A 288358-nucleotide genomic window follows, 5' to 3' on the forward strand; every position below is an offset into this window, starting at 1 on the left:
TCCACTCCGTTCCACTCCATTCCATTCCACTCCATTCCAATCCACTCCTTTTCATTCCACTCCATTACCTTCCACTCCATTCCACTCCACTTAACTCCATTCCATTCCATTCCATTCCTTTCCTCTCGACTCCACATCACTCCACTCCTTTCATCTCCACTCCACTCCACACAATTGCACTTCCCTCCTTTCGATTCCATTCCATTCTCTTCCTCTTACTCCCCTCCATTCCACTCCACTCCACTCCATTCCTCTCCATTCCACTCCATTCCATTTTATTCCATTTCATTCCACTCCATTGCATTCCCATCCACTTCATTCCATTCCGTGCCACTCCACTCCACTCCACTCCAATCTGCTTCAGTCAATTCCTATCCACTTGTCTCCATTCCCTTCCATTCCACTCCATTCCATTCATTTCCACTCCATTCCACTCCACTCCACTACTTTCCACTTCACTCCATTCAATTCCATTGCAGTCCATTCCGTTCCACTTCATTCCATTCCTCTCCATTCCAGTTCATTCCAATCCAATCCACTCCACTGCATTCCATTCCTCTCCATTCCACTCATCTCCCTTCCTTCCCACTCCACTCTACTCCACTCCATTCCTTGCCATTCCATTCCATTTTGTTCCATTCCATTCCACTCCACTAGACTCCACTCCACTCCTTTAGATTCCATAGTACTCCATTTCACTGCATTCCAATCCACACCACTGCGTTCCGTTGCATTCCCTTCCATTCCATTCGACTCCTCTCCATTCCACTCCACTCCACTCCACTCCATTCCAATCCATTGGATTCCATTTCACTCCATTCCATTCCATTCCACTCCATGCCACTCCACTCACCTCCACTCCCCTCCACTCCACTGCATTCTGTTCCATTCTATTCCATTCCAGTCCACTCTACTCCTTCCACTCCTGTCCACTCCATTCCATTCCACTCCACTGCACTCCACTACATTCCATTGCATTCCACTCCCTTCCACTCCACTCCACTCCATTGCAGTGCACTCCTCTCTATTCCACTCCACTCCATTCCATTCCATTCCATTGCCTTCCACTCCATTCTATTCTGTTTCACTCCATTCCACTCTACTCCACTGTACTACATTCCCTTCCATTCCACTCCTTTGAAATCAGTTCTTTCCTTCCACAGAATCTCTCTCGGTCACTAAGGCTGGAGTGTAGTCACACAATCTCAGCTCACATTTCTCTTCTCCATTCCATTGCATTCCATTCCATCCCATTCCATTTCTTTCTATTTCACTCCACTCCACTGCATTCCATTCCACTGCATCCCATTCCATTCCACTCTGTTCCTCTTCACTCCACTCCATTCTACTCCTGTCCACTACATTCCATTCCATTTCACACCACTGCATTCCATTCCATTCTTTCGACACGATATCACTGTGTCAAACAGCCTGGAGAGCTTAGGCACAATCTCAGCTCACATTACATGTCAACTCTCTATTGAACTGCATTCTATTGCATTAAATTCCATTGCATCCCATTCCATTCCTTTGCTTTCCATTACATTCAATTCCATTCCATTCCACTCCTTTCCACTCCGCTCCACTCCAGTACGTTCCTTTACATCCGATTCCATTCCACGCCATTGCACTCCTCTCCACTCCACTGCACTGCACTCCACTCCACACCATCCCGTTACTTTCTGCTCCATTCCACAGCACTACACTCCTCACCACTCCACTCCACATCATTCCATTCCTTTACATCCGATTCCATTCCATTCCATTCCTCTCTATTCCACTGCACTCTACTTCAGTCTACTCGAATCCACCCAATTAAAAATTCTTTCCATTCCATTTCTTTCTTTCAAGAGTATCTCACTCTGTCACCCAGCGTGGAGTGCAGTGGCACAATCTCAGCTCACATATCATTTCATCATTCCATTACATTCCATTGCATTTCATTCCATTCCAGTGCACTCCACTCCACTCAATTCCACTCCACTCCACTCCAATACGTTCCATTCCATTCCATTCCAATCCCTTCCATTCCACACTGTTTTATCGACAGGATCTCCCTCTCTCACACAGGCTCCAGCGCAGTGGCCAAATCACTGCACATATTTCTTCATTCCATTCGATTCAATTCCATTTCATTCCATTGGATTCCATTCCACTCCACTCCGTTCCATTCCACTCCACTCCGTTCCTTTCCTCTCCATTCCATTCCACTCCATTCCACTCTCCTCCACGACACTCCACTCCATTTCACTCCACTCCACTACACTCCTCTCCACACCACTCCACTCCACTCCATTCCATTCCATTCCATTCCATTCCATTCCATTCCATTCCTTTTTTTCCACAGGATTTCATTCCGTCACAAAGGCTGGAGTGCAGTGGAACAATAACAGCTCACATTTCCTTTCAGCAGTCCATTGCATTCCATTCCAACCCAGTGCATTCCATTCTATTTCACTCCACGATACTCCACTCCACTCCGTTCCATTCCACTCCGTCCCATTCCATTCGTCTCCATTCGACTCCACTCCACTCCACTCCATTCCATTCAATTCCATTCCACTCCATTCCATTTCACTCTATTGCATTCCATTCCTTTCTATCCACAGGATATAACGTGTCACCCAGTCTGGAGTGCAGTGGCACAATCTCAGCTCACACTCCATGTCAACTTTCCGTTGTATTCCATTCTATTACAATGGATTCCATTGCATTCCAAAACATTCCACTACTGTCCACTCAATTCTATGCCATTCAACTCCGTTCCACTCCACTGCACTCCACTTCATTCCACTCCATCCCATTCCTTTCCACCCCATTCCACTATAATCCATTCCACCCCACACCACTCCATTTCATGCCATTACGTTCCATTTCATTCCATTCCTCCACATTCCACTCCACTAATGTCCACTCTGTTCCATTCCATTCCACTGCGTTCCATTCCATTCCTTTCTTTTGAGAGTATGACACCCAGTCACCCTGCCTAGAGCACATTGGTAAAATCTCAGCTCCCATTCCATGCCATCCCATTCCATTCCACTCCAGTCCAGTCCACTCCATTCTGCTCTGCTCCATTCCAGTCCATTACACTGCACTCCATTCCCTTCCACTACACTCCAATCCACTCCACTCCACTCCACTACTATCCATTCCATTCCACTCCATTCCATGCCATTCCACTCCACTCCATTCCATTCCTTTCCTCTCCGCTCCACTCAATTCCATTCCACTCCACTTCACTCCAATCCATTCCACTCCTCTCCACTCCACTCCATCCCATTCTATTCCATTCCATGCCATTCTATTCCATTCCACTCCACTCCATTCCATTCCATTCCACTCCATTCCATTCCAATCCATTTAACTCCATTCCACTCCAGTCCACTAAATTCAATTTCACTCCGTTCCACTCCTTTCCACTTCATTCCATTCCACTCCATTCCACTCCAATCCATACGTCTCCATCCCACTCCTTTCCATTCCTTTCCACTCCACTCCACTCCAATCAACTGCGTTTCTCTCCACTCCCTTCCATTTCATTTCATTCCACTCCACTCCACTCCACTCCATTCCATTTGATTCAATTCCATTCCACTCCATTCCATTCCATTCCAGTCCGTTCGACACCATTCCACTCTAATCCACTCTACTCCATTCCACTCCATTCGACTCCATTCCACTCCGTTACCTTCCACTCCATTCCACTCCTATTCACTCCATTCACTTCCACTCCACTCCACACCACGATATTCCATTCAACTGCACTCCACTTCACTCAATTCCATTCCACTCCACTCCCCTCCACTCCACTCCATTCCATTCCATTCCACTCCACTCTACTCCAATGCATTCCATTCCACTCCACTTATCGCCACTGCATTCCATTACACTCTACTCCATTCCATTCTATTCCATTCCATTCCACTCCACTACATTCCACTCCAATCCACCTCATATCATTCCATTCCATTCCACTCCGTTCCATTCCATTGTACTCCATTGAAGTACATTCAGCTCCATTCCACTCCACTCCACACCACTCTACTCCACTCTACTCCTTTGCATTCCTTTCCAATCCACTCCATTGCATTCAATTCCACTCCATTCTATGCCAGTCCATTCCATTCCACTCCATTCCACTCTACTTCTTTCCACTCCATGCCATTACAGTCCACTGCATTCTATTTCATTCCACTCCATTCCCTTCCACTCCGCTCCATTCCATTTCATTCCATTCCATTTCACTCCATTGCATTCCATTCACTTCTTACGACAGGATATCACCATGTCACCCTGGCTGGAGTGCAGTGTCACAATCTCAGCTCATATTACATGTCAACTATACATTCCATTGCATTCTATTCCATTGCATTCCATTGCATTCTTTTAATTCCGTTGCATTCAATTCTATTCCTTTCCATTGCTTTCCATTCCTTTCCATTCCATTCCATTCCCCTCAATTCCATTCCATTCCACTCCATTCCAGTCCATTCCACTAAATTCCACTACACTACACTCAATTCTAGTCTATTGCACTCCATTCCATTCCACTCTGTTCCATTCCACTCCATTTGATTCCATTCCACTCCACTCCATTCCGCTGCACTCCATTCCATTCTGCTCCATTCCCCTCCTCTCCATTCTATCACATTCCACTCCACTCCACTCCATTCCATTATACTCCATTTCACTCCACCCCACTACAAGTCATCCCACTCCATTCCATTCCATTCCATTCCATTCTATTCCACTCCATTCCTTTCCATTGCATTCCATTCCATTCCACTCTGGCCCACTCCATTCCACTCCACTCCTCTACGTTCCATTACATCCAATTCCATTCCACTGCATTCCTATCCTCTCCTCTCCAGTGCACTCCACTCCTGTCCATTCCACTCCTTTCCATTCCATTCTGCTCCATTCCACTGCAATGCACTCCACTGCACTCCACTGCATTTCATTCAATTCCCTTCCATCCCATTGCATTCTTCATTCCACTCTGCTCCAACTCACTCCATTCCACTCCACTCCACTCCGTTCCATTCCACTCTACGGCATTCCATTCCATTCCTTTATTGCGAGAATACCTCAGTCAGCCAGCCAGCCTGGAGTGCAGTGGCCCCAACCCACCTCCCGCTCCGTTCCATTCCACTCCGCTCCACTCCTTTCCTTTCCGTTCCATCCACTCCACTACTTTCCGTTACTTCCGATTCCATTCCACTCCATTGCACTCCTTTCCACTCTACTGCACTCCTCTCTACTCCATTTCTCTGCATCTGATTCCATTTCGCTCCATTCCATTGCACTCAACTCCACCCCACTCCAGTCTACTTCATTCCATTCCATTCCGTTCCATTCCTCTCCATTCCACTCCAATCCACTTCACTTCACTCCACTCCACTCCAATGCACCCCATTGCATTCCATTCCATTCCACTGCATTCCATTCCATTCCTTTCTTTTGAGAGTATCACACTGTGTCACCCATCCTGGAGCGCAGTGGTACAATCTCAGCTTCCATTGCGTTCCATTCCATTCCATTCCATGAGACTCCTCTGCACTCCACTCCATTACATTCCACTTCACCCATCGTCACTCCACTCCACCCCTTTCCAATCCACTCCACTCCATTGCATTCCACTGTGCTCCATTCCATGCCACTCCGTTCTATTCCTCACCACTCCAATCGACTCCACTCCACTGCATTCCACTCCCCTCCATTCCATTCAATTCCGTGCCATTCCGATGTATTTCACTCCACTCCACTCCACTCAATTCCTCTCCATTACCCGCCTCTCAAATACATTCCACTCCAGTACACTCCATTCGATTACATTCCACTCCAGTCCACTCCACTCCTCTCCATTCCACTACATTCCATTCCATTTCGTTCCATTCCACTCCCCTCCCTTCCATTCGTTTCCACACCATTCCACTCCACTCCATTCCATTCCAATCCACTCTAATCCACTCTACTCCACTCCTTTCCACTTCTTTCGATTCCTCTACTTTCAACTCCACTCCACTCCCTTCCACTCCACTCCAATCCATTCCATTCCATATAATTCCACTCCCTTCCACTCTACCCCATCCACTGTATTCCAATCCACCGCTGTTAACTCCACTCTGCTCCCCTCCATTCCAATCCACTCCATTCTACTCTACTTCTCTCCATTCTATTCCTTTCCACTTCATTCCAATCTACTCCATTGCATTCCACTCCACTCCATTCCACTCCTTTCAGACCTTTCCACTCCATTCCATTCCTCTCCACTCCACTCCATTCCACTCCATTCCACTCAATTCCATTCCATTCCATTCCATACCCCTCCATTCCACTCCACTCCATTCCATGCCATTCCTTTCCACTTCACTCCACTCCACTACATGCCACTCCATTCCTCTCCATTCCATTCTGTTCCATTCCTTTCCACCCCACTCCACACCATTCCACTCCACTCCATTCCATTCCAGTCCACTCCACTCATCTCCACTCCAGTCCACTCCATTCCACTGCACTATACTCCATTTTATTCCACTCCCCTCCAGTCCACTGCACTCCAATCCTTTCCATTCAATTTCAATCCACTCCATTCCATTCCTTTCCACTACATTCCTTTCCGTTCCCTTCCATTCCACTCCATTCCACTCCTCTGCAACCCACTCCATTCTACTCCACTCCGTTCCACTCCATTCCATTCCACTCCATTCCAATCCACTCCTTTTAATTCCACTCCATTACCTTCCACTCCATTCCACTCCACTTAACTCCATTCCATTCCATTCCATTCCTTTCCTCTCGACTCCACATCACTCCACTCCTTTCATCTCCACTCCACTCCACACAATTGCACTTCCCTCCTTTCGATTCCGTTCCATTCTCTTCCTCTTACTCCCCTCCATTCCACTCCACTTCCACTCCATTCCTCTCCATTCCACTCCATTCCATTTTATTCCATTTCATTCCACTCCATTGCATTCCCATCCACTTCATTCCATTCCATGCCACTCCACTCCACTCCACTCCAATCTGCTTCAGTCAATTCCTATCCACTTGTCTCCATTCCCTTCCATTCCACTCCATTCCATTCATTTCCACTCCATTCCACTCCACTCCACTACTTTCCACTTCACTCCATTCAATTCCATTGCAGTCCATTCCGTTCCACTTCATTCCATTCCTCTCCATTCCAGTTCATTCCAATCCAATCCACTCCACTGCATTCCATTCCTCTCCATTCCACTCATCTCCCTTCCTTCCCACTCCACTCTACTCCACTCCATTCCGTGCCATTCCATTCCATTTTGTTCCATTCCATTCCACTCCACTAGACTCCACTCCACTCCTTTAGATTCCATAGTACTCCATTTCACTGCATTCCAATCCACACCACTGCGTTCCGTTGCATTCCCTTCCATTCCATTCGACTCCTCTCCATTCCACTCCACTCCACTCCACTCCATTCCAATCCATTGGATTCCATTTCACTCCATTCCATTCCATTCCACTCCATGCCACTCTACTCACCTCCACTCCCCTCCACTCCACTGCATTCTGTTCCATTCTATTCCATTCCAGTCCACTCTACTCCTTCCACTCCTGTCCACTCCATTCCATTCCACTCCACTGCACTCCACTACATTCCATTGCATTCCACTCCCTTCCACTCCACTCCACTCCATTGCAGTGCACTCCTCTCTATTCCACTCCACTCCATTCCATTCCATTCCATTGCCTTCCACTCCATTCTATTCTGTTTCACTCCATTCCACTCTACTCCACTGTACTACATTCCCTTCCATTCCACTCCTTTGAAATCAGTTCTTTCCTTCCACAGAATCTCTCTCGGTCACTAAGGCTGGAGTGTAGTCACACAATCTCAGCTCACATTTCTCTTCTCCATTCCATTGCATTCCATTCCATCCCATTCCATTTCTATTTCACTCCACTCCACTGCATTCCATTCCACTGCATCCCATTCCATTCCACTCTGTTCCTCTTCACTCCACTCCATTCTACTCCTGTCCACTACATTCCATTCCATTTCACACCACTGCATTCCATTCCATTCTTTCCACACGATATCACTGTGTCAAACAGCCTGGAGAGCTTAGGCACAATCTCAGCTCACATTACATGTCAACTCTCTATTGAACTGCATTCTATTGCATTAAATTCCATTGCATCCCATTCCATTCCTTTGCTTTCCATTACATTCAATTCCATTCCATTCCACTCCTTTCCACTCCGCTCCACTCCAGTACGTTCCTTTACATCCGATTCCATTCCACGCCATTGCACTCCTCTCCACTCCACTGCACTGCACTCCACTCCACACCATCCCGTTACTTTCTGCTCCATTCCACAGCACTACACTCCTCACCACTCCACTCCACATCATTCCATTCCTTTACATCCGATTCCATTCCATTCCATTCCTCTCTATTCCACTGCACTCTACTTCAGTCCACTCGAATCCACCTAATTAAAAATTATTTCCATTCCATTTCTTTCTTTCAAGAGTATCTCACTCTGTCACCCAGCGTGGAGTGCAGTGGCACAATCTCAGCTCACATATCATTTCATCATTCCATTACATTCCATTGCATTCCATTCAATTCCAGTGCACTCCACTCCACTCAATTCCACTCCACTCCACTCCAATACGTTCCATTCCATTCCATTCCAATCCCTTCCATTCCACACTGTTTTATCGACAGGATCTCCCTCTCTCACACAGGCTCCAGCGCAGTGGCCAAATCACTGCACATATTTCTTCATTCCATTCGATTCAATTCCATTTCATTCCATTGGATTCCATTCCACTCCACTCCGTTCCATTCCACTCCACTCCGTTCCTTTCCTCTCCATTCCATTCCACTCCATTCCACTCTCCTCCACGACACTCCACTCCATTTCACTCCACTCCACTACACTCCTCTCCACACCACTCCACTCCACTCCATTCCATTCCATTCCATTCCATTCCATTCCATTCCATTCCATTCCATTCCATTCCTTTTTTTCCACAGGATTTCATTCCGTCACAAAGGCTGGAGTGCAGTGGAACAATAACAGCTCACATTTCCTTTCAGCAGTCCATTGCATTCCATTCCAACCCAGTGCATTCCATTCTATTTCACTCCACGATACTCCACTCCACTCCGTTCCATTCCACTCCGTCCCATTCCATTCGTCTCCATTCGACTCCACTCCACTCCACTCCATTCCATTCAATTCCATTCCACTCCATTCCATTTCACTCTATTGCATTCCATTCCTTTCTATCCACAGGATATAACGTGTCACCCAGTCTGGAGTGCAGTGGCACAATCTCAGCTCACACTCCATGTCAACTTTCCGTTGTATTCCATTCTATTACAATGGATTCCATTGCATTCCAAAACATTCCACTACTGTCCACTCAATTCTATGCCATTCAACTCCGTTCCACTCCACTGCACTCCACTTCATTCCACTCCATCCCATTCCTTTCCACCCCATTCCACTATAATCCATTCCACCCCACACCACTCCATTTCATGCCATTACGTTCCATTTCATTCCATTCCTCCACATTCCACTCCACTAATGTCCACTCTGTTCCATTCCATTCCACTGCGTTCCATTCCATTCCTTTCTTTTGAGAGGATGACACCCAGTCACCCTGCCTAGAGCACATTGGTAAAATCTCAGCTCCCATTCCATGCCATCCCATTCCATTCCACTCCAGTCCAGTCCACTCCATTCTGCTCTGCTCCATTCCAGTCCATTACACTGCACTCCATTCCCTTCCACTACACTCCAATCCACTCCACTCCACTCCACTACTATCCATTCCATTCCACTCCATTCCATGCCATTCCACTCCACTCCATTCCATTCCTTTCCTCTCCGCTCCACTCAATTCCATTCCACTCCACTTCACTCCAATCCATTCCACTCCTCTCCACTCCACTCCATCCCATTCTATTCCATTCCATGCCATTCTCTTCCATTCCACTCCACTCCATTCCATTCCATTCCACTCCATTCCATTCCATTCCATTTAACTCCATTCCACTCCAGTCCACTAAATTCAATTTCACTCCGTTCCACTCCTTTCCACTTCATTCCATTCCACTCCATTCCACTCCAATCCATACGTCTCCATCCCACTCCTTTCCATTCCTTTCCACTCCACTCCACTCCAATCAACTGCGTTTCTCTCCACTCCCTTCCATTTCATTTCATTCCACTCCACTCCACTCCACTCCATTCCAATCCACTCCATTCCATTTGATTCAATTCCATTCCACTCCATTCCATTCCATTCCAGTCCGTTCGACACCATTCCACTCTAATCCACTCTACTCCATTCCACTCCATTCGACTCTATTCCACTCCGTTACCTTCCACTCCATTCCACTCCTATTCACTCCATTCACTTCCACTCCACTCCACACCACGATATTCCATTCAACTGCACTCCACTTCACTCAATTCCATTCCACCCCACTCCCCTCCACTCCACTCCATTCCATTCCATTCCACTCCACTCTACTCCAATGCATTCCATTCCACTCCACTTATCGCCACTGCATTCCATTACACTCTACTCCATTCCATTCTATTCCATTCCATTCCACTCCACTACATTCCACTCCAATCCACCTCATATCATTCCATTCCATTCCACTCCGTTCCATTCCATTGTACTCCATTGAAGTACATTCAGCTCCATTCCACTCCACTCCACACCACTCTACTCCACTCTACTCCTTTGCATTCCTTTCCAATCCACTCCATTGCATTCAATTCCACTCCATTCTATGCCAGTCCATTCCATTCCACTCCATTCCACTCTACTTCTTTCCACTCCATGCCATTACAGTCCACTGCATTCTATTTCATTCCACTCCATTCCCTTCCACTCCGCTCCATTCCATTTCATTCCATTCCATTTCACTCCATTGCATTCCATTCACTTCTTACGATAGGATATCACCATGTCACCCTGGCTGGAGTGCAGTGTCACAATCTCAGCTCATATTACATGTCAACTATACATTCCATTGCATTCTATTCCATTGCATTCCATTGCATTCTTTTAATTCCGTTGCATTCAATTCTATTCCTTTCCATTGCTTTCCATTCCTTTCCATTCCATTCCATTCCCCTCAATTCCATTCCATTCCACTCCATTCCAGTCCATTCCACTAAATTCCACTACACTACACTCAATTCTAGTCTATTGCACTCCATTCCATTCCACTCTGTTCCATTCCACTCCATTTGATTCCATTCCACTCCACTCCATTCCGCTGCACTCCATTCCATTCTGCTCCATTCCCCTCCTCTCCATTCTATCACATTCCACTCCACTCCACTCCATTCCATTATACTCCATTTCACTCCACCCCACTACAAGTCATCCCACTCCATTCCATTCCATTCCATTCCATTCTATTCCACTCCATTCCTTTCCATTGCATTCCATTCCATTCCACTCTGGCCCACTCCATTCCACTCCACTCCTCTACGTTCCATTACATCCAATTCCATTCCACTGCATTCCTATCCTCTCCTCTCCAGTGCACTCCACTCCTGTCCATTCCACTCCTTTCCATTCCATTCTGCTCCATTCCACTGCAATGCAATCCACTGCACTCCACTGCATTTCATTCAATTCCCTTCCATCCCATTGCATTCTTCATTCCACTCTGCTCCAACTCACTCCATTCCACTCCACTCCACTCCGTTCCATTCCACTCTACGGCATTCCATTCCATTCCTTTATTGCGAGAATACCTCAGTCAGCCAGCCAGCCTGGAGTGCAGTGGCCCCAACCCACCTCCCGCTCCGTTCCATTCCACTCCGCTCCACTCCTTTCCTTTCCGTTCCATCCACTCCACTACTTTCCGTTACTTCCGATTCCATTCCACTCCATTGCACTCCTTTCCACTCTACTGCACTCCTCTCTACTCCATTTCTCTGCATCTGATTCCATTTCGCTCCATTCCATTGCACTCAACTCCACCCCACTCCAGTCTACTTCATTCCATTCCATTCCGTTCCATTCCTCTCCATTCCACTCCAATCCACTTCACTTCACTCCACTCCACTCCAATGCACCCCATTGCATTCCATTCCATTCCACTGCATTCCATTCCATTCCTTTCTTTTGAGAGTATCACACTGTGTCACCCATCCTGGAGCGCAGTGGTACAATCTCAGCTTCCATTGCATTCCATTCCATTCCATTCCATGAGACTCCTCTGCACTCCACTCCATTACATTCCACTTCACCCATCGTCACTCCACTCCACCCCTTTCCAATCCACTCCACTCCATTGCATTCCACTGTGCTCCATTCCATGCCACTCCGTTCTATTCCTCACCACTCCAATCGACTCCACTCCACTGCATTCCACTCCCCTCCATTCCATTCAATTCCGTGCCATTCCGATGTATTTCACTCCACTCCACTCCACTCAATTCCTCTCCATTACCCGCCTCTCAAATACATTCCACTCCAGTACACTCCATTCGATTTCATTCCACTCCAGTCCACTCCACTCCTCTCCATTCCACTACATTCCATTCCATTTCGTTCCATTCCACTCCCCTCCCTTCCATTCGTTTCCACACCATTCCACTCCACTCCATTCCATTCCAATCAACTCTAATCCACTCTACTCCACTCCTTTCCACTTCTTTCGATTCCTCTACTTTCAACTCCACTCCACTCCCTTCCACTCCACTCCAATCCATTCCATTCCATATAATTCCACTCCCTTCCACTCTACCCCATCCACTGTATTCCAATCCACTGCTGTTAACTCCACTCTGCTCCCCTCCATTCCAATCCACTCCATTCTACTCTACTTCTCTCCATTCTATTCCTTTCCACTTCATTCCAATCTACTCCATTGCATTCCACTCCACTCCATTCCACTCCTTTCAGACCTTTCCACTCCATTCCATTCCTCTCCACTCCACTCCATTCCACTCCATTCCACTCAATTCCATTCCATTCCATTCCATACCCCTCCATTCCACTCCACTCCATTCCATGCCATTACTTTCCACTTCACTCCACTCCACTACATGCCACTCCATTCCTCTCCATTCCATTCTGTTCCATTCCTTTCCACCCCACTCCACACCATTCCACTCCACTCCATTCCATTCCAGTCCACTCCACTCATCTCCACTCCAGTCCACTCCATTCCACTGCACTATACTCCATTTTATTCCACTCCCCTCCAGTCCACTGCACTCCAATCCTTTCCATTCAATTTCAATCCACTCCATTCCATTCCTTTCCACTACATTCCTTTCCGTTCCCTTCCATTCCACTCCATTCCACTCCTCTGCAACCCACTCCATTCTACTCCACTCCGTTCCACTCCATTCCATTCCACTCCATTCCAATCCACTCCTTTTCATTCCACTCCATTACCTTCCACTCCATTCCACTCCACTTAACTCCATTCCATTCCATTCCATTCCTTTCCTCTCGACTCCACATCACTCCACTCCTTTCATCTCCACTCCACTCCACACAATTGCACTTCCCTCCTTTCGATTCCATTCCATTCTCTTCCTCTTACTCCCCTCCATTCCACTCCACTTCCACTCCATTCCTCTCCATTCCACTCCATTCCATTTTATTCCATTTCATTCCACTCCATTGCATTCCCATCCACTTCATTCCATTCCATGCCACTCCACTCCACTCCACTCCAATCTGCTTCAGTCAATTCCTATCCACTTGTCTCCATTCCCTTCCATTCCACTCCATTCCATTCATTTCCACTCCATTCCACTCCACTCCACTACTTTCCACTTCACTCCATTCAATTCCATTGCAGTCCATTCCGTTCCACTTCATTCCATTCCTCTCCTTTCCAGTTCATTCCAATCCAGTCCACTCCACTGCATTCCATTCCTCTCCATTCCACTCATCTCCCTTCCTTCCCACTCCACTCTACTCCACTCCATTCCGTGCCATTCCATTCCATTTTGTTCCATTCCATTCCACTCCACTAGACTCCACTCCACTCCTTTAGATTCCATAGTACTCCATTTCACTGCATTCCAATCCACACCACTGCGTTCCGTTGCATTCCCTTCCATTCCATTCGACTCCTCTCCATTCCACTCCACTCCACTCCACTCCATTCCAATCCTTTGGATTCCATTTCACTCCATTCCATTCCATTCCACTCCATGCCACTCCACTCACCTCCACTCCCCTCCACTCCACTGCATTCTGTTCCATTCTATTCCATTCCAGTCCACTCTACTCCTTCCACTCCTGTCCACTCCATTCCATTCCACTCCACTGCACTCCACTACATTCCATTGCATTCCACTCCCTTCCACTCCACTCCACTCCATTGCAGTGCACTCCTCTCTATTCCACTCCACTCCATTCCATTCCATTCCATTGCCTTCCACTCCATTCTATTCTGTTTCACTCCATTCCACTCTACTCCACTGTACTACATTCCCTTCCATTCCACTCCTTTGAAATCAGTTCTTTCCTTCCACAGTATCTCTCTCGGTCACTAAGGCTGGAGTGTAGTCACACAATCTCAGCTCACATTTCTCTTCTCCATTCCATTGCATTCCATTCCATCCCATTCCATTTCTATTTCACTCCACTCCACTGCATTCCATTCCACTGCATCCCATTCCATTCCACTCTGTTCCTCTTCACTCCACTCCATTCTACTCCTGTCCACTACATTCCATTCCATTTCACACCACTGCATTCCATTCCATTCTTTCCACAAGATATCACTGTGTCAAACAGCCTGGAGAGCTTAGGCACAATCTCAGCTCACATTACATGTCAACTCTCTATTGAACTGCATTCTATTGCATTAAATTCCATTGCATCCCATTCCATTCCTTTGCTTTCCATTACATTCAATTCCATTCCATTCCACTCCTTTCCACTCCGCTCCACTCCAGTACGTTCCTTTACATCCGATTCCATTCCACGCCATTGCACTCCTCTCCACTCCACTGCACTGCACTCCACTCCACACCATCCCGTTACTTTCTGCTCCATTCCACAGCACTACACTCCTCACCACTCCACTCCACATCATTCCATTCCTTTACATCCGATTCCATTCCATTCCATTCCTCTCTATTCCACTGCACTCTACTTCAGTCCACTCGAATCCACCCAATTAAAAATTCTTTCCATTCCATTTCTTTCTTTCAAGAGTATCTCACTCTGTCACCCAGCGTGGAGTGCAGTGGCACAATCTCAGCTCACATATCATTTCATCATTCCATTACATTCCATTGCATTCCATTCCATTCCAGTGCACTCCACTCCACTCAATTCCACTCCACTCCACTCCAATACGTTCCATTCCATTCCATTCCAATCCCTTCCATTCCACACTGTTTTATCGACAGGATCTCCCTCTCTCACACAGGCTCCAGCGCAGTGGCCAAATCACTGCACATATTTCTTCATTCCATTCGATTCAATTCCATTTCATTCCATTGGATTCCATTCCACTCCACTCCGTTCCATTCCACTCCACTCCGTTCCTTTCCTCTCCATTCCATTCCACTCCATTCCACTCTCCTCCACGACACTCCACTCCATTTCACTCCACTCCACTACACTCCTCTCCACACCACTCCACTCCACTCCATTCCATTCCATTCCATTCCATTCCATTCCATTCCATTCCTTTTTTTCCACAGGATTTCATTCCGTCACAAAGGCTGGAGTGCAGTGGAACAATAACAGCTCACATTTCCTTTCAGCAGTCCATTGCATTCCATTCCAACCCAGTGCATTCCATTCTATTTCACTCCACGATACTCCACTCCACTCCGTTCCATTCCACTCCGTCCCATTCCATTCGTCTCCATTCGACTCCACTCCACTCCACTCCATTCCATTCAATTCCATTCCACTCCATTCCATTTCACTCTATTGCATTCCATTCCTTTCTATCCACAGGATATAACGTGTCACCCAGTCTGGAGTGCAGTGGCACAATCTCAGCTCACACTCCATGTCAACTTTCCGTTGTATTCCATTCTATTACAATGGATTCCATTGCATTCCAAAACATTCCACTACTGTCCACTCAATTCTATGCCATTCAACTCCGTTCCACTCCACTGCACTCCACTTCATTCCACTCCATCCCATTCCTTTCCACCCCATTCCACTATAATCCATTCCACCCCACACCACTCCATTTCATGCCATTACGTTCCATTTCATTCCATTCCTCCACATTCCACTCCACTAATGTCCACTCTGTTCCATTCCATTCCACTGCGTTCCATTCCATTCCTTTCTTTTGAGAGGATGACACCCAGTCACCCTGCCTAGAGCACATTGGTAAAATCTCAGCTCCCATTCCATGCCATCCCATTCCATTCCACTCCAGTCCAGTCCACTCCATTCTGCTCTGCTCCATTCCAGTCCATTACACTGCACTCCATTCCCTTCCACTACACTCCAATCCACTCCACTCCACTCCACTACTATCCATTCCATTCCACTCCATTCCATGCCATTCCACTCCACTCCATTCCATTCCTTTCCTCTCCGCTCCACTCAATTCCATTCCACTCCACTTCACTCCAATCCATTCCACTCCTCTCCACTCCACTCCATCCCATTCTATTCCATTCCATGCCATTCTATTCCATTCCACTCCACTCCATTCCATTCCATTCCACTCCATTCCATTCCAATCCATTTAACTCCATTCCACTCCAGTCCACTAAATTCAATTTCACTCCGTTCCACTCCTTTCCACTTCATTCCATTCCACTCCATTCCACTCCAATCCATACGTCTCCATCCCACTCCTTTCCATTCCTTTCCACTCCACTCCACTCCAATCAACTGCGTTTCTCTCCACTCCCTTCCATTTCATTTCATTCCACTCCACTCCACTCCACTCCATTCCATTTGATTCAATTCCATTCCACTCCATTCCATTCCATTCCAGTCCGTTCGACACCATTCCACTCTAATCCACTCTACTCCATTCCACTCCATTCGACTCCATTCCACTCCGTTACCTTCCACTCCATTCCACTCCTATTCACTCCATTCACTTCCACTCCACTCCACACCACGATATTCCATTCAACTGCACTCCACTTCACTCAATTCCATTCCACTCCACTCCCCTCCACTCCACTCCATTCCATTCCATTCCACTCCACTCTACTCCAATGCATTCCATTCCACTCCACTTATCGCCACTGCATTCCATTACACTCTACTCCATTCCATTCTATTCCATTCCATTCCACTCCACTACATTCCACTCCAATCCACCTCATATCATTCCATTCCATTCCACTCCGTTCCATTCCATTGTACTCCATTGAAGTACATTCAGCTCCATTCCACTCCACTCCACACCACTCTACTCCACTCTACTCCTTTGCATTCCTTTCCAATCCACTCCATTGCATTCAATTCCACTCCATTCTATGCCAGTCCATTCCATTCCACTCCATTCCACTCTACTTCTTTCCACTCCATGCCATTACAGTCCACTGCATTCTATTTCATTCCACTCCATTCCCTTCCACTCCGCTCCATTCCATTTCATTCCATTCCATTTCACTCCATTGCATTCCATTCACTTCTTACGACAGGATATCACCATGTCACCCTGGCTGGAGTGCAGTGTCACAATCTCAGCTCATATTACATGTCAACTATACATTCCATTGCATTCTATTCCATTGCATTCCATTGCATTCTTTTAATTCCGTTGCATTCAATTCTATTCCTTTCCATTGCTTTCCATTCCTTTCCATTCCATTCCATTCACCTCAATTCCATTCCATTCCACTCCATTCCAGTCCATTCCACTAAATTCCACTACACTACACTCAATTCTAGTCTATTGCACTCCATTCCATTCCACTCTGTTCCATTCCACTCCATTTGATTCCATTCCACTCCACTCCATTCCGCTGCACTCCATTCCATTCTGCTCCATTCCCCTCCTCTCCATTCTATCACATTCCACTCCACTCCACTCCATTCCATTATACTCCATTTCACTCCACCCCACTACAAGTCATCCCACTCCATTCCATTCCATTCCATTCCATTCTATTCCACTCCATTCCTTTCCATTGCATTCCATTCCATTCCACTCTGGCCCACTCCATTCCACTCCACTCCTCTACGTTCCATTACATCCAATTCCATTCCACTGCATTCCTATCCTCTCCTCTCCAGTGCACTCCACTCCTGTCCATTCCACTCCTTTCCATTCCATTCTGCTCCATTCCACTGCAATGCAATCCACTGCACTCCACTGCATTTCATTCAATTCCCTTCCATCCCATTGCATTCTTCATTCCACTCTGCTCCAACTCACTCCATTCCACTCCACTCCACTCCGTTCCATTCCACTCTACGGCATTCCATTCCATTCCTTTATTGCGAGAATACCTCAGTCAGCCAGCCAGCCTGGAGTGCAGTGGCCCCAACCCACCTCCCGCTCCGTTCCATTCCACTCCGCTCCACTCCTTTCCTTTCCGTTCCATCCACTCCACTACTTTCCGTTACTTCCGATTCCATTCCACTCCATTGCACTCCTTTCCACTCTACTGCATTCCTCTCTACTCCATTTCTCTGCATCTGATTCCATTTCGCTCCATTCCATTGCACTCAACTCCACCCCACTCCAGTCTACTTCATTCCATTCCATTCCGTTCCATTCCTCTCCATTCCACTCCAATCCACTTCACTTCACTCCACTCCACTCCAATGCACCCCATTGCATTCCATTCCATTCCACTGCATTCCATTCCATTCCTTTCTTTTGAGAGTATCACACTGTGTCACCCATCCTGGAGCGCAGTGGTACAATCTCAGCTTCCATTGCGTTCCATTCCATTCCATTCCATGAGACTCCTCTGCACTCCACTCCATTACATTCCACTTCACCCATCGTCACTCCACTCCACCCCTTTCCAATCCACTCCACTCCATTGCATTCCACTGTGCTCCATTCCATGCCACTCCGTTCTATTCCTCACCACTCCAATCGACTCCACTCCACTGCATTCCACTCCCCTCCATTCCATTCAATTCCGTGCCATTCCGATGTATTTCACTCCACTCCACTCCACTCAATTCCTCTCCATTACCCGCCTCTCAAATACATTCCACTCCAGTACACTCCATTCGATTACATTCCACTCCAGTCCACTCCACTCCTCTCCATTCCACTACATTCCATTCCATTTCGTTCCATTCCACTCCCCTCCCTTCCATTCGTTTCCACACCATTCCACTCCACTCCATTCCATTCCAATCCACTCTAATCCACTCTACTCCACTCCTTTCCACTTCTTTCGATTCCTCTACTTTCAACTCCACTCCACTCCCTTCCACTCCACTCCAATCCATTCCATTCCATATAATTCCACTCCCTTCCACTCTACCCCATCCACTGTATTCCAATCCACCGCTGTTAACTCCACTCTGCTCCCCTCCATTCCAATCCACTCCATTCTACTCTACTTCTCTCCATTCTATTCCTTTCCACTTCATTCCAATCTACTCCATTACATTCCACTCCACTCCATTCCACTCCTTTCAGACCTTTCCACTCCATTCCATTCCTCTCCACTCCACTCCATTCCACTCCATTCCACTCAATTCCATTCCATTCCATTCCATACCCCTCCATTCCACTCCACTCCATTCCATGCCATTCCTTTCCACTTCACTCCACTCCACTACATGCCACTCCATTCCTCTCCATTCCATTCTGTTCCATTCCTTTCCACCCCACTCCACACCATTCCACTCCACTCCATTCCATTCCAGTCCACTCCACTCATCTCCACTCCAGTCCACTCCATTCCACTGCACTATACTCCATTTTATTCCACTCCCCTCCAGTACACTGCACTCCAATCCTTTCCATTCAATTTCAATCCACTCCATTCCATTCCTTTCCACTACATTCCTTTCCGTTCCCTTCCATTCCACTCCATTCCACTCCTCTGCAACCCACTCCATTCTACTCCACTCCGTTCCACTCCATTCCATTCCACTCCATTCCAATCCACTCCTTTTAATTCCACTCCATTACCTTCCACTCCATTCCACTCCACTTAACTCCATTCCATTCCATTCCATTCCTTTCCTCTCGACTCCACATCACTCCACTCCTTTCATCTCCACTCCACTCCACACAATTGCACTTCCCTCCTTTCGATTCCGTTCCATTCTCTTCCTCTTACTCCCCTCCATTCCACTCCACTTCCACTCCATTCCTCTCCATTCCACTCCATTCCATTTTATTCCATTTCATTCCACTCCATTGCATTCCCATCCACTTCATTCCATTCCATGCCACTCCACTCCACTCCACTCCAATCTGCTTCAGTCAATTCCTATCCACTTGTCTCCATTCCCTTCCATTCCACTCCATTCCATTCATTTCCACTCCATTCCACTCCACTCCACTACTTTCCACTTCACTCCATTCAATTCCATTGCAGTCCATTCCGTTCCACTTCATTCCATTCCTCTCCATTCCAGTTCATTCCAATCCAATCCACTCCACTGCATTCCATTCCTCTCCATTCCACTCATCTCCCTTCCTTCCCACTCCACTCTACTCCACTCCATTCCGTGCCATTCCATTCCATTTTGTTCCATTCCATTCCACTCCACTAGACTCCACTCCACTCCTTTAGATTCCATAGTACTCCATTTCACTGCATTCCAATCCACACCACTGCGTTCCGTTGCATTCCCTTCCATTCCATTCGACTCCTCTCCATTCCACTCCACTCCACTCCACTCCATTCCAATCCATTGGATTCCATTTCACTCCATTCCATTCCATTCCACTCCATGCCACTCTACTCACCTCCACTCCCCTCCACTCCACTGCATTCTGTTCCATTCTATTCCATTCCAGTCCACTCTACTCCTTCCACTCCTGTCCACTCCATTCCATTCCACTCCACTGCACTCCACTACATTCCATTGCATTCCACTCCCTTCCACTCCACTCCACTCCATTGCAGTGCACTCCTCTCTATTCCACTCCACTCCATTCCATTCCATTCCATTGCCTTCCACTCCATTCTATTCTGTTTCACTCCATTCCACTCTACTCCACTGTACTACATTCCCTTCCATTCCACTCCTTTGAAATCAGTTCTTTCCTTCCACAGAATCTCTCTCGGTCACTAAGGCTGGAGTGTAGTCACACAATCTCAGCTCACATTTCTCTTCTCCATTCCATTGCATTCCATTCCATCCCATTCCATTTCTATTTCACTCCACTCCACTGCATTCCATTCCACTGCATCCCATTCCATTCCACTCTGTTCCTCTTCACTCCACTCCATTCTACTCCTGTCCACTACATTCCATTCCATTTCACACCACTGCATTCCATTCCATTCTTTCCACACGATATCACTGTGTCAAACAGCCTGGAGAGCTTAGGCACAATCTCAGCTCACATTACATGTCAACTCTCTATTGAACTGCATTCTATTGCATTAAATTCCATTGCATCCCATTCCATTCCTTTGCTTTCCATTACATTCAATTCCATTCCATTCCACTCCTTTCCACTCCGCTCCACTCCAGTACGTTCCTTTACATCCGATTCCATTCCACGCCATTGCACTCCTCTCCACTCCACTGCACTGCACTCCACTCCACACCATCCCGTTACTTTCTGCTCCATTCCACAGCACTACACTCCTCACCACTCCACTCCACATCATTCCATTCCTTTACATCCGATTCCATTCCATTCCATTCCTCTCTATTCCACTGCACTCTACTTCAGTCCACTCGAATCCACCTAATTAAAAATTATTTCCATTCCATTTCTTTCTTTCAAGAGTATCTCACTCTGTCACCCAGCGTGGAGTGCAGAGGCACAATCTCAGCTCACATATCATTTCATCATTCCATTACATTCCATTGCATTCCATTCAATTCCAGTGCACTCCACTCCACTCAATTCCACTCCACTCCACTCCAATACGTTCCATTCCATTCCATTCCAATCCCTTCCATTCCACACTGTTTTATCGACAGGATCTCCCTCTCTCACACAGGCTCCAGCGCAGTGGCCAAATCACTGCACATATTTCTTCATTCCATTCGATTCAATTCCATTTCATTCCATTGGATTCCATTCCACTCCACTCCGTTCCATTCCACTCCACTCCGTTCCTTTCCTCTCCATTCCATTCCACTCCATTCCACTCTCCTCCACGACACTCCACTCCATTTCACTCCACTCCACTACACTCCTCTCCACACCACTCCACTCCACTCCATTCCATTCCATTCCATTCCATTCCATTCCATTCCATTCCATTCCATTCCATTCCATTCCTTTTTTTCCACAGGATTTCATTCCGTCACAAAGGCTGGAGTGCAGTGGAACAATAACAGCTCACATTTCCTTTCAGCAGTCCATTGCATTCCATTCCAACCCAGTGCATTCCATTCTATTTCACTCCACGATACTCCACTCCACTCCGTTCCATTCCACTCCGTCCCATTCCATTCGTCTCCATTCGACTCCACTCCACTCCACTCCATTCCATTCAATTCCATTCCACTCCATTCCATTTCACTCTATTGCATTCCATTCCTTTCTATCCACAGGATATAACGTGTCACCCAGTCTGGAGTGCAGTGGCACAATCTCAGCTCACACTCCATGTCAACTTTCCGTTGTATTCCATTCTATTACAATGGATTCCATTGCATTCCAAAACATTCCACTACTGTCCACTCAATTCTATGCCATTCAACTCCGTTCCACTCCACTGCACTCCACTTCATTCCACTCCATCCCATTCCTTTCCACCCCATTCCACTATAATCCATTCCACCCCACACCACTCCATTTCATGCCATTACGTTCCATTTCATTCCATTCCTCCACATTCCACTCCACTAATGTCCACTCTGTTCCATTCCATTCCACTGCGTTCCATTCCATTCCTTTCTTTTGAGAGGATGACACCCAGTCACCCTGCCTAGAGCACATTGGTAAAATCTCAGCTCCCATTCCATGCCATCCCATTCCATTCCACTCCAGTCCAGTCCACTCCATTCTGCTCTGCTCCATTCCAGTCCATTACACTGCACTCCATTCCCTTCCACTACACTCCAATCCACTCCACTCCACTCCACTACTATCCATTCCATTCCACTCCATTCCATGCCATTCCACTCCACTCCATTCCATTCCTTTCCTCTCCGCTCCACTCAATTCCATTCCACTCCACTTCACTCCAATCCATTCCACTCCTCTCCACTCCACTCCATCCCATTCTATTCCATTCCATGCCATTCTCTTCCATTCCACTCCACTCCATTCCATTCCATTCCACTCCATTCCATTCCATTCCATTTAACTCCATTCCACTCCAGTCCACTAAATTCAATTTCACTCCGTTCCACTCCTTTCCACTTCATTCCATTCCACTCCATTCCACTCCAATCCATACGTCTCCATCCCACTCCTTTCCATTCCTTTCCACTCCACTCCACTCCAATCAACTGCGTTTCTCTCCACTCCCTTCCATTTCATTTCATTCCACTCCACTCCACTCCACTCCATTCTAATCCACTCCATTCCATTTGATTCAATTCCATTCCACTCCATTCCATTCCATTCCAGTCCGTTCGACACCATTCCACTCTAATCCACTCTACTCCATTCCACTCCATTCGACTCTATTCCACTCCGTTACCTTCCACTCCATTCCACTCCTATTCACTCCATTCACTTCCACTCCACTCCACACCACGATATTCCATTCAACTGCACTCCACTTCACTCAATTCCATTCCACCCCACTCCCCTCCACTCCACTCCATTCCATTCCATTCCACTCCACTCTACTCCAATGCATTCCATTCCACTCCACTTATCGCCACTGCATTCCATTACACTCTACTCCATTCCATTCTATTCCATTCCATTCCACTCCACTACATTCCACTCCAATCCACCTCATATCATTCCATTCCATTCCACTCCGTTCCATTCCATTGTACTCCATTGAAGTACATTCAGCTCCATTCCACTCCACTCCACACCACTCTACTCCACTCTACTCCTTTGCATTCCTTTCCAATCCACTCCATTGCATTCAATTCCACTCCATTCTATGCCAGTCCATTCCATTCCACTCCATTCCACTCTACTTCTTTCCACTCCATGCCATTACAGTCCACTGCATTCTATTTCATTCCACTCCATTCCCTTCCACTCCGCTCCATTCCATTTCATTCCATTCCATTTCACTCCATTGCATTCCATTCACTTCTTACGATAGGATATCACCATGTCACCCTGGCTGGAGTGCAGTGTCACAATCTCAGCTCATATTACATGTCAACTATACATTCCATTGCATTCTATTCCATTGCATTCCATTGCATTCTTTTAATTCCGTTGCATTCAATTCTATTCCTTTCCATTGCTTTCCATTCCTTTCCATTCCATTCCATTCCCCTCAATTCCATTCCATTCCACTCCATTCCAGTCCATTCCACTAAATTCCACTACACTACACTCAATTCTAGTCTATTGCACTCCATTCCATTCCACTCTGTTCCATTCCACTCCATTTGATTCCATTCCACTCCACTCCATTCCGCTGCACTCCATTCCATTCTGCTCCATTCCCCTCCTCTCCATTCTATCACATTCCACTCCACTCCACTCCATTCCATTATACTCCATTTCACTCCACCCCACTACAAGTCATCCCACTCCATTCCATTCCATTCCATTCCATTCTATTCCACTCCATTCCTTTCCATTGCATTCCATTCCATTCCACTCTGGCCCACTCCATTCCACTCCACTCCTCTACGTTCCATTACATCCAATTCCATTCCACTGCATTCCTATCCTCTCCTCTCCAGTGCACTCCACTCCTGTCCATTCCACTCCTTTCCATTCCATTCTGCTCCATTCCACTGCAATGCACTCCACTGCACTCCACTGCATTTCATTCAAATCCCTTCCATCCCATTGCATTCTTCATTCCACTCTGCTCCAACTCACTCCATTCCACTCCACTCCACTCCGTTCCATTCCACTCTACGGCATTCCATTCCATTCCTTTATTGCGAGAATACCTCAGTCAGCCAGCCAGCCTGGAGTGCAGTGGCCCCAACCCACCTCCCGCTCCGTTCCATTCCACTCCGCTCCACTCCTTTCCTTTCCGTTCCATCCACTCCACTACTTTCCGTTACTTCCGATTCCATTCCACTCCATTGCACTCCTTTCCACTCTACTGCACTCCTCTCTACTCCATTTCTCTGCATCTGATTCCATTTCGCTCCATTCCATTGCACTCAACTCCACCCCACTCCAGTCTACTTCATTCCATTCCATTCCGTTCCATTCCTCTCCATTCCACTCCAATCCACTTCACTTCACTCCACTCCACTCCAATGCACCCCATTGCATTCCATTCCATTCCACTGCATTCCATTCCATTCCTTTCTTTTGAGAGTATCACACTGTGTCACCCATCCTGGAGCGCAGTGGTACAATCTCAGCTTCCATTGCGTTCCATTCCATTCCATTCCATGAGACTCCTCTGCACTCCACTCCATTACATTCCACTTCACCCATCGTCACTCCACTCCACCCCTTTCCAATCCACTCCACTCCATTGCATTCCACTGTGCTCCATTCCATGCCACTCCGTTCTATTCCTCACCACTCCAATCGACTCCACTCCACTGCATTCCACTCCCCTCCATTCCATTCAATTCCGTGCCATTCCGATGTATTTCACTCCACTCCACTCCACTCAATTCCTCTCCATTACCCGCCTCTCAAATACATTCCACTCCAGTACACTCCATTCGATTTCATTCCACTCCAGTCCACTCCACTCCTCTCCATTCCACTACATTCCATTCCATTTCGTTCCATTCCACTCCCCTCCCTTCCATTCGTTTCCACACCATTCCACTCCACTCCATTCCACTCCAATCAACTCTAATCCACTCTACTCCACTCCTTTCCACTTCTTTCGATTCCTCTACTTTCAACTCCACTCCACTCCCTTCCACTCCACTCCAATCCATTCCATTCCATATAATTCCACTCCCTTCCACTCTACCCCATCCACTGTATTCCAATCCTCTGCTGTTAACTCCACTCTGCTCCCCTCCATTCCAATCCACTCCATTCTACTCTACTTCTCTCCATTCTATTCCTTTCCACTTCATTCCAATCTACTCCATTGCATTCCACTCCACTCCATTCCACTCCTTTCAGACCTTTCCACTCCATTCCATTCCTCTCCACTCCACTCCATTCCACTCCATTCCACTCAATTCCATTCCATTCCATTCCATACCCCTCCATTCCACTCCACTCCATTCCATGCCATTCCTTTCCACTTCACTCCACTCCACTACATGCCACTCCATTCCTCTCCATTCCATTCTGTTCCATTCCTTTCCACCCCACTCCACACCATTCCACTCCACTCCATTCCATTCCAGTCCACTCCACTCATCTCCACTCCAGTCCACTCCATTCCACTGCACTATACTCCATTTTATTCCACTCCCCTCCAGTCCACTGCACTCCAATCCTTTCCATTCAATTTCAATCCACTCCATTCCATTCCTTTCCACTACATTCCTTTCCGTTCCCTTCCATTCCACTCCATTCCACTCCTCTGCAACCCACTCCATTCTACTCCACTCCGTTCCACTCCATTCCATTCCACTCCATTCCAATCCACTCCTTTTCATTCCACTCCATTACCTTCCACTCCATTCCACTCCACTTAACTCCATTCCATTCCATTCCATTCCTTTCCTCTCGACTCCACATCACTCCACTCCTTTCATCTCCACTCCACTCCACACAATTGCACTTCCCTCCTTTCGATTCCATTCCATTCTCTTCCTCTTACTCCCCTCCATTCCACTCCACTTCCACTCCATTCCTCTCCATTCCACTCCATTCCATTTTATTCCATTTCATTCCAATCCATTGCATTCCCATCCACTTCATTCCATTCCATGCCACTCCACTCCACTCCACTCCAATCTGCTTCAGTCAATTCCTATCCACTTGTCTCCATTCCCTTCCATTCCACTCCATTCCATTCATTTCCACTCCATTCCACTCCACTCCACTACTTTCCACTTCACTCCATTCAATTCCATTGCAGTCCATTCCGTTCCACTTCATTCCATTCCTCTCCTTTCCAGTTCATTCCAATCCAGTCCACTCCACTGCATTCCATTCCTCTCCATTCCACTCATCTCCCTTCCTTCCCACTCCACTCTACTCCACTCCATTCCGTGCCATTCCATTCCATTTTGTTCCATTCCATTCCACTCCACTAGACTCCACTCCACTCCTTTAGATTCCATAGTACTCCATTTCACTGCATTCCAATCCACACCACTGCGTTCCGTTGCATTCCCTTCCATTCCATTCGACTCCTCTCCATTCCACTCCACTCCACTCCACTCCATTCCAATCCATTGGATTCCATTTCACTCCATTCCATTCCATTCCACTCCATGCCACTCCACTCACCTCCACTCCCCTCCACTCCACTGCATTCTGTTCCATTCTATTCCATTCCAGTCCACTCTACTCCTTCCACTCCTGTCCACTCCATTCCATTCCACTCCACTGCACTCCACTACATTCCATTGCATTCCACTCCCTTCCACTCCACTCCACTCCATTGCAGTGCACTCCTCTCTATTCCACTCCACTCCATTCCATTCCATTCCATTGCCTTCCACTCCATTCTATTCTGTTTCACTCCATTCCACTCTACTCCACTGTACTACATTCCCTTCCATTCCACTCCTTTGAAATCAGTTCTTTCCTTCCACAGAATCTCTCTCGGTCACTAAGGCTGGAGTGTAGTCACACAATCTCAGCTCACATTTCTCTTCTCCATTCCATTGCATTCCATTCCATCCCATTCCATTTCTATTTCACTCCACTCCACTGCATTCCATTCCACTGCATCCCATTCCATTCCACTCTGTTCCTCTTCACTCCACTCCATTCTACTCCTGTCCACTACATTCCATTCCATTTCACACCACTGCATTCCATTCCATTCTTTCCACACGATATCACTGTGTCAAACAGCCTGGAGAGCTTAGGCACAATCTCAGCTCACATTACATGTCAACTCTCTATTGAACTGCATTCTATTGCATTAAATTCCATTGCATCCCATTCCATTCCTTTGCTTTCCATTACATTCAATTCCATTCCATTCCACTCCTTTCCACTCCGCTCCACTCCAGTACGTTCCTTTACATCCGATTCCATTCCACGCCATTGCACTCCTCTCCACTCCACTGCACTGCACTCCACTCCACACCATCCCGTTACTTTCTGCTCCATTCCACAGCACTACACTCCTCACCACTCCACTCCACATCATTCCATTCCTTTACATCCGATTCCATTCCATTCCATTCCTCTCTATTCCACTGCACTCTACTTCAGTCCACTCGAATCCACCCAATTAAAAATTCTTTCCATTCCATTTCTTTCTTTCAAGAGTATCTCACTCTGTCACCCAGCGTGGAGTGCAGTGGCACAATCTCAGCTCACATATCATTTCATCATTCCATTACATTCCATTGCATTCCATTCCATTCCAGTGCACTCCACTCCACTCAATTCCACTCCACTCCACTCCAATACGTTCCATTCCATTCCATTCCAATCCCTTCCATTCCACACTGTTTTATCGACAGGATCTCCCTCTCTCACACAGGCTCCAGCGCAGTGGCCAAATCACTGCACATATTTCTTCATTCCATTCGATTCAATTCCATTTCATTCCATTGGATTCCATTCCACTCCACTCCGTTCCATTCCACTCCACTCCGTTCCTTTCCTCTCCATTCCATTCCACTCCATTCCACTCTCCTCCACGACACTCCACTCCATTTCACTCCACTCCACTACACTCCTCTCCACACCACTCCACTCCACTCCATTCCATTCCATTCCATTCCATTCCATTCCATTCCATTCCATTCCATTCCTTTTTTTCCACAGGATTTCATTCCGTCACAAAGGCTGGAGTGCAGTGGAACAATAACAGCTCACATTTCCTTTCAGCAGTCCATTGCATTCCATTCCAACCCAGTGCATTCCATTCTATTTCACTCCACGATACTCCACTCCACTCCGTTCCATTCCACTCCGTCCCATTCCATTCGTCTCCATTCGACTCCACTCCACTCCACTCCATTCCATTCAATTCCATTCCACTCCATTCCATTTCACTCTATTGCATTCCATTCCTTTCTATCCACAGGATATAACGTGTCACCCAGTCTGGAGTGCAGTGGCACAATCTCAGCTCACACTCCATGTCAACTTTCCGTTGTATTCCATTCTATTACAATGGATTCCATTGCATTCCAAAACATTCCACTACTGTCCACTCAATTCTATGCCATTCAACTCCGTTCCACTCCACTGCACTCCACTTCATTCCACTCCATCCCATTCCTTTCCACCCCATTCCACTATAATCCATTCCACCCCACACCACTCCATTTCATGCCATTACGTTCCATTTCATTCCATTCCTCCACATTCCACTCCACTAATGTCCACTCTGTTCCATTCCATTCCACTGCGTTCCATTCCATTCCTTTCTTTTGAGAGTATGACACCCAGTCACCCTGCCTAGAGCACATTGGTAAAATCTCAGCTCCCATTCCATGCCATCCCATTCCATTCCACTCCAGTCCAGTCCACTCCATTCTGCTCTGCTCCATTCCAGTCCATTACACTGCACTCCATTCCCTTCCACTCCACTCCAATCCACTCCACTCCACTCCACTACTATCCATTCCATTCCACTCCATTCCATGCCATTCCACTCCACTCCATTCCATTCCTTTCCTCTCCGCTCCACTCAATTCCATTCCACTCCACTTCACTCCAATCCATTCCACTCCTCTCCACTCCACTCCATCCCATTCTATTCCATTCCATGCCATTCTATTCCATTCCACTCCACTCCATTCCATTCCATTCCACTCCATTCCATTCCATTCCATTTAACTCCATTCCACTCCAGTCCACTAAATTCAATTTCACTCCGTTCCACTCCTTTCCACTTCATTCCATTCCACTCCATTCCACTCCAATCCATACGTCTCCATCCCACTCCTTTCCATTCCTTTCCACTCCACTCCACTCCAATCAACTGCGTTTCTCTCCACTCCCTTCCATTTCATTTCATTCCACTCCACTCCACTCCACTCCATTCCATTTGATTCAATTCCATTCCACTCCATTCCATTCCATTCCAGTCCGTTCGACACCATTCCACTCTAATCCACTCTACTCCATTCCACTCCATTCGACTCCATTCCACTCCGTTACCTTCCACTCCATTCCACTCCTATTCACTCCATTCACTTCCACTCCACTCCACACCACGATATTCCATTCAACTGCACTCCACTTCACTCAATTCCATTCCACTCCACTCCCCTCCACTCCACTCCATTCCATTCCATTCCACTCCACTCTACTCCAATGCATTCCATTCCACTCCACTTATCGCCACTGCATTCCATTACACTCTACTCCATTCCATTCTATTCCATTCCATTCCACTCCACTACATTGCACTCCAATCCACCTCATATCATTCCATTCCATTCCACTCCGTTCCATTCCATTGTACTCCATTGAAGTACATTCAGCTCCATTCCACTCCACTCCACACCACTCTACTCCACTCTACTCCTTTGCATTCCTTTCCAATCCACTCCATTGCATTCAATTCCACTCCATTCTATGCCAGTCCATTCCATTCCACTCCATTCCACTCTACTTCTTTCCACTCCATGCCATTACAGTCCACTGCATTCTATTTCATTCCACTCCATTCCCTTCCATTCCGCTCCATTCCATTTCATTCCATTCCATTTCACTCCATTGCATTCCATTCACTTCTTACGACAGGATATCACCATGTCACCCTGGCTGGAGTGCAGTGTCACAATCTCAGCTCATATTACATGTCAACTATACATTCCATTGCATTCTATTCCATTGCATTCCATTGCATTCTTTTAATTCCGTTGCATTCAATTCTATTCCTTTCCATTGCTTTCCATTCCTTTCCATTCCATTCCATTCCCCTCAATTCCATTCCATTCCACTCCATTCCAGTCCATTCCACTAAATTCCACTACACTACACTCAATTCTAGTCTATTGCACTCCATTCCATTCCACTCTGTTCCATTCCACTCCATTTGATTCCATTCCACTCCACTCCATTCCGCTGCACTCCATTCCATTCTGCTCCATTCCCCTCCTCTCCATTCTATCACATTCCACTCCACTCCACTCCATTCCATTATACTCCATTTCACTCCACCCCACTACAAGTCATCCCACTCCATTCCATTCCATTCCATTCCATTCTATTCCACTCCATTCCTTTCCATTGCATTCCATTCCATTCCACTCTGGCCCACTCCATTCCACTCCACTCCTCTACGTTCCATTACATCCAATTCCATTCCACTGCATTCCTATCCTCTCCTCTCCAGTGCACTCCACTCCTGTCCATTCCACTCCTTTCCATTCCATTCTGCTCCATTCCACTGCAATGCACTCCACTGCACTCCACTGCATTTCATTCAATTCCCTTCCATCCCATTGCATTCTTCATTCCACTCTGCTCCAACTCACTCCATTCCACTCCACTCCACTCCGTTCCATTCCACTCTACGGCATTCCATTCCATTCCTTTATTGCGAGAATACCTCAGTCAGCCAGCCAGCCTGGAGTGCAGTGGCCCCAACCCACCTCCCGCTCCGTTCCATTCCACTCCGCTCCACTCCTTTCCTTTCCGTTCCATCCACTCCACTACTTTCCGTTACTTCCGATTCCATTCCACTCCATTGCACTCCTTTCCACTCTACTGCACTCCTCTCTACTCCATTTCTCTGCATCTGATTCCATTTCGCTCCATTCCATTGCACTCAACTCCACCCCACTCCAGTCTACTTCATTCCATTCCATTCCGTTCCATTCCTCTCCATTCCACTCCAATCCACTTCACTTCACTCCACTCCACTCCAATGCACCCCATTGCATTCCATTCCATTCCACTGCATTCCATTCCATTCCTTTCTTTTGAGAGTATCACACTGTGTCACCCATCCTGGAGCGCAGTGGTACAATCTCAGCTTCCATTGCGTTCCACTCCATTCCATTCCATGAGACTCCTCTGCACTCCACTCCATTACATTCCACTTCACCCATCGTCACTCCACTCCACCCCTTTCCAATCCACTCCACTCCATTGCATTCCACTGTGCTCCATTCCATGCCACTCCGTTCTATTCCTCACCACTCCAATCGACTCCACTCCACTGCATTCCACTCCCCTCCATTCCATTCAATTCCGTGCCATTCCGATGTATTTCACTCCACTCCACTCCACTCAATTCCTCTCCATTACCCGCCTCTCAAATACATTCCACTCCAGTACACTCCATTCGATTACATTCCACTCCAGTCCACTCCACTCCTCTCCATTCCACTACATTCCATTCCATTTCGTTCCATTCCACTCCCCTCCCTTCCATTCGTTTCCACACCATTCCACTCCACTCCATTCCATTCCAATCCACTCTAATCCACTCTACTCCACTCCTTTCCACTTCTTTCGATTCCTCTACTTTCAACTCCACTCCACTCCCTTCCACTCCACTCCAATCCATTCCATTCCATATAATTCCACTCCCTTCCACTCTACCCCATCCACTGTATTCCAATCCACTGCTGTTAACTCCACTCTGCTCCCCTCCATTCCAATCCACTCCATTCTACTCTACTTCTCTCCATTCTATTCCTTTCCACTTCATTCCAATCTACTCCATTGCATTCCACTCCACTCCATTCCACTCCTTTCAGACCTTTCCACTCCATTCCATTCCTCTCCACTCCACTCCATTCCACTCCATTCCACTCAATTCCATTCCATTCCATTCCATACCCCTCCATTCCACTCTACTCCATTCCATGCCATTCCTTTCCACTTCACTCCACTCCACTACATGCCACTCCATTCCTCTCCATTCCATTCTGTTCCATTCCTTTCCACCCCACTCCACACCATTCCACTCCACTCCATTCCATTCCAGTCCACTCCACTCATCTCCACTCCAGTCCACTCCATTCCACTGCACTATACTCCATTTTATTCCACTCCCCTCCAGTCCACTGCACTCCAATCCTTTCCATTCAATTTCAATCCACTCTATTCCATTCCTTTCCACTACATTCCTTTCCGTTCCCTTCCATTCCACTCCATTCCACTCCTCTGCAACCCACTCCATTCTACTCCACTCCGTTCCACTCCATTCCATTCCACTCCATTCCAATCCACTCCTTTTCATTCCACTCCATTACCTTCCACTCCATTCCACTCCACTTAACTTCATTCCATTCCATTCCATTCCTTTCCTCTCGACTCCACATCACTCCACTTCTTTCATCTCCACTCCACTCCACACAATTGCACTTCCCTCCTTTCGATTCCATTCCATTCTCTTCCTCTTACTCCCCTCCATTCCACTTCACTCCACTCCATTCCTCTCCATTCCACTCCATTCCATTTTATTCCATTTCATTCCACTCCATTGCATTCCCATCCACTTCATTCCATTCCATGCCACTCCACTCCACTCCACTCCAATCTGCTTCAGTCAATTCCTATCCACTTGTCTCCATTCCCTTCCATTCCACTCCATTCCATTCATTTCCACTCCATTCCACTCCACTCCACTACTTTCCACTTCACTCCATTCAATTCCATTGCAGTCCATTCCGTTCCACTTCATTCCATTCCTCTCCATTCCAGTTCATTCCAATCCAATCCACTCCACTGCATTCCATTCCTCTCCATTCCACTCATCTCCCTTCCTTCCCACTCCACTCTACTCCACTCCATTCCGTGCCATTCCATTCCATTTTGTTCCATTCCATTCCACTCCACTAGACTCCACTCCACTCCTTTAGATTCCATAGTACTCCATTTCACTGCATTCCAATCCACACCACTGCGTTCCGCTGCATTCCCTTCCATTCCATTCGACTCCTCTCCATTCCACTCCACTCCACTCCACTCCATTCCAATCCATTGGATTCCATTTCACTCCATTCCATTCCATTCCACTCCATGCCACTCCACTCACCTCCACTCCCCTCCACTCCACTGCATTCTGTTCCATTCTATTCCATTCCAGTCCACTCTACTCCTTCCACTCCTGTCCACTCCATTCCATTCCACTCCACTGCACTCCACTACATTCCATTGCATTCCACTCCCTTCCACTCCACTCCACTCCATTGCAGTGCACTCCTCTCTATTCCACTCCACTCCATTCCATTCCATTCCATTGCCTTCCACTCCATTCTATTCTGTTTCACTCCATTCCACTCTACTCCACTGTACTACATTCCCTTCCATTCCACTCCTTTGAAATCAGTTCTTTCCTTCCACAGAATCTCTCTCGGTCACTAAGGCTGGAGTGTAGTCACACAATCTCAGCTCACATTTCTCTTCTCCATTCCATTGCATTCCATTCCATCCCATTCCATTTCTTTCTATTTCACTCCACTCCACTGCATTCCATTCCACTGCATCCCATTCCATTCCACTCTGTTCCTCTTCACTCCACTCCATTCTACTCCTGTCCACTACATTCCATTCCATTTCACACCACTGCATTCCATTCCATTCTTTCCACACGATATCACTGTGTCAAACAGCCTGGAGAGCTTAGGCACAATCTCAGCTCACATTACATGTCAACTCTCTATTGAACTGCATTCTATTGCATTAAATTCCATTGCATCCCATTCCATTCCTTTGCTTTCCATTACATTCAATTCCATTCCATTCCACTCCTTTCCACTCCGCTCCACTCCAGTACGTTCCTTTACATCCGATTCCATTCCACGCCATTGCACTCCTCTCCACTCCACTGCACTGCACTCCACTCCACACCATCCCGTTACTTTCTGCTCCATTCCACAGCACTACACTCCTCACCACTCCACTCCACATCATTCCATTCCTTTACATCCGATTCCATTCCATTCCATTCCTCTCTATTCCACTGCACTCTACTTCAGTCCACTCGAATCCACCCAATTAAAAATTCTTTCCATTCCATTTCTTTCTTTCAAGAGTATCTCACTCTGTCACCCAGCGTGGAGTGCAGTGGCACAATCTCAGCTCACATATCATTTCATCATTCCATTACATTCCATTGCATTCCATTCCATTCCAGTGCACTCCACTCCACTCAATTCCACTCCACTCCACTCCAATACGTTCCATTCCATTCCATTCCAATCCCTTCCATTCCACACTGTTTTATCGACAGGATCTCCCTCTCTCACACAGGCTCCAGCGCAGTGGCCAAATCACTGCACATATTTCTTCATTCCATTCGATTCAATTCCATTTCATTCCATTGGATTCCATTCCACTCCACTCCGTTCCATTCCACTCCACTCCGTTCCTTTCCTCTCCATTCCATTCCACTCCATTCCACTCTCCTCCACGACACTCCACTCCATTTCACTCCACTCCACTACACTCCTCTCCACACCACTCCACTCCACTCCATTCCATTCCATTCCATTCCATTCCATTCCATTCCATTCCTTTTTTTCCACAGGATTTCATTCCGTCACAAAGGCTGGAGTGCAGTGGAACAATAACAGCTCACATTTCCTTTCAGCAGTCCATTGCATTCCATTCCAACCCAGTGCATTCCATTCTATTTCACTCCACGATACTCCACTCCACTCCGTTCCATTCCACTCCGTCCCATTCCATTCGTCTCCATTCGACTCCACTCCACTCCACTCCATTCCATTCAATTCCATTCCACTCCATTCCATTTCACTCTATTGCATTCCATTCCTTTCTATCCACAGGATATAACGTGTCACCCAGTCTGGAGTGCAGTGGCACAATCTCAGCTCACACTCCATGTCAACTTTCCGTTGTATTCCATTCTATTACAATGGATTCCATTGCATTCCAAAACATTCCACTACTGTCCACTCAATTCTATGCCATTCAACTCCGTTCCACTCCACTGCACTCGACTTCATTCCACTCCATCCCATTCCTTTCCACCCCATTCCACTATAATCCATTCCACCCCACACCACTCCATTTCATACCATTACGTTCCATTTCATTCCATTCCTCCACATTCCACTCCACTAATGTCCACTCTGTTCCATTCCATTCCACTGCGTTCCATTCCATTCCTTTCTTTTGAGAGTATGACACCCAGTCACCCTGCCTAGAGCACATTGGTAAAATCTCAGCTCCCATTCCATGCCATCCCATTCCATTCCACTCCAGTCCAGTCCACTCCATTCTGCTCTGCTCCATTCCAGTCCATTACACTGCACTCCATTCCCTTCCACTCCACTCCAATCCACTCCACTCCACTCCACTACTATCCATTCCATTCCACTCCATTCCATGCCATTCCACTCCACTCCATTCCATTCCTTTCCTCTCCGCTCCACTCAATTCCATTCCACTCCACTTCACTCCAATCCATTCCACTCCTCTCCACTCCACTCCATCCCATTCTATTCCATTCCATGCCATTCTATTCCATTCCACTCCACTCCATTCCATTCCATTCCACTCCATTCCATTCCATTCCATTTAACTCCATTCCACTCCAGTCCACTAAATTCAATTTCACTCCGTTCCACTCCTTTCCACTTCATTCCATTCCACTCCATTCCACTCCAATCCATACGTCTCCATCCCACTCCTTTCCATTCCTTTCCACTCCACTCCACTCCAATCAACTGCGTTTCTCTCCACTCCCTTCCATTTCATTTCATTCCACTCCACTCCACTCCACTCCATTCCATTTGATTCAATTCCATTCCACTCCATTCCATTCCATTCCAGTCCGTTCGACACCATTCCACTCTAATCCACTCTACTCCATTCCACTCCATTCGACTCCATTCCACTCCGTTACCTTCCACTCCATTCCACTCCTATTCACTCCATTCACTTCCACTCCACTCCACACCACGATATTCCATTCAACTGCACTCCACTTCACTCAATTCCATTCCACTCCACTCCCCTCCACTCCACTCCATTCCATTCCATTCCACTCCACTCTACTCCAATGCATTCCATTCCACTCCACTTATCGCCACTGCATTCCATTACACTCTACTCCATTCCATTCTATTCCATTCCATTCCACTCCACTACATTGCACTCCAATCCACCTCATATCATTCCATTCCATTCCACTCCGTTCCATTCCATTGTACTCCATTGAAGTACATTCAGCTCCATTCCACTCCACTCCACACCACTCTACTCCACTCTACTCCTTTGCATTCCTTTCCAATCCACTCCATTGCATTCAATTCCACTCCATTCTATGCCAGTCCATTCCATTCCACTCCATTCCACTCTACTTCTTTCCACTCCATGCCATTACAGTCCACTGCATTCTATTTCATTCCACTCCATTCCCTTCCATTCCGCTCCATTCCATTTCATTCCATTCCATTTCACTCCATTGCATTCCATTCACTTCTTACGACAGGATATCACCATGTCACCCTGGCTGGAGTGCAGTGTCACAATCTCAGCTCATATTACATGTCAACTATACATTCCATTGCATTCTATTCCATTGCATTCCATTGCATTCTTTTAATTCCGTTGCATTCAATTCTATTCCTTTCCATTGCTTTCCATTCCTTTCCATTCCATTCCATTCCCCTCAATTCCATTCCATTCCACTCCATTCCAGTCCATTCCACTAAATTCCACTACACTACACTCAATTCTAGTCTATTGCACTCCATTCCATTCCACTCTGTTCCATTCCACTCCATTTGATTCCATTCCACTCCACTCCATTCCGCTGCACTCCATTCCATTCTGCTCCATTCCCCTCCTCTCCATTCTATCACATTCCACTCCACTCCACTCCATTCCATTATACTCCATTTCACTCCACCCCACTACAAGTCATCCCACTCCATTCCATTCCATTCCATTCCATTCTATTCCACTCCATTCCTTTCCATTGCATTCCATTCCATTCCACTCTGGCCCACTCCATTCCACTCCACTCCTCTACGTTCCATTACATCCAATTCCATTCCACTGCATTCCTATCCTCTCCTCTCCAGTGCACTCCACTCCTGTCCATTCCACTCCTTTCCATTCCATTCTGCTCCATTCCACTGCAATGCACTCCACTGCACTCCACTGCATTTCATTCAATTCCCTTCCATCCCATTGCATTCTTCATTCCACTCTGCTCCAACTCACTCCATTCCACTCCACTCCACTCCGTTCCATTCCACTCTACGGCATTCCATTCCATTCCTTTATTGCGAGAATACCTCAGTCAGCCAGCCAGCCTGGAGTGCAGTGGCCCCAACCCACCTCCCGCTCCGTTCCATTCCACTCCGCTCCACTCCTTTCCTTTCCGTTCCATCCACTCCACTACTTTCCGTTACTTCCGATTCCATTCCACTCCATTGCACTCCTTTCCACTCTACTGCACTCCTCTCTACTCCATTTCTCTGCATCTGATTCCATTTCGCTCCATTCCATTGCACTCAACTCCACCCCACTCCAGTCTACTTCATTCCATTCCATTCCGTTCCATTCCTCTCCATTCCACTCCAATCCACTTCACTTCACTCCACTCCACTCCAATGCACCCCATTGCATTCCATTCCATTCCACTGCATTCCATTCCATTCCTTTCTTTTGAGAGTATCACACTGTGTCACCCATCCTGGAGCGCAGTGGTACAATCTCAGCTTCCATTGCGTTCCATTCCATTCCATTCCATGAGACTCCTCTGCACTCCACTCCATTACATTCCACTTCACCCATCGTCACTCCACTCCACCCCTTTCCAATCCACTCCACTCCATTGCATTCCACTGTGCTCCATTCCATGCCACTCCGTTCTATTCCTCACCACTCCAATCGACTCCACTCCACTGCATTCCACTCCCCTCCATTCCATTCAATTCCGTGCCATTCCGATGTATTTCACTCCACTCCACTCCACTCAATTCCTCTCCATTACCCGCCTCTCAAATACATTCCACTCCAGTACACTCCATTCGATTACATTCCACTCCAGTCCACTCCACTCCTCTCCATTCCACTACATTCCATTCCATTTCGTTCCATTCCACTCCCCTCCCTTCCATTCGTTTCCACACCATTCCACTCCACTCCATTCCATTCCAATCCACTCTAATCCACTCTACTCCACTCCTTTCCACTTCTTTCGATTCCTCTACTTTCAACTCCACTCCACTCCCTTCCACTCCACTCCAATCCATTCCATTCCATATAATTCCACTCCCTTCCACTCTACCCCATCCACTGTATTCCAATCCACCGCTGTTAACTCCACTCTGCTCCCCTCCATTCCAATCCACTCCATTCTACTCTACTTCTCTCCATTCTATTCCTTTCCACTTCATTCCAATCTACTCCATTGCATTCCACTCCACTCCATTCCACTCCTTTCAGACCTTTCCACTCCATTCCATTCCTCTCCACTCCACTCCATTCCACTCCATTCCACTCAATTCCATTCCATTCCATTCCATACCCCTCCATTCCACTCTACTCCATTCCATGCCATTCCTTTCCACTTCACTCCACTCCACTACATGCCACTCCATTCCTCTCCATTCCATTCTGTTCCATTCCTTTCCACCCCACTCCACACCATTCCACTCCACTCCATTCCATTCCAGTCCACTCCACTCATCTCCACTCCAGTCCACTCCATTCCACTGCACTATACTCAATTTTATTCCACTCCCCTCCAGTCCACTGCACTCCAATCCTTTCCATTCAATTTCAATCCACTCCATTCCATTCCTTTCCACTACATTCCTTTCCGTTCCCTTCCATTCCACTCCATTCCACTCCTCTGCAACCCACTCCATTCTACTCCACTCCGTTCCACTCCATTCCATTCCACTCCATTCCAATCCACTCCTTTTCATTCCACTCCATTACCTTCCACTCCATTCCACTCCACTTAACTCCATTCCATTCTATTCCATTCCTTTCCTCTCGACTCCACATCACTCCACTTCTTTCATCTCCACTCCACTCCACACAATTGCACTTCCCTCCTTTCGATTCCATTCCATTCTCTTCCTCTTACTCCCCTCCATTCCACTCCACTCCACTCCATTCCTCTCCATTCCACTCCATTCCATTTTATTCCATTTCATTCCACTCCATTGCATTCCCATCCACTTCATTCCATTCCATGCCACTCCACTCCACTCCACTCCAATCTGCTTCAGTCAATTCCTATCCACTTGTCTCCATTCCCTTCCATTCCACTCCATTCCATTCATTTCCACTCCATTCCACTCCACTCCACTACTTTCCACTTCACTCCATTCAATTCCATTGCAGTCCATTCCGTTCCACTTCATTCCATTCCTCTCCATTCCAGTTCATTCCAATCCAATCCACTCCACTGCATTCCATTCCTCTCCATTCCACTCATCTCCCTTCCTTCCCACTCCACTCTACTCCACTCCATTCCGTGCCATTCCATTCCATTTTGTTCCATTCCATTCCACTCCACTAGACTCCACTCCACTCCTTTAGATTCCATAGTACTCCATTTCACTGCATTCCAATCCACACCACTGCGTTCCGCTGCATTCCCTTCCATTCCATTCGACTCCTCTCCATTCCACTCCACTCCACTCCACTCCATTCCAATCCATTGGATTCCATTTCACTCCATTCCATTCCATTCCACTCCATGCCACTCCACTCACCTCCACTCCCCTCCACTCCACTGCATTCTGTTCCATTCTATTCCATTCCAGTCCACTCTACTCCTTCCACTCCTGTCCACTCCATTCCATTCCACTCCACTGCACTCCACTACATTCCATTGCATTCCACTCCCTTCCACTCCACTCCACTCCATTGCAGTGCACTCCTCTCTATTCCACTCCACTCCATTCCATTCCATTCCATTGTCTTCCACTCCATTCTATTCTGTTTCACTCCATTCCACTCTACTCCACTGTACTACATTCCCTTCCATTCCACTCCTTTGAAATCAGTTCTTTCCTTCCACAGAATCTCTCTCGGTCACTAAGGCTGGAGTGTAGTCACACAATCTCAGCTCACATTTCTCTTCTCCATTCCATTGCATTCCATTCCATCCCATTCCATTTCTTTCTATTTCACTCCACTCCACTGCATTCCATTCCACTGCATCCCATTCCATTCCACTCTGTTCCTCTTCACTCCACTCCATTCTACTCCTGTCCACTACATTCCATTCCATTTCACACCACTGCATTCCATTCCATTCTTTCCACACGATATCACTGTGTCAAACAGCCTGGAGAGCTTAGGCACAATCTCAGCTCACATTACATGTCAACTCTCTATTGAACTGCATTCTATTGCATTAAATTCCATTGCATCCCATTCCATTCCTTTGCTTTCCATTACATTCAATTCCATTCCATTCCACTCCTTTCCACTCCGCTCCACTCCAGTACGTTCCTTTACATCCGATTCCATTCCACGCCATTGCACTCCTCTCCACTCCACTGCACTGCACTCCACTCCACACCATCCCGTTACTTTCTGCTCCATTCCACAGCACTACACTCCTCACCACTCCACTCCACATCATTCCATTCCTTTACATCCGATTCCATTCCATTCCATTCCTCTCTATTCCACTGCACTCTACTTCAGTCCACTCGAATCCACCCAATTAAAAATTCTTTCCATTCCATTTCTTTCTTTCAAGAGTATCTCACTCTGTCACCCAGCGTGGAGTGCAGTGGCACAATCTCAGCTCACATATCATTTCATCATTCCATTACATTCCATTGCATTCCATTCCATTCCAGTGCACTCCACTCCACTCAATTCCACTCCACTCCACTCCAATACGTTCCATTCCATTCCATTCCAATCCCTTCCATTCCACACTGTTTTATCGACAGGATCTCCCTCTCTCACACAGGCTCCAGCGCAGTGGCCAAATCACTGCACATATTTCTTCATTCCATTCGATTCAATTCCATTTCATTCCATTGGATTCCATTCCACTCCACTCCGTTCCATTCCACTCCACTCCGTTCCTTTCCTCTCCATTCCATTCCACTCCATTCCACTCTCCTCCACGACACTCCACTCCATTTCACTCCACTCCACTACACTCCTCTCCACAACACTCCACTCCACTCCATTCCATTCCATTCCATTCCATTCCATTCCATTCCATTCCATTCCATTCCTTTTTTTCCACAGGATTTCATTCCGTCACAAAGGCTGGAGTGCAGTGGAACAATAACAGCTCACATTTCCTTTCAGCAGTCCATTGCATTCCATTCCAACCCAGTGCATTCCATTCTATTTCACTCCACGATACTCCACTCCACTCCGTTCCATTCCACTCCGTCCCATTCCATTCGTCTCCATTCGACTCCACTCCACTCCACTCCATTCCATTCAATTCCATTCCACTCCATTCCATTTCACTCTATTGCATTCCATTCCTTTCTATCCACAGGATATAACGTGTCACCCAGTCTGGAGTGCAGTGGCACAATCTCAGCTCACACTCCATGTCAACTTTCCGTTGTACTCCATTCTATTACAATGGATTCCATTGCATTCCAAAACATTCCACTACTGTCCACTCAATTCTATGCCATTCAACTCCGTTCCACTCCACTGCACTCCACTTCATTCCACTCCATCCCATTCCTTTCCACCCCATTCCACTATAATCCATTCCACCCCACACCACTCCATTTCATGCCATTACGTTCCATTTCATTCCATTCCTCCACATTCCACTCCACTAATGTCCACTCTGTTCCATTCCATTCCACTGCGTTCCATTCCATTCCTTTCTTTTGAGAGTATGACACCCAGTCACCCTGCCTAGAGCACATTGGTAAAATCTCAGCTCCCATTCCATGCCATCCCATTCCATTCCACTCCAGTCCAGTCCACTCCATTCTGCTCTGCTCCATTCCAGTCCATTACACTGCACTCCATTCCCTTCCACTCCACTCCAATCCACTCCACTCCACTCCACTACTATCCATTCCATTCCACTCCATTCCATGCCATTCCACTCCACTCCATTCCATTCCTTTCCTCTCCGCTCCACTCAATTCCATTCCACTCCACTTCACTCCAATCCATTCCACTCCTCTCCACTCCACTCCATCCCATTCTATTCCATTCCATGCCATTCTATTCCATTCCACTCCACTCCATTCCATTCCATTCCACTCCATTCCATTCCATTCCATTTAACTCCATTCCACTCCAGTCCACTAAATTCAATTTCACTCCGTTCCACTCCTTTCCACTTCATTCCATTCCACTCCATTCCACTCCAATCCATACGTCTCCATCCCACTCCTTTCCATTCCTTTCCACTCCACTCCACTCCAATCAACTGCGTTTCTCTCCACTCCCTTCCATTTCATTTCATTCCACTCCACTCCACTCCACTCCATTCCATTTGATTCAATTCCATTCCACTCCATTCCATTCCATTCCAGTCCGTTCGACACCATTCCACTCTAATCCACTCTACTCCATTCCACTCCATTCGACTCCATTCCACTCCGTTACCTTCCACTCCATTCCACTCCTATTCACTCCATTCACTTCCACTCCACTCCACACCACGATATTCCATTCAACTGCACTCCACTTCACTCAATTCCATTCCACTCCACTCCCCTCCACTCCACTCCATTCCATTCCATTCCACTCCACTCTACTCCAATGCATTCCATTCCACTCCACTTATCGCCACTGCATTCCATTACACTCTACTCCATTCCATTCTATTCCATTCCATTCCACTCCACTACATTGCACTCCAATCCACCTCATATCATTCCATTCCATTCCACTCCGTTCCATTCCATTGTACTCCATTGAAGTACATTCAGCTCCATTCCACTCCACTCCACACCACTCTACTCCACTCTACTCCTTTGCATTCCTTTCCAATCCACTCCATTGCATTCAATTCCACTCCATTCTATGCCAGTCCATTCCATTCCACTCCATTCCACTCTACTTCTTTCCACTCCATGCCATTACAGTCCACTGCATTCTATTTCATTCCACTCCATTCCCTTCCATTCCGCTCCATTCCATTTCATTCCATTCCATTTCACTCCATTGCATTCCATTCACTTCTTACGACAGGATATCACCATGTCACCCTGGCTGGAGTGCAGTGTCACAATCTCAGCTCATATTACATGTCAACTATACATTCCATTGCATTCTATTCCATTGCATTCTTTTAATTCCGTTGCATTCAATTCTATTCCTTTCCATTGCTTTCCATTCCTTTCCATTCCATTCCATTCCCCTCAATTCCATTCCATTCCACTCCATTCCAGTCCATTCCACTAAATTCCACTACACTACACTCAATTCTAGTCTATTGCACTCCATTCCATTCCACTCTGTTCCATTCCACTCCATTTGATTCCATTCCACTCCACTCCATTCCGCTGCACTCCATTCCATTCTGCTCCATTCCCCTCCTCTCCATTCTATCACATTCCACTCCACTCCACTCCATTCCATTATACTCCATTTCACTCCACCCCACTACAAGTCATCCCACTCCATTCCATTCCATTCCATTCCATTCTATTCCACTCCATTCCTTTCCATTGCATTCCATTCCATTCCACTCTGGCCCACTCCATTCCACTCCACTCCTCTACGTTCCATTACATCCAATTCCATTCCACTGCATTCCTATCCTCTCCTCTCCAGTGCACTCCACTCCTGTCCATTCCACTCCTTTCCATTCCATTCTGCTCCATTCCACTGCAATGCACTCCACTGCACTCCACTGCATTTCATTCAATTCCCTTCCATCCCATTGCATTCTTCATTCCACTCTGCTCCAACTCACTCCATTCCACTCCACTCCACTCCGTTCCATTCCACTCTACGGCATTCCATTCCATTCCTTTATTGTGAGAATACCTCAGTCAGCCAGCCAGCCTGGAGTGCAGTGGCCCCAACCCACCTCCCGCTCCGTTCCATTCCACTCCGCTCCACTCCTTTCCTTTCCGTTCCATCCACTCCACTACTTTCCGTTACTTCCGATTCCATTCCACTCCATTGCACTCCTTTCCACTCTACTGCACTCCTCTCTACTCCATTTCTCTGCATCTGATTCCATTTCGCTCCATTCCATTGCACTCAACTCCACCCCACTCCAGTCTACTTCATTCCATTCCATTCCGTTCCATTCCTCTCCATTCCACTCCAATCCACTTCACTTCACTCCACTCCACTCCAATGCACCCCATTGCATTCCATTCCATTCCACTGCATTCCATTCCATTCCTTTCTTTTGAGAGTATCACACTGTGTCACCCATCCTGGAGCGCAGTGGTACAATCTCAGCTTCCATTGCGTTCCATTCCATTCCATTCCATGAGACTCCTCTGCACTCCACTCCATTACATTCCACTTCACCCATCGTCACTCCACTCCACCCCTTTCCAATCCACTCCACTCCATTGCATTCCACTGTGCTCCATTCCATGCCACTCCGTTCTATTCCTCACCACTCCAATCGACTCCACTCCACTGCATTCCACTCCCCTCCATTCCATTCAATTCCGTGCCATTCCGATGTATTTCACTCCACTCCACTCCACTCAATTCCTCTCCATTACCCGCCTCTCAAATACATTCCACTCCAGTACACTCCATTCGATTACATTCCACTCCAGTCCACTCCACTCCTCTCCATTCCACTACATTCCATTCCATTTCGTTCCATTCCACTCCCCTCCCTTCCATTCGTTTCCGCACCATTCCACTCCACTCCATTCCATTCCAATCCACTCTAATCCACTCTACTCCACTCCTTTCCACTTCTTTCGATTCCTCTACTTTCAACTCCACTCCACTCCCTTCCACTCCACTCCAATCCATTCCATTCCATATAATTCCACTCCCTTCCACTCTACCCCATCCACTGTATTCCAATCCACCGCTGTTAACTCCACTCTGCTCCCCTCCATTCCAATCCACTCCATTCTACTCTACTTCTCTCCATTCTATTCCTTTCCACTTCATTCCAATCTACTCCATTGCATTCCACTCCACTCCATTCCACTCCTTTCAGACCTTTCCACTCCATTCCATTCCTCTCCACTCCACTCCATTCCACTCCATTCCACTCAATTCCATTCCATTCCATTCCATACCCCTCCATTCCACTCTACTCCATTCCATGCCATTCCTTTCCACTTCACTCCACTCCACTACATGCCACTCCATTCCTCTCCATTCCATTCTGTTCCATTCCTTTCCACCCCACTCCACACCATTCCACTCCACTCCATTCCATTCCAGTACACTCCACTCATCTCCACTCCAGTCCACTCCATTCCACTGCACTATACTCAATTTTATTCCACTCCCCTCCAGTCCACTGCACTCCAATCCTTTCCGTTCAATTTCAATCCACTCCATTCCATTCCTTTCCACTACATTCCTTTCCGTTCCCTTCCATTCCACTCCATTCCACTCCTCTGCAACCCACTCCATTCTACTCCACTCCGTTCCACTCCATTCCATTCCACTCCATTCCAATCCACTCCTTTTCATTCCACTCCATTACCTTCCACTCCATTCCACTCCACTTAACTCCATTCCATTCTATTCCATTCCTTTCCTCTCGACTCCACATCACTCCACTTCTTTCATCTCCACTCCACTCCACACAATTGCACTTCCCTCCTTTCGATTCCATTCCATTCTCTTCCTCTTACTCCCCTCCATTCCACTCCACTCCACTCCATTCCTCTCCATTCCACTCCATTCCATTTTATTCCATTTCATTCCACTCCATTGCATTCCCCTCCACTTCATTCCATTCCATGCCACTCCACTCCACTCCACTCCAATCTGCTTCAGTCAATTCCTATCCACTTGTCTCCATTCCCTTCCATTCCACTCCATTCCATTCATTTCCACTCCATTCCACTCCACTCCACTACTTTCCACTTCACTCCATTCAATTCCATTGCAGTCCATTCCGTTCCACTTCATTCCATTCCTCTCCATTCCAGTTCATTCCAATCCAATCCACTCCACTGCATTCCATTCCTCTCCATTCCACTCATCTCCCTTCCTTCCCACTCCACTCTACTCCACTCCATTCCGTGCCATTCCATTCCATTTTGTTCCATTCCATTCCACTCCACTAGACTCCACTCCACTCCTTTAGATTCCATAGTACTCCATTTCACTGCATTCCAATCCACACCACTGCGTTCCGCTGCATTCCCTTCCATTCCATTCGACTCCTCTCCATTCCACTCCACTCCACTCCACTCCATTCCAATCCATTGGATTCCATTTCACTCCATTCCATTCCATTCCACTCCATGCCACTCCACTCACCTCCACTCCCCTCCACTCCACTGCATTCTGTTCCATTCTATTCCATTCCAGTCCACTCTACTCCTTCCACTCCTGTCCACTCCATTCCATTCCACTCCACTGCACTCCACTACATTCCATTGCATTCCACTCCCTTCCACTCCACTCCACTCCATTGCAGTGCACTCCTCTCTATTCCACTCCACTCCATTCCATTCCATTCCATTGTCTTCCACTCCATTCTATTCTGTTTCACTCCATTCCACTCTACTCCACTGTACTACATTCCCTTCCATTCCACTCCTTTGAAATCAGTTCTTTCCTTCCACAGAATCTCTCTCGGTCACTAAGGCTGGAGTGTAGTCACACAATCTCAGCTCACATTTCTCTTCTCCATTCCATTGCATTCCATTCCATCCCATTCCATTTCTTTCTATTTCACTCCACTCCACTGCATTCCATTCCACTGCATCCCATTCCATTCCACTCTGTTCCTCTTCACTCCACTCCATTCTACTCCTGTCCACTACATTCCATTCCATTTCACACCACTGCATTCCATTCCATTCTTTCCACACGATATCACTGTGTCAAACAGCCTGGAGAGCTTAGGCACAATCTCAGCTCACATTACATGTCAACTCTCTATTGAACTGCATTCTATTGCATTAAATTCCATTGCATCCCATTCCATTCCTTTGCTTTCCATTACATTCAATTCCATTCCATTCCACTCCTTTCCACTCCGCTCCACTCCAGTACGTTCCTTTACATCCGATTCCATTCCACGCCATTGCACTCCTCTCCATTCCACTGCACTGCACTCCACTCCACACCATCCCGTTACTTTCTGCTCCATTCCACAGCACTACACTCCTCACCACTCCACTCCACATCATTCCATTCCTTTACATCCGATTCCATTCCATTCCATTCCTCTCTATTCCACTGCACTCTACTTCAGTCCACTCGAATCCACCCAATTAAAAATTCTTTCCATTCCATTTCTTTCTTTCAAGAGTATCTCACTCTGTCACCCAGCGTGGAGTGCAGTGGCACAATCTCAGCTCACATATCATTTCATCATTCCATTACATTCCATTGCATTCCATTCCATTCCAGTGCACTCCACTCCACTCAATTCCACTCCACTCCACTCCAATACGTTCCATTCCATTCCATTCCAATCCCTTCCATTCCACACTGTTTTATCGACAGGATCTCCCTCTCTCACACAGGCTCCAGCGCAGTGGCCAAATCACTGCACATATTTCTTCATTCCATTCGATTCAATTCCATTTCATTCCATTGGATTCCATTCCACTCCACTCCGTTCCATTCCACTCCACTCCGTTCCTTTCCTCTCCATTCCATTCCACTCCATTCCACTCTCCTCCACGACACTCCACTCCATTTCACTCCACTCCACTACACTCCTCTCCACAACACTCCACTCCACTCCATTCCATTCCATTCCATTCCATTCCATTCCATTCCATTCCATTCCATTCCTTTTTTTCCACAGGATTTCATTCCGTCACAAAGGCTGGAGTGCAGTGGAACAATAACAGCTCACATTTCCTTTCAGCAGTCCATTGCATTCCATTCCAACCCAGTGCATTCCATTCTATTTCACTCCACGATACTCCACTCCACTCCGTTCCATTCCACTCCGTCCCATTCCATTCGTCTCCATTCGACTCCACTCCACTCCACTCCATTCCATTCAATTCCATTCCACTCCATTCCATTTCACTCTATTGCATTCCATTCCTTTCTATCCACAGGATATAACGTGTCACCCAGTCTGGAGTGCAGTGGCACAATCTCAGCTCACACTCCATGTCAACTTTCCGTTGTATTCCATTCTATTACAATGGATTCCATTGCATTCCAAAACATTCCACTACTGTCCACTCAATTCTATGCCATTCAACTCCGTTCCACTCCACTGCACTCCACTTCATTCCACTCCATCCCATTCCTTTCCACCCCATTCCACTATAATCCATTCCACCCCACACCACTCCATTTCATGCCATTACGTTCCATTTCATTCCATTCCTCCACATTCCACTCCACTAATGTCCACTCTGTTCCATTCCATTCCACTGCGTTCCATTCCATTCCTTTCTTTTGAGAGTATGACACCCAGTCACCCTGCCTAGAGCACATTGGTAAAATCTCAGCTCCCATTCCATGCCATCCCATTCCATTCCACTCCAGTCCAGTCCACTCCATTCTGCTCTGCTCCATTCCAGTCCATTACACTGCACTCCATTCCCTTCCACTCCACTCCAATCCACTCCACTCCACTCCACTACTATCCATTCCATTCCACTCCATTCCATGCCATTCCACTCCACTCCATTCCATTCCTTTCCTCTCCGCTCCACTCAATTCCATTCCACTCCACTTCACTCCAATCCATTCCACTCCTCTCCACTCCACTCCATCCCATTCTATTCCATTCCATGCCATTCTATTCCATTCCACTCCACTCCATTCCATTCCATTCCACTCCATTCCATTCCATTCCATTTAACTCCATTCCACTCCAGTCCACTAAATTCAATTTCACTCCGTTCCACTCCTTTCCACTTCATTCCATTCCACTCCATTCCACTCCAATCCATACGTCTCCATCCCACTCCTTTCCATTCCTTTCCACTCCACTCCACTCCAATCAACTGCGTTTCTCTCCACTCCCTTCCATTTCATTTCATTCCACTCCACTCCACTCCACTCCATTCCATTTGATTCAATTCCATTCCACTCCATTCCATTCCATTCCAGTCCGTTCGACACCATTCCACTCTAATCCACTCTACTCCATTCCACTCCATTCGACTCCATTCCACTCCGTTACCTTCCACTCCATTCCACTCCTATTCACTCCATTCACTTCCACTCCACTCCACACCACGATATTCCATTCAACTGCACTCCACTTCACTCAATTCCATTCCACTCCACTCCCCTCCACTCCACTCCATTCCATTCCATTCCACTCCACTCTACTCCAATGCATTCCATTCCAATCCACTTATCGCCACTGCATTCCATTACACTCTACTCCATTCCATTCTATTCCATTCCATTCCACTCCACTACATTGCACTCCAATCCACCTCATATCATTCCATTCCATTCCACTCCGTTCCATTCCATTGTACTCCATTGAAGTACATTCAGCTCCATTCCACTCCACTCCACACCACTCTACTCCACTCTACTCCTTTGCATTCCTTTCCAATCCACTCCATTGCATTCAATTCCACTCCATTCTATGCCAGTCCATTCCATTCCACTCCATTCCACTCTACTTCTTTCCACTCCATGCCATTACAGTCCACTGCATTCTATTTCATTCCACTCCATTCCCTTCCATTCCGCTCCATTCCATTTCATTCCATTCCATTTCACTCCATTGCATTCCATTCACTTCTTACGACAGGATATCACCATGTCACCCTGGCTGGAGTGCAGTGTCACAATCTCAGCTCATATTACATGTCAACTATACATTCCATTGCATTCTATTCCATTGCATTCCATTGCATTCTTTTAATTCCGTTGCATTCAATTCTATTCCTTTCCATTGCTTTCCATTCCTTTCCATTCCATTCCATTCCCCTCAATTCCATTCCATTCCACTCCATTCCAGTCCATTCCACTAAATTCCACTACACTACACTCAATTCTAGTCTATTGCACTCCATTCCATTCCACTCTGTTCCATTCCACTCCATTTGATTCCATTCCACTCCACTCCATTCCGCTGCACTCCATTCCATTCTGCTCCATTCCCCTCCTCTCCATTCTATCACATTCCACTCCACTCCACTCCATTCCATTATACTCCATTTCACTCCACCCCACTACAAGTCATCCCACTCCATTCCATTCCATTCCATTCCATTCTATTCCACTCCATTCCTTTCCATTGCATTCCATTCCATTCCACTCTGGCCCACTCCATTCCACTCCACTCCTCTACGTTCCATTACATCCAATTCCATTCCACTGCATTCCTATCCTCTCCTCTCCAGTGCACTCCACTCCTGTCCATTCCACTCCTTTCCATTCCATTCTGCTCCATTCCACTGCAATGCACTCCACTGCACTCCACTGCATTTCATTCAATTCCCTTCCATCCCATTGCATTCTTCATTCCACTCTGCTCCAACTCACTCCATTCCACTCCACTCCACTCCGTTCCATTCCACTCTACGGCATTCCATTCCATTCCTTTATTGCGAGAATACCTCAGTCAGCCAGCCAGCCTGGAGTGCAGTGGCCCCAACCCACCTCCCGCTCCGTTCCATTCCACTCCGCTCCACTCCTTTCCTTTCCGTTCCATCCACTCCACTACTTTCCGTTACTTCCGATTCCATTCCACTCCATTGCACTCCTTTCCACTCTACTGCACTCCTCTCTACTCCATTTCTCTGCATCTGATTCCATTTCGCTCCATTCCATTGCACTCAACTCCACCCCACTCCAGTCTACTTCATTCCATTCCATTCCGTTCCATTCCTCTCCATTCCACTCCAATCCACTTCACTTCACTCCACTCCACTCCAATGCACCCCATTGCATTCCATTCCATTCCACTGCATTCCATTCCATTCCTTTCTTTTGAGAGTATCACACTGTGTCACCCATCCTGGAGCGCAGTGGTACAATCTCAGCTTCCATTGCGTTCCATTCCATTCCATTCCATGAGACTCCTCTGCACTCCACTCCATTACATTCCACTTCACCCATCGTCACTCCACTCCACCCCTTTCCAATCCACTCCACTCCATTGCATTCCACTGTGCTCCATTCCATGCCACTCCGTTCTATTCCTCACCACTCCAATCGACTCCACTCCACTGCATTCCACTCCCCTCCATTCCATTCAATTCCGTGCCATTCCGATGTATTTCACTCCACTCCACTCCACTCAATTCCTCTCCATTACCCGCCTCTCAAATACATTCCACTCCAGTACACTCCATTCGATTACATTCCACTCCAGTCCACTCCACTCCTCTCCATTCCACTACATTCCATTCCATTTCGTTCCATTCCACTCCCCTCCCTTCCATTCGTTTCCGCACCATTCCACTCCACTCCATTCCATTCCAATCCACTCTAATCCACTCTACTCCACTCCTTTCCACTTCTTTCGATTCCTCTACTTTCAACTCCACTCCACTCCCTTCCACTCCACTCCAATCCATTCCATTCCATATAATTCCACTCCCTTCCACTCTACCCCATCCACTGTATTCCAATCCACCGCTGTTAACTCCACTCTGCTCCCCTCCATTCCAATCCACTCCATTCTACTCTACTTCTCTCCATTCTATTCCTTTCCACTTCATTCCAATCTACTCCATTGCATTCCACTCCACTCCATTCCACTCCTTTCAGACCTTTCCACTCCATTCCATTCCTCTCCACTCCACTCCATTCCACTCCATTCCACTCAATTCCATTCCATTCCATTCCATACCCCTCCATTCCACTCTACTCCATTCCATGCCATTCCTTTCCACTTCACTCCACTCCACTACATGCCACTCCATTCCTCTCCATTCCATTCTGTTCCATTCCTTTCCACCCCACTCCACACCATTCCACTCCACTCCATTCCATTCCAGTACACTCCACTCATCTCCACTCCAGTCCACTCCATTCCACTGCACTATACTCAATTTTATTCCACTCCCCTCCAGTCCACTGCACTCCAATCCTTTCCGTTCAATTTCAATCCACTCCATTCCATTCCTTTCCACTACATTCCTTTCCGTTCCCTTCCATTCCACTCCATTCCACTCCTCTGCAACCCACTCCATTCTACTCCACTCCGTTCCACTCCATTCCATTCCACTCCATTCCAATCCACTCCTTTTCATTCCACTCCATTACCTTCCACTCCATTCCACTCCACTTAACTCCATTCCATTCTATTCCATTCCTTTCCTCTCGACTCCACATCACTCCACTTCTTTCATCTCCACTCCACTCCACACAATTGCACTTCCCTCCTTTCGATTCCATTCCATTCTCTTCCTCTTACTCCCCTCCATTCCACTCCACTCCACTCCATTCCTCTCCATTCCACTCCATTCCATTTTATTCCATTTCATTCCACTCCATTGCATTCCCCTCCACTTCATTCCATTCCATGCCACTCCACTCCACTCCACTCCAATCTGCTTCAGTCAATTCCTATCCACTTGTCTCCATTCCCTTCCATTCCACTCCATTCCATTCATTTCCACTCCATTCCACTCCACTCCACTACTTTCCACTTCACTCCATTCAATTCCATTGCAGTCCATTCCGTTCCACTTCATTCCATTCCTCTCCATTCCAGTTCATTCCAATCCAATCCACTCCACTGCATTCCATTCCTCTCCATTCCACTCATCTCCCTTCCTTCCCACTCCACTCTACTCCACTCCATTCCGTGCCATTCCATTCCATTTTGTTCCATTCCATTCCACTCCACTAGACTCCACTCCACTCCTTTAGATTCCATAGTACTCCATTTCACTGCATTCCAATCCACACCACTGCGTTCCGCTGCATTCCCTTCCATTCCATTCGACTCCTCTCCATTCCACTCCACTCCACTCCACTCCATTCCAATCCATTGGATTCCATTTCACTCCATTCCATTCCATTCCACTCCATGCCACTCCACTCACCTCCACTCCCCTCCACTCCACTGCATTCTGTTCCATTCTATTCCATTCCAGTCCACTCTACTCCTTCCACTCCTGTCCACTCCATTCCATTCCACTCCACTGCACTCCACTACATTCCATTGCATTCCACTCCCTTCCACTCCACTCCACTCCATTGCAGTGCACTCCTCTCTATTCCACTCCACTCCATTCCATTCCATTCCATTGTCTTCCACTCCATTCTATTCTGTTTCACTCCATTCCACTCTACTCCACTGTACTACATTCCCTTCCATTCCACTCCTTTGAAATCAGTTCTTTCCTTCCACAGAATCTCTCTCGGTCACTAAGGCTGGAGTGTAGTCACACAATCTCAGCTCACATTTCTCTTCTCCATTCCATTGCATTCCATTCCATCCCATTCCATTTCTTTCTATTTCACTCCACTCCACTGCATTCCATTCCACTGCATCCCATTCCATTCCACTCTGTTCCTCTTCACTCCACTCCATTCTACTCCTGTCCACTACATTCCATTCCATTTCACACCACTGCATTCCATTCCATTCTTTCCACACGATATCACTGTGTCAAACAGCCTGGAGAGCTTAGGCACAATCTCAGCTCACATTACATGTCAACTCTCTATTGAACTGCATTCTATTGCATTAAATTCCATTGCATCCCATTCCATTCCTTTGCTTTCCATTACATTCAATTCCATTCCATTCCACTCCTTTCCACTCCGCTCCACTCCAGTACGTTCCTTTACATCCGATTCCATTCCACGCCATTGCACTCCTCTCCATTCCACTGCACTGCACTCCACTCCACACCATCCCGTTACTTTCTGCTCCATTCCACAGCACTACACTCCTCACCACTCCACTCCACATCATTCCATTCCTTTACATCCGATTCCATTCCATTCCATTCCTCTCTATTCCACTGCACTCTACTTCAGTCCACTCGAATCCACCCAATTAAAAATTCTTTCCATTCCATTTCTTTCTTTCAAGAGTATCTCACTCTGTCACCCAGCGTGGAGTGCAGTGGCACAATCTCAGCTCACATATCATTTCATCATTCCATTACATTCCATTGCATTCCATTCCATTCCAGTGCACTCCACTCCACTCAATTCCACTCCACTCCACTCCAATACGTTCCATTCCATTCCATTCCAATCCCTTCCATTCCACACTGTTTTATCGACAGGATCTCCCTCTCTCACACAGGCTCCAGCGCAGTGGCCAAATCACTGCACATATTTCTTCATTCCATTCGATTCAATTCCATTTCATTCCATTGGATTCCATTCCACTCCACTCCGTTCCATTCCACTCCACTCCGTTCCTTTCCTCTCCATTCCATTCCACTCCATTCCACTCTCCTCCACGACACTCCACTCCATTTCACTCCACTCCACTACACTCCTCTCCACAACACTCCACTCCACTCCATTCCATTCCATTCCATTCCATTCCATTCCATTCCATTCCATTCCATTCCTTTTTTTCCACAGGATTTCATTCCGTCACAAAGGCTGGAGTGCAGTGGAACAATAACAGCTCACATTTCCTTTCAGCAGTCCATTGCATTCCATTCCAACCCAGTGCATTCCATTCTATTTCACTCCACGATACTCCACTCCACTCCGTTCCATTCCACTCCGTCCCATTCCATTCGTCTCCATTCGACTCCACTCCACTCCACTCCATTCCATTCAATTCCATTCCACTCCATTCCATTTCACTCTATTGCATTCCATTCCTTTCTATCCACAGGATATAACGTGTCACCCAGTCTGGAGTGCAGTGGCACAATCTCAGCTCACACTCCATGTCAACTTTCCGTTGTATTCCATTCTATTACAATGGATTCCATTGCATTCCAAAACATTCCACTACTGTCCACTCAATTCTATGCCATTCAACTCCGTTCCACTCCACTGCACTCCACTTCATTCCACTCCATCCCATTCCTTTCCACCCCATTCCACTATAATCCATTCCACCCCACACCACTCCATTTCATGCCATTACGTTCCATTTCATTCCATTCCTCCACATTCCACTCCACTAATGTCCACTCTGTTCCATTCCATTCCACTGCGTTCCATTCCATTCCTTTCTTTTGAGAGTATGACACCCAGTCACCCTGCCTAGAGCACATTGGTAAAATCTCAGCTCCCATTCCATGCCATCCCATTCCATTCCACTCCAGTCCAGTCCACTCCATTCTGCTCTGCTCCATTCCAGTCCATTACACTGCACTCCATTCCCTTCCACTCCACTCCAATCCACTCCACTCCACTCCACTACTATCCATTCCATTCCACTCCATTCCATGCCATTCCACTCCACTCCATTCCATTCCTTTCCTCTCCGCTCCACTCAATTCCATTCCACTCCACTTCACTCCAATCCATTCCACTCCTCTCCACTCCACTCCATCCCATTCTATTCCATTCCATGCCATTCTATTCCATTCCACTCCACTCCATTCCATTCCATTCCACTCCATTCCATTCCATTCCATTTAACTCCATTCCACTCCAGTCCACTAAATTCAATTTCACTCCGTTCCACTCCTTTCCACTTCATTCCATTCCACTCCATTCCACTCCAATCCATACGTCTCCATCCCACTCCTTTCCATTCCTTTCCACTCCACTCCACTCCAATCAACTGCGTTTCTCTCCACTCCCTTCCATTTCATTTCATTCCACTCCACTCCACTCCACTCCATTCCATTTGATTCAATTCCATTCCACTCCATTCCATTCCATTCCAGTCCGTTCGACACCATTCCACTCTAATCCACTCTACTCCATTCCACTCCATTCGACTCCATTCCACTCCGTTACCTTCCACTCCATTCCACTCCTATTCACTCCATTCACTTCCACTCCACTCCACACCACGATATTCCATTCAACTGCACTCCACTTCACTCAATTCCATTCCACTCCACTCCCCTCCACTCCACTCCATTCCATTCCATTCCACTCCACTCTACTCCAATGCATTCCATTCCACTCCACTTATCGCCACTGCATTCCATTACACTCTACTCCATTCCATTCTATTCCATTCCATTCCACTCCACTACATTGCACTCCAATCCACCTCATATCATTCCATTCCATTCCACTCCGTTCCATTCCATTGTACTCCATTGAAGTACATTCAGCTCCATTCCACTCCACTCCACACCACTCTACTCCACTCTACTCCTTTGCATTCCTTTCCAATCCACTCCATTGCATTCAATTCCACTCCATTCTATGCCAGTCCATTCCATTCCACTCCATTCCACTCTACTTCTTTCCACTCCATGCCATTACAGTCCACTGCATTCTATTTCATTCCACTCCATTCCCTTCCATTCCGCTCCATTCCATTTCATTCCATTCCATTTCACTCCATTGCATTCCATTCACTTCTTACGACAGGATATCACCATGTCACCCTGGCTGGAGTGCAGTGTCACAATCTCAGCTCATATTACATGTCAACTATACATTCCATTGCATTCTATTCCATTGCATTCCATTGCATTCTTTTAATTCCGTTGCATTCAATTCTATTCCTTTCCATTGCTTTCCATTCCTTTCCATTCCATTCCATTCCCCTCAATTCCATTCCATTCCACTCCATTCCAGTCCATTCCACTAAATTCCACTACACTACACTCAATTCTAGTCTATTGCACTCCATTCCATTCCACTCTGTTCCATTCCACTCCATTTGATTCCATTCCACTCCACTCCATTCCGCTGCACTCCATTCCATTCTGCTCCATTCCCCTCCTCTCCATTCTATCACATTCCACTCCACTCCACTCCATTCCATTATACTCCATTTCACTCCACCCCACTACAAGTCATCCCACTCCATTCCATTCCATTCCATTCCATTCTATTCCACTCCATTCCTTTCCATTGCATTCCATTCCATTCCACTCTGGCCCACTCCATTCCACTCCACTCCTCTACGTTCCATTACATCCAATTCCATTCCACTGCATTCCTATCCTCTCCTCTCCAGTGCACTCCACTCCTGTCCATTCCACTCCTTTCCATTCCATTCTGCTCCATTCCACTGCAATGCACTCCACTGCACTCCACTGCATTTCATTCAATTCCCTTCCATCCCATTGCATTCTTCATTCCACTCTGCTCCAACTCACTCCATTCCACTCCACTCCACTCCGTTCCATTCCACTCTACGGCATTCCATTCCATTCCTTTATTGCGAGAATACCTCAGTCAGCCAGCCAGCCTGGAGTGCAGTGGCCCCAACCCACCTCCCGCTCCGTTCCATTCCACTCCGCTCCACTCCTTTCCTTTCCGTTCCATCCACTCCACTACTTTCCGTTACTTCCGATTCCATTCCACTCCATTGCACTCCTTTCCACTCTACTGCACTCCTCTCTACTCCATTTCTCTGCATCTGATTCCATTTCGCTCCATTCCATTGCACTCAACTCCACCCCACTCCAGTCTACTTCATTCCATTCCATTCCGTTCCATTCCTCTCCATTCCACTCCAATCCACTTCACTTCACTCCACTCCACTCCAATGCACCCCATTGCATTCCATTCCATTCCACTGCATTCCATTCCATTCCTTTCTTTTGAGAGTATCACACTGTGTCACCCATCCTGGAGCGCAGTGGTACAATCTCAGCTTCCATTGCGTTCCATTCCATTCCATTCCATGAGACTCCTCTGCACTCCACTCCATTACATTCCACTTCACCCATCGTCACTCCACTCCACCCCTTTCCAATCCACTCCACTCCATTGCATTCCACTGTGCTCCATTCCATGCCACTCCGTTCTATTCCTCACCACTCCAATCGACTCCACTCCACTGCATTCCACTCCCCTCCATTCCATTCAATTCCGTGCCATTCCGATGTATTTCACTCCACTCCACTCCACTCAATTCCTCTCCATTACCCGCCTCTCAAATACATTCCACTCCAGTACACTCCATTCGATTACATTCCACTCCAGTCCACTCCACTCCTCTCCATTCCACTACATTCCATTCCATTTCGTTCCATTCCACTCCCCTCCCTTCCATTCGTTTCCACACCATTCCACTCCACTCCATTCCATTCCAATCCACTCTAATCCACTCTACTCCACTCCTTTCCACTTCTTTCGATTCCTCTACTTTCAACTCCACTCCACTCCCTTCCACTCCACTCCAATCCATTCCATTCCATATAATTCCACTCCCTTCCACTCTACCCCATCCACTGTATTCCAATCCACCGCTGTTAACTCCACTCTGCTCCCCTCCATTCCAATCCACTCCATTCTACTCTACTTCTCTCCATTCTATTCCTTTCCACTTCATTCCAATCTACTCCATTGCATTCCACTCCACTCCATTCCACTCCTTTCAGACCTTTCCACTCCATTCCATTCCTCTCCACTCCACTCCATTCCACTCCATTCCACTCAATTCCATTCCATTCCATTCCATACCCCTCCATTCCACTCTACTCCATTCCATGCCATTCCTTTCCACTTCACTCCACTCCACTACATGCCACTCCATTCCTCTCCATTCCATTCTGTTCCATTCCTTTCCACCCCACTCCACACCATTCCACTCCACTCCATTCCATTCCAGTCCACTCCACTCATCTCCACTCCAGTCCACTCCATTCCACTGCACTATACTCAATTTTATTCCACTCCCCTCCAGTCCACTGCACTCCAATCCTTTCCATTCAATTTCAATCCACTCCATTCCATTCCTTTCCACTACATTCCTTTCCGTTCCCTTCCATTCCACTCCATTCCACTCCTCTGCAACCCACTCCATTCTACTCCACTCCGTTCCACTCCATTCCATTCCACTCCATTCCAATCCACTCCTTTTCATTCCACTCCATTACCTTCCACTCCATTCCACTCCACTTAACTCCATTCCATTCTATTCCATTCCTTTCCTCTCGACTCCACATCACTCCACTTCTTTCATCTCCACTCCACTCCACACAATTGCACTTCCCTCCTTTCGATTCCATTCCATTCTCTTCCTCTTACTCCCCTCCATTCCACTCCACTCCACTCCATTCCTCTCCATTCCACTCCATTCCATTTTATTCCATTTCATTCCACTCCATTGCATTCCCCTCCACTTCATTCCATTCCATGCCACTCCACTCCACTCCACTCCAATCTGCTTCAGTCAATTCCTATCCACTTGTCTCCATTCCCTTCCATTCCACTCCATTCCATTCATTTCCACTCCATTCCACTCCACTCCACTACTTTCCACTTCACTCCATTCAATTCCATTGCAGTCCATTCCGTTCCACTTCATTCCATTCCTCTCCATTCCAGTTCATTCCAATCCAATCCACTCCACTGCATTCCATTCCTCTCCATTCCACTCATCTCCCTTCCTTCCCACTCCACTCTACTCCACTCCATTCCGTGCCATTCCATTCCATTTTGTTCCATTCCATTCCACTCCACTAGACTCCACTCCACTCCTTTAGATTCCATAGTACTCCATTTCACTGCATTCCAATCCACACCACTGCGTTCCGCTGCATTCCCTTCCATTCCATTCGACTCCTCTCCATTCCACTCCACTCCACTCCACTCCATTCCAATCCATTGGATTCCATTTCACTCCATTCCATTCCATTCCACTCCATGCCACTCCACTCACCTCCACTCCCCTCCACTCCACTGCATTCTGTTCCATTCTATTCCATTCCAGTCCACTCTACTCCTTCCACTCCTGTCCACTCCATTCCATTCCACTCCACTGCACTCCACTACATTCCATTGCATTCCACTCCCTTCCACTCCACTCCACTCCATTGCAGTGCACTCCTCTCTATTCCACTCCACTCCATTCCATTCCATTCCATTGCCTTCCACTCCATTCTATTCTGTTTCACTCCATTCCACTCTACTCCACTGTACTACATTCCCTTCCATTCCACTCCTTTGAAATCAGTTCTTTCCTTCCACAGAATCTCTCTCGGTCACTAAGGCTGGAGTGTAGTCACACAATCTCAGCTCACATTTCTCTTCTCCATTCCATTGCATTCCATTCCATCCCATTCCATTTCTTTCTATTTCACTCCACTCCACTGCATTCCATTCCACTGCATCCCATTCCATTCCACTCTGTTCCTCTTCACTCCACTCCATTCTACTCCTGTCCACTACATTCCATTCCATTTCACACCACTGCATTCCATTCCATTCTTTCCACACGATATCACTGTGTCAAACAGCCTGGAGAGCTTAGGCACAATCTCAGCTCACATTACATGTCAACTCTCTATTGAACTGCATTCTATTGCATTAAATTCCATTGCATCCCATTCCATTCCTTTGCTTTCCATTACATTCAATTCCATTCCATTCCACTCCTTTCCACTCCGCTCCACTCCAGTACGTTCCTTTACATCCGATTCCATTCCACGCCATTGCACTCCTCTCCACTCCACTGCACTGCACTCCACTCCACACCATCCCGTTACTTTCTGCTCCATTCCACAGCACTACACTCCTCACCACTCCACTCCACATCATTCCATTCCTTTACATCCGATTCCATTCCATTCCATTCCTCTCTATTCCACTGCACTCTACTTCAGTCCACTCGAATCCACCCAATTAAAAATTCTTTCCATTCCATTTCTTTCTTTCAAGAGTATCTCACTCTGTCACCCAGCGTGGAGTGCAGTGGCACAATCTCAGCTCACATATCATTTCATCATTCCATTACATTCCATTGCATTCCATTCCATTCCAGTGCACTCCACTCCACTCAATTCCACTCCACTCCACTCCAATACGTTCCATTCCATTCCATTCCAATCCCTTCCATTCCACACTGTTTTATCGACAGGATCTCCCTCTCTCACACAGGCTCCAGCGCAGTGGCCAAATCACTGCACATATTTCTTCATTCCATTCGATTCAATTCCATTTCATTCCATTGGATTCCATTCCACTCCACTCCGTTCCATTCCACTCCACTCCGTTCCTTTCCTCTCCATTCCATTCCACTCCATTCCACTCTCCTCCACGACACTCCACTCCATTTCACTCCACTCCACTACACTCCTCTCCACACCACTCCACTCCACTCCATTCCATTCCATTCCATTCCATTCCATTCCATTCCATTCCTTTTTTTCCACAGGATTTCATTCCGTCACAAAGGCTGGAGTGCAGTGGAACAATAACAGCTCACATTTCCTTTCAGCAGTCCATTGCATTCCATTCCAACCCAGTGCATTCCATTCTATTTCACTCCACGATACTCCACTCCACTCCGTTCCATTCCACTCCGTCCCATTCCATTCGTCTCCATTCGACTCCACTCCACTCCACTCCATTCCATTCAATTCCATTCCACTCCATTCCATTTCACTCTATTGCATTCCATTCCTTTCTATCCACAGGATATAACGTGTCACCCAGTCTGGAGTGCAGTGGCACAATCTCAGCTCACACTCCATGTCAACTTTCCGTTGTATTCCATTCTATTACAATGGATTCCATTGCATTCCAAAACATTCCACTACTGTCCACTCAATTCTATGCCATTCAACTCCGTTCCACTCCACTGCACTCCACTTCATTCCACTCCATCCCATTCCTTTCCACCCCATTCCACTATAATCCATTCCACCCCACACCACTCCATTTCATGCCATTACGTTCCATTTCATTCCATTCCTCCACATTCCACTCCACTAATGTCCACTCTGTTCCATTCCATTCCACTGCGTTCCATTCCATTCCTTTCTTTTGAGAGTATGACACCCAGTCACCCTGCCTAGAGCACATTGGTAAAATCTCAGCTCCCATTCCATGCCATCCCATTCCATTCCACTCCAGTCCAGTCCACTCCATTCTGCTCTGCTCCATTCCAGTCCATTACACTGCACTCCATTCCCTTCCACTCCACTCCAATCCACTCCACTCCACTCCACTACTATCCATTCCATTCCACTCCATTCCATGCCATTCCACTCCACTCCATTCCATTCCTTTCCTCTCCGCTCCACTCAATTCCATTCCACTCCACTTCACTCCAATCCATTCCACTCCTCTCCACTCCACTCCATCCCATTCTATTCCATTCCATGCCATTCTATTCCATTCCACTCCACTCCATTCCATTCCATTCCACTCCATTCCATTCCATTCCATTTAACTCCATTCCACTCCAGTCCACTAAATTCAATTTCACTCCGTTCCACTCCTTTCCACTTCATTCCATTCCACTCCATTCCACTCCAATCCATACGTCTCCATCCCACTCCTTTCCATTCCTTTCCACTCCACTCCACTCCAATCAACTGCGTTTCTCTCCACTCCCTTCCATTTCATTTCATTCCACTCCACTCCACTCCACTCCATTCCATTTGATTCAATTCCATTCCACTCCATTCCATTCCATTCCAGTCCGTTCGACACCATTCCACTCTAATCCACTCTACTCCATTCCACTCCATTCGACTCCATTCCACTCCGTTACCTTCCACTCCATTCCACTCCTATTCACTCCATTCACTTCCACTCCACTCCACACCACGATATTCCATTCAACTGCACTCCACTTCACTCAATTCCATTCCACTCCACTCCCCTCCACTCCACTCCATTCCATTCCATTCCACTCCACTCTACTCCAATGCATTCCATTCCACTCCACTTATCGCCACTGCATTCCATTACACTCTACTCCATTCCATTCTATTCCATTCCATTCCACTCCACTACATTGCACTCCAATCCACCTCATATCATTCCATTCCATTCCACTCCGTTCCATTCCATTGTACTCCATTGAAGTACATTCAGCTCCATTCCACTCCACTCCACACCACTCTACTCCACTCTACTCCTTTGCATTCCTTTCCAATCCACTCCATTGCATTCAATTCCACTCCATTCTATGCCAGTCCATTCCATTCCACTCCATTCCACTCTACTTCTTTCCACTCCATGCCATTACAGTCCACTGCATTCTATTTCATTCCACTCCATTCCCTTCCATTCCGCTCCATTCCATTTCATTCCATTCCATTTCACTCCATTGCATTCCATTCACTTCTTACGACAGGATATCACCATGTCACCCTGGCTGGAGTGCAGTGTCACAATCTCAGCTCATATTACATGTCAACTATACATTCCATTGCATTCTATTCCATTGCATTCTTTTAATTCCGTTGCATTCAATTCTATTCCTTTCCATTGCTTTCCATTCCTTTCCATTCCATTCCATTCCCCTCAATTCCATTCCATTCCACTCCATTCCAGTCCATTCCACTAAATTCCACTACACTACACTCAATTCTAGTCTATTGCACTCCATTCCATTCCACTCTGTTCCATTCCACTCCATTTGATTCCATTCCACTCCACTCCATTCCGCTGCACTCCATTCCATTCTGCTCCATTCCCCTCCTCTCCATTCTATCACATTCCACTCCACTCCACTCCATTCCATTATACTCCATTTCACTCCACCCCACTACAAGTCATCCCACTCCATTCCATTCCATTCCATTCCATTCTATTCCACTCCATTCCTTTCCATTGCATTCCATTCCATTCCACTCTGGCCCACTCCATTCCACTCCACTCCTCTACGTTCCATTACATCCAATTCCATTCCACTGCATTCCTATCCTCTCCTCTCCAGTGCACTCCACTCCTGTCCATTCCACTCCTTTCCATTCCATTCTGCTCCATTCCACTGCAATGCACTCCACTGCACTCCACTGCATTTCATTCAATTCCCTTCCATCCCATTGCATTCTTCATTCCACTCTGCTCCAACTCACTCCATTCCACTCCACTCCACTCCGTTCCATTCCACTCTACGGCATTCCATTCCATTCCTTTATTGCGAGAATACCTCAGTCAGCCAGCCAGCCTGGAGTGCAGTGGCCCCAACCCACCTCCCGCTCCGTTCCATTCCACTCCGCTCCACTCCTTTCCTTTCCGTTCCATCCACTCCACTACTTTCCGTTACTTCCGATTCCATTCCACTCCATTGCACTCCTTTCCACTCTACTGCACTCCTCTCTACTCCATTTCTCTGCATCTGATTCCATTTCGCTCCATTCCATTGCACTCAACTCCACCCCACTCCAGTCTACTTCATTCCATTCCATTCCGTTCCATTCCTCTCCATTCCACTCCAATCCACTTCACTTCACTCCACTCCACTCCAATGCACCCCATTGCATTCCATTCCATTCCACTGCATTCCATTCCATTCCTTTCTTTTGAGAGTATCACACTGTGTCACCCATCCTGGAGCGCAGTGGTACAATCTCAGCTTCCATTGCGTTCCATTCCATTCCATTCCATGAGACTCCTCTGCACTCCACTCCATTACATTCCACTTCACCCATCGTCACTCCACTCCACCCCTTTCCAATCCACTCCACTCCATTGCATTCCACTGTGCTCCATTCCATGCCACTCCGTTCTATTCCTCACCACTCCAATCGACTCCACTCCACTGCATTCCACTCCCCTCCATTCCATTCAATTCCGTGCCATTCCGATGTATTTCACTCCACTCCACTCCACTCAATTCCTCTCCATTACCCGCCTCTCAAATACATTCCACTCCAGTACACTCCATTCGATTACATTCCACTCCAGTCCACTCCACTCCTCTCCATTCCACTACATTCCATTCCATTTCGTTCCATTCCACTCCCCTCCCTTCCATTCGTTTCCACACCATTCCACTCCACTCCATTCCATTCCAATCCACTCTAATCCACTCTACTCCACTCCTTTCCACTTCTTTCGATTCCTCTACTTTCAACTCCACTCCACTCCCTTCCACTCCACTCCAATCCATTCCATTCCATATAATTCCACTCCCTTCCACTCTACCCCATCCACTGTATTCCAATCCACTGCTGTTAACTGCACTCTGCTCCCCTCCATTCCAATCCACTCCATTCTACTCTACTTCTCTCCATTCTATTCCTTTCCACTTCATTCCAATCTACTCCATTGCATTCCACTCCACTCCATTCCACTCCTTTCAGACCTTTCCACTCCATTCCATTCCTCTCCACTCCACTCCATTCCACTCCATTCCACTCAATTCCATTCCATTCCATTCCATACCCCTCCATTCCACTCTACTCCATTCCATGCCATTCCTTTCCACTTCACTCCACTCCACTACATGCCACTCCATTCCTCTCCATTCCATTCTGTTCCATTCCTTTCCACCCCACTCCACACCATTCCACTCCACTCCATTCCATTCCAGTCCACTCCACTCATCTCCACTCCAGTCCACTCCATTCCACTGCACTATACTCAATTTTATTCCACTCCCCTCCAGTCCACTGCACTCCAATCCTTTCCATTCAATTTCAATCCACTCCATTCCATTCCTTTCCACTACATTCCTTTCCGTTCCCTTCCATTCCACTCCATTCCACTCCTCTGCAACCCACTCCATTCTACTCCACTCCGTTCCACTCCATTCCATTCCACTCCATTCCAATCCACTCCTTTTCATTCCACTCCATTACCTTCCACTCCATTCCACTCCACTTAACTCCATTCCATTCTATTCCATTCCTTTCCTCTCGACTCCACATCACTCCACTTCTTTCATCTCCACTCCACTCCACACAATTGCACTTCCCTCCTTTCGATTCCATTCCATTCTCTTCCTCTTACTCCCCTCCATTCCACTCCACTCCACTCCATTCCTCTCCATTCCACTCCATTCCATTTTATTCCATTTCATTCCACTCCATTGCATTCCCATCCACTTCATTCCATTCCATGCCACTCCACTCCACTCCACTCTAATCTGCTTCAGTCAATTCCTATCCACTTGTCTCCATTCCCTTCCATTCCACTCCATTCCATTCATTTCCACTCCATTCCACTCCACTCCACTACTTTCCACTTCACTCCATTCAATTCCATTGCAGTCCATTCCGTTCCACTTCATTCCATTCCTCTCCATTCCAGTTCATTCCAATCCAATCCACTCCACTGCATTCCATTCCTCTCCATTCCACTCATCTCCCTTCCTTCCCACTCCACTCTACTCCACTCCATTCCGTGCCATTCCATTCCATTTTGTTCCATTCCATTCCACTCCACTAGACTCCACTCCACTCCTTTAGATTCCATAGTACTCCATTTCACTGCATTCCAATCCACACCACTGCGTTCCGCTGCATTCCCTTCCATTCCATTCGACTCCTCTCCATTCCACTCCACTCCACTCCACTCCATTCCAATCCATTGGATTCCATTTCACTCCATTCCATTCCATTCCACTCCATGCCACTCCACTCACCTCCACTCCCCTCCACTCCACTGCATTCTGTTCCATTCTATTCCATTCCAGTCCACTCTACTCCTTCCACTCCTGTCCACTCCATTCCATTCCACTCCACTGCACTCCACTACATTCCATTGCATTCCACTCCCTTCCACTCCACTCCACTCCATTGCAGTGCACTCCTCTCTATTCCACTCCACTCCATTCCATTCCATTCCATTGCCTTCCACTCCATTCTATTCTGTTTCACTCCATTCCACTCTACTCCACTGTACTACATTCCCTTCCATTCCACTCCTTTGAAATCAGTTCTTTCCTTCCACAGAATCTCTCTCGGTCACTAAGGCTGGAGTGTAGTCACACAATCTCAGCTCACATTTCTCTTCTCCATTCCATTGCATTCCATTCCATCCCATTCCATTTCTTTCTATTTCACTCCACTCCACTGCATTCCATTCCACTGCATCCCATTCCATTCCACTCTGTTCCTCTTCACTCCACTCCATTCTACTCCTGTCCACTACATTCCATTCCATTTCACACCACTGCATTCCATTCCATTCTTTCCACACGATATCACTGTGTCAAACAGCCTGGAGTGCTTAGGCACAATCTCAGCTCACATTACATGTCAACTCTCTATTGAACTGCATTCTATTGCATTAAATTCCATTGCATCCCATTCCATTCCTTTGCTTTCCATTACATTCAATTCCATTCCATTCCACTCCTTTCCACTCCGCTCCACTCCAGTACGTTCCTTTACATCCGATTCCATTCCACGCCATTGCACTCCTCTCCACTCCACTGCACTGCACTCCACTCCACACCATCCCGTTACTTTCTGCTCCATTCCACAGCACTACACTCCTCACCACTCCACTCCACATCATTCCATTCCTTTACATCCGATTCCATTCCATTCCATTCCTCTCTATTCCACTGCACTCTACTTCAGTCCACTCGAATCCACCCAATTAAAAATTCTTTCCATTCCATTTCTTTCTTTCAAGAGTATCTCACTCTGTCACCCAGCGTGGAGTGCAGTGGCACAATCTCAGCTCACATATCATTTCATCATTCCATTACATTCCATTGCATTCCATTCCATTCCAGTGCACTCCACTCCACTCAATTCCACTCCACTCCACTCCAATACGTTCCATTCCATTCCATTCCAATCCCTTCCATTCCACACTGTTTTATCGACAGGATCTCCCTCTCTCACACAGGCTCCAGCGTAGTGGCCAAATCACTGCACATATTTCTTCATTCCATTCGATTCAATTCCATTTCATTCCATTGGATTCCATTCCACTCCACTCCGTTCCATTCCACTCCACTCCGTTCCTTTCCTCTCCATTCCATTCCACTCCATTCCACTCTCCTCCACGACACTCCACTCCATTTCACTCCACTCCACTACACTCCTCTCCACAACACTCCACTCCACTCCATTCCATTCCATTCCATTCCATTCCATTCCATTCCATTCCATTCCATTCCTTTTTTTCCACAGGATTTCATTCCGTCACAAAGGCTGGAGTGCAGTGGAACAATAACAGCTCACATTTCCTTTCAGCAGTCCATTGCATTCCATTCCAACCCAGTGCATTCCATTCTATTTCACTCCACGATACTCCACTCCACTCCGTTCCATTCCACTCCGTCCCATTCCATTCGTCTCCATTCGACTCCACTCCACTCCACTCCATTCCATTCAATTCCATTCCACTCCATTCCATTTCACTCTATTGCATTCCATTCCTTTCTATCCACAGGATATAACGTGTCACCCAGTCTGGAGTGCAGTGGCACAATCTCAGCTCACACTCCATGTCAACTTTCCGTTGTACTCCATTCTATTACAATGGATTCCATTGCATTCCAAAACATTCCACTACTGTCCACTCAATTCTATGCCATTCAACTCCGTTCCACTCCACTGCACTCCACTTCATTCCACTCCATCCCATTCCTTTCCACCCCATTCCACTATAATCCATTCCACCCCACACCACTCCATTTCATGCCATTACGTTCCATTTCATTCCATTCCTCCACATTCCACTCCACTAATGTCCACTCTGTTCCATTCCATTCCACTGCGTTCCATTCCATTCCTTTCTTTTGAGAGTATGACACCCAGTCACCCTGCCTAGAGCACATTGGTAAAATCTCAGCTCCCATTCCATGCCATCCCATTCCATTCCACTCCAGTCCAGTCCACTCCATTCTGCTCTGCTCCATTCCAGTCCATTACACTGCACTCCATTCCCTTCCACTCCACTCCAATCCACTCCACTCCACTCCACTACTATCCATTCCATTCCACTCCATTCCATGCCATTCCACTCCACTCCATTCCATTCCTTTCCTCTCCGCTCCACTCAATTCCATTCCACTCCACTTCACTCCAATCCATTCCACTCCTCTCCACTCCACTCCATCCCATTCTATTCCATTCCATGCCATTCTATTCCATTCCACTCCACTCCATTCCATTCCATTCCACTCCATTCCATTCCATTCCATTTAACTCCATTCCACTCCAGTCCACTAAATTCAATTTCACTCCGTTCCACTCCTTTCCACTTCATTCCATTCCACTCCAATCCATACGTCTCCATCCCACTCCTTTCCATTCCTTTCCACTCCACTCCACTCCAATCAACTGCGTTTCTCTCCACTCCCTTCCATTTCATTTCATTCCACTCCACTCCACTCCACTCCATTCCATTTGATTCAATTCCATTCCACTCCATTCCATTCCATTCCAGTCCGTTCGACACCATTCCACTCTAATCCACTCTACTCCATTCCACTCCATTCGACTCCATTCCACTCCGTTACCTTCCACTCCATTCCACTCCTATTCACTCCATTCACTTCCACTCCACTCCAAACCACGATATTCCATTCAACTGCACTCCACTTCACTCAATTCCATTCCACTCCACTCCCCTCCACTCCACTCCATTCCATTCCATTCCACTCCACTCTACTCCAATGCATTCCATTCCACTCCACTTATCGCCACTGCATTCCATTACACTCTACTCCATTCCATTCTATTCCATTCCATTCCACTCCACTACATTCCACTCCAATCCACCTCATATCATTCCATTCCATTCCACTCCGTTCCATTCCATTGTACTCCATTGAAGTACATTCAGCTCCATTCCACTCCACTCCACACCACTCTACTCCACTCTACTCCTTTGCATTCCTTTCCAATCCACTCCATTGCATTCAATTCCACTCCATTCTATGCCAGTCCATTCCATTCCACTCCATTCCACTCTACTTCTTTCCACTCCATGCCATTACAGTCCACTGCATTCTATTTCATTCCACTCCATTCCCTTCCATTCCGCTCCATTCCATTTCATTCCATTCCATTTCACTCCATTGCATTCCATTCACTTCTTACGACAGGATATCACCATGTCACCCTGGCTGGAGTGCAGTGTCACAATCTCAGCTCATATTACATGTCAACTATACATTCCATTGCATTCTATTCCATTGCATTCCATTGCATTCTTTTAATTCCGTTGCATTCAATTCTATTCCTTTCCATTGCTTTCCATTCCTTTCCATTCCATTCCATTCCCCTCAATTCCATTCCATTCCACTCCATTCCAGTCCATTCCACTAAATTCCACTACACTACACTCAATTCTAGTCTATTGCACTCCATTCCATTCCACTCTGTTCCATTCCACTCCATTTGATTCCATTCCACTCCACTCCATTCCGCTGCACTCCATTCCATTCTGCTCCATTCCCCTCCTCTCCATTCTATCACATTCCACTCCACTCCACTCCATTCCATTATACTCCATTTCACTCCACCCCACTACAAGTCATCCCACTCCATTCCATTCCATTCCATTCCATTCTATTCCACTCCATTCCTTTCCATTGCATTCCATTCCATTCCACTCTGGCCCACTCCATTCCACTCCACTCCTCTACGTTCCATTACATCCAATTCCATTCCACTGCATTCCTATCCTCTCCTCTCCAGTGCACTCCACTCCTGTCCATTCCACTCCTTTCCATTCCATTCTGCTCCATTCCACTGCAATGCACTCCACTGCACTCCACTGCATTTCATTCAATTCCCTTCCATCCCATTGCATTCTTCATTCCACTCTGCTCCAACTCACTCCATTCCACTCCACTCCACTCCGTTCCATTCCACTCTACGGCATTCCATTCCATTCCTTTATTGCGAGAATACCTCAGTCAGCCAGCCAGCCTGGAGTGCAGTGGCCCCAACCCACCTCCCGCTCCGTTCCATTCCACTCCGCTCCACTCCTTTCCTTTCCGTTCCATCCACTCCACTACTTTCCGTTACTTCCGATTCCATTCCACTCCATTGCACTCCTTTCCACTCTACTGCACTCCTCTCTACTCCATTTCTCTGCATCTGATTCCATTTCGCTCCATTCCATTGCACTCAACTCCACCCCACTCCAGTCTACTTCATTCCATTCCATTCCGTTCCATTCCTCTCCATTCCACTCCAATCCACTTCACTTCACTCCACTCCACTCCAATGCACCCCATTGCATTCCATTCCATTCCACTGCATTCCATTCCATTCCTTTCTTTTGAGAGTATCACACTGTGTCACCCATCCTGGAGCGCAGTGGTACAATCTCAGCTTCCATTGCGTTCCATTCCATTCCATTCCATGAGACTCCTCTGCACTCCACTCCATTACATTCCACTTCACCCATCGTCACTCCACTCCACCCCTTTCCAATCCACTCCACTCCATTGCATTCCACTGTGCTCCATTCCATGCCACTCCGTTCTATTCCTCACCACTCCAATCGACTCCACTCCACTGCATTCCACTCCCCTCCATTCCATTCAATTCCGTGCCATTCCGATGTATTTCACTCCACTCCACTCCACTCAATTCCTCTCCATTACCCGCCTCTCAAATACATTCCACTCCAGTACACTCCATTCGATTACATTCCACTCCAGTCCACTCCACTCCTCTCCATTCCACTACATTCCATTCCATTTCGTTCCATTCCACTCCCCTCCCTTCCATTCGTTTCCACACCATTCCACTCCACTCCATTCCATTCCAATCCACTCTAATCCACTCTACTCCACTCCTTTCCACTTCTTTCGATTCCTCTACTTTCAACTCCACTCCACTCCCTTCCACTCCACTCCAATCCATTCCATTCCATATAATTCCACTCCCTTCCACTCTACCCCATCCACTGTATTCCAATCCACCGCTGTTAACTCCACTCTGCTCCCCTCCATTCCAATCCACTCCATTCTACTCTACTTCTCTCCATTCTATTCCTTTCCACTTCATTCCAATCTACTCCATTGCATTCCACTCCACTCCATTCCACTCCTTTCAGACCTTTCCACTCCATTCCATTCCTCTCCACTCCACTCCATTCCACTCCATTCCACTCAATTCCATTCCATTCCATTCCATACCCCTCCATTCCACTCTACTCCATTCCATGCCATTCCTTTCCACTTCACTCCACTCCACTACATGCCACTCCATTCCTCTCCATTCCATTCTGTTCCATTCCTTTCCACCCCACTCCACACCATTCCACTCCACTCCATTCCATTCCAGTCCACTCCACTCATCTCCACTCCAGTCCACTCCATTCCACTGCACTATACTCAATTTTATTCCACTCCCCTCCAGTCCACTGCACTCCAATCCTTTCCATTCAATTTCAATCCACTCCATTCCATTCCTTTCCACTACATTCCTTTCCGTTCCCTTCCATTCCACTCCATTCCACTCCTCTGCAACCCACTCCATTCTACTCCACTCCGTTCCACTCCATTCCATTCCACTCCATTCCAATCCACTCCTTTTCATTCCACTCCATTACCTTCCACTCCATTCCACTCCACTTAACTCCATTCCATTCTATTCCATTCCTTTCCTCTCGACTCCACATCACTCCACTTCTTTCATCTCCACTCCACTCCACACAATTGCACTTCCCTCCTTTCGATTCCATTCCATTCTCTTCCTCTTACTCCCCTCCATTCCACTCCACTCCACTCCATTCCTCTCCATTCCACTCCATTCCATTTTATTCCATTTCATTCCACTCCATTGCATTCCCCTCCACTTCATTCCATTCCATGCCACTCCACTCCACTCCACTCCAATCTGCTTCAGTCAATTCCTATCCACTTGTCTCCATTCCCTTCCATTCCACTCCATTCCATTCATTTCCACTCCATTCCACTCCACTCCACTACTTTCCACTTCACTCCATTCAATTCCATTGCAGTCCATTCCGTTCCACTTCATTCCATTCCTCTCCATTCCAGTTCATTCCAATCCAATCCACTCCACTGCATTCCATTCCTCTCCATTCCACTCATCTCCCTTCCTTCCCACTCCACTCTACTCCACTCCATTCCGTGCCATTCCATTCCATTTTGTTCCATTCCATTCCACTCCACTAGACTCCACTCCACTCCTTTAGATTCCATAGTACTCCATTTCACTGCATTCCAATCCACACCACTGCGTTCCGCTGCATTCCCTTCCATTCCATTCGACTCCTCTCCATTCCACTCCACTCCACTCCACTCCATTCCAATCCATTGGATTCCATTTCACTCCATTCCATTCCATTCCACTCCATGCCACTCCACTCACCTCCACTCCCCTCCACTCCACTGCATTCTGTTCCATTCTATTCCATTCCAGTCCACTCTACTCCTTCCACTCCTGTCCACTCCATTCCATTCCACTCCACTGCACTCCACTACATTCCATTGCATTCCACTCCCTTCCACTCCACTCCACTCCATTGCAGTGCACTCCTCTCTATTCCACTCCACTCCATTCCATTCCATTCCATTGCCTTCCACTCCATTCTATTCTGTTTCACTCCATTCCACTCTACTCCACTGTACTACATTCCCTTCCATTCCACTCCTTTGAAATCAGTTCTTTCCTTCCACAGAATCTCTCTCGGTCACTAAGGCTGGAGTGTAGTCACACAATCTCAGCTCACATTTCTCTTCTCCATTCCATTGCATTCCATTCCATCCCATTCCATTTCTTTCTATTTCACTCCACTCCACTGCATTCCATTCCACTGCATCCCATTCCATTCCACTCTGTTCCTCTTCACTCCACTCCATTCTACTCCTGTCCACTACATTCCATTCCATTTCACACCACTGCATTCCATTCCATTCTTTCCACACGATATCACTGTGTCAAACAGCCTGGAGAGCTTAGGCACAATCTCAGCTCACATTACATGTCAACTCTCTATTGAACTGCATTCTATTGCATTAAATTCCATTGCATCCCATTCCATTCCTTTGCTTTCCATTACATTCAATTCCATTCCATTCCACTCCTTTCCACTCCGCTCCACTCCAGTACGTTCCTTTACATCCGATTCCATTCCACGCCATTGCACTCCTCTCCACTCCACTGCACTGCACTCCACTCCACACCATCCCGTTACTTTCTGCTCCATTCCACAGCACTACACTCCTCACCACTCCACTCCACATCATTCCATTCCTTTACATCCGATTCCATTCCATTCCATTCCTCTCTATTCCACTGCACTCTACTTCAGTCCACTCGAATCCACCCAATTAAAAATTCTTTCCATTCCATTTCTTTCTTTCAAGAGTATCTCACTCTGTCACCCAGCGTGGAGTGCAGTGGCACAATCTCAGCTCACATATCATTTCATCATTCCATTACATTCCATTGCATTCCATTCCATTCCAGTGCACTCCACTCCACTCAATTCCACTCCACTCCACTCCAATACGTTCCATTCCATTCCATTCCAATCCCTTCCATTCCACACTGTTTTATCGACAGGATCTCCCTCTCTCACACAGGCTCCAGCGCAGTGGCCAAATCACTGCACATATTTCTTCATTCCATTCGATTCAATTCCATTTCATTCCATTGGATTCCATTCCACTCCACTCCGTTCCATTCCACTCCACTCCGTTCCTTTCCTCTCCATTCCATTCCACTCCATTCCACTCTCCTCCACGACACTCCACTCCATTTCACTCCACTCCACTACACTCCTCTCCACACCACTCCACTCCACTCCATTCCATTCCATTCCATTCCATTCCATTCCATTCCATTCCATTCCATTCCTTTTTTTCCACAGGATTTCATTCCGTCACAAAGGCTGGAGTGCAGTGGAACAATAACAGCTCACATTTCCTTTCAGCAGTCCATTGCATTCCATTCCAACCCAGTGCATTCCATTCTATTTCACTCCACGATACTCCACTCCACTCCGTTCCATTCCACTCCGTCCCATTCCATTCGTCTCCATTCGACTCCACTCCACTCCACTCCATTCCATTCAATTCCATTCCACTCCATTCCATTTCACTCTATTGCATTCCATTCCTTTCTATCCACAGGATATAACGTGTCACCCAGTCTGGAGTGCAGTGGCACAATCTCAGCTCACACTCCATGTCAACTTTCCGTTGTATTCCATTCTATTACAATGGATTCCATTGCATTCCAAAACATTCCACTACTGTCCACTCAATTCTATGCCATTCAACTCCGTTCCACTCCACTGCACTCCACTTCATTCCACTCCATCCCATTCCTTTCCACCCCATTCCACTATAATCCATTCCACCCCACACCACTCCATTTCATGCCATTACGTTCCATTTCATTCCATTCCTCCACATTCCACTCCACTAATGTCCACTCTGTTCCATTCCATTCCACTGCGTTCCATTCCATTCCTTTCTTTTGAGAGTATGACACCCAGTCACCCTGCCTAGAGCACATTGGTAAAATCTCAGCTCCCATTCCATGCCATCCCATTCCATTCCACTCCAGTCCAGTCCACTCCATTCTGCTCTGCTCCATTCCAGTCCATTACACTGCACTCCATTCCCTTCCACTACACTCCAATCCACTCCACTCCACTCCACTACTATCCATTCCATTCCACTCCATTCCATGCCATTCCACTCCACTCCATTCCATTCCTTTCCTCTCCGCTCCACTCAATTCCATTCCACTCCACTTCACTCCAATCCATTCCACTCCTCTCCACTCCACTCCATCCCATTCTATTCCATTCCATGCCATTCTATTCCATTCCACTCCACTCCATTCCATTCCATTCCACTCCATTCCATTCCATTCCATTTAACTCCATTCCACTCCAGTCCACTAAATTCAATTTCACTCCGTTCCACTCCTTTCCACTTCATTCCATTCCACTCCATTCCACTCCAATCCATACGTCTCCATCCCACTCCTTTCCATTCCTTTCCACTCCACTCCACTCCAATCAACTGCGTTTCTCTCCACTCCCTTCCATTTCATTTCATTCCACTCCACTCCACTCCACTCCATTCCATTTGATTCAATTCCATTCCACTCCATTCCATTCCATTCCAGTCCGTTCGACACCATTCCACTCTAATCCACTCTACTCCATTCCACTCCATTCGACTCCATTCCACTCCGTTACCTTCCACTCCATTCCACTCCTATTCACTCCATTCACTTCCACTCCACTCCACACCACGATATTCCATTCAACTGCACTCCACTTCACTCAATTCCATTCCACTCCACTCCCCTCCACTCCACTCCATTCCATTCCATTCCACTCCACTCTACTCCAATGCATTCCATTCCACTCCACTTATCGCCACTGCATTCCATTACACTCTACTCCATTCCATTCTATTCCATTCCATTCCACTCCACCACATTGCACTCCAATCCACCTCATATCATTCCATTCCATTCCACTCCGTTCCATTCCATTGTACTCCATTGAAGTACATTCAGCTCCATTCCACTCCACTCCACACCACTCTACTCCACTCTACTCCTTTGCATTCCTTTCCAATCCACTCCATTGCATTCAATTCCACTCCATTCTATGCCAGTCCATTCCATTCCACTCCATTCCACTCTACTTCTTTCCACTCCATGCCATTACAGTCCACTGCATTCTATTTCATTCCACTCCATTCCCTTCCATTCCGCTCCATTCCATTTCATTCCATTCCATTTCACTCCATTGCATTCCATTCACTTCTTACGACAGGATATCACCATGTCACCCTGGCTGGAGTGCAGTGTCACAATCTCAGCTCATATTACATGTCAACTATACATTCCATTGCATTCTATTCCATTGCATTCTTTTAATTCCGTTGCATTCAATTCTATTCCTTTCCATTGCTTTCCATTCCTTTCCATTCCATTCCATTCCCCTCAATTCCATTCCATTCCACTCCATTCCAGTCCATTCCACTAAATTCCACTACACTACACTCAATTCTAGTCTATTGCACTCCATTCCATTCCACTCTGTTCCATTCCACTCCATTTGATTCCATTCCACTCCACTCCATTCCGCTGCACTCCATTCCATTCTGCTCCATTCCCCTCCTCTCCATTCTATCACATTCCACTCCACTCCACTCCATTCCATTATACTCCATTTCACTCCACCCCACTACAAGTCATCCCACTCCATTCCATTCCATTCCATTCCATTCTATTCCACTCCATTCCTTTCCATTGCATTCCATTCCATTCCACTCTGGCCCACTCCATTCCACTCCACTCCTCTACGTTCCATTACATCCAATTCCATTCCACTGCATTCCTATCCTCTCCTCTCCAGTGCACTCCACTCCTGTCCATTCCACTCCTTTCCATTCCATTCTGCTCCATTCCACTGCAATGCACTCCACTGCACTCCACTGCATTTCATTCAATTCCCTTCCATCCCATTGCATTCTTCATTCCACTCTGCTCCAACTCACTCCATTCCACTCCACTCCACTCCGTTCCATTCCACTCTACGGCATTCCATTCCATTCCTTTATTGCGAGAATACCTCAGTCAGCCAGCCAGCCTGGAGTGCAGTGGCCCCAACCCACCTCCCGCTCCGTTCCATTCCACTCCGCTCCACTCCTTTCCTTTCCGTTCCATCCACTCCACTACTTTCCGTTACTTCCGATTCCATTCCACTCCATTGCACTCCTTTCCACTCTACTGCACTCCTCTCTACTCCATTTCTCTGCATCTGATTCCATTTCGCTCCATTCCATTGCACTCAACTCCACCCCACTCCAGTCTACTTCATTCCATTCCATTCCGTTCCATTCCTCTCCATTCCACTCCAATCCACTTCACTTCACTCCACTCCACTCCAATGCACCCCATTGCATTCCATTCCATTCCACTGCATTCCATTCCATTCCTTTCTTTTGAGAGTATCACACTGTGTCACCCATCCTGGAGCGCAGTGGTACAATCTCAGCTTCCATTGCGTTCCATTCCATTCCATTCCATGAGACTCCTCTGCACTCCACTCCATTACATTCCACTTCACCCATCGTCACTCCACTCCACCCCTTTCCAATCCACTCCACTCCATTGCATTCCACTGTGCTCCATTCCATGCCACTCCGTTCTATTCCTCACCACTCCAATCGACTCCACTCCACTGCATTCCACTCCCCTACATTCCATTCAATTCCGTGCCATTCCGATGTATTTCACTCCACTCCACTCCACTCAATTCCTCTCCATTACCCGCCTCTCAAATACATTCCACTCCAGTACACTCCATTCGATTACATTCCACTCCAGTCCACTCCACTCCTCTCCATTCCACTACATTCCATTCCATTTCGTTCCATTCCACTCCCCTCCCTTCCATTCGTTTCCACACCATTCCACTCCACTCCATTCCATTCCAATCCACTCTAATCCACTCTACTCCACTCCTTTCCACTTCTTTCGATTCCTCTACTTTCAACTCCACTCCACTCCCTTCCACTCCACTCCAATCCATTCCATTCCATATAATTCCACTCCCTTCCACTCTACCCCATCCACTGTATTCCAATCCACCGCTGTTAACTCCACTCTGCTCCCCTCCATTCCAATCCACTCCATTCTACTCTACTTCTCTCCATTCTATTCCTTTCCACTTCATTCCAATCTACTCCATTGCATTCCACTCCACTCCATTCCACTCCTTTCAGACCTTTCCACTCCATTCCATTCCTCTCCACTCCACTCCATTCCACTCCATTCCACTCAATTCCATTCCATTCCATTCCATACCCCTCCATTCCACTCTACTCCATTCCATGCCATTCCTTTCCACTTCACTCCACTCCACTACATGCCACTCCATTCCTCTCCATTCCATTCTGTTCCATTCCTTTCCACCCCACTCCACACCATTCCACTCCACTCCATTCCATTCCAGTCCACTCCACTCATCTCCACTCCAGTCCACTCCATTCCACTGCACTATACTCAATTTTATTCCACTCCCCTCCAGTCCACTGCACTCCAATCCTTTCCATTCAATTTCAATCCACTCCATTCCATTCCTTTCCACTACATTCCTTTCCGTTCCCTTCCATTCCACTCCATTCCACTCCTCTGCAACCCACTCCATTCTACTCCACTCCGTTCCACTCCATTCCATTCCACTCCATTCCAATCCACTCCTTTTCATTCCACTCCATTACCTTCCACTCCATTCCACTCCACTTAACTCCATTCCATTCTATTCCATTCCTTTCCTCTCGACTCCACATCACTCCACTTCTTTCATCTCCACTCCACTCCACACAATTGCACTTCCCTCCTTTCGATTCCATTCCATTCTCTTCCTCTTACTCCCCTCCATTCCACTCCACTCCACTCCATTCCTCTCCATTCCACTCCATTCCATTTTATTCCATTTCATTCCACTCCATTGCATTCCCATCCACTTCATTCCATTCCATGCCACTCCACTCCACTCCACTCCAATCTGCTTCAGTCAATTCCTATCCACTTGTCTCCATTCCCTTCCATTCCACTCCATTCCATTCATTTCCACTCCATTCCACTCCACTCCACTACTTTCCACTTCACTCCATTCAATTCCATTGCAGTCCATTCCGTTCCACTTCATTCCATTCCTCTCCATTCCAGTTCATTCCAATCCAATCCACTCCACTGCATTCCATTCCTCTCCATTCCACTCATCTCCCTTCCTTCCCACTCCACTCTACTCCACTCCATTCCGTGCCATTCCATTCCATTTTGTTCCATTCCATTCCACTCCACTAGACTCCACTCCACTCCTTTAGATTCCATAGTACTCCATTTCACTGCATTCCAATCCACACCACTGCGTTCCGCTGCATTCCCTTCCATTCCATTCGACTCCTCTCCATTCCACTCCACTCCACTCCACTCCATTCCAATCCATTGGATTCCATTTCACTCCATTCCATTCCATTCCACTCCATGCCACTCCACTCACCTCCACTCCCCTCCACTCCACTGCATTCTGTTCCATTCTATTCCATTCCAGTCCACTCTACTCCTTCCACTCCTGTCCACTCCATTCCATTCCACTCCACTGCACTCCACTACATTCCATTGCATTCCACTCCCTTCCACTCCACTCCACTCCATTGCAGTGCACTCCTCTCTATTCCACTCCACTCCATTCCATTCCATTCCATTGTCTTCCACTCCATTCTATTCTGTTTCACTCCATTCCACTCTACTCCACTGTACTACATTCCCTTCCATTCCACTCCTTTGAAATCAGTTCTTTCCTTCCACAGAATCTCTCTCGGTCACTAAGGCTGGAGTGTAGTCACACAATCTCAGCTCACATTTCTCTTCTCCATTCCATTGCATTCCATTCCATCCCATTCCATTTCTTTCTATTTCACTCCACTCCACTGCATTCCATTCCACTGCATCCCATTCCATTCCACTCTGTTCCTCTTCACTCCACTCCATTCTACTCCTGTCCACTACATTCCATTCCATTTCACACCACTGCATTCCATTCCATTCTTTCCACACGATATCACTGTGTCAAACAGCCTGGAGAGCTTAGGCACAATCTCAGCTCACATTACATGTCAACTCTCTATTGAACTGCATTCTATTGCATTAAATTCCATTGCATCCCATTCCATTCCTTTGCTTTCCATTACATTCAATTCCATTCCATTCCACTCCTTTCCACTCCGCTCCACTCCAGTACGTTCCTTTACATCCGATTCCATTCCACGCCATTGCACTCCTCTCCATTCCACTGCACTGCACTCCACTCCACACCATCCCGTTACTTTCTGCTCCATTCCACAGCACTACACTCCTCACCACTCCACTCCACATCATTCCATTCCTTTACATCCGATTCCATTCCATTCCATTCCTCTCTATTCCACTGCACTCTACTTCAGTCCACTCGAATCCACCCAATTAAAAATTCTTTCCATTCCATTTCTTTCTTTCAAGAGTATCTCACTCTGTCACCCAGCGTGGAGTGCAGTGGCACAATCTCAGCTCACATATCATTTCATCATTCCATTACATTCCATTGCATTCCATTCCATTCCAGTGCACTCCACTCCACTCAATTCCACTCCACTCCACTCCAATACGTTCCATTCCATTCCATTCCAATCCCTTCCATTCCACACTGTTTTATCGACAGGATCTCCCTCTCTCACACAGGCTCCAGCGCAGTGGCCAAATCACTGCACATATTTCTTCATTCCATTCGATTCAATTCCATTTCATTCCATTGGATTCCATTCCACTCCACTCCGTTCCATTCCACTCCACTCCGTTCCTTTCCTCTCCATTCCATTCCACTCCATTCCACTCTCCTCCACGACACTCCACTCCATTTCACTCCACTCCACTACACTCCTCTCCACAACACTCCACTCCACTCCATTCCATTCCATTCCATTCCATTCCATTCCATTCCATTCCATTCCATTCCATTCCTTTTTTTCCACAGGATTTCATTCCGTCACAAAGGCTGGAGTGCAGTGGAACAATAACAGCTCACATTTCCTTTCAGCAGTCCATTGCATTCCATTCCAACCCAGTGCATTCCATTCTATTTCACTCCACGATACTCCACTCCACTCCGTTCCATTCCACTCCGTCCCATTCCATTCGTCTCCATTCGACTCCACTCCACTCCACTCCATTCCATTCAATTCCATTCCACTCCATTCCATTTCACTCTATTGCATTCCATTCCTTTCTATCCACAGGATATAACGTGTCACCCAGTCTGGAGTGCAGTGGCACAATCTCAGCTCACACTCCATGTCAACTTTCCGTTGTATTCCATTCTATTACAATGGATTCCATTGCATTCCAAAACATTCCACTACTGTCCACTCAATTCTATGCCATTCAACTCCGTTCCACTCCACTGCACTCCACTTCATTCCACTCCATCCCATTCCTTTCCACCCCATTCCACTATAATCCATTCCACCCCACACCACTCCATTTCATGCCATTACGTTCCATTTCATTCCATTCCTCCACATTCCACTCCACTAATGTCCACTCTGTTCCATTCCATTCCACTGCGTTCCATTCCATTCCTTTCTTTTGAGAGTATGACACCCAGTCACCCTGCCTAGAGCACATTGGTAAAATCTCAGCTCCCATTCCATGCCATCCCATTCCATTCCACTCCAGTCCAGTCCACTCCATTCTGCTCTGCTCCATTCCAGTCCATTACACTGCACTCCATTCCCTTCCACTCCACTCCAATCCACTCCACTCCACTCCACTACTATCCATTCCATTCCACTCCATTCCATGCCATTCCACTCCACTCCATTCCATTCCTTTCCTCTCCGCTCCACTCAATTCCATTCCACTCCACTTCACTCCAATCCATTCCACTCCTCTCCACTCCACTCCATCCCATTCTATTCCATTCCATGCCATTCTATTCCATTCCACTCCACTCCATTCCATTCCATTCCACTCCATTCCATTCCATTCCATTTAACTCCATTCCACTCCAGTCCACTAAATTCAATTTCACTCCGTTCCACTCCTTTCCACTTCATTCCATTCCACTCCATTCCACTCCAATCCATACGTCTCCATCCCACTCCTTTCCATTCCTTTCCACTCCACTCCACTCCAATCAACTGCGTTTCTCTCCACTCCCTTCCATTTCATTTCATTCCACTCCACTCCACTCCACTCCATTCCATTTGATTCAATTCCATTCCACTCCATTCCATTCCATTCCAGTCCGTTCGACACCATTCCACTCTAATCCACTCTACTCCATTCCACTCCATTCGACTCCATTCCACTCCGTTACCTTCCACTCCATTCCACTCCTATTCACTCCATTCACTTCCACTCCACTCCACACCACGATATTCCATTCAACTGCACTCCACTTCACTCAATTCCATTCCACTCCACTCCCCTCCACTCCACTCCATTCCATTCCATTCCACTCCACTCTACTCCAATGCATTCCATTCCACTCCACTTATCGCCACTGCATTCCATTACACTCTACTCCATTCCATTCTATTCCATTCCATTCCACTCCACTACATTGCACTCCAATCCACCTCATATCATTCCATTCCATTCCACTCCGTTCCATTCCATTGTACTCCATTGAAGTACATTCAGCTCCATTCCACTCCACTCCACACCACTCTACTCCACTCTACTCCTTTGCATTCCTTTCCAATCCACTCCATTGCATTCAATTCCACTCCATTCTATGCCAGTCCATTCCATTCCACTCCATTCCACTCTACTTCTTTCCACTCCATGCCATTACAGTCCACTGCATTCTATTTCATTCCACTCCATTCCCTTCCATTCCGCTCCATTCCATTTCATTCCATTCCATTTCACTCCATTGCATTCCATTCACTTCTTACGACAGGATATCACCATGTCACCCTGGCTGGAGTGCAGTGTCACAATCTCAGCTCATATTACATGTCAACTATACATTCCATTGCATTCTATTCCATTGCATTCCATTGCATTCTTTTAATTCCGTTGCATTCAATTCTATTCCTTTCCATTGCTTTCCATTCCTTTCCATTCCATTCCATTCCCCTCAATTCCATTCCATTCCACTCCATTCCAGTCCATTCCACTAAATTCCACTACACTACACTCAATTCTAGTCTATTGCACTCCATTCCATTCCACTCTGTTCCATTCCACTCCATTTGATTCCATTCCACTCCACTCCATTCCGCTGCACTCCATTCCATTCTGCTCCATTCCCCTCCTCTCCATTCTATCACATTCCACTCCACTCCACTCCATTCCATTATACTCCATTTCACTCCACCCCACTACAAGTCATCCCACTCCATTCCATTCCATTCCATTCCATTCTATTCCACTCCATTCCTTTCCATTGCATTCCATTCCATTCCACTCTGGCCCACTCCATTCCACTCCACTCCTCTACGTTCCATTACATCCAATTCCATTCCACTGCATTCCTATCCTCTCCTCTCCAGTGCACTCCACTCCTGTCCATTCCACTCCTTTCCATTCCATTCTGCTCCATTCCACTGCAATGCACTCCACTGCACTCCACTGCATTTCATTCAATTCCCTTCCATCCCATTGCATTCTTCATTCCACTCTGCTCCAACTCACTCCATTCCACTCCACTCCACTCCGTTCCATTCCACTCTACGGCATTCCATTCCATTCCTTTATTGCGAGAATACCTCAGTCAGCCAGCCAGCCTGGAGTGCAGTGGCCCCAACCCACCTCCCGCTCCGTTCCATTCCACTCCGCTCCACTCCTTTCCTTTCCGTTCCATCCACTCCACTACTTTCCGTTACTTCCGATTCCATTCCACTCCATTGCACTCCTTTCCACTCTACTGCACTCCTCTCTACTCCATTTCTCTGCATCTGATTCCATTTCGCTCCATTCCATTGCACTCAACTCCACCCCACTCCAGTCTACTTCATTCCATTCCATTCCGTTCCATTCCTCTCCATTCCACTCCAATCCACTTCACTTCACTCCACTCCACTCCAATGCACCCCATTGCATTCCATTCCATTCCACTGCATTCCATTCCATTCCTTTCTTTTGAGAGTATCACACTGTGTCACCCATCCTGGAGCGCAGTGGTACAATCTCAGCTTCCATTGCGTTCCATTCCATTCCATTCCATGAGACTCCTCTGCACTCCACTCCATTACATTCCACTTCACCCATCGTCACTCCACTCCACCCCTTTCCAATCCACTCCACTCCATTGCATTCCACTGTGCTCCATTCCATGCCACTCCGTTCTATTCCTCACCACTCCAATCGACTCCACTCCACTGCATTCCACTCCCCTCCATTCCATTCAATTCCGTGCCATTCCGATGTATTTCACTCCACTCCACTCCACTCAATTCCTCTCCATTACCCGCCTCTCAAATACATTCCACTCCAGTACACTCCATTCGATTACATTCCACTCCAGTCCACTCCACTCCTCTCCATTCCACTACATTCCATTCCATTTCGTTCCATTCCACTCCCCTCCCTTCCATTCGTTTCCACACCATTCCACTCCACTCCATTCCATTCCAATCCACTCTAATCCACTCTACTCCACTCCTTTCCACTTCTTTCGATTCCTCTACTTTCAACTCCACTCCACTCCCTTCCACTCCACTCCAATCCATTCCATTCCATATAATTCCACTCCCTTCCACTCTACCCCATCCACTGTATTCCAATCCACCGCTGTTAACTCCACTCTGCTCCCCTCCATTCCAATCCACTCCATTCTACTCTACTTCTCTCCATTCTATTCCTTTCCACTTCATTCCAATCTACTCCATTGCATTCCACTCCACTCCATTCCACTCCTTTCAGACCTTTCCACTCCATTCCATTCCTCTCCACTCCACTCCATTCCACTCCATTCCACTCAATTCCATTCCATTCCATTCCATACCCCTCCATTCCACTCTACTCCATTCCATGCCATTCCTTTCCACTTCACTCCACTCCACTACATGCCACTCCATTCCTCTCCATTCCATTCTGTTCCATTCCTTTCCACCCCACTCCACACCATTCCACTCCACTCCATTCCATTCCAGTCCACTCCACTCATCTCCACTCCAGTCCACTCCATTCCACTGCACTATACTCAATTTTATTCCACTCCCCTCCAGTCCACTGCACTCCAATCCTTTCCATTCAATTTCAATCCACTCCATTCCATTCCTTTCCACTACATTCCTTTCCGTTCCCTTCCATTCCACTCCATTCCACTCCTCTGCAACCCACTCCATTCTACTCCACTCCGTTCCACTCCATTCCATTCCACTCCATTCCAATCCACTCCTTTTCATTCCACTCCATTACCTTCCACTCCATTCCACTCCACTTAACTCCATTCCATTCTATTCCATTCCTTTCCTCTCGACTCCACATCACTCCACTTCTTTCATCTCCACTCCACTCCACACAATTGCACTTCCCTCCTTTCGATTCCATTCCATTCTCTTCCTCTTACTCCCCTCCATTCCACTCCACTCCACTCCATTCCTCTCCATTCCACTCCATTCCATTTTATTCCATTTCATTCCACTCCATTGCATTCCCCTCCACTTCATTCCATTCCATGCCACTCCACTCCACTCCACTCCAATCTGCTTCAGTCAATTCCTATCCACTTGTCTCCATTCCCTTCCATTCCACTCCATTCCATTCATTTCCACTCCATTCCACTCCACTCCACTACTTTCCACTTCACTCCATTCAATTCCATTGCAGTCCATTCCGTTCCACTTCATTCCATTCCTCTCCATTCCAGTTCATTCCAATCCAATCCACTCCACTGCATTCCATTCCTCTCCATTCCACTCATCTCCCTTCCTTCCCACTCCACTCTACTCCACTCCATTCCGTGCCATTCCATTCCATTTTGTTCCATTCCATTCCACTCCACTAGACTCCACTCCACTCCTTTAGATTCCATAGTACTCCATTTCACTGCATTCCAATCCACACCACTGCGTTCCGCTGCATTCCCTTCCATTCCATTCGACTCCTCTCCATTCCACTCCACTCCACTCCACTCCATTCCAATCCATTGGATTCCATTTCACTCCATTCCATTCCATTCCACTCCATGCCACTCCACTCACCTCCACTCCCCTCCACTCCACTGCATTCTGTTCCATTCTATTCCATTCCAGTCCACTCTACTCCTTCCACTCCTGTCCACTCCATTCCATTCCACTCCACTGCACTCCACTACATTCCATTGCATTCCACTCCCTTCCACTCCACTCCACTCCATTGCAGTGCACTCCTCTCTATTCCACTCCACTCCATTCCATTCCATTCCATTGCCTTCCACTCCATTCTATTCTGTTTCACTCCATTCCACTCTACTCCACTGTACTACATTCCCTTCCATTCCACTCCTTTGAAATCAGTTCTTTCCTTCCACAGAATCTCTCTCGGTCACTAAGGCTGGAGTGTAGTCACACAATCTCAGCTCACATTTCTCTTCTCCATTCCATTGCATTCCATTCCATCCCATTCCATTTCTTTCTATTTCACTCCACTCCACTGCATTCCATTCCACTGCATCCCATTCCATTCCACTCTGTTCCTCTTCACTCCACTCCATTCTACTCCTGTCCACTACATTCCATTCCATTTCACACCACTGCATTCCATTCCATTCTTTCCACACGATATCACTGTGTCAAACAGCCTGGAGAGCTTAGGCACAATCTCAGCTCACATTACATGTCAACTCTCTATTGAACTGCATTCTATTGCATTAAATTCCATTGCATCCCATTCCATTCCTTTGCTTTCCATTACATTCAATTCCATTCCATTCCACTCCTTTCCACTCCGCTCCACTCCAGTACGTTCCTTTACATCCGATTCCATTCCACGCCATTGCACTCCTCTCCACTCCACTGCACTGCACTCCACTCCACACCATCCCGTTACTTTCTGCTCCATTCCACAGCACTACACTCCTCACCACTCCACTCCACATCATTCCATTCCTTTACATCCGATTCCATTCCATTCCATTCCTCTCTATTCCACTGCACTCTACTTCAGTCCACTCGAATCCACCCAATTAAAAATTCTTTCCATTCCATTTCTTTCTTTCAAGAGTATCTCACTCTGTCACCCAGCGTGGAGTGCAGTGGCACAATCTCAGCTCACATATCATTTCATCATTCCATTACATTCCATTGCATTCCATTCCATTCCAGTGCACTCCACTCCACTCAATTCCACTCCACTCCACTCCAATACGTTCCATTCCATTCCATTCCAATCCCTTCCATTCCACACTGTTTTATCGACAGGATCTCCCTCTCTCACACAGGCTCCAGCGCAGTGGCCAAATCACTGCACATATTTCTTCATTCCATTCGATTCAATTCCATTTCATTCCATTGGATTCCATTCCACTCCACTCCGTTCCATTCCACTCCACTCCGTTCCTTTCCTCTCCATTCCATTCCACTCCATTCCACTCTCCTCCACGACACTCCACTCCATTTCACTCCACTCCACTACACTCCTCTCCACACCACTCCACTCCACTCCATTCCATTCCATTCCATTCCATTCCATTCCATTCCATTCCTTTTTTTCCACAGGATTTCATTCCGTCACAAAGGCTGGAGTGCAGTGGAACAATAACAGCTCACATTTCCTTTCAGCAGTCCATTGCATTCCATTCCAACCCAGTGCATTCCATTCTATTTCACTCCACGATACTCCACTCCACTCCGTTCCATTCCACTCCGTCCCATTCCATTCGTCTCCATTCGACTCCACTCCACTCCACTCCATTCCATTCAATTCCATTCCACTCCATTCCATTTCACTCTATTGCATTCCATTCCTTTCTATCCACAGGATATAACGTGTCACCCAGTCTGGAGTGCAGTGGCACAATCTCAGCTCACACTCCATGTCAACTTTCCGTTGTATTCCATTCTATTACAATGGATTCCATTGCATTCCAAAACATTCCACTACTGTCCACTCAATTCTATGCCATTCAACTCCGTTCCACTCCACTGCACTCCACTTCATTCCACTCCATCCCATTCCTTTCCACCCCATTCCACTATAATCCATTCCACCCCACACCACTCCATTTCATGCCATTACGTTCCATTTCATTCCATTCCTCCACATTCCACTCCACTAATGTCCACTCTGTTCCATTCCATTCCACTGCGTTCCATTCCATTCCTTTCTTTTGAGAGTATGACACCCAGTCACCCTGCCTAGAGCACATTGGTAAAATCTCAGCTCCCATTCCATGCCATCCCATTCCATTCCACTCCAGTCCAGTCCACTCCATTCTGCTCTGCTCCATTCCAGTCCATTACACTGCACTCCATTCCCTTCCACTCCACTCCAATCCACTCCACTCCACTCCACTACTATCCATTCCATCCCACTCCATTCCATGCCATTCCACTCCACTCCATTCCATTCCTTTCCTCTCCGCTCCACTCAATTCCATTCCACTCCACTTCACTCCAATCCATTCCACTCCTCTCCACTCCACTCCATCCCATTCTATTCCATTCCATGCCATTCTATTCCATTCCACTCCACTCCATTCCATTCCATTCCACTCCATTCCATTCCATTCCATTTAACTCCATTCCACTCCAGTCCACTAAATTCAATTTCACTCCGTTCCACTCCTTTCCACTTCATTCCATTCCACTCCATTCCACTCCAATCCATACGTCTCCATCCCACTCCTTTCCATTCCTTTCCACTCCACTCCACTCCAATCAACTGCGTTTCTCTCCACTCCCTTCCATTTCATTTCATTCCACTCCACTCCACTCCACTCCATTCCATTTGATTCAATTCCATTCCACTCCATTCCATTCCATTCCAGTCCGTTCGACACCATTCCACTCTAATCCACTCTACTCCATTCCACTCCATTCGACTCCATTCCACTCCGTTACCTTCCACTCCATTCCACTCCTATTCACTCCATTCACTTCCACTCCACTCCACACCACGATATTCCATTCAACTGCACTCCACTTCACTCAATTCCATTCCACTCCACTCCCCTCCACTCCACTCCATTCCATTCCATTCCACTCCACTCTACTCCAATGCATTCCATTCCACTCCACTTATCGCCACTGCATTCCATTACACTCTACTCCATTCCATTCTATTCCATTCCATTCCAATCCACTACATTCCACTCCAATCCACCTCATATCATTCCATTCCATTCCACTCCGTTCCATTCCATTGTACTCCATTGAAGTACATTCAGCTCCATTCCACTCCACTCCACACCACTCTACTCCACTCTACTCCTTTGCATTCCTTTCCAATCCACTCCATTGCATTCAATTCCACTCCATTCTATGCCAGTCCATTCCATTCCACTCCATTCCACTCTACTTCTTTCCACTCCATGCCATTACAGTCCACTGCATTCTATATCATTCCACTCCATTCCCTTCCACTCCGCTCCATTCCATTTCATTCCATTCCATTTCACTCCATTGCATTCCATTCACTTCTTACGACAGGATATCACCATGTCACCCTGGCTGGAGTGCAGTGTCACAATCTCAGCTCATATTACATGTCAACTATACATTCCATTGCATTCTATTCCATTGCATTCTTTTAATTCCGTTGCATTCAATTCTATTCCTTTCCATTGCTTTCCATTCCTTTCCATTCCATTCCATTCCCCTCAATTCCATTCCATTCCACTCCATTCCAGTCCATTCCACTAAATTCCACTACACTACACTCAATTCTAGTCTATTGCACTCCATTCCATTCCACTCTGTTCCATTCCACTCCATTTGATTCCATTCCACTCCACTCCATTCCGCTGCACTCCATTCCATTCTGCTCCATTCCCCTCCTCTCCATTCTATCACATTCCACTCCACTCCACTCCATTCCATTATACTCCATTTCACTCCACCCCACTACAAGTCATCCCACTCCATTCCATTCCATTCCATTCCATTCTATTCCACTCCATTCCTTTCCATTGCATTCCATTCCATTCCACTCTGGCCCACTCCATTCCACTCCACTCCTCTACGTTCCATTACATCCAATTCCATTCCACTGCATTCCTATCCTCTCCTCTCCAGTGCACTCCACTCCTGTCCATTCCACTCCTTTCCATTCCATTCTGCTCCATTCCACTGCAATGCACTCCACTGCACTCCACTGCATTTCATTCAATTCCCTTCCATCCCATTGCATTCTTCATTCCACTCTGCTCCAACTCACTCCATTCCACTCCACTCCACTCCGTTCCATTCCACTCTACGGCATTCCATTCCATTCCTTTATTGCGAGAATACCTCAGTCAGCCAGCCAGCCTGGAGTGCAGTGGCCCCAACCCACCTCCCGCTCCGTTCCATTCCACTCCGCTCCACTCCTTTCCTTTCCGTTCCATCCACTCCACTACTTTCCGTTACTTCCGATTCCATTCCACTCCATTGCACTCCTTTCCACTCTACTGCACTCCTCTCTACTCCATTTCTCTGCATCTGATTCCATTTCGCTCCATTCCATTGCACTCAACTCCACCCCACTCCAGTCTACTTCATTCCATTCCATTCCGTTCCATTCCTCTCCATTCCACTCCAATCCACTTCACTTCACTCCACTCCACTCCAATGCACCCCATTGCATTCCATTCCATTCCACTGCATTCCATTCCATTCCTTTCTTTTGAGAGTATCACACTGTGTCACCCATCCTGGAGCGCAGTGGTACAATCTCAGCTTCCATTGCGTTCCATTCCATTCCATTCCATGAGACTCCTCTGCACTCCACTCCATTACATTCCACTTCACCCATCGTCACTCCACTCCACCCCTTTCCAATCCACTCCACTCCATTGCATTCCACTGTGCTCCATTCCATGCCACTCCGTTCTACTCCTCACCACTCCAATCGACTCCACTCCACTGCATTCCACTCCCCTCCATTCCATTCAATTCCGTGCCATTCCGATGTATTTCACTCCACTCCACTCCACTCAATTCCTCTCCATTACCCGCCTCTCAAATACATTCCACTCCAGTACACTCCATTCGATTACATTCCACTCCAGTCCACTCCACTCCTCTCCATTCCACTACATTCCATTCCATTTCGTTCCATTCCACTCCCCTCCCTTCCATTCGTTTCCACACCATTCCACTCCACTCCATTCCATTCCAATCCACTCTAATCCACTCTACTCCACTCCTTTCCACTTCTTTCGATTCCTCTACTTTCAACTCCACTCCACTCCCTTCCACTCCACTCCAATCCATTCCATTCCATATAATTCCACTCCCTTCCACTCTACCCCATCCACTGTATTCCAATCCACCGCTGTTAACTCCACTTTGCTCCCCTCCATTCCAATCCACTCCATTCTACTCTACTTCTCTCCATTCTATTCCTTTCCACTTCATTCCAATCTACTCCATTGCATTCCACTCCACTCCATTCCACTCCTTTCAGACCTTTCCACTCCATTCCATTCCTCTCCACTCCACTCCATTCCACTCCATTCCACTCAATTCCATTCCATTCCATTCCATACCCCTCCATTCCACTCTACTCCATTCCATGCCATTCCTTTCCACTTCACTCCACTCCACTACATGCCACTCCATTCCTCTCCATTCCATTCTGTTCCATTCCTTTCCACACCACTCCACACCATTCCACTCCACTCCATTCCATTCCAGTCCACTCCACTCATCTCCACTCCAGTCCACTCCATTCCACTGCACTATACTCCATTTTATTCCACTCCCCTCCAGTCCACTGCACTCCAATCCTTTCCATTCAATTTCAATCCACTCCATTCCATTCCTTTCCACTACATTCCTTTCCGTTCCCTTCCATTCCACTCCATTCCACTCCTCTGCAACCCACTCCATTCTACTCCACTCCGTTCCACTCCATTCCATTCCACTCCATTCCAATCCACTCCTTTTCATTCCACTCCATTACCTTCCACTCCATTCCACTCCACTTAACTCCATTCCATTCCATTCCATTCCTTTCCTCTCGACTCCACATCACTCCACTCCTTTCATCTCCACTCCACTCCACACAATTGCACTTCCCTCCTTTCGATTCCGTTCCATTCTCTTCCTCTTACTCCCCTCCATTCCACTCCACTTCCACTCCATTCCTCTCCATTCCACTCCATTCCATTTTATTCCATTTCATTCCACTCCATTGCATTCCCATCCACTTCATTCCATTCCATGCCACTCCACTCCACTCCACTCCAATCTGCTTCAGTCAATTCCTATCCACTTGCCTCCATTCCCTTCCATTCCACTCCATTCCATTCATTTCCACTCCATTCCACTCCACTCCACTACTTTCCACTTCACTCCATTCAATTCCATTGCGGTCCATTCCGTTCCACTTCATTCCATTCCTCTCCATTCCAGTTCATTCCAATCCAATCCACTCCACTGCATTCCATTCCTCTCCATTCCACTCATCTCCCTTCCTTCCCACTCCACTCTACTCCACTCCATTCCGTGCCATTCCATTCCATTTTGTTCCATTCCATTCCACTCCACTAGACTCCACTCCACTCCTTTAGATTCCATAGTACTCCATTTCACTGCATTCCAATCCACACCACTGCGTTCCGTTGCATTCCCTTCCATTCCATTCGACTCCTCTCCATTCCACTCCACTCCACTCCACTCCATTCCAATCCATTGGATTCCATTTCACTCCATTCCATTCCATTCCACTCCATGCCACTCCACTCACCTCCACTCCCCTCCACTCCACTGCATTCTGTTCCATTCTATTCCATTCCAGTCCACTCTACTCCTTCCACTCCTGTCCACTCCATTCCATTCCACTCCACTGCACTCCACTACATTCCATTGCATTCCACTCCCTTCCACTCCACTCCACTCCATTGCAGTGCACTCCTCTCTATTCCACTCCACTCCATTCCATTCCATTCCATTGCCTTCCACTCCATTCTATTCTGTTTCACTCCATTCCACTCTACTCCACTGTACTACATTCCCTTCCATTCCACTCCTTTGAAATCAGTTCTTTCCTTCCACAGAATCTCTCTCGGTCACTAAGGCTGGAGTGTAGTCACACAATCTCAGCTCACATTTCTCTTCTCCATTCCATTGCATTCCATTCCATCCCATTCCATTTCTTTCTATTTCATTCCACTCCACTGCATTCCATTCCACTGCATCCCATTCCATTCCACTCTGTTCCTCTTCATTCCACTCCATTCTACTCCTGTCCACTACATTCCATTCCATTTCACACCACTGCATTCCATTCCATTCTTTCCACACGATATCACTGTGTCAAACAGCCTGGAGAGCTTAGGCACAATCTCAGCTCACATTACATGTCAACTCTCTATTGAACTGCATTCTATTGCATTAAATTCCATTGCATCCCATTCCATTCCTTTGCTTTCCATTACATTCAATTCCATTCCATTCCACTCCTTTCCACTCCGCTCCACTCCAGTACGTTCCTTTACATCCGATTCCATTCCACGCCATTGCACTCCTCTCCACTCCACTGCACTGCACTCCACTCCACACCATCCCGTTACTTTCTGCTCCATTCCACAGCACTACACTCCTCACCACTCCACTCCACATCATTCCATTCCTTTACATCCGATTCCATTCCATTCCATTCCTCTCTATTCCACTGCACTCTACTTCAGTCCACTCGAATCCACCCAATTAAAAATTCTTTCCATTCCATTTCTTTCTTTCAAGAGTATCTCACTCTGTCACCCAGCGTGGAGTGCAGTGGCACAATCTCAGCTCACATATCATTTCATCATTCCATTACATTCCATTGCATTCCATTCCATTCCAGTGCACTCCACTCCACTCAATTCCACTCCACTCCACTCCAATACGTTCCATTCCATTCCATTCCAATCCCTTCCATTCCACACTGTTTTATCGACAGGATCTCCCTCTCTCACACAGGCTCCAGCGCAGTGGCCAAATCACTGCACATATTTCTTCATTCCACTCGATTCAATTCCATTTCATTCCATTGGATTCCATTCCACTCCACTCCGTTCCATTCCACTCCACTCCGTTCCTTTCCTCTCCATTCCATTCCACTCCATTCCACTCTTCTCCACGACACTCCACTCCATTTCACTCCACTCCACTACACTCCTCTCCACAACACTCCACTCCACGCCATTCCATTCCATTCCATTCCATTCCATTCCATTCCATTCCATTCCTTTTTTTCCACAGGATTTCATTCCGTCACAAAGGCTGGAGTGCAGTGGAACAATAACAGCTCACATTTCCTTTCAGCAGTCCATTGCATTCCATTCCAACCCAGTGCATTCCATTCTATTTCACTCCACGATACTCCACTCCACTCCGTTCCATTCCACTCCGTCCCAATCCATTCGTCTCCATTCGACTCCACTCCACTCCACTCCATTCCATTCAATTCCATTCCACTCCATTCCATTTCACTCTATTGCATTCCATTCCTTTCTATCCACAGGATATAACGTGTCACCCAGTCTGGAGTGCAGTGGCACAATCTCAGCTCACACTCCATGTCAACTTTCCGTTGTATTCCATTCTATTACAATGGATTCCATTGCATTCCAAAACATTCCACTACTGTCCACTCAATTCTATGCCATTCAACTCCGTTCCACTCCACTGCACTCCACTTCATTCCACTCCATCCCATTCCTTTCCACCCCATTCCACTATAATCCATTCCACCCCACACCACTCCATTTCATGCCATTACGTTCCATTTCATTCCATTCCTCCACATTCCACTCCACTAATGTCCACTCTGTTCCATTCCATTCCACTGCGTTCCATTCCATTCCTTTCTTTTGAGAGGATGACACCCAGTCACCCTGCCTAGAGCACATTGGTAAAATCTCAGCTCCCATTCCATGCCATCCCATTCCATTCCACTCCAGTCCAGTCCACTCCATTCTGCTCTGCTCCATTCCAGTCCATTCCACTGCACTCCATTCCCTTCCACTCCACTCCAATCCACTCCACTCCACTCCACTACTATCCATTCCATTCCACTCCATTCCATGCCATTCCACTCCACTCCATTCCATTCCTTTCCTCTCCGCTCCACTCAATTCCATTCCACTCCACTTCACTCCAATCCATTCCACTCCTCTCCACTCCACTCCATCCCATTCTATTCCATTCCATGCCATTCTATTCCATTCCACTCCACTCCATTCCATTCCATTCCACTCCATTCCATTCCATTCCATTTAACTCCATTCCACTCCAGTCCACTAAATTCAATTTCACTCCGTTCCACTCCTTTCCACTTCATTCCATTCCACTCCATTCCACTCCAATCCATACGTCTCCATCCCACTCCTTTCCATTCCTTTCCACTCCACTCCACTCCAATCAACTGCGTTTCTCTCCACTCCCTTCCATTTCATTTCATTCCACTCCACTCCACTCCACTCCATTCCAATCCACTCCATTCCATTTGATTCAATTCCATTCCACTCCATTCCATTCCATTCCAGTCCGTTCGACACCATTCCACTCTAATCCACTCTACTCCATTCCACTCCATTCGACTCCATTCCACTCCGTTACCTTCCACTCCATTCCACTCCTATTCACTCCATTCACTTCCACTCCACTCCACACCACGATATTCCATTCAACTGCACTCCACTTCACTCAATTCCATTCCACCCCACTCCCCTCCACTCCACTCCATTCCATTCCATTCCACTCCACTCTACTCCAATGCATTCCATTCCACTCCACTTATCGCCACTGCATTCCATTACACTCTACTCCATTCCATTCTATTCCATTCCATTCCACTCCACTACATTCCACTCCAATCCACCTCATATCATTCCATTCCATTCCACTCCGTTCCATTCCATTGTCTTCCATTGAAGTACATTCAGCTCCATTCCACTCCACTCCACACCACTCTACTCCACTCTACTCCTTTGCATTCCTTTCCAATCCACTCCATTGCATTCAATTCCACTCCATTCTATGCCAGTCCATTCCATTCCACTCCATTCCACTCTACTTCTTTCCACTCCATGCCATTACAGTCCACTGCATTCTATTTCATTCCACTCCATTCCCTTCCACTCCGCTCCATTCCATTTCATTCCATTCCATTTCACTCCATTGCATTCCATTCACTTCTTACGACAGGATATCACCATGTCACCCTGGCTGGAGTGCAGTGTCACAATCTCAGCTCATATTACATGTCAACTATACATTCCATTGCATTCTATTCCATTGCATTCCATTGCATTCTTTTAATTCCGTTGCATTCAATTCTATTCCTTTCCATTGCTTTCCATTCCTTTCCATTCCATTCCATTCCCCTCAATTCCATTCCATTCCACTCCATTCCAGTCCATTCCACTAAATTCCACTACACTACACTCAATTCTAGTCTATTGCACTCCATTCCATTCCACTCTGTTCCATTCCACTCCATTTGATTCCATTCCACTCCACTCCATTCCGCTGCACTCCATTCCATTCTGCTCCATTCCCCTCCTCTCCATTCTATCACATTCCACTCCGCTCCACTCCATTCCATTATACTCCATTTCACTCCACCCCACTACAAGTCATCCCACTCCATTCCATTCCATTCCATTCCATTCTATTCCACTCCATTCCTTTCCATTGCATTCCATTCCATTCCACTCTGGCCCACTCCATTCCACTCCACTCCTCTACGTTCCATTACATCCAATTCCATTCCACTGCATTCCTATCCTCTCCTCTCCAGTGCACTCCACTCCTGTCCATTCCACTCCTTTCCATTCCATTCTGCTCCATTCCACTGCAATGCAATCCACTGCACTCCACTGCATTTCATTCAATTCCCTTCCATCCCATTGCATTCTTCATTCCACTCTGCTCCAACTCACTCCATTCCACTCCACTCCACTCCGTTCCATTCCACTCTACGGCATTCCATTCCATTCCTTTATTGCGAGAATACCTCAGTCAGCCAGCCAGCCTGGAGTGCAGTGGCCCCAACCCACCTCCCGCTCCGTTCCATTCCACTCCGCTCCACTCCTTTCCTTTCCGTTCCATCCACTCCACTACTTTCCGTTACTTCCGATTCCATTCCACTCCATTGCACTCCTTTCCACTCTACTGCACTCCTCTCTACTCCATTTCTCTGCATCTGATTCCATTTCGCTCCATTCCATTGCACTCAACTCCACCCCACTCCAGTCTACTTCATTCCATTCCATTCCGTTCCATTCCTCTCCATTCCACTCCAATCCACTTCACTTCACTCCACTCCACTCCAATGCACCCCATTGCATTCCATTCCATTCCACTGCATTCCATTCCATTCCTTTCTTTTGAGAGTATCACACTGTGTCACCCATCCTGGAGCGCAGTGGTACAATCTCAGCTTCCATTGCGTTCCACTCCATTCCATTCCATGAGACTCCTCTGCACTCCACTCCATTACATTCCACTTCACCAATCGTCACTCCACTCCACCCCTTTCCAATCCACTCCACTCCATTGCATTCCACTGTGCTCCATTCCATGCCACTCCGTTCTATTCCTCACCACTCCAATCGACTCCACTCCACTGCATTCCACTCCCCTCCATTCCATTCAATTCCGTGCCATTCCGATGTATTTCACTCCACTCCACTCCACTCAATTCCTCTCCATTACCCGCCTCTCAAATACATTCCACTCCAGTACACTCCATTCGATTACATTCCACTCCAGTCCACTCCACTCCTCTCCATTCCACTACATTCCATTCCATTTCGTTCCATTCCACTCCCCTCCCTTCCATTCGTTTCCACACCATTCCACTCCACTCCATTCCATTCCAATCCACTCTAATCCACTCTACTCCACTCCTTTCCACTTCTTTCGATTCCTCTACTTTCAACTCCACTCCACTCCCTTCCACTCCACTCCAATCCATTCCATTCCATATAATTCCACTCCCTTCCACTCTACCCCATCCACTGTATTCCAATCCACTGCTGTTAACTCCACTCTGCTCCCCTCCATTCCAATCCACTCCATTCTACTCTACTTCTCTCCATTCTATTCCTTTCCACTTCATTCCAATCTACTCCATTGCATTCCACTCCACTCCATTCCACTCCTTTCAGACCTTTCCACTCCATTCCATTCCTCTCCACTCCACTCCATTCCACTCCATTCCACTCAATTCCATTCCATTCCATTCCATACCCCTCCATTCCACTCTACTCCATTCCATGCCATTCCTTTCCACTTCACTCCACTCCACTACATGCCACTCCATTCCTCTCCATTCCATTCTGTTCCATTCCTTTCCACCCCACTCCACACCATTCCACTCCACTCCATTCCATTCCAGTCCACTCCACTCATCTCCACTCCAGTCCACTCCATTCCACTGCACTATACTCCATTTTATTCCACTCCCCTCCAGTCCACTGCACTCCAATCCTTTCCATTCAATTTCAATCCACTCCATTCCATTCCTTTCCACTACATTCCTTTCCGTTCCCTTCCATTCCACTCCATTCCACTCCTCTGCAACCCACTCCATTCTACTCCACTCCGTTCCACTCCATTCCATTCCACTCCATTCCAATCCACTCCTTTTCATTCCACTCCATTACCTTCCACTCCATTCCACTCCACTTAACTCCATTCCATTCCATTCCATTCCTTTCCTCTCGACTCCACATCACTCCACTCCTTTCATCTCCACTCCACTCCACACAATTGCACTTCCCTCCTTTCGATTCCATTCCATTCTCTTCCTCTTACTCCCCTCCATTCCACTCCACTCCACTCCATTCCTCTCCATTCCACTCCATTCCATTTTATTCCATTTCATTCCACTCCATTGCATTCCCATCCACTTCATTCCATTCCATGCCACTCCACTCCACTCCACTCCAATCTGCTTCAGTCAATTCCTATCCACTTGTCTCCATTCCCTTCCATTCCACTCCATTCCATTCATTTCCACTCCATTCCACTCCACTCCACTACTTTCCACTTCACTCCATTCAATTCCATTGCAGTCCATTCCGTTCCACTTCATTCCATTCCTCTCCATTCCAGTTCATTCCAATCCAATCCACTCCACTGCATTCCATTCCTCTCCATTCCACTCATCTCCCTTCCTTCCCACTCCACTCTACTCCACTCCATTCCGTGCCATTCCATTCCATTTTGTTCCATTCCATTCCACTCCACTAGACTCCACTCCACTCCTTTAGATTCCATAGTACTCCATTTCACTGCATTCCAATCCACACCACTGCGTTCCGCTGCATTCCCTTCCATTCCATTCGACTCCTCTCCATTCCACTCCACTCCACTCCACTCCATTCCAATCCATTGGATTCCATTTCACTCCATTCCATTCCATTCCACTCCATGCCACTCCACTCACCTCCACTCCCCTCCACTCCACTGCATTCTGTTCCATTCTATTCCATTCCAGTCCACTCTACTCCTTCCACTCCTGTCCACTCCATTCCATTCCACTCCACTGCACTCCACTACATTCCATTGCATTCCACTCCCTTCCACTCCACTCCACTCCATTGCAGTGCACTCCTCTCTATTCCACTCCACTCCATTCCATTCCATTCCATTGCCTTCCACTCCATTCTATTCTGTTTCACTCCATTCCACTCTACTCCACTGTACTACATTCCCTTCCATTCCACTCCTTTGAAATCAGTTCTTTCCTTCCACAGAATCTCTCTCGGTCACTAAGGCTGGAGTGTAGTCACACAATCTCAGCTCACATTTCTCTTCTCCATTCCATTGCATTCCATTCCATCCCATTCCATTTCTTTCTATTTCACTCCACTCCACTGCATTCCATTCCACTGCATCCCATTCCATTCCACTCTGTTCCTCTTCACTCCACTCCATTCTACTCCTGTCCACTACATTCCATTCCATTTCACACCACTGCATTCCATTCCATTCTTTCCACACGATATCACTGTGTCAAACAGCCTGGAGAGCTTAGGCACAATCTCAGCTCACATTACATGTCAACTCTCTATTGAACTGCATTCTATTGCATTAAATTCCATTGCATCCCATTCCATTCCTTTGCTTTCCATTACATTCAATTCCATTCCATTCCACTCCTTTCCACTCCGCTCCACTCCAGTACGTTCCTTTACATCCGATTCCATTCCACGCCATTGCACTCCTCTCCACTCCACTGCACTGCACTCCACTCCACACCATCCCGTTACTTTCTGCTCCATTCCACAGCACTACACTCCTCACCACTCCACTCCACATCATTCCATTCCTTTACATCCGATTCCATTCCATTCCATTCCTCTCTATTCCACTGCACTCTACTTCAGTCCACTCGAATCCACCCAATTAAAAATTCTTTCCATTCCATTTCTTTCTTTCAAGAGTATCTCACTCTGTCACCCAGCGTGGAGTGCAGTGGCACAATCTCAGCTCACATATCATTTCATCATTCCATTACATTCCATTGCATTCCATTCCATTCCAGTGCACTCCACTCCACTCAATTCCACTCCACTCCACTCCAATACGTTCCATTCCATTCCATTCCAATCCCTTCCATTCCACACTGTTTTATCGACAGGATCTCCCTCTCTCACACAGGCTCCAGCGCAGTGGCCAAATCACTGCACATATTTCTTCATTCCATTCGATTCAATTCCATTTCATTCCATTGGATTCCATTCCACTCCACTCCGTTCCATTCCACTCCACTCCGTTCCTTTCCTCTCCATTCCATTCCACTCCATTCCACTCTCCTCCACGACACTCCACTCCATTTCACTCCACTCCACTACACTCCTCTCCACAACACTCCACTCCACTCCATTCCATTCCATTCCATTCCATTCCATTCCATTCCATTCCATTCCATTCCTTTTTTTCCACAGGATTTCATTCCGTCACAAAGGCTGGAGTGCAGTGGAACAATAACAGCTCACATTTCCTTTCAGCAGTCCATTGCATTCCATTCCAACCCAGTGCATTCCATTCTATTTCACTCCACGATACTCCACTCCACTCCGTTCCATTCCACTCCGTCCCATTCCATTCGTCTCCATTCGACTCCACTCCACTCCACTCCATTCCATTCAATTCCATTCCACTCCATTCCATTTCACTCTATTGCATTCCATTCCTTTCTATCCACAGGATATAACGTGTCACCCAGTCTGGAGTGCAGTGGCACAATCTCAGCTCACACTCCATGTCAACTTTCCGTTGTATTCCATTCTATTACAATGGATTCCATTGCATTCCAAAACATTCCACTACTGTCCACTCAATTCTATGCCATTCAACTCCGTTCCACTCCACTGCACTCCACTTCATTCCACTCCATCCCATTCCTTTCCACCCCATTCCACTATAATCCATTCCACCCCACACCACTCCATTTCATGCCATTACGTTCCATTTCATTCCATTCCTCCACATTCCACTCCACTAATGTCCACTCTGTTCCATTCCATTCCACTGCGTTCCATTCCATTCCTTTCTTTTGAGAGTATGACACCCAGTCACCCTGCCTAGAGCACATTGGTAAAATCTCAGCTCCCATTCCATGCCATCCCATTCCATTCCACTCCAGTCCAGTCCACTCCATTCTGCTCTGCTCCATTCCAGTCCATTACACTGCACTCCATTCCCTTCCACTCCACTCCAATCCACTCCACTCCACTCCACTACTATCCATTCCATTCCACTCCATTCCATGCCATTCCACTCCACTCCATTCCATTCCTTTCCTCTCCGCTCCACTCAATTCCATTCCACTCCACTTCACTCCAATCCATTCCACTCCTCTCCACTCCACTCCATCCCATTCTATTCCATTCCATGCCATTCTATTCCATTCCACTCCACTCCATTCCATTCCATTCCACTCCATTCCATTCCATTCCATTTAACTCCATTCCACTCCAGTCCACTAAATTCAATTTCACTCCGTTCCACTCCTTTCCACTTCATTCCATTCCACTCCATTCCACTCCAATCCATACGTCTCCATCCCACTCCTTTCCATTCCTTTCCACTCCACTCCACTCCAATCAACTGCGTTTCTCTCCACTCCCTTCCATTTCATTTCATTCCACTCCACTCCACTCCACTCCATTCCATTTGATTCAATTCCATTCCACTCCATTCCATTCCATTCCAGTCCGTTCGACACCATTCCACTCTAATCCACTCTACTCCATTCCACTCCATTCGACTCCATTCCACTCCGTTACCTTCCACTCCATTCCACTCCTATTCACTCCATTCACTTCCACTCCACTCCACACCACGATATTCCATTCAACTGCACTCCACTTCACTCAATTCCATTCCACTCCACTCCCCTCCACTCCACTCCATTCCATTCCATTCCACTCCACTCTACTCCAATGCATTCCATTCCACTCCACTTATCGCCACTGCATTCCATTACACTCTACTCCATTCCATTCTATTCCATTCCATTCCACTCCACTACATTGCACTCCAATCCACCTCATATCATTCCATTCCATTCCACTCCGTTCCATTCCATTGTACTCCATTGAAGTACATTCAGCTCCATTCCACTCCACTCCACACCACTCTACTCCACTCTACTCCTTTGCATTCCTTTCCAATCCACTCCATTGCATTCAATTCCACTCCATTCTATGCCAGTCCATTCCATTCCACTCCATTCCACTCTACTTCTTTCCACTCCATGCCATTACAGTCCACTGCATTCTATTTCATTCCACTCCATTCCCTTCCATTCCGCTCCATTCCATTTCATTCCATTCCATTTCACTCCATTGCATTCCATTCACTTCTTACGACAGGATATCACCATGTCACCCTGGCTGGAGTGCAGTGTCACAATCTCAGCTCATATTACATGTCAACTATACATTCCATTGCATTCTATTCCATTGCATTCCATTGCATTCTTTTAATTCCGTTGCATTCAATTCTATTCCTTTCCATTGCTTTCCATTCCTTTCCATTCCATTCCATTCCCCTCAATTCCATTCCATTCCACTCCATTCCAGTCCATTCCACTAAATTCCACTACACTACACTCAATTCTAGTCTATTGCACTCCATTCCATTCCACTCTGTTCCATTCCACTCCATTTGATTCCATTCCACTCCACTCCATTCCGCTGCACTCCATTCCATTCTGCTCCATTCCCCTCCTCTCCATTCTATCACATTCCACTCCACTCCACTCCATTCCATTATACTCCATTTCACTCCACCCCACTACAAGTCATCCCACTCCATTCCATTCCATTCCATTCCATTCTATTCCACTCCATTCCTTTCCATTGCATTCCATTCCATTCCACTCTGGCCCACTCCATTCCACTCCACTCCTCTACGTTCCATTACATCCAATTCCATTCCACTGCATTCCTATCCTCTCCTCTCCAGTGCACTCCACTCCTGTCCATTCCACTCCTTTCCATTCCATTCTGCTCCATTCCACTGCAATGCACTCCACTGCACTCCACTGCATTTCATTCAATTCCCTTCCATCCCATTGCATTCTTCATTCCACTCTGCTCCAACTCACTCCATTCCACTCCACTCCACTCCGTTCCATTCCACTCTACGGCATTCCATTCCATTCCTTTATTGCGAGAATACCTCAGTCAGCCAGCCAGCCTGGAGTGCAGTGGCCCCAACCCACCTCCCGCTCCGTTCCATTCCACTCCGCTCCACTCCTTTCCTTTCCGTTCCATCCACTCCACTACTTTCCGTTACTTCCGATTCCATTCCACTCCATTGCACTCCTTTCCACTCTACTGCACTCCTCTCTACTCCATTTCTCTGCATCTGATTCCATTTCGCTCCATTCCATTGCACTCAACTCCACCCCACTCCAGTCTACTTCATTCCATTCCATTCCGTTCCATTCCTCTCCATTCCACTCCAATCCACTTCACTTCACTCCACTCCACTCCAATGCACCCCATTGCATTCCATTCCATTCCACTGCATTCCATTCCATTCCTTTCTTTTGAGAGTATCACACTGTGTCACCCATCCTGGAGCGCAGTGGTACAATCTCAGCTTCCATTGCGTTCCATTCCATTCCATTCCATGAGACTCCTCTGCACTCCACTCCATTACATTCCACTTCACCCATCGTCACTCCACTCCACCCCTTTCCAATCCACTCCACTCCATTGCATTCCACTGTGCTCCATTCCATGCCACTCCGTTCTATTCCTCACCACTCCAATCGACTCCACTCCACTGCATTCCACTCCCCTCCATTCCATTCAATTCCGTGCCATTCCGATGTATTTCACTCCACTCCACTCCACTCAATTCCTCTCCATTACCCGCCTCTCAAATACATTCCACTCCAGTACACTCCATTCGATTACATTCCACTCCAGTCCACTCCACTCCTCTCCATTCCACTACATTCCATTCCATTTCGTTCCATTCCACTCCCCTCCCTTCCATTCGTTTCCACACCATTCCACTCCACTCCATTCCATTCCAATCCACTCTAATCCACTCTACTCCACTCCTTTCCACTTCTTTCGATTCCTCTACTTTCAACTCCACTCCACTCCCTTCCACTCCACTCCAATCCATTCCATTCCATATAATTCCACTCCCTTCCACTCTACCCCATCCACTGTATTCCAATCCACTGCTGTTAACTCCACTCTGCTCCCCTCCATTCCAATCCACTCCATTCTACTCTACTTCTCTCCATTCTATTCCTTTCCACTTCATTCCAATCTACTCCATTGCATTCCACTCCACTCCATTCCACTCCTTTCAGACCTTTCCACTCCATTCCATTCCTCTCCACTCCACTCCATTCCACTCCATTCCACTCAATTCCATTCCATTCCATTCCATACCCCTCCATTCCACTCTACTCCATTCCATGCCATTCCTTTCCACTTCACTCCACTCCACTACATGCCACTCCATTCCTCTCCATTCCATTCTGTTCCATTCCTTTCCACCCCACTCCACACCATTCCACTCCACTCCATTCCATTCCAGTCCACTCCACTCATCTCCACTCCAGTCCACTCCATTCCACTGCACTATACTCAATTTTATTCCACTCCCCTCCAGTCCACTGCACTCCAATCCTTTCCATTCAATTTCAATCCACTCCATTCCATTCCTTTCCACTACATTCCTTTCCGTTCCCTTCCATTCCACTCCATTCCACTCCTCTGCAACCCACTCCATTCTACTCCACTCCGTTCCACTCCATTCCATTCCACTCCATTCCAATCCACTCCTTTTCATTCCACTCCATTACCTTCCACTCCATTCCACTCCACTTAACTCCATTCCATTCTATTCCATTCCTTTCCTCTCGACTCCACATCACTCCACTTCTTTCATCTCCACTCCACTCCACACAATTGCACTTCCCTCCTTTCGATTCCATTCCATTCTCTTCCTCTTACTCCCCTCCATTCCACTCCACTCCACTCCATTCCTCTCCATTCCACTCCATTCCATTTTATTCCATTTCATTCCACTCCATTGCATTCCCATCCACTTCATTCCATTCCATGCCACTCCACTCCACTCCACTCCAATCTGCTTCAGTCAATTCCTATCCACTTGTCTCCATTCCCTTCCATTCCACTCCATTCCATTCATTTCCTCTCCATTCCACTCCACTCCACTACTTTCCACTTCACTCCATTCAATTCCATTGCAGTCCATTCCGTTCCACTTCATTCCATTCCTCTCCATTCCAGTTCATTCCAATCCAATCCACTCCACTGCATTCCATTCCTCTCCATTCCACTCATCTCCCTTCCTTCCCACTCCACTCTACTCCACTCCATTCCGTGCCATTCCATTCCATTTTGTTCCATTCCATTCCACTCCACTAGACTCCACTCCACTCCTTTAGATTCCATAGTACTCCATTTCACTGCATTCCAATCCACACCACTGCGTTCCGCTGCATTCCCTTCCATTCCATTCGACTCCTCTCCATTCCACTCCACTCCACTCCACTCCATTCCAATCCATTGGATTCCATTTCACTCCATTCCATTCCATTCCACTCCATGCCACTCCACTCACCTCCACTCCCCTCCACTCCACTGCATTCTGTTCCATTCTATTCCATTCCAGTCCACTCTACTCCTTCCACTCCTGTCCACTCCATTCCATTCCACTCCACTGCACTCCACTACATTCCATTGCATTCCACTCCCTTCCACTCCACTCCACTCCATTGCAGTGCACTCCTCTCTATTCCACTCCACTCCATTCCATTCCATTCCATTGCCTTCCACTCCATTCTATTCTGTTTCACTCCATTCCACTCTACTCCACTGTACTACATTCCCTTCCATTCCACTCCTTTGAAATCAGTTCTTTCCTTCCACAGAATCTCTCTCGGTCACTAAGGCTGGAGTGTAGTCACACAATCTCAGCTCACATTTCTCTTCTCCATTCCATTGCATTCCATTCCATCCCATTCCATTTCTTTCTATTTCACTCCACTCCACTGCATTCCATTCCACTGCATCCCATTCCATTCCACTCTGTTCCTCTTCACTCCACTCCATTCTACTCCTGTCCACTACATTCCATTCCATTTCACACCACTGCATTCCATTCCATTCTTTCCACACGATATCACTGTGTCAAACAGCCTGGAGAGCTTAGGCACAATCTCAGCTCACATTACATGTCAACTCTCTATTGAACTGCATTCTATTGCATTAAATTCCATTGCATCCCATTCCATTCCTTTGCTTTCCATTACATTCAATTCCATTCCATTCCACTCCTTTCCACTCCGCTCCACTCCAGTACGTTCCTTTACATCCGATTCCATTCCACGCCATTGCACTCCTCTCCACTCCACTGCACTGCACTCCACTCCACACCATCCCGTTACTTTCTGCTCCATTCCACAGCACTACACTCCTCACCACTCCACTCCACATCATTCCATTCCTTTACATCCGATTCCATTCCATTCCATTCCTCTCTATTCCACTGCACTCTACTTCAGTCCACTCGAATCCACCCAATTAAAAATTCTTTCCATTCCATTTCTTTCTTTCAAGAGTATCTCACTCTGTCACCCAGCGTGGAGTGCAGTGGCACAATCTCAGCTCACATATCATTTCATCATTCCATTACATTCCATTGCATTCCATTCCATTCCAGTGCACTCCACTCCACTCAATTCCACTCCACTCCACTCCAATACGTTCCATTCCATTCCATTCCAATCCCTTCCATTCCACACTGCTTTATCGACAGGATCTCCCTCTCTCACACAGGCTCCAGCGCAGTGGCCAAATCACTGCACATATTTCTTCATTCCATTCGATTCAATTCCATTTCATTCCATTGGATTCCATTCCACTCCACTCCGTTCCATTCCACTCCACTCCGTTCCTTTCCTCTCCATTCCATTCCACTCCATTCCACTCTCCTCCACGACACTCCACTCCATTTCACTCCACTCCACTACACTCCTCTCCACACCACTCCACTCCACTCCATTCCATTCCATTCCATTCCATTCCATTCCATTCCATTCCATTCCATTCCTTTTTTTCCACAGGATTTCATTCCGTCACAAAGGCTGGAGTGCAGTGGAACAATAACAGCTCACATTTCCTTTCAGCAGTCCATTGCATTCCATTCCAACCCAGTGCATTCCATTCTATTTCACTCCACGATACTCCACTCCACTCCGTTCCATTCCACTCCGTCCCATTCCATTCGTCTCCATTCGACTCCACTCCACTCCACTCCATTCCATTCAATTCCATTCCACTCCATTCCATTTCACTCTATTGCATTCCATTCCTTTCTATCCACAGGATATAACGTGTCACCCAGTCTGGAGTGCAGTGGCACAATCTCAGCTCACACTCCATGTCAACTTTCCGTTGTATTCCATTCTATTACAATGGATTCCATTGCATTCCAAAACATTCCACTACTGTCCACTCAATTCTATGCCATTCAACTCCGTTCCACTCCACTGCACTCCACTTCATTCCACTCCATCCCATTCCTTTCCACCCCATTCCACTATAATCCATTCCACCCCACACCACTCCATTTCATGCCATTACGTTCCATTTCATTCCATTCCTCCACATTCCACTCCACTAATGTCCACTCTGTTCCATTCCATTCCACTGCGTTCCATTCCATTCCTTTCTTTTGAGAGGATGACACCCAGTCACCCTGCCTAGAGCACATTGGTAAAATCTCAGCTCCCATTCCATGCCATCCCATTCCATTCCACTCCAGTCCAGTCCACTCCATTCTGCTCTGCTCCATTCCAGTCCATTACACTGCACTCCATTCCCTTCCACTCCACTCCAATCCACTCCACTCCACTCCACTACTATCCATTCCATTCCACTCCATTCCATGCCATTCCACTCCACTCCATTCCATTCCTTTCCTCTCCACTCCACTCAATTCCATTCCACTCCACTTCACTCCAATCCATTCCACTCCTCTCGACTCCACTCCATCCCATTCTATTCCATTCCATGCCATTCTATTCCATTCCACTCCACTCCTTTCCATTCCATTCCACTCCATTCCATTCCATTCCATTTAACTCCATTCCACTCCAGTCCACTAAATTCAATTTCACTCCGTTCCACTCCTTTCCACTTCATTCCATTCCACTCCATTCCACTCCAATCCATACGTCTCCATCCCACTCCTTTCCATTCCTTTCCACTCCACTCCACTCCAATCAACTGCGTTTCTCTCCACTCCCTTCCATTTCATTTCATTCCACTCCACTCCACTCCACTCCATTCCATTTGATTCAATTCCATTCCACTCCATTCCATTCCATTCCAGTCCGTTCGACACCATTCCACTCTAATCCACTCTACTCCATTCCACTCCATTCGACTCCATTCCACTCCGTTACCTTCCACTCCATTCCACTCCTATTCACTCCATTCACTTCCACTCCACTCCACACCACGATATTCCATTCAACTGCACTCCACTTCACTCAATTCCATTCCACTCCACTCCCCTCCACTCCACTCCATTCCATTCCATTCCACTCCACTCTACTCCAATGCATTCCATTCCACTCCACTTATCGCCACTGCATTCCATTACACTCTACTCCATTCCATTCTATTCCATTCCATTCCACTCCACTACATTGCACTCCAATCCACCTCATATCATTCCATTCCATTCCACTCCGTTCCATTCCATTGTACTCCATTGAAGTACATTCAGCTCCATTCCACTCCACTCCACACCACTCTACTCCACTCTACTCCTTTGCATTCCTTTCCAATCCACTCCATTGCATTCAATTCCACTCCATTCTATGCCAGTCCATTCCATTCCACTCCATTCCACTCTACTTCTTTCCACTCCATGCCATTACAGTCCACTGCATTCTATTTCATTCCACTCCATTCCCTTCCATTCCGCTCCATTCCATTTCATTCCATTCCATTTCACTCCATTGCATTCCATTCACTTCTTACGACAGGATATCACCATGTCACCCTGGCTGGAGTGCAGTGTCACAATCTCAGCTCATATTACATGTCAACTATACATTCCATTGCATTCTATTCCATTGCATTCCATTGCATTCTTTTAATTCCGTTGCATTCAATTCTATTCCTTTCCATTGCTTTCCATTCCTTTCCATTCCATTCCATTCCCCTCAATTCCATTCCATTCCACTCCATTCCAGTCCATTCCACTAAATTCCACTACACTACACTCAATTCTAGTCTATTGCACTCCATTCCATTCCACTCTGTTCCATTCCACTCCATTTGATTCCATTCCACTCCACTCCATTCCGCTGCACTCCATTCCATTCTGCTCCATTCCCCTCCTCTCCATTCTATCACATTCCACTCCACTCCACTCCATTCCATTATACTCCATTTCACTCCACCCCACTACAAGTCATCCCACTCCATTCCATTCCATTCCATTCCATTCTATTCCACTCCATTCCTTTCCATTGCATTCCATTCCATTCCACTCTGGCCCACTCCATTCCACTCCACTCCTCTACGTTCCATTACATCCAATTCCATTCCACTGCATTCCTATCCTCTCCTCTCCAGTGCACTCCACTCCTGTCCATTCCACTCCTTTCCATTCCATTCTGCTCCATTCCACTGCAATGCAATCCACTGCACTCCACTGCATTTCATTCAATTCCCTTCCATCCCATTGCATTCTTCATTCCACTCTGCTCCAACTCACTCCATTCCACTCCACTCCACTCCGTTCCATTCCACTCTACGGCATTCCATTCCATTCCTTTATTGCGAGAATACCTCAGTCAGCCAGCCAGCCTGGAGTGCAGTGGCCCCAACCCACCTCCCGCTCCGTTCCATTCCACTCCGCTCCACTCCTTTCCTTTCCGTTCCATCCACTCCACTACTTTCCGTTACTTCCGATTCCATTCCACTCCATTGCACTCCTTTCCACTCTACTGCACTCCTCTCTACTCCATTTCTCTGCATCTGATTCCATTTCGCTCCATTCCATTGCACTCAACTCCACCCCACTCCAGTCTACTTCATTCCATTCCATTCCGTTCCATTCCTCTCCATTCCACTCCAATCCACTTCACTTCACTCCACTCCACTCCAATGCACCCCATTGCATTCCATTCCATTCCACTGCATTCCATTCCATTCCTTTCTTTTGAGAGTATCACACTGTGTCACCCATCCTGGAGCGCAGTGGTACAATCTCAGCTTCCATTGCGTTCCATTCCATTCCATTCCATGAGACTCCTCTGCACTCCACTCCATTACATTCCACTTCACCCATCGTCACTCCACTCCACCCCTTTCCAATCCACTCCACTCCATTGCATTCCACTGTGCTCCATTCCATGCCACTCCGTTCTACTCCTCACCACTCCAATCGACTCCACTCCACTGCATTCCACTCCCCTCCATTCCATTCAATTCCGTGCCATTCCGATGTATTTCACTCCACTCCACTCCACTCAATTCCTCTCCATTACCCGCCTCTCAAATACATTCCACTCCAGTACACTCCATTCGATTACATTCCACTCCAGTCCACTCCACTCCTCTCCATTCCACTACATTCCATTCCATTTCGTTCCATTCCACTCCCCTCCCTTCCATTCGTTTCCACACCATTCCACTCCACTCCATTCCATTCCAATCCACTCTAATCCACTCTACTCCACTCCTTTCCACTTCTTTCGATTCCTCTACTTTCAACTCCACTCCACTCCCTTCCACTCCACTCCAATCCATTCCATTCCATATAATTCCACTCCCTTCCACTCTACCCCATCCACTGTATTCCAATCCACCACTGTTAACTCCACTCTGCTCCCCTCCATTCCAATCCACTCCATTCTACTCTACTTCTCTCCATTCTATTCCTTTCCACTTCATTCCAATCTACTCCATTGCATTCCACTCCACTCCATTCCACTCCTTTCAGACCTTTCCACTCCATTCCATTCCTCTCCACTCCACTCCATTCCACTCCATTCCACTCAATTCCATTCCATTCCATTCCATACCCCTCCATTCCACTCTACTCCATTCCATGCCATTCCTTTCCACTTCACTCCACTCCACTACATGCCACTCCATTCCTCTCCATTCCATTCTGTTCCATTCCTTTCCACCCCACTCCACACCATTCCACTCCACTCCATTCCATTCCAGTCCACTCCACTCATCTCCACTCCAGTCCACTCCATTCCACTGCACTATACTCCATTTTATTCCACTCCCCTCCAGTCCACTGCACTCCAATCCTTTCCATTCAATTTCAATCCACTCCATTCCATTCCTTTCCACTACATTCCTTTCCGTTCCCTTCCATTCCACTCCATTCCACTCCTCTGCAACCCACTCCATTCTACTCCACTCCGTTCCACTCCATTCCATTCCACTCCATTCCAATGCACTCCTTTTCATTCCACTCCATTACCTTCCACTCCATTCCACTCCACTTAACTCCATTCCATTCCATTCCATTCCTTTCCTCTCGACTCCACATCACTCCACTCCTTTCATCTCCACTCCACTCCACACAATTGCACTTCCCTCCTTTCGATTCCATTCCATTCTCTTCCTCTTACTCCCCTCCATTCCACTCCACTCCACTCCATTCCTCTCCATTCCACTCCATTCCATTTTATTCAATTTCATTCCACTCCATTGCATTCCCATCCACTTCATTCCATTCCATGCCACTCCACTCCACTCCACTCCAATCTGCTTCTGTCAATTCCTATCCACTTGTCTCCATTCCCTTCCATTCCTCTCCATTCCATTCATTTCCACTCCATTCCACTCCACTCCACTACTTTCCACTTCACTCCATTCAATTCCATTGCAGTCCATTCCGTTCCACTTCATTCCATTCCTCTCCATTCCAGTTCATTCCAATCCAATCCACTCCACTGCATTCCATTCCTCTCCATTCCACTCATCTCCCTTCCTTCCCACTCCACTCTACTCCACTCCATTCCGTGCCATTCCATTCCATTTTGTTCCATTCCATTCCACTCCACTAGACTCCACTCCACTCCTTTAGATTCCATAGTACTCCATTTCACTGCATTCCAATCCACACCACTGCGTTCCGCTGCATTCCCTTCCATTCCATTCGACTCCTCTCCATTCCACTCCACTCCACTCCACTCCATTCCAATCCATTGGATTCCATTTCACTCCATTCCATTCCATTCCACTCCATGCCACTCCACTCACCTCCACTCCCCTCCACTCCACTGCATTCTGTTCCATTCTATTCCATTCCAGTCCACTCTACTCCTTCCACTCCTGTCCACTCCATTCCATTCCACTCCACTGCACTCCACTACATTCCATTGCATTCCACTCCCTTCCACTCCACTCCACTCCATTGCAGTGCACTCCTCTCTATTCCACTCCACTCCATTCCATTCCATTCCATTGCCTTCCACTCCATTCTATTCTGTTTCACTCCATTCCACTCTACTCCACTGTACTACATTCCCTTCCATTCCACTCCTTTGAAATCAGTTCTTTCCTTCCACAGAATCTCTCTCGGTCACTAAGGCTGGAGTGTAGTCACACAATCTCAGCTCACATTTCTCTTCTCCATTCCATTGCATTCCATTCCATCCCATTCCATTTCTTTCTATTTCACTCCACTCCACTGCATTCCATTCCACTGCATCCCATTCCATTCCACTCTGTTCCTCTTCACTCCACTCCATTCTACTCCTGTCCACTACATTCCATTCCATTTCACACCACTGCATTCCATTCCATTCTTTCCACACGATATCACTGTGTCAAACAGCCTGGAGAGCTTAGGCACAATCTCAGCTCACACTACATGTCAACTCTCTATTGAACTGCATTCTATTGCATTAAATTCCATTGCATCCCATTCCATTCCTTTGCTTTCCATTACATTCAATTCCATTCCATTCCACTCCTTTCCACTCCGCTCCACTCCAGTACGTTCCTTTACATCCGATTCCATTCCACGCCATTGCACTCCTCTCCACTCCACTGCACTGCACTCCACTCCACACCATCCCGTTACTTTCTGCTCCATTCCACAGCACTACACTCCTCACCACTCCACTCCACATCATTCCATTCCTTTACATCCGATTCCATTCCATTCCATTCCTCTCTATTCCACTGCACTCTACTTCAGTCCACTCGAATCCACCCAATTAAAAATTCTTTCCATTCCATTTCTTTCTTTCAAGAGTATCTCACTCTGTCACCCAGCGTGGAGTGCAGTGGCACAATCTCAGCTCACATATCATTTCATCATTCCATTACATTCCATTGCATTCCATTCCATTCCAGTGCACTCCACTCCACTCAATTCCACTCCACTCCACTCCAATACATTCTATTCCATTCCATTCCAATCCCTTCCATTCCACACTGTTTTATCGACAGGATCTCCCTCTCTCACACAGGCTCCAGCGCAGTGGCCAAATCACTGCACATATTTCTTCATTCCATTCGATTCAATTCCATTTCATTCCATTGGATTCCATTCCACTCCACTCCGTTCCATTCCACTCCACTCCGTTCCATTCCTCTCCATTCCATTCCACTCCATTCCACTCTCCTCCACGACACTCCACTCCATTTCACTCCACTCCACTCCACTCCTCTCCACAACACTCCACTCCACTCCATTCCATTCCATTCCATTCCATTCCATTCCATTCCATTCCATTCCATTCCTTTTTTTCCACAGGATTTCATTCCGTCACAAAGGCTGGAGTGCAGTGGAACAATAACAGCTCACATTTCCTTTCAGCAGTCCATTGCATTCCATTCCAACCCAGTGCATTCCATTCTATTTCACTCCACGATACTCCACTCCACTCCGTTCCATTCCACTCCGTCCCATTCCATTCGTCTCCATTCGACTCCACTCCACTCCACTCCATTCCATTCAATTCCATTCCACTCCATTCCATTTCACTCTATTGCATTCCATTCCTTTCTATCCACAGGATATAACGTGTCACCCAGTCTGGAGTGCAGTGGCACAATCTCAGCTCACACTCCATGTCAACTTTCCGTTGTATTCCATTCTATTACAATGGATTCCATTGCATTCCAAAACATTCCACTACTGTCCACTCAATTCTATGCCATTCAACTCCGTTCCACTCCACTGCACTCCACTTCATTCCACTCCATCCCATTCCTTTCCACCCCATTCCACTATAATCCATTCCACCCCACACCACTCCATTTCATGCCATTACGTTCCATTTCATTCCATTCCTCCACATTCCACTCCACTAATGTCCACTCTGTTCCATTCCATTCCACTGCGTTCCATTCCATTCCTTTCTTTTGAGAGTATGACACCCAGTCACCCTGCCTAGAGCACATTGGTAAAATCTCAGCTCCCATTCCATGCCATCCCATTCCATTCCACTCCAGTCCAGTCCACTCCATTCTGCTCTGCTCCATTCCAGTCCATTACACTGCACTCCATTCCCTTCCACTCCACTCCAATCCACTCCACTCCACTCCACTACTATCCATTCCATTCCACTCCATTCCATGCCATTCCACTCCACTCCATTCCATTCCTTTCCTCTCCGCTCCACTCAATTCCATTCCACTCCACTTCACTCCAATCCATTCCACTCCTCTCCACTCCACTCCATCCCATTCTATTCCATTCCATGCCATTCTATTCCATTCCACTCCACTCCATTCCATTCCATTCCACTCCATTCCATTCCATTCCATTTAACTCCATTCCACTCCAGTCCACTAAATTCAATTTCACTCCGTTCCACTCCTTTCCACTTCATTCCATTCCACTCCATTCCACTCCAATCCATACGTCTCCATCCCACTCCTTTCCATTCCTTTCCACTCCACTCCACTCCAATCAACTGCGTTTCTCTCCACTCCCTTCCATTTCATTTCATTCCACTCCACTCCACTCCATTCCACTCCACCCCATTCCATTTGATTCAATTCCATTCCACTTCATTCCATTCCATTCCAGTCCGTTCGACACCATTCCACTCTAATCCACTCTACTCCATTCCACTCCATTCGACTCCATTCCACTCCGTTACCTTCCACTCCATTCCACTCCTATTCACTCCATTCACTTCCACTCCACTCCACACCACGATATTCCATTCAACTGCACTCCACTTCACTCAATTCCATTGACTCCACTCCCCTCCACTCCACTCCATTCCATTCCATTCCACTCCACTCTACTCCAATGCATTCCATTCCACTCCACTTATCGCCACTGCATTCCATTACACTCTACTCCATTCCATTCTATTCCATTCCATTCCACTCCACTACATTCCACTCCAATCCACCTCATATCATTCCATTCCATTCCACTCCGTTCCATTCCATTGTACTCCATTGAAGTACATTCAGCTCCATTCCACTCCACTCCACACCACTCTACTCCACTCTACTCCTTTGCATTCCTTTCCAATCCACTCCATTGCATTCAATTCCACTCCATTCTATGCCAGTCCATTCCATTCCACTCCATTCCACTCTACTTCTTTCCACTCCATGCCATTACAGTCCACTGCATTCTATTTCATTCCACTCCATTCCCTTCCACTCCGCTCCATTCCATTTCATTCCATTCCATTTCACTCCATTGCATTCCATTCACTTCTTACGACAGGATATCACCATGTCACCCTGGCTGGAGTGCAGTGTCACAATCTCAGCTCATATTACATGTCAACTATACATTCCATTGCATTCTATTCCATTGCATTCCATTGCATTCTTTTAATTCCGTTGCATTCAATTCTATTCCTTTCCATTGCTTTCCATTCCTTTCCATTCCATTCCATTCCCCTCAATTCCATTCCATTCCACTCCATTCCAGTCCATTCCACTAAATTCCACTACACTACACTCAATTCTAGTCTATTGCACTCCATTCCATTCCACTCTGTTCCATTCCACTCCATTTGATTCCATTCCACTCCACTCCATTCCGCTGCACTCCATTCCATTCTGCTCCATTCCCCTCCTCTCCATTCTATCACATTCCACTCCACTCCACTCCATTCCATTATACTCCATTTCACTCCACCCCACTACAAGTCATCCCACTCCATTCCATTCCATTCCATTCCATTCTATTCCACTCCATTCCTTTCCATTGCATTCCATTCCATTCCACTCTGGCCCACTCCATTCCACTCCACTCCTCTACGTTCCATTACATCCAATTCCATTCCACTGCATTCCTATCCTCTCCTCTCCAGTGCACTCCACTCCTGTCCATTCCACTCCTTTCCATTCCATTCTGCTCCATTCCACTGCAATGCAATCCACTGCACTCCACTGCATTTCATTCAATTCCCTTCCATCCCATTGCATTCTTCATTCCACTCTGCTCCAACTCACTCCATTCCACTCCACTCCACTCCGTTCCATTCCACTCTACGGCATTCCATTCCATTCCTTTATTGCGAGAATACCTCAGTCAGCCAGCCAGCCTGGAGTGCAGTGGCCCCAACCCACCTCCCGCTCCATTCCATTCCACTCCGCTCCACTCCTTTCCTTTCCGTTCCATCCACTCCACTACTTTCCGTTACTTCCGATTCCATTCCACTCCATTGCACTCCTTTCCACTCTACTGCACTCCTCTCTACTCCATTTCTCTGCATCTGATTCCATTTCGCTCCATTCCATTGCACTCAACTCCACCCCACTCCAGTCTACTTCATTCCATTCCATTCCGTTCCATTCCTCTCCATTCCACTCCAATCCACTTCACTTCACTCCACTCCACTCCAATGCACCCCATTGCATTGCATTCCATTCCACTGCATTCCATTCCATTCCTTTCTTTTGAGAGTATCACACTGTGTCACCCATCCTGGAGCGCAGTGGTACAATCTCAGCTTCCATTGCGTTCCATTCCATTCCATTCCATGAGACTCCTCTGCACTCCACTCCATTACATTCCACTTCACCCATCGTCACTCCACTCCACCCCTTTCCAATCCACTCCACTCCATTGCATTCCACTGTGCTCCATTCCATGCCACTCCGTTCTACTCCTCACCACTCCAATCGACTCCACTCCACTGCATTCCACTCCCCTCCATTCCATTCAATTCCGTGCCATTCCGATGTATTTCACTCCACTCCACTCCACTCAATTCCTCTCCATTACCCGCCTCTCAAATACATTCCACTCCAGTACACTCCATTCGATTACATTCCACTCCAGTCCACTCCACTCCTCTCCATTCCACTACATTCCATTCCATTTCGTTCCATTCCACTCCCCTCCCTTCCATTCGTTTCCACACCATTCCACTCCACTCCATTCCATTCCAATCCACTCTAATCCACTCTACTCCACTCCTTTCCACTTCTTTCGATTCCTCTACTTTCAACTCCACTCCACTCCCTTCCACTCCACTCCAATCCATTCCATTCCATATAATTCCACTCCCTTCCACTCTACCCCATCCACTGTATTCCAATCCACCGCTGTTAACTCCACTCTGCTCCCCTCCATTCCAATCCACTCCATTCTACTCTACTTCTCTCCATTCTATTCCTTTCCACTTCATTCCAATCTACTCCATTGCATTCCACTCCACTCCATTCCACTCCTTTCAGACCTTTCCACTCCATTCCATTCCTCTCCACTCCACTCCATTCCACTCCATTCCACTCAATTCCATTCCATTCCATTCCATACCCCTCCATTCCACTCTACTCCATTCCATGCCATTCCTTTCCACTTCACTCCACTCCACTACATGCCACTCCATTCCTCTCCATTCCATTCTGTTCCATTCCTTTCCACCCCACTCCACACCATTCCACTCCACTCCATTCCATTCCAGTCCACTCCACTCATCTCCACTCCAGTCCACTCCATTCCACTGCACTATACTCCATTTTATTCCACTCCCCTCCAGTCCACTGCACTCCAATCCTTTCCATTCAATTTCAATCCACTCCATTCCATTCCTATCCACTACATTCCTTTCCGTTCCCTTCCATTCCACTCCATTCCACTCCTCTGCAACCCACTCCATTCTACTCCACTCCGTTCCACTCCATTCCATTCCACTCCATTCCAATCCACTCCTTTTCATTCCACTCCATTACCGTCCACTCCATTCCACTCCACTTAACTCCATTCCATTCCCTTCCATTCCTTTCCTCTCGACTCCACATCACTCCACTCCTTTCATCTCCACTCCACTCCACACAATTGCACTTCCCTCCTTTCGATTCCATTCCATTCTCTTCCTCTTACTCCCCTCCATTCCACTCCACTCCACTCCATTCCTCTCCATTCCACTCCATTCCATTTTATTCCATTTCATTCCACTCCATTGCATTCCCATCCACTTCATTCCATTCCATGCCACTCCACTCCACTCCACTCCAATCTGCTTCAGTCAATTCCTATCCACTTGTCTCCATTCCCTTCCATTCCACTCCATTCCATTCATTTCCACTCCATTCCACTCCACTCCACTACTTTCCACTTCACTCCATTCAATTCCATTGCAGTCCATTCCGTTCCACTTCATTCCTTTCCTCTCCATTCCAGTTCATTCCAATCCAATCCACTCCACTGCATTCCATTCCTCTCCATTCCACTCATCTCCCTTCCTTCCCACTCCACTCTACTCCACTCCATTCCGTGCCATTCCATTCCATTTTGTTCCATTCCATTCCACTCCACTAGACTCCACTCCACTCCTTTAGATTCCATAGTACTCCATTTCACTGCATTCCAATCCACACCACTGCGTTCCGTTGCATTCCCTTCCATTCCATTCGACTCCTCTCCATTCCACTCCACTCCACTCCACTCCATTCCAATCCATTGGATTCCATTTCACTCCATTCCATTCCATTCCACTCCATGCCACTCCACTCACCTCCACTCCCCTCCACTCCACTGCATTCTGTTCCATTCTATTCCATTCCAGTCCACTCTACTCCTTCCACTCCTGTCCACTCCATTCCATTCCACTCCACTGCACTCCACTACATTCCATTGCATTCCACTCCCTTCCACTCCACTCCACTCCATTGCAGTGCACTCCTCTCTATTCCACTCCACTCCATTCCATTCCATTCCATTGCCTTCCACTCCATTCTATTCTGTTTCACTCCATTCCACTCTACTCCACTGTACTACATTCCCTTCCATTCCACTCCTTTGAAATCAGTTCTTTCCTTCCACAGAATCTCTCTCGGTCACTAAGGCTGGAGTGTAGTCACACAATCTCAGCTCACATTTCTCTTCTCCATTCCATTGCATTCCATTCCATCCCATTCCATTTCTTTCTATTTCATTCCACTCCACTGCATTCCATTCCACTGCATCCCATTCCATTCCACTCTGTTCCTCTTCACTCCACTCCATTCTACTCCTGTCCACTACATTCCATTCCATTTCACACCACTGCATTCCATTCCATTCTTTCGACACGATATCACTGTGTCAAACAGCCTGGAGAGCTTAGGCACAATCTCAGCTCACATTACATGTCAACTCTCTATTGAACTGCATTCTATTGCATTAAATTCCATTGCATCCCATTCCATTCCTTTGCTTTCCATTACATTCAATTCCATTCCATTCCACTCCTTTCCACTCCGCTCCACTCCAGTACGTTCCTTTACATCCGATTCCATTCCACGCCATTGCACTCCTCTCCACTCCACTGCACTGCACTCCACTCCACACCATCCCGTTACTTTCTGCTCCATTCCACAGCACTACACTCCTCACCACTCCACTCCACATCATTCCATTCCTTTACATCCGATTCCATTCCATTCCATTCCTCTCTATTCCACTGCACTCTACTTCAGTCCACTCGAATCCACCCAATTAAAAATTCTTTCCATTCCATTTCTTTCTTTCAAGAGTATCTCACTCTGTCACCCAGCGTGGAGTGCAGTGGCACAATCTCAGCTCACATATCATTTCATCATTCCATTACATTCCATTGCATTCCATTCCATTCCAGTGCACTCCACTCCACTCAATTCCACTCCACTCCACTCCAATACGTTCCATTCCATTCCATTCCAATCCCTTCCATTCCACACTGTTTTATCGACAGGATCTCCCTCTCTCACACAGGCTCCAGCGCAGTGGCCAAATCACTGCACATATTTCTTCATTCCATTCGATTCAATTCCATTTCATTCCATTGGATTCCATTCCACTCCACTCCGTTCCATTCCACTCCACTCCGTTCCTTTCCTCTCCATTCCATTCCACTCCATTCCACTCTTCTCCACGACACTCCACTCCATTTCACTCCACTCCACTACACTCCTCTCCACAACACTCCACTCCACTCCATTCCATTCCATTCCATTCCATTCCATTCCATTCCATTCCATTCCATTCCATTCCTTTTTTTCCACAGGATTTCATTCCGTCACAAAGGCTGGAGTGCAGTGGAACAATAACAGCTCACATTTCCTTTCAGCAGTCCATTGCATTCCATTCCAACCCAGTGCATTCCATTCTATTTCACTCCACGATACTCCACTCCACTCCGTTCCATTCCACTCCGTCCCATTCCATTCGTCTCCATTCGACTCCACTCCACTCCACTCCATTCCATTCAATTCCATTCCACTCCATTCCATTTCACTCTATTGCATTCCATTCCTTTCTATCCACAGGATATAACGTGTCACCCAGTCTGGAGTGCAGTGGCACAATCTCAGCTCACACTCCATGTCAACTTTCCGTTGTATTCCATTCTATTACAATGGATTCCATTGCATTCCAAAACATTCCACTACTGTCCACTCAATTCTATGCCATTCAACTCCGTTCCACTCCACTGCACTCCACTTCATTCCACTCCATCCCATTCCTTTCCACCCCATTCCACTATAATCCATTCCACCCCACACCACTCCATTTCATGCCATTACGTTCCATTTCATTCCATTCCTCCACATTCCACTCCACTAATGTCCACTCTGTTCCATTCCATTCCACTGCGTTCCATTCCATTCCTTTCTTTTGAGAGGATGACACCCAGTCACCCTGCCTAGAGCACATTGGTAAAATCTCAGCTCCCATTCCATGCCATCCCATTCCATTCCACTCCAGTCCAGTCCACTCCATTCTGCTCTGCTCCATTCCAGTCCATTACACTGCACTCCATTCCCTTCCACTCCACTCCAATCCACTCCACTCCACTCCACTACTATCCATTCCATTCCACTCCATTCCATGCCATTCCACTCCACTCCATTCCATTCCTTTCCTCTCCGCTCCACTCAATTCCATTCCACTCCACTTCACTCCAATCCATTCCACTCCTCTCCACTCCACTCCATCCCATTCTATTCCATTCCATGCCATTCTATTCCATTCCACTCCACTCCATTCCATTCCATTCCACTCCATTCCATTCCATTCCATTTAACTCCATTCCACTCCAGTCCACTAAATTCAATTTCACTCCGTTCCACTCCTTTCCACTTCATTCCATTCCACTCCATTCCACTCCAATCCATACGTCTCCATCCCACTCCTTTCCATTCCTTTCCACTCCACTCCACTCCAATCAACTGCGTTTCTCTCCACTCCCTTCCATTTCATTTCATTCCACTCCACTCCACTCCACTCCATTCCATTTGATTCAATTCCATTCCACTCCATTCCATTCCATTCCAGTCCGTTCGACACCATTCCACTCTAATCCACTCTACTCCATTCCACTCCATTCGACTCCATTCCACTCCGTTACCTTCCACTCCATTCCACTCCTATTCACTCCATTCACTTCCACTCCACTCCACACCACGATATTCCATTCAACTGCACTCCACTTCACTCAATTCCATTCCACTCCACTCCCCTCCACTCCACTCCATTCCATTCCATTCCACTCCACTCTACTCCAATGCATTCCATTCCACTCCACTTATCGCCACTGCATTCCATTACACTCTACTCCATTCCATTCTATTCCATTCCATTCCACTCCACTACATTGCACTCCAATCCACCTCATATCATTCCATTCCATTCCACTCCGTTCCATTCCATTGTACTCCATTGAAGTACATTCAGCTCCATTCCACTCCACTCCACACCACTCTACTCCACTCTACTCCTTTGCATTCCTTTCCAATCCACTCCATTGCATTCAATTCCACTCCATTCTATGCCAGTCCATTCCATTCCACTCCATTCCACTCTACTTCTTTCCACTCCATGCCATTACAGTCCACTGCATTCTATTTCATTCCACTCCATTCCCTTCCATTCCGCTCCATTCCATTTCATTCCATTCCATTTCACTCCATTGCATTCCATTCACTTCTTACGACAGGATATCACCATGTCACCCTGGCTGGAGTGCAGTGTCACAATCTCAGCTCATATTACATGTCAACTATACATTCCATTGCATTCTATTCCATTGCATTCTTTTAATTCCGTTGCATTCAATTCTATTCCTTTCCATTGCTTTCCATTCCTTTCCATTCCATTCCATTCCCCTCAATTCCATTCCATTCCACTCCATTCCAGTCCATTCCACTAAATTCCACTACACTACACTCAATTCTAGTCTATTGCACTCCATTCCATTCCACTCTGTTCCATTCCACTCCATTTGATTCCATTCCACTCCACTCCATTCCGCTGCACTCCATTCCATTCTGCTCCATTCCCCTCCTCTCCATTCTATCACATTCCACTCCACTCCACTCCATTCCATTATACTCCATTTCACTCCACCCCACTACAAGTCATCCCACTCCATTCCATTCCATTCCATTCCATTCTATTCCACTCCATTCCTTTCCATTGCATTCCATTCCATTCCACTCTGGCCCACTCCATTCCACTCCACTCCTCTACGTTCCATTACATCCAATTCCATTCCACTGCATTCCTATCCTCTCCTCTCCAGTGCACTCCACTCCTGTCCATTCCACTCCTTTCCATTCCATTCTGCTCCATTCCACTGCAATGCACTCCACTGCACTCCACTGCATTTCATTCAATTCCCTTCCATCCCATTGCATTCTTCATTCCACTCTGCTCCAACTCACTCCATTCCACTCCACTCCACTCCGTTCCATTCCACTCTACGGCATTCCATTCCATTCCTTTATTGCGAGAATACCTCAGTCAGCCAGCCAGCCTGGAGTGCAGTGGCCCCAACCCACCTCCCGCTCCGTTCCATTCCACTCCGCTCCACTCCTTTCCTTTCCGTTCCATCCACTCCACTACTTTCCGTTACTTCCGATTCCATTCCACTCCATTGCACTCCTTTCCACTCTACTGCACTCCTCTCTACTCCATTTCTCTGCATCTGATTCCATTTCGCTCCATTCCATTGCACTCAACTCCACCCCACTCCAGTCTACTTCATTCCATTCCATTCCGTTCCATTCCTCTCCATTCCACTCCAATCCACTTCACTTCACTCCACTCCACTCCAATGCACCCCATTGCATTCCATTCCATTCCACTGCATTCCATTCCATTCCTTTCTTTTGAGAGTATCACACTGTGTCACCCATCCTGGAGCGCAGTGGTACAATCTCAGCTTCCATTGCGTTCCATTCCATTCCATTCCATGAGACTCCTCTGCACTCCACTCCATTACATTCCACTTCACCCATCGTCACTCCACTCCACCCCTTTCCAATCCACTCCACTCCATTGCATTCCACTGTGCTCCATTCCATGCCACTCCGTTCTATTCCTCACCACTCCAATCGACTCCACTCCACTGCATTCCACTCCCCTCCATTCCATTCAATTCCGTGCCATTCCGATGTATTTCACTCCACTCCACTCCACTCAATTCCTCTCCATTACCCGCCTCTCAAATACATTCCACTCCAGTACACTCCATTCGATTACATTCCACTCCAGTCCACTCCACTCCTCTCCATTCCACTACATTCCATTCCATTTCGTTCCATTCCACTCCCCTCCCTTCCATTCGTTTCCACACCATTCCACTCCACTCCATTCCATTCCAATCCACTCTAATCCACTCTACTCCACTCCTTTCCACTTCTTTCGATTCCTCTACTTTCAACTCCACTCCACTCCCTTCCACTCCACTCCAATCCATTCCATTCCATATAATTCCACTCCCTTCCACTCTACCCCATCCACTGTATTCCAATCCACTGCTGTTAACTCCACTCTGCTCCCCTCCATTCCAATCCACTCCATTCTACTCTACTTCTCTCCATTCTATTCCTTTCCACTTCATTCCAATCTACTCCATTGCATTCCACTCCACTCCATTCCACTCCTTTCAGACCTTTCCACTCCATTCCATTCCTCTCCACTCCACTCCATTCCACTCCATTCCACTCAATTCCATTCCATTCCATTCCATACCCCTCCATTCCACTCTACTCCATTCCATGCCATTCCTTTCCACTTCACTCCACTCCACTACATGCCACTCCATTCCTCTCCATTCCATTCTGTTCCATTCCTTTCCACCCCACTCCACACCATTCCACTCCACTCCATTCCATTCCAGTCCACTCCACTCATCTCCACTCCAGTCCACTCCATTCCACTGCACTATACTCAATTTTATTCCACTCCCCTCCAGTCCACTGCACTCCAATCCTTTCCATTCAATTTCAATCCACTCCATTCCATTCCTTTCCACTACATTCCTTTCCGTTCCCTTCCATTCCACTCCATTCCACTCCTCTGCAACCCACTCCATTCTACTCCACTCCGTTCCACTCCATTCCATTCCACTCCATTCCAATCCACTCCTTTTCATTCCACTCCATTACCTTCCACTCCATTCCACTCCACTTAACTCCATTCCATTCTATTCCATTCCTTTCCTCTCGACTCCACATCACTCCACTTCTTTCATCTCCACTCCACTCCACACAATTGCACTTCCCTCCTTTCGATTCCATTCCATTCTCTTCCTCTTACTCCCCTCCATTCCACTCCACTCCACTCCATTCCTCTCCATTCCACTCCATTCCATTTTATTCCATTTCATTCCACTCCATTGCATTCCCATCCACTTCATTCCATTCCATGCCACTCCACTCCACTCCACTCTAATCTGCTTCAGTCAATTCCTATCCACTTGTCTCCATTCCCTTCCATTCCACTCCATTCCATTCATTTCCACTCCATTCCACTCCACTCCACTACTTTCCACTTCACTCCATTCAATTCCATTGCAGTCCATTCCGTTCCACTTCATTCCATTCCTCTCCATTCCAGTTCATTCCAATCCAATCCACTCCACTGCATTCCATTCCTCTCCATTCCACTCATCTCCCTTCCTTCCCACTCCACTCTACTCCACTCCATTCCGTGCCATTCCATTCCATTTTGTTCCATTCCATTCCACTCCACTAGACTCCACTCCACTCCTTTAGATTCCATAGTACTCCATTTCACTGCATTCCAATCCACACCACTGCGTTCCGCTGCATTCCCTTCCATTCCATTCGACTCCTCTCCATTCCACTCCACTCCACTCCACTCCATTCCAATCCATTGGATTCCATTTCACTCCATTCCATTCCATTCCACTCCATGCCACTCCACTCACCTCCACTCCCCTCCACTCCACTGCATTCTGTTCCATTCTATTCCATTCCAGTCCACTCTACTCCTTCCACTCCTGTCCACTCCATTCCATTCCACTCCACTGCACTCCACTACATTCCATTGCATTCCACTCCCTTCCACTCCACTCCACTCCATTGCAGTGCACTCCTCTCTATTCCACTCCACTCCATTCCATTCCATTCCATTGCCTTCCACTCCATTCTATTCTGTTTCACTCCATTCCACTCTACTCCACTGTACTACATTCCCTTCCATTCCACTCCTTTGAAATCAGTTCTTTCCTTCCACAGAATCTCTCTCGGTCACTAAGGCTGGAGTGTAGTCACACAATCTCAGCTCACATTTCTCTTCTCCATTCCATTGCATTCCATTCCATCCCATTCCATTTCTTTCTATTTCACTCCACTCCACTGCATTCCATTCCACTGCATCCCATTCCATTCCACTCTGTTCCTCTTCACTCCACTCCATTCTACTCCTGTCCACTACATTCCATTCCATTTCACACCACTGCATTCCATTCCATTCTTTCCACACGATATCACTGTGTCAAACAGCCTGGAGAGCTTAGGCACAATCTCAGCTCACATTACATGTCAACTCTCTATTGAACTGCATTCTATTGCATTAAATTCCATTGCATCCCATTCCATTCCTTTGCTTTCCATTACATTCAATTCCATTCCATTCCACTCCTTTCCACTCCGCTCCACTCCAGTACGTTCCTTTACATCCGATTCCATTCCACGCCATTGCACTCCTCTCCACTCCACTGCACTGCACTCCACTCCACACCATCCCGTTACTTTCTGCTCCATTCCACAGCACTACACTCCTCACCACTCCACTCCACATCATTCCATTCCTTTACATCCGATTCCATTCCATTCCATTCCTCTCTATTCCACTGCACTCTACTTCAGTCCACTCGAATCCACCCAATTAAAAATTCTTTCCATTCCATTTCTTTCTTTCAAGAGTATCTCACTCTGTCACCCAGCGTGGAGTGCAGTGGCACAATCTCAGCTCACATATCATTTCATCATTCCATTACATTCCATTGCATTCCATTCCATTCCAGTGCACTCCACTCCACTCAATTCCACTCCACTCCACTCCAATACGTTCCATTCCATTCCATTCCAATCCCTTCCATTCCACACTGTTTTATCGACAGGATCTCCCTCTCTCACACAGGCTCCAGCGCAGTGGCCAAATCACTGCACATATTTCTTCATTCCATTCGATTCAATTCCATTTCATTCCATTGGATTCCATTCCACTCCACTCCGTTCCATTCCACTCCACTCCGTTCCTTTCCTCTCCATTCCATTCCACTCCATTCCACTCTCCTCCACGACACTCCACTCCATTTCACTCCACTCCACTACACTCCTCTCCACACCACTCCACTCCACTCCATTCCATTCCATTCCATTCCATTCCATTCCATTCCATTCCATTCCATTCCTTTTTTTCCACAGGATTTCATTCCGTCACAAAGGCTGGAGTGCAGTGGAACAATAACAGCTCACATTTCCTTTCAGCAGTCCATTGCATTCCATTCCAACCCAGTGCATTCCATTCTATTTCACTCCACGATACTCCACTCCACTCCGTTCCATTCCACTCCGTCCCATTCCATTCGTCTCCATTCGACTCCACTCCACTCCACTCCATTCCATTCAATTCCATTCCACTCCATTCCATTTCACTCTATTGCATTCCATTCCTTTCTATCCACAGGATATAACGTGTCACCCAGTCTGGAGTGCAGTGGCACAATCTCAGCTCACACTCCATGTCAACTTTCCGTTGTATTCCATTCTATTACAATGGATTCCATTGCATTCCAAAACATTCCACTACTGTCCACTCAATTCTATGCCATTCAACTCCGTTCCACTCCACTGCACTCCACTTCATTCCACTCCATCCCATTCCTTTCCACCCCATTCCACTATAATCCATTCCACCCCACACCACTCCATTTCATGCCATTACGTTCCATTTCATTCCATTCCTCCACATTCCACTCCACTAATGTCCACTCTGTTCCATTCCATTCCACTGCGTTCCATTCCATTCCTTTCTTTTGAGAGTATGACACCCAGTCACCCTGCCTAGAGCACATTGGTAAAATCTCAGCTCCCATTCCATGCCATCCCATTCCATTCCACTCCAGTCCAGTCCACTCCATTCTGCTCTGCTCCATTCCAGTCCATTACACTGCACTCCATTCCCTTCCACTCCACTCCAATCCACTCCACTCCACTCCACTACTATCCATTCCATTCCACTCCATTCCATGCCATTCCACTCCACTCCATTCCATTCCTTTCCTCTCCGCTCCACTCAATTCCATTCCACTCCACTTCACTCCAATCCATTCCACTCCTCTCCACTCCACTCCATCCCATTCTATTCCATTCCATGCCATTCTATTCCATTCCACTCCACTCCATTCCATTCCATTCCACTCCATTCCATTCCATTCCATTTAACTCCATTCCACTCCAGTCCACTAAATTCAATTTCACTCCGTTCCACTCCTTTCCACTTCATTCCATTCCACTCCATTCCACTCCAATCCATACGTCTCCATCCCACTCCTTTCCATTCCTTTCCACTCCACTCCACTCCAATCAACTGCGTTTCTCTCCACTCCCTTCCATTTCATTTCATTCCACTCCACTCCACTCCACTCCATTCCATTTGATTCAATTCCATTCCACTCCATTCCATTCCATTCCAGTCCGTTCGACACCATTCCACTCTAATCCACTCTACTCCATTCCACTCCATTCGACTCCATTCCACTCCGTTACCTTCCACTCCATTCCACTCCTATTCACTCCATTCACTTCCACTCCACTCCACACCACGATATTCCATTCAACTGCACTCCACTTCACTCAATTCCATTCCACTCCACTCCCCTCCACTCCACTCCATTCCATTCCATTCCACTCCACTCTACTCCAATGCATTCCATTCCACTCCACTTATCGCCACTGCATTCCATTAAACTCTACTCCATTCCATTCTATTCCATTCCATTCCAATCCACTACATTCCACTCCAATCCACCTCATATCATTCCATTCCATTCCACTCCGTTCCATTCCATTGTACTCCATTGAAGTACATTCAGCTCCATTCCACTCCACTCCACACCACTCTACTCCACTCTACTCCTTTGCATTCCTTTCCAATCCACTCCATTGCATTCAATTCCACTCCATTCTATGCCAGTCCATTCCATTCCACTCCATTCCACTCTACTTCTTTCCACTCCATGCCATTACAGTCCACTGCATTCTATATCATTCCACTCCATTCCCTTCCACTCCGCTCCATTCCATTTCATTCCATTCCATTTCACTCCATTGCATTCCATTCACTTCTTACGACAGGATATCACCATGTCACCCTGGCTGGAGTGCAGTGTCACAATCTCAGCTCATATTACATGTCAACTATACATTCCATTGCATTCTATTCCATTGCATTCCATTGCATTCTTTTAATTCCGTTGCATTCAATTCTATTCCTTTCCATTGCTTTCCATTCCTTTCCATTCCATTCCATTCCCCTCAATTCCATTCCATTCCACTCCATTCCAGTCCATTCCACTAAATTCCACTACACTACACTCAATTCTAGTCTATTGCACTCCATTCCATTCCACTCTGTTCCATTCCACTCCATTTGATTCCATTCCACTCCACTCCATTCCGCTGCACTCCATTCCATTCTGCTCCATTCCCCTCCTCTCCATTCTATCACATTCCACTCCACTCCACTCCATTCCATTATACTCCATTTCACTCCACCCCACTACAAGTCATCCCACTCCATTCCATTCCATTCCATTCCATTCTATTCCACTCCATTCCTTTCCATTGCATTCCATTCCATTCCACTCTGGCCCACTCCATTCCACTCCACTCCTCTACGTTCCATTACATCCAATTCCATTCCACTGCATTCCTATCCTCTCCTCTCCAGTGCACTCCACTCCTGTCCATTCCACTCCTTTCCATTCCATTCTGCTCCATTCCACTGCAATGCAATCCACTGCACTCCACTGCATTTCATTCAATTCCCTTCCATCCCATTGCATTCTTCATTCCACTCTGCTCCAACTCACTCCATTCCACTCCACTCCACTCCGTTCCATTCCACTCTACGGCATTCCATTCCATTCCTTTATTGCGAGAATACCTCAGTCAGCCAGCCAGCCTGGAGTGCAGTGGCCCCAACCCACCTCCCGCTCCGTTCCATTCCACTCCGCTCCACTCCTTTCCTTTCCGTTCCATCCACTCCACTACTTTCCGTTACTTCCGATTCCATTCCACTCCATTGCACTCCTTTCCACTCTACTGCACTCCTCTCTACTCCATTTCTCTGCATCTGATTCCATTTCGCTCCATTCCATTGCACTCAACTCCACCCCACTCCAGTCTACTTCATTCCATTCCATTCCGTTCCATTCCTCTCCATTCCACTCCAATCCACTTCACTTCACTCCACTCCACTCCAATGCACCCCATTGCATTCCATTCCATTCCACTGCATTCCATTCCATTCCTTTCTTTTGAGAGTATCACACTGTGTCACCCATCCTGGAGCGCAGTGGTACAATCTCAGCTTCCATTGCGTTCCATTCCATTCCATTCCATGAGACTCCTCTGCACTCCACTCCATTACATTCCACTTCACCCATCGTCACTCCACTCCACCCCTTTCCAATCCACTCCACTCCATTGCATTCCACTGTGCTCCATTCCATGCCACTCCGTTCTATTCCTCACCACTCCAATCGACTCCACTCCACTGCATTCCACTCCCCTCCATTCCATTCAATTCCGTGCCATTCCGATGTATTTCACTCCACTCCACTCCACTCAATTCCTCTCCATTACCCGCCTCTCAAATACATTCCACTCCAGTACACTCCATTCGATTACATTCCACTCCAGTCCACTCCACTCCTCTCCATTCCACTACATTCCATTCCATTTCGTTCCATTCCACTCCCCTCCCTTCCATTCGTTTCCACACCATTCCACTCCACTCCATTCCATTCCAATCCACTCTAATCCACTCTACTCCACTCCTTTCCACTTCTTTCGATTCCTCTACTTTCAACTCCACTCCACTCCCTTCCACTCCACTCCAATCCATTCCATTCCATATAATTCCACTCCCTTCCACTCTACCCCATCCACTGTATTCCAATCCACCGCTGTTAACTCCACTCTGCTCCCCTCCATTCCAATCCACTCCATTCTACTCTACTTCTCTCCATTCTATTCCTTTCCACTTCATTCCAATCTACTCCATTGCATTCCACTCCACTCCATTCCACTCCTTTCAGACCTTTCCACTCCATTCCATTCCTCTCCACTCCACTCCATTCCACTCCATTCCACTCAATTCCATTCCATTCCATTCCATACCCCTCCATTCCACTCTACTCCATTCCATGCCATTCCTTTCCACTTCACTCCACTCCACTACATGCCACTCCATTCCTCTCCATTCCATTCTGTTCCATTCCTTTCCACCCCACTCCACACCATTCCACTCCACTCCATTCCATTCCAGTCCACTCCACTCATCTCCACTCCAGTCCACTCCATTCCACTGCACTATACTCAATTTTATTCCACTCCCCTCCAGTCCACTGCACTCCAATCCTTTCCATTCAATTTCAATCCACTCCATTCCATTCCTTTCCACTACATTCCTTTCCGTTCCCTTCCATTCCACTCCATTCCACTCCTCTGCAACCCACTCCATTCTACTCCACTCCGTTCCACTCCATTCCATTCCACTCCATTCCAATCCACTCCTTTTCATTCCACTCCATTACCTTCCACTCCATTCCACTCCACTTAACTCCATTCCATTCTATTCCATTCCTTTCCTCTCGACTCCACATCACTCCACTTCTTTCATCTCCACTCCACTCCACACAATTGCACTTCCCTCCTTTCGATTCCATTCCATTCTCTTCCTCTTACTCCCCTCCATTCCACTCCACTCCACTCCATTCCTCTCCATTCCACTCCATTCCATTTTATTCCATTTCATTCCACTCCATTGCATTCCCATCCACTTCATTCCATTCCATGCCACTCCACTCCACTCCACTCTAATCTGCTTCAGTCAATTCCTATCCACTTGTCTCCATTCCCTTCCATTCCACTCCATTCCATTCATTTCCACTCCATTCCACTCCACTCCACTACTTTCCACTTCACTCCATTCAATTCCATTGCAGTCCATTCCGTTCCACTTCATTCCATTCCTCTCCATTCCAGTTCATTCCAATCCAATCCACTCCACTGCATTCCATTCCTCTCCATTCCACTCATCTCCCTTCCTTCCCACTCCACTCTACTCCACTCCATTCCGTGCCATTCCATTCCATTTTGTTCCATTCCATTCCACTCCACTAGACTCCACTCCACTCCTTTAGATTCCATAGTACTCCATTTCACTGCATTCCAATCCACACCACTGCGTTCCGCTGCATTCCCTTCCATTCCATTCGACTCCTCTCCATTCCACTCCACTCCACTCCACTCCATTCCAATCCATTGGATTCCATTTCACTCCATTCCATTCCATTCCACTCCATGCCACTCCACTCACCTCCACTCCCCTCCACTCCACTGCATTCTGTTCCATTCTATTCCATTCCAGTCCACTCTACTCCTTCCACTCCTGTCCACTCCATTCCATTCCACTCCACTGCACTCCACTACATTCCATTGCATTCCACTCCCTTCCACTCCACTCCACTCCATTGCAGTGCACTCCTCTCTATTCCACTCCACTCCATTCCATTCCATTCCATTGCCTTCCACTCCATTCTATTCTGTTTCACTCCATTCCACTCTACTCCACTGTACTACATTCCCTTCCATTCCACTCCTTTGAAATCAGTTCTTTCCTTCCACAGAATCTCTCTCGGTCACTAAGGCTGGAGTGTAGTCACACAATCTCAGCTCACATTTCTCTTCTCCATTCCATTGCATTCCATTCCATCCCATTCCATTTCTTTCTATTTCACTCCACTCCACTGCATTCCATTCCACTGCATCCCATTCCATTCCACTCTGTTCCTCTTCACTCCACTCCATTCTACTCCTGTCCACTACATTCCATTCCATTTCACACCACTGCATTCCATTCCATTCTTTCCACACGATATCACTGTGTCAAACAGCCTGGAGAGCTTAGGCACAATCTCAGCTCACATTACATGTCAACTCTCTATTGAACTGCATTCTATTGCATTAAATTCCATTGCATCCCATTCCATTCCTTTGCTTTCCATTACATTCAATTCCATTCCATTCCACTCCTTTCCACTCCGCTCCACTCCAGTACGTTCCTTTACATCCGATTCCATTCCACGCCATTGCACTCCTCTCCACTCCACTGCACTGCACTCCACTCCACACCATCCCGTTACTTTCTGCTCCATTCCACAGCACTACACTCCTCACCACTCCACTCCACATCATTCCATTCCTTTACATCCGATTCCATTCCATTCCATTCCTCTCTATTCCACTGCACTCTACTTCAGTCCACTCGAATCCACCCAATTAAAAATTCTTTCCATTCCATTTCTTTCTTTCAAGAGTATCTCACTCTGTCACCCAGCGTGGAGTGCAGTGGCACAATCTCAGCTCACATATCATTTCATCATTCCATTACATTCCATTGCATTCCATTCCATTCCAGTGCACTCCACTCCACTCAATTCCACTCCACTCCACTCCAATACGTTCCATTCCATTCCATTCCAATCCCTTCCATTCCACACTGTTTTATCGACAGGATCTCCCTCTCTCACACAGGCTCCAGCGCAGTGGCCAAATCACTGCACATATTTCTTCATTCCATTCGATTCAATTCCATTTCATTCCATTGGATTCCATTCCACTCCACTCCGTTCCATTCCACTCCACTCCGTTCCTTTCCTCTCCATTCCATTCCACTCCATTCCACTCTCCTCCACGACACTCCACTCCATTTCACTCCACTCCACTACACTCCTCTCCACACCACTCCACTCCACTCCATTCCATTCCATTCCATTCCATTCCATTCCATTCCATTCCATTCCATTCCTTTTTTTCCACAGGATTTCATTCCGTCACAAAGGCTGGAGTGCAGTGGAACAATAACAGCTCACATTTCCTTTCAGCAGTCCATTGCATTCCATTCCAACCCAGTGCATTCCATTCTATTTCACTCCACGATACTCCACTCCACTCCGTTCCATTCCACTCCGTCCCATTCCATTCGTCTCCATTCGACTCCACTCCACTCCACTCCATTCCATTCAATTCCATTCCACTCCATTCCATTTCACTCTATTGCATTCCATTCCTTTCTATCCACAGGATATAACGTGTCACCCAGTCTGGAGTGCAGTGGCACAATCTCAGCTCACACTCCATGTCAACTTTCCGTTGTATTCCATTCTATTACAATGGATTCCATTGCATTCCAAAACATTCCACTACTGTCCACTCAATTCTATGCCATTCAACTCCGTTCCACTCCACTGCACTCCACTTCATTCCACTCCATCCCATTCCTTTCCACCCCATTCCACTATAATCCATTCCACCCCACACCACTCCATTTCATGCCATTACGTTCCATTTCATTCCATTCCTCCACATTCCACTCCACTAATGTCCACTCTGTTCCATTCCATTCCACTGCGTTCCATTCCATTCCTTTCTTTTGAGAGTATGACACCCAGTCACCCTGCCTAGAGCACATTGGTAAAATCTCAGCTCCCATTCCATGCCATCCCATTCCATTCCACTCCAGTCCAGTCCACTCCATTCTGCTCTGCTCCATTCCAGTCCATTACACTGCACTCCATTCCCTTCCACTCCACTCCAATCCACTCCACTCCACTCCACTACTATCCATTCCATTCCACTCCATTCCATGCCATTCCACTCCACTCCATTCCATTCCTTTCCTCTCCGCTCCACTCAATTCCATTCCACTCCACTTCACTCCAATCCATTCCACTCCTCTCCACTCCACTCCATCCCATTCTATTCCATTCCATGCCATTCTATTCCATTCCACTCCACTCCATTCCATTCCATTCCACTCCATTCCATTCCATTCCATTTAACTCCATTCCACTCCAGTCCACTAAATTCAATTTCACTCCGTTCCACTCCTTTCCACTTCATTCCATTCCACTCCATTCCACTCCAATCCATACGTCTCCATCCCACTCCTTTCCATTCCTTTCCACTCCACTCCACTCCAATCAACTGCGTTTCTCTCCACTCCCTTCCATTTCATTTCATTCCACTCCACTCCACTCCACTCCATTCCATTTGATTCAATTCCATTCCACTCCATTCCATTCCATTCCAGTCCGTTCGACACCATTCCACTCTAATCCACTCTACTCCATTCCACTCCATTCGACTCCATTCCACTCCGTTACCTTCCACTCCATTCCACTCCTATTCACTCCATTCACTTCCACTCCACTCCACACCACGATATTCCATTCAACTGCACTCCACTTCACTCAATTCCATTCCACTCCACTCCCCTCCACTCCACTCCATTCCATTCCATTCCACTCCACTCTACTCCAATGCATTCCATTCCACTCCACTTATCGCCACTGCATTCCATTAAACTCTACTCCATTCCATTCTATTCCATTCCATTCCAATCCACTACATTCCACTCCAATCCACCTCATATCATTCCATTCCATTCCACTCCGTTCCATTCCATTGTACTCCATTGAAGTACATTCAGCTCCATTCCACTCCACTCCACACCACTCTACTCCACTCTACTCCTTTGCATTCCTTTCCAATCCACTCCATTGCATTCAATTCCACTCCATTCTATGCCAGTCCATTCCATTCCACTCCATTCCACTCTACTTCTTTCCACTCCATGCCATTACAGTCCACTGCATTCTATATCATTCCACTCCATTCCCTTCCACTCCGCTCCATTCCATTTCATTCCATTCCATTTCACTCCATTGCATTCCATTCACTTCTTACGACAGGATATCACCATGTCACCCTGGCTGGAGTGCAGTGTCACAATCTCAGCTCATATTACATGTCAACTATACATTCCATTGCATTCTATTCCATTGCATTCCATTGCATTCTTTTAATTCCGTTGCATTCAATTCTATTCCTTTCCATTGCTTTCCATTCCTTTCCATTCCATTCCATTCCCCTCAATTCCATTCCATTCCACTCCATTCCAGTCCATTCCACTAAATTCCACTACACTACACTCAATTCTAGTCTATTGCACTCCATTCCATTCCACTCTGTTCCATTCCACTCCATTTGATTCCATTCCACTCCACTCCATTCCGCTGCACTCCATTCCATTCTGCTCCATTCCCCTCCTCTCCATTCTATCACATTCCACTCCACTCCACTCCATTCCATTATACTCCATTTCACTCCACCCCACTACAAGTCATCCCACTCCATTCCATTCCATTCCATTCCATTCTATTCCACTCCATTCCTTTCCATTGCATTCCATTCCATTCCACTCTGGCCCACTCCATTCCACTCCACTCCTCTACGTTCCATTACATCCAATTCCATTCCACTGCATTCCTATCCTCTCCTCTCCAGTGCACTCCACTCCTGTCCATTCCACTCCTTTCCATTCCATTCTGCTCCATTCCACTGCAATGCAATCCACTGCACTCCACTGCATTTCATTCAATTCCCTTCCATCCCATTGCATTCTTCATTCCACTCTGCTCCAACTCACTCCATTCCACTCCACTCCACTCCGTTCCATTCCACTCTACGGCATTCCATTCCATTCCTTTATTGCGAGAATACCTCAGTCAGCCAGCCAGCCTGGAGTGCAGTGGCCCCAACCCACCTCCCGCTCCGTTCCATTCCACTCCGCTCCACTCCTTTCCTTTCCGTTCCATCCACTCCACTACTTTCCGTTACTTCCGATTCCATTCCACTCCATTGCACTCCTTTCCACTCTACTGCACTCCTCTCTACTCCATTTCTCTGCATCTGATTCCATTTCGCTCCATTCCATTGCACTCAACTCCACCCCACTCCAGTCTACTTCATTCCATTCCATTCCGTTCCATTCCTCTCCATTCCACTCCAATCCACTTCACTTCACTCCACTCCACTCCAATGCACCCCATTGCATTCCATTCCATTCCACTGCATTCCATTCCATTCCTTTCTTTTGAGAGTATCACACTGTGTCACCCATCCTGGAGCGCAGTGGTACAATCTCAGCTTCCATTGCGTTCCACTCCATTCCATTCCATGAGACTCCTCTGCACTCCACTCCATTACATTCCACTTCACCCATCGTCACTCCACTCCACCCCTTTCCAATCCACTCCACTCCATTGCATTCCACTGTGCTCCATTCCATGCCACTCCGTTCTATTCCTCACCACTCCAATCGACTCCACTCCACTGCATTCCACTCCCCTCCATTCCATTCAATTCCGTGCCATTCCGATGTATTTCACTCCACTCCACTCCACTCAATTCCTCTCCATTACCCGCCTCTCAAATACATTCCACTCCAGTACACTCCATTCTATTACATTCCACTCCAGTCCACTCCACTCCTCTCCATTCCACTACATTCCATTCCATTTCGTTCCATTCCACTCCCCTCCCTTCCATTCGTTTCCACACCATTCCACTCCACTCCATTCCATTCCAATCCACTCTAATCCACTCTACTCCACTCCTTTCCACTTCTTTCGATTCCTCTACTTTCAACTCCACTCCACTCCCTTCCACTCCACTCCAATCCATTCCATTCCATATAATTCCACTCCCTTCCACTCTACCCCATCCACTGTATTCCAATCCACTGCTGTTAACTCCACTCTGCTCCCCTCCATTCCAATCCACTCCATTCTACTCTACTTCTCTCCATTCTATTCCTTTCCACTTCATTCCAATCTACTCCATTGCATTCCACTCCACTCCATTCCACTCCTTTCAGACCTTTCCACTCCATTCCATTCCTCTCCACTCCACTCCATTCCACTCCATTCCACTCAATTCCATTCCATTCCATTCCATACCCCTCCATTCCACTCTACTCCATTCCATGCCATTCCTTTCCACTTCACTCCACTCCACTACATGCCACTCCATTCCTCTCCATTCCATTCTGTTCCATTCCTTTCCACCCCACTCCACACCATTCCACTCCACTCCATTCCATTCCAGTCCACTCCACTCATCTCCACTCCAGTCCACTCCATTCCACTGCACTATACTCCATTTTATTCCACTCCCCTCCAGTCCACTGCACTCCAATCCTTTCCATTCAATTTCAATCCACTCCATTCCATTCCTTTCCACTACATTCCTTTCCGTTCCCTTCCATTCCACTCCATTCCACTCCTCTGCAACCCACTCCATTCTACTCCACTCCGTTCCACTCCATTCCATTCCACTCCATTCCAATCCACTCCTTTTCATTCCACTCCATTACCTTCCACTCCATTCCACTCCACTTAACTCCATTCCATTCCATTCCATTCCTTTCCTCTCGACTCCACATCACTCCACTCCTTTCATCTCCACTCCACTCCACACAATTGCACTTCCCTCCTTTCGATTCCATTCCATTCTCTTCCTCTTACTCCCCTCCATTCCACTCCACTCCACTCCATTCCTCTCCATTCCACTCCATTCCATTTTATTCCATTTCATTCCACTCCATTGCATTCCCATCCACTTCATTCCATTCCATGCCACTCCACTCCACTCCACTCCAATCTGCTTCAGTCAATTCCTATCCACTTGTCTCCATTCCCTTCCATTCCACTCCATTCCATTCATTTCCACTCCATTCCACTCCACTCCACTACTTTCCACTTCACTCCATTCAATTCCATTGCAGTCCATTCCGTTCCACTTCATTCCATTCCTCTCCATTCCAGTTCATTCCAATCCAATCCACTCCACTGCATTCCATTCCTCTCCATTCCACTCATCTCCCTTCCTTCCCACTCCACTCTACTCCACTCCATTCCGTGCCATTCCATTCCATTTTGTTCCATTCCATTCCACTCCACTAGACTCCACTCCACTCCTTTAGATTCCATAGTACTCCATTTCACTGCATTCCAATCCACACCACTGCGTTCTGCTGCATTCCCTTCCATTCCATTCGACTCCTCTCCATTCCACTCCACTCCACTCCACTCCATTCCAATCCATTGGATTCCATTTCACTCCATTCCATTCCATTCCACTCCATGCCACTCCACTAACCTCCACTCCCCTCCACTCCACTGCATTCTGTTCCATTCTATTCCATTCCAGTCCACTCTACTCCTTCCACTCCTGTCCACTCCATTCCATTCCACTCCACTGCACTCCACTACATTCCATTGCATTCCACTCCCTTCCACTCCACTCCACTCCATTGCAGTGCACTCCTCTCTATTCCACTCCACTCCATTCCATTCCATTCCATTGCCTTCCACTCCATTCTATTCTGTTTCACTCCATTCCACTCTACTCCACTGTACTACATTCCCTTCCATTCCACTCCTTTGAAATCAGTTCTTTCCTTCCACAGAATCTCTCTCGGTCACTAAGGCTGGAGTGTAGTCACACAATCTCAGCTCACATTTCTCTTCTCCATTCCATTGCATTCCATTCCATCCCATTCCATTTCTTTCTATTTCACTCCACTCCACTGCATTCCATTCCACTGCATCCCATTCCATTCCACTCTGTTCCTCTTCACTCCACTCCATTCTACTCCTGTCCACTACATTCCATTCCATTTCACACCACTGCATTCCATTCCATTCTTTCCACACGATATCACTGTGTCAAACAGCCTGGAGAGCTTAGGCACAATCTCAGCTCACATTACATGTCAACTCTCTATTGAACTGCATTCTATTGCATTAAATTCCATTGCATCCCATTCCATTCCTTTGCTTTCCATTACATTCAATTCCATTCCATTCCACTCCTTTCCACTCCGCTCCACTCCAGTACGTTCCTTTACATCCGATTCCATTCCACGCCATTGCACTCCTCTCCACTCCACTGCACTGCACTCCACTCCACACCATCCCGTTACTTTCTGCTCCATTCCACAGCACTACACTCCTCACCACTCCACTCCACATCATTCCATTCCTTTACATCCGATTCCATTCCATTCCATTCCTCTCTATTCCACTGCACTCTACTTCAGTCCACTCGAATCCACCCAATTAAAAATTCTTTCCATTCCATTTCTTTCTTTCAAGAGTATCTCACTCTGTCACCCAGCGTGGAGTGCAGTGGCACAATCTCAGCTCACATATCATTTCATCATTCCATTACATTCCATTGCATTCCATTCCATTCCAGTGCACTCCACTCCACTCAATTCCACTCCACTCCACTCCAATACGTTCCATTCCATTCCATTCCAATCCCTTCCATTCCACACTGTTTTATCGACAGGATCTCCCTCTCTCACACAGGCTCCAGCGCAGTGGCCAAATCACTGCACATATTTCTTCATTCCATTCGATTCAATTCCATTTCATTCCATTGGATTCCATTCCACTCCACTCCGTTCCATTCCACTCCACTCCGTTCCTTTCCTCTCCATTCCATTCCACTCCATTCCACTCTCCTCCACGACACTCCACTCCATTTCACTCCACTCCACTACACTCCTCTCCACACCACTCCACTCCACTCCATTCCATTCCATTCCATTCCATTCCATTCCATTCCATTCCATTCCATTCCTTTTTTTCCACAGGATTTCATTCCGTCACAAAGGCTGGAGTGCAGTGGAACAATAACAGCTCACATTTCCTTTCAGCAGTCCATTGCATTCCATTCCAACCCAGTGCATTCCATTCTATTTCACTCCACGATACTCCACTCCACTCCGTTCCATTCCACTCCGTCCCATTCCATTCGTCTCCATTCGACTCCACTCCACTCCACTCCATTCCATTCAATTCCATTCCACTCCATTCCATTTCACTCTATTGCATTCCATTCCTTTCTATCCACAGGATATAACGTGTCACCCAGTCTGGAGTGCAGTGGCACAATCTCAGCTCACACTCCATGTCAACTTTCCGTTGTATTCCATTCTATTACAATGGATTCCATTGCATTCCAAAACATTCCACTACTGTCCACTCAATTCTATGCCATTCAACTCCGTTCCACTCCACTGCACTCCACTTCATTCCACTCCATCCCATTCCTTTCCACCCCATTCCACTATAATCCATTCCACCCCACACCACTCCATTTCATGCCATTACGTTCCATTTCATTCCATTCCTCCACATTCCACTCCACTAATGTCCACTCTGTTCCATTCCATTCCACTGCGTTCCATTCCATTCCTTTCTTTTGAGAGTATGACACCCAGTCACCCTGCCTAGAGCACATTGGTAAAATCTCAGCTCCCATTCCATGCCATCCCATTCCATTCCACTCCAGTCCAGTCCACTCCATTCTGCTCTGCTCCATTCCAGTCCATTACACTGCACTCCATTCCCTTCCACTCCACTCCAATCCACTCCACTCCACTCCACTACTATCCATTCCATTCCACTCCATTCCATGCCATTCCACTCCACTCCATTCCATTCCTTTCCTCTCCGCTCCACTCAATTCCATTCCACTCCACTTCACTCCAATCCATTCCACTCCTCTCCACTCCACTCCATCCCATTCTATTCCATTCCATGCCATTCTATTCCATTCCACTCCACTCCATTCCATTCCATTCCACTCCATTCCATTCCATTCCATTTAACTCCATTCCACTCCAGTCCACTAAATTCAATTTCACTCCGTTCCACTCCTTTCCACTTCATTCCATTCCACTCCATTCCACTCCAATCCATACGTCTCCATCCCACTCCTTTCCATTCCTTTCCACTCCACTCCACTCCAATCAACTGCGTTTCTCTCCACTCCCTTCCATTTCATTTCATTCCACTCCACTCCACTCCACTCCATTCCATTTGATTCAATTCCATTCCACTCCATTCCATTCCATTCCAGTCCGTTCGACACCATTCCACTCTAATCCACTCTACTCCATTCCACTCCATTCGACTCCATTCCACTCCGTTACCTTCCACTCCATTCCACTCCTATTCACTCCATTCACTTCCACTCCACTCCACACCACGATATTCCATTCAACTGCACTCCACTTCACTCAATTCCATTCCACTCCACTCCCCTCCACTCCACTCCATTCCATTCCATTCCACTCCACTCTACTCCAATGCATTCCATTCCACTCCACTTATCGCCACTGCATTCCATTACACTCTACTCCATTCCATTCTATTCCATTCCATTCCACTCCACTACATTGCACTCCAATCCACCTCATATCATTCCATTCCATTCCACTCCGTTCCATTCCATTGTACTCCATTGAAGTACATTCAGCTCCATTCCACTCCACTCCACACCACTCTACTCCACTCTACTCCTTTGCATTCCTTTCCAATCCACTCCATTGCATTCAATTCCACTCCATTCTATGCCAGTCCATTCCATTCCACTCCATTCCACTCTACTTCTTTCCACTCCATGCCATTACAGTCCACTGCATTCTATTTCATTCCACTCCATTCCCTTCCATTCCGCTCCATTCCATTTCATTCCATTCCATTTCACTCCATTGCATTCCATTCACTTCTTACGACAGGATATCACCATGTCACCCTGGCTGGAGTGCAGTGTCACAATCTCAGCTCATATTACATGTCAACTATACATTCCATTGCATTCTATTCCATTGCATTCCATTGCATTCTTTTAATTCCGTTGCATTCAATTCTATTCCTTTCCATTGCTTTCCATTCCTTTCCATTCCATTCCATTCCCCTCAATTCCATTCCATTCCACTCCATTCCAGTCCATTCCACTAAATTCCACTACACTACACTCAATTCTAGTCTATTGCACTCCATTCCATTCCACTCTGTTCCATTCCACTCCATTTGATTCCATTCCACTCCACTCCATTCCGCTGCACTCCATTCCATTCTGCTCCATTCCCCTCCTCTCCATTCTATCACATTCCACTCCACTCCACTCCATTCCATTATACTCCATTTCACTCCACCCCACTACAAGTCATCCCACTCCATTCCATTCCATTCCATTCCATTCTATTCCACTCCATTCCTTTCCATTGCATTCCATTCCATTCCACTCTGGCCCACTCCATTCCACTCCACTCCTCTACGTTCCATTACATCCAATTCCATTCCACTGCATTCCTATCCTCTCCTCTCCAGTGCACTCCACTCCTGTCCATTCCACTCCTTTCCATTCCATTCTGCTCCATTCCACTGCAATGCACTCCACTGCACTCCACTGCATTTCATTCAATTCCCTTCCATCCCATTGCATTCTTCATTCCACTCTGCTCCAACTCACTCCATTCCACTCCACTCCACTCCGTTCCATTCCACTCTACGGCATTCCATTCCATTCCTTTATTGCGAGAATACCTCAGTCAGCCAGCCAGCCTGGAGTGCAGTGGCCCCAACCCACCTCCCGCTCCGTTCCATTCCACTCCGCTCCACTCCTTTCCTTTCCGTTCCATCCACTCCACTACTTTCCGTTACTTCCGATTCCATTCCACTCCATTGCACTCCTTTCCACTCTACTGCACTCCTCTCTACTCCATTTCTCTGCATCTGATTCCATTTCGCTCCATTCCATTGCACTCAACTCCACCCCACTCCAGTCTACTTCATTCCATTCCATTCCGTTCCATTCCTCTCCATTCCACTCCAATCCACTTCACTTCACTCCACTCCACTCCAATGCACCCCATTGCATTCCATTCCATTCCACTGCATTCCATTCCATTCCTTTCTTTTGAGAGTATCACACTGTGTCACCCATCCTGGAGCGCAGTGGTACAATCTCAGCTTCCATTGCGTTCCATTCCATTCCATTCCATGAGACTCCTCTGCACTCCACTCCATTACATTCCACTTCACCCATCGTCACTCCACTCCACCCCTTTCCAATCCACTCCACTCCATTGCATTCCACTGTGCTCCATTCCATGCCACTCCGTTCTATTCCTCACCACTCCAATCGACTCCACTCCACTGCATTCCACTCCCCTCCATTCCATTCAATTCCGTGCCATTCCGATGTATTTCACTCCACTCCACTCCACTCAATTCCTCTCCATTACCCGCCTCTCAAATACATTCCACTCCAGTACACTCCATTCGATTACATTCCACTCCAGTCCACTCCACTCCTCTCCATTCCACTACATTCCATTCCATTTCGTTCCATTCCACTCCCCTCCCTTCCATTCGTTTCCACACCATTCCACTCCACTCCATTCCATTCCAATCCACTCTAATCCACTCTACTCCACTCCTTTCCACTTCTTTCGATTCCTCTACTTTCAACTCCACTCCACTCCCTTCCACTCCACTCCAATCCATTCCATTCCATATAATTCCACTCCCTTCCACTCTACCCCATCCACTGTATTCCAATCCACTGCTGTTAACTCCACTCTGCTCCCCTCCATTCCAATCCACTCCATTCTACTCTACTTCTCTCCATTCTATTCCTTTCCACTTCATTCCAATCTACTCCATTGCATTCCACTCCACTCCATTCCACTCCTTTCAGACCTTTCCACTCCATTCCATTCCTCTCCACTCCACTCCATTCCACTCCATTCCACTCAATTCCATTCCATTCCATTCCATACCCCTCCATTCCACTCTACTCCATTCCATGCCATTCCTTTCCACTTCACTCCACTCCACTACATGCCACTCCATTCCTCTCCATTCCATTCTGTTCCATTCCTTTCCACCCCACTCCACACCATTCCACTCCACTCCATTCCATTCCAGTCCACTCCACTCATCTCCACTCCAGTCCACTCCATTCCACTGCACTATACTCAATTTTATTCCACTCCCCTCCAGTCCACTGCACTCCAATCCTTTCCATTCAATTTCAATCCACTCCATTCCATTCCTTTCCACTACATTCCTTTCCGTTCCCTTCCATTCCACTCCATTCCACTCCTCTGCAACCCACTCCATTCTACTCCACTCCGTTCCACTCCATTCCATTCCACTCCATTCCAATCCACTCCTTTTCATTCCACTCCATTACCTTCCACTCCATTCCACTCCACTTAACTCCATTCCATTCTATTCCATTCCTTTCCTCTCGACTCCACATCACTCCACTTCTTTCATCTCCACTCCACTCCACACAATTGCACTTCCCTCCTTTCGATTCCATTCCATTCTCTTCCTCTTACTCCCCTCCATTCCACTCCACTCCACTCCATTCCTCTCCATTCCACTCCATTCCATTTTATTCCATTTCATTCCACTCCATTGCATTCCCCTCCACTTCATTCCATTCCATGCCACTCCACTCCACTCCACTCCAATCTGCTTCAGTCAATTCCTATCCACTTGTCTCCATTCCCTTCCATTCCACTCCATTCCATTCATTTCCACTCCATTCCACTCCACTCCACTACTTTCCACTTCACTCCATTCAATTCCATTGCAGTCCATTCCGTTCCACTTCATTCCATTCCTCTCCATTCCAGTTCATTCCAATCCAATCCACTCCACTGCATTCCATTCCTCTCCATTCCACTCATCTCCCTTCCTTCCCACTCCACTCTACTCCACTCCATTCCGTGCCATTCCATTCCATTTTGTTCCATTCCATTCCACTCCACTAGACTCCACTCCACTCCTTTAGATTCCATAGTACTCCATTTCACTGCATTCCAATCCACACCACTGCGTTCCGCTGCATTCCCTTCCATTCCATTCGACTCCTCTCCATTCCACTCCACTCCACTCCACTCCATTCCAATCCATTGGATTCCATTTCACTCCATTCCATTCCATTCCACTCCATGCCACTCCACTCACCTCCACTCCCCTCCACTCCACTGCATTCTGTTCCATTCTATTCCATTCCAGTCCACTCTACTCCTTCCACTCCTGTCCACTCCATTCCATTCCACTCCACTGCACTCCACTACATTCCATTGCATTCCACTCCCTTCCACTCCACTCCACTCCATTGCAGTGCACTCCTCTCTATTCCACTCCACTCCATTCCATTCCATTCCATTGCCTTCCACTCCATTCTATTCTGTTTCACTCCATTCCACTCTACTCCACTGTACTACATTCCCTTCCATTCCACTCCTTTGAAATCAGTTCTTTCCTTCCACAGAATCTCTCTCGGTCACTAAGGCTGGAGTGTAGTCACACAATCTCAGCTCACATTTCTCTTCTCCATTCCATTGCATTCCATTCCATCCCATTCCATTTCTTTCTATTTCACTCCACTCCACTGCATTCCATTCCACTGCATCCCATTCCATTCCACTCTGTTCCTCTTCACTCCACTCCATTCTACTCCTGTCCACTACATTCCATTCCATTTCACACCACTGCATTCCATTCCATTCTTTCCACACGATATCACTGTGTCAAACAGCCTGGAGAGCTTAGGCACAATCTCAGCTCACATTACATGTCAACTCTCTATTGAACTGCATTCTATTGCATTAAATTCCATTGCATCCCATTCCATTCCTTTGCTTTCCATTACATTCAATTCCATTCCATTCCACTCCTTTCCACTCCGCTCCACTCCAGTACGTTCCTTTACATCCGATTCCATTCCACGCCATTGCACTCCTCTCCACTCCACTGCACTGCACTCCACTCCACACCATCCCGTTACTTTCTGCTCCATTCCACAGCACTACACTCCTCACCACTCCACTCCACATCATTCCATTCCTTTACATCCGATTCCATTCCATTCCATTCCTCTCTATTCCACTGCACTCTACTTCAGTCCACTCGAATCCACCCAATTAAAAATTCTTTCCATTCCATTTCTTTCTTTCAAGAGTATCTCACTCTGTCACCCAGCGTGGAGTGCAGTGGCACAATCTCAGCTCACATATCATTTCATCATTCCATTACATTCCATTGCATTCCATTCCATTCCAGTGCACTCCACTCCACTCAATTCCACTCCACTCCACTCCAATACGTTCCATTCCATTCCATTCCAATCCCTTCCATTCCACACTGTTTTATCGACAGGATCTCCCTCTCTCACACAGGCTCCAGCGCAGTGGCCAAATCACTGCACATATTTCTTCATTCCATTCGATTCAATTCCATTTCATTCCATTGGATTCCATTCCACTCCACTCCGTTCCATTCCACTCCACTCCGTTCCTTTCCTCTCCATTCCATTCCACTCCATTCCACTCTCCTCCACGACACTCCACTCCATTTCACTCCACTCCACTACACTCCTCTCCACACCACTCCACTCCACTCCATTCCATTCCATTCCATTCCATTCCATTCCATTCCATTCCATTCCATTCCTTTTTTTCCACAGGATTTCATTCCGTCACAAAGGCTGGAGTGCAGTGGAACAATAACAGCTCACATTTCCTTTCAGCAGTCCATTGCATTCCATTCCAACCCAGTGCATTCCATTCTATTTCACTCCACGATACTCCACTCCACTCCGTTCCATTCCACTCCGTCCCATTCCATTCGTCTCCATTCGACTCCACTCCACTCCACTCCATTCCATTCAATTCCATTCCACTCCATTCCATTTCACTCTATTGCATTCCATTCCTTTCTATCCACAGGATATAACGTGTCACCCAGTCTGGAGTGCAGTGGCACAATCTCAGCTCACACTCCATGTCAACTTTCCGTTGTATTCCATTCTATTACAATGGATTCCATTGCATTCCAAAACATTCCACTACTGTCCACTCAATTCTATGCCATTCAACTCCGTTCCACTCCACTGCACTCCACTTCATTCCACTCCATCCCATTCCTTTCCACCCCATTCCACTATAATCCATTCCACCCCACACCACTCCATTTCATGCCATTACGTTCCATTTCATTCCATTCCTCCACATTCCACTCCACTAATGTCCACTCTGTTCCATTCCATTCCACTGCGTTCCATTCCATTCCTTTCTTTTGAGAGTATGACACCCAGTCACCCTGCCTAGAGCACATTTGTAAAATCTCAGCTCCCATTCCATGCCATCCCATTCCATTCCACTCCAGTCCAGTCCACTCCATTCTGCTCTGCTCCATTCCAGTCCATTACACTGCACTCCATTCCCTTCCACTACACTCCAATCCACTCCACTCCACTCCACTACTATCCATTCCATTCCACTCCATTCCATGCCATTCCACTCCACTCCATTCCATTCCTTTCCTCTCCGCTCCACTCAATTCCATTCCACTCCACTTCACTCCAATCCATTCCACTCCTCTCGACTCCACTCCATCCCATTCTATTCCATTCCATGCCATTCTATTCCATTCCACTCCACTCCATTCCATTCCATTCCACTCCATTCCATTCCATTCCATTTAACTCCATTCCACTCCAGTCCACTAAATTCAATTTCACTCCGTTCCACTCCTTTCCACTTCATTCCATTCCACTCCATTCCACTCCAATCCATACGTCTCCATCCCACTCCTTTCCATTCCTTTCCACTCCACTCCACTCCAATCAACTGCGTTTCTCTCCACTCCCTTCCATTTCATTTCATTCCACTCCACTCCACTCCACTCCATTCCATTTGATTCAATTCCATTCCACTCCATTCCATTCCATTCCAGTCCGTTCGACACCATTCCACTCTAATCCACTCTACTCCATTCCACTCCATTCGACTCCATTCCACTCCGTTACCTTCCACTCCATTCCACTCCTATTCACTCCATTCACTTCCACTCCACTCCACACCACGATATTCCATTCAACTGCACTCCACTTCACTCAATTCCATTCCACTCCACTCCCCTCCACTCCACTCCATTCCATTCCATTCCACTCCACTCTACTCCAATGCATTCCATTCCACTCCACTTATCGCCACTGCATTCCATTACACTCTACTCCATTCCATTCTATTCCATTCCATTCCAATCCACTACATTCCACTCCAATCCACCTCATATCATTCCATTCCATTCCACTCCGTTCCATTCCATTGTACTCCATTGAAGTACATTCAGCTCCATTCCACTCCACTCCACACCACTCTACTCCACTCTACTCCTTTGCATTCCTTTCCAATCCACTCCATTGCATTCAATTCCACTCCATTCTATGCCAGTCCATTCCATTCCACTCCATTCCACTCTACTTCTTTCCACTCCATGCCATTACAGTCCACTGCATTCTATATCATTCCACTCCATTCCCTTCCACTCCGCTCCATTCCATTTCATTCCATTCCATTTCACTCCATTGCATTCCATTCACTTCTTACGACAGGATATCACCATGTCACCCTGGCTGGAGTGCAGTGTCACAATCTCAGCTCATATTACATGTCAACTATACATTCCATTGCATTCTATTCCATTGCATTCCATTGCATTCTTTTAATTCCGTTGCATTCAATTCTATTCCTTTCCATTGCTTTCCATTCCTTTCCATTCCATTCCATTCCCCTCAATTCCATTCCATTCCACTCCATTCCAGTCCATTCCACTAAATTCCACTACACTACACTCAATTCTAGTCTATTGCACTCCATTCCATTCCACTCTGTTCCATTCCACTCCATTTGATTCCATTCCACTCCACTCCATTCCGCTGCACTCCATTCCATTCTGCTCCATTCCCCTCCTCTCCATTCTATCACATTCCACTCCACTCCACTCCATTCCATTATACTCCATTTCACTCCACCCCACTACAAGTCATCCCACTCCATTCCATTCCATTCCATTCCATTCTATTCCACTCCATTCCTTTCCATTGCATTCCATTCCATTCCACTCTGGCCCACTCCATTCCACTCCACTCCTCTACGTTCCATTACATCCAATTCCATTCCACTGCATTCCTATCCTCTCCTCTCCAGTGCACTCCACTCCTGTCCATTCCACTCCTTTCCATTCCATTCTGCTCCATTCCACTGCAATGCAATCCACTGCACTCCACTGCATTTCATTCAATTCCCTTCCATCCCATTGCATTCTTCATTCCACTCTGCTCCAACTCACTCCATTCCACTCCACTCCACTCCGTTCCATTCCACTCTACGGCATTCCATTCCATTCCTTTATTGCGAGAATACCTCAGTCAGCCAGCCAGCCTGGAGTGCAGTGGCCCCAACCCACCTCCCGCTCCGTTCCATTCCACTCCGCTCCACTCCTTTCCTTTCCGTTCCATCCACTCCACTACTTTCCGTTACTTCCGATTCCATTCCACTCCATTGCACTCCTTTCCACTCTACTGCACTCCTCTCTACTCCATTTCTCTGCATCTGATTCCATTTCGCTCCATTCCATTGCACTCAACTCCACCCCACTCCAGTCTACTTCATTCCATTCCATTCCGTTCCATTCCTCTCCATTCCACTCCAATCCACTTCACTTCACTCCACTCCACTCCAATGCACCCCATTGCATTCCATTCCATTCCACTGCATTCCATTCCATTCCTTTCTTTTGAGAGTATCACACTGTGTCACCCATCCTGGAGCGCAGTGGTACAATCTCAGCTTCCATTGCGTTCCATTCCATTCCATTCCATGAGACTCCTCTGCACTCCACTCCATTACATTCCACTTCACCCATCGTCACTCCACTCCACCCCTTTCCAATCCACTCCACTCCATTGCATTCCACTGTGCTCCATTCCATGCCACTCCGTTCTACTCCTCACCACTCCAATCGACTCCACTCCACTGCATTCCACTCCCCTCCATTCCATTCAATTCCGTGCCATTCCGATGTATTTCACTCCACTCCACTCCACTCAATTCCTCTCCATTACCCGCCTCTCAAATACATTCCACTCCAGTACACTCCATTCGATTACATTCCACTCCAGTCCACTCCACTCCTCTCCATTCCACTACATTCCATTCCATTTCGTTCCATTCCACTCCCCTCCCTTCCATTCGTTTCCACACCATTCCACTCCACTCCATTCCATTCCAATCCACTCTAATCCACTCTACTCCACTCCTTTCCACTTCTTTCGATTCCTCTACTTTCAACTCCACTCCACTCCCTTCCACTCCACTCCAATCCATTCCATTCCATATAATTCCACTCCCTTCCACTCTACCCCATCCACTGTATTCCAATCCACCGCTGTTAACTCCACTCTGCTCCCCTCCATTCCAATCCACTCCATTCTACTCTACTTCTCTCCATTCTATTCCTTTCCACTTCATTCCAATCTACTCCATTGCATTCCACTCCACTCCATTCCACTCCTTTCAGACCTTTCCACTCCATTCCATTCCTCTCCACTCCACTCCATTCCACTCCATTCCACTCAATTCCATTCCATTCCATTCCATACCCCTCCATTCCACTCTACTCCATTCCATGCCATTCCTTTCCACTTCACTCCACTCCACTACATGCCACTCCATTCCTCTCCATTCCATTCTGTTCCATTCCTTTCCACCCCACTCCACACCATTCCACTCCACTCCATTCCATTCCAGTCCACTCCACTCATCTCCACTCCAGTCCACTCCATTCCACTGCACTATACTCCATTTTATTCCACTCCCCTCCAGTCCACTGCACTCCAATCCTTTCCATTCAATTTCAATCCACTCCATTCCATTCCTTTCCACTACATTCCTTTCCGTTCCCTTCCATTCCACTCCATTCCACTCCTCTGCAACCCACTCCATTCTACTCCACTCCGTTCCACTCCATTCCATTCCACTCCATTCCAATGCACTCCTTTTCATTCCACTCCATTACCTTCCACTCCATTCCACTCCACTTAACTCCATTCCATTCCATTCCATTCCTTTCCTCTCGACTCCACATCACTCCACTCCTTTCATCTCCACTCCACTCCACACAATTGCACTTCCCTACTTTCGATTCCATTCCATTCTCTTCCTCTTACTCCCCTCCATTCCACTCCACTCCACTCCATTCCTCTCCATTCCACTCCATTCCATTTTATTCAATTTCATTCCACTCCATTGCATTCCCATCCACTTCATTCCATTCCATGCCACTCCACTCCACTCCACTCCAATCTGCTTCTGTCAATTCCTATCCACTTGTCTCCATTCCCTTCCATTCCTCTCCATTCCATTCATTTCCACTCCATTCCACTCCACTCCACTACTTTCCACTTCACTCCATTCAATTCCATTGCAGTCCATTCCGTTCCACTTCATTCCATTCCTCTCAATTCCAGTTCATTCCAATCCAATCCACTCCACTGCATTCCATTCCTCTCCATTCCACTCATCTCCCTTCCTTCCCACTCCACTCTACTCCACTCCATTCCGTGCCATTCCATTCCATTTTGTTCCATTCCATTCCACTCCACTAGACTCCACTCCACTCCTTTAGATTCCATAGTACTCCATTTCACTGCATTCCAATCCACACCACTGCGTTCCGCTGCATTCCCTTCCATTCCATTCGACTCCTCTCCATTCCACTCCACTCCACTCCACTCCATTCCAATCCATTGGATTCCATTTCACTCCATTCCATTCCATTCCACTCCATGCCACTCCACTCACCTCCACTCCCCTCCACTCCACTGCATTCTGTTCCATTCTATTCCATTCCAGTCCACTCTACTCCTTCCACTCCTGTCCACTCCATTCCATTCCACTCCACTGCACTCCACTACATTCCATTGCATTCCACTCCCTTCCACTCCACTCCACTCCATTGCAGTGCACTCCTCTCTATTCCACTCCACTCCATTCCATTCCATTCCATTGCCTTCCACTCCATTCTATTCTGTTTCACTCCATTCCACTCTACTCCACTGTACTACATTCCCTTCCATTCCACTCCTTTGAAATCAGTTCTTTCCTTCCACAGAATCTCTCTCGGTCACTAAGGCTGGAGTGTAGTCACACAATCTCAGCTCACATTTCTCTTCTCCATTCCATTGCATTCCATTCCATCCCATTCCATTTCTTTCTATTTCACTCCACTCCACTGCATTCCATTCCACTGCATCCCATTCCATTCCACTCTGTTCCTCTTCACTCCACTCCATTCTACTCCTGTCCACTACATTCCATTCCATTTCACACCACTGCATTCCATTCCATTCTTTCCACACGATATCACTGTGTCAAACAGCCTGGAGAGCTTAGGCACAATCTCAGCTCACACTACATGTCAACTCTCTATTGAACTGCATTCTATTGCATTAAATTCCATTGCATCCCATTCCATTCCTTTGCTTTCCATTACATTCAATTCCATTCCATTCCACTCCTTTCCACTCCGCTCCACTCCAGTACGTTCCTTTACATCCGATTCCATTCCACGCCATTGCACTCCTCTCCACTCCACTGCACTGCACTCCACTCCACACCATCCCGTTACTTTCTGCTCCATTCCACAGCACTACACTCCTCACCACTCCACTCCACATCATTCCATTCCTTTACATCCGATTCCATTCCATTCCATTCCTCTCTATTCCACTGCACTCTACTTCAGTCCACTCGAATCCACCCAATTAAAAATTCTTTCCATTCCATTTCTTTCTTTCAAGAGTATCTCACTCTGTCACCCAGCGTGGAGGGCAGTGGCACAATCTCAGCTCACATATCATTTCATCATTCCATTACATTCCATTGCATTCCATTCCATTCCAGTGCACTCCACTCCACTCAATTCCACTCCACTCCACTCCAATACATTCTATTCCATTCCATTCCAATCCCTTCCATTCCACACTGTTTTATCGACAGGATCTCCCTCTCTCACACAGGCTCCAGCGCAGTGGCCAAATCACTGCACATATTTCTTCATTCCATTCGATTCAATTCCATTTCATTCCATTGGATTCCATTCCACTCCACTCCGTTCCATTCCACTCCACTCCGTTCCTTTCCTCTCCATTCCATTCCACTCCATTCCACTCTCCTCCACGACACTCCACTCCATTTCACTCCACTCCACTCCACTCCTCTCCACAACACTCCACTCCACTCCATTCCATTCCATTCCATTCCATTCCATTCCATTCCATTCCATTCCATTCCTTTTTTTCCACAGGATTTCATTCCGTCACAAAGGCTGGAGTGCAGTGGAACAATAACAGCTCACATTTCCTTTCAGCAGTCCATTGCATTCCATTCCAACCCAGTGCATTCCATTCTATTTCACTCCACGATACTCCACTCCACTCCGTTCCATTCCACTCCGTCCCATTCCATTCGTCTCCATTCGACTCCACTCCACTCCACTCCATTCCATTCAATTCCATTCCACTCCATTCCATTTCACTCTATTGCATTCCATTCCTTTCTATCCACAGGATATAACGTGTCACCCAGTCTGGAGTGCAGTGGCACAATCTCAGCTCACACTCCATGTCAACTTTCCGTTGTATTCCATTCTATTACAATGGATTCCATTGCATTCCAAAACATTCCACTACTGTCCACTCAATTCTATGCCATTCAACTCCGTTCCACTCCACTGCACTCCACTTCATTCCACTCCATCCCATTCCTTTCCACCCCATTCCACTATAATCCATTCCACCCCACACCACTCCATTTCATGCCATTACGTTCCATTTCATTCCATTCCTCCACATTCCACTCCACTAATGTCCACTCTGTTCCATTCCATTCCACTGCGTTCCATTCCATTCCTTTCTTTTGAGAGTATGACACCCAGTCATCCTGCCTAGAGCACATTGGTAAAATCTCAGCTCCCATTCCATGCCATCCCATTCCATTCCACTCCAGTCCAGTCCACTCCATTCTGCTCTGCTCCATTCCAGTCCATTACACTGCACTCCATTCCCTTCCACTACACTCCAATCCACTCCACTCCACTCCACTACTATCCATTCCATTCCACTCCATTCCATGCCATTCCACTCCACTCCATTCCATTCCTTTCCTCTCCGCTCCACTCAATTCCATTCCACTCCACTTCACTCCAATCCATTCCACTCCTCTCCACTCCACTCCATCCCATTCTATTCCATTCCATGCCATTCTATTCCATTCCACTCCACTCCATTCCATTCCATTCCACTCCATTCCATTCCATTCCATTTAACTCCATTCCACTCCAGTCCACTAAATTCAATTTCACTCCGTTCCACTCCTTTCCACTTCATTCCATTCCACTCCATTCCACTCCAATCCATACGTCTCCATCCCACTCCTTTCCATTCCTTTCCACTCCACTCCACTCCAATCAACTGCGTTTCTCTCCACTCCCTTCCATTTCATTTCATTCCACTCCACTCCACTCCATTCCACTCCACCCCATTCCATTTGATTCAATTCCATTCCACTTCATTCCATTCCATTCCAGTCCGTTCGACACCATTCCACTCTAATCCACTCTACTCCATTCCACTCCATTCGACTCCATTCCACTCCGTTACCTTCCACTCCATTCCACTCCTATTCACTCCATTCACTTCCACTCCACTCCACACCACGATATTCCATTCAACTGCACTCCACTTCACTCAATTCCATTCCACTCCACTCCCCTCCACTCCACTCCATTCCATTCCATTCCACTCCACTCTACTCCAATGCATTCCATTCCACTCCACTTATCGCCACTGCATTCCATTACACTCTACTCCATTCCATTCTATTCCATTCCATTCCACTCCACTACATTCCACTCCAATCCACCTCATATCATTCCATTCCATTCCACTCCGTTCCATTCCATTGTACTCCATTGAAGTACATTCAGCTCCATTCCACTCCACTCCACACCACTCTACTCCACTCTACTCCTTTGCATTCCTTTCCAATCCACTCCATTGCATTCAATTCCACTCCATTCTATGCCAGTCCATTCCATTCCACTCCATTCCACTCTACTTCTTTCCACTCCATGCCATTACAGTCCACTGCATTCTATTTCATTCCACTCCATTCCCTTCCACTCCGCTCCATTCCATTTCATTCCATTCCATTTCACTCCATTGCATTCCATTCACTTCTTACGACAGGATATCACCATGTCACCCTGGCTGGAGTGCAGTGTCACAATCTCAGCTCATATTACATGTCAACTATACATTCCATTGCATTCTATTCCATTGCATTCCATTGCATTCTTTTAATTCCGTTGCATTCAATTCTATTCCTTTCCATTGCTTTCCATTCCTTTCCATTCCATTCCATTCCCCTCAATTCCATTCCATTCCACTCCATTCCAGTCCATTCCACTAAATTCCACTACACTACACTCAATTCTAGTCTATTGCACTCCATTCCATTCCACTCTGTTCCATTCCACTCCATTTGATTCCATTCCACTCCACTCCATTCCGCTGCACTCCATTCCATTCTGCTCCATTCCCCTCCTCTCCATTCTATCACATTCCACTCCACTCCACTCCATTCCATTATACTCCATTTCACTCCACCCCACTACAAGTCATCCCACTCCATTCCATTCCATTCCATTCCATTCTATTCCACTCCATTCCTTTCCATTGCATTCCATTCCATTCCACTCTGGCCCACTCCATTCCACTCCACTCCTCTACGTTCCATTACATCCAATTCCATTCCACTGCATTCCTATCCTCTCCTCTCCAGTGCACTCCACTCCTGTCCATTCCACTCCTTTCCATTCCATTCTGCTCCATTCCACTGCAATGCAATCCACTGCACTCCACTGCATTTCATTCAATTCCCTTCCATCCCATTGCATTCTTCATTCCACTCTGCTCCAACTCACTCCATTCCACTCCACTCCACTCCGTTCCATTCCACTCTACGGCATTCCATTCCATTCCTTTATTGCGAGAATACCTCAGTCAGCCAGCCAGCCTGGAGTGCAGTGGCCCCAACCCACCTCCCGCTCCATTCCATTCCACTCCGCTCCACTCCTTTCCTTTCCGTTCCATCCACTCCACTACTTTCCGTTACTTCCGATTCCATTCCACTCCATTGCACTCCTTTCCACTCTACTGCACTCCTCTCTACTCCATTTCTCTGCATCTGATTCCATTTCGCTCCATTCCATTGCACTCAACTCCACCCCACTCCAGTCTACTTCATTCCATTCCATTCCGTTCCATTCCTCTCCATTCCACTCCAATCCACTTCACTTCACTCCACTCCACTCCAATGCACCCCATTGCATTGCATTCCATTCCACTGCATTCCATTCCATTCCTTTCTTTTGAGAGTATCACACTGTGTCACCCATCCTGGAGCGCAGTGGTACAATCTCAGCTTCCATTGCGTTCCATTCCATTCCATTCCATGAGACTCCTCTGCACTCCACTCCATTACATTCCACTTCACCCATCGTCACTCCACTCCACCCCTTTCCAATCCACTCCACTCCATTGCATTCCACTGTGCTCCATTCCATGCCACTCCGTTCTACTCCTCACCACTCCAATCGACTCCACTCCACTGCATTCCACTCCCCTCCATTCCATTCAATTCCGTGCCATTCCGATGTATTTCACTCCACTCCACTCCACTCAATTCCTCTCCATTACCCGCCTCTCAAATACATTCCACTCCAGTACACTCCATTCGATTACATTCCACTCCAGTCCACTCCACTCCTCTCCATTCCACTACATTCCATTCCATTTCGTTCCATTCCACTCCCCTCCCTTCCATTCGTTTCCACACCATTCCACTCCACTCCATTCCATTCCAATCCACTCTAATCCACTCTACTCCACTCCTTTCCACTTCTTTCGATTCCTCTACTTTCAACTCCACTCCACTCCCTTCCACTCCACTCCAATCCATTCCATTCCATATAATTCCACTCCCTTCCACTCTACCCCATCCACTGTATTCCAATCCACCGCTGTTAACTCCACTCTGCTCCCCTCCATTCCAATCCACTCCATTCTACTCTACTTCTCTCCATTCTATTCCTTTCCACTTCATTCCAATCTACTCCATTGCATTCCACTCCACTCCATTCCACTCCTTTCAGACCTTTCCACTCCATTCCATTCCTCTCCACTCCACTCCATTCCACTCCATTCCACTCAATTCCATTCCATTCCATTCCATACCCCTCCATTCCACTCTACTCCATTCCATGCCATTCCTTTCCACTTCACTCCACTCCACTACATGCCACTCCATTCCTCTCCATTCCATTCTGTTCCATTCCTTTCCACCCCACTCCACACCATTCCACTCCACTCCATTCCATTCCAGTCCACTCCACTCATCTCCACTCCAGTCCACTCCATTCCACTGCACTATACTCCATTTTATTCCACTCCCCTCCAGTCCACTGCACTCCAATCCTTTCCATTCAATTTCAATCCACTCCATTCCATTCCTATCCACTACATTCCTTTCCGTTCCCTTCCATTCCACTCCATTCCACTCCTCTGCAACCCACTCCATTCTACTCCACTCCGTTCCACTCCATTCCATTCCACTCCATTCCAATCCACTCCTTTTCATTCCACTCCATTACCGTCCACTCCATTCCACTCCACTTAACTCCATTCCATTCCATTCCATTCCTTTCCTCTCGACTCCACATCACTCCACTCCTTTCATCTCCACTCCACTCCACACAATTGCACTTCCCTCCTTTCGATTCCATTCCATTCTCTTCCTCTTACTCCCCTCCATTCCACTCCACTCCACTCCATTCCTCTCCATTCCACTCCATTCCATTTTATTCCATTTCATTCCACTCCATTGCATTCCCATCCACTTCATTCCATTCCATGCCACTCCACTCCACTCCACTCCAATCTGCTTCAGTCAATTCCTATCCACTTGTCTCCATTCCCTTCCATTCCACTCCATTCCATTCATTTCCACTCCATTCCACTCCACTCCACTACTTTCCACTTCACTCCATTCAATTCCATTGCAGTCCATTCCGTTCCACTTCATTCCTTTCCTCTCCATTCCAGTTCATTCCAATCCAATCCACTCCACTGCATTCCATTCCTCTCCATTCCACTCATCTCCCTTCCTTCCCACTCCACTCTACTCCACTCCATTCCGTGCCATTCCATTCCATTTTGTTCCATTCCATTCCACTCCACTAGACTCCACTCCACTCCTTTAGATTCCATAGTACTCCATTTCACTGCATTCCAATCCACACCACTGCGTTCCGTTGCATTCCCTTCCATTCCATTCGACTCCTCTCCATTCCACTCCACTCCACTCCACTCCATTCCAATCCATTGGATTCCATTTCACTCCATTCCATTCCATTCCACTCCATGCCACTCCACTCACCTCCACTCCCCTCCACTCCACTGCATTCTGTTCCATTCTATTCCATTCCAGTCCACTCTACTCCTTCCACTCCTGTCCACTCCATTCCATTCCACTCCACTGCACTCCACTACATTCCATTGCATTCCACTCCCTTCCACTCCACTCCACTCCATTGCAGTGCACTCCTCTCTATTCCACTCCACTCCATTCCATTCCATTCCATTGCCTTCCACTCCATTCTATTCTGTTTCACTCCATTCCACTCTACTCCACTGTACTACATTCCCTTCCATTCCACTCCTTTGAAATCAGTTCTTTCCTTCCACAGAATCTCTCTCGGTCACTAAGGCTGGAGTGTAGTCACACAATCTCAGCTCACATTTCTCTTCTCCATTCCATTGCATTCCATTCCATCCCATTCCATTTCTTTCTATTTCATTCCACTCCACTGCATTCCATTCCACTGCATCCCATTCCATTCCACTCTGTTCCTCTTCACTCCACTCCATTCTACTCCTGTCCACTACATTCCATTCCATTTCACACCACTGCATTCCATTCCATTCTTTCGACACGATATCACTGTGTCAAACAGCCTGGAGAGCTTAGGCACAATCTCAGCTCACATTACATGTCAACTCTCTATTGAACTGCATTCTATTGCATTAAATTCCATTGCATCCCATTCCATTCCTTTGCTTTCCATTACATTCAATTCCATTCCATTCCACTCCTTTCCACTCCGCTCCACTCCAGTACGTTCCTTTACATCCGATTCCATTCCACGCCATTGCACTCCTCTCCACTCCACTGCACTGCACTCCACTCCACACCATCCCGTTACTTTCTGCTCCATTCCACAGCACTACACTCCTCACCACTCCACTCCACATCATTCCATTCCTTTACATCCGATTCCATTCCATTCCATTCCTCTCTATTCCACTGCACTCTACTTCAGTCCACTCGAATCCACCCAATTAAAAATTCTTTCCATTCCATTTCTTTCTTTCAAGAGTATCTCACTCTGTCACCCAGCGTGGAGTGCAGTGGCACAATCTCAGCTCACATATCATTTCATCATTCCATTACATTCCATTGCATTCCATTCCATTCCAGTGCACTCCACTCCACTCAATTCCACTCCACTCCACTCCAATACGTTCCATTCCATTCCATTCCAATCCCTTCCATTCCACACTGTTTTATCGACAGGATCTCCCTCTCTCACACAGGCTCCAGCGCAGTGGCCAAATCACTGCACATATTTCTTCATTCCATTCGATTCAATTCCATTTCATTCCATTGGATTCCATTCCACTCCACTCCGTTCCATTCCACTCCACTCCGTTCCTTTCCTCTCCATTCCATTCCACTCCATTCCACTCTTCTCCACGACACTCCACTCCATTTCACTCCACTCCACTACACTCCTCTCCACAACACTCCACTCCACTCCATTCCATTCCATTCCATTCCATTCCATTCCATTCCATTCCATTCCATTCCATTCCTTTTTTTCCACAGGATTTCATTCCGTCACAAAGGCTGGAGTGCAGTGGAACAATAACAGCTCACATTTCCTTTCAGCAGTCCATTGCATTCCATTCCAACCCAGTGCATTCCATTCTATTTCACTCCACGATACTCCACTCCACTCCGTTCCATTCCACTCCGTCCCATTCCATTCGTCTCCATTCGACTCCACTCCACTCCACTCCATTCCATTCAATTCCATTCCACTCCATTCCATTTCACTCTATTGCATTCCATTCCTTTCTATCCACAGGATATAACGTGTCACCCAGTCTGGAGTGCAGTGGCACAATCTCAGCTCACACTCCATGTCAACTTTCCGTTGTATTCCATTCTATTACAATGGATTCCATTGCATTCCAAAACATTCCACTACTGTCCACTCAATTCTATGCCATTCAACTCCGTTCCACTCCACTGCACTCCACTTCATTCCACTCCATCCCATTCCTTTCCACCCCATTCCACTATAATCCATTCCACCCCACACCACTCCATTTCATGCCATTACGTTCCATTTCATTCCATTCCTCCACATTCCACTCCACTAATGTCCACTCTGTTCCATTCCATTCCACTGCGTTCCATTCCATTCCTTTCTTTTGAGAGTATGACACCCAGTCACCCTGCCTAGAGCACATTGGTAAAATCTCAGCTCCCATTCCATGCCATCCCATTCCATTCCACTCCAGTCCAGTCCACTCCATTCTGCTCTGCTCCATTCCAGTCCATTACACTGCACTCCATTCCCTTCCACTACACTCCAATCCACTCCACTCCACTCCACTACTATCCATTCCATTCCACTCCATTCCATGCCATTCCACTCCACTCCATTCCATTCCTTTCCTCTCCGCTCCACTCAATTCCATTCCACTCCACTTCACTCCAATCCATTCCACTCCTCTCCACTCCACTCCATCCCATTCTATTCCATTCCATGCCATTCTATTCCATTCCACTCCACTCCATTCCATTCCATTCCACTCCACTCCATTCCATTCCATTTAACTCCATTCCACTCCAGTCCACTAAATTCAATTTCACTCCGTTCCACTCCTTTCCACTTCATTCCATTCCACTCCATTCCACTCCAATCCATACGTCTCCATCCCACTCCTTTCCATTCCTTTCCACTCCACTCCACTCCAATCAACTGCGTTTCTCTCCACTCCCTTCCATTTCATTTCATTCCACTCCACTCCACTCCACTCCATTCCATTTGATTCAATTCCATTCCACTCCATTCCATTCCATTCCAGTCCGTTCGACACCATTCCACTCTAATCCACTCTACTCCATTCCACTCCATTCGACTCCATTCCACTCCGTTACCTTCCACTCCATTCCACTCCTATTCACTCCATTCACTTCCACTCCACTCCACACCACGATATTCCATTCAACTGCACTCCACTTCACTCAATTCCATTCCACTCCACTCCCCTCCACTCCACTCCATTCCATTCCATTCCACTCCACTCTACTCCAATGCATTCCATTCCACTCCACTTATCGCCACTGCATTCCATTACACTCTACTCCATTCCATTCTATTCCATTCCATTCCACTCCACTACATTCCACTCCAATCCACCTCATATCATTCCATTCCATTCCACTCCGTTCCATTCCATTGTACTCCATTGAAGTACATTCAGCTCCATTCCACTCCACTCCACACCACTCTACTCCACTCTACTCCTTTGCATTCCTTTCCAATCCACTCCATTGCATTCAATTCCACTCCATTCTATGCCAGTCCATTCCATTCCACTCCATTCCACTCTACTTCTTTCCACTCCATGCCATTACAGTCCACTGCATTCTATTTCATTCCACTCCATTCCCTTCCACTCCGCTCCATTCCATTTCATTCCATTCCATTTCACTCCATTGCATTCCATTCACTTCTTACGACAGGATATCACCATGTCACCCTGGCTGGAGTGCAGTGTCACAATCTCAGCTCATATTACATGTCAACTATACATTCCATTGCATTCTATTCCATTGCATTCCATTGCATTCTATTAATTCCGTTGCATTCAATTCTATTCCTTTCCATTGCTTTCCATTCCTTTCCATTCCATTCCATTCCCCTCAATTCCATTCCATTCCACTCCATTCCAGTCCATTCCACTAAATTCCACTACACTACACTCAATTCTAGTCTATTGCACTCCATTCCATTCCACTCTGTTCCATTCCACTCCATTTGATTCCATTCCACTCCACTCCATTCCGCTGCACTCCATTCCATTCTGCTCCATTCCCCTCCTCTCCATTCTATCACATTCCACTCCACTCCACTCCATTCCATTATACTCCATTTCACTCCACCCCACTACAAGTCATCCCACTCCATTCCATTCCATTCCATTCCATTCCATTGTATTCCACTCCATTCCTTTCCATTGCATTCCATTCCATTCCACTCTGGCCCACTCCATTCCACTCCACTCCTCTACGTTCCATTACATCCAATTCCATTCCACTGCATTCCTATCCTCTCCTCTCCAGTGCACTCCACTCCTGTCCATTCCGCTCCTTTCCATTCCATTCTGCTCCATTCCACTGCAATGCACTCCACTGCACTCCACTGCATTTCATTCAATTCCCTTCCATCCCATTGCATTCTTCATTCCACTCTGCTCCAACTCACTCCATTCCACTCCACTCCACTCCGTTCCATTCCACTCTACGGCATTCCATTCCATTCCTTTATTGCGAGAATACCTCAGTCAGCCAGCCAGCCTGGAGTGCAGTGGCCCCAACCCACCTCCCGCTCCGTTCCATTCCACTCCGCTCCACTCCTTTCCTTTCCGTTCCATCCACTCCACTACTTTCCGTTACTTCCGATTCCATTCCACTCCATTGCACTCCTTTCCACTCTACTGCACTCCTCTCTACTCCATTTCTCTGCATCTGATTCCATTTCGCTCCATTCCATTGCACTCAACTCCACCCCACTCCAGTCTACTTCATTCCATTCCATTCCGTTCCATTCCTCTCCATTCCACTCCAATCCACTTCACTTCACTCCACTCCACTCCAATGCACCCCATTGCATTCCATTCCATTCCACTGCATTCCATTCCATTCCTTTCTTTTGAGAGTATCACACTGTGTCACCCATCCTGGAGCGCAGTGGTACAATCTCAGCTTCCATTGCGTTCCATTCCATTCCATTCCATGAGACTCCTCTGCACTCCACTCCATTACATTCCACTTCACCCATCGTCACTCCACTCCACCCCTTTCCAATCCACTCCACTCCATTGCATTCCACTATGCTCCATTCCATGCCACTCCGTTCTACTCCTCACCAATCCAATCGACTCCACTCCACTGCATTCCACTCCCCTCCATTCCATTCAATTCCGTGCCATTCCGATGTATTTCACTCCACTCCACTCCACTCAATTCCTCTCCATTACCCGCCTCTCAAATACATTCCACTCCAGTACACTCCATTCGATTACATTCCACTCCAGTCCACTCCACTCCTCTCCATTCCACTACATTCCATTCCATTTCGTTCCATTCCACTCCCCTCCCTTCCATTCGTTTCCACACCATTCCACTCCACTCCATTCCATTCCAATCCACTCTAATCCACTCTACTCCACTCCTTTCCACTTCTTTCGATTCCTCTACTTTCAACTCCACTCCACTCCCTTCCACTCCACTCCAATCCATTCCATTCCATATAATTCCACTCCCTTCCACTCTACCCCATCCACTGTATTCCAATCCACCGCTGTTAACTCCACTCTGCTCCCCTCCATTCCAATCCACTCCATTCTACTCTACTTCTCTCCATTCTATTCCTTTCCACTTCATTCCAATCTACTCCATTGCATTCCACTCCACTCCATTCCACTCCTTTCAGACCTTTCCACTCCATTCCATTCCTCTCCACTCCACTCCATTCCACTCCATTCCACTCAATTCCATTCCATTCCATTCCATACCCCTCCATTCCACTCTACTCCATTCCATGCCATTCCTTTCCACTTCACTCCACTCCACTACATGCCACTCCATTCCTCTCCATTCCATTCTGTTCCATTCCTTTCCACCCCACTCCACACCATTCCACTCCACTCCATTCCATTCCAGTCCACTCCACTCATCTCCACTCCAGTCCACTCCATTCCACTGCACTATACTCCATTTTATTCCACTCCCCTCCAGTCCACTGCACTCCAATCCTTTCCATTCAATTTCAATCCACTCCATTCCATTCCTTTCCACTACATTCCTTTCCGTTCCCTTCCATTCCACTCCATTCCACTCCTCTGCAACCCACTCCATTCTACTCCACTCCGTTCCACTCCATTCCATTCCACTCCATTCCAATCCACTCCTTTTCATTCCACTCCATTACCTTCCACTCCATTCCACTCCACTTAACTCCATTCCATTCCATTCCATTCCTTTCCTCTCGACTCCACATCACTCCACTCCTTTCATCTCCACTCCACTCCACACAATTGCACTTCCCTCCTTTCGATTCCATTCCATTCTCTTCCTCTTACTCCCCTCCATTCCACTCCACTCCACTCCATTCCTCTCCATTCCACTCCATTCCATTTTATTCCATTTCATTCCACTCCATTGCATTCCCATCCACTTCATTCCATTCCATGCCACTCCACTCCACTCCACTCCAATCTGCTTCAGTCAATTCCTATCCACTTGTCTCCATTCCCTTCCATTCCTCTCCATTCCATTCATTTCCACTCCATTCCACTCCACTCCACTACTTTCCACTTCACTCCATTCAATTCCATTGCAGTCCATTCCGTTCCACTTCATTCCATTCCTCTCCATTCCAGTTCATTCCAATCCAATCCACTCCACTGCATTCCATTCCTCTCCATTCCACTCATCTCCCTTCCTTCCCACTCCACTCTACTCCACTCCATTCCGTGCCATTCCATTCCATTTTGTTCCATTCCATTCCACTCCACTAGACTCCACTCCACTCCTTTAGATTCCATAGTACTCCATTTCACTGCATTCCAATCCACACCACTGCGTTCCGTTGCATTCCCTTCCATTCCATTCGACTCCTCTCCATTCCACTCCACTCCACTCCACTCCATTCCAATCCATTGGATTCCATTTCACTCCATTCCATTCCATTCCACTCCATGCCACTCCACTCACCTCCACTCCCCTCCACTCCACTGCATTCTGTTCCATTCTATTCCATTCCAGTCCACTCTACTCCTTCCACTCCTGTCCACTCCATTCCATTCCACTCCACTGCACTCCACTACATTCCATTGCATTCCACTCCCTTCCACTCCACTCCACTCCATTGCAGTGCACTCCTCTCTATTCCACTCCACTCCATTCCATTCCATTCCATTGCCTTCCACTCCATTCTATTCTGTTTCACTCCATTCCACTCTACTCCACTGTACTACATTCCCTTCCATTCCACTCCTTTGAAATCAGTTCTTTCCTTCCACAGAATCTCTCTCGGTCACTAAGGCTGGAGTGTAGTCACACAATCTCAGCTCACATTTCTCTTCTCCATTCCATTGCATTCCATTCCATCCCATTCCATTTCTTTCTATTTCACTCCACTCCACTGCATTCCATTCCACTGCATCCCATTCCATTCCACTCTGTTCCTCTTCACTCCACTCCATTCTACTCCTGTCCACTACATTCCATTCCATTTCACACCACTGCATTCCATTCCATTCTTTCGACACGATATCACTGTGTCAAACAGCCTGGAGAGCTTAGGCACAATCTCAGCTCACATTACATGTCAACTCTCTATTGAACTGCATTCTATTGCATTAAATTCCATTGCATCCCATTCCATTCCTTTGCTTTCCATTACATTCAATTCCATTCCATTCCACTCCTTTCCACTCCGCTCCACTCCAGTACGTTCCTTTACATCCGATTCCATTCCACGCCATTGCACTCCTCTCCACTCCACTGCACTGCACTCCACTCCACACCATCCCGTTACTTTCTGCTCCATTCCACAGCACTACACTCCTCACCACTCCACTCCACATCATTCCATTCCTTTACATCCGATTCCATTCCATTCCATTCCTCTCTATTCCACTGCACTCTACTTCAGTCCACTCGAATCCACCCAATTAAAAATTCTTTCCATTCCATTTCTTTCTTTCAAGAGTATCTCACTCTGTCACCCAGCGTGGAGTGCAGTGGCACAATCTCAGCTCACATATCATTTCATCATTCCATTACATTCCATTGCATTCCATTCCATTCCAGTGCACTCCACTCCACTCAATTCCACTCCACTCCACTCCAATACGTTCCATTCCATTCCATTCCAATCCCTTCCATTCCACACTGTTTTATCGACAGGATCTCCCTCTCTCACACAGGCTCCAGCGCAGTGGCCAAATCACTGCACATATTTCTTCATTCCATTCGATTCAATTCCATTTCATTCCATTGGATTCCATTCCACTCCACTCCGTTCCATTCCACTCCACTCCGTTCCTTTCCTCTCCATTCCATTCCACTCCATTCCACTCTTCTCCACGACACTCCACTCCATTTCACTCCACTCCACTACACTCCTCTCCACAACACTCCACTCCACTCCATTCCATTCCATTCCATTCCATTCCATTCCATTCCATTCCATTCCATTCCATTCCTTTTTTTCCACAGGATTTCATTCCGTCACAAAGGCTGGAGTGCAGTGGAACAATAACAGCTCACATTTCCTTTCAGCAGTCCATTGCATTCCATTCCAACCCAGTGCATTCCATTCTATTTCACTCCACGATACTCCACTCCACTCCGTTCCATTCCACTCCGTCCCATTCCATTCGTCTCCATTCGACTCCACTCCACTCCACTCCATTCCATTCAATTCCATTCCACTCCATTCCATTTCACTCTATTGCATTCCATTCCTTTCTATCCACAGGATATAACGTGTCACCCAGTCTGGAGTGCAGTGGCACAATCTCAGCTCACACTCCATGTCAACTTTCCGTTGTATTCCATTCTATTACAATGGATTCCATTGCATTCCAAAACATTCCACTACTGTCCACTCAATTCTATGCCATTCAACTCCGTTCCACTCCACTGCACTCCACTTCATTCCACTCCATCCCATTCCTTTCCACCCCATTCCACTATAATCCATTCCACCCCACACCACTCCATTTCATGCCATTACGTTCCATTTCATTCCATTCCTCCACATTCCACTCCACTAATGTCCACTCTGTTCCATTCCATTCCACTGCGTTCCATTCCATTCCTTTCTTTTGAGAGTATGACACCCAGTCACCCTGCCTAGAGCACATTGGTAAAATCTCAGCTCCCATTCCATGCCATCCCATTCCATTCCACTCCAGTCCAGTCCACTCCATTCTGCTCTGCTCCATTCCAGTCCATTACACTGCACTCCATTCCCTTCCACTACACTCCAATCCACTCCACTCCACTCCACTACTATCCATTCCATTCCACTCCATTCCATGCCATTCCACTCCACTCCATTCCATTCCTTTCCTCTCCGCTCCACTCAATTCCATTCCACTCCACTTCACTCCAATCCATTCCACTCCTCTCCACTCCACTCCATCCCATTCTATTCCATTCCATGCCATTCTATTCCATTCCACTCCACTCCATTCCATTCCATTCCACTCCACTCCATTCCATTCCATTTAACTCCATTCCACTCCAGTCCACTAAATTCAATTTCACTCCGTTCCACTCCTTTCCACTTCATTCCATTCCACTCCATTCCACTCCAATCCATACGTCTCCATCCCACTCCTTTCCATTCCTTTCCACTCCACTCCACTCCAATCAACTGCGTTTCTCTCCACTCCCTTCCATTTCATTTCATTCCACTCCACTCCACTCCACTCCATTCCATTTGATTCAATTCCATTCCACTCCATTCCATTCCATTCCAGTCCGTTCGACACCATTCCACTCTAATCCACTCTACTCCATTCCACTCCATTCGACTCCATTCCACTCCGTTACCTTCCACTCCATTCCACTCCTATTCACTCCATTCACTTCCACTCCACTCCACACCACGATATTCCATTCAACTGCACTCCACTTCACTCAATTCCATTCCACTCCACTCCCCTCCACTCCACTCCATTCCATTCCATTCCACTCCACTCTACTCCAATGCATTCCATTCCACTCCACTTATCGCCACTGCATTCCATTACACTCTACTCCATTCCATTCTATTCCATTCCATTCCACTCCACTACATTCCACTCCAATCCACCTCATATCATTCCATTCCATTCCACTCCGTTCCATTCCATTGTACTCCATTGAAGTACATTCAGCTCCATTCCACTCCACTCCACACCACTCTACTCCACTCTACTCCTTTGCATTCCTTTCCAATCCACTCCATTGCATTCAATTCCACTCCATTCTATGCCAGTCCATTCCATTCCACTCCATTCCACTCTACTTCTTTCCACTCCATGCCATTACAGTCCACTGCATTCTATTTCATTCCACTCCATTCCCTTCCACTCCGCTCCATTCCATTTCATTCCATTCCATTTCACTCCATTGCATTCCATTCACTTCTTACGACAGGATATCACCATGTCACCCTGGCTGGAGTGCAGGGTCACAATCTCAGCTCATATTACATGTCAACTATACATTCCATTGCATTCTATTCCATTGCATTCCATTGCATTCTATTAATTCCGTTGCATTCAATTCTATTCCTTTCCATTGCTTTCCATTCCTTTCCATTCCATTCCATTCCCCTCAATTCCATTCCATTCCACTCCATTCCAGTCCATTCCACTAAATTCCACTACACTACACTCAATTCTAGTCTATTGCACTCCATTCCATTCCACTCTGTTCCATTCCACTCCATTTGATTCCATTCCACTCCACTCCATTCCGCTGCACTCCATTCCATTCTGCTCCATTCCCCTCCTCTCCATTCTATCACATTCCACTCCACTCCACTCCATTCCATTATACTCCATTTCACTCCACCCCACTACAAGTCATCCCACTCCATTCCATTCCATTCCATTCCATTCCATTGTATTCCACTCCATTCCTTTCCATTGCATTCCATTCCATTCCACTCTGGCCCACTCCATTCCACTCCACTCCTCTACGTTCCATTACATCCAATTCCATTCCACTGCATTCCTATCCTCTCCTCTCCAGTGCACTCCACTCCTGTCCATTCCGCTCCTTTCCATTCCATTCTGCTCCATTCCACTGCAATGCACTCCACTGCACTCCACTGCATTTCATTCAATTCCCTTCCATCCCATTGCATTCTTCATTCCACTCTGCTCCAACTCACTCCATTCCACTCCACTCCACTCCGTTCCATTCCACTCTACGGCATTCCATTCCATTCCTTTATTGCGAGAATACCTCAGTCAGCCAGCCAGCCTGGAGTGCAGTGGCCCCAACCCACCTCCCGCTCCGTTCCATTCCACTCCGCTCCACTCCTTTCCTTTCCGTTCCATCCACTCCACTACTTTCCGTTACTTCCGATTCCATTCCACTCCATTGCACTCCTTTCCACTCTACTGCACTCCTCTCTACTCCATTTCTCTGCATCTGATTCCATTTCGCTCCATTCCATTGCACTCAACTCCACCCCACTCCAGTCTACTTCATTCCATTCCATTCCGTTCCATTCCTCTCCATTCCACTCCAATCCACTTCACTTCACTCCACTCCACTCCAATGCACCCCATTGCATTCCATTCCATTCCACTGCATTCCATTCCATTCCTTTCTTTTGAGAGTATCACACTGTGTCACCCATCCTGGAGCGCAGTGGTACAATCTCAGCTTCCATTGCGTTCCATTCCATTCCATTCCATGAGACTCCTCTGCACTCCACTCCATTACATTCCACTTCACCCATCGTCACTCCACTCCACCCCTTTCCAATCCACTCCACTCCATTGCATTCCACTATGCTCCATTCCATGCCACTCCGTTCTACTCCTCACCACTCCAATCGACTCCACTCCACTGCATTCCACTCCCCTCCATTCCATTCAATTCCGTGCCATTCCGATGTATTTCACTCCACTCCACTCCACTCAATTCCTCTCCATTACCCGCCTCTCAAATACATTCCACTCCAGTACACTCCATTCGATTACATTCCACTCCAGTCCACTCCACTCCTCTCCATTCCACTACATTCCATTCCATTTCGTTCCATTCCACTCCCCTCCCTTCCATTCGTTTCCACACCATTCCACTCCACTCCATTCCATTCCAATCCACTCTAATCCACTCTACTCCACTCCTTTCCACTTCTTTCGATTCCTCTACTTTCAACTCCACTCCACTCCCTTCCACTCCACTCCAATCCATTCCATTCCATATAATTCCACTCCCTTCCACTCTACCCCATCCACTGTATTCCAATCCACCGCTGTTAACTCCACTCTGCTCCCCTCCATTCCAATCCACTCCATTCTACTCTACTTCTCTCCATTCTATTCCTTTCCACTTCATTCCAATCTACTCCATTGCATTCCACTCCACTCCATTCCACTCCTTTCAGACCTTTCCACTCCATTCCATTCCTCTCCACTCCACTCCATTCCACTCCATTCCACTCAATTCCATTCCATTCCATTCCATACCCCTCCATTCCACTCTACTCCATTCCATGCCATTCCTTTCCACTTCACTCCACTCCACTACATGCCACTCCATTCCTCTCCATTCCATTCTGTTCCATTCCTTTCCACCCCACTCCACACCATTCCACTCCACTCCATTCCATTCCAGTCCACTCCACTCATCTCCACTCCAGTCCACTCCATTCCACTGCACTATACTCCATTTTATTCCACTCCCCTCCAGTCCACTGCACTCCAATCCTTTCCATTCAATTTCAATCCACTCCATTCCATTCCTTTCCACTACATTCCTTTCCGTTCCCTTCCATTCCACTCCATTCCACTCCTCTGCAACCCACTCCATTCTACTCCACTCCGTTCCACTCCATTCCATTCCACTCCATTCCAATCCACTCCTTTTCATTCCACTCCATTACCTTCCACTCCATTCCACTCCACTTAACTCCATTCCATTCCATTCCATTCCTTTCCTCTCGACTCCACATCACTCCACTCCTTTCATCTCCACTCCACTCCACACAATTGCACTTCCCTCCTTTCGATTCCATTCCATTCTCTTCCTCTTACTCCCCTCCATTCCACTCCACTCCACTCCATTCCTCTCCATTCCACTCCATTCCATTTTATTCCATTTCATTCCACTCCATTGCATTCCCATCCACTTCATTCCATTCCATGCCACTCCACTCCACTCCACTCCAATCTGCTTCAGTCAATTCCTATCCACTTGTCTCCATTCCCTTCCATTCCACTCCATTCCATTCATTTCCACTCCATTCCACTCCACTCCACTACTTTCCACTTCACTCCATTCAATTCCATTGCAGTCCATTCCGTTCCACTTCATTCCATTCCTCTCCATTCCAGTTCATTCCAATCCAATCCACTCCACTGCATTCCATTCCTCTCCATTCCACTCATCTCCCTTCCTTCCCACTCCACTCTACTCCACTCCATTCCGTGCCATTCCATTCCATTTTGTTCCATTCCATTCCACTCCACTAGACTCCACTCCACTCCTTTAGATTCCATAGTACTCCATTTCACTGCATTCCAATCCACACCACTGCGTTCTGCTGCATTCCCTTCCATTCCATTCGACTCCTCTCCATTCCACTCCACTCCACTCCACTCCATTCCAATCCATTGGATTCCATTTCACTCCATTCCATTCCATTCCACTCCATGCCACTCCACTAACCTCCACTCCCCTCCACTCCACTGCATTCTGTTCCATTCTATTCCATTCCAGTCCACTCTACTCCTTCCACTCCTGTCCACTCCATTCCATTCCACTCCACTGCACTCCACTACATTCCATTGCATTCCACTCCCTTCCACTCCACTCCACTCCATTGCAGTGCACTCCTCTCTATTCCACTCCACTCCATTCCATTCCATTCCATTGCCTTCCACTCCATTCTATTCTGTTTCACTCCATTCCACTCTACTCCACTGTACTACATTCCCTTCCATTCCACTCCTTTGAAATCAGTTCTTTCCTTCCACAGAATCTCTCTCGGTCACTAAGGCTGGAGTGTAGTCACACAATCTCAGCTCACATTTCTCTTCTCCATTCCATTGCATTCCATTCCATCCCATTCCATTTCTTTCTATTTCACTCCACTCCACTGCATTCCATTCCACTGCATCCCATTCCATTCCACTCTGTTCCTCTTCACTCCACTCCATTCTACTCCTGTCCACTACATTCCATTCCATTTCACACCACTGCATTCCATTCCATTCTTTCCACACGATATCACTGTGTCAAACAGCCTGGAGAGCTTAGGCACAATCTCAGCTCACATTACATGTCAACTCTCTATTGAACTGCATTCTATTGCATTAAATTCCATTGCATCCCATTCCATTCCTTTGCTTTCCATTACATTCAATTCCATTCCATTCCACTCCTTTCCACTCCGCTCCACTCCAGTACGTTCCTTTACATCCGATTCCATTCCACGCCATTGCACTCCTCTCCACTCCACTGCACTGCACTCCACTCCACACCATCCCGTTACTTTCTGCTCCATTCCACAGCACTACACTCCTCACCACTCCACTCCACATCATTCCATTCCTTTACATCCGATTCCATTCCATTCCATTCCTCTCTATTCCACTGCACTCTACTTCAGTCCACTCGAATCCACCCAATTAAAAATTCTTTCCATTCCATTTCTTTCTTTCAAGAGTATCTCACTCTGTCACCCAGCGTGGAGTGCAGTGGCACAATCTCAGCTCACATATCATTTCATCATTCCATTACATTCCATTGCATTCCATTCCATTCCAGTGCACTCCACTCCACTCAATTCCACTCCACTCCACTCCAATACGTTCCATTCCATTCCATTCCAATCCCTTCCATTCCACACTGTTTTATCGACAGGATCTCCCTCTCTCACACAGGCTCCAGCGCAGTGGCCAAATCACTGCACATATTTCTTCATTCCATTCGATTCAATTCCATTTCATTCCATTGGATTCCATTCCACTCCACTCCGTTCCATTCCACTCCACTCCGTTCCTTTCCTCTCCATTCCATTCCACTCCATTCCACTCTCCTCCACGACACTCCACTCCATTTCACTCCACTCCACTACACTCCTCTCCACACCACTCCACTCCACTCCATTCCATTCCATTCCATTCCATTCCATTCCATTCCATTCCATTCCATTCCTTTTTTTCCACAGGATTTCATTCCGTCACAAAGGCTGGAGTGCAGTGGAACAATAACAGCTCACATTTCCTTTCAGCAGTCCATTGCATTCCATTCCAACCCAGTGCATTCCATTCTATTTCACTCCACGATACTCCACTCCACTCCGTTCCATTCCACTCCGTCCCATTCCATTCGTCTCCATTCGACTCCACTCCACTCCACTCCATTCCATTCAATTCCATTCCACTCCATTCCATTTCACTCTATTGCATTCCATTCCTTTCTATCCACAGGATATAACGTGTCACCCAGTCTGGAGTGCAGTGGCACAATCTCAGCTCACACTCCATGTCAACTTTCCGTTGTATTCCATTCTATTACAATGGATTCCATTGCATTCCAAAACATTCCACTACTGTCCACTCAATTCTATGCCATTCAACTCCGTTCCACTCCACTGCACTCCACTTCATTCCACTCCATCCCATTCCTTTCCACCCCATTCCACTATAATCCATTCCACCCCACACCACTCCATTTCATGCCATTACGTTCCATTTCATTCCATTCCTCCACATTCCACTCCACTAATGTCCACTCTGTTCCATTCCATTCCACTGCGTTCCATTCCATTCCTTTCTTTTGAGAGTATGACACCCAGTCACCCTGCCTAGAGCACATTGGTAAAATCTCAGCTCCCATTCCATGCCATCCCATTCCATTCCACTCCAGTCCAGTCCACTCCATTCTGCTCTGCTCCATTCCAGTCCATTACACTGCACTCCATTCCCTTCCACTCCACTCCAATCCACTCCACTCCACTCCACTACTATCCATTCCATTCCACTCCATTCCATGCCATTCCACTCCACTCCATTCCATTCCTTTCCTCTCCGCTCCACTCAATTCCATTCCACTCCACTTCACTCCAATCCATTCCACTCCTCTCCACTCCACTCCATCCCATTCTATTCCATTCCATGCCATTCTATTCCATTCCACTCCACTCCATTCCATTCCATTCCACTCCATTCCATTCCATTCCATTTAACTCCATTCCACTCCAGTCCACTAAATTCAATTTCACTCCGTTCCACTCCTTTCCACTTCATTCCATTCCACTCCATTCCACTCCAATCCATACGTCTCCATCCCACTCCTTTCCATTCCTTTCCACTCCACTCCACTCCAATCAACTGCGTTTCTCTCCACTCCCTTCCATTTCATTTCATTCCACTCCACTCCACTCCACTCCATTCCATTTGATTCAATTCCATTCCACTCCATTCCATTCCATTCCAGTCCGTTCGACACCATTCCACTCTAATCCACTCTACTCCATTCCACTCCATTCGACTCCATTCCACTCCGTTACCTTCCACTCCATTCCACTCCTATTCACTCCATTCACTTCCACTCCACTCCACACCACGATATTCCATTCAACTGCACTCCACTTCACTCAATTCCATTCCACTCCACTCCCCTCCACTCCACTCCATTCCATTCCATTCCACTCCACTCTACTCCAATGCATTCCATTCCACTCCACTTATCGCCACTGCATTCCATTACACTCTACTCCATTCCATTCTATTCCATTCCATTCCACTCCACTACATTGCACTCCAATCCACCTCATATCATTCCATTCCATTCCACTCCGTTCCATTCCATTGTACTCCATTGAAGTACATTCAGCTCCATTCCACTCCACTCCACACCACTCTACTCCACTCTACTCCTTTGCATTCCTTTCCAATCCACTCCATTGCATTCAATTCCACTCCATTCTATGCCAGTCCATTCCATTCCACTCCATTCCACTCTACTTCTTTCCACTCCATGCCATTACAGTCCACTGCATTCTATTTCATTCCACTCCATTCCCTTCCATTCCGCTCCATTCCATTTCATTCCATTCCATTTCACTCCATTGCATTCCATTCACTTCTTACGACAGGATATCACCATGTCACCCTGGCTGGAGTGCAGTGTCACAATCTCAGCTCATATTACATGTCAACTATACATTCCATTGCATTCTATTCCATTGCATTCCATTGCATTCTTTTAATTCCGTTGCATTCAATTCTATTCCTTTCCATTGCTTTCCATTCCTTTCCATTCCATTCCATTCCCCTCAATTCCATTCCATTCCACTCCATTCCAGTCCATTCCACTAAATTCCACTACACTACACTCAATTCTAGTCTATTGCACTCCATTCCATTCCACTCTGTTCCATTCCACTCCATTTGATTCCATTCCACTCCACTCCATTCCGCTGCACTCCATTCCATTCTGCTCCATTCCCCTCCTCTCCATTCTATCACATTCCACTCCACTCCACTCCATTCCATTATACTCCATTTCACTCCACCCCACTACAAGTCATCCCACTCCATTCCATTCCATTCCATTCCATTCTATTCCACTCCATTCCTTTCCATTGCATTCCATTCCATTCCACTCTGGCCCACTCCATTCCACTCCACTCCTCTACGTTCCATTACATCCAATTCCATTCCACTGCATTCCTATCCTCTCCTCTCCAGTGCACTCCACTCCTGTCCATTCCACTCCTTTCCATTCCATTCTGCTCCATTCCACTGCAATGCACTCCACTGCACTCCACTGCATTTCATTCAATTCCCTTCCATCCCATTGCATTCTTCATTCCACTCTGCTCCAACTCACTCCATTCCACTCCACTCCACTCCGTTCCATTCCACTCTACGGCATTCCATTCCATTCCTTTATTGCGAGAATACCTCAGTCAGCCAGCCAGCCTGGAGTGCAGTGGCCCCAACCCACCTCCCGCTCCGTTCCATTCCACTCCGCTCCACTCCTTTCCTTTCCGTTCCATCCACTCCACTACTTTCCGTTACTTCCGATTCCATTCCACTCCATTGCACTCCTTTCCACTCTACTGCACTCCTCTCTACTCCATTTCTCTGCATCTGATTCCATTTCGCTCCATTCCATTGCACTCAACTCCACCCCACTCCAGTCTACTTCATTCCATTCCATTCCGTTCCATTCCTCTCCATTCCACTCCAATCCACTTCACTTCACTCCACTCCACTCCAATGCACCCCATTGCATTCCATTCCATTCCACTGCATTCCATTCCATTCCTTTCTTTTGAGAGTATCACACTGTGTCACCCATCCTGGAGCGCAGTGGTACAATCTCAGCTTCCATTGCGTTCCATTCCATTCCATTCCATGAGACTCCTCTGCACTCCACTCCATTACATTCCACTTCACCCATCGTCACTCCACTCCACCCCTTTCCAATCCACTCCACTCCATTGCATTCCACTGTGCTCCATTCCATGCCACTCCGTTCTATTCCTCACCACTCCAATCGACTCCACTCCACTGCATTCCACTCCCCTCCATTCCATTCAATTCCGTGCCATTCCGATGTATTTCACTCCACTCCACTCCACTCAATTCCTCTCCATTACCCGCCTCTCAAATACATTCCACTCCAGTACACTCCATTCGATTACATTCCACTCCAGTCCACTCCACTCCTCTCCATTCCACTACATTCCATTCCATTTCGTTCCATTCCACTCCCCTCCCTTCCATTCGTTTCCACACCATTCCACTCCACTCCATTCCATTCCAATCCACTCTAATCCACTCTACTCCACTCCTTTCCACTTCTTTCGATTCCTCTACTTTCAACTCCACTCCACTCCCTTCCACTCCACTCCAATCCATTCCATTCCATATAATTCCACTCCCTTCCACTCTACCCCATCCACTGTATTCCAATCCACTGCTGTTAACTCCACTCTGCTCCCCTCCATTCCAATCCACTCCATTCTACTCTACTTCTCTCCATTCTATTCCTTTCCACTTCATTCCAATCTACTCCATTGCATTCCACTCCACTCCATTCCACTCCTTTCAGACCTTTCCACTCCATTCCATTCCTCTCCACTCCACTCCATTCCACTCCATTCCACTCAATTCCATTCCATTCCATTCCATACCCCTCCATTCCACTCTACTCCATTCCATGCCATTCCTTTCCACTTCACTCCACTCCACTACATGCCACTCCATTCCTCTCCATTCCATTCTGTTCCATTCCTTTCCACCCCACTCCACACCATTCCACTCCACTCCATTCCATTCCAGTCCACTCCACTCATCTCCACTCCAGTCCACTCCATTCCACTGCACTATACTCAATTTTATTCCACTCCCCTCCAGTCCACTGCACTCCAATCCTTTCCATTCAATTTCAATCCACTCCATTCCATTCCTTTCCACTACATTCCTTTCCGTTCCCTTCCATTCCACTCCATTCCACTCCTCTGCAACCCACTCCATTCTACTCCACTCCGTTCCACTCCATTCCATTCCACTCCATTCCAATCCACTCCTTTTCATTCCACTCCATTACCTTCCACTCCATTCCACTCCACTTAACTCCATTCCATTCTATTCCATTCCTTTCCTCTCGACTCCACATCACTCCACTTCTTTCATCTCCACTCCACTCCACACAATTGCACTTCCCTCCTTTCGATTCCATTCCATTCTCTTCCTCTTACTCCCCTCCATTCCACTCCACTCCACTCCATTCCTCTCCATTCCACTCCATTCCATTTTATTCCATTTCATTCCACTCCATTGCATTCCCCTCCACTTCATTCCATTCCATGCCACTCCACTCCACTCCACTCCAATCTGCTTCAGTCAATTCCTATCCACTTGTCTCCATTCCCTTCCATTCCACTCCATTCCATTCATTTCCACTCCATTCCACTCCACTCCACTACTTTCCACTTCACTCCATTCAATTCCATTGCAGTCCATTCCGTTCCACTTCATTCCATTCCTCTCCATTCCAGTTCATTCCAATCCAATCCACTCCACTGCATTCCATTCCTCTCCATTCCACTCATCTCCCTTCCTTCCCACTCCACTCTACTCCACTCCATTCCGTGCCATTCCATTCCATTTTGTTCCATTCCATTCCACTCCACTAGACTCCACTCCACTCCTTTAGATTCCATAGTACTCCATTTCACTGCATTCCAATCCACACCACTGCGTTCCGCTGCATTCCCTTCCATTCCATTCGACTCCTCTCCATTCCACTCCACTCCACTCCACTCCATTCCAATCCATTGGATTCCATTTCACTCCATTCCATTCCATTCCACTCCATGCCACTCCACTCACCTCCACTCCCCTCCACTCCACTGCATTCTGTTCCATTCTATTCCATTCCAGTCCACTCTACTCCTTCCACTCCTGTCCACTCCATTCCATTCCACTCCACTGCACTCCACTACATTCCATTGCATTCCACTCCCTTCCACTCCACTCCACTCCATTGCAGTGCACTCCTCTCTATTCCACTCCACTCCATTCCATTCCATTCCATTGCCTTCCACTCCATTCTATTCTGTTTCACTCCATTCCACTCTACTCCACTGTACTACATTCCCTTCCATTCCACTCCTTTGAAATCAGTTCTTTCCTTCCACAGAATCTCTCTCGGTCACTAAGGCTGGAGTGTAGTCACACAATCTCAGCTCACATTTCTCTTCTCCATTCCATTGCATTCCATTCCATCCCATTCCATTTCTTTCTATTTCACTCCACTCCACTGCATTCCATTCCACTGCATCCCATTCCATTCCACTCTGTTCCTCTTCACTCCACTCCATTCTACTCCTGTCCACTACATTCCATTCCATTTCACACCACTGCATTCCATTCCATTCTTTCCACACGATATCACTGTGTCAAACAGCCTGGAGAGCTTAGGCACAATCTCAGCTCACATTACATGTCAACTCTCTATTGAACTGCATTCTATTGCATTAAATTCCATTGCATCCCATTCCATTCCTTTGCTTTCCATTACATTCAATTCCATTCCATTCCACTCCTTTCCACTCCGCTCCACTCCAGTACGTTCCTTTACATCCGATTCCATTCCACGCCATTGCACTCCTCTCCACTCCACTGCACTGCACTCCACTCCACACCATCCCGTTACTTTCTGCTCCATTCCACAGCACTACACTCCTCACCACTCCACTCCACATCATTCCATTCCTTTACATCCGATTCCATTCCATTCCATTCCTCTCTATTCCACTGCACTCTACTTCAGTCCACTCGAATCCACCCAATTAAAAATTCTTTCCATTCCATTTCTTTCTTTCAAGAGTATCTCACTCTGTCACCCAGCGTGGAGTGCAGTGGCACAATCTCAGCTCACATATCATTTCATCATTCCATTACATTCCATTGCATTCCATTCCATTCCAGTGCACTCCACTCCACTCAATTCCACTCCACTCCACTCCAATACGTTCCATTCCATTCCATTCCAATCCCTTCCATTCCACACTGTTTTATCGACAGGATCTCCCTCTCTCACACAGGCTCCAGCGCAGTGGCCAAATCACTGCACATATTTCTTCATTCCATTCGATTCAATTCCATTTCATTCCATTGGATTCCATTCCACTCCACTCCGTTCCATTCCACTCCACTCCGTTCCTTTCCTCTCCATTCCATTCCACTCCATTCCACTCTCCTCCACGACACTCCACTCCATTTCACTCCACTCCACTACACTCCTCTCCACACCACTCCACTCCACTCCATTCCATTCCATTCCATTCCATTCCATTCCATTCCATTCCATTCCATTCCTTTTTTTCCACAGGATTTCATTCCGTCACAAAGGCTGGAGTGCAGTGGAACAATAACAGCTCACATTTCCTTTCAGCAGTCCATTGCATTCCATTCCAACCCAGTGCATTCCATTCTATTTCACTCCACGATACTCCACTCCACTCCGTTCCATTCCACTCCGTCCCATTCCATTCGTCTCCATTCGACTCCACTCCACTCCACTCCATTCCATTCAATTCCATTCCACTCCATTCCATTTCACTCTATTGCATTCCATTCCTTTCTATCCACAGGATATAACGTGTCACCCAGTCTGGAGTGCAGTGGCACAATCTCAGCTCACACTCCATGTCAACTTTCCGTTGTATTCCATTCTATTACAATGGATTCCATTGCATTCCAAAACATTCCACTACTGTCCACTCAATTCTATGCCATTCAACTCCGTTCCACTCCACTGCACTCCACTTCATTCCACTCCATCCCATTCCTTTCCACCCCATTCCACTATAATCCATTCCACCCCACACCACTCCATTTCATGCCATTACGTTCCATTTCATTCCATTCCTCCACATTCCACTCCACTAATGTCCACTCTGTTCCATTCCATTCCACTGCGTTCCATTCCATTCCTTTCTTTTGAGAGTATGACACCCAGTCACCCTGCCTAGAGCACATTTGTAAAATCTCAGCTCCCATTCCATGCCATCCCATTCCATTCCACTCCAGTCCAGTCCACTCCATTCTGCTCTGCTCCATTCCAGTCCATTACACTGCACTCCATTCCCTTCCACTACACTCCAATCCACTCCACTCCACTCCACTACTATCCATTCCATTCCACTCCATTCCATGCCATTCCACTCCACTCCATTCCATTCCTTTCCTCTCCGCTCCACTCAATTCCATTCCACTCCACTTCACTCCAATCCATTCCACTCCTCTCGACTCCACTCCATCCCATTCTATTCCATTCCATGCCATTCTATTCCATTCCACTCCACTCCATTCCATTCCATTCCACTCCATTCCATTCCATTCCATTTAACTCCATTCCACTCCAGTCCACTAAATTCAATTTCACTCCGTTCCACTCCTTTCCACTTCATTCCATTCCACTCCATTCCACTCCAATCCATACGTCTCCATCCCACTCCTTTCCATTCCTTTCCACTCCACTCCACTCCAATCAACTGCGTTTCTCTCCACTCCCTTCCATTTCATTTCATTCCACTCCACTCCACTCCACTCCATTCCATTTGATTCAATTCCATTCCACTCCATTCCATTCCATTCCAGTCCGTTCGACACCATTCCACTCTAATCCACTCTACTCCATTCCACTCCATTCGACTCCATTCCACTCCGTTACCTTCCACTCCATTCCACTCCTATTCACTCCATTCACTTCCACTCCACTCCACACCACGATATTCCATTCAACTGCACTCCACTTCACTCAATTCCATTCCACTCCACTCCCCTCCACTCCACTCCATTCCATTCCATTCCACTCCACTCTACTCCAATGCATTCCATTCCACTCCACTTATCGCCACTGCATTCCATTACACTCTACTCCATTCCATTCTATTCCATTCCATTCCAATCCACTACATTCCACTCCAATCCACCTCATATCATTCCATTCCATTCCACTCCGTTCCATTCCATTGTACTCCATTGAAGTACATTCAGCTCCATTCCACTCCACTCCACACCACTCTACTCCACTCTACTCCTTTGCATTCCTTTCCAATCCACTCCATTGCATTCAATTCCACTCCATTCTATGCCAGTCCATTCCATTCCACTCCATTCCACTCTACTTCTTTCCACTCCATGCCATTACAGTCCACTGCATTCTATATCATTCCACTCCATTCCCTTCCACTCCGCTCCATTCCATTTCATTCCATTCCATTTCACTCCATTGCATTCCATTCACTTCTTACGACAGGATATCACCATGTCACCCTGGCTGGAGTGCAGTGTCACAATCTCAGCTCATATTACATGTCAACTATACATTCCATTGCATTCTATTCCATTGCATTCCATTGCATTCTTTTAATTCCGTTGCATTCAATTCTATTCCTTTCCATTGCTTTCCATTCCTTTCCATTCCATTCCATTCCCCTCAATTCCATTCCATTCCACTCCATTCCAGTCCATTCCACTAAATTCCACTACACTACACTCAATTCTAGTCTATTGCACTCCATTCCATTCCACTCTGTTCCATTCCACTCCATTTGATTCCATTCCACTCCACTCCATTCCGCTGCACTCCATTCCATTCTGCTCCATTCCCCTCCTCTCCATTCTATCACATTCCACTCCACTCCACTCCATTCCATTATACTCCATTTCACTCCACCCCACTACAAGTCATCCCACTCCATTCCATTCCATTCCATTCCATTCTATTCCACTCCATTCCTTTCCATTGCATTCCATTCCATTCCACTCTGGCCCACTCCATTCCACTCCACTCCTCTACGTTCCATTACATCCAATTCCATTCCACTGCATTCCTATCCTCTCCTCTCCAGTGCACTCCACTCCTGTCCATTCCACTCCTTTCCATTCCATTCTGCTCCATTCCACTGCAATGCAATCCACTGCACTCCACTGCATTTCATTCAATTCCCTTCCATCCCATTGCATTCTTCATTCCACTCTGCTCCAACTCACTCCATTCCACTCCACTCCACTCCGTTCCATTCCACTCTACGGCATTCCATTCCATTCCTTTATTGCGAGAATACCTCAGTCAGCCAGCCAGCCTGGAGTGCAGTGGCCCCAACCCACCTCCCGCTCCGTTCCATTCCACTCCGCTCCACTCCTTTCCTTTCCGTTCCATCCACTCCACTACTTTCCGTTACTTCCGATTCCATTCCACTCCATTGCACTCCTTTCCACTCTACTGCACTCCTCTCTACTCCATTTCTCTGCATCTGATTCCATTTCGCTCCATTCCATTGCACTCAACTCCACCCCACTCCAGTCTACTTCATTCCATTCCATTCCGTTCCATTCCTCTCCATTCCACTCCAATCCACTTCACTTCACTCCACTCCACTCCAATGCACCCCATTGCATTCCATTCCATTCCACTGCATTCCATTCCATTCCTTTCTTTTGAGAGTATCACACTGTGTCACCCATCCTGGAGCGCAGTGGTACAATCTCAGCTTCCATTGCGTTCCATTCCATTCCATTCCATGAGACTCCTCTGCACTCCACTCCATTACATTCCACTTCACCCATCGTCACTCCACTCCACCCCTTTCCAATCCACTCCACTCCATTGCATTCCACTGTGCTCCATTCCATGCCACTCCGTTCTACTCCTCACCACTCCAATCGACTCCACTCCACTGCATTCCACTCCCCTCCATTCCATTCAATTCCGTGCCATTCCGATGTATTTCACTCCACTCCACTCCACTCAATTCCTCTCCATTACCCGCCTCTCAAATACATTCCACTCCAGTACACTCCATTCGATTACATTCCACTCCAGTCCACTCCACTCCTCTCCATTCCACTACATTCCATTCCATTTCGTTCCATTCCACTCCCCTCCCTTCCATTCGTTTCCACACCATTCCACTCCACTCCATTCCATTCCAATCCACTCTAATCCACTCTACTCCACTCCTTTCCACTTCTTTCGATTCCTCTACTTTCAACTCCACTCCACTCCCTTCCACTCCACTCCAATCCATTCCATTCCATATAATTCCACTCCCTTCCACTCTACCCCATCCACTGTATTCCAATCCACCGCTGTTAACTCCACTCTGCTCCCCTCCATTCCAATCCACTCCATTCTACTCTACTTCTCTCCATTCTATTCCTTTCCACTTCATTCCAATCTACTCCATTGCATTCCACTCCACTCCATTCCACTCCTTTCAGACCTTTCCACTCCATTCCATTCCTCTCCACTCCACTCCATTCCACTCCATTCCACTCAATTCCATTCCATTCCATTCCATACCCCTCCATTCCACTCTACTCCATTCCATGCCATTCCTTTCCACTTCACTCCACTCCACTACATGCCACTCCATTCCTCTCCATTCCATTCTGTTCCATTCCTTTCCACCCCACTCCACACCATTCCACTCCACTCCATTCCATTCCAGTCCACTCCACTCATCTCCACTCCAGTCCACTCCATTCCACTGCACTATACTCCATTTTATTCCACTCCCCTCCAGTCCACTGCACTCCAATCCTTTCCATTCAATTTCAATCCACTCCATTCCATTCCTTTCCACTACATTCCTTTCCGTTCCCTTCCATTCCACTCCATTCCACTCCTCTGCAACCCACTCCATTCTACTCCACTCCGTTCCACTCCATTCCATTCCACTCCATTCCAATGCACTCCTTTTCATTCCACTCCATTACCTTCCACTCCATTCCACTCCACTTAACTCCATTCCATTCCATTCCATTCCTTTCCTCTCGACTCCACATCACTCCACTCCTTTCATCTCCACTCCACTCCACACAATTGCACTTCCCTACTTTCGATTCCATTCCATTCTCTTCCTCTTACTCCCCTCCATTCCACTCCACTCCACTCCATTCCTCTCCATTCCACTCCATTCCATTTTATTCAATTTCATTCCACTCCATTGCATTCCCATCCACTTCATTCCATTCCATGCCACTCCACTCCACTCCACTCCAATCTGCTTCTGTCAATTCCTATCCACTTGTCTCCATTCCCTTCCATTCCTCTCCATTCCATTCATTTCCACTCCATTCCACTCCACTCCACTACTTTCCACTTCACTCCATTCAATTCCATTGCAGTCCATTCCGTTCCACTTCATTCCATTCCTCTCAATTCCAGTTCATTCCAATCCAATCCACTCCACTGCATTCCATTCCTCTCCATTCCACTCATCTCCCTTCCTTCCCACTCCACTCTACTCCACTCCATTCCGTGCCATTCCATTCCATTTTGTTCCATTCCATTCCACTCCACTAGACTCCACTCCACTCCTTTAGATTCCATAGTACTCCATTTCACTGCATTCCAATCCACACCACTGCGTTCCGCTGCATTCCCTTCCATTCCATTCGACTCCTCTCCATTCCACTCCACTCCACTCCACTCCATTCCAATCCATTGGATTCCATTTCACTCCATTCCATTCCATTCCACTCCATGCCACTCCACTCACCTCCACTCCCCTCCACTCCACTGCATTCTGTTCCATTCTATTCCATTCCAGTCCACTCTACTCCTTCCACTCCTGTCCACTCCATTCCATTCCACTCCACTGCACTCCACTACATTCCATTGCATTCCACTCCCTTCCACTCCACTCCACTCCATTGCAGTGCACTCCTCTCTATTCCACTCCACTCCATTCCATTCCATTCCATTGCCTTCCACTCCATTCTATTCTGTTTCACTCCATTCCACTCTACTCCACTGTACTACATTCCCTTCCATTCCACTCCTTTGAAATCAGTTCTTTCCTTCCACAGAATCTCTCTCGGTCACTAAGGCTGGAGTGTAGTCACACAATCTCAGCTCACATTTCTCTTCTCCATTCCATTGCATTCCATTCCATCCCATTCCATTTCTTTCTATTTCACTCCACTCCACTGCATTCCATTCCACTGCATCCCATTCCATTCCACTCTGTTCCTCTTCACTCCACTCCATTCTACTCCTGTCCACTACATTCCATTCCATTTCACACCACTGCATTCCATTCCATTCTTTCCACACGATATCACTGTGTCAAACAGCCTGGAGAGCTTAGGCACAATCTCAGCTCACACTACATGTCAACTCTCTATTGAACTGCATTCTATTGCATTAAATTCCATTGCATCCCATTCCATTCCTTTGCTTTCCATTACATTCAATTCCATTCCATTCCACTCCTTTCCACTCCGCTCCACTCCAGTACGTTCCTTTACATCCGATTCCATTCCACGCCATTGCACTCCTCTCCACTCCACTGCACTGCACTCCACTCCACACCATCCCGTTACTTTCTGCTCCATTCCACAGCACTACACTCCTCACCACTCCACTCCACATCATTCCATTCCTTTACATCCGATTCCATTCCATTCCATTCCTCTCTATTCCACTGCACTCTACTTCAGTCCACTCGAATCCACCCAATTAAAAATTCTTTCCATTCCATTTCTTTCTTTCAAGAGTATCTCACTCTGTCACCCAGCGTGGAGGGCAGTGGCACAATCTCAGCTCACATATCATTTCATCATTCCATTACATTCCATTGCATTCCATTCCATTCCAGTGCACTCCACTCCACTCAATTCCACTCCACTCCACTCCAATACATTCTATTCCATTCCATTCCAATCCCTTCCATTCCACACTGTTTTATCGACAGGATCTCCCTCTCTCACACAGGCTCCAGCGCAGTGGCCAAATCACTGCACATATTTCTTCATTCCATTCGATTCAATTCCATTTCATTCCATTGGATTCCATTCCACTCCACTCCGTTCCATTCCACTCCACTCCGTTCCTTTCCTCTCCATTCCATTCCACTCCATTCCACTCTCCTCCACGACACTCCACTCCATTTCACTCCACTCCACTCCACTCCTCTCCACAACACTCCACTCCACTCCATTCCATTCCATTCCATTCCATTCCATTCCATTCCATTCCATTCCATTCCTTTTTTTCCACAGGATTTCATTCCGTCACAAAGGCTGGAGTGCAGTGGAACAATAACAGCTCACATTTCCTTTCAGCAGTCCATTGCATTCCATTCCAACCCAGTGCATTCCATTCTATTTCACTCCACGATACTCCACTCCACTCCGTTCCATTCCACTCCGTCCCATTCCATTCGTCTCCATTCGACTCCACTCCACTCCACTCCATTCCATTCAATTCCATTCCACTCCATTCCATTTCACTCTATTGCATTCCATTCCTTTCTATCCACAGGATATAACGTGTCACCCAGTCTGGAGTGCAGTGGCACAATCTCAGCTCACACTCCATGTCAACTTTCCGTTGTATTCCATTCTATTACAATGGATTCCATTGCATTCCAAAACATTCCACTACTGTCCACTCAATTCTATGCCATTCAACTCCGTTCCACTCCACTGCACTCCACTTCATTCCACTCCATCCCATTCCTTTCCACCCCATTCCACTATAATCCATTCCACCCCACACCACTCCATTTCATGCCATTACGTTCCATTTCATTCCATTCCTCCACATTCCACTCCACTAATGTCCACTCTGTTCCATTCCATTCCACTGCGTTCCATTCCATTCCTTTCTTTTGAGAGTATGACACCCAGTCATCCTGCCTAGAGCACATTGGTAAAATCTCAGCTCCCATTCCATGCCATCCCATTCCATTCCACTCCAGTCCAGTCCACTCCATTCTGCTCTGCTCCATTCCAGTCCATTACACTGCACTCCATTCCCTTCCACTACACTCCAATCCACTCCACTCCACTCCACTACTATCCATTCCATTCCACTCCATTCCATGCCATTCCACTCCACTCCATTCCATTCCTTTCCTCTCCGCTCCACTCAATTCCATTCCACTCCACTTCACTCCAATCCATTCCACTCCTCTCCACTCCACTCCATCCCATTCTATTCCATTCCATGCCATTCTATTCCATTCCACTCCACTCCATTCCATTCCATTCCACTCCATTCCATTCCATTCCATTTAACTCCATTCCACTCCAGTCCACTAAATTCAATTTCACTCCGTTCCACTCCTTTCCACTTCATTCCATTCCACTCCATTCCACTCCAATCCATACGTCTCCATCCCACTCCTTTCCATTCCTTTCCACTCCACTCCACTCCAATCAACTGCGTTTCTCTCCACTCCCTTCCATTTCATTTCATTCCACTCCACTCCACTCCATTCCACTCCACCCCATTCCATTTGATTCAATTCCATTCCACTTCATTCCATTCCATTCCAGTCCGTTCGACACCATTCCACTCTAATCCACTCTACTCCATTCCACTCCATTCGACTCCATTCCACTCCGTTACCTTCCACTCCATTCCACTCCTATTCACTCCATTCACTTCCACTCCACTCCACACCACGATATTCCATTCAACTGCACTCCACTTCACTCAATTCCATTCCACTCCACTCCCCTCCACTCCACTCCATTCCATTCCATTCCACTCCACTCTACTCCAATGCATTCCATTCCACTCCACTTATCGCCACTGCATTCCATTACACTCTACTCCATTCCATTCTATTCCATTCCATTCCACTCCACTACATTCCACTCCAATCCACCTCATATCATTCCATTCCATTCCACTCCGTTCCATTCCATTGTACTCCATTGAAGTACATTCAGCTCCATTCCACTCCACTCCACACCACTCTACTCCACTCTACTCCTTTGCATTCCTTTCCAATCCACTCCATTGCATTCAATTCCACTCCATTCTATGCCAGTCCATTCCATTCCACTCCATTCCACTCTACTTCTTTCCACTCCATGCCATTACAGTCCACTGCATTCTATTTCATTCCACTCCATTCCCTTCCACTCCGCTCCATTCCATTTCATTCCATTCCATTTCACTCCATTGCATTCCATTCACTTCTTACGACAGGATATCACCATGTCACCCTGGCTGGAGTGCAGTGTCACAATCTCAGCTCATATTACATGTCAACTATACATTCCATTGCATTCTATTCCATTGCATTCCATTGCATTCTTTTAATTCCGTTGCATTCAATTCTATTCCTTTCCATTGCTTTCCATTCCTTTCCATTCCATTCCATTCCCCTCAATTCCATTCCATTCCACTCCATTCCAGTCCATTCCACTAAATTCCACTACACTACACTCAATTCTAGTCTATTGCACTCCATTCCATTCCACTCTGTTCCATTCCACTCCATTTGATTCCATTCCACTCCACTCCATTCCGCTGCACTCCATTCCATTCTGCTCCATTCCCCTCCTCTCCATTCTATCACATTCCACTCCACTCCACTCCATTCCATTATACTCCATTTCACTCCACCCCACTACAAGTCATCCCACTCCATTCCATTCCATTCCATTCCATTCTATTCCACTCCATTCCTTTCCATTGCATTCCATTCCATTCCACTCTGGCCCACTCCATTCCACTCCACTCCTCTACGTTCCATTACATCCAATTCCATTCCACTGCATTCCTATCCTCTCCTCTCCAGTGCACTCCACTCCTGTCCATTCCACTCCTTTCCATTCCATTCTGCTCCATTCCACTGCAATGCAATCCACTGCACTCCACTGCATTTCATTCAATTCCCTTCCATCCCATTGCATTCTTCATTCCACTCTGCTCCAACTCACTCCATTCCACTCCACTCCACTCCGTTCCATTCCACTCTACGGCATTCCATTCCATTCCTTTATTGCGAGAATACCTCAGTCAGCCAGCCAGCCTGGAGTGCAGTGGCCCCAACCCACCTCCCGCTCCATTCCATTCCACTCCGCTCCACTCCTTTCCTTTCCGTTCCATCCACTCCACTACTTTCCGTTACTTCCGATTCCATTCCACTCCATTGCACTCCTTTCCACTCTACTGCACTCCTCTCTACTCCATTTCTCTGCATCTGATTCCATTTCGCTCCATTCCATTGCACTCAACTCCACCCCACTCCAGTCTACTTCATTCCATTCCATTCCGTTCCATTCCTCTCCATTCCACTCCAATCCACTTCACTTCACTCCACTCCACTCCAATGCACCCCATTGCATTGCATTCCATTCCACTGCATTCCATTCCATTCCTTTCTTTTGAGAGTATCACACTGTGTCACCCATCCTGGAGCGCAGTGGTACAATCTCAGCTTCCATTGCGTTCCATTCCATTCCATTCCATGAGACTCCTCTGCACTCCACTCCATTACATTCCACTTCACCCATCGTCACTCCACTCCACCCCTTTCCAATCCACTCCACTCCATTGCATTCCACTGTGCTCCATTCCATGCCACTCCGTTCTACTCCTCACCACTCCAATCGACTCCACTCCACTGCATTCCACTCCCCTCCATTCCATTCAATTCCGTGCCATTCCGATGTATTTCACTCCACTCCACTCCACTCAATTCCTCTCCATTACCCGCCTCTCAAATACATTCCACTCCAGTACACTCCATTCGATTACATTCCACTCCAGTCCACTCCACTCCTCTCCATTCCACTACATTCCATTCCATTTCGTTCCATTCCACTCCCCTCCCTTCCATTCGTTTCCACACCATTCCACTCCACTCCATTCCATTCCAATCCACTCTAATCCACTCTACTCCACTCCTTTCCACTTCTTTCGATTCCTCTACTTTCAACTCCACTCCACTCCCTTCCACTCCACTCCAATCCATTCCATTCCATATAATTCCACTCCCTTCCACTCTACCCCATCCACTGTATTCCAATCCACCGCTGTTAACTCCACTCTGCTCCCCTCCATTCCAATCCACTCCATTCTACTCTACTTCTCTCCATTCTATTCCTTTCCACTTCATTCCAATCTACTCCATTGCATTCCACTCCACTCCATTCCACTCCTTTCAGACCTTTCCACTCCATTCCATTCCTCTCCACTCCACTCCATTCCACTCCATTCCACTCAATTCCATTCCATTCCATTCCATACCCCTCCATTCCACTCTACTCCATTCCATGCCATTCCTTTCCACTTCACTCCACTCCACTACATGCCACTCCATTCCTCTCCATTCCATTCTGTTCCATTCCTTTCCACCCCACTCCACACCATTCCACTCCACTCCATTCCATTCCAGTCCACTCCACTCATCTCCACTCCAGTCCACTCCATTCCACTGCACTATACTCCATTTTATTCCACTCCCCTCCAGTCCACTGCACTCCAATCCTTTCCATTCAATTTCAATCCACTCCATTCCATTCCTATCCACTACATTCCTTTCCGTTCCCTTCCATTCCACTCCATTCCACTCCTCTGCAACCCACTCCATTCTACTCCACTCCGTTCCACTCCATTCCATTCCACTCCATTCCAATCCACTCCTTTTCATTCCACTCCATTACCGTCCACTCCATTCCACTCCACTTAACTCCATTCCATTCCATTCCATTCCTTTCCTCTCGACTCCACATCACTCCACTCCTTTCATCTCCACTCCACTCCACACAATTGCACTTCCCTCCTTTCGATTCCATTCCATTCTCTTCCTCTTACTCCCCTCCATTCCACTCCACTCCACTCCATTCCTCTCCATTCCACTCCATTCCATTTTATTCCATTTCATTCCACTCCATTGCATTCCCATCCACTTCATTCCATTCCATGCCACTCCACTCCACTCCACTCCAATCTGCTTCAGTCAATTCCTATCCACTTGTCTCCATTCCCTTCCATTCCACTCCATTCCATTCATTTCCACTCCATTCCACTCCACTCCACTACTTTCCACTTCACTCCATTCAATTCCATTGCAGTCCATTCCGTTCCACTTCATTCCTTTCCTCTCCATTCCAGTTCATTCCAATCCAATCCACTCCACTGCATTCCATTCCTCTCCATTCCACTCATCTCCCTTCCTTCCCACTCCACTCTACTCCACTCCATTCCGTGCCATTCCATTCCATTTTGTTCCATTCCATTCCACTCCACTAGACTCCACTCCACTCCTTTAGATTCCATAGTACTCCATTTCACTGCATTCCAATCCACACCACTGCGTTCCGTTGCATTCCCTTCCATTCCATTCGACTCCTCTCCATTCCACTCCACTCCACTCCACTCCATTCCAATCCATTGGATTCCATTTCACTCCATTCCATTCCATTCCACTCCATGCCACTCCACTCACCTCCACTCCCCTCCACTCCACTGCATTCTGTTCCATTCTATTCCATTCCAGTCCACTCTACTCCTTCCACTCCTGTCCACTCCATTCCATTCCACTCCACTGCACTCCACTACATTCCATTGCATTCCACTCCCTTCCACTCCACTCCACTCCATTGCAGTGCACTCCTCTCTATTCCACTCCACTCCATTCCATTCCATTCCATTGCCTTCCACTCCATTCTATTCTGTTTCACTCCATTCCACTCTACTCCACTGTACTACATTCCCTTCCATTCCACTCCTTTGAAATCAGTTCTTTCCTTCCACAGAATCTCTCTCGGTCACTAAGGCTGGAGTGTAGTCACACAATCTCAGCTCACATTTCTCTTCTCCATTCCATTGCATTCCATTCCATCCCATTCCATTTCTTTCTATTTCATTCCACTCCACTGCATTCCATTCCACTGCATCCCATTCCATTCCACTCTGTTCCTCTTCACTCCACTCCATTCTACTCCTGTCCACTACATTCCATTCCATTTCACACCACTGCATTCCATTCCATTCTTTCGACACGATATCACTGTGTCAAACAGCCTGGAGAGCTTAGGCACAATCTCAGCTCACATTACATGTCAACTCTCTATTGAACTGCATTCTATTGCATTAAATTCCATTGCATCCCATTCCATTCCTTTGCTTTCCATTACATTCAATTCCATTCCATTCCACTCCTTTCCACTCCGCTCCACTCCAGTACGTTCCTTTACATCCGATTCCATTCCACGCCATTGCACTCCTCTCCACTCCACTGCACTGCACTCCACTCCACACCATCCCGTTACTTTCTGCTCCATTCCACAGCACTACACTCCTCACCACTCCACTCCACATCATTCCATTCCTTTACATCCGATTCCATTCCATTCCATTCCTCTCTATTCCACTGCACTCTACTTCAGTCCACTCGAATCCACCCAATTAAAAATTCTTTCCATTCCATTTCTTTCTTTCAAGAGTATCTCACTCTGTCACCCAGCGTGGAGTGCAGTGGCACAATCTCAGCTCACATATCATTTCATCATTCCATTACATTCCATTGCATTCCATTCCATTCCAGTGCACTCCACTCCACTCAATTCCACTCCACTCCACTCCAATACGTTCCATTCCATTCCATTCCAATCCCTTCCATTCCACACTGTTTTATCGACAGGATCTCCCTCTCTCACACAGGCTCCAGCGCAGTGGCCAAATCACTGCACATATTTCTTCATTCCATTCGATTCAATTCCATTTCATTCCATTGGATTCCATTCCACTCCACTCCGTTCCATTCCACTCCACTCCGTTCCTTTCCTCTCCATTCCATTCCACTCCATTCCACTCTTCTCCACGACACTCCACTCCATTTCACTCCACTCCACTACACTCCTCTCCACAACACTCCACTCCACTCCATTCCATTCCATTCCATTCCATTCCATTCCATTCCATTCCATTCCATTCCATTCCTTTTTTTCCACAGGATTTCATTCCGTCACAAAGGCTGGAGTGCAGTGGAACAATAACAGCTCACATTTCCTTTCAGCAGTCCATTGCATTCCATTCCAACCCAGTGCATTCCATTCTATTTCACTCCACGATACTCCACTCCACTCCGTTCCATTCCACTCCGTCCCATTCCATTCGTCTCCATTCGACTCCACTCCACTCCACTCCATTCCATTCAATTCCATTCCACTCCATTCCATTTCACTCTATTGCATTCCATTCCTTTCTATCCACAGGATATAACGTGTCACCCAGTCTGGAGTGCAGTGGCACAATCTCAGCTCACACTCCATGTCAACTTTCCGTTGTATTCCATTCTATTACAATGGATTCCATTGCATTCCAAAACATTCCACTACTGTCCACTCAATTCTATGCCATTCAACTCCGTTCCACTCCACTGCACTCCACTTCATTCCACTCCATCCCATTCCTTTCCACCCCATTCCACTATAATCCATTCCACCCCACACCACTCCATTTCATGCCATTACGTTCCATTTCATTCCATTCCTCCACATTCCACTCCACTAATGTCCACTCTGTTCCATTCCATTCCACTGCGTTCCATTCCATTCCTTTCTTTTGAGAGTATGACACCCAGTCACCCTGCCTAGAGCACATTGGTAAAATCTCAGCTCCCATTCCATGCCATCCCATTCCATTCCACTCCAGTCCAGTCCACTCCATTCTGCTCTGCTCCATTCCAGTCCATTACACTGCACTCCATTCCCTTCCACTACACTCCAATCCACTCCACTCCACTCCACTACTATCCATTCCATTCCACTCCATTCCATGCCATTCCACTCCACTCCATTCCATTCCTTTCCTCTCCGCTCCACTCAATTCCATTCCACTCCACTTCACTCCAATCCATTCCACTCCTCTCCACTCCACTCCATCCCATTCTATTCCATTCCATGCCATTCTATTCCATTCCACTCCACTCCATTCCATTCCATTCCACTCCACTCCATTCCATTCCATTTAACTCCATTCCACTCCAGTCCACTAAATTCAATTTCACTCCGTTCCACTCCTTTCCACTTCATTCCATTCCACTCCATTCCACTCCAATCCATACGTCTCCATCCCACTCCTTTCCATTCCTTTCCACTCCACTCCACTCCAATCAACTGCGTTTCTCTCCACTCCCTTCCATTTCATTTCATTCCACTCCACTCCACTCCACTCCATTCCATTTGATTCAATTCCATTCCACTCCATTCCATTCCATTCCAGTCCGTTCGACACCATTCCACTCTAATCCACTCTACTCCATTCCACTCCATTCGACTCCATTCCACTCCGTTACCTTCCACTCCATTCCACTCCTATTCACTCCATTCACTTCCACTCCACTCCACACCACGATATTCCATTCAACTGCACTCCACTTCACTCAATTCCATTCCACTCCACTCCCCTCCACTCCACTCCATTCCATTCCATTCCACTCCACTCTACTCCAATGCATTCCATTCCACTCCACTTATCGCCACTGCATTCCATTACACTCTACTCCATTCCATTCTATTCCATTCCATTCCACTCCACTACATTCCACTCCAATCCACCTCATATCATTCCATTCCATTCCACTCCGTTCCATTCCATTGTACTCCATTGAAGTACATTCAGCTCCATTCCACTCCACTCCACACCACTCTACTCCACTCTACTCCTTTGCATTCCTTTCCAATCCACTCCATTGCATTCAATTCCACTCCATTCTATGCCAGTCCATTCCATTCCACTCCATTCCACTCTACTTCTTTCCACTCCATGCCATTACAGTCCACTGCATTCTATTTCATTCCACTCCATTCCCTTCCACTCCGCTCCATTCCATTTCATTCCATTCCATTTCACTCCATTGCATTCCATTCACTTCTTACGACAGGATATCACCATGTCACCCTGGCTGGAGTGCAGTGTCACAATCTCAGCTCATATTACATGTCAACTATACATTCCATTGCATTCTATTCCATTGCATTCCATTGCATTCTATTAATTCCGTTGCATTCAATTCTATTCCTTTCCATTGCTTTCCATTCCTTTCCATTCCATTCCATTCCCCTCAATTCCATTCCATTCCACTCCATTCCAGTCCATTCCACTAAATTCCACTACACTACACTCAATTCTAGTCTATTGCACTCCATTCCATTCCACTCTGTTCCATTCCACTCCATTTGATTCCATTCCACTCCACTCCATTCCGCTGCACTCCATTCCATTCTGCTCCATTCCCCTCCTCTCCATTCTATCACATTCCACTCCACTCCACTCCATTCCATTATACTCCATTTCACTCCACCCCACTACAAGTCATCCCACTCCATTCCATTCCATTCCATTCCATTCCATTGTATTCCACTCCATTCCTTTCCATTGCATTCCATTCCATTCCACTCTGGCCCACTCCATTCCACTCCACTCCTCTACGTTCCATTACATCCAATTCCATTCCACTGCATTCCTATCCTCTCCTCTCCAGTGCACTCCACTCCTGTCCATTCCGCTCCTTTCCATTCCATTCTGCTCCATTCCACTGCAATGCACTCCACTGCACTCCACTGCATTTCATTCAATTCCCTTCCATCCCATTGCATTCTTCATTCCACTCTGCTCCAACTCACTCCATTCCACTCCACTCCACTCCGTTCCATTCCACTCTACGGCATTCCATTCCATTCCTTTATTGCGAGAATACCTCAGTCAGCCAGCCAGCCTGGAGTGCAGTGGCCCCAACCCACCTCCCGCTCCGTTCCATTCCACTCCGCTCCACTCCTTTCCTTTCCGTTCCATCCACTCCACTACTTTCCGTTACTTCCGATTCCATTCCACTCCATTGCACTCCTTTCCACTCTACTGCACTCCTCTCTACTCCATTTCTCTGCATCTGATTCCATTTCGCTCCATTCCATTGCACTCAACTCCACCCCACTCCAGTCTACTTCATTCCATTCCATTCCGTTCCATTCCTCTCCATTCCACTCCAATCCACTTCACTTCACTCCACTCCACTCCAATGCACCCCATTGCATTCCATTCCATTCCACTGCATTCCATTCCATTCCTTTCTTTTGAGAGTATCACACTGTGTCACCCATCCTGGAGCGCAGTGGTACAATCTCAGCTTCCATTGCGTTCCATTCCATTCCATTCCATGAGACTCCTCTGCACTCCACTCCATTACATTCCACTTCACCCATCGTCACTCCACTCCACCCCTTTCCAATCCACTCCACTCCATTGCATTCCACTATGCTCCATTCCATGCCACTCCGTTCTACTCCTCACCAATCCAATCGACTCCACTCCACTGCATTCCACTCCCCTCCATTCCATTCAATTCCGTGCCATTCCGATGTATTTCACTCCACTCCACTCCACTCAATTCCTCTCCATTACCCGCCTCTCAAATACATTCCACTCCAGTACACTCCATTCGATTACATTCCACTCCAGTCCACTCCACTCCTCTCCATTCCACTACATTCCATTCCATTTCGTTCCATTCCACTCCCCTCCCTTCCATTCGTTTCCACACCATTCCACTCCACTCCATTCCATTCCAATCCACTCTAATCCACTCTACTCCACTCCTTTCCACTTCTTTCGATTCCTCTACTTTCAACTCCACTCCACTCCCTTCCACTCCACTCCAATCCATTCCATTCCATATAATTCCACTCCCTTCCACTCTACCCCATCCACTGTATTCCAATCCACCGCTGTTAACTCCACTCTGCTCCCCTCCATTCCAATCCACTCCATTCTACTCTACTTCTCTCCATTCTATTCCTTTCCACTTCATTCCAATCTACTCCATTGCATTCCACTCCACTCCATTCCACTCCTTTCAGACCTTTCCACTCCATTCCATTCCTCTCCACTCCACTCCATTCCACTCCATTCCACTCAATTCCATTCCATTCCATTCCATACCCCTCCATTCCACTCTACTCCATTCCATGCCATTCCTTTCCACTTCACTCCACTCCACTACATGCCACTCCATTCCTCTCCATTCCATTCTGTTCCATTCCTTTCCACCCCACTCCACACCATTCCACTCCACTCCATTCCATTCCAGTCCACTCCACTCATCTCCACTCCAGTCCACTCCATTCCACTGCACTATACTCCATTTTATTCCACTCCCCTCCAGTCCACTGCACTCCAATCCTTTCCATTCAATTTCAATCCACTCCATTCCATTCCTTTCCACTACATTCCTTTCCGTTCCCTTCCATTCCACTCCATTCCACTCCTCTGCAACCCACTCCATTCTACTCCACTCCGTTCCACTCCATTCCATTCCACTCCATTCCAATCCACTCCTTTTCATTCCACTCCATTACCTTCCACTCCATTCCACTCCACTTAACTCCATTCCATTCCATTCCATTCCTTTCCTCTCGACTCCACATCACTCCACTCCTTTCATCTCCACTCCACTCCACACAATTGCACTTCCCTCCTTTCGATTCCATTCCATTCTCTTCCTCTTACTCCCCTCCATTCCACTCCACTCCACTCCATTCCTCTCCATTCCACTCCATTCCATTTTATTCCATTTCATTCCACTCCATTGCATTCCCATCCACTTCATTCCATTCCATGCCACTCCACTCCACTCCACTCCAATCTGCTTCAGTCAATTCCTATCCACTTGTCTCCATTCCCTTCCATTCCTCTCCATTCCATTCATTTCCACTCCATTCCACTCCACTCCACTACTTTCCACTTCACTCCATTCAATTCCATTGCAGTCCATTCCGTTCCACTTCATTCCATTCCTCTCCATTCCAGTTCATTCCAATCCAATCCACTCCACTGCATTCCATTCCTCTCCATTCCACTCATCTCCCTTCCTTCCCACTCCACTCTACTCCACTCCATTCCGTGCCATTCCATTCCATTTTGTTCCATTCCATTCCACTCCACTAGACTCCACTCCACTCCTTTAGATTCCATAGTACTCCATTTCACTGCATTCCAATCCACACCACTGCGTTCCGTTGCATTCCCTTCCATTCCATTCGACTCCTCTCCATTCCACTCCACTCCACTCCACTCCATTCCAATCCATTGGATTCCATTTCACTCCATTCCATTCCATTCCACTCCATGCCACTCCACTCACCTCCACTCCCCTCCACTCCACTGCATTCTGTTCCATTCTATTCCATTCCAGTCCACTCTACTCCTTCCACTCCTGTCCACTCCATTCCATTCCACTCCACTGCACTCCACTACATTCCATTGCATTCCACTCCCTTCCACTCCACTCCACTCCATTGCAGTGCACTCCTCTCTATTCCACTCCACTCCATTCCATTCCATTCCATTGCCTTCCACTCCATTCTATTCTGTTTCACTCCATTCCACTCTACTCCACTGTACTACATTCCCTTCCATTCCACTCCTTTGAAATCAGTTCTTTCCTTCCACAGAATCTCTCTCGGTCACTAAGGCTGGAGTGTAGTCACACAATCTCAGCTCACATTTCTCTTCTCCATTCCATTGCATTCCATTCCATCCCATTCCATTTCTTTCTATTTCACTCCACTCCACTGCATTCCATTCCACTGCATCCCATTCCATTCCACTCTGTTCCTCTTCACTCCACTCCATTCTACTCCTGTCCACTACATTCCATTCCATTTCACACCACTGCATTCCATTCCATTCTTTCGACACGATATCACTGTGTCAAACAGCCTGGAGAGCTTAGGCACAATCTCAGCTCACATTACATGTCAACTCTCTATTGAACTGCATTCTATTGCATTAAATTCCATTGCATCCCATTCCATTCCTTTGCTTTCCATTACATTCAATTCCATTCCATTCCACTCCTTTCCACTCCGCTCCACTCCAGTACGTTCCTTTACATCCGATTCCATTCCACGCCATTGCACTCCTCTCCACTCCACTGCACTGCACTCCACTCCACACCATCCCGTTACTTTCTGCTCCATTCCACAGCACTACACTCCTCACCACTCCACTCCACATCATTCCATTCCTTTACATCCGATTCCATTCCATTCCATTCCTCTCTATTCCACTGCACTCTACTTCAGTCCACTCGAATCCACCCAATTAAAAATTCTTTCCATTCCATTTCTTTCTTTCAAGAGTATCTCACTCTGTCACCCAGCGTGGAGTGCAGTGGCACAATCTCAGCTCACATATCATTTCATCATTCCATTACATTCCATTGCATTCCATTCCATTCCAGTGCACTCCACTCCACTCAATTCCACTCCACTCCACTCCAATACGTTCCATTCCATTCCATTCCAATCCCTTCCATTCCACACTGTTTTATCGACAGGATCTCCCTCTCTCACACAGGCTCCAGCGCAGTGGCCAAATCACTGCACATATTTCTTCATTCCATTCGATTCAATTCCATTTCATTCCATTGGATTCCATTCCACTCCACTCCGTTCCATTCCACTCCACTCCGTTCCTTTCCTCTCCATTCCATTCCACTCCATTCCACTCTTCTCCACGACACTCCACTCCATTTCACTCCACTCCACTACACTCCTCTCCACAACACTCCACTCCACTCCATTCCATTCCATTCCATTCCATTCCATTCCATTCCATTCCATTCCATTCCATTCCTTTTTTTCCACAGGATTTCATTCCGTCACAAAGGCTGGAGTGCAGTGGAACAATAACAGCTCACATTTCCTTTCAGCAGTCCATTGCATTCCATTCCAACCCAGTGCATTCCATTCTATTTCACTCCACGATACTCCACTCCACTCCGTTCCATTCCACTCCGTCCCATTCCATTCGTCTCCATTCGACTCCACTCCACTCCACTCCATTCCATTCAATTCCATTCCACTCCATTCCATTTCACTCTATTGCATTCCATTCCTTTCTATCCACAGGATATAACGTGTCACCCAGTCTGGAGTGCAGTGGCACAATCTCAGCTCACACTCCATGTCAACTTTCCGTTGTATTCCATTCTATTACAATGGATTCCATTGCATTCCAAAACATTCCACTACTGTCCACTCAATTCTATGCCATTCAACTCCGTTCCACTCCACTGCACTCCACTTCATTCCACTCCATCCCATTCCTTTCCACCCCATTCCACTATAATCCATTCCACCCCACACCACTCCATTTCATGCCATTACGTTCCATTTCATTCCATTCCTCCACATTCCACTCCACTAATGTCCACTCTGTTCCATTCCATTCCACTGCGTTCCATTCCATTCCTTTCTTTTGAGAGTATGACACCCAGTCACCCTGCCTAGAGCACATTGGTAAAATCTCAGCTCCCATTCCATGCCATCCCATTCCATTCCACTCCAGTCCAGTCCACTCCATTCTGCTCTGCTCCATTCCAGTCCATTACACTGCACTCCATTCCCTTCCACTACACTCCAATCCACTCCACTCCACTCCACTACTATCCATTCCATTCCACTCCATTCCATGCCATTCCACTCCACTCCATTCCATTCCTTTCCTCTCCGCTCCACTCAATTCCATTCCACTCCACTTCACTCCAATCCATTCCACTCCTCTCCACTCCACTCCATCCCATTCTATTCCATTCCATGCCATTCTATTCCATTCCACTCCACTCCATTCCATTCCATTCCACTCCACTCCATTCCATTCCATTTAACTCCATTCCACTCCAGTCCACTAAATTCAATTTCACTCCGTTCCACTCCTTTCCACTTCATTCCATTCCACTCCATTCCACTCCAATCCATACGTCTCCATCCCACTCCTTTCCATTCCTTTCCACTCCACTCCACTCCAATCAACTGCGTTTCTCTCCACTCCCTTCCATTTCATTTCATTCCACTCCACTCCACTCCACTCCATTCCATTTGATTCAATTCCATTCCACTCCATTCCATTCCATTCCAGTCCGTTCGACACCATTCCACTCTAATCCACTCTACTCCATTCCACTCCATTCGACTCCATTCCACTCCGTTACCTTCCACTCCATTCCACTCCTATTCACTCCATTCACTTCCACTCCACTCCACACCACGATATTCCATTCAACTGCACTCCACTTCACTCAATTCCATTCCACTCCACTCCCCTCCACTCCACTCCATTCCATTCCATTCCACTCCACTCTACTCCAATGCATTCCATTCCACTCCACTTATCGCCACTGCATTCCATTACACTCTACTCCATTCCATTCTATTCCATTCCATTCCACTCCACTACATTCCACTCCAATCCACCTCATATCATTCCATTCCATTCCACTCCGTTCCATTCCATTGTACTCCATTGAAGTACATTCAGCTCCATTCCACTCCACTCCACACCACTCTACTCCACTCTACTCCTTTGCATTCCTTTCCAATCCACTCCATTGCATTCAATTCCACTCCATTCTATGCCAGTCCATTCCATTCCACTCCATTCCACTCTACTTCTTTCCACTCCATGCCATTACAGTCCACTGCATTCTATTTCATTCCACTCCATTCCCTTCCACTCCGCTCCATTCCATTTCATTCCATTCCATTTCACTCCATTGCATTCCATTCACTTCTTACGACAGGATATCACCATGTCACCCTGGCTGGAGTGCAGGGTCACAATCTCAGCTCATATTACATGTCAACTATACATTCCATTGCATTCTATTCCATTGCATTCCATTGCATTCTATTAATTCCGTTGCATTCAATTCTATTCCTTTCCATTGCTTTCCATTCCTTTCCATTCCATTCCATTCCCCTCAATTCCATTCCATTCCACTCCATTCCAGTCCATTCCACTAAATTCCACTACACTACACTCAATTCTAGTCTATTGCACTCCATTCCATTCCACTCTGTTCCATTCCACTCCATTTGATTCCATTCCACTCCACTCCATTCCGCTGCACTCCATTCCATTCTGCTCCATTCCCCTCCTCTCCATTCTATCACATTCCACTCCACTCCACTCCATTCCATTATACTCCATTTCACTCCACCCCACTACAAGTCATCCCACTCCATTCCATTCCATTCCATTCCATTCCATTGTATTCCACTCCATTCCTTTCCATTGCATTCCATTCCATTCCACTCTGGCCCACTCCATTCCACTCCACTCCTCTACGTTCCATTACATCCAATTCCATTCCACTGCATTCCTATCCTCTCCTCTCCAGTGCACTCCACTCCTGTCCATTCCGCTCCTTTCCATTCCATTCTGCTCCATTCCACTGCAATGCACTCCACTGCACTCCACTGCATTTCATTCAATTCCCTTCCATCCCATTGCATTCTTCATTCCACTCTGCTCCAACTCACTCCATTCCACTCCACTCCACTCCGTTCCATTCCACTCTACGGCATTCCATTCCATTCCTTTATTGCGAGAATACCTCAGTCAGCCAGCCAGCCTGGAGTGCAGTGGCCCCAACCCACCTCCCGCTCCGTTCCATTCCACTCCGCTCCACTCCTTTCCTTTCCGTTCCATCCACTCCACTACTTTCCGTTACTTCCGATTCCATTCCACTCCATTGCACTCCTTTCCACTCTACTGCACTCCTCTCTACTCCATTTCTCTGCATCTGATTCCATTTCGCTCCATTCCATTGCACTCAACTCCACCCCACTCCAGTCTACTTCATTCCATTCCATTCCGTTCCATTCCTCTCCATTCCACTCCAATCCACTTCACTTCACTCCACTCCACTCCAATGCACCCCATTGCATTCCATTCCATTCCACTGCATTCCATTCCATTCCTTTCTTTTGAGAGTATCACACTGTGTCACCCATCCTGGAGCGCAGTGGTACAATCTCAGCTTCCATTGCGTTCCATTCCATTCCATTCCATGAGACTCCTCTGCACTCCACTCCATTACATTCCACTTCACCCATCGTCACTCCACTCCACCCCTTTCCAATCCACTCCACTCCATTGCATTCCACTATGCTCCATTCCATGCCACTCCGTTCTACTCCTCACCACTCCAATCGACTCCACTCCACTGCATTCCACTCCCCTCCATTCCATTCAATTCCGTGCCATTCCGATGTATTTCACTCCACTCCACTCCACTCAATTCCTCTCCATTACCCGCCTCTCAAATACATTCCACTCCAGTACACTCCATTCGATTACATTCCACTCCAGTCCACTCCACTCCTCTCCATTCCACTACATTCCATTCCATTTCGTTCCATTCCACTCCCCTCCCTTCCATTCGTTTCCACACCATTCCACTCCACTCCATTCCATTCCAATCCACTCTAATCCACTCTACTCCACTCCTTTCCACTTCTTTCGATTCCTCTACTTTCAACTCCACTCCACTCCCTTCCACTCCACTCCAATCCATTCCATTCCATATAATTCCACTCCCTTCCACTCTACCCCATCCACTGTATTCCAATCCACCGCTGTTAACTCCACTCTGCTCCCCTCCATTCCAATCCACTCCATTCTACTCTACTTCTCTCCATTCTATTCCTTTCCACTTCATTCCAATCTACTCCATTGCATTCCACTCCACTCCATTCCACTCCTTTCAGACCTTTCCACTCCATTCCATTCCTCTCCACTCCACTCCATTCCACTCCATTCCACTCAATTCCATTCCATTCCATTCCATACCCCTCCATTCCACTCTACTCCATTCCATGCCATTCCTTTCCACTTCACTCCACTCCACTACATGCCACTCCATTCCTCTCCATTCCATTCTGTTCCATTCCTTTCCACCCCACTCCACACCATTCCACTCCACTCCATTCCATTCCAGTCCACTCCACTCATCTCCACTCCAGTCCACTCCATTCCACTGCACTATACTCCATTTTATTCCACTCCCCTCCAGTCCACTGCACTCCAATCCTTTCCATTCAATTTCAATCCACTCCATTCCATTCCTTTCCACTACATTCCTTTCCGTTCCCTTCCATTCCACTCCATTCCACTCCTCTGCAACCCACTCCATTCTACTCCACTCCGTTCCACTCCATTCCATTCCACTCCATTCCAATCCACTCCTTTTCATTCCACTCCATTACCTTCCACTCCATTCCACTCCACTTAACTCCATTCCATTCCATTCCATTCCTTTCCTCTCGACTCCACATCACTCCACTCCTTTCATCTCCACTCCACTCCACACAATTGCACTTCCCTCCTTTCGATTCCATTCCATTCTCTTCCTCTTACTCCCCTCCATTCCACTCCACTCCACTCCATTCCTCTCCATTCCACTCCATTCCATTTTATTCCATTTCATTCCACTCCATTGCATTCCCATCCACTTCATTCCATTCCATGCCACTCCACTCCACTCCACTCCAATCTGCTTCAGTCAATTCCTATCCACTTGTCTCCATTCCCTTCCATTCCTCTCCATTCCATTCATTTCCACTCCATTCCACTCCACTCCACTACTTTCCACTTCACTCCATTCAATTCCATTGCAGTCCATTCCGTTCCACTTCATTCCATTCCTCTCCATTCCAGTTCATTCCAATCCAATCCACTCCACTGCATTCCATTCCTCTCCATTCCACTCATCTCCCTTCCTTCCCACTCCACTCTACTCCACTCCATTCCGTGCCATTCCATTCCATTTTGTTCCATTCCATTCCACTCCACTAGACTCCACTCCACTCCTTTAGATTCCATAGTACTCCATTTCACTGCATTCCAATCCACACCACTGCGTTCCGTTGCATTCCCTTCCATTCCATTCGACTCCTCTCCATTCCACTCCACTCCACTCCACTCCATTCCAATCCATTGGATTCCATTTCACTCCATTCCATTCCATTCCACTCCATGCCACTCCACTCACCTCCACTCCCCTCCACTCCACTGCATTCTGTTCCATTCTATTCCATTCCAGTCCACTCTACTCCTTCCACTCCTGTCCACTCCATTCCATTCCACTCCACTGCACTCCACTACATTCCATTGCATTCCACTCCCTTCCACTCCACTCCACTCCATTGCAGTGCACTCCTCTCTATTCCACTCCACTCCATTCCATTCCATTCCATTGCCTTCCACTCCATTCTATTCTGTTTCACTCCATTCCACTCTACTCCACTGTACTACATTCCCTTCCATTCCACTCCTTTGAAATCAGTTCTTTCCTTCCACAGAATCTCTCTCGGTCACTAAGGCTGGAGTGTAGTCACACAATCTCAGCTCACATTTCTCTTCTCCATTCCATTGCATTCCATTCCATCCCATTCCATTTCTTTCTATTTCACTCCACTCCACTGCATTCCATTCCACTGCATCCCATTCCATTCCACTCTGTTCCTCTTCACTCCACTCCATTCTACTCCTGTCCACTACATTCCATTCCATTTCACACCACTGCATTCCATTCCATTCTTTCGACACGATATCACTGTGTCAAACAGCCTGGAGAGCTTAGGCACAATCTCAGCTCACACTACATGTCAACTCTCTATTGAACTGCATTCTATTGCATTAAATTCCATTGCATCCCATTCCATTCCTTTGCTTTCCATTACATTCAATTCCATTCCATTCCACTCCTTTCCACTCCGCTCCACTCCAGTACGTTCCTTTACATCCGATTCCATTCCACGCCATTGCACTCCTCTCCACTCCACTGCACTGCACTCCACTCCACACCATCCCGTTACTTTCTGCTCCATTCCACAGCACTACACTCCTCACCACTCCACTCCACATCATTCCATTCCTTTACATCCGATTCCATTCCATTCCATTCCTCTCTATTCCACTGCACTCTACTTCAGTCCACTCGAATCCACCCAATTAAAAATTCTTTCCATTCCATTTCTTTCTTTCAAGAGTATCTCACTCTGTCACCCAGCGTGGAGTGCAGTGGCACAATCTCAGCTCACATATCATTTCATCATTCCATTACATTCCATTGCATTCCATTCCATTCCAGTGCACTCCACTCCACTCAATTCCACTCCACTCCACTCCAATACGTTCCATTCCATTCCATTCCAATCCCTTCCATTCCACACTGTTTTATCGACAGGATCTCCCTCTCTCACACAGGCTCCAGCGCAGTGGCCAAATCACTGCACATATTTCTTCATTCCATTCGATTCAATTCCATTTCATTCCATTGGATTCCATTCCACTCCACTCCGTTCCATTCCACTCCACTCCGTTCCTTTCCTCTCCATTCCATTCCACTCCATTCCACTCTCCTCCACGACACTCTACTCCATTTCACTCCACTCCACTACACTCCTCTCCACAACACTCCACTCCACTCCATTCCATTCCATTCCATTCCATTCCATTCCATTCCATTCCATTCCATTCCATTCCATTCCTTTTTTTCCACAGGATTTCATTCCGTCACAAAGGCTGGAGTGCAGTGGAACAATAACAGCTCACATTTCCTTTCAGCAGTCCATTGCATTCCATTCCAACCCAGTGCATTCCATTCTATTTCACTCCACGATACTCCACTCCACTCCGTTCCATTCCACTCCGTCCCATTCCATTCGTCTCCATTCGACTCCACTCCACTCCACTCCATTCCATTCAATTCCATTCCACTCCATTCCATTTCACTCTATTGCATTCCATTCCTTTCTATCCACAGGATATAACGTGTCACCCAGTCTGGAGTGCAGTGGCACAATCTCAGCTCACACTCCATGTCAACTTTCAGTTGTATTCCATTCTATTACAATGGATTCCATTGCATTCCAAAACATTCCACTACTGTCCACTCAATTCTATGCCATTCAACTCCGTTCCACTCCACTGCACTCCACTTCATTCCACTCCATCCCATTCCTTTCCACCCCATTCCACTATAATCCATTCCACCCCACACCACTCCATTTCATGCCATTACGTTCCATTTCATTCCATTCCTCCACATTCCACTCCACTAATGTCCACTCTGTTCCATTCCATTCCACTGCGTTCCATTCCATTCCTTTCTTTTGAGAGTATGACACCCAGTCACCCTGCCTAGAGCACATTGGTAAAATCTCAGCTCCCATTCCATGCCATCCCATTCCATTCCACTCCAGTCCAGTCCACTCCATTCTGCTCTGCTCCATTCCAGTCCATTACACTGCACTCCATTCCCTTCCACTACACTCCAATCCACTCCACTCCACTCCACTACTATCCATTCCATTCCACTCCATTCCATGCCATTCCACTCCACTCCATTCCATTCCTTTCCTCTCCGCTCCACTCAATTCCATTCCACTCCACTTCACTCCAATCCATTCCACTCCTCTCCACTCCACTCCATCCCATTCTATTCCATTCCATGCCATTCTATTCCATTCCACTCCACTCCATTCCATTCCATTCCACTCCATTCCATTCCATTCCATTTAACTCCATTCCACTCCAGTCCACTAAATTCAATTTCACTCCGTTCCACTCCTTTCCACTTCATTCCATTCCACTCCATTCCACTCCAATCCATACGTCTCCATCCCACTCCTTTCCATTCCTTTCCACTCCACTCCACTCCAATCAACTGCGTTTCTCTCCACTCCCTTCCATTTCATTTCATTCCACTCCACTCCACTCCATTCCACTCCACTCCATTCCATTTGATTCAATTCCATTCCACTTCATTCCATTCCATTCCAGTCCGTTCGACACCATTCCACTCTAATCCACTCTACTCCATTCCACTCCATTCGACTCCATTCCACTCCGTTACCTTCCACTCCATTCCACTCCTATTCACTCCATTCACTTCCACTCCACTCCACACCACGATATTCCATTCAACTGCACTCCACTTCACTCAATTCCATTCCACTCCACTCCCCTCCACTCCACTCCATTCCATTCCATTCCACTCCACTCTACTCCAATGCATTCCATTCCACTCCACTTATCGCCACTGCATTCCATTACACTCTACTCCATTCCATTCTATTCCATTCCATTCCACTCCACTACATTCCACTCCAATCCACCTCATATCATTCCATTCCATTCCACTCCGTTCCATTCCATTGTACTCCATTGAAGTACATTCAGCTCCATTCCACTCCACTCCACACCACTCTACTCCACTCTACTCCTTTGCATTCCTTTCCAATCCACTCCATTGCATTCAATTCCACTCCATTCTATGCCAGTCCATTCCATTCCACTCCATTCCACTCTACTTCTTTCCACTCCATGCCATTACAGTCCACTGCATTCTATTTCATTCCACTCCATTCCCTTCCACTCCGCTCCATTCCATTTCATTCCATTCCATTTCACTCCATTGCATTCCATTCACTTCTTACGACAGGATATCACCATGTCACCCTGGCTGGAGTGCAGTGTCACAATCTCAGCTCATATTACATGTCAACTATACATTCCATTGCATTCTATTCCATTGCATTCCATTGCATTCTTTTAATTCCGTTGCATTCAATTCTATTCCTTTCCATTGCTTTCCATTCCTTTCCATTCCATTCCATTCCCCTCAATTCCATTCCATTCCACTCCATTCCAGTCCATTCCACTAAATTCCACTACACTACACTCAATTCTAGTCTATTGCACTCCATTCCATTCCACTCTGTTCCATTCCACTCCATTTGATTCCATTCCACTCCACTCCATTCCGCTGCACTCCATTCCATTCTGCTCCATTCCCCTCCTCTCCATTCTATCACATTCCACTCCACTCCACTCCATTCCATTATACTCCATTTCACTCCACCCCACTACAAGTCATCCCACTCCATTCCATTCCATTCCATTCCATTCTATTCCACTCCATTCCTTTCCATTGCATTCCATTCCATTCCACTCTGGCCCACTCCATTCCACTCCACTCCTCTACGTTCCATTACATCCAATTCCATTCCACTGCATTCCTATCCTCTCCTCTCCAGTGCACTCCACTCCTGTCCATTCCACTCCTTTCCATTCCATTCTGCTCCATTCCACTGCAATGCAATCCACTGCACTCCACTGCATTTCATTCAATTCCCTTCCATCCCATTGCATTCTTCATTCCACTCTGCTCCAACTCACTCCATTCCACTCCACTCCACTCCGTTCCATTCCACTCTACGGCATTCCATTCCATTCCTTTATTGCGAGAATACCTCAGTCAGCCAGCCAGCCTGGAGTGCAGTGGCCCCAACCCACCACCCGCTCCATTCCATTCCACTCCGCTCCACTCCTTTCCTTTCCGTTCCATCCACTCCACTACTTTCCGTTACTTCCGATTCCATTCCACTCCATTGCACTCCTTTCCACTCTACTGCACTCCTCTCTACTCCATTTCTCTGCATGTGATTCCATTTCGCTCCATTCCATTGCACTCAACTCCACCCCACTCCAGTCTACTTCATTCCATTCCATTCCGTTCCATTCCTCTCCATTCCACTCCAATCCACTTCACTTCACTCCACTCCACTCCAATGCACCCCATTGCATTCCATTCCATTCCACTGCATTCCATTCCATTCCTTTCTTTTGAGAGTATCACACTGTGTCACCCATCCTGGAGCGCAGTGGTACAATCTCAGCTTCCATTGCGTTCCATTCCATTCCATTCCATGAGACTCCTCTGCACTCCACTCCATTACATTCCACTTCACCCATCGTCACTCCACTCCACCCCTTTCCAATCCACTCCACTCCATTGCATTCCACTGTGCTCCATTCCATGCCACTCCGTTCTACTCCTCAACACTCCAATCGACTCCACTCCACTGCATTCCACTCCCCTCCATTCCATTCAATTCCGTGCCATTCCGATGTATTTCACTCCACTCCACTCCACTCAATTCCTCTCCATTACCCGCCTCTCAAATACATTCCACTCCAGTACACTCCATTCGATTACATTCCACTCCAGTCCACTCCACTCCTCTCCATTCCACTACATTCCATTCCATTTCGTTCCATTCCACTCCCCTCCCTTCCATTCGTTTCCACACCATTCCACTCCACTCCATTCCATTCCAATCCACTCTAATCCACTCTACTCCACTCCTTTCCACTTCTTTCGATTCCTCTACTTTCAACTCCACTCCACTCCCTTCCACTCCACTCCAATCCATTCCATTCCATATAATTCCACTCCCTTCCACTCTACCCCATCCACTGTATTCCAATCCACCGCTGTTAACTCCACTCTGCTCCCCTCCATTCCAATCCACTCCATTCTACTCTACTTCTCTCCATTCTATTCCTTTCCACTTCATTCCAATCTACTCCATTGCATTCCACTCCACTCCATTCCACTCCTTTCAGACCTTTCCACTCCATTCCATTCCTCTCCACTCCACTCCATTCCACTCCATTCCACTCAATTCCATTCCATTCCATTCCATACCCCTCCATTCCACTCTACTCCATTCCATGCCATTCCTTTCCACTTCACTCCACTCCACTACATGCCACTCCATTCCTCTCCATTCCATTCTGTTCCATTCCTTTCCACCCCACTCCACACCATTCCACTCCACTCCATTCCATTCCAGTCCACTCCACTCATCTCCACTCCAGTCCACTCCATTCCACTGCACTATACTCCATTTTATTCCACTCCCCTCCAGTCCACTGCACTCCAATCCTTTCCATTCAATTTCAATCCACTCCATTCCATTCCTATCCACTACATTCCTTTCCGTTCCCTTCCATTCCACTCCATTCCACTCCTCTGCAACCCACTCCATTCTACTCCACTCCGTTCCACTCCATTCCATTCCACTCCATTCCAATCCACTCCTTTTCATTCCACTCCATTACCTTCCACTCCATTCCACTCCACTTAACTCCATTCCATTCCATTCCATTCCTTTCCTCTCGACTCCACATCACTCCACTCCTTTCATCTCCACTCCACTCCACACAATTGCACTTCCCTCCTTTCGATTCCATTCCATTCTCTTCCTCTTACTCCCCTCCATTCCACTCCACTCCACTCCATTCCTCTCCATTCCACTCCATTCCATTTTATTCCATTTCATTCCACTCCATTGCATTCCCATCCACTTCATTCCATTCCATGCCACTCCACTCCACTCCACTCCAATCTGCTTCAGTCAATTCCTATCCACTTGTCTCCATTCCCTTCCATTCCACTCCATTCCATTCATTTCCACTCCATTCCACTCCACTCCACTACTTTCCACTTCACTCCATTCAATTCCATTGCAGTCCATTCCGTTCCACTTCATTCCTTTCCTCTCCATTCCAGTTCATTCCAATCCAATCCACTCCACTGCATTCCATTCCTCTCCATTCCACTCATCTCCCTTCCTTCCCACTCCACTCTACTCCACTCCATTCCGTGCCATTCCATTCCATTTTGTTCCATTCCATTCCACTCCACTAGACTCCACTCCACTCCTTTAGATTCCATAGTACTCCATTTCACTGCATTCCAATCCACACCACTGCGTTCCGTTGCATTCCCTTCCATTCCATTCGACACCTCTCCATTCCACTCCACTCCACTCCACTCCATTCCAATCCATTGGATTCCATTTCACTCCATTCCATTCCATTCCACTCCATGCCACTCCACTCACCTCCACTCCCCTCCACTCCACTGCATTCTGTTCCATTCTATTCCATTCCAGTCCACTCTACTCCTTCCACTCCTGTCCACTCCATTCCATTCCACTCCACTGCACTCCACTACATTCCATTGCATTCCACTCCCTTCCACTCCACTCCACTCCATTGCAGTGCACTCCTCTCTATTCCACTCCACTCCATTCCATTGCCTTCCACTCCATTCTATTCTGTTTCACTCCATTCCACTCTACTCCACTGTACTACATTCCCTTCCATTCCACTCCTTTGAAATCAGTTCTTTCCTTCCACAGAATCTCTCTCGGTCACTAAGGCTGGAGTGTAGTCACACAATCTCAGCTCACATTTCTCTTCTCCATTCCATTGCATTCCATTCCATCCCATTCCATTTCTTTCTATTTCATTCCACTCCACTGCATTCCATTCCACTGCATCCCATTCCATTCCACTCTGTTCCTCTTCACTCCACTCCATTCTACTCCTGTCCACTACATTCCATTCCATTTCACACCACTGCATTCCATTCCATTCTTTCCACACGATATCACTGTGTCAAACAGCCTGGAGAGCTTAGGCACAATCTCAGCTCACATTACATGTCAACTCTCTATTGAACTGCATTCTATTGCATTAAATTCCATTGCATCCCATTCCATTCCTTTGCTTTCCATTACATTCAATTCCATTCCATTCCACTCCTTTCCACTCCGCTCCACTCCAGTACGTTCCTTTACATCCGATTCCATTCCACGCCATTGCACTCCTCTCCACTCCACTGCACTGCACTCCACTCCACACCATCCCGTTACTTTCTGCTCCATTCCACAGCACTACACTCCTCACCACTCCACTCCACATCATTCCATTCCTTTACATCCGATTCCATTCCATTCCATTCCTCTCTATTCCACTGCACTCTACTTCAGTCCACTCGAATCCACCCAATTAAAAATTCTTTCCATTCCATTTCTTTCTTTCAAGAGTATCTCACTCTGTCACCCAGCGTGGAGTGCAGTGGCACAATCTCAGCTCACATATCATTTCATCATTCCATTACATTCCATTGCATTCCATTCCATTCCAGTGCACTCCACTCCACTCAATTCCACTCCACTCCACTCCAATACGTTCCATTCCATTCCATTCCAATCCCTTCCATTCCACACTGTTTTATCGACAGGATCTCCCTCTCTCACACAGGCTCCAGCGCAGTGGCCAAATCACTGCACATATTTCTTCATTCCATTCGATTCAATTCCATTTCATTCCATTGGATTCCATTCCACTCCACTCCGTTCCATTCCACTCCACTCCGTTCCTTTCCTCTCCATTCCATTCCACTCCATTCCACTCTTCTCCACGACACTCCACTCCATTTCACTCCACTCCACTACACTCCTCTCCACAACACTCCACTCCACTCCATTCCATTCCATTCCATTCCATTCCATTCCATTCCATTCCATTCCATTCCTTTTTTTCCACAGGATTTCATTCCGTCACAAAGGCTGGAGTGCAGTGGAACAATAACAGCTCACATTTCCTTTCAGCAGTCCATTGCATTCCATTCCAACCCAGTGCATTCCATTCTATTTCACTCCACGATACTCCACTCCACTCCGTTCCATTCCACTCCGTCCCATTCCATTCGTCTCCATTCGACTCCACTCCACTCCACTCCATTCCATTCAATTCCATTCCACTCCATTCCATTTCACTCTATTGCATTCCATTCCTTTCTATCCACAGGATATAACGTGTCACCCAGTCTGGAGTGCAGTGGCACAATCTCAGCTCACACTCCATGTCAACTTTCCGTTGTATTCCATTCTATTACAATGGATTCCATTGCATTCCAAAACATTCCACTACTGTCCACTCAATTCTATGCCATTCAACTCCGTTCCACTCCACTGCACTCCACTTCATTCCACTCCATCCCATTCCTTTCCACCCCATTCCACTATAATCCATTCCACCCCACACCACTCCATTTCATGCCATTACGTTCCATTTCATTCCATTCCTCCACATTCCACTCCACTAATGTCCACTCTGTTCCATTCCATTCCACTGCGTTCCATTCCATTCCTTTCTTTTGAGAGTATGACACCCAGTCACCCTGCCTAGAGCACATTGGTAAAATCTCAGCTCCCATTCCATGCCATCCCATTCCATTCCACTCCAGTCCAGTCCACTCCATTCTGCTCTGCTCCATTCCAGTCCATTACACTGCACTCCATTCCCTTCCACTCCACTCCAATCCACTCCACTCCACTCCACTACTATCCATTCCATTCCACTCCATTCCATGCCATTCCACTCCACTCCATTCCATTCCTTTCCTCTCCGCTCCACTCAATTCCATTCCACTCCACTTCAATCCAATCCATTCCACTCCTCTCCACTCCACTCCATCCCATTCTATTCCATTCCATGCCATTCTATTCCATTCCACTCCACTCCATTCCATTCCATTCCACTCCATTCCATTCCATTCCATTTAACTCCATTCCACTCCAGTCCACTAAATTCAATTTCACTCCGTTCCACTCCTTTCCACTTCATTCCATTCCACTCCATTCCACTCCAATCCATACGTCTCCATCCCACTCCTTTCCATTCCTTTCCACTCCACTCCACTCCAATCAACTGCGTTTCTCTCCACTCCCTTCCATTTCATTTCATTCCACTCCACTCCACTCCACTCCATTCCACTCCACTCCATTCCATTTGATTCAATTCCATTCCACTTCATTCCATTCCATTCCAGTCCGTTCGACACCATTCCACTCTAATCCACTCTACTCCATTCCACTCCATTCGACTCCATTCCACTCCGTTACCTTCCACTCCATTCCACTCCTATTCACTCCATTCACTTCCACTCCACTCCACACCACGATATTCCATTCAACTGCACTCCACTTCACTCAATTCCATTCCACTCCACTCCCCTCCACTCCACTCCATTCCATTCCATTCCACTCCACTCTACTCCAATGCATTCCATTCCACTCCACTTATCGCCACTGCATTCCATTACACTCTACTCCATTCCATTCTATTCCATTCCATTCCACTCCACTACATTCCACTCCAATCCACCTCATATCATTCCATTCCATTCCACTCCGTTCCATTCCATTGTACTCCATTGAAGTACATTCAGCTCCATTCCACTCCACTCCACACCACTCTACTCCACTCTACTCCTTTGCATTCCTTTCCAATCCACTCCATTGCATTCAATTCCACTCCATTCTATGCCAGTCCATTCCATTCCACTCCATTCCACTCTACTTCTTTCCACTCCATGCCATTACAGTCCACTGCATTCTATTTCATTCCACTCCATTCCCTTCCACTCCGCTCCATTCCATTTCATTCCATTCCATTTCACTCCATTGCATTCCATTCACTTCTTACGACAGGATATCACCATGTCACCCTGGCTGGAGTGCAGTGTCACAATCTCAGCTCATATTACATGTCAACTATACATTCCATTGCATTCTATTCCATTGCATTCCATTGCATTCTTTTAATTCCGTTGCATTCAATTCTATTCCTTTCCATTGCTTTCCATTCCTTTCCATTCCATTCCATTCCCCTCAATTCCATTCCATTCCACTCCATTCCAGTCCATTCCACTAAATTCCACTACACTACACTCAATTCTAGTCTATTGCACTCCATTCCATTCCACTCTGTTCCATTCCACTCCATTTGATTCCATTCCACTCCACTCCATTCCGCTGCACTCCATTCCATTCTGCTCCATTCCCCTCCTCTCCATTCTATCACATTCCACTCCACTCCACTCCATTCCATTATACTCCATTTCACTCCACCCCACTACAAGTCATCCCACTCCATTCCATTCCATTCCATTCCATTCTATTCCACTCCATTCCTTTCCATTGCATTCCATTCCATTCCACTCTGGCCCACTCCATTCCACTCCACTCCTCTACGTTCCATTACATCCAATTCCATTCCACTGCATTCCTATCCTCTCCTCTCCAGTGCACTCCACTCCTGTCCATTCCACTCCTTTCCATTCCATTCTGCTCCATTCCACTGCAATGCAATCCACTGCACTCCACTGCATTTCATTCAATTCCCTTCCATCCCATTGCATTCTTCATTCCACTCTGCTCCAACTCACTCCATTCCACTCCACTCCACTCCGTTCCATTCCACTCTACGGCATTCCATTCCATTCCTTTATTGCGAGAATACCTCAGTCAGCCAGCCAGCCTGGAGTGCAGTGGCCCCAACCCACCTCCCGCTCCATTCCATTCCACTCGGCTCCACTCCTTTCCTTTCCGTTCCATCCACTCCACTACTTTCCGTTACTTCCGATTCCATTCCACTCCATTGCACTCCTTTCCACTCTACTGCACTCCTCTCTACTCCATTTCTCTGCATCTGATTCCATTTCGCTCCATTCCATTGCACTCAACTCCACCCCACTCCAGTCTACTTCATTCCATTCCATTCCGTTCCATTCCTCTCCATTCCACTCCAATCCACTTCACTTCACTCCACTCCACTCCAATGCACCCCATTGCATTCCATTCCATTCCACTGCATTCCATTCCATTCCTTTCTTTTGAGAGTATCACACTGTGTCACCCATCCTGGAGCGCAGTGGTACAATCTCAGCTTCCATTGCGTTCCATTCCATTCCATTCCATGAGACTCCTCTGCACTCCACTCCATTACATTCCACTTCACCCATCGTCACTCCACTCCACCCCTTTCCAATCCATTCCACTCCATTGCATTCCACTGTGCTCCATTCCATGCCACTCCGTTCTACTCCTCACCACTCCAATCGACTCCACTCCACTGCATTCCACTCCCCTCCATTCCATTCAATTCCGTGCCATTCCGATGTATTTCACTCCACTCCACTCCACTCAATTCCTCTCCATTACCCGCCTCTCAAATACATTCCACTCCAGTACACTCCATTCGATTACATTCCACTCCAGTCCACTCCACTCCTCTCCATTCCACTACATTCCATTCCATTTCGTTCCATTCCACTCCCCTCCCTTCCATTCGTTTCCACACCATTCCACTCCACTCCATTCCATTCCAATCCACTCTAATCCACTCTACTCCACTCCTTTCCACTTCTTTCGATTCCTCTACTTTCAACTCCACTCCACTCCCTTCCACTCCACTCCAATCCATTCCATTCCATATAATTCCACTCCCTTCCACTCTACCCCATCCACTGTATTCCAATCCACCGCTGTTAACTCCACTCTGCTCCCCTCCATTCCAATCCACTCCATTCTACTCTACTTCTCTCCATTCTATTCCTTTCCACTTCATTCCAATCTACTCCATTGCATTCCACTCCACTCCATTGCACTCCTTTCAGACCTTTCCACTCCATTCCATTCCTCTCCACTCCACTCCATTCCACTCCATTCCACTCAATTCCATTCCATTCCATTCCATACCCCTCCATTCCACTCTACTCCATTCCATGCCATTCCTTTCCACTTCACTCCACTCCACTACATGCCACTCCATTCCTCTCCATTCCATTCTGTTCCATTCCTTTCCACCCCACTCCACACCATTCCACTCCACTCCATTCCATTCCAGTCCACTCCACTCATCTCCACTCCAGTCCACTCCATTCCACTGCACTATACTCCATTTTATTCCACTCCCCTCCAGTCCACTGCACTCCAATCCTTTCCATTCAATTTCAATCCACTCCATTCCATTCCTATCCACTACATTCCTTTCCGTTCCCTTCCATTCCACTCCATTCCACTCCTCTGCAACCCACTCCATTCTACTCCACTCCGTTCCACTCCATTCCATTCCACTCCATTCCAATCCACTCCTTTTCATTCCACTCCATTACCTTCCACTCCATTCCACTCCACTTAACTCCATTCCATTCCATTCCATTCCTTTCCTCTCGACTCCACATCACTCCACTCCTTTCATCTCCACTCCACTCCACACAATTGCACTTCCCTCCTTTCGATTCCATTCCATTCTCTTCCTCTTACTCCCCTCCATTCCACTCCACTCCACTCCATTCCTCTCCATTCCACTCCATTCCATTTTATTCCATTTCATTCCACTCCATTGCATTCCCATCCACTTCATTCCATTCCATGCCACTCCACTCCACTCCACTCCAATCTGCTTCAGTCAATTCCTATCCACTTGTCTCCATTCCCTTCCATTCCACTCCATTCCATTCATTTCCACTCCATTCCACTCCACTCCACTACTTTCCACTTCACTCCATTCAATTCCATTGCAGTCCATTCCGTTCCACTTCATTCCATTCCTCTCCATTCCAGTTCATTCCAATCCAATCCACTCCACTGCATTCCATTCCTCTCCATTCCACTCATCTCCCTTCCTTCCCACTCCACTCTACTCCACTCCATTCCGTGCCATTCCATTCCATTTTGTTCCATTCCATTCCACTCCACTAGACTCCACTCCACTCCTTTAGATTCCATAGTACTCCATTTCACTGCATTCCAATCCACACCACTGCGTTCCGTTGCATTCCCTTCCATTCCATTCGACTCCTCTCCATTCCACTCCACTCCACTCCACTCCATTCCAATCCATTGGATTCCATTTCACTCCATTCCATTCCATTCCACTCCATGCCACTCCACTCACCTCCACTCCCCTCCACTCCACTGCATTCTGTTCCATTCTATTCCATTCCAGTCCACTCTACTCCTTCCACTCCTGTCCACTCCATTCCATTCCACTCCACTGCACTCCACTGCATTCCATTGCATTCCACTCCCTTCCACTCCACTCCACTCCATTGCAGTGCACTCCTCTCTATTCCACTCCACTCCATTCCATTCCATTCCATTGCCTTCCACTCCATTCTATTCTGTTTCACTCCATTCCACTCTACTCCACTGTACTACATTCCCTTCCATTCCACTCCTTTGAAATCAGTTCTTTCCTTCCACAGAATCTCTCTCGGTCACTAAGGCTGGAGTGTAGTCACACAATCTCAGCTCACATTTCTCTTCTCCATTCCATTGCATTCCATTCCATCCCATTCCATTTCTTTCTATTTCATTCCACTCCACTGCATTCCATTCCACTGCATCCCATTCCATTCCACTCTGTTCCTCTTCACTCCACTCCATTCTACTCCTGTCCACTACATTCCATTCCATTTCACACCACTGCATTCCATTCCATTCTTTCGACACGATATCACTGTGTCAAACAGCCTGGAGAGCTTAGGCACAATCTCAGCTCACATTACATGTCAACTCTCTATTGAACTGCATTCTATTGCATTAAATTCCATTGCATCCCATTCCATTCCTTTGCTTTCCATTACATTCAATTCCATTCCATTCCACTCCTTTCCACTCCGCTCCACTCCAGTACGTTCCTTTACATCCGATTCCATTCCACGCCATTGCACTCCTCTCCACTCCACTGCACTGCACTCCACTCCACACCATCCCGTTACTTTCTGCTCCATTCCACAGCACTACACTCCTCACCACTCCACTCCACATCATTCCATTCCTTTACATCCGATTCCATTCCATTCCATTCCTCTCTATTCCACTGCACTCTACTTCAGTCCACTCGAATCCACCCAATTAAAAATTCTTTCCATTCCATTTCTTTCTTTCAAGAGTATCTCACTCTGTCACCCAGCGTGGAGTGCAGTGGCACAATCTCAGCTCACATATCATTTCATCATTCCATTACATTCCATTGCATTCCATTCCATTCCAGTGCACTCCACTCCACTCAATTCCACTCCACTCCACTCCAATACGTTCCATTCCATTCCATTCCAATCCCTTCCATTCCACACTGTTTTATCGACAGGATCTCCCTCTCTCACACAGGCTCCAGCGCAGTGGCCAAATCACTGCACATATTTCTTCATTCCATTCGATTCAATTCCATTTCATTCCATTGGATTCCATTCCACTCCACTCCGTTCCATTCCACTCCACTCCGTTCCTTTCCTCTCCATTCCATTCCACTCCATTCCACTCTTCTCCACGACACTCCACTCCATTTCACTCCACTCCACTACACTCCTCTCCACAACACTCCACTCCACTCCATTCCATTCCATTCCATTCCATTCCATTCCATTCCATTCCATTCCATTCCATTCCATTCCATTCCATTCCTTTTTTTCCACAGGATTTCATTCCGTCACAAAGGCTGGAGTGCAGTGGAACAATAACAGCTCACATTTCCTTTCAGCAGTCCATTGCATTCCATTCCAACCCAGTGCATTCCATTCTATTTCACTCCACGATACTCCACTCCACTCCGTTCCATTCCACTCCGTCCCATTCCATTCGTCTCCATTCGACTCCACTCCACTCCACTCCATTCCATTCAATTCCATTCCACTCCATTCCATTTCACTCTATTGCATTCCATTCCTTTCTATCCACAGGATATAACGTGTCACCCAGTCTGGAGTGCAGTGGCACAATCTCAGCTCACACTCCATGTCAACTTTCCGTTGTATTCCATTCTATTACAATGGATTCCATTGCATTCCAAAACATTCCACTACTGTCCACTCAATTCTATGCCATTCAACTCCGTTCCACTCCACTGCACTCCACTTCATTCCACTCCATCCCATTCCTTTCCACCCCATTCCACTATAATCCATTCCACCCCACACCACTCCATTTCATGCCATTACGTTCCATTTCATTCCATTCCTCCACATTCCACTCCACTAATGTCCACTCTGTTCCATTCCATTCCACTGCGTTCCATTCCATTCCTTTCTTTTGAGAGTATGACACCCAGTCACCCTGCCTAGAGCACATTGGTAAAATCTCAGCTCCCATTCCATGCCATCCCATTCCATTCCACTCCAGTCCAGTCCACTCCATTCTGCTCTGCTCCATTCCAGTCCATTACACTGCACTCCATTCCCTTCCACTACACTCCAATCCACTCCACTCCACTCCACTACTATCCATTCCATTCCACTCCATTCCATGCCATTCCACTCCACTCCATTCCATTCCTTTCCTCTCCACTCCACTCAATTCCATTCCACTCCACTTCAATCCAATCCATTCCACTCCTCTCCACTCCACTCCATCCCATTCTATTCCATTCCATGCCATTCTATTCCATTCCACTCCACTCCATTCCATTCCATTCCACTCCATTCCATTCCATTCCATTTAACTCCATTCCACTCCAGTCCACTAAATTCAATTTCACTCCGTTCCACTCCTTTCCACTTCATTCCATTCCACTCCATTCCACTCCAATCCATACGTCTCCATCCCACTCCTTTCCATTCCTTTCCACTCCACTCCACTCCAATCAACTGCGTTTCTCTCCACTCCCTTCCATTTCATTTCATTCCACTCCACTCCACTCCACTCCATTCCATTTGATTCAATTCCATTCCACTCCATTCCATTCCACTCCATTCCATTCCATTCCAGTCCGTTCGACACCATTCCACTCTAATCCACTCTACTCCATTCCACTCCATTCGACTCCATTCCACTCCGTTACCTTCCACTCCATTCCACTCCTATTCACTCCATTCACTTCCACTCCACTCCACACCACGATATTCCATTCAACTGCACTCCACTTCACTCAATTCCATTCCACTCCACTCCCCTCCACTCCACTCCATTCCATTCCATTCCACTCCACTCTACTCCAATGCATTCCATTCCACTCCACTTATCGCCACTGCATTCCATTACACTCTACTCCATTCCATTCTATTCCATTCCATTCCACTCCACTACATTCCACTCCAATCCACCTCATATCATTCCATTCCATTCCACTCCGTTCCATTCCATTGTACTCCATTGAAGTACATTCAGCTCCATTCCACTCCACTCCACACCACTCTACTCCACTCTACTCCTTTGCATTCCTTTCCAATCCACTCCATTGCATTCAATTCCACTCCATTCTATGCCAGTCCATTCCATTCCACTCCATTCCACTCTACTTCTTTCCACTCCATGCCATTACAGTCCACTGCATTCTATTTCATTCCACTCCATTCCCTTCCACTCCGCTCCATTCCATTTCATTCCATTCCATTTCACTCCATTGCATTCCATTCACTTCTTACGACAGGATATCACCATGTCACCCTGGCTGGAGTGCAGTGTCACAATCTCAGCTCATATTACATGTCAACTATACATTCCATTGCATTCTATTCCATTGCATTCCATTGCATTCTTTTAATTCCGTTGCATTCAATTCTATTCCTTTCCATTGCTTTCCATTCCTTTCCATTCCATTCCATTCCCCTCAATTCCATTCCATTCCACTCCATTCCAGTCCATTCCACTAAATTCCACTACACTACACTCAATTCTAGTCTATTGCACTCCATTCCATTCCACTCTGTTCCATTCCACTCCATTTGATTCCATTCCACTCCACTCCATTCCGCTGCACTCCATTCCATTCTGCTCCATTCCCCTCCTCTCCATTCTATCACATTCCACTCCACTCCACTCCATTCCATTATACTCCATTTCACTCCACCCCACTACAAGTCATCCCACTCCATTCCATTCCATTCCATTCCATTCTATTCCACTCCATTCCTTTCCATTGCATTCCATTCCATTCCACTCTGGCCCACTCCATTCCACTCCACTCCTCTACGTTCCATTACATCCAATTCCATTCCACTGCATTCCTATCCTCTCCTCTCCAGTGCACTCCACTCCTGTCCATTCCACTCCTTTCCATTCCATTCTGCTCCATTCCACTGCAATGCAATCCACTGCACTCCACTGCATTTCATTCAATTCCCTTCCATCCCATTGCATTCTTCATTCCACTCTGCTCCAACTCACTCCATTCCACTCCACTCCACTCCGTTCCATTCCACTCTACGGCATTCCATTCCATTCCTTTATTGCGAGAATACCTCAGTCAGCCAGCCAGCCTGGAGTGCAGTGGCCCCAACCCACCTCCCGCTCCATTCCATTCCACTCCGCTCCACTCCTTTCCTTTCCGTTCCATCCACTCCACTACTTTCCGTTACTTCCGATTCCATTCCACTCCATTGCACTCCTTTCCACTCTACTGCACTCCTCTCTACTCCATTTCTCTGCATGTGATTCCATTTCGCTCCATTCCATTGCACTCAACTCCACCCCACTCCAGTCTACTTCATTCCATTCCATTCCGTTCCATTCCTCTCCATTCCACTCCAATCCACTTCACTTCACTCCACTCCACTCCAATGCACCCCATTGCATTCCATTCCATTCCACTGCATTCCATTCCATTCCTTTCTTTTGAGAGTATCACACTGTGTCACCCATCCTGGAGCGCAGTGGTACAATCTCAGCTTCCATTGCGTTCCATTCCATTCCATTCCATGAGACTCCTCTGCACTCCACTCCATTACATTCCACTTCACCCATCGTCACTCCACTCCACCCCTTTCCAATCCACTCCACTCCATTGCATTCCACTGTGCTCCATTCCATGCCACTCCGTTCTACTCCTCACCACTCCAATCGACTCCACTCCACTGCATTCCACTCCCCTCCATTCCATTCAATTCCGTGCCATTCCGATGTATTTCACTCCACTCCATTACCCGCCTCTCAAATACATTCCACTCCAGTACACTCCATTCGATTACATTCCACTCCAGTCCACTCCACTCCTCTCCATTCCACTACATTCCATTCCATTTCGTTCCATTCCACTCCCCTCCCTTCCATTCGTTTCCACACCATTCCACTCCACTCCATTCCATTCCAATCCACTCTAATCCACTCTACTCCACTCCTTTCCACTTCTTTCGATTCCTCTACTTTCAACTCCACTCCACTCCCTTCCACTCCACTCCAATCCATTCCATTCCATATAATTCCACTCCCTTCCACTCTACCCCATCCACTGTATTCCAATCCACCGCTGTTAACTCCACTCTGCTCCCCTCCATTCCAATCCACTCCATTCTACTCTACTTCTCTCCATTCTATTCCTTTCCACTTCATTCCAATCTACTCCATTGCATTCCACTCCACTCCATTCCACTCCTTTCAGACCTTTCCACTCCATTCCATTCCTCTCCACTCCACTCCATTCCACTCCATTCCACTCAATTCCATTCCATTCCATTCCATACCCCTCCATTCCACTCTACTCCATTCCATGCCATTCCTTTCCACTTCACTCCACTCCACTACATGCCACTCCATTCCTCTCCATTCCATTCTGTTCCATTCCTTTCCACCCCACTCCACACCATTCCACTCCACTCCATTCCATTCCAGTCCACTCCACTCATCTCCACTCCAGTCCACTCCATTCCACTGCACTATACTCCATTTTATTCCACTCCCCTCCAGTCCACTGCACTCCAATCCTTTCCATTCAATTTCAATCCACTCCATTCCATTCCTATCCACTACATTCCTTTCCGTTCCCTTCCATTCCACTCCATTCCACTCCTCTGCAACCCACTCCATTCTACTCCACTCCGTTCCACTCCATTCCATTCCACTCCATTCCAATCCGCTCCTTTTCATTCCACTCCATTACCTTCCACTCCATTCCACTCCACTTAACTCCATTCCATTCCATTCCATTCCTTTCCTCTCGACTCCACATCACTCCACTCCTTTCATCTCCACTCCACTCCACACAATTGCACTTCCCTCCTTTCGATTCCATTCCATTCTCTTCCTCTTACTCCCCTCCATTCCACTCCACTCCACTCCATTCCTCTCCATTCCACTCCATTCCATTTTATTCCATTTCATTCCACTCCATTGCATTCCCATCCACTTCATTCCATTCCATGCCACTCCACTCCACTCCACTCCAATCTGCTTCAGTCAATTCCTATCCACTTGTCTCCATTCCCTTCCATTCCACTCCATTCCATTCATTTCCACTCCATTCCACTCCACTCCACTACTTTCCACTTCACTCCATTCAATTCCATTGCAGTCCATTCCGTTCCACTTCATTCCTTTCCTCTCCATTCCAGTTCATTCCAATCCAATCCACTCCACTGCATTCCATTCCTCTCCATTCCACTCATCTCCCTTCCTTCCCACTCCACTCTACTCCACTCCATTCCGTGCCATTCCATTCCATTTTGTTCCATTCCATTCCACTCCACTAGACTCCACTCCACTCCTTTAGATTCCATAGTACTCCATTTCACTGCATTCCAATCCACACCACTGCGTTCCGTTGCATTCCCTTCCATTCCATTCGACTCCTCTCCATTCCACTCCACTCCACTCCACTCCATTCCAATCCATTGGATTCCATTTCACTCCATTCCATTCCATTCCACTCCATGCCACTCCACTCACCTCCACTCCCCTCCACTCCACTGCATTCTGTTCCATTCTATTCCATTCCAGTCCACTCTACTCCTTCCACTCCTGTCCACTCCATTCCATTCCACTCCACTGCACTCCACTACATTCCATTGCATTCCACTCCCTTCCACTCCACTCCACTCCATTGCAGTGCACTCCTCTCTATTCCACTCCACTCCATTCCATTCCATTCCATTGCCTTCCACTCCATTCTATTCTGTTTCACTCCATTCCACTCTACTCCACTGTACTACATTCCCTTCCATTCCACTCCTTTGAAATCAGTTCTTTCCTTCCACAGAATCTCTCTCGGTCACTAAGGCTGGAGTGTAGTCACACAATCTCAGCTCACATTTCTCTTCTCCATTCCATTGCATTCCATTCCATCCCATTCCATTTCTTTCTATTTCATTCCACTCCACTGCATTCCATTCCACTGCATCCCATTCCATTCCACTCTGTTCCTCTTCACTCCACTCCATTCTACTCCTGTCCACTACATTCCATTCCATTTCACACCACTGCATTCCATTCCATTCTTTCGACACGATATCACTGTGTCAAACAGCCTGGAGAGCTTAGGCACAATCTCAGCTCACACTACATGTCAACTCTCTATTGAACTGCATTCTATTGCATTAAATTCCATTGCATCCCATTCCATTCCTTTGCTTTCCATTACATTCAATTCCATTCCATTCCACTCCTTTCCACTCCGCTCCACTCCAGTACGTTCCTTTACATCCGATTCCATTCCACGCCATTGCACTCCTCTCCACTCCACTGCACTGCACTCCACTCCACACCATCCCGTTACTTTCTGCTCCATTCCACAGCACTACACTCCTCACCACTCCACTCCACATCATTCCATTCCTTTACATCCGATTCCATTCCATTCCATTCCTCTCTATTCCACTGCACTCTACTTCAGTCCACTCGAATCCACCCAATTAAAAATTCTTTCCATTCCATTTCTTTCTTTCAAGAGTATCTCACTCTGTCACCCAGCGTGGAGTGCAGTGGCACAATCTCAGCTCACATATCATTTCATCATTCCATTACATTCCATTGCATTCCATTCCATTCCAGTGCACTCCACTCCACTCAATTCCACTCCACTCCACTCCAATACGTTCCATTCCATTCCATTCCAATCCCTTCCATTCCACACTGTTTTATCGACAGGATCTCCCTCTCTCACACAGGCTCCAGCGCAGTGGCCAAATCACTGCACATATTTCTTCATTCCATTCGATTCAATTCCATTTCATTCCATTGGATTCCATTCCACTCCACTCCGTTCCATTCCACTCCACTCCGTTCCTTTCCTCTCCATTCCATTCCACTCCATTCCACTCTTCTCCACGACACTCCACTCCATTTCACTCCACTCCACTACACTCCTCTCCACAACACTCCACTCCACTCCATTCCATTCCATTCCATTCCATTCCATTCCATTCCATTCCATTCCATTCCATTCCTTTTTTTCCACAGGATTTCATTCCGTCACAAAGGCTGGAGTGCAGTGGAACAATAACAGCTCACATTTCCTTTCAGCAGTCCATTGCATTCCATTCCAACCCAGTGCATTCCATTCTATTTCACTCCACGATACTCCACTCCACTCCGTTCCATTCCACTCCGTCCCATTCCATTCGTCTCCATTCGACTCCACTCCACTCCACTCCATTCCATTCAATTCCATTCCACTCCATTCCATTTCACTCTATTGCATTCCATTCCTTTCTATCCACAGGATATAACGTGTCACCCAGTCTGGAGTGCAGTGGCACAATCTCAGCTCACACTCCATGTCAACTTTCCGTTGTATTCCATTCTATTACAATGGATTCCATTGCATTCCAAAACATTCCACTACTGTCCACTCAATTCTATGCCATTCAACTCCGTTCCACTCCACTGCACTCCACTTCATTCCACTCCATCCCATTCCTTTCCACCCCATTCCACTATAATCCATTCCACCCCACACCACTCCATTTCATGCCATTACGTTCCATTTCATTCCATTCCTCCACATTCCACTCCACTAATGTCCACTCTGTTCCATTCCATTCCACTGCGTTCCATTCCATTCCTTTCTTTTGAGAGTATGACACCCAGTCACCCTGCCTAGAGCACATTGGTAAAATCTCAGCTCCCATTCCATGCCATCCCATTCCATTCCACTCCAGTCCAGTCCACTCCATTCTGCTCTGCTCCATTCCAGTCCATTACACTGCACTCCATTCCCTTCCACTACACTCCAATCCACTCCACTCCACTCCACTACTATCCATTCCATTCCACTCCATTCCATGCCATTCCACTCCACTCCATTCCATTCCTTTCCTCTCCGCTCCACTCAATTCCATTCCACTCCACTTCAATCCAATCCATTCCACTCCTCTCCACTCCACTCCATCCCATTCTATTCCATTCCATGCCATTCTATTCCATTCCACTCCACTCCATTCCATTCCATTCCACTCCATTCCATTCCATTCCATTTAACTCCATTCCACTCCAGTCCACTAAATTCAATTTCACTCCGTTCCACTCCTTTCCACTTCATTCCATTCCACTCCATTCCACTCCAATCCATACGTCTCCATCCCACTCCTTTCCATTCCTTTCCACTCCACTCCACTCCAATCAACTGCGTTTCTCTCCACTCCCTTCCATTTCATTTCATTCCACTCCACTCCACTCCACTCCATTCCATTTGATTCAATTCCATTCCACTCCATTCCATTCCACTCCATTCCATTCCATTCCAGTCCGTTCGACACCATTCCACTCTAATCCACTCTACTCCATTCCACTCCATTCGACTCCATTCCACTCCGTTACCTTCCACTCCATTCCACTCCTATTCACTCCATTCACTTCCACTCCACTCCACACCACGATATTCCATTCAACTGCACTCCACTTCACTCAATTCCATTCCACTCCACTCCCCTCCACTCCACTCCATTCCATTCCATTCCACTCCACTCTACTCCAATGCATTCCATTCCACTCCACTTATCGCCACTGCATTCCATTACACTCTACTCCATTCCATTCTATTCCATTCCATTCCACTCCACTACATTCCACTCCAATCCACCTCATATCATTCCATTCCATTCCACTCCGTTCCATTCCATTGTACTCCATTGAAGTACATTCAGCTCCATTCCACTCCACTCCACACCACTCTACTCCACTCTACTCCTTTGCATTCCTTTCCAATCCACTCCATTGCATTCAATTCCACTCCATTCTATGCCAGTCCATTCCATTCCACTCCATTCCACTCTACTTCTTTCCACTCCATGCCATTACAGTCCACTGCATTCTATTTCATTCCACTCCATTCCCTTCCACTCCGCTCCATTCCATTTCATTCCATTCCATTTCACTCCATTGCATTCCATTCACTTCTTACGACAGGATATCACCATGTCACCCTGGCTGGAGTGCAGTGTCACAATCTCAGCTCATATTACATGTCAACTATACATTCCATTGCATTCTATTCCATTGCATTCCATTGCATTCTTTTAATTCCGTTGCATTCAATTCTATTCCTTTCCATTGCTTTCCATTCCTTTCCATTCCATTCCATTCCCCTCAATTCCATTCCATTCCACTCCATTCCAGTCCATTCCACTAAATTCCACTACACTACACTCAATTCTAGTCTATTGCACTCCATTCCATTCCACTCTGTTCCATTCCACTCCATTTGATTCCATTCCACTCCACTCCATTCCGCTGCACTCCATTCCATTCTGCTCCATTCCCCTCCTCTCCATTCTATCACATTCCACTCCACTCCACTCCATTCCATTATACTCCATTTCACTCCACCCCACTACAAGTCATCCCACTCCATTCCATTCCATTCCATTCCATTCTATTCCACTCCATTCCTTTCCATTGCATTCCATTCCATTCCACTCTGGCCCACTCCATTCCACTCCACTCCTCTACGTTCCATTACATCCAATTCCATTCCACTGCATTCCTATCCTCTCCTCTCCAGTGCACTCCACTCCTGTCCATTCCACTCCTTTCCATTCCATTCTGCTCCATTCCACTGCAATGCAATCCACTGCACTCCACTGCATTTCATTCAATTCCCTTCCATCCCATTGCATTCTTCATTCCACTCTGCTCCAACTCACTCCATTCCACTCCACTCCACTCCGTTCCATTCCACTCTACGGCATTCCATTCCATTCCTTTATTGCGAGAATACCTCAGTCAGCCAGCCAGCCTGGAGTGCAGTGGCCCCAACCCACCTCCCGCTCCATTCCATTCCACTCGGCTCCACTCCTTTCCTTTCCGTTCCATCCACTCCACTACTTTCCGTTACTTCCGATTCCATTCCACTCCATTGCACTCCTTTCCACTCTACTGCACTCCTCTCTACTCCATTTCTCTGCATCTGATTCCATTTCGCTCCATTCCATTGCACTCAACTCCACCCCACTCCAGTCTACTTCATTCCATTCCATTCCGTTCCATTCCTCTCCATTCCACTCCAATCCACTTCACTTCACTCCACTCCACTCCAATGCACCCCATTGCATTCCATTCCATTCCACTGCATTCCATTCCATTCCTTTCTTTTGAGAGTATCACACTGTGTCACCCATCCTGGAGCGCAGTGGTACAATCTCAGCTTCCATTGCGTTCCATTCCATTCCATTCCATGAGACTCCTCTGCACTCCACTCCATTACATTCCACTTCACCCATCGTCACTCCACTCCACCCCTTTCCAATCCATTCCACTCCATTGCATTCCACTGTGCTCCATTCCATGCCACTCCGTTCTACTCCTCACCACTCCAATCGACTCCACTCCACTGCATTCCACTCCCCTCCATTCCATTCAATTCCGTGCCATTCCGATGTATTTCACTCCACTCCACTCCACTCAATTCCTCTCCATTACCCGCCTCTCAAATACATTCCACTCCAGTACACTCCATTCGATTACATTCCACTCCAGTCCACTCCACTCCTCTCCATTCCACTACATTCCATTCCATTTCGTTCCATTCCACTCCCCTCCCTTCCATTCGTTTCCACACCATTCCACTCCACTCCATTCCATTCCAATCCACTCTAATCCACTCTACTCCACTCCTTTCCACTTCTTTCGATTCCTCTACTTTCAACTCCACTCCACTCCCTTCCACTCCACTCCAATCCATTCCATTCCATATAATTCCACTCCCTTCCACTCTACCCCATCCACTGTATTCCAATCCACCGCTGTTAACTCCACTCTGCTCCCCTCCATTCCAATCCACTCCATTCTACTCTACTTCTCTCCATTCTATTCCTTTCCACTTCATTCCAATCTACTCCATTGCATTCCACTCCACTCCATTCCACTCCTTTCAGACCTTTCCACTCCATTCCATTCCTCTCCACTCCACTCCATTCCACTCCATTCCACTCAATTCCATTCCATTCCATTCCATACCCCTCCATTCCACTCTACTCCATTCCATGCCATTCCTTTCCACTTCACTCCACTCCACTACATGCCACTCCATTCCTCTCCATTCCATTCTGTTCCATTCCTTTCCACCCCACTCCACACCATTCCACTCCACTCCATTCCATTCCAGTCCACTCCACTCATCTCCACTCCAGTCCACTCCATTCCACTGCACTATACTCCATTTTATTCCACTCCCCTCCAGTCCACTGCACTCCAATCCTTTCCATTCAATTTCAATCCACTCCATTCCATTCCTATCCACTACATTCCTTTCCGTTCCCTTCCATTCCACTCCATTCCACTCCTCTGCAACCCACTCCATTCTACTCCACTCCGTTCCACTCCATTCCATTCCACTCCATTCCAATCCGCTCCTTTTCATTCCACTCCATTACCTTCCACTCCATTCCACTCCACTTAACTCCATTCCATTCCATTCCATTCCTTTCCTCTCGACTCCACATCACTCCACTCCTTTCATCTCCACTCCACTCCACACAATTGCACTTCCCTCCTTTCGATTCCATTCCATTCTCTTCCTCTTACTCCCCTCCATTCCACTCCACTCCACTCCATTCCTCTCCATTCCACTCCATTCCATTTTATTCCATTTCATTCCACTCCATTGCATTCCCATCCACTTCATTCCATTCCATGCCACTCCACTCCACTCCACTCCAATCTGCTTCAGTCAATTCCTATCCACTTGTCTCCATTCCCTTCCATTCCACTCCATTCCATTCATTTCCACTCCATTCCACTCCACTCCACTACTTTCCACTTCACTCCATTCAATTCCATTGCAGTCCATTCCGTTCCACTTCATTCCTTTCCTCTCCATTCCAGTTCATTCCAATCCAATCCACTCCACTGCATTCCATTCCTCTCCATTCCACTCATCTCCCTTCCTTCCCACTCCACTCTACTCCACTCCATTCCGTGCCATTCCATTCCATTTTGTTCCATTCCATTCCACTCCACTAGACTCCACTCCACTCCTTTAGATTCCATAGTACTCCATTTCACTGCATTCCAATCCACACCACTGCGTTCCGTTGCATTCCCTTCCATTCCATTCGACTCCTCTCCATTCCACTCCACTCCACTCCACTCCATTCCAATCCATTGGATTCCATTTCACTCCATTCCATTCCATTCCACTCCATGCCACTCCACTCACCTCCACTCCCCTCCACTCCACTGCATTCTGTTCCATTCTATTCCATTCCAGTCCACTCTACTCCTTCCACTCCTGTCCACTCCATTCCATTCCACTCCACTGCACTCCACTACATTCCATTGCATTCCACTCCCTTCCACTCCACTCCACTCCATTGCAGTGCACTCCTCTCTATTCCACTCCACTCCATTCCATTCCATTCCATTGCCTTCCACTCCATTCTATTCTGTTTCACTCCATTCCACTCTACTCCACTGTACTACATTCCCTTCCATTCCACTCCTTTGAAATCAGTTCTTTCCTTCCACAGAATCTCTCTCGGTCACTAAGGCTGGAGTGTAGTCACACAATCTCAGCTCACATTTCTCTTCTCCATTCCATTGCATTCCATTCCATCCCATTCCATTTCTTTCTATTTCATTCCACTCCACTGCATTCCATTCCACTGCATCCCATTCCATTCCACTCTGTTCCTCTTCACTCCACTCCATTCTACTCCTGTCCACTACATTCCATTCCATTTCACACCACTGCATTCCATTCCATTCTTTCGACACGATATCACTGTGTCAAACAGCCTGGAGAGCTTAGGCACAATCTCAGCTCACACTACATGTCAACTCTCTATTGAACTGCATTCTATTGCATTAAATTCCATTGCATCCCATTCCATTCCTTTGCTTTCCATTACATTCAATTCCATTCCATTCCACTCCTTTCCACTCCGCTCCACTCCAGTACGTTCCTTTACATCCGATTCCATTCCACGCCATTGCACTCCTCTCCAATCCACTGCACTGCACTCCACTCCACACCATCCCGTTACTTTCTGCTCCATTCCACAGCACTACACTCCTCACCACTCCACTCCACATCATTCCATTCCTTTACATCCGATTCCATTCCATTCCATTCCTCTCTATTCCACTGCACTCTACTTCAGTCCACTCGAATCCACCCAATTAAAAATTCTTTCCATTCCATTTCTTTCTTTCAAGAGTATCTCACTCTGTCACCCAGCGTGGAGTGCAGTGGCACAATCTCAGCTCACATATCATTTCATCATTCCATTACATTCCATTGCATTCCATTCCATTCCAGTGCACTCCACTCCACTCAATTCCACTCCACTCCACTCCAATACGTTCCATTCCATTCCATTCCAATCCCTTCCATTCCACACTGTTTTATCGACAGGATCTCCCTCTCTCACACAGGCTCCAGCGCAGTGGCCAAATCACTGCACATATTTCTTCATTCCATTCGATTCAATTCCATTTCATTCCATTGGATTCCATTCCACTCCACTCCGTTCCATTCCACTCCACTCCGTTCCTTTCCTCTCCATTCCATTCCACTCCATTCCACTCTTCTCCACGACACTCCACTCCATTTCACTCCACTCCACTACACTCCTCTCCACAACACTCCACTCCACTCCATTCCATTCCATTCCATTCCATTCCATTCCATTCCATTCCATTCCATTCCATTCCTTTTTTTCCACAGGATTTCATTCCGTCACAAAGGCTGGAGTGCAGTGGAACAATAACAGCTCACATTTCCTTTCAGCAGTCCATTGCATTCCATTCCAACCCAGTGCATTCCATTCTATTTCACTCCACGATACTCCACTCCACTCCGTTCCATTCCACTCCGTCCCATTCCATTCGTCTCCATTCGACTCCACTCCACTCCACTCCATTCCATTCAATTCCATTCCACTCCATTCCATTTCACTCTATTGCATTCCATTCCTTTCTATCCACAGGATATAACGTGTCACCCAGTCTGGAGTGCAGTGGCACAATCTCAGCTCACACTCCATGTCAACTTTCCGTTGTATTCCATTCTATTACAATGGATTCCATTGCATTCCAAAACATTCCACTACTGTCCACTCAATTCTATGCCATTCAACTCCGTTCCACTCCACTGCACTCCACTTCATTCCACTCCATCCCATTCCTTTCCACCCCATTCCACTATAATCCATTCCACCCCACACCACTCCATTTCATGCCATTACGTTCCATTTCATTCCATTCCTCCACATTCCACTCCACTAATGTCCACTCTGTTCCATTCCATTCCACTGCGTTCCATTCCATTCCTTTCTTTTGAGAGTATGACACCCAGTCACCCTGCCTAGAGCACATTGGTAAAATCTCAGCTCCCATTCCATGCCATCCCATTCCATTCCACTCCAGTCCAGTCCACTCCATTCTGCTCTGCTCCATTCCAGTCCATTACACTGCACTCCATTCCCTTCCACTACACTCCAATCCACTCCACTCCACTCCAATACTATCCATTCCATTCCACTCCATTCCATGCCATTCCACTCCACTCCATTCCATTCCTTTCCTCTCCGCTCCACTCAATTCCATTCCACTCCACTTCACTCCAATCCATTCCACTCCTCTCCACTCCACTCCATCCCATTCTATTCCATTCCATGCCATTCTATTCCATTCCACTCCACTCCATTCCATTCCATTCCACTCCATTCCATTCCATTCCATTTAACTCCATTCCACTCCAGTCCACTAAATTCAATTTCACTCCGTTCCACTCCTTTCCACTTCATTCCATTCCACTCCATTCCACTCCAATCCATACGTCTCCATCCCACTCCTTTCCATTCCTTTCCACTCCACTCCACTCCAATCAACTGCGTTTCTCTCCACTCCCTTCCATTTCATTTCATTCCACTCCACTCCACTCCATTCCTCTCCACTCCATTCCATTTGATTCAATTCCATTCCACTCCATTCCATTCCATTCCAGTCCGTTCGACACCATTCCACTCTAATCCACTCTACTCCATTCCACTCCATTCGACTCCATTCCACTCCGTTACCTTCCACTCCATTCCACTCCTATTCACTCCATTCACTTCCACTCCACTCCACACCACGATATTCCATTCAACTGCACTCCACTTCACTCAATTCCATTCCACTCCACTCCCCTCCACTCCACTCCATTCCATTCCATTCCACTCCACTCTACTCCAATGCATTCCATTCCACTCCACTTATCGCCACTGCATTCCATTACACTCTACTCCATTCCATTCTATTCCATTCCATTCCACTCCACTACATTCCACTCCAATCCACCTCATATCATTCCATTCCATTCCACTCCGTTCCATTCCATTGTACTCCATTGAAGTACATTCAGCTCCATTCCACTCCACTCCACACCACTCTACTCCACTCTACTCCTTTGCATTCCTTTCCAATCCACTCCATTGCATTCAATTCCACTCCATTCTATGCCAGTCCATTCCATTCCACTCCATTCCACTCTACTTCTTTCCACTCCATGCCATTACAGTCCACTGCATTCTATTTCATTCCACTCCATTCCCTTCCACTCCGCTCCATTCCATTTCATTCCATTCCATTTCACTCCATTGCATTCCATTCACTTCTTACGACAGGATATCACCATGTCACCCTGGCTGGAGTGCAGTGTCACAATCTCAGCTCATATTACATGTCAACTATACATTCCATTGCATTCTATTCCATTGCATTCCATTGCATTCTTTTAATTCCGTTGCATTCAATTCTATTCCTTTCCATTGCTTTCCATTCCTTTCCATTCCATTCCATTCCCCTCAATTCCATTCCATTCCACTCCATTCCAGTCCATTCCACTAAATTCCACTACACTACACTCAATTCTAGTCTATTGCACTCCATTCCATTCCACTCTGTTCCATTCCACTCCATTTGATTCCATTCCACTCCACTCCATTCCGCTGCACTCCATTCCATTCTGCTCCATTCCCCTCCTCTCCATTCTATCACATTCCACTCCACTCCACTCCATTCCATTATACTCCATTTCACTCCACCCCACTACAAGTCATCCCACTCCATTCCATTCCATTCCATTCCATTCTATTCCACTCCATTCCTTTCCATTGCATTCCATTCCATTCCACTCTGGCCCACTCCATTCCACTCCACTCCTCTACGTTCCATTACATCCAATTCCATTCCACTGCATTCCTATCCTCTCCTCTCCAGTGCACTCCACTCCTGTCCATTCCACTCCTTTCCATTCCATTCTGCTCCATTCCACTGCAATGCAATCCACTGCACTCCACTGCATTTCATTCAATTCCCTTCCATCCCATTGCATTCTTCATTCCACTCTGCTCCAACTCACTCCATTCCACTCCACTCCACTCCGTTCCATTCCACTCTACGGCATTCCATTCCATTCCTTTATTGCGAGAATACCTCAGTCAGCCAGCCAGCCTGGAGTGCAGTGGCCCCAACCCACCTCCCGCTCCATTCCATTCCACTCGGCTCCACTCCTTTCCTTTCCGTTCCATCCACTCCACTACTTTCCGTTACTTCCGATTCCATTCCACTCCATTGCACTCCTTTCCACTCTACTGCACTCCTCTCTACTCCATTTCTCTGCATGTGATTCCATTTCGCTCCATTCCATTGCACTCAACTCCACCCCACTCCAGTCTACTTCATTCCATTCCATTCCGTTCCATTCCTCTCCATTCCACTCCAATCCACTTCACTTCACTCCACTCCACTCCAATGCACCCCATTGCATTCCATTCCATTCCACTGCATTCCATTCCATTCCTTTCTTTTGAGAGTATCACACTGTGTCACCCATCCTGGAGCGCAGTGGTACAATCTCAGCTTCCATTGCGTTCCATTCCATTCCATTCCATGAGACTCCTCTGCACTCCACTCCATTACATTCCACTTCACCCATCGTCACTCCACTCCACCCCTTTCCAATCCACTCCACTCCATTGCATTCCACTGTGCTCCATTCCATGCCACTCCGTTCTACTCCTCACCACTCCAATCGACTCCACTCCACTGCATTCCACTCCCCTCCATTCCATTCAATTCCGTGCCATTCCGATGTATTTCACTCCACTCCATTACCCGCCTCTCAAATACATTCCACTCCAGTACACTCCATTCGATTACATTCCACTCCAGTCCACTCCACTCCTCTCCATTCCACTACATTCCATTCCATTTCGTTCCATTCCACTCCCCTCCCTTCCATTCGTTTCCACACCATTCCACTCCACTCCATTCCATTCCAATCCACTCTAATCCACTCTACTCCACTCCTTTCCACTTCTTTCGATTCCTCTACTTTCAACTCCACTCCACTCCCTTCCACTCCACTCCAATCCATTCCATTCCATATAATTCCACTCCCTTCCACTCTACCCCATCCACTGTATTCCAATCCACCGCTGTTAACTCCACTCTGCTCCCCTCCATTCCAATCCACTCCATTCTACTCTACTTCTCTCCATTCTATTCCTTTCCACTTCATTCCAATCTACTCCATTGCATTCCACTCCACTCCATTCCACTCCTTTCAGACCTTTCCACTCCATTCCATTCCTCTCCACTCCACTCCATTCCACTCCATTCCACTCAATTCCATTCCATTCCATTCCATACCCCTCCATTCCACTCTACTCCATTCCATGCCATTCCTTTCCACTTCACTCCACTCCACTACATGCCACTCCATTCCTCTCCATTCCATTCTGTTCCATTCCTTTCCACCCCACTCCACACCATTCCACTCCACTCCATTCCATTCCAGTCCACTCCACTCATCTCCACTCCAGTCCACTCCATTCCACTGCACTATACTCCATTTTATTCCACTCCCCTCCAGTCCACTGCACTCCAATCCTTTCCATTCAATTTCAATCCACTCCATTCCATTCCTATCCACTACATTCCTTTCCGTTCCTTTCCATTCCACTCCATTCCACTCCTCTGCAACCCACTCCATTCTACTCCACTCCGTTCCACTCCATTCCATTCCACTCCATTCCAATCCGCTCCTTTTCATTCCACTCCATTACCTTCCACTCCATTCCACTCCACTTAACTCCATTCCATTCCATTCCATTCCTTTCCTCTCGACTCCACATCACTCCACTCCTTTCATCTCCACTCCACTCCACACAATTGCACTTCCCTCCTTTCGATTCCATTCCATTCTCTTCCTCTTACTCCCCTCCATTCCACTCCACTCCACTCCATTCCTCTCCATTCCACTCCATTCCATTTTATTCCATTTCATTCCACTCCATTGCATTCCCATCCACTTCATTCCATTCCATGCCACTCCACTCCACTCCACTCCAATCTGCTTCAGTCAATTCCTATCCACTTGTCTCCATTCCCTTCCATTCCACTCCATTCCATTCATTTCCACTCCATTCCACTCCACTCCACTACTTTCCACTTCACTCCATTCAATTCCATTGCAGTCCATTCCGTTCCACTTCATTCCTTTCCTCTCCATTCCAGTTCATTCCAATCCAATCCACTCCACTGCATTCCATTCCTCTCCATTCCACTCATCTCCCTTCCTTCCCACTCCACTCTACTCCACTCCATTCCGTGCCATTCCATTCCATTTTGTTCCATTCCATTCCACTCCACTAGACTCCACTCCACTCCTTTAGATTCCATAGTACTCCATTTCACTGCATTCCAATCCACACCACTGCGTTCCGTTGCATTCCCTTCCATTCCATTCGACTCCTCTCCATTCCACTCCACTCCACTCCACTCCATTCCAATCCATTGGATTCCATTTCACTCCATTCCATTCCATTCCACTCCATGCCACTCCACTCACCTCCACTCCCCTCCACTCCACTGCATTCTGTTCCATTCTATTCCATTCCAGTCCACTCTACTCCTTCCACTCCTGTCCACTCCATTCCATTCCACTCCACTGCACTCCACTACATTCCATTGCATTCCACTCCCTTCCACTCCACTCCACTCCATTGCAGTGCACTCCTCTCTATTCCACTCCACTCCATTCCATTCCATTCCATTGCCTTCCACTCCATTCTATTCTGTTTCACTCCATTCCACTCTACTCCACTGTACTACATTCCCTTCCATTCCACTCCTTTGAAATCAGTTCTTTCCTTCCACAGAATCTCTCTCGGTCACTAAGGCTGGAGTGTAGTCACACAATCTCAGCTCACATTTCTCTTCTCCATTCCATTGCATTCCATTCCATCCCATTCCATTTCTTTCTATTTCATTCCACTCCACTGCATTCCATTCCACTGCATCCCATTCCATTCCACTCTGTTCCTCTTCACTCCACTCCATTCTACTCCTGTCCACTACATTCCATTCCATTTCACACCACTGCATTCCATTCCATTCTTTCGACACGATATCACTGTGTCAAACAGCCTGGAGAGCTTAGGCACAATCTCAGCTCACACTACATGTCAACTCTCTATTGAACTGCATTCTATTGCATTAAATTCCATTGCATCCCATTCCATTCCTTTGCTTTCCATTACATTCAATTCCATTCCATTCCACTCCTTTCCACTCCGCTCCACTCCAGTACGTTCCTTTACATCCGATTCCATTCCACGCCATTGCACTCCTCTCCACTCCACTGCACTGCACTCCACTCCACACCATCCCGTTACTTTCTGCTCCATTCCACAGCACTACACTCCTCACCACTCCACTCCACATCATTCCATTCCTTTACATCCGATTCCATTCCATTCCATTCCTCTCTATTCCACTGCACTCTACTTCAGTCCACTCGAATCCACCCAATTAAAAATTCTTTCCATTCCATTTCTTTCTTTCAAGAGTATCTCACTCTGTCACCCAGCGTGGAGTGCAGTGGCACAATCTCAGCTCACATATCATTTCATCATTCCATTACATTCCATTGCATTCCATTCCATTCCAGTGCACTCCACTCCACTCAATTCCACTCCACTCCACTCCAATACGTTCCATTCCATTCCATTCCAATCCCTTCCATTCCACACTGTTTTATCGACAGGATCTCCCTCTCTCACACAGGCTCCAGCGCAGTGGCCAAATCACTGCACATATTTCTTCATTCCATTCGATTCAATTCCATTTCATTCCATTGGATTCCATTCCACTCCACTCCGTTCCATTCCACTCCACTCCGTTCCTTTCCTCTCCATTCCATTCCACTCCATTCCACTCTTCTCCACGACACTCCACTCCATTTCACTCCACTCCACTACACTCCTCTCCACAACACTCCACTCCACTCCATTCCATTCCATTCCATTCCATTCCATTCCATTCCATTCCATTCCATTCCATTCCTTTTTTTCCACAGGATTTCATTCCGTCACAAAGGCTGGAGTGCAGTGGAACAATAACAGCTCACATTTCCTTTCAGCAGTCCATTGCATTCCATTCCAACCCAGTGCATTCCATTCTATTTCACTCCACGATACTCCACTCCACTCCGTTCCATTCCACTCCGTCCCATTCCATTCGTCTCCATTCGACTCCACTCCACTCCACTCCATTCCATTCAATTCCATTCCACTCCATTCCATTTCACTCTATTGCATTCCATTCCTTTCTATCCACAGGATATAACGTGTCACCCAGTCTGGAGTGCAGTGGCACAATCTCAGCTCACACTCCATGTCAACTTTCCGTTGTATTCCATTCTATTACAATGGATTCCATTGCATTCCAAAACATTCCACTACTGTCCACTCAATTCTATGCCATTCAACTCCGTTCCACTCCACTGCACTCCACTTCATTCCACTCCATCCCATTCCTTTCCACCCCATTCCACTATAATCCATTCCACCCCACACCACTCCATTTCATGCCATTACGTTCCATTTCATTCCATTCCTCCACATTCCACTCCACTAATGTCCACTCTGTTCCATTCCATTCCACTGCGTTCCATTCCATTCCTTTCTTTTGAGAGTATGACACCCAGTCACCCTGCCTAGAGCACATTGGTAAAATCTCAGCTCCCATTCCATGCCATCCCATTCCATTCCACTCCAGTCCAGTCCACTCCATTCTGCTCTGCTCCATTCCAGTCCATTACACTGCACTCCATTCCCTTCCACTACACTCCAATCCACTCCACTCCACTCCACTACTATCCATTCCATTCCACTCCATTCCATGCCATTCCACTCCACTCCATTCCATTCCTTTCCTCTCCGCTCCACTCAATTCCATTCCACTCCACTTCAATCCAATCCATTCCACTCCTCTCCACTCCACTCCATCCCATTCTATTCCATTCCATGCCATTCTATTCCATTCCACTCCACTCCATTCCATTCCATTCCACTCCATTCCATTCCATTCCATTTAACTCCATTCCACTCCAGTCCACTAAATTCAATTTCACTCCGTTCCACTCCTTTCCACTTCATTCCATTCCACTCCATTCCACTCCAATCCATACGTCTCCATCCCACTCCTTTCCATTCCTTTCCACTCCACTCCACTCCAATCAACTGCGTTTCTCTCCACTCCCTTCCATTTCATTTCATTCCACTCCACTCCACTCCACTCCATTCCATTTGATTCAATTCCATTCCACTCCATTCCATTCCACTCCATTCCATTCCATTCCAGTCCGTTCGACACCATTCCACTCTAATCCACTCTACTCCATTCCACTCCATTCGACTCCATTCCACTCCGTTACCTTCCACTCCATTCCACTCCTATTCACTCCATTCACTTCCACTCCACTCCACACCACGATATTCCATTCAACTGCACTCCACTTCACTCAATTCCATTCCACTCCACTCCCCTCCACTCCACTCCATTCCATTCCATTCCACTCCACTCTACTCCAATGCATTCCATTCCACTCCACTTATCGCCACTGCATTCCATTACACTCTACTCCATTCCATTCTATTCCATTCCATTCCACTCCACTACATTCCACTCCAATCCACCTCATATCATTCCATTCCATTCCACTCCGTTCCATTCCATTGTACTCCATTGAAGTACATTCAGCTCCATTCCACTCCACTCCACACCACTCTACTCCACTCTACTCCTTTGCATTCCTTTCCAATCCACTCCATTGCATTCAATTCCACTCCATTCTATGCCAGTCCATTCCATTCCACTCCATTCCACTCTACTTCTTTCCACTCCATGCCATTACAGTCCACTGCATTCTATTTCATTCCACTCCATTCCCTTCCACTCCGCTCCATTCCATTTCATTCCATTCCATTTCACTCCATTGCATTCCATTCACTTCTTACGACAGGATATCACCATGTCACCCTGGCTGGAGTGCAGTGTCACAATCTCAGCTCATATTACATGTCAACTATACATTCCATTGCATTCTATTCCATTGCATTCCATTGCATTCTTTTAATTCCGTTGCATTCAATTCTATTCCTTTCCATTGCTTTCCATTCCTTTCCATTCCATTCCATTCCCCTCAATTCCATTCCATTCCACTCCATTCCAGTCCATTCCACTAAATTCCACTACACTACACTCAATTCTAGTCTATTGCACTCCATTCCATTCCACTCTGTTCCATTCCACTCCATTTGATTCCATTCCACTCCACTCCATTCCGCTGCACTCCATTCCATTCTGCTCCATTCCCCTCCTCTCCATTCTATCACATTCCACTCCACTCCACTCCATTCCATTATACTCCATTTCACTCCACCCCACTACAAGTCATCCCACTCCATTCCATTCCATTCCATTCCATTCTATTCCACTCCATTCCTTTCCATTGCATTCCATTCCATTCCACTCTGGCCCACTCCATTCCACTCCACTCCTCTACGTTCCATTACATCCAATTCCATTCCACTGCATTCCTATCCTCTCCTCTCCAGTGCACTCCACTCCTGTCCATTCCACTCCTTTCCATTCCATTCTGCTCCATTCCACTGCAATGCAATCCACTGCACTCCACTGCATTTCATTCAATTCCCTTCCATCCCATTGCATTCTTCATTCCACTCTGCTCCAACTCACTCCATTCCACTCCACTCCACTCCGTTCCATTCCACTCTACGGCATTCCATTCCATTCCTTTATTGCGAGAATACCTCAGTCAGCCAGCCAGCCTGGAGTGCAGTGGCCCCAACCCACCTCCCGCTCCATTCCATTCCACTCGGCTCCACTCCTTTCCTTTCCGTTCCATCCACTCCACTACTTTCCGTTACTTCCGATTCCATTCCACTCCATTGCACTCCTTTCCACTCTACTGCACTCCTCTCTACTCCATTTCTCTGCATCTGATTCCATTTCGCTCCATTCCATTGCACTCAACTCCACCCCACTCCAGTCTACTTCATTCCATTCCATTCCGTTCCATTCCTCTCCATTCCACTCCAATCCACTTCACTTCACTCCACTCCACTCCAATGCACCCCATTGCATTCCATTCCATTCCACTGCATTCCATTCCATTCCTTTCTTTTGAGAGTATCACACTGTGTCACCCATCCTGGAGCGCAGTGGTACAATCTCAGCTTCCATTGCGTTCCATTCCATTCCATTCCATGAGACTCCTCTGCACTCCACTCCATTACATTCCACTTCACCCATCGTCACTCCACTCCACCCCTTTCCAATCCACTCCACTCCATTGCATTCCACTGTGCTCCATTCCATGCCACTCCGTTCTACTCCTCACCACTCCAATCGACTCCACTCCACTGCATTCCACTCCCCTCCATTCCATTCAATTCCGTGCCATTCCGATGTATTTCACTCCACTCCACTCCACTCAATTCCTCTCCATTACCCGCCTCTCAAATACATTCCACTCCAGTACACTCCATTCGATTACATTCCACTCCAGTCCACTCCACTCCTCTCCATTCCACTACATTCCATTCCATTTCGTTCCATTCCACTCCCCTCCCTTCCATTCGTTTCCACACCATTCCACTCCACTCCATTCCATTCCAATCCACTCTAATCCACTCTACTCCACTCCTTTCCACTTCTTTCGATTCCTCTACTTTCAACTCCACTCCACTCCCTTCCACTCCACTCCAATCCATTCCATTCCATATAATTCCACTCCCTTCCACTCTACCCCATCCACTGTATTCCAATCCACCGCTGTTAACTCCACTCTGCTCCCCTCCATTCCAATCCACTCCATTCTACTCTACTTCTCTCCATTCTATTCCTTTCCACTTCATTCCAATCTACTCCATTGCATTCCACTCCACTCCATTCCACTCCTTTCAGACCTTTCCACTCCATTCCATTCCTCTCCACTCCACTCCATTCCACTCCATTCCACTCAATTCCATTCCATTCCATTCCATACCCCTCCATTCCACTCTACTCCATTCCATGCCATTCCTTTCCACTTCACTCCACTCCACTACATGCCACTCCATTCCTCTCCATTCCATTCTGTTCCATTCCTTTCCACCCCACTCCACACCATTCCACTCCACTCCATTCCATTCCAGTCCACTCCACTCATCTCCACTCCAGTCCACTCCATTCCACTGCACTATACTCCATTTTATTCCACTCCCCTCCAGTCCACTGCACTCCAATCCTTTCCATTCAATTTCAATCCACTCCATTCCATTCCTATCCACTACATTCCTTTCCGTTCCCTTCCATTCCACTCCATTCCACTCCTCTGCAACCCACTCCATTCTACTCCACTCCGTTCCACTCCATTCCATTCCACTCCATTCCAATCCGCTCCTTTTCATTCCACTCCATTACCTTCCACTCCATTCCACTCCACTTAACTCCATTCCATTCCATTCCATTCCTTTCCTCTCGACTCCACATCACTCCACTCCTTTCATCTCCACTCCACTCCACACAATTGCACTTCCCTCCTTTCGATTCCATTCCATTCTCTTCCTCTTACTCCCCTCCATTCCACTCCACTCCACTCCATTCCTCTCCATTCCACTCCATTCCATTTTATTCCATTTCATTCCACTCCATTGCATTCCCATCCACTTCATTCCATTCCATGCCACTCCACTCCACTCCACTCCAATCTGCTTCAGTCAATTCCTATCCACTTGTCTCCATTCCCTTCCATTCCACTCCATTCCATTCATTTCCACTCCATTCCACTCCACTCCACTACTTTCCACTTCACTCCATTCAATTCCATTGCAGTCCATTCCGTTCCACTTCATTCCTTTCCTCTCCATTCCAGTTCATTCCAATCCAATCCACTCCACTGCATTCCATTCCTCTCCATTCCACTCATCTCCCTTCCTTCCCACTCCACTCTACTCCACTCCATTCCGTGCCATTCCATTCCATTTTGTTCCATTCCATTCCACTCCACTAGACTCCACTCCACTCCTTTAGATTCCATAGTACTCCATTTCACTGCATTCCAATCCACACCACTGCGTTCCGTTGCATTCCCTTCCATTCCATTCGACTCCTCTCCATTCCACTCCACTCCACTCCACTCCATTCCAATCCATTGGATTCCATTTCACTCCATTCCATTCCATTCCACTCCATGCCACTCCACTCACCTCCACTCCCCTCCACTCCACTGCATTCTGTTCCATTCTATTCCATTCCAGTCCACTCTACTCCTTCCACTCCTGTCCACTCCATTCCATTCCACTCCACTGCACTCCACTACATTCCATTGCATTCCACTCCCTTCCACTCCACTCCACTCCATTGCAGTGCACTCCTCTCTATTCCACTCCACTCCATTCCATTCCATTCCATTGCCTTCCACTCCATTCTATTCTGTTTCACTCCATTCCACTCTACTCCACTGTACTACATTCCCTTCCATTCCACTCCTTTGAAATCAGTTCTTTCCTTCCACAGAATCTCTCTCGGTCACTAAGGCTGGAGTGTAGTCACACAATCTCAGCTCACATTTCTCTTCTCCATTCCATTGCATTCCATTCCATCCCATTCCATTTCTTTCTATTTCATTCCACTCCACTGCATTCCATTCCACTGCATCCCATTCCATTCCACTCTGTTCCTCTTCACTCCACTCCATTCTACTCCTGTCCACTACATTCCATTCCATTTCACACCACTGCATTCCATTCCATTCTTTCGACACGATATCACTGTGTCAAACAGCCTGGAGAGCTTAGGCACAATCTCAGCTCACACTACATGTCAACTCTCTATTGAACTGCATTCTATTGCATTAAATTCCATTGCATCCCATTCCATTCCTTTGCTTTCCATTACATTCAATTCCATTCCATTCCACTCCTTTCCACTCCGCTCCACTCCAGTACGTTCCTTTACATCCGATTCCATTCCACGCCATTGCACTCCTCTCCAATCCACTGCACTGCACTCCACTCCACACCATCCCGTTACTTTCTGCTCCATTCCACAGCACTACACTCCTCACCACTCCACTCCACATCATTCCATTCCTTTACATCCGATTCCATTCCATTCCATTCCTCTCTATTCCACTGCACTCTACTTCAGTCCACTCGAATCCACCCAATTAAAAATTCTTTCCATTCCATTTCTTTCTTTCAAGAGTATCTCACTCTGTCACCCAGCGTGGAGTGCAGTGGCACAATCTCAGCTCACATATCATTTCATCATTCCATTACATTCCATTGCATTCCATTCCATTCCAGTGCACTCCACTCCACTCAATTCCACTCCACTCCACTCCAATACGTTCCATTCCATTCCATTCCAATCCCTTCCATTCCACACTGTTTTATCGACAGGATCTCCCTCTCTCACACAGGCTCCAGCGCAGTGGCCAAATCACTGCACATATTTCTTCATTCCATTCGATTCAATTCCATTTCATTCCATTGGATTCCATTCCACTCCACTCCGTTCCATTCCACTCCACTCCGTTCCTTTCCTCTCCATTCCATTCCACTCCATTCCACTCTTCTCCACGACACTCCACTCCATTTCACTCCACTCCACTACACTCCTCTCCACAACACTCCACTCCACTCCATTCCATTCCATTCCATTCCATTCCATTCCATTCCATTCCATTCCATTCCATTCCTTTTTTTCCACAGGATTTCATTCCGTCACAAAGGCTGGAGTGCAGTGGAACAATAACAGCTCACATTTCCTTTCAGCAGTCCATTGCATTCCATTCCAACCCAGTGCATTCCATTCTATTTCACTCCACGATACTCCACTCCACTCCGTTCCATTCCACTCCGTCCCATTCCATTCGTCTCCATTCGACTCCACTCCACTCCACTCCATTCCATTCAATTCCATTCCACTCCATTCCATTTCACTCTATTGCATTCCATTCCTTTCTATCCACAGGATATAACGTGTCACCCAGTCTGGAGTGCAGTGGCACAATCTCAGCTCACACTCCATGTCAACTTTCCGTTGTATTCCATTCTATTACAATGGATTCCATTGCATTCCAAAACATTCCACTACTGTCCACTCAATTCTATGCCATTCAACTCCGTTCCACTCCACTGCACTCCACTTCATTCCACTCCATCCCATTCCTTTCCACCCCATTCCACTATAATCCATTCCACCCCACACCACTCCATTTCATGCCATTACGTTCCATTTCATTCCATTCCTCCACATTCCACTCCACTAATGTCCACTCTGTTCCATTCCATTCCACTGCGTTCCATTCCATTCCTTTCTTTTGAGAGTATGACACCCAGTCACCCTGCCTAGAGCACATTGGTAAAATCTCAGCTCCCATTCCATGCCATCCCATTCCATTCCACTCCAGTCCAGTCCACTCCATTCTGCTCTGCTCCATTCCAGTCCATTACACTGCACTCCATTCCCTTCCACTACACTCCAATCCACTCCACTCCACTCCAATACTATCCATTCCATTCCACTCCATTCCATGCCATTCCACTCCACTCCATTCCATTCCTTTCCTCTCCGCTCCACTCAATTCCATTCCACTCCACTTCACTCCAATCCATTCCACTCCTCTCCACTCCACTCCATCCCATTCTATTCCATTCCATGCCATTCTATTCCATTCCACTCCACTCCATTCCATTCCATTCCACTCCATTCCATTCCATTCCATTTAACTCCATTCCACTCCAGTCCACTAAATTCAATTTCACTCCGTTCCACTCCTTTCCACTTCATTCCATTCCACTCCATTCCACTCCAATCCATACGTCTCCATCCCACTCCTTTCCATTCCTTTCCACTCCACTCCACTCCAATCAACTGCGTTTCTCTCCACTCCCTTCCATTTCATTTCATTCCACTCCACTCCACTCCATTCCTCTCCACTCCATTCCATTTGATTCAATTCCATTCCACTCCATTCCATTCCATTCCAGTCCGTTCGACACCATTCCACTCTAATCCACTCTACTCCATTCCACTCCATTCGACTCCATTCCACTCCGTTACCTTCCACTCCATTCCACTCCTATTCACTCCATTCACTTCCACTCCACTCCACACCACGATATTCCATTCAACTGCACTCCACTTCACTCAATTCCATTCCACTCCACTCCCCTCCACTCCACTCCATTCCATTCCATTCCACTCCACTCTACTCCAATGCATTCCATTCCACTCCACTTATCGCCACTGCATTCCATTACACTCTACTCCATTCCATTCTATTCCATTCCATTCCACTCCACTACATTCCACTCCAATCCACCTCATATCATTCCATTCCATTCCACTCCGTTCCATTCCATTGTACTCCATTGAAGTACATTCAGCTCCATTCCACTCCACTCCACACCACTCTACTCCACTCTACTCCTTTGCATTCCTTTCCAATCCACTCCATTGCATTCAATTCCACTCCATTCTATGCCAGTCCATTCCATTCCACTCCATTCCACTCTACTTCTTTCCACTCCATGCCATTACAGTCCACTGCATTCTATTTCATTCCACTCCATTCCCTTCCACTCCGCTCCATTCCATTTCATTCCATTCCATTTCACTCCATTGCATTCCATTCACTTCTTACGACAGGATATCACCATGTCACCCTGGCTGGAGTGCAGTGTCACAATCTCAGCTCATATTACATGTCAACTATACATTCCATTGCATTCTATTCCATTGCATTCCATTGCATTCTATTAATTCCGTTGCATTCAATTCTATTCCTTTCCATTGCTTTCCATTCCTTTCCATTCCATTCCATTCCCCTCAATTCCATTCCATTCCACTCCATTCCAGTCCATTCCACTAAATTCCACTACACTACACTCAATTCTAGTCTATTGCACTCCATTCCATTCCACTCTGTTCCATTCCACTCCATTTGATTCCATTCCACTCCACTCCATTCCGCTGCACTCCATTCCATTCTGCTCCATTCCCCTCCTCTCCATTCTATCACATTCCACTCCACTCCACTCCATTCCATTATACTCCATTTCACTCCACCCCACTACAAGTCATCCCACTCCATTCCATTCCATTCCATTCCATTCCATTCTATTCCACTCCATTCCTTTCCATTGCATTCCATTCCATTCCACTCTGGCCCACTCCATTCCACTCCACTCCTCTACGTTCCATTACATCCAATTCCATTCCACTGCATTCCTATCCTCTCCTCTCCAGTGCACTCCACTCCTGTCCATTCCACTCCTTTCCATTCCATTCTGCTCCATTCCACTGCAATGCACTCCACTGCACTCCACTGCATTTCATTCAATTCCCTTCCATCCCATTGCATTCTTCATTCCACTCTGCTCCAACTCACTCCATTCCACTCCACTCCACTCCGTTCCATTCCACTCTACGGCATTCCATTCCATTCCTTTATTGCGAGAATACCTCAGTCAGCCAGCCAGCCTGGAGTGCAGTGGCCCCAACCCACCTCCCGCTCCGTTCCATTCCACTCCGCTCCACTCCTTTCCTTTCCGTTCCATCCACTCCACTACTTTCCGTTACTTCCGATTCCATTCCACTCCATTGCACTCCTTTCCACTCTACTGCACTCCTCTCTACTCCATTTCTCTGCATCTGATTCCATTTCGCTCCATTCCATTGCACTCAACTCCACCCCACTCCAGTCTACTTCATTCCATTCCATTCCGTTCCATTCCTCTCCATTCCACTCCAATCCACTTCACTTCACTCCACTCCACTCCAATGCACCCCATTGCATTCCATTCCATTCCACTGCATTCCATTCCATTCCTTTCTTTTGAGAGTATCACACTGTGTCACCCATCCTGGAGCGCAGTGGTACAATCTCAGCTTCCATTGCGTTCCATTCCATTCCATTCCATGAGACTCCTCTGCACTCCACTCCATTACATTCCACTTCACCCATCGTCACTCCACTCCACCCCTTTCCAATCCACTCCACTCCATTGCATTCCACTGTGCTCCATTCCATGCCACTCCGTTCTACTCCTCACCACTCCAATCGACTCCACTCCACTGCATTCCACTCCCCTCCATTCCATTCAATTCCGTGCCATTCCGATGTATTTCACTCCACTCCACTCCACTCAATTCCTCTCCATTACCCGCCTCTCAAATACATTCCACTCCAGTACACTCCATTCGATTACATTCCACTCCAGTCCACTCCACTCCTCTCCATTCCACTACATTCCATTCCATTTCGTTCCATTCCACTCCCCTCCCTTCCATCCGTTTCCACACCATTCCACTCCACTCCATTCCATTCCAATCCACTCTAATCCACTCTACTCCACTCCTTTCCACTTCTTTCGATTCCTCTACTTTCAACTCCACTCCACTCCCTTCCACTCCACTCCAATCCATTCCATTCCATATAATTCCACTCCCTTCCACTCTACCCCATCCACTGTATTCCAATCCACCGCTGTTAACTCCACTCTGCTCCCCTCCATTCCAATCCACTCCATTCTACTCTACTTCTCTCCATTCTATTCCTTTCCACTTCATTCCAATCTACTCCATTGCATTCCACTCCACTCCATTCCACTCCTTTCAGACCTTTCCACTCCATTCCATTCCTCTCCACTCCACTCCATTCCACTCCATTCCACTCAATTCCATTCCATTCCATTCCATACCCCTCCATTCCACTCTACTCCATTCCATGCCATTCCTTTCCACTTCACTCCACTCCACTACATGCCACTCCATTCCTCTCCATTCCATTCTGTTCCATTACTTTCCACCCCACTCCACACCATTCCACTCCACTCCATTCCATTCCAGTCCACTCCACTCATCTCCACTCCAGTCCACTCCATTCCACTGCACTATACTCCATTTTATTCCACTCCCCTCCAGTCCACTGCACTCCAATCCTTTCCATTCAATTTCAATCCACTCCATTCCATTCCTTTCCACTACATTCCTTTCCGTTCCCTTCCATTCCACTCCATTCCACTCCTCTGCAACCCACTCCATTCTACTCCACTCCGTTCCACTCCATTCCATTCCACTCCATTCCAATGCACTCCTTTTCATTCCACTCCATTACCTTCCACTCCATTCCACTCCACTTAACTCCATTCCATTCCATTCCATTCCTTTCCTCTCGACTCCACATCACTCCACTCCTTTCATCTCCACTCCACTCCACACAATTGCACTTCCCTCCTTTCGATTCCATTCCATTCTCTTCCTCTTACTACCCTCCATTCCACTCCACTCCACTCCATTCCTCTCCATTCCACTCCATTCCATTTTATTCCATTTCATTCCACTCCATTGCATTCCCATCCACTTCATTCCATTCCATGCCACTCCACTCCACTCCACTCCAATCTGCTTCAGTCAATTCCTATCCACTTGTCTCCATTCCCTTCCATTCCACTCCATTCCATTCATTTCCACTCCATTCCACTCCACTCCACTACTTTCCACTTCACTCCATTCAATTCCATTGCAGTCCATTCCGTTCCAATTCATTCCATTCCTCTCCATTCCAGTTCATTCCAATCCAATCCACTCCACTGCATTCCATTCCTCTCCATTCCACTCATCTCCCTTCCTTCCCACTCCACTCTACTCCACTCCATTCCGTGCCATTCCATTCCATTTTGTTCCATTCCATTCCACTCCACTAGACTCCACTCCACTCCTTTAGATTCCATAGTACTCCATTTCACTGCATTCCAATCCACACCACTGCGTTCCGTTGCATTCCCTTCCATTCCATTCGACTCCTCTCCATTCCACTCCACTCCACTCCACTCCATTCCAATCCATTGGATTCCATTTCACTCCATTCCATTCCATTCCACTCCATGCCACTCCACTCACCTCCACTCCCCTCCACTCCACTGCATTCTGTTCCATTCTATTCCATTCCAGTCCACTCTACTCCTTCCACTCCTGTCCACTCCATTCCATTCCACTCCACTGCACTCCACTACATTCCATTGCATTCCACTCCCTTCCACTCCACTCCACTCCATTGCAGTGCACTCCTCTCTATTCCACTCCACTCCATTCCATTCCATTCCATTGCCTTCCACTCCATTCTATTCTGTTTCACTCCATTCCACTCTACTCCACTGTACTACATTCCCTTCCATTCCACTCCTTTGAAATCAGTTCTTTCCTTCCACAGAATCTCTCTCGGTCACTAAGGCTGGAGTGTAGTCACACAATCTCAGCTCACATTTCTCTTCTCCATTCCATTGCATTCCATTCCATCCCATTCCATTTCTTTCTATTTCACTCCACTCCACTGCATTCCATTCCACTGCATCCCATTCCATTCCACTCTGTTCCTCTTCACTCCACTCCATTCTACTCCTGTCCACTACATTCCATTCCATTTCACACCACTGCATTCCATTCCATTCTTTCCACACGATATCACTGTGTCAAACAGCCTGGAGAGCTTAGGCACAATCTCAGCTCACACTACATGTCAACTCTCTATTGAACTGCATTCTATTGCATTAAATTCCATTGCATCCCATTCCATTCCTTTGCTTTCCATTACATTCAATTCCATTCCATTCCACTCCTTTCCACTCCGCTCCACTCCAGTACGTTCCTTTACATCCGATTCCATTCCACGCCATTGCACTCCTCTCCACTCCACTGCACTGCACTCCACTCCACACCATCCCGTTACTTTCTGCTCCATTCCACAGCACTACACTCCTCACCACTCCACTCCACATCATTCCATTCCTTTACATCCGATTCCATTCCATTCCATTCCTCTCTATTCCACTGCACTCTACTTCAGTCCACTCGAATCCACCCAATTAAAAATTCTTTCCATTCCATTTCTTTCTTTCAAGAGTATCTCACTCTGTCACCCAGCGTGGAGTGCAGTGGCACAATCTCAGCTCACATATCATTTCATCATTCCATTACATTCCATTGCATTCCATTCCATTCCAGTGCACTCCACTCCACTCAATTCCACTCCACTCCACTCCAATACGTTCTATTCCATTCCATTCCAATCCCTTCCATTCCACACTGTTTTATCGACAGGATCTCCCTCTCTCACACAGGCTCCAGCGCAGTGGCCAAATCACTGCACATATTTCTTCATTCCATTCGATTCAATTCCATTTCATTCCATTGGATTCCATTCCACTCCACTCCGTTCCATTCCACTCCACTCCGTTCCTTTCCTCTCCATTCCATTCCACTCCATTCCACTCTCCTCCACGACACTCCACTCCATTTCACTCCACTCCACTCCACTCCTCTCCACAACACTCCACTCCACTCCATTCCATTCCATTCCATTCCATTCCATTCCTTTTTTTCCACAGGATTTCATTCCGTCACAAAGGCTGGAGTGCAGTGGAACAATAACAGCTCACATTTCCTTTCAGCAGTCCATTGCATTCCATTCCAACCCAGTGCATTCCATTCTATTTCACTCCACGATACTCCACTCCACTCCGTTCCATTCCACTCCGTCCCATTCCATTCGTCTCCATTCGACTCCACTCCACTCCACTCCATTCCATTCAATTCCATTCCACTCCATTCCATTTCACTCTATTGCATTCCATTCCTTTCTATCCACAGGATATAACGTGTCACCCAGTCTGGAGTGCAGTGGTACAATCTCAGCTCACACTCCATGTCAACTTTCCGTTGTATTCCATTCTATTACAATGGATTCCATTGCATTCCAAAACATTCCACTACTGTCCACTCAATTCTATGCCATTCAACTCCGTTCCACTCCACTGCACTCCACTTCATTCCACTCCATCCCATTCCTTTCCACCCCATTCCACTATAATCCATTCCACCCCACACCACTCCATTTCATGCCATTACGTTCCATTTCATTCCATTCCTCCACATTCCACTCCACTAATGTCCACTCTGTTCCATTCCATTCCACTGCGTTCCATTCCATTCCTTTCTTTTGAGAGTATGACACCCAGTCACCCTGCCTAGAGCACATTGGTAAAATCTCAGCTCCCATTCCATGCCATCCCATTCCATTCCACTCCAGTCCAGTCCACTCCATTCTGCTCTGCTCCATTCCAGTCCATTACACTGCACTCCATTCCCTTCCACTCCACTCCAATCCACTCCACCCCACTCCACTACTATCCATTCCATTCCACTCCATTCCATGCCATTCCACTCCACTCCATTCCATTCCTTTCCTCTCCGCTCCACTCAATTCCATTCCACTCCACTTCACTCCAATCCATTCCACTCCTCTCCACTCCACTACATCCCATTCTATTCCATTCCATGCCATTCTATTCCATTCCACTCCACTCCATTCCATTCCATTCCACTCCATTCCATTCCATTCCATTTAACTCCATTCCACTCCAGTCCACTAAATTCAATTTCACTCCGTTCCACTCCTTTCCACTTCATTCCATTCCACTCCATTCCACTCCAATCAACTGCGTTTCTCTCCACTCCCTTCCATTTCATTTCATTCCACTCCACTCCACTCCACTCCATTCCATTTGATTCAATTCCATTCCACTCCATTCCATTCCATTCCAGTCCGTTCGACACCATTCCACTCTAATCCACTCTACTCCATTCCACTCCATTCGACTCCATTCCACTCCGTTACCTTCCACTCCATTCCACTCCTATTCACTCCATTCACTTCCACTCCACTCCACACCACGATATTCCATTCAACTGCACTCCACTTCACTCAATTCCATTCCACTCCACTCCCCTCCACTCCACTCCATTCCATTCCATTCCACTCCACTCTACTCCAATGCATTCCATTCCACTCCACTTATCGCCACTGCATTCCATTACACTCTACTCCATTCCATTCTATTCCATTCCATTCCAATCCACTACATTCCACTCCAATCCACCTCATATCATTCCATTCCATTCCACTCCGTTCCATTCCATTGTACTCCATTGAAGTACATTCAGCTCCATTCCACTCCACTCCACACCACTCTACTCCACTCTACTCCTTTGCATTCCTTTCCAATCCACTCCATTGCATTCAATTCCACTCCATTCTATGCCAGTCCATTCCATTCCACTCCATTCCACTCTACTTCTTTCCACTCCATGCCATTACAGTCCACTGCATTCTATATCATTCCACTCCATTCCCTTCCACTCCGCTCCATTCCATTTCATTCCATTCCATTTCACTCCATTGCATTCCATTCACTTCTTACGACAGGATATCACCATGTCACCCTGGCTGGAGTGCAGTGTCACAATCTCAGCTCATATTACATGTCAACTATACATTCCATTGCATTCTATTCCATTGCATTCCATTGCATTCTTTTAATTCCGTTGCATTCAATTCTATTCCTTTCCATTGCTTTCCATTCCTTTCCATTCCATTCCATTCCCCTCAATTCCATTCCATTCCACTCCATTCCAGTCCATTCCACTAAATTCCACTACACTACACTCAATTCTAGTCTATTGCACTCCATTCCATTCCACTCTGTTCCATTCCACTCCATTTGATTCCATTCCACTCCACTCCATTCCGCTGCACTCCATTCCATTCTGCTCCATTCCCCTCCTCTCCATTCTATCACATTCCACTCCACTCCACTCCATTCCATTATACTCCATTTCACTCCACCCCACTACAAGTCATCCCACTCCATTCCATTCCATTCCATTCCATTCTATTCCACTCCATTCCTTTCCATTGCATTCCATTCCATTCCACTCTGGCCCACTCCATTCCACTCCACTCCTCTACGTTCCATTACATCCAATTCCATTCCACTGCATTCCTATCCTCTCCTCTCCAGTGCACTCCACTCCTGTCCATTCCACTCCTTTCCATTCCATTCTGCTCCATTCCACTGCAATGCAATCCACTGCACTCCACTGCATTTCATTCAATTCCCTTCCATCCCATTGCATTCTTCATTCCACTCTGCTCCAACTCACTCCATTCCACTCCACTCCACTCCGTTCCATTCCACTCTACGGCATTCCATTCCATTCCTTTATTGCGAGAATACCTCAGTCAGCCAGCCAGCCTGGAGTGCAGTGGCCCCAACCCACCTCCCGCTCCGTTCCATTCCACTCCGCTCCACTCCTTTCCTTTCCGTTCCATCCACTCCACTACTTTCCGTTACTTCCGATTCCATTCCACTCCATTGCACTCCTTTCCACTCTACTGCACTCCTCTCTACTCCATTTCTCTGCATCTGATTCCATTTCGCTCCATTCCATTGCACTCAACTCCACCCCACTCCAGTCTACTTCATTCCATTCCATTCCGTTCCATTCCTCTCCATTCCACTCCAATCCACTTCACTTCACTCCATTCCACTCCAATGCACCCCATTGCATTCCATTCCATTCCACTGCATTCCATTCCATTCCTTTCTTTTGAGAGTATCACACTGTGTCACCCATCCTGGAGCGCAGTGGTACAATCTCAGGTTCCATTGCGTTCCATTCCATTCCATTCCATGAGACTCCTCTGCACTCCACTCCATTACATTCCACTTCACCCATCGTCACTCCACTCCACCCCTTTCCAATCCACTCCACTCCATTGCATTCCACTGTGCTCCATTCCATGCCACTCCGTTCTACTCCTCACCACTCCAATCGACTCCACTCCACTGCATTCCACTCCCCTCCATTCCATTCAATTCCGTGCCATTCCGATGTATTTCACTCCACTCCACTCCACTCAATTCCTCTCCATTACCCGCCTCTCAAATACATTCCACTCCAGTACACTCCATTCGATTACATTCCACTCCAGTCCACTCCACTCCTCTCCATTCCACTACATTCCATTCCATTTCGTTCCATTCCACTCCCCTCCCTTCCATTCGTTTCCACACCATTCCACTCCACTCCATTCCATTCCAATCCTCTCTAATCCACTCTACTCCACTCCTTTCAACTTCTTTCGATTCCTCTACTTTCAACTCCACTCCACTCCCTTCCACTCCACTCCAATCCATTCCATTCCATATAATTCCACTCCCTTCCACTCTACCCCATCCACTGTATTCCAATCCACCGCTGTTAACTCCACTCTGCTCCCCTCCATTCCAATCCACTCCATTCTACTCTACTTCTCTCCATTCTATTCCTTTCCACTTCATTCCAATCTACTCCATTGCATTCCACTCCACTCCATTGCACTCCTTTCAGACCTTTCCACTCCATTCCATTCCTCTCCACTCCACTCCATTCCACTCCATTCCACTCAATTCCATTCCATTCCATTCCATACCCCTCCATTCCACTCTACTCCATTCCATGCCATTCCTTTCCACTTCACTCCACTCCACTACATGCCACTCCATTCCTCTCCATTCCATTCTGTTCCATTCCTTTCCACCCCACTCCACACCATTCCACTCCACTCCATTCCATTCCAGTCCACTCCACTCATCTCCACTCCAGTCCACTCCATTCCACTGCACTATACTCCATTTTATTCCACTCCCCTCCAGTCCACTGCACTCCAATCCTTTCCATTCAATTTCAATCCACTCCATTCCATTCCTTTCCACTACATTCCTTTCCGTTCCCTTCCATTCCACTCCATTCCACTCCTCTGCAACCCACTCCATTCTACTCCACTCCGTTCCACTCCATTCCATTCCACTCCATTCCAATGCACTCCTTTTCATTCCACTCCATTACCTTCCACTCCATTCCACTCCACTTAACTCCATTCCATTCCATTCCATTCCTTTCCTCTCGACTCCACATCACTCCACTCCTTTCATCTCCACTCCACTCCACACAATTGCACTTCCCTCCTTTCGATTCCATTCCATTCTCTTCCTCTTACTCCCCTCCATTCCACTCCACTCCACTCCATTCCTCTCCATTCCACTCCATTCCATTTTATTCCATTTCATTCCACTCCATTGCATTCCCATCCACTTCATTCCATTCCATGCCACTCCACTCCACTCCACTCCAATCTGCTTCAGTCAATTCCTATCCACTTGTCTCCATTCCCTTCCATTCCTCTCCATTCCATTCATTTCCACTCCATTCCACTCCACTCCACTACTTTCCACTTCACTCCATTCAATTCCATTGCAGTCCATTCCGTTCCACTTCATTCCATTCCTCTCCATTCCAGTTCATTCCAATCCAATCCACTCCACTGCATTCCATTCCTCTCCATTCCACTCATCTCCCTTCCTTCCCACTCCACTCTACTCCACTCCATTCCGTGCCATTCCATTCCATTTTGTTCCATTCCATTCCACTCCACTAGACTCCACTCCACTCCTTTAGATTCCATAGTACTCCATTTCACTGCATTCCAATCCACACCACTGCGTTCCGTTGCATTCCCTTCCATTCCATTCGACTCCTCTCCATTCCACTCCACTCCACTCCACTCCATTCCAATCCATTGGATTCCATTTCACTCCATTCCATTCCATTCCACTCCATGCCACTCCACTCACCTCCACTCCCCTCCACTCCACTGCATTCTGTTCCATTCTATTCCATTCCAGTCCACTCTACTCCTTCCACTCCTGTCCACTCCATTCCATTCCACTCCACTGCACTCCACTACATTCCATTGCATTCCACTCCCTTCCACTCCACTCCACTCCATTGCAGTGCACTCCTCTCTATTCCACTCCACTCCATTCCATTCCATTCCATTGCCTTCCACTCCATTCTATTCTGTTTCACTCCATTCCACTCTACTCCACTGTACTACATTCCCTTCCATTCCACTCCTTTGAAATCAGTTCTTTCCTTCCACAGAATCTCTCTCGGTCACTAAGGCTGGAGTGTAGTCACACAATCTCAGCTCACATTTCTCTTCTCCATTCCATTGCATTCCATTCCATCCCATTCCATTTCTTTCTATTTCACTCCACTCCACTGCATTCCATTCCACTGCATCCCATTCCATTCCACTCTGTTCCTCTTCACTCCACTCCATTCTACTCCTGTCCACTACATTCCATTCCATTTCACACCACTGCATTCCATTCCATTCTTTCCACACGATATCACTGTGTCAAACAGCCTGGAGAGCTTAGGCACAATCTCAGCTCACACTACATGTCAACTCTCTATTGAACTGCATTCTATTGCATTAAATTCCATTGCATCCCATTCCATTCCTTTGCTTTCCATTACATTCAATTCCATTCCATTCCACTCCTTTCCACTCCGCTCCACTCCAGTACGTTCCTTTACATCCGATTCCATTCCACGCCATTGCACTCCTCTCCACTCCACTGCACTGCACTCCACTCCACACCATCCCGTTACTTTCTGCTCCATTCCACAGCACTACACTCCTCACCACTCCACTCCACATCATTCCATTCCTTTACATCCGATTCCATTCCATTCCATTCCTCTCTATTCCACTGCACTCTACTTCAGTCCACTCGAATCCACCCAATTAAAAATTCTTTCCATTCCATTTCTTTCTTTCAAGAGTATCTCACTCTGTCACCCAGCGTGGAGTGCAGTGGCACAATCTCAGCTCACATATCATTTCATCATTCCATTACATTCCATTGCATTCCATTCCATTCCAGTGCACTCCACTCCACTCAATTCCACTCCACTCCACTCCAATACGTTCTATTCCATTCCATTCCAATCCCTTCCATTCCACACTGTTTTATCGACAGGATCTCCCTCTCTCACACAGGCTCCAGCGCAGTGGCCAAATCACTGCACATATTTCTTCATTCCATTCGATTCAATTCCATTTCATTCCATTGGATTCCATTCCACTCCACTCCGTTCCATTCCACTCCACTCCGTTCCTTTCCTCTCCATTCCATTCCACTCCATTCCACTCTCCTCCACGACACTCCACTCCATTTCACTCCACTCCACTCCACTCCTCTCCACAACACTCCACTCCACTCCATTCCATTCCATTCCATTCCATTCCATTCCTTTTTTTCCACAGGATTTCATTCCGTCACAAAGGCTGGAGTGCAGTGGAACAATAACAGCTCACATTTCCTTTCAGCAGTCCATTGCATTCCATTCCAACCCAGTGCATTCCATTCTATTTCACTCCACGATACTCCACTCCACTCCGTTCCATTCCACTCCGTCCCATTCCATTCGTCTCCATTCGACTCCACTCCACTCCACTCCATTCCATTCAATTCCATTCCACTCCATTCCATTTCACTCTATTGCATTCCATTCCTTTCTATCCACAGGATATAACGTGTCACCCAGTCTGGAGTGCAGTGGCACAATCTCAGCTCACACTCCATGTCAACTTTCCGTTGTATTCCATTCTATTACAATGGATTCCATTGCATTCCAAAACATTCCACTACTGTCCACTCAATTCTATGCCATTCAACTCCGTTCCACTCCACTGCACTCCACTTCATTCCACTCCATCCCATTCCTTTCCACCCCATTCAACTATAATCCATTCCACCCCACACCACTCCATTTCATGCCATTACGTTCCATTTCATTCCATTCCTCCACATTCCACTCCACTAATGTCCACTCTGTTCCATTCCATTCCACTGCGTTCCATTCCATTCCTTTCTTTTGAGAGTATGACACCCAGTCATCCTGCCTAGAGCACATTGGTAAAATCTCAGCTCCCATTCCATGCCATCCCATTCCATTCCACTCCAGTCCAGTCCACTCCATTCTGCTCTGCTCCATTCCAGTCCATTACACTGCACTCCATTCCCTTCCACTCCACTCCAATCCACTCCACTCCACTCCACTACTATCCATTCCATTCCACTCCATTCCATGCCATTCCACTCCACTCCATTCCATTCCTTTCCTCTCCGCTCCACTCAATTCCATTCCACTCCACTTCACTCCAATCCATTCCACTCCTCTCCACTCCACTCCATCCCATTCTATTCCATTCCATGCCATTCTATTCCATTCCACTCCACTCCATTCCATTCCATACCACTCCATTCCATTCCATTCCATTTAACTCCATTCCACTCCAGTCCACTAAATTCAATTTCACTCCGTTCCACTCCTTTCCACTTCATTCCATTCCACTCCATTCCACTCCAATCCATACGTCTCCATCCCACTCCTTTCCATTCCTTTCCACTCCACTCCACTCCAATCAACTGCGTTTCTCTCCACTCCCTTCCATTTCATTTCATTCCACTCCACTCCACTCCATTCCACTCCACTCCATTCCATTTGATTCAATTCCATTCCACTTCATTCCATTCCATTCCAGTCCGTTCGACACCATTCCACTCTAATCCACTCTACTCCATTCCACTCCATTCGACTCCATTCCACTCCGTTACCTTCCACTCCATTCCACTCCTATTCACTCCATTCACTTCCACTCCACTCCACACCACGATATTCCATTCAACTGCACTCCACTTCACTCAATTCCATTCCACTCCACTCCCCTCCACTCCACTCCATTCCATTCCATTCCACTCCACTCTACTCCAATGCATTCCATTCCACTCCACTTATCGCCACTGCATTCCATTACACTCTACTCCATTCCATTCTATTCCATTCCATTCCACTCCACTACATTCCACTCCAATCCACCTCATATCATTCCATTCCATTCCACTGCGTTCCATTCCATTGTACTCCTTGAAGTACATTCAGCTCCATTCCACTCCACTCCACACCACTCTACTCCACTCTACTCCTTTGCATTCCTTTCCAATCCACTCCATTGCATTCAATTCCACTCCATTCTATGCCAGTCCATTCCATTCCACTCCATTCCACTCTACTTCTTTCCACTCCATGCCATTACAGTCCACTGCATTCTATTTCATTCCACTCCATTCCCTTCCACTCCGCTCCATTCCATTTCATTCCATTCCATTTCACTCCATTGCATTCCATTCACTTCTTACGACAGGATATCACCATGTCACCCTGGCTGGAGTGCAGTGTCACAATCTCAGCTCATATTACATGTCAACTATACATTCCATTGCATTCTATTCCATTGCATTCCATTGCATTCTTTTAATTCCGTTGCATTCAATTCTATTCCTTTCCATTGCTTTCCATTCCTTTCCATTCCATTCCATTCCCCTCAATTCCATTCCATTCCACTCCATTCCAGTCCATTCCACTAAATTCCACTACACTACACTCAATTCTAGTCTATTGCACTCCATTCCATTCCACTCTGTTCCATTCCACTCCATTTGATTCCATTCCACTCCACTCCATTCCGCTGCACTCCATTCCATTCTGCTCCATTCCCCTCCTCTCCATTCTATCACATTCCACTCCACTCCACTCCATTCCATTATACTCCATTTCACTCCACCCCACTACAAGTCATCCCACTCCATTCCATTCCATTCCATTCCATTCCATTCTATTCCACTCCATTCCTTTCCATTGCATTCCATTCCATTCCACTCTGGCCCACTCCATTCCACTCCACTCCTCTACGTTCCATTACATCCAATTCCATTCCACTGCATTCCTATCCTCTCCTCTCCAGTGCACTCCACTCCTGTCCATTCCACTCCTTTCCATTCCATTCTGCTCCATTCCACTGCAATGCACTCCACTGCACTCCACTGCATTTCATTCAATTCCCTTCCATCCCATTGCATTCTTCATTCCACTCTGCTCCAACTCACTCCATTCCACTCCACTCCACTCCGTTCCATTCCACTCTACGGCATTCCATTCCATTCCTTTATTGCGAGAATACCTCAGTCAGCCAGCCAGCCTGGAGTGCAGTGGCCCCAACCCACCTCCCGCTCCGTTCCATTCCACTCCGCTCCACTCCTTTCCTTTCCGTTCCATCCACTCCACTACTTTCCGTTACTTCCGATTCCATTCCACTCCATTGCACTCCTTTCCACTCTACTGCACTCCTCTCTACTCCATTTCTCTGCATCTGATTCCATTTCGCTCCATTCCATTGCACTCAACTCCACCCCACTCCAGTCTACTTCATTCCATTCCATTCCGTTCCATTCCTCTCCATTCCACTCCAATCCACTTCACTTCACTCCACTCCACTCCAATGCACCCCATTGCATTCCATTCCATTCCACTGCATTCCATTCCATTCCTTTCTTTTGAGAGTATCACACTGTGTCACCCATCCTGGAGCGCAGTGGTACAATCTCAGCTTCCATTGCGTTCCATTCCATTCCATTCCATGAGACTCCTCTGCACTCCACTCCATTACATTCCACTTCACCCATCGTCACTCCACTCCACCCCTTTCCAATCCACTCCACTCCATTGCATTCCACTGTGCTCCATTCCATGCCACTCCGTTCTATTCCTCACCACTCCAATCGACTCCACTCCACTGCATTCCACTCCCCTCCATTCCATTCAATTCCGTGCCATTCCGATGTATTTCACTCCACTCCACTCCACTCAATTCCTCTCCATTACCCGCCTCTCAAATACATTCCACTCCAGTACACTCCATTCGATTACATTCCACTCCAGTCCACTCCACTCCTCTCCATTCCACTACATTCCATTCCATTTCGTTCCATTCCACTCCCCTCCCTTCCATTCGTTTCCACACCATTCCACTCCACTCCATTCCATTCCAATCCACTCTAATCCACTCTACTCCACTCCTTTCCACTTCTTTCGATTCCTCTACTTTCAACTCCACTCCACTCCCTTCCACTCCACTCCAATCCATTCCATTCCATATAATTCCACTCCCTTGCACTCTACCCCATCCACTGTATTCCAATCCACCGCTGTTAACTCCACTCTGCTCCCCTCCATTCCAATCCACTCCATTCTACTCTACTTCTCTCCATTCTATTCCTTTCCACTTCATTCCAATCTACTCCATTGCATTCCACTCCACTCCATTCCACTCCTTTCAGACCTTTCCACTCCATTCCATTCCTCTCCACTCCACTCCATTCCACTCCATTCCACTCAATTCCATTCCATTCCATTCCATACCCCTCCATTCCACTCTACTCCATTCCATGCCATTCCTTTCCACTTCACTCCACTCCACTACATGCCACTCCATTCCTCTCCATTCCATTCTGTTCCATTCCTTTCCACCCCACTCCACACCATTCCACTCCACTCCATTCCATTCCAGTCCACTCCACTCATCTCCACTCCAGTCCACTCCATTCCACTGCACTATACTCCATTTTATTCCACTCCCCTCCAGTCCACTGCACTCCAATCCTTTCCATTCAATTTCAATCCACTCCATTCCATTCCTATCCACTACATTCCTTTCCGTTCCCTTCCATTCCACTCCATTCCACTCCTCTGCAACCCACTCCATTCTACTCCACTCCGTTCCACTCCATTCCATTCCACTCCATTCCAATCCGCTCCTTTTCATTCCACTCCATTACCTTCCACTCCATTCCACTCCACTTAACTCCATTCCATTCCATTCCATTCCTTTCCTCTCGACTCCACATCACTCCACTCCTTTCATCTCCACTCCACTCCACACAATTGCACTTCCCTCCTTTCGATTCCATTCCATTCTCTTCCTCTTACTCCCCTCCATTCCACTCCACTCCACTCCATTCCTCTCCATTCCACTCCATTCCATTTTATTCCATTTCATTCCACTCCATTGCATTCCCATCCACTTCATTCCATTCCATGCCACTCCACTCCACTCCACTCCAATCTGCTTCAGTCAATTCCTATCCACTTGTCTCCATTCCCTTCCATTCCACTCCATTCCATTCATTTCCACTCCATTCCACTCCACTCCACTACTTTCCACTTCACTCCATTCAATTCCATTGCAGTCCATTCCGTTCCACTTCATTCCTTTCCTCTCCATTCCAGTTCATTCCAATCCAATCCACTCCACTGCATTCCATTCCTCTCCATTCCACTCATCTCCCTTCCTTCCCACTCCACTCTACTCCACTCCATTCCGTGCCATTCCATTCCATTTTGTTCCATTCCATTCCACTCCACTAGACTCCACTCCACTCCTTTAGATTCCATAGTACTCCATTTCACTGCATTCCAATCCACACCACTGCGTTCCGTTGCATTCCCTTCCATTCCATTCGACTCCTCTCCATTCCACTCCACTCCACTCCACTCCATTCCAATCCATTGGATTCCATTTCACTCCATTCCATTCCATTCCACTCCATGCCACTCCACTCACCTCCACTCCCCTCCACTCCACTGCATTCTGTTCCATTCTATTCCATTCCAGTCCACTCTACTCCTTCCACTCCTGTCCACTCCATTCCATTCCACTCCACTGCACTCCACTACATTCCATTGCATTCCACTCCCTTCCACTCCACTCCACTCCATTGCAGTGCACTCCTCTCTATTCCACTCCACTCCATTCCATTCCATTCCATTGCCTTCCACTCCATTCTATTCTGTTTCACTCCATTCCACTCTACTCCACTGTACTACATTCCCTTCCATTCCACTCCTTTGAAATCAGTTCTTTCCTTCCACAGAATCTCTCTCGGTCACTAAGGCTGGAGTGTAGTCACACAATCTCAGCTCACATTTCTCTTCTCCATTCCATTGCATTCCATTCCATCCCATTCCATTTCTTTCTATTTCACTCCACTCCACTGCATTCCATTCCACTGCATCCCATTCCATTCCACTCTGTTCCTCTTCACTCCACTCCATTCTACTCCTGTCCACTACATTCCATTCCATTTCACACCACTGCATTCCATTCCATTCTTTCGACACGATATCACTGTGTCAAACAGCCTGGAGAGCTTAGGCACAATCTCAGGTCACACTACATGTCAACTCTCTATTGAACTGCATTCTATTGCATTAAATTCCATTGCATCCCATTCCATTCCTTTGCTTTCCATTACATTCAATTCCATTCCATTCCACTCCTTTCCACTCCGCTCCACTCCAGTACGTTCCTTTACATCCGATTCCATTCCACGCCATTGCACTCCTCTCCACTCCACTGCACTGCACTCCACTCCACACCATCCCGTTACTTTCTGCTCCATTCCACAGCACTACACTCCTCACCACTCCACTCCACATCATTCCATTCCTTTACATCCGATTCCATTCCATTCCATTCCTCTCTATTCCACTGCACTCTACTTCAGTCCACTCGAATCCACCCAATTAAAAATTCTTTCCATTCCATTTCTTTCTTTCAAGAGTATCTCACTCTGTCACCCAGCGTGGAGTGCAGTGGCACAATCTCAGCTCACATATCATTTCATCATTCCATTACATTCCATTGCATTCCATTCCATTCCAGTGCACTCCACTCCACTCAATTCCACTCCACTCCACTCCAATACGTTCCATTCCATTCCATTCCAATCCCTTCCATTCCACACTGTTTTATCGACAGGATCTCCCTCTCTCACACAGGCTCCAGCGCAGTGGCCAAATCACTGCACATATTTCTTCATTCCATTCGATTCAATTCCATTTCATTCCATTGGATTCCATTCCACTCCACTCCGTTCCATTCCACTCCACTCCGTTCCTTTCCTCTCCATTCCATTCCACTCCATTCCACTCTCCTCCACGACACTCCACTCCATTTCACTCCACTCCACTCCACTCCTCTCCACAACACTCCACTCCACTCCATTCCATTCCATTCCATTCCATTCCATTCCTTTTTTTCCACAGGATTTCATTCCGTCACAAAGGCTGGAGTGCAGTGGAACAATAACAGCTCACATTTCCTTTCAGCAGTCCATTGCATTCCATTCCAACCCAGTGCATTCCATTCTATTTCACTCCACGATACTCCACTCCACTCCGTTCCATTCCACTCCGTCCCATTCCATTCGTCTCCATTCGACTCCACTCCACTCCACTCCATTCCATTCAATTCCATTCCACTCCATTCCATTTCACTCTATTGCATTCCATTCCTTTCTATCCACAGGATATAACGTGTCACCCAGTCTGGAGTGCAGTGGCACAATCTCAGCTCACACTCCATGTCAACTTTCCGTTGTATTCCATTCTATTACAATGGATTCCATTGCATTCCAAAACATTCCACTACTGTCCACTCAATTCTATGCCATTCAACTCCGTTCCACTCCACTGCACTCCACTTCATTCCACTCCATCCCATTCCTTTCCACCCCATTCCACTATAATCCATTCCACCCCACACCACTCCATTTCATGCCATTACGTTCCATTTCATTCCATTCCTCCACATTCCACTCCACTAATGTCCACTCTGTTCCATTCCATTCCACTGCGTTCCATTCCATTCCTTTCTTTTGAGAGTATGACACCCAGTCACCCTGCCTAGAGCACATTGGTAAAATCTCAGCTCCCATTCCATGCCATCCCATTCCATTCCACTCCAGTCCAGTCCACTCCATTCTGCTCTGCTCCATTCCAGTCCATTACACTGCACTCCATTCCCTTCCACTACACTCCAATCCACTCCACTCCACTCCAATACTATCCATTCCATTCCACTCCATTCCATGCCATTCCACTCCACTCCATTCCATTCCTTTCCTCTCCGCTCCACTCAATTCCATTCCACTCCACTTCACTCCAATCCATTCCACTCCTCTCCACTCCACTCCATCCCATTCTATTCCATTCCATGCCATTCTATTCCATTCCACTCCACTCCATTCCATTCCATTCCACTCCATTCCATTCCATTCCATTTAACTCCATTCCACTCCAGTCCACTAAATTCAATTTCACTCCGTTCCACTCCTTTCCACTTCATTCCATTCCACTCCATTCCACTCCAATCCATACGTCTCCATCCCACTCCTTTCCATTCCTTTCCACTCCACTCCACTCCAATCAACTGCGTTTCTCTCCACTCCCTTCCATTTCATTTCATTCCACTCCACTCCACTCCACTCCATTCCATTTGATTCAATTCCATTCCACTCCATTCCATTCCATTCCAGTCCGTTCGACACCATTCCACTCTAATCCACTCTACTCCATTCCACTCCATTCGACTCCATTCCACTCCGTTACCTTCCACTCCATTCCACTCCTATTCACTCCATTCACTTCCACTCCACTCCACACCACGATATTCCATTCAACTGCACTCCACTTCACTCAATTCCATTCCACTCCACTCCCCTCCACTCCACTCCATTCCATTCCATTCCACTCCACTCTACTCCAATGCATTCCATTCCACTCCACTTATCGCCACTGCATTCCATTACACTCTACTCCATTCCATTCTATTCCATTCCATTCCACTCCACTACATTCCACTCCAATCCACCTCATATCATTCCATTCCATTCCACTCCGTTCCATTCCATTGTACTCCATTGAAGTACATTCAGCTCCATTCCACTCCACTCCACACCACTCTACTCCACTCTACTCCTTTGCATTCCTTTCCAATCCACTCCATTGCATTCAAATCCACTCCATTCTATGCCAGTCCATTCCATTCCACTCCATTCCACTCTACTTCTTTCCACTCCATGCCATTACAGTCCACTGCATTCTATTTCATTCCACTCCATTCCCTTCCACTCCGCTCCATTCCATTTCATTCCATTCCATTTCACTCCATTGCATTCCATTCACTTCTTACGACAGGATATCACCATGTCACCCTGGCTGGAGTGCAGTGTCACAATCTCAGCTCATATTACATGTCAACTATACATTCCATTGCATTCTATTCCATTGCATTCCATTGCATTCTTTTAATTCCGTTGCATTCAATTCTATTCCTTTCCATTGCTTTCCATTCCTTTCCATTCCATTCCATTCCCCTCAATTCCATTCCATTCCACTCCATTCCAGTCCATTCCACTAAATTCCACTACACTACACTCAATTCTAGTCTATTGCACTCCATTCCATTCCACTCTGTTCCATTCCACTCCATTTGATTCCATTCCACTCCACTCCATTCCGCTGCACTCCATTCCATTCTGCTCCATTCCCCTCCTCTCCATTCTATCACATTCCACTCCACTCCACTCCATTCCATTATACTCCATTTCACTCCACCCCACTACAAGTCATCCCACTCCATTCCATTCCATTCCATTCCATTCTATTCCACTCCATTCCTTTCCATTGCATTCCATTCCATTCCACTCTGGCCCACTCCATTCCACTCCACTCCTCTACGTTCCATTACATCCAATTCCATTCCACTGCATTCCTATCCTCTCCTCTCCAGTGCACTCCACTCCTGTCCATTCCACTCCTTTCCATTCCATTCTGCTCCATTCCACTGCAATGCAATCCACTGCACTCCACTGCATTTCATTCAATTCCCTTCCATCCCATTGCATTCTTCATTCCACTCTGCTCCAACTCACTCCATTCCACTCCACTCCACTCCGTTCCATTCCACTCTACGGCATTCCATTCCATTCCTTTATTGCGAGAATACCTCAGTCAGCCAGCCAGCCTGGAGTGCAGTGGCCCCAACCCACCTCCCGCTCCATTCCATTCCACTCCGCTCCACTCCTTTCCTTTCCGTTCCATCCACTCCACTACTTTCCGTTACTTCCGATTCCATTCCACTCCATTGCACTCCTTTCCACTCTACTGCACTCCTCTCTACTCCATTTCTCTGCATGTGATTCCATTTCGCTCCATTCCATTGCACTCAACTCCACCCCACTCCAGTCTACTTCATTCCATTCCATTCCGTTCCATTCCTCTCCATTCCACTCCAATCCACTTCACTTCACTCCACTCCACTCCAATGCACCCCATTGCATTCCATTCCATTCCACTGCATTCCATTCCATTCCTTTCTTTTGAGAGTATCACACTGTGTCACCCATCCTGGAGCGCAGTGGTACAATCTCAGCTTCCATTGCGTTCCATTCCATTCCATTCCATGAGACTCCTCTGCACTCCACTCCATTACATTCCACTTCACCCATCGTCACTCCACTCCACCCCTTTCCAATCCACTCCACTCCATTGCATTCCACTGTGCTCCATTCCATGCCACTCCGTTCTACTCCTCACCACTCCAATCGACTCCACTCCACTGCATTCCACTCCCCTCCATTCCATTCAATTCCGTGCCATTCCGATGTATTTCACTCCACTCCATTACCCGCCTCTCAAATACATTCCACTCCAGTACACTCCATTCGATTACATTCCACTCCAGTCCACTCCACTCCTCTCCATTCCACTACATTCCATTCCATTTCGTTCCATTCCACTCCCCTCCCTTCCATTCGTTTCCACACCATTCCACTCCACTCCATTCCATTCCAATCCACTCTAATCCACTCTACTCCACTCCTTTCCACTTCTTTCGATTCCTCTACTTTCAACTCCACTCCACTCCCTTCCACTCCACTCCAATCCATTCCATTCCATATAATTCCACTCCCTTCCACTCTACCCCATCCACTGTATTCCAATCCACCGCTGTTAACTCCACTCTGCTCCCCTCCATTCCAATCCACTCCATTCTACTCTACTTCTCTCCATTCTATTCCTTTCCACTTCATTCCAATCTACTCCATTGCATTCCACTCCACTCCATTCCACTCCTTTCAGACCTTTCCACTCCATTCCATTCCTCTCCACTCCACTCCATTCCACTCCATTCCACTCAATTCCATTCCATTCCATTCCATACCCCTCCATTCCACTCTACTCCATTCCATGCCATTCCTTTCCACTTCACTCCACTCCACTACATGCCACTCCATTCCTCTCCATTCCATTCTGTTCCATTCTTTTCCACCCCACTCCACACCATTCCACTCCACTCCATTCCATTCCAGTCCACTCCACTCATCTCCACTCCAGTCCACTCCATTCCACTGCACTATACTCCATTTTATTCCACTCCCCTCCAGTCCACTGCACTCCAATCCTTTCCATTCAATTTCAATCCACTCCATTCCATTCCTATCCACTACATTCCTTTCCGTTCCTTTCCATTCCACTCCATTCCACTCCTCTGCAACCCACTCCATTCTACTCCACTCCGTTCCACTCCATTCCATTCCACTCCATTCCAATCCGCTCCTTTTCATTCCACTCCATTACCTTCCACTCCATTCCACTCCACTTAACTCCATTCCATTCCATTCCATTCCTTTCCTCTCGACTCCACATCACTCCACTCCTTTCATCTCCACTCCACTCCACACAATTGCACTTCCCTCCTTTCGATTCCATTCCATTCTCTTCCTCTTACTCCCCTCCATTCCACTCCACTCCACTCCATTCCTCTCCATTCCACTCCATTCCATTTTATTCCATTTCATTCCACTCCATTGCATTCCCATCCACTTCATTCCATTCCATGCCACTCCACTCCACTCCACTCCAATCTGCTTCAGTCAATTCCTATCCACTTGTCTCCATTCCCTTCCATTCCACTCCATTCCATTCATTTCCACTCCATTCCACTCCACTCCACTACTTTCCACTTCACTCCATTCAATTCCATTGCAGTCCATTCCGTTCCACTTCATTCCTTTCCTCTCCATTCCAGTTCATTCCAATCCAATCCACTCCACTGCATTCCATTCCTCTCCATTCCACTCATCTCCCTTCCTTCCCACTCCACTCTACTCCACTCCATTCCGTGCCATTCCATTCCATTTTGTTCCATTCCATTCCACTCCACTAGACTCCACTCCACTCCTTTAGATTCCATAGTACTCCATTTCACTGCATTCCAATCCACACCACTGCGTTCCGTTGCATTCCCTTCCATTCCATTCGACTCCTCTCCATTCCACTCCACTCCACTCCACTCCATTCCAATCCATTGGATTCCATTTCACTCCATTCCATTCCATTCCACTCCATGCCACTCCACTCACCTCCACTCCCCTCCACTCCACTGCATTCTGTTCCATTCTATTCCATTCCAGTCCACTCTACTCCTTCCACTCCTGTCCACTCCATTCCATTCCACTCCACTGCACTCCACTACATTCCATTGCATTCCACTCCCTTCCACTCCACTCCACTCCATTGCAGTGCACTCCTCTCTATTCCACTCCACTCCATTCCATTCCATTCCATTGCCTTCCACTCCATTCTATTCTGTTTCACTCCATTCCACTCTACTCCACTGTACTACATTCCCTTCCATTCCACTCCTTTGAAATCAGTTCTTTCCTTCCACAGAATCTCTCTCGGTCACTAAGGCTGGAGTGTAGTCACACAATCTCAGCTCACATTTCTCTTCTCCATTCCATTGCATTCCATTCCATCCCATTCCATTTCTTTCTATTTCATTCCACTCCACTGCATTCCATTCCACTGCATCCCATTCCATTCCACTCTGTTCCTCTTCACTCCACTCCATTCTACTCCTGTCCACTACATTCCATTCCATTTCACACCACTGCATTCCATTCCATTCTTTCGACACGATATCACTGTGTCAAACAGCCTGGAGAGCTTAGGCACAATCTCAGCTCACACTACATGTCAACTCTCTATTGAACTGCATTCTATTGCATTAAATTCCATTGCATCCCATTCCATTCCTTTGCTTTCCATTACATTCAATTCCATTCCATTCCACTCCTTTCCACTCCGCTCCACTCCAGTACGTTCCTTTACATCCGATTCCATTCCACGCCATTGCACTCCTCTCCACTCCACTGCACTGCACTCCACTCCACACCATCCCGTTACTTTCTGCTCCATTCCACAGCACTACACTCCTCACCACTCCACTCCACATCATTCCATTCCTTTACATCCGATTCCATTCCATTCCATTCCTCTCTATTCCACTGCACTCTACTTCAGTCCACTCGAATCCACCCAATTAAAAATTCTTTCCATTCCATTTCTTTCTTTCAAGAGTATCTCACTCTGTCACCCAGCGTGGAGTGCAGTGGCACAATCTCAGCTCACATATCATTTCATCATTCCATTACATTCCATTGCATTCCATTCCATTCCAGTGCACTCCACTCCACTCAATTCCACTCCACTCCACTCCAATACGTTCCATTCCATTCCATTCCAATCCCTTCCATTCCACACTGTTTTATCGACAGGATCTCCCTCTCTCACACAGGCTCCAGCGCAGTGGCCAAATCACTGCACATATTTCTTCATTCCATTCGATTCAATTCCATTTCATTCCATTGGATTCCATTCCACTCCACTCCGTTCCATTCCACTCCACTCCGTTCCTTTCCTCTCCATTCCATTCCACTCCATTCCACTCTTCTCCACGACACTCCACTCCATTTCACTCCACTCCACTACACTCCTCTCCACAACACTCCACTCCACTCCATTCCATTCCATTCCATTCCATTCCATTCCATTCCATTCCATTCCATTCCATTCCATTCCTTTTTTTCCACAGGATTTCATTCCGTCACAAAGGCTGGAGTGCAGTGGAACAATAACAGCTCACATTTCCTTTCAGCAGTCCATTGCATTCCATTCCAACCCAGTGCATTCCATTCTATTTCACTCCACGATACTCCACTCCACTCCGTTCCATTCCACTCCGTCCCATTCCATTCGTCTCCATTCGACTCCACTCCACTCCACTCCATTCCATTCAATTCCATTCCACTCCATTCCATTTCACTCTATTGCATTCCATTCCTTTCTATCCACAGGATATAACGTGTCACCCAGTCTGGAGTGCAGTGGCACAATCTCAGCTCACACTCCATGTCAACTTTCCGTTGTATTCCATTCTATTACAATGGATTCCATTGCATTCCAAAACATTCCACTACTGTCCACTCAATTCTATGCCATTCAACTCCGTTCCACTCCACTGCACTCCACTTCATTCCACTCCATCCCATTCCTTTCCACCCCATTCCACTATAATCCATTCCACCCCACACCACTCCATTTCATGCCATTACGTTCCATTTCATTCCATTCCTCCACATTCCACTCCACTAATGTCCACTCTGTTCCATTCCATTCCACTGCGTTCCATTCCATTCCTTTCTTTTGAGAGGATGACACCCAGTCACCCTGCCTAGAGCACATTGGTAAAATCTCAGCTCCCATTCCATGCCATCCCATTCCATTCCACTCCAGTCCAGTCCACTCCATTCTGCTCTGCTCCATTCCAGTCCATTACACTGCACTCCATTCCCTTCCACTACACTCCAATCCACTCCACTCCACTCCACTACTATCCATTCCATTCCACTCCATTCCATGCCATTCCACTCCACTCCATTCCATTCCTTTCCTCTCCGCTCCACTCAATTCCATTCCACTCCACTTCAATCCAATCCATTCCACTCCTCTCCACTCCACTCCATCCCATTCTATTCCATTCCATGCCATTCTATTCCATTCCACTCCACTCCATTCCATTCCATTCCACTCCATTCCATTCCATTCCATTTAACTCCATTCCACTCCAGTCCACTAAATTCAATTTCACTCCGTTCCACTCCTTTCCACTTCATTCCATTCCACTCCATTCCACTCCAATCCATACGTCTCCATCCCACTCCTTTCCATTCCTTTCCACTCCACTCCACTCCAATCAACTGCGTTTCTCTCCACTCCCTTCCATTTCATTTCATTCCACTCCACTCCACTCCACTCCATTCCATTTGATTCAATTCCATTCCACTCCATTCCATTCCACTCCATTCCATTCCATTCCAGTCCGTTCGACACCATTCCACTCTAATCCACTCTACTCCATTCCACTCCATTCGACTCCATTCCACTCCGTTACCTTCCACTCCATTCCACTCCTATTCACTCCATTCACTTCCACTCCACTCCACACCACGATATTCCATTCAACTGCACTCCACTTCACTCAATTCCATTCCACTCCACTCCCCTCCACTCCACTCCATTCCATTCCATTCCACTCCACTCTACTCCAATGCATTCCATTCCACTCCACTTATCGCCACTGCATTCCATTACACTCTACTCCATTCCATTCTATTCCATTCCATTCCACTCCACTACATTCCACTCCAATCCACCTCATATCATTCCATTCCATTCCACTCCGTTCCATTCCATTGTACTCCATTGAAGTACATTCAGCTCCATTCCACTCCACTCCACACCACTCTACTCCACTCTACTCCTTTGCATTCCTTTCCAATCCACTCCATTGCATTCAATTCCACTCCATTCTATGCCAGTCCATTCCATTCCACTCCATTCCACTCTACTTCTTTCCACTCCATGCCATTACAGTCCACTGCATTCTATTTCATTCCACTCCATTCCCTTCCACTCCGCTCCATTCCATTTCATTCCATTCCATTTCACTCCATTGCATTCCATTCACTTCTTACGACAGGATATCACCATGTCACCCTGGCTGGAGTGCAGTGTCACAATCTCAGCTCATATTACATGTCAACTATACATTCCATTGCATTCTATTCCATTGCATTCCATTGCATTCTTTTAATTCCGTTGCATTCAATTCTATTCCTTTCCATTGCTTTCCATTCCTTTCCATTCCATTCCATTCCCCTCAATTCCATTCCATTCCACTCCATTCCAGTCCATTCCACTAAATTCCACTACACTACACTCAATTCTAGTCTATTGCACTCCATTCCATTCCACTCTGTTCCATTCCACTCCATTTGATTCCATTCCACTCCACTCCATTCCGCTGCACTCCATTCCATTCTGCTCCATTCCCCTCCTCTCCATTCTATCACATTCCACTCCACTCCACTCCATTCCATTATACTCCATTTCACTCCACCCCACTACAAGTCATCCCACTCCATTCCATTCCATTCCATTCCATTCTATTCCACTCCATTCCTTTCCATTGCATTCCATTCCATTCCACTCTGGCCCACTCCATTCCACTCCACTCCTCTACGTTCCATTACATCCAATTCCATTCCACTGCATTCCTATCCTCTCCTCTCCAGTGCACTCCACTCCTGTCCATTCCACTCCTTTCCATTCCATTCTGCTCCATTCCACTGCAATGCAATCCACTGCACTCCACTGCATTTCATTCAATTCCCTTCCATCCCATTGCATTCTTCATTCCACTCTGCTCCAACTCACTCCATTCCACTCCACTCCACTCCGTTCCATTCCACTCTACGGCATTCCATTCCATTCCTTTATTGCGAGAATACCTCAGTCAGCCAGCCAGCCTGGAGTGCAGTGGCCCCAACCCACCTCCCGCTCCATTCCATTCCACTCGGCTCCACTCCTTTCCTTTCCGTTCCATCCACTCCACTACTTTCCGTTACTTCCGATTCCATTCCACTCCATTGCACTCCTTTCCACTCTACTGCACTCCTCTCTACTCCATTTCTCTGCATCTGATTCCATTTCGCTCCATTCCATTGCACTCAACTCCACCCCACTCCAGTCTACTTCATTCCATTCCATTCCGTTCCATTCCTCTCCATTCCACTCCAATCCACTTCACTTCACTCCACTCCACTCCAATGCACCCCATTGCATTCCATTCCATTCCACTGCATTCCATTCCATTCCTTTCTTTTGAGAGTATCACACTGTGTCACCCATCCTGGAGCGCAGTGGTACAATCTCAGCTTCCATTGCGTTCCATTCCATTCCATTCCATGAGACTCCTCTGCACTCCACTCCATTACATTCCACTTCACCCATCGTCACTCCACTCCACCCCTTTCCAATCCACTCCACTCCATTGCATTCCACTGTGCTCCATTCCATGCCACTCCGTTCTACTCCTCACCACTCCAATCGACTCCACTCCACTGCATTCCACTCCCCTCCATTCCATTCAATTCCGTGCCATTCCGATGTATTTCACTCCACTCCACTCCACTCAATTCCTCTCCATTACCCGCCTCTCAAATACATTCCACTCCAGTACACTCCATTCGATTACATTCCACTCCAGTCCACTCCACTCCTCTCCATTCCACTACATTCCATTCCATTTCGTTCCATTCCACTCCCCTCCCTTCCATTCGTTTCCACACCATTCCACTCCACTCCATTCCATTCCAATCCACTCTAATCCACTCTACTCCACTCCTTTCCACTTCTTTCGATTCCTCAACTTTCAACTCCACTCCACTCCCTTCCACTCCACTCCAATCCATTCCATTCCATATAATTCCACTCCCTTCCACTCTACCCCATCCACTGTATTCCAATCCACCGCTGTTAACTCCACTCTGCTCCCCTCCATTCCAATCCACTCCATTCTACTCTACTTCTCTCCATTCTATTCCTTTCCACTTCATTCCAATCTACTCCATTGCATTCCACTCCACTCCATTCCACTCCTTTCAGACCTTTCCACTCCATTCCATTCCTCGCCACTCCACTCCATTCCACTCCATTCCACTCAATTCCATTCCATTCCATTCCATACCCCTCCATTCCACTCTACTCCATTCCATGCCATTCCTTTCCACTTCACTCCACTCCACTACATGCCACTCCATTCCTCTCCATTCCATTCTGTTCCATTCCTTTCCACCCCACTCCACACCATTCCACTCCACTCCATTCCATTCCAGTCCACTCCACTCATCTCCACTCCAGTCCACTCCATTCCACTGCACTATACTCCATTTTATTCCACTCCCCTCCAGTCCACTGCACTCCAATCCTTTCCATTCAATTTCAATCCACTCCATTCCATTCCTATCCACTACATTCCTTTCCGTTCCCTTCCATTCCACTCCATTCCACTCCTCTGCAACCCACTCCATTCTACTCCACTCCGTTCCACTCCATTCCATTCCACTCCATTCCAATCCGCTCCTTTTCATTCCACTCCATTACCTTCCACTCCATTCCACTCCACTTAACTCCATTCCATTCCATTCCATTCCTTTCCTCTCGACTCCACATCACTCCACTCCTTTCATCTCCACTCCACTCCACACAATTGCACTTCCCTCCTTTCGATTCCATTCCATTCTCTTCCTCTTACTCCCCTCCATTCCACTCCACTCCACTCCATTCCTCTCCATTCCACTCCATTCCATTTTATTCCATTTCATTCCACTCCATTGCATTCCCATCCACTTCATTCCATTCCATGCCACTCCACTCCACTCCACTCCAATCTGCTTCAGTCAATTCCTATCCACTTGTCTCCATTCCCTTCCATTCCACTCCATTCCATTCATTTCCACTCCATTCCACTCCACTCCACTACTTTCCACTTCACTCCATTCAATTCCATTGCAGTCCATTCCGTTCCACTTCATTCCTTTCCTCTCCATTCCAGTTCATTCCAATCCAATCCACTCCACTGCATTCCATTCCTCTCCATTCCACTCATCTCCCTTCCTTCCCACTCCACTCTACTCCACTCCATTCCGTGCCATTCCATTCCATTTTGTTCCATTCCATTCCACTCCACTAGACTCCACTCCACTCCTTTAGATTCCATAGTACTCCATTTCACTGCATTCCAATCCACACCACTGCGTTCCGTTGCATTCCCTTCCATTCCATTCGACTCCTCTCCATTCCACTCCACTCCACTCCACTCCATTCCAATCCATTGGATTCCATTTCACTCCATTCCATTCCATTCCACTCCATGCCACTCCACTCACCTCCACTCCCCTCCACTCCACTGCATTCTGTTCCATTCTATTCCATTCCAGTCCACTCTACTCCTTCCACTCCTGTCCACTCCATTCCATTCCACTCCACTGCACTCCACTACATTCCATTGCATTCCACTCCCTTCCACTCCACTCCACTCCATTGCAGTGCACTCCTCTCTATTCCACTCCACTCCATTCCATTCCATTCCATTGCCTTCCACTCCATTCTATTCTGTTTCACTCCATTCCACTCTACTCCACTGTACTACATTCCCTTCCATTCCACTCCTTTGAAATCAGTTCTTTCCTTCCACAGAATCTCTCTCGGTCACTAAGGCTGGAGTGTAGTCACACAATCTCAGCTCACATTTCTCTTCTCCATTCCATTGCATTCCATTCCATCCCATTCCATTTCTTTCTATTTCATTCCACTCCACTGCATTCCATTCCACTGCATCCCATTCCATTCCACTCTGTTCCTCTTCACTCCACTCCATTCTACTCCTGTCCACTACATTCCATTCCATTTCACACCACTGCATTCCATTCCATTCTTTCGACACGATATCACTGTGTCAAACAGCCTGGAGAGCTTAGGCACAATCTCAGCTCACACTACATGTCAACTCTCTATTGAACTGCATTCTATTGCATTAAATTCCATTGCATCCCATTCCATTCCTTTGCTTTCCATTACATTCAATTCCATTCCATTCCACTCCTTTCCACTCCGCTCCACTCCAGTACGTTCCTTTACATCCGATTCCATTCCACGCCATTGCACTCCTCTCCAATCCACTGCACTGCACTCCACTCCACACCATCCCGTTACTTTCTGCTCCATTCCACAGCACTACACTCCTCACCACTCCACTCCACATCATTCCATTCCTTTACATCCGATTCCATTCCATTCCATTCCTCTCTATTCCACTGCACTCTACTTCAGTCCACTCGAATCCACCCAATTAAAAATTCTTTCCATTCCATTTCTTTCTTTCAAGAGTATCTCACTCTGTCACCCAGCGTGGAGTGCAGTGGCACAATCTCAGCTCACATATCATTTCATCATTCCATTACATTCCATTGCATTCCATTCCATTCCAGTGCACTCCACTCCACTCAATTCCACTCCACTCCACTCCAATACGTTCCATTCCATTCCATTCCAATCCCTTCCATTCCACACTGTTTTATCGACAGGATCTCCCTCTCTCACACAGGCTCCAGCGCAGTGGCCAAATCACTGCACATATTTCTTCATTCCATTCGATTCAATTCCATTTCATTCCATTGGATTCCATTCCACTCCACTCCGTTCCATTCCACTCCACTCCGTTCCTTTCCTCTCCATTCCATTCCACTCCATTCCACTCTTCTCCACGACACTCCACTCCATTTCACTCCACTCCACTACACTCCTCTCCACAACACTCCACTCCACTCCATTCCATTCCATTCCATTCCATTCCATTCCATTCCATTCCATTCCATTCCATTCCTTTTTTTCCACAGGATTTCATTCCGTCACAAAGGCTGGAGTGCAGTGGAACAATAACAGCTCACATTTCCTTTCAGCAGTCCATTGCATTCCATTCCAACCCAGTGCATTCCATTCTATTTCACTCCACGATACTCCACTCCACTCCGTTCCATTCCACTCCGTCCCATTCCATTCGTCTCCATTCGACTCCACTCCACTCCACTCCATTCCATTCAATTCCATTCCACTCCATTCCATTTCACTCTATTGCATTCCATTCCTTTCTATCCACAGGATATAACGTGTCACCCAGTCTGGAGTGCAGTGGCACAATCTCAGCTCACACTCCATGTCAACTTTCCGTTGTATTCCATTCTATTACAATGGATTCCATTGCATTCCAAAACATTCCACTACTGTCCACTCAATTCTATGCCATTCAACTCCGTTCCACTCCACTGCACTCCACTTCATTCCACTCCATCCCATTCCTTTCCACCCCATTCCACTATAATCCATTCCACCCCACACCACTCCATTTCATGCCATTACGTTCCATTTCATTCCATTCCTCCACATTCCACTCCACTAATGTCCACTCTGTTCCATTCCATTCCACTGCGTTCCATTCCATTCCTTTCTTTTGAGAGTATGACACCCAGTCACCCTGCCTAGAGCACATTGGTAAAATCTCAGCTCCCATTCCATGCCATCCCATTCCATTCCACTCCAGTCCAGTCCACTCCATTCTGCTCTGCTCCATTCCAGTCCATTACACTGCACTCCATTCCCTTCCACTACACTCCAATCCACTCCACTCCACTCCAATACTATCCATTCCATTCCACTCCATTCCATGCCATTCCACTCCACTCCATTCCATTCCTTTCCTCTCCGCTCCACTCAATTCCATTCCACTCCACTTCACTCCAATCCATTCCACTCCTCTCCACTCCACTCCATCCCATTCTATTCCATTCCATGCCATTCTATTCCATTCCACTCCACTCCATTCCATTCCATTCCACTCCATTCCATTCCATTCCATTTAACTCCATTCCACTCCAGTCCACTAAATTCAATTTCACTCCGTTCCACTCCTTTCCACTTCATTCCATTCCACTCCATTCCACTCCAATCCATACGTCTCCATCCCACTCCTTTCCATTCCTTTCCACTCCACTCCACTCCAATCAACTGCGTTTCTCTCCACTCCCTTCCATTTCATTTCATTCCACTCCACTCCACTCCATTCCTCTCCACTCCATTCCATTTGATTCAATTCCATTCCACTCCATTCCATTCCATTCCAGTCCGTTCGACACCATTCCACTCTAATCCACTCTACTCCATTCCACTCCATTCGACTCCATTCCACTCCGTTACCTTCCACTCCATTCCACTCCTATTCACTCCATTCACTTCCACTCCACTCCACACCACGATATTCCATTCAACTGCACTCCACTTCACTCAATTCCATTCCACTCCACTCCCCTCCACTCCACTCCATTCCATTCCATTCCACTCCACTCTACTCCAATGCATTCCATTCCACTCCACTTATCGCCACTGCATTCCATTACACTCTACTCCATTCCATTCTATTCCATTCCATTCCACTCCACTACATTCCACTCCAATCCACCTCATATCATTCCATTCCATTCCACTCCGTTCCATTCCATTGTACTCCATTGAAGTACATTCAGCTCCATTCCACTCCACTCCACACCACTCTACTCCACTCTACTCCTTTGCATTCCTTTCCAATCCACTCCATTGCATTCAATTCCACTCCATTCTATGCCAGTCCATTCCATTCCACTCCATTCCACTCTACTTCTTTCCACTCCATGCCATTACAGTCCACTGCATTCTATTTCATTCCACTCCATTCCCTTCCACTCCGCTCCATTCCATTTCATTCCATTCCATTTCACTCCATTGCATTCCATTCACTTCTTACGACAGGATATCACCATGTCACCCTGGCTGGAGTGCAGTGTCACAATCTCAGCTCATATTACATGTCAACTATACATTCCATTGCATTCTATTCCATTGCATTCCATTGCATTCTATTAATTCCGTTGCATTCAATTCTATTCCTTTCCATTGCTTTCCATTCCTTTCCATTCCATTCCATTCCCCTCAATTCCATTCCATTCCACTCCATTCCAGTCCATTCCACTAAATTCCACTACACTACACTCAATTCTAGTCTATTGCACTCCATTCCATTCCACTCTGTTCCATTCCACTCCATTTGATTCCATTCCACTCCACTCCATTCCGCTGCACTCCATTCCATTCTGCTCCATTCCCCTCCTCTCCATTCTATCACATTCCACTCCACTCCACTCCATTCCATTATACTCCATTTCACTCCACCCCACTACAAGTCATCCCACTCCATTCCATTCCATTCCATTCCATTCCATTCTATTCCACTCCATTCCTTTCCATTGCATTCCATTCCATTCCACTCTGGCCCACTCCATTCCACTCCACTCCTCTACGTTCCATTACATCCAATTCCATTCCACTGCATTCCTATCCTCTCCTCTCCAGTGCACTCCACTCCTGTCCATTCCACTCCTTTCCATTCCATTCTGCTCCATTCCACTGCAATGCACTCCACTGCACTCCACTGCATTTCATTCAATTCCCTTCCATCCCATTGCATTCTTCATTCCACTCTGCTCCAACTCACTCCATTCCACTCCACTCCACTCCGTTCCATTCCACTCTACGGCATTCCATTCCATTCCTTTATTGCGAGAATACCTCAGTCAGCCAGCCAGCCTGGAGTGCAGTGGCCCCAACCCACCTCCCGCTCCGTTCCATTCCACTCCGCTCCACTCCTTTCCTTTCCGTTCCATCCACTCCACTACTTTCCGTTACTTCCGATTCCATTCCACTCCATTGCACTCCTTTCCACTCTACTGCACTCCTCTCTACTCCATTTCTCTGCATCTGATTCCATTTCGCTCCATTCCATTGCACTCAACTCCACCCCACTCCAGTCTACTTCATTCCATTCCATTCCGTTCCATTCCTCTCCATTCCACTCCAATCCACTTCACTTCACTCCACTCCACTCCAATGCACCCCATTGCATTCCATTCCATTCCACTGCATTCCATTCCATTCCTTTCTTTTGAGAGTATCACACTGTGTCACCCATCCTGGAGCGCAGTGGTACAATCTCAGCTTCCATTGCGTTCCATTCCATTCCATTCCATGAGACTCCTCTGCACTCCACTCCATTACATTCCACTTCACCCATCGTCACTCCACTCCACCCCTTTCCAATCCACTCCACTCCATTGCATTCCACTGTGCTCCATTCCATGCCACTCCGTTCTACTCCTCACCACTCCAATCGACTCCACTCCACTGCATTCCACTCCCCTCCATTCCATTCAATTCCGTGCCATTCCGATGTATTTCACTCCACTCCACTCCACTCAATTGTTCTCCATTACCCGCCTCTCAAATACATTCCACTCCAGTACACTCCATTCGATTACATTCCACTCCAGTCCACTCCACTCCTCTCCATTCCACTACATTCCATTCCATTTCGTTCCATTCCACTCCCCTCCCTTCCATCCGTTTCCACACCATTCCACTCCACTCCATTCCATTCCAATCCACTCTAATCCACTCTACTCCACTCCTTTCCACTTCTTTCGATTCCTCTACTTTCAACTCCACTCCACTCCCTTCCACTCCACTCCAATCCATTCCATTCCATATAATTCCACTCCCTTCCACTCTACCCCATCCACTGTATTCCAATCCACCGCTGTTAACTCCACTCTGCTCCCCTCCATTCCAATCCACTCCATTCTACTCTACTTCTCTCCATTCTATTCCTTTCCACTTCATTCCAATCTACTCCATTGCATTCCACTCCACTCCATTCCACTCCTTTCAGACCTTTCCACTCCATTCCATTCCTCTCCACTCCACTCCATTCCACTCCATTCCACTCAATTCCATTCCATTCCATTCCATACCCCTCCATTCCACTCTACTCCATTCCATGCCATTCCTTTCCACTTCACTCCACTCCACTACATGCCACTCCATTCCTCTCCATTCCATTCTGTTCCATTACTTTCCACCCCACTCCACACCATTCCACTCCACTCCATTCCATTCCAGTCCACTCCACTCATCTCCACTCCAGTCCACTCCATTCCACTGCACTATACTCCATTTTATTCCACTCCCCTCCAGTCCACTGCACTCCAATCCTTTCCATTCAATTTCAATCCACTCCATTCCATTCCTTTCCACTACATTCCTTTCCGTTCCCTTCCATTCCACTCCATTCCACTCCTCTGCAACCCACTCCATTCTACTCCACTCCGTTCCACTCCATTCCATTCCACTCCATTCCAATGCACTCCTTTTCATTCCACTCCATTACCTTCCACTCCATTCCACTCCACTTAACTCCATTCCATTCCATTCCATTCCTTTCCTCTCGACTCCACATCACTCCACTCCTTTCATCTCCACTCCACTCCACACAATTGCACTTCCCTCCTTTCGATTCCATTCCATTCTCTTCCTCTTACTACCCTCCATTCCACTCCACTCCACTCCATTCCTCTCCATTCCACTCCATTCCATTTTATTCCATTTCATTCCACTCCATTGCATTCCCATCCACTTCATTCCATTCCATGCCACTCCACTCCACTCCACTCCAATCTGCTTCAGTCAATTCCTATCCACTTGTCTCCATTCCCTTCCATTCCACTCCATTCCATTCATTTCCACTCCATTCCACTCCACTCCACTACTTTCCACTTCACTCCATTCAATTCCATTGCAGTCCATTCCGTTCCACTTCATTCCATTCCTCTCCATTCCAGTTCATTCCAATCCAATCCACTCCACTGCATTCCATTCCTCTCCATTCCACTCATCTCCCTTCCTTCCCACTCCACTCTACTCCACTCCATTCCGTGCCATTCCATTCCATTTTGTTCCATTCCATTCCACTCCACTAGACTCCACTCCACTCCTTTAGATTCCATAGTACTCCATTTCACTGCATTCCAATCCACACCACTGCGTTCCGTTGCATTCCCTTCCATTCCATTCGACTCCTCTCCATTCCACTCCACTCCACTCCACTCCATTCCAATCCATTGGATTCCATTTCACTCCATTCCATTCCA

The sequence above is a fragment of the Pongo abelii genome, chromosome Y (genome assembly GCF_028885655.2).
Source record: "Pongo abelii isolate AG06213 chromosome Y, NHGRI_mPonAbe1-v2.0_pri, whole genome shotgun sequence".
NCBI lineage: Eukaryota > Metazoa > Chordata > Mammalia > Primates > Hominidae > Pongo > Pongo abelii.